Source organism: Pinus tabuliformis, chromosome 1_1 (genome assembly GCF_031772625.1).
Source record: "Pinus tabuliformis cultivar Carrire ecotype Pingquan chromosome 1_1, CPIR1, whole genome shotgun sequence".
Lineage (NCBI taxonomy): Eukaryota > Viridiplantae > Streptophyta > Pinopsida > Pinales > Pinaceae > Pinus > Pinus tabuliformis.
Genome location: NC_142297.1, coordinates 123667097 through 123955454, shown reverse-complemented (window position 1 = coordinate 123955454; position 288358 = coordinate 123667097). Strand labels below are relative to the sequence as shown.

Here is a 288358-nt window from a genome sequence, read left to right as displayed (position 1 = left end):
CTATCCCCGAATCCCTGTGCATCTACCAAGGATGAATCTTTGTCATCCTTTAAAAATGTCCTTATAAAAAAAAAAGAGCTAGCTCAACAGGGGTTCATCCAGGGTGGTCTCCTCTTAGAGAATACTAGCTCTCCTATCTCCTCCCGAACCCTTAGAGTGGAGATGCCTTCTAAAAAAGTTTCATCATGATTTTGATGTCACTGAAAATTTGTGGAGTTGGTGAACCACCCAAAAAAACACGTTATTCACCGACTGATCGAATCCCACCATCCATTTGTTATCTTCTTTGAGGAAACCATGGTCCCTATTGAAAAGGCCAGAGAGGAACTCCTTAAAATTTTCCCATATTGGTGTATTTTCTCAGTTTATGTCGTGGGCCACTCTCACTGGCTTACTGTCCTATGGAACCCCCATGATGCATCCCTCCACCCTTTCTCCTCTAAGGTGAGAATTATCCTGGAGGGACATCTCAGAGGTTTGGCTCACCTAGTAATCCTTGTGAATTGTTATAGACCTTATGAGGACAAAGAAGTCTTTTGGGGTCATTTATATGACAACGATTTTCTTCGGGAGCAATCTCTTATCCTTACAAGAGATCTTAATTTGACTACCTCATCTTGTGAGGTTTGGGGAGTCAGTGCCATACCCGATTCCTTCAATCCATTAATATCTTAGCTTATGCATGCCTCAAATATCATAAATGTATGCCCTATTCCCATTATTGTTACCTATAATAATGGGAGGTTGGGTAATCAGGGAATTACCAAGCGATTAGACCGTTTTTTGATGGCGGACTCCTTGGCTGATTGTTTGGGTAAATTTCGCTCATGGATCTGCCTGGAGGACATATATGACCATTTCCTAATTTTTATATAGATGGAGTTTAACATCTCTTCAATGAAATACCCATTCAAATTCAACCACTCTTGGATCAAGGAGAATTGCTTCATATCCTTGATTCACTCATACTAGAAGAAAACCACGATGGATTCGTCGATGTCAACGATGGATTCCTGGACATATAGAATGCAATAATTGAAAAGGTGTAAAACATTGGGCTATGGTCCATACTATTGATCAAATAAGGGAGTTGGAGGAAATTCAATCATTTTCTATTTCCTCACAAAATTCCTTTATATCCTCAGGTTTTCCGGAGGCCATTAAAGGTTGTCTAAGTGCTCTAGCAGAAAGGACAACTCAACTTCTCATAGTTGAATAGATGAGGTGGCACTTGAAAAGCAGGGTGATTTGAGTAATGGATGGGGATGGAAATACATTTTTTCCCACATATTTGATAACCATAGGAGGAATACAAATTCCATATCGGACTTCTAGGATGATATGGGAAACTCCCAATGCTCCCAGCAGGATTTGGAAAAGACAGCTAAGACATATTTTACCAATATACACATATATCCTGGTGTCAATGTGATTCAAGATCAACTTTTGGTTATCCAAAAATTTCTTCGTTTCATCTCGGAGGAAGATTCTGCAAGTTTGGGCAGTCCTATATCCCTAGATCAGATTAAGGGTGTTCTTCATTCCTTTGCTAAGGACAAGAGTTCTAGACCCAATGGGTGGACATTTGAACTATTTTTGGAATATTTTGAAATGTTCGGAAATGACATTTTGCATGTGGTGGAAGAGCCTAGGACATTAGGAAGGGTGACTGGAGAAATCAATGCCACATTCATTTCTCTTATTCCCAATTTCTCCAAACCACTTTCCTTTAATGATTTTAGTCCGATGTCTTTGTGTAACCTGATATACAAAGTTATTGTTAAATTAATATGAAAAAAACTAAAAATTTACTCTCCTCGATTGTATCTCCTAAATAGTTCAATTTCCTTCGTGGGCACACAATTCATGACGCCATTGGAGTGGCTCAAGAAGACCTGTACTCCATCAATACAAAAAAACGTAATGCCATAATTATAAAAATGGACCTGGTCAAATCTTATGACAGGGTGAATGAGACTTTCTCATGATGCTGCTCATTTATACATGTGTATACTTAAAGGATACCGATTGGATCATGGGATTTATTACTTCTGCAAACTTCTTTGTCCTTGTCAACATATCGCCTTTCGCTTTTTTCTCTTGTTCCAAAGGCCTTTGACAAGGTTGTCCCTTATCACCCATCTTATTTCTTCTTATTATCGAGGGTCTTAGTAGGATGATACAAAGGCTAAATGTGGCAACCAAATTAAAGGGGTCAAGGTAACAAATTTTATGTATTTAACTCATCTACTCTTTGTGGACGATGTTTTGATTTTAGGGAATGACACAGTTTTCGAATGGTCATATATTCATGGCATTTGCATTACCTTCTATTATGCGACTGGCATGGATATCAGTTGTAACACCCTCCTCCCACATCTATCCAAGCAACTAACCAGTCGGGGTAAACATGTGACAAGAAGCCACTATGTTAAGACTCAACCTCCTAGGTAACCTTAAGGAATTGGAGTCGACAAAACAAGACCTTACAGACCTCCCTCAGGTGCTTCAGGACCTCTAGGAGCTAATCCACTACTCCAAGTGACCAACCCTTGAGTTTACCTATCATTTCAATGAATTAACCCCAAATTTGCTACCATGACAAGGCATTCATGTGACTAGAACCCTATAGTCGCTCCCACAATGCCTGAAAGGGAGAGACTGCAGTCTTTTTCATCCAGTTCTGCGAGATTTAAGCCACCTTTCAGGGCTAGTCTCCAAACCAATGACTAGAACTTGATGATACTTTCCAAGGCAAAGCCTCTAACACAAAACTTGATCAAGGGCTTGACCTAACCAATCCTAACCATGATAGACATTTTGTCAAACACTTAGTAAATATGCAACCTATGGGTGTAAATAACAGATATGAGCATAGGGGTCTCATACTTATCTGAGATTCGCTATGAAAAATTGTCTCCTTATCACATTAGATACCATTTCATCCATTAGGTCATAGATACATTGATCATTCAATAACAAGAAAGAACAGATGAGAGCCATACATAGTTGTTGTCATAAAATAAATACATAACCAGCATAATAGGGACATAAATACCAATGAAATCATAGCCATATAAACCACATATAATCTATCATAATGCTCATAAAGATATAAGGAGAAATAACCTTTCATTAATGATGAAAAATCCAAACCTGGGATGGGACTTCCATGTTCCAACCGACCGTAGAATGGCTTAGCCAAATCTCTCTTCATCCATTCACCCTTGTTCCATATTCCAAACATGAATGTGGGATCTCCCATAACACATCAATCAAAAACCATCCAGGGCTTCTAGAGGCCATCCACCTCAACCCATCAAATAATGATTCCACATCACGGTCAGACATCACAAAACCATCATCAAATCGGTCTTTATCCCAGCCATCTAGGGCTCTAGAGAATTTGTTCCAACAAAGGCTCTAGGACTAGTAACTCAACCCATAGTTGTCGTCGGGCTCCAAAGTGTTTGTCCAACCAAGGATCTAGGACTAGTAACTCAACCCACCAAGGGCTCTAGAGCATTTTTCCAACCAAGGCTATGGGACTAGTGAAGGAAACATACATGCAACTCAGTACTTGCAAGAAAATTGGATGTAGATGTTGATCTCGATGCCTTTTTACACTTCCCTGATCTTCCTTTACCTTCTTGCTCCAAGAATCCAAGCATGCCACACCCTCCAAGAGTGCTCCAAGAAAACTCTAAGTCTCCAAGAGTATGTGAGAGAGAGAGAGAATAATGAGAGAGATCCAAAACTGAACTGACAAAAGGTTACTAACTGATCCTCAAAAGCCTTTTTATGAATGAGGCCTTTATTTTCTTCATTTTCCTTCAATTTCCTTCTCACATGCAACCAGTGACCTTTCACCTCCCTTTTCTCCTAATTTCCATTATTTTCATAAATAAAATGCCAATAAATTCCTCATGCCTTTCCAAAGCCTTAGCCATTTTATTTTCCAATTTCCTTAGCCTTAAACAATCACAAGTGATCCCCATCACTAGAATTTTGCCCAACATTCAACTTGGAATAAGTGTCCCATCATCCGTGGTTATTATTTTTATTTTATTTACTTTTATTACATGGAAATTTTACAAGGGCTCTTACACAACCCTCCCCCTTGGGGGAACACTGTCCTCGGTGTTCAACAACACCTATAACCACAAAACTACTGTAAGAAAAATATACTGCCAACGGAGCTTTATAACTTAGCTTGATGCAGTATTTCCAATGATCAACTTGCTGAGAAGCAAACCAACATGAAAACATAACATAACATCATAATGACATGACACCCATACTACTTATTGGAGCTTTATAACATAGCTCATGGTTGTATTTACATCCATATACTTATATACATAAACCAACATCACCAAAGCATATACCAAATAATATACCACAACATATACTAAAATCACAGCAAAACACCAAGCCAAAATTGCTTTGCCTCAACCAGCAAACAAGGAAGGATACATAGCCCATATTTGATCTGCCATCTCCCATGTAACTTCATCGGGCCCAAAGTGCTTCCATTGCACTTTAACTTGCTCAATTGCTCAGTTCTAGAGCATGAGAATATTTTTCTGCAATACATTGAGGCTTCTGCTGGAATTCTCCATCTGGTTCCACCTGCAATACAGACCAGTCAATCACATGATCAACATCTTTAACATACTTCTTAAGTAATGACACATGGAAAACATCATGGACTTTCATTGTTGGAGGAAGTGCAAGTCGATAGGCTACTGGCCCAATCTTCTCAATGATACTAAAGGGTCCACAAAACCATGGTGCCAACTTGGCACATGATCCAATCCGCAAGGAGCTATTTTTCAATTTGATGCGGAAATACACCTATTCCCCAACCTGGAACTCCTTGAACAACCTGTTCTTATCTACATAAATCTTCTACCTATCATGTGTTGCCTTTAGATTCTTCTTTATAACCTAAATTTCTTGTTCCATGTCTACCAACACATTTGGTCTAATCAACACCCTGTTAACTGGATCACTCCAACTGATGGGAGTGTTGCAACTCCACCCATACAATGCCTCAAAAGGACTCATCCTCAATGATTCCTGATACCCATTGTTGTATGTGAACTCTACCAATGGAAGGTATTCTTCCCACTTTCGTTGTTGATGCATCACATACATCCTCAACATGTCCTCCAATATCCTATTGACCCTCTTTGTCTCTCCATCTATCTGCAGATGATAAGTTGTACTGAAGGAAAACTTTGTGCCCAAACATGCAAACAACTCCTTCCAAAACTTGGAAGTGAACTTTGCATCCATGTCTGACACAATCTTCTTTGGAACACCATGCAACCTGAAAACATCTCTGATGAATACTTGTGCTACATTGCTAGTTGAGAATGTAGACTTCGTTGGAATGAAGTGTGCAACCTTTGTCAACCTGTCCACAATGGCCATGATGGAATCATGTTGTCTCATTGGCTTCGGCAAACCTATAATGAAGTCCATGGAAATGACTTCCCATTTCCACTATGGAATCGCGATCTGCTGTAGCAGTCCACCTGGATGTTTACATTCTTCTTTCAGTCACTGACAATCAAAACATCTAGCCATGAAATCTGCTACATCCCTCTTCAAATTCAACCAACAATGAAATCTCTTCACTGTTGTCAATGTCTTCTAGTAGACTGGGTGACCTGAATAAGGTTTCGCATGAAACTCCCTCAAGATCACCTTCTTGAGCTCACTGTTATTCGACACATATATCTTGTCTCAAAACCTGACCAATCAATCCATTGTAAGACAATAATCCGTATCCTATGCACCTACACCTGTACCTGTACTATCACATGTGCTTGTACTTGTGCTATGCTACAACCTGTGCACAATATCCATATATCTGACATCCTACTGACCTGCCCACAAGATCTTATCCTGTAGATCTCCCATAGAATCTCATGACTACTAAGTGATTTACATGTACCCATCTACTAAGACCATCTGCCACTCTATTCTCTTTACCTTTGATATGTCATATCTCGAAATCAAACTCACTGATTGTAGCCAACAATTGAGCCTACCTATCATCTAGATTCAGTTGGTCAAATAGATATCGCAAAACACTGTGATCACTCATCAATGTAAACCTCTTGCCCAGAAGATAGTGTCTCCACATCTTCATTGCATGTATAATTGCTAGTAACTCAAGATAATGCATGGGATATTTATGCTCGTGCTCATTCAGTTTCTGTGACTCATAACATACCACCTGTCCATCCTACATAAGGACTCCACCAAGTCCTCTCTTGCAAGCATCTATGCATACTATAAACTCTTTGTCTGGAACTACAATCTTTAGCACTAGTGAATGTGTCAACAACTGCTTGAGCTACTCAAAACTAGCCTCACACTCCTCTGTCCATTCGAAATTCTTACCTTTCCTTTGCAATGATGTGATAGGATAAGCAATCTGCGAGAAGTTCTTGATGAACCTCTAGGAATAGCCTAGCAAACCCATGAAATATCTCACCTCATCCACATTCTTTGGAGCTACTCACTCCATGATGGCTCTTATCTTCTTTGGATCTACTGCAATGCCACTCCTTGGAGACAACATGGCCCAAGTAGTGTACCTTAGTTTGAAAGAAACTACACTTGTTGAGCTTAGCATACAACTGATTCTCTCTCAACAACCTCAACACTATTGCTAAATATTCGACATGCAGAATATACCAATATATCATCAATGAACACAATAACAAACTTATCCTAGTACGGACACAACACACTATTCATCAAACACATAAATGTAGTTGGAGCATTAGTTAAGCCAAATGGAACTACAACAAAGTCATAATGCCCATACATGGTCCTAAACATAGCCTTGTAAATGTCCTCTTCTTTGATGCGTACCTGATGATATTCAGATCTCAGATCAATCTTTAAGAACATTGCTGCTCCCTTCAGCTGATCGAACAAGTCATCAATCCTAGGCAACAGATACATGTTCTTGATGGTCACTTTGTTCAACTTCTTGTAGTCAATGCATAATCTAAGTGTTCCATATTTCCTCTTTACGAACAACACTGGTGTGCCCCAAGGTGATACACTTGGTCTAATGTATCCCTTGTCCAACATTTCCTTCAACTGCAAAATTAACTCAACCAACTCAAGTGTGCTCATCCTGTAAGGTGCTTTTGATGTTGGAGCTTCCCCTGACACTAACTCAATAGAAAAGTCTACCTCCCTGTGAGGTGGCAACTCTGTAATGTCCTCAGGAAATACATCTTTAAACTGTTGTAAAACCGGGTACCTTCTCAACAAATATGCATCCTCAACTTCCTTACCTTTATCAATAGAAATGTGCACTACAAATAACTTACTTTCCTGCGGCTACGCTTTGCTTGCATAGTTGTCACCATCCTAATTGACGTGGCTTTCTTCTTTCCCTGCAAGACCCTTGGTTCCCCATTGTCATCAATGTAGATTTATACCATGTATATAAATTACCTGCATACGAAATCTAAAAACAAAAAATAAACAATGGAGAAAGCATAAAAAATAAAACATATATACACAGAGACTTTCCCCTGGATCCCAAAATCGGGGCTACCAGATTGATTTTTCTCAATGTTACAATACATATATATACATGTCAAAGCATCCATAAACCCCAATCCATTAACCCTGGATTAGAATATAACCGTAGTTCCCTTAACCGGGTCTACAAAATACCATGGACAGAAAACCATCATGCTCCAAACCATAGATAGGTCCGCCCACCTAATATAGGGTCCAAAAAAAAAATCCCTAGGCGTTGCCCCGGACCCCGTGTAGGGGGGATACCGCCCCCCTATGACCCCCGCATGCGTGGGATAGTCATGTAAAGAATATAACACAACCCAACAATCAACATACTCAATGGATTTGTCATAAAAATCTACCTTCGTTCTATATAGATACAACCAATCCATGCCCAACAATATATTGTATGATCCCAACGGTAATACATTCAAATGTGTCGTGGTCGGCATACCATTCAAATCAAATTCACAAGCTCTCACCCAATGATGAACTCGCTTCTTCGTACATATAACCAACTGCACTAACCAAGACTCTACATGAAATTCCTTACTGAAACCATACTTATCCACCAAATCAGGACTAATATAGCTATAATTAGATCCAAGGTCAATCAAAATATAAATAACTTGATCACAAAGCTTACTATCCATCTCAATGATAGATGATTGATGCTTTGCCTGTTTGTTATCCAATGTTGCATAGATATCGGGAATACTCTAACCAATAGTTTGTGCCTCCTACGCGCTATATATCTTAGGCCTACCACACTGGTATTCTGGACAATCCCTCCTGCGATGATCTCCTCCAGAAGTCCAACACCACACGGGCTCCTTATTATGCTCCTCAGATTTGTGTCCTTGTCCTCTATCTGATGCATTGAACCTCTTAGGTGGTGCAACATTCTCCTTGTCATGCTTCTTGTCCAATTTTCCCTTGTTCTTTGCATTGCCTCTCTAGTCTGGCTTCGTCTCAGTTCTGCGCTTCATGTTCATAGTAATGCTTCAACTTTCGAATGGCCTCCTCCAATGATCTAGGCTCATCGAACTCAATCCTATCTTTGAATGTAATCGGTAATCCACTAATGAATCTCTGAATCTTGGCCTTCTCCTCTGTGAGATAAGGCACATACCTCAGTAACTCCAAGAACCTGTTAGTGTACTCATCATCTGTCATAGATCCCATCTTTAGCTCATAAAATTCCTTCGCCCTGTCATCAAAGTATATTTCTAACAAATACTTCTTCTTGAATAGTTGCTCAAACTCACTCCAAGTCAAATCCTCCTCATGAATACATCTGACATTCTTCACATCTTCCCACCAAATGTCTGCTTTACCTTTGAGACTAAATGTAGCCACTCTAGCTTTCATGTTCTCTGAATAGTCATGCAACCTAAAGAATTTCCTCATGCCAAGCAACCATGCCTCTGCATCCTGTGGTTTCTTCATCTCTCCATCAAATGTTGGTGGCTTTGCTTTCTTAAATTCATCTAACATATATCCCCTATCAATCCCCCTGTAAGGATGATGATGGTTATGATCATGATGCCTATCTAAATTAAAACTAGAATCATACCTGTGTCTATCCCCTCTCCTATTCGAAGTGCCCATAAATTTTCCATCTCTGACTGTGTCATCTCTATCTAACCTATGACCACCATGAGAATGACTACCATATGCCCCATTAGTTCTATCCTCCTGCTCATGGTTGATTCAACGTGGTCCCTGTCGCTCCAAATTTGACAAACTCTGAAGTATTACTGCATTTACCTCTACTTCTTTCTCATGTTCCTCCATGATTCTGTCATTATCTGCCTTACAACACCTTATCTCTTCCTTAAATATTCTCAGGGTAACTGCCAAATCGGAAAAGTACTCAACACCATATTGATATTTTGATTCATAGGGAGAGTCTTTGTAGTCAACCATCTTGCTATCCATTTGATATTTCTTCCTACAAGGTATACCATGTTAGCTAAACCAAATCACAATAACCAACGTACCTTAGTATAGCTCGGGGAGGATACCTTGTCTGCAAGATCAATAAATCAGTGTGATACATGTTGTTAGAGTCAGTCTTTACATCACTTCGTCAGAGATCATTTCTCTTTTTGCATTTCATTTTTAGGTGTCTCGCTTGATTCACTCAGTTGCATTCCGCTAGGAGCATGCCATAATCTGACGGAAGGGTCTTGTCATTCATTATCCCTCATGCCTTATCATTGCTGGCTCAGGTCTGTCCATCAAAATCAAGCTTTTAAAGTCATTTACAGTCCTGTTTTAGTCTTTTGATCAGTAGAGTCATTTCAGTCACTAGGTCTAGGGTTTCATAAATTGCGTCTTCAAAGTGTCCAATAATGCCAGCAGGCCAGAGGGAGGTTTTATTTCACAAAATTTTATCATCATATGCTCAACTATGACTTTTCTTCAAAACTCTGTTTTGAAGAAAATTCGTCATTTCATTTTTGTAATAAATTGCCATGTAATTTTCAGAATTTTTTCAGTTGTTGAAATCTCCAGGCACAGCCCTGGTCTTCCTTTGTCAAAACATGCCATTATCCCTGCAACAATCGCCAAAAGATTCATTATTCAAGTCAAAAATCAGAAGGACATTTGAAAAGACAGAAGTTGTATTAAATGCAAAAAGTGCCAAAGTTAAAAACATTACAAAATGGGTTATTGAGAAGCAAAAATTTAATCCATCTCTATATAAGATATTTCTCAAGTATTGATCCATTTGCATCAAGAGACATTTAAAAATCCAAGAGAAAAGTCGATCCTGAAGTTTGGAAGGCCGATTGTGTGTTGGAATACAGAGCGCGGCGCATCGGGCGAAATTCCGCAGTGTAAAATTACACTGTCGCGACGCATCCAGGAGGCGCGGCGCACAGAACCTACAGGCCAGTTTCTTGCCACTTCGGTCATCGCACTGGGTTTGTGCGCGGCGCACAAAACCTACAGGCCAGTTTCTTGCCACTTCGGTCATCAAACTCACAATTTCTTCTGCTCCAAGTAAGTTCAAGAGCTCTTCTAGTGAATTTAACTTGTGTGGGGTGTTGTTTAGAGGGAAGATTCAAAGGTTCAAGGTGTGAGAATATAAACCCTATGTATTAAAAGTTGCTCCTTTGGTGTTGATGAATTGGTGTTTTCAAATTATAATTTTGGTGCCAAGTTTGTTTTCCTACTTGTGATCCCTTCCCTTCTCATAACCCTGTCATTGTAATTAATCCCTTATCCTCTAACCTCCCATCCCTGCTTCCCATTTTCCATATCCTAAGATCCTATCATTCTCCCTTTCCCATATCACTTTCAAAATCCCTAAATTCCCACATCCCTCAAAGTGACTGTTGCACATTTTAAATTTCACTTGGAAAGCTCCATCATCTACTTTTCCCCCTGTCCCATATTCTTCCTCACATTCCCTCATTTTCCTGTGGCACATTGGCATTGAAAACACATCACATATTTCTCTTTGCCAAACCAAACACCTACTCAACATACACATTGCAGCATTATGACAGAGACAGATTCATCATATGAGCAAGAGTATGAGCAAGGCAGTGACTCATCCACTGAGCTTAATGTGCCAAGAAGGCCGCGAAAAGGTGGCAGACATGTCAGAGAAGAGCCTACTTCCTTAACTCAATTGCAGGCCTGCCCACTTGCAATGACATGCTTTCAGCAAATGTCATGCTTTCAGTATTGTGAGATGATCGCTCAGATCCAGCATCATCAGGAGTTAGTTCGGTTGTTTGTTTTACATTTGCATGATAGTCATGTTACTCTTGCTGGAGTAAACTTTACCTTCACACCAGAACCCATCTCTCAAGCCACCAGGATACCGAATATAGGGGAAGAGTGGAACAAAGGGCAGCAGCTGGATAGATCATATTATGAACCTTACATCAGGCCTAGCTATTTGAAGCAGCTCAGGATAGTATTCCTATTTCAGTTTCTGAAGGAATCTTATGCACCATTGATGAGACTCATTATCAGATACTTCAGTTGTGAAGATCACTTCTCACGCCTCTATGCATACCATATTAGGTTATTGATGCATTTCACAAGAGTGAGATTCATGAACATTCTATATTTCATGTACCAAAACATCAAGAGGATGACCACTCTTGTGCGGAAGAAAACTCCGGAATAGCAGTACAACAGCATTTACCACTATGAGCTCATCAAGATCATTGTTGTGCATCAGCTTAGTTTGCTGGGTATCACATGGGATGATTTTATTTCCCGTGATTTTTTCAGAGCTTCACAGGGGTTTTCAGAAGTTGGGCATGAGATAGGTGGACCTTCTCATCAGTATGAGCGCCATGAGACTGTTAGTGTGCCGGTATTCATCACGTATCAGAGGGGCACTAGACATTTGTTTGCAGCGGCAAAGCGAGTGTTATCTCCACCCGGGGTGGAAGGGGCCTTGCTTCCTCCATCAGCACCATAGGTACAGGACAAAGGCAAGAGGCCAATGCAGGATGAGGGGCCATCAGGTGAACGAGAGACCGACTTCATTCTCATTCATGATGATGATACAGATACGGACCCACAAAGTGCGCAACTTAGAGAGATCATCCAGGAGCAGCAAACATAGATCAAAGCCTTATCCATTGACTTGGAGAGGGCTAAGTGGACTATGAAATACTTGGAGCAAAGGAACAAACAACTTGAAGATCAACAAGCAATCATGGAGTTACAAAACATCCGCGAGAATCACCAAGCTGCACAAAGGAGGAGTGTTGAGCTCACTTCATTGGAGCAAGAGATTAATGAGGATCGGGAGTCTAATCTCGAGAGAGTTAACATCCACTTAGAGAGACTCTTGGACAAGGCTGATAAGGACCATGCATTGCTGAGACACATGGCTTTCCACTATAGGGCGCGAAACATGAGTTCCCAGGCACGAATAAGGAATCTGAAGGCAAAATTGAAAAAGGTGACAAAGCATCAAAAGAGGCAAAGGGAGCATGATCACCTTCAGATCTTGGACAAAGCTTCTTTGGCTAAGCATGGCACTTGTTGAGGCACCTTCAGCCCAAATTTCAAGGAATTTGGAGAAAATTTTGTCAATTTTGAATTTTTTGGCTTTAAAAACATGTTTTTCTGCCCTTAGCGTAGCGCCACTTGGCGCGCGCTTATAATTGGGAAATCTCCAGGAGGAAAACTTTACATTTTTGGATTTTTCATCAAAATTTATGCATGCTCATGGATTACCTAAGGATTTCATCAAGTTCTGGGTTGCCTAAAGGGTCAAAAACACCCTAAAAATGACCTCACTGCCCCTATTTTGACACACAGGAAGCAGTCTTGGGAGATTGAGGTTTTGGAGGGGAAAATGACATCCAAATTCAGAAATTCCACTTGGGTTGGAAAGTAGACAGGCAGGGCTTTCCAACAAGAACACTTGGGCTCAATTTGGACTTCAGGAAGTGCCTCAAAATCAGCTCCAAAGTGGCATGACGCATACAGATTTTGGCGCGGCGCATAGAGAATTTTGGCCTGTTTTTCACTCAACAGCTCAGAATTTCGCCCAGTTTTGACCAGTTTGACTTTTTGATGTAATTATTGATCTATCTTGATGTAACTTGATGACTATGATGTAATTTTGGCACATATTTACTTGTTCTAGATGATTCATTCACTAAAAGGTGAAAATTAAATGAATGAATCAGTTTCCTAGCATATAGGGGTAAGTTGTTTGACTACCTAGATTTCAGTTCCTTGTTTAGAATTAGTTCAAACAGCTCCTAGAATGATGAGCTCGACCCCTAGAGGCAAGGGAATGGGTTGGGCTAGTCTATATCATGTATTTTCTGAGTCATTTTTAGGGTTGGACACTTGGGATTGCTTAGCACTCTATTGTACATTTCATTTCTGCAATTTTGGCAAAGGAAAGACCAGGGTTTTGCAGCACTTGTTGGGATCCATGTGGCTCTATGTTTTGATGGTGTGTTTCTCTATGTATTTGTAAGTTCATTTATGTTATTTTGTATCATTTTCCCTCTTTTGTCTTCTAAAATTAAACAAGTGAGTAAATAAGGTAGAATTCATGGACTGCTATGCTCTGCCTGGATATTTTGTTTAATTCTTCATGTCTTCATCTGTTTGAGGAGGACTCTTGAGACCCTCTTGGCCCACTTGGCTCCTCACCAGTATGATCCACCCATTCATTCAATTCAAAGCATCAAATCAATTGCCTTCCTTGCCCCAATTAGAACTCTGCAAAAATCTGGCCTCATGCCCGGACCCAAAATTTGCCTGTCCCTTTTTCCAACAAAACCCCAAAAACTCAAAACAAATCCTTGCACTTTCATACCTAGCCTAAGATCAGTTGTTAAATCAGTCATCTCAAGCCCCATCGATTATCTTTCGCTGAGATTGACCCGAAGAGAGCCCTCTCCTGTCCCTGTAGGGCTAGCTACGAGGCTGAGCGTGGTTTGATGTGGACCTAGAACCTCGTCTTTTCAGCCTGAGGCAAATCTAGGCTCTAACACATGTATAACGTCATCATGATAGCATGTATAAATATAAAACATAAGCATATAACCATGCAACCATCATTCTATTTAGGGTCCAGTCATCAATGCATGACCTCAACAACAACACATACTACGACCTCATGCATCACAACAACCATTACATCATTGTACACTTGACCACATGCAAACATGAACATGCATAAGCGATTCATAACCATCCACACATATGCATAAGCACATATGATCAAGCATGAATGAACAATACTTGAAATCAACCCTGCAAGAATGATACATGCAACCAAGCATACAAGAATGTAACTGAACATGCAAGATTGTAACCAAACATACTAAATAGTAAATGTAAGCGACACAAGTCAACATGTAACCATTCATACACTCACGACACTGCATTCCACAACAACAACCTTAAGTTTCACATGATGACATCACTACAACCATGAACAACATCATGCAAATGCAACAAGCACGTGGAATGCAAGTGTGAGAGACACACATGCAATTGACATGCATGCATGACCAACACATAGCCCATCCAGTCTGAGGGGTGAACCATGCTCTAATACCACTTTGTAACACCCTCCTCCCACATCTACCCAAGCAACTGACCAGCCGAGGTAAACATGTGACGAGAGGCCACTATGATAACACTCAACCTCCTAGGTAACCTTAAGGAAATGGAGTCGACAAAAAAAGACCTCACATACCTCCCTCCAGTGCTTCGGGACCCCCATGAGCTAATCCACCACTCCAGGTGCCCAACACCTTAGTTAACCTAGCATTTCAATGAATTGAACCCAAAGTCACTCCCAAGACAAGGCATGCATGCAACTGGAACCCTATAGACGCTCCCACAATGCCTGCAAGGGAGAGACTGTAGTATTTTTTTCCAGTTCTATGCCAGAGACTGCGAGATTTAAGCTACTTTTCAGGGCTAGTCTCCAAACCAATGTCTAGAACTTGATGGGACTTTCCAAGAAAATAAGTGACACCAAGGCAAAGCCTCTAACACAAAAATTGATCAAGGGCTTAACCTAACCAAGCCTAACCATGACAGGCATTTTTTCAAACACTTAGTAAATATGCAATCTAAATGTGTAAATAACATATCTGAGCATAGGGGTCTCATACTTATCTAAGATTCACTATGAAGCATTATCTCCTTATCACATTGGCTCCCATTTCATCCATTAGGTCATAGATAAATTGACCATTCAATAACAAGTAAGAACATGAAGAGAACCATACATAGTTGTTGTCATAAAATACATACATAACCAAGATAATAGGGACAGAAATACCAATGAAATCACAGCTATATTGTAGAGTCCGAAGATTGTCCTACCATGACATCCTTTTTGCCTAGTGATCCTCTCTTTTCCCTATATATTTACCATCTAAATAAAGCCATATCTACCAGGTTTTGATAAAGGTATGCAATAATATGTCTTCTTTTTCATATTTAACTTTATACCCTATTGTTTTGTTAAAGTTGCAATTGGCTACCGAATCAGTCTATTTCTGTAGCTAATCCAGGTTTCTATAGTTGTCTCCATTGTTCACAAGGTTCCAAAGTTCCAGGTCAGCAGCGAAGGGTGCGAATGGATAGAGGATGGCTCCCTTGTGGATCCCTTCCTATCCACTCGAAACTGTTTGCTAAGAGAAGCGCAAGATATCATGGTCAAACTCCAAGTCAACCGCCAGTTTAACGAAGAACAGAACCCGAGATCGATTGAAACCTTATCGTTTTGCTTTCAAAATAGAAAACGACGATTTAGCTATATAAGTTTAGATAGGATAGAGATATTAGGCTTGAATTATTCATACAATTATGCCAAGAGACCTGCTATAAAACTTATAGCCGCACTGTGATTTGGGTGTGCGCCGAATGATATAATTGTGAACAGTTTGTGAATTCCATGTGAATAGAATTGGTTTTTATGTGCAAGCATTGTGTTGATTGGAAACTCCAAACTGCTATGTGGAGGGCCCCTACAAACAATAGCAGGTTTTAATCAATTACAATATGATTTCCTTTAATTCTTCAATTGCTCTATTTTGTGTGACAATGCAACATAATGATCTCGCTAGCGAATTGTTATTTGCATAAAAACTTTAATTTTCTTTATACCTAGTTTAGTCTGTTATCTAATTTGCTTTATACCTGGTACAACATGGTCCTTTCTGTTGAGTCCCTATAATACTAGTGATTACCCCATTACTATTGTAGTTGTATCCCTTATTAATATTGTTGTGCCCCTATTTTCCCCATATTGTTATTACTGTGCTCCATAGAATCCCTCTATTGTTATTTTTGTGTCTTTATATTATTATTGTTAGGTCGGTCGGGTTATATTGTGACTCCTTAGACTTCTATATATAGAAAGGAGGTTTTGTCATTTGAATATCCAAGAATTGTTGATTTGTGTAATGTAAAGGAGGTTTCCCCCTCGAAGAGGCTGAATTCTAAGGCGCTGATCTCTCTTTTCCATATTTTTTTTGAGTTGGTTTCATAACATTTGGTATCAGAGCTTTGGATTCTAGGGGTTCGCTGCTCCAAACAGGTCATCGTGGCATTTTTGCTATAGCGTTTTTTCTGTGACGTTTTAGAAGCTAAAAAAAAAAAACCCATTTGAGAAGAAATCGCGTTGAATCTTGGATCCGAATTTCAAAGCTTTTCTCTCTATATTTGTGGAGATATGATCTGAGGAAGTTGGTATTTTTGCAAACTCCTGAATTACATTCCAAACAAGTGACTTGGGGAAAATAGTCATAATTTTCTCTCTAAGCATTGGATTGAAATTTTGTAAGAAGGTACAGAAAGAGGACGAACTATAGTTTCTTGTATATCTTTTTCAAATTCAAAGGTCGAAACAGTGACTCGTGGCACGTCGTACAAGTTCGCTCTACTGAACTAGTCTATAATTAGGTCATCTTGGGAGATTTTGCATAACTCTTCCTTGGAGAATCCAATTTGGATCAGACTGGTGGCATTGGAAAGAGGACACAGAGGGCTATTACAGGTCGTAATTTTAGAATTGGATGATCCTAAATTGCAAAGATACATCAGATTCAATATCAAGCTTCTACAAAGTGAAAAAAGGTGTGTAGTTTTTTTAAAATTTTTGCATAAGCTTGGTTTGAAAAATTAGTTTGAATCGGTAATTGATGCCCCGAGGAAAGAAAATGCAAACACCTAGTAAGAAACCTAAAAGCTCTAGCATGACTCATGAAGAAGAGGAAGAAATGCAACATGATATATCAAAATTATGAGACCAAGTGCAACAAGTGTCACTTGCACAAAAAGCAACAGAATCTAAGATGGATGGTTTAAGGAAAGATGTAGAAGCTAAGATGGATGGTTTAAAGAAAGGTGTAGAAGCTAAGATGGATTGTTTAAACAAAGGCATGGAAGCTAAGATGGATGGCATGGAAGCTAAGATGAATGGCATGGACGCTAAAATTGATGGCATGGATGATAAGATGGAAGAATTGAAGATAAATATGAATAAGTTGCTACAAGAAATGGTCACTAATGGTGAAAGGGTAGTAAAAGAAACTCATGATGAGAACAAAAGAAATGTTAATCATGATTCCATCAAAGACCCACCATATTCCAAAAATTGATATGAGGAAGTTTGATGGCAAGTATCCCACAACATGGATATTACAGATGGAGCAATTTTTTGATCTCAATAATGTGAAAAACACACAAAAGGTACGAATTGCAACTTTATATTTGGAACCAAATCAGTTTTTATGGTATCAATGGCTTTGCTCTCGTAAACAAATTATCACTTGGGCAATTTTTACGAAAAAATTGACAGCACATTATGAGGATACAAAAAACAACATTTTTTTTAGCCAATTGATAAGTCTCAAACAAAAGGGTTCAATAATGGAGCACATTGAGGAGTTCCAAAAATTGAACATAAGGGTAAAAAATATTCCAGAGGAGCATAGGATTGATGTGTTCATAGGGACTTTAAAGGATAATATCCAACATGATGTTCGCTTTTGGGAACCTGATTCATTAGAGAAGGCATTCAGGTTAGCAAGAAAAATGGAAAGCAAAATTATGGCAACCAGGAAGCATACCACTCACAACTATAAATATGGAAGTGTTGTTGCCCTTAGTCTTCCACAACCTATCAGGTTGACACCACAACAATTGAAAGTAAAAAGAGCAAAAGGGCTTTGTTACAGTTGTGATAGCAAATACACTAAAGGTCATAAGTGTGCTAAGAAGAAATCATTCTACATAGATTGTGAAGAGGAAGAAGAAAAGGAGCAAGAAAGGTCAAAAGAAGAGGATATACTCCAGGAACAAAGCCTAGATAAAGAAGAAATGAATCCGACCATATGCTGTAATGCATTGGCAGGAATTACCACTCCTCAAACCATCAAGATAGAAGGAAAAATCAAGAAGAAAAAGGTAATAGTGTTGATTGATTCAGGAAGTACCCACAATTTTATTCATTGTAAGGTAGCAAAAGAATTGAATTGCTTCTTATATCCAACACCAAAGTGTCAAGTGATGGTTGCAAATGGAGGAACAATAAATTGCTCTGGAAAGTGCCATAATATCAAGCTATCCATGGGAGAATATGTATTGACTAGCCCAATGCTTTCCATTCCAATGGGAGGTGCTGATGTTGTACTAGGAGTCCAATGGCAACAATCATTGGGTACAATAGCTTTTAATTTTCAAGAACTTTTCATGAAATTTTCCGTGGAAGGAAAGGAAGTTGAATTAATGGGTATTGCAGGGAAACAGGGAAAGATAATTAGCTCTAACGGTATGACAAAGCTTCTAAAAAAGGAACAAAGAGGTGTAATTGCACAATTATGTTCGCTAGATGTTTCCACATTGGAATCATCTATTTCTCCAGATCTCCAAAAAGTCTTGGAAAATCATTCCAAGGTATTTGAGACTCCCAAAGGTCTCCCACCTATTCGTGATCATGATCATGCTATTCATCTGATTCCAGGAAGTGTTCCTCCAAACATCAGGCCGTACAGATATCCCTATGCCCAAAAGAGTGAAATTGAACGTATGGTTGCAGAAATGCTAGAGGCTGGTATAATTCAACCAAGTCAAAGTTCTTTCTCTGCTCCAGTAGTATTGGTGCATAAGAAGGATGGATCATGGCCCATGTTTCCGGATTATAGGGAGCTCAACAAGCTCATTATTAAAGATAAGTTTCCCATTCCTGTCATTGATGAATTACTAGATGAATTGCATGGATCAATTTACTTCACCAAGTTGGATCTTCGTTCAAGATATCATCAAATCAGAATGAAGACTGAAGACATTCCGAAAACAGCATTTAGAACTCATGAGGGTCATTATGAATTTTTGGTCATGCCTTTTGGCCTTACCAATGCACCTTCAACATTTCAAGGTTTGATGAATTCCATTTTCAAACCATTCCTTAGAAAATTTGCGTTAGTATTTTTTGATGATATACTAATTTACAGCAAGTCTTGGAAGGATCATGTTGAACATGTTGACAGGGTGCTACAACTATTGGAGGAGAAACAATTATATGCAAAAAGATCCAAATGTTTCTTTGGAGTACAAGAGGTGGAATATTTGGGTCATATTGTATCTCATGAAGGAGTTAAGGTAGACCCTAGCAAAATTAAAGCCATTAAGGAATGGAAAATCCCCACATCCATAAAGCATCTGCAAGGATTTCTCGGGTTGACAGGGTATTATCGCAAGTTTGTTAAGAATTATGGGAGAATAGCAACACCTCTAACAACATTATTGAAGAAAGATGCATTTTCATGGACTCCAGAAGCAACAAAGACCTTTGAGCATCTTAAAGAGGCAATGTGCCAAGCACCGGTCTTAGCTACACCAGACATCACAAAACCTTTATTGTGGAATGTGATGCTTCAGGAAATGGAGTTGGTGCTGTTTTAATGCAAGATGAAAGACCCATTGCTTTCAAAAGTCATCCAATCAAGGGAAAGTTTTTAAACAAAGCTATTTATGAGAAGGAAATGTTGGCAATACTCCATGCACTTAAGAAGTGGCGACCCTACCTAATGGGAAGACACTTCAAGGTTAAAACAGATCATGATAGCTTTAAATACTTTTTAGAACAAAGATTATCCTCTGAAGAGCAACAAAAGTGGGTCACAAAGATGTTGGGTTATGACTTTTAAATCATCTACAAAAAATGGAAGCAAAATGTGGTGGCGGATGCACTCTCAAGAAAGGATGAGGATGTGGAAGCATTGTTGGGCGCCATTTCTATTATCCAACCAAATTGGATAAACGAAGCAAGGGAGGAATGGAAGAATGACGAAGAAGTGTGGGCACTTATTCGAAAGTTACAACAAGACTCCAGTACATCTGATACATTTAGCTGGCAAAATGATTCGTTATGGTACAAAGATCGCTTGTACCTCTGTAAGAATTCCCAGCTAAAACAAAAGATTCTTATGGAATTGCACACTTCTCCCTTAGGAGGGCACTCAGGATTTTTAAAAACTTACCACAGGGTTAAGAAGGAATTCTTTTGGGAGGGCATTAAATTAGATATTCAAAAGTTTGTGGTGGAATGTTTGCTTTGCCAACAAAATAAAGTTGAAACAATTAAGACACCGGGTCTATTACAACCTTTATCCATTTCAAGCCAACGTTGGGAGGAAGTTTCAATCGATTTTATCACAGGTTTACCCAAGTCTGAGGGAAAGAGTGTCATCATGGTGGTAGTTGATAGACTTACCAAGTATGCACACTTTTGTGCATTATCACATCCATTTAAAGCTAGTACATTTTCTACTGCATTTATGGAAAAAAAGCTACATGGAAACCCAAAGATTATTGTAAGTGACAGAGATCCCATTTTCACTGGAAATTTTTGGATAGAATTATTTTCTTGTCTCGGTACTCAGTTAGCTCATAGCTCATCTTATCATCCTCAATCTGATGGGAAAACTGAGATAGTAAACAAATGTTTGGAAGGATATCTTCGTTGCTTTGTATCTGATAAACAGACATAATGGGTCAAATGGTTGCCTCAGGCTGAATGGTGGTATAACACTTCCTTCCATACAGCAACAAAAATGACCCCATTTATGGCACTTTATGGATATTAGCCACCATCCATCACATCATATTTAAGAGAAAATTCTAAGGTTCAAGCAGTGGAACATCACATCGAACATCAACAACATGTCCTCCAACTCTTAAAGGATAACCTTGTGTTGGCACAGAATAGAATGAAACAACAGGCAGATCAACATCGCAGCGAAAGAAGTTTTGATATAGGTGATTGGGTATTCCTACGGCTACAACCATATAAGCAAATGTCCCTCAAGCAAGCTAAGAAGGATAATAAATTATCACCAAAATATTATGGTCCGTACAAGGTGTTGCAAAAGATTGGTACTATGGCATACAAATTGGATCTTCTTGCAGCTTCTCGATTGCACCCAGTTTTCCATGTTTCATGTTTAAAGAAGGTTATAGGCGACAAGCTCCCAGTTCAAACAATATTTCCAGAACTTGACGAGGAAGGAAAAATTATATTGGAACTAGAAGCAGTCACAGAAACAAGAACTCGACAGTTACGAAATCGATCAATTTCGGAGTATCTTATCAAGTGGAAGAACTTATTGCTGAATATTCGACATGGGAGGATGAGAATTTTATACAAAAGCATCCAGAACTACTGAAGCGTTGAGGACAACACTTTTTTGAAGGAGAGGGGCATGTTGAGTCCCTATAATACTAGTGATTACCCCATTACTATTGTAGTTGTATCCCTTATTAATATTGTTGTGCCCCTATTGTCCCCATATTGTTATTATTGTGCCCCATAGAATCCCTCTTGTTATTTTTGTGGCTTTATATTATTATTGTTAGGTCGGCTGGGTTATATTGTGACTCCTTAGACTCCTATATATAGAAAGGAGGTTTTGTCATTTGAATATCCAAGAATTTCTCATTTGTGTAATGTAAAGGAGGTTTCCCCCTCGAAGAGGCTAAATTCTAAGGCGTTGATCTCTCTTTTCTATCTTTTTTTGAGTTGGTTTCATAACACTTTCCTTTGCTTATTCTCTAGCATAATCGAAGTGTGTTCAATTCATAATATAGATGTTTCTTGGGTTATTTTGTTTGACTCAAAATTGAATAAGTAAAAGAGTGAGAAGTTCTCTCCTAAACAATTGAGTTCAGACAGTATTTCTTCATAGCTGATAGAATATGTTTCTTTTTTCACTTAGAGAATTAGAAGCTGCAACATAAAGATTTAAGATCAAAAATCCCAAAACAATCTAATGCAAGTAGAACCACTCTCACATCATCTACAAACTAATTGGATAGAAATTAATTCCTAGGAAACTTAACCAACATCCCTAAGAATTACAACACTAATATAATTGACAAACACCACCTCCATCTTAAATTTAGATCTTAACATATACATAACGACCTAATGAATAACTTCTAAGCACATATTGTGCACCTATACTTCATCAGTCTATGCACCCTGGTTGACAATTTATGATTGACAATTCAAGGACATTGAATTGACCAAACATTTTTGCGCCATTGTTGGGGAAGTACAATTAGAAGTAAGAAAAAACCATCATTAACTTAAAACATGACATGTGTAGGGATAGAGACCCTAGGGGTATATTTATAGGACGAAGAAGAAGTTTAATTCCACAAATCCACTCACCTCACCACGATTTCGAGACTCCACACCACCTACTCAAACCCGAATTCCATTCAGAGGTTGAGAAAGACTTCCTAAAGTCTCAAGATCAGAAATTCAATCCAGAACTTCACCTACTTCTTCCACTGACGCTGTAATTGAAGAAAATCCTACATCCCCAACTACAGGAGTAACATTTCTATCCCCGACTGGTGAACAAATTTTCTGAGAAGAATTAGAAATTCCTAGTGAAGAAGAGGAATTGGAAACTTATTATGAATGAACATTGATAGAGGAACCAGAAAGATTAGAAAAACACTATATTAGCTCCAAAGAATCTATCATGGCTGAAGAAGGGGAAGGAGAAGTAGACAATGTCCATGGCAAAGAAGATAGGATTGGAGGTAGAGGAAGAGGAAGAGGTAGAGGTAGAGGAGGGGGTAGAGGTAGAGGAAATCAAGATCCGTCGGGATTCCCTATTCTTGACGAAGATACAACCCTCACAATGAAAAATATATCACCCTCGATTCTTCCTAATTTCCACGGGAAAAGAAACGAAGATCCAGAGACATTTCTCTTCGAATTTGAAGTATTACGCAGATCATATGACTATCTGCATGATGCTCAAAAGTTGAAATTGTTCCCTGCCACGTTAAAAGACTCAGCATTAAAATGGTTCATGAATCTAGGAATGCATTCTATAACAACATGGGCACAAATGAAAGAGGCTTTCTTAGGAAAATATAGAGATTATTGTATGCCTAGTAACCTTAAGGATGAAGTCTTCAAAATGACACAAAAAGAAGATGAAAATCTTGAAGACTTGGTAGAAAGGTTTGTTTATAATGTTACAAGAGAAAAAATGGATAATTTGGATGAAGAAACCTTAAAAGCTTTTTTACTCGGAGTCGTTAAAGATGAATATATAGATCTCCTTAACCTAACTGGAAAAGGAGATATTTCCCAACTACCATTTGTATATATTTGTGACTTATGTGTACATATCTCAAGGGGTAAAGCACGAGTTAGAAAGAGTCCCTCTCTTATCGAGAATAAACAAGTCTGCAGCTAGGACAGTTAGCAGGGCAGAAATAGGACATTTGTTTGACACCTTCAAAACAGATATTTTAGGGAGCCTAAGTGAATAGATAGACACCCTTAAAATACAAAACAAGCAAAATTCTAAAAATGCTGCATTATCTATCTTCTATCCTAAATGTCGAAAGAAACATGCTCTAAAGAGTGTCCCTTAAACTCAAGAGCCATAGAAACCCGAGTCATATGTGAATATAGTCATGATACAAAGGAATGTCCATCCTTACCAGGTCTTAAGGTTGTATTCAATGATGAAGGAATCTCATAACCAGTAGACCCTCTCTACTTTATAGCCAAAAGACCATGGAAAAACCCCCAACCAAATCAATCACAAGGATTTAGACCACAACAATTTTCCCAGTCTTCACAAAGTAATTGGAATTCAGCCTGGCAGCCTTGGGCTCTGCCACAATCACAACCTTGGAATCAAGGATGGAAAAATCCTTATGGAGCCTATGCTCAATATCAACAATACTCGCCATCCTACCTTCCACCACAATTCTTACCCCCGTCTAATCAAATTCCTCAAGCTAATCAATTGCCACAAGTCCCAGTTCATAATCAAAACTTGCAACTTTCCCTACCATTTCCACAAAAATCAAATCAACTACCCACTCAACCACTTCCAAATCCTAATAATAAAATACCACAATAACCAGTGTACAACATGGAGGGTCAGAATCCTCAAACTTATGTAATAACCCCACTAGACCTAAACAATGTCCAATTAAGGTCTAGAAGAGTATTACCAAAAAACCCTCCTTTTGTCAGTCAAAAAACCAAATCTGGTCTTCAAAAACATAAAAATCAATCGGAAGAAGGGGAGACTTCTCTCCCTCAAAAAGAAAATAAACAAACAGAAGAGATTCCAATAGATGCTCCTATCATAGAACAACCCTCGATATCAGTTAAACCACCTTTCCCAGAAAGTTTGAAAATCGATGAAGCAGTAGAGAAACAAATTATCTTGCCTGATTACAATATGATGGATGAGTTGAGAAATGTTTGTATTAAGATTCCTTTATTTCAAGCCATAAAATAAATACCATTTTTTGCAAAAACAATTAAGGAATCAAGTACACAACAATCAGGGAGGAGAAGAAAATATATAAAAAGAATTCAGTTAGTTGAAAAAATTGCAGACATTATGATGGGAAAAACAACAATTCAAAAATATTTAGACCCAGGAAGCCCCATTGTAAAAATTCACATCAATGGAACTGAAATACCTAACACATTGATTGATCTAGAAGCAGCCATAAACATAATGAGCAAACAAGTTATGGACATAATGAGGCTTCCTAACCTTTAATACACACCAACCTTATTGCAAGTAGCAGATAGATATGTTATTAAACCAGATGGTGTGTTAGAAGATGTTCGTGTATCTTTAGATTCTTGGGAATATCTTGTTGATTTCATGGTCTTAACACCTAAGAATAATCTAGGAGGACATCCATTAATTCTAGGAAGGCCTTGGTTGGCTACAGCTGATGCTTTTATCAACTGTAGATCAGGCGATATGTTTATCTCAGATGGAAATTCTACAAAGAAATTTACATTATACCCCCTGCAAGAACAACAATAGATACAGAAACTGAAGAATGGATAGAAGATGGAGAAGATATACAACCTATTTTTGTCACTGAACAAGTGAAAGAGGAAGACCAACTTTTAAATTTACTAGAAAATAATGAATCTTCCTCACATTATGAGCATAGTTGAAATGAATATCTCTCATCTAAACAAGTATCATTGTTGTCCATGGAAAAATTTGGGAATTCCTCGATAGAAATCTTTCTAGGAAAAACCTTGAATGTCAATGAAAACTTGGAAGACATGCAAAAGAAACAATTGATAGAAATTTTACAGAAACATTCTTCTGCTTTTGCATGGGAATACACTGACATGAGAGGGATTGATCCTAAAACTTGCATACATCATATCTACATTGAACAAAATGCAAGACCAGTTAGACAACCTCAGCGAAGAATGAACCCAAATCTAAAAGAAATTGTTAAGGAAGAATTGCAGAAATTATTAAATGTAAATTTCATCTATCCAATATCTGACAGTCAATGGGTTTCACCCCTAGTAATCGTCCCTAAAAAGAATGGAAAATGGAGAGTATGCATCGATTACAGGGAATTAAACAAAGCAACATTAAAAGACCACTTTCCACTACCTTTCATAGACCAGGTCTTAGATACTTTAGCAAGAAAAAAAATATTTTTCCTTCTTGGATGGGTTCAATGGATATAACCAGATTCAGGTAGCTCCTGAAGATCAAGATAAAACCACGTTCACTTGTCCATTGGGAACTTATGCTTACCAGGTACTTCCCTTTGGTTTATGTAATGCACCAGCAACATTCCAAAGGGCAGTCCTTAGCATTTCTTTGACCTTATCCATGATTGTGTGGAAGTGTACATGGATGATTTCACAGTCTATGGGGATTCTTTCAATGAAGCACTAGAAAATTTAGAAAAAGTCTTAATAAGATGTCAGGAAACAAACCTCTCATTAAGTCATGAAAAATGTTTCATGATTTCTAACGAGGGAATTGTTTTAGGTCACCATATTTCTGGAGATGGAATTAAGGTAGACTCATCTAAGGTGGAAGTCATTTCTAAGTTATCAGTGCCAAGTTGTCAAAAGGATGTTAGAATTTTTCTCGGTTTTACTGGATACTATAGAAGATTTATAGAAAACTTCACAAAAATTGGATCCCCACTCTTTAAATTACTCACCAAAGACTGTGAATTCAGTTGCGATTCTGAACGTCAAGTTGCCTTTGAAACTTTAAAAAAAGAGAATTTCTGAAGCACCCATCTTAAAAGGACCTAACTGGTAATTTCCTTTCCATATCTCAACAGATGCTTCAGATTCAGTGTTAGGAGTTGTTTTAGGACAAAAAGATCTCACTCCTTATGCAGTTTATTATACTAGTAAAAATTTAACTCCTGCAAAGTTAAATTATACTGTAACCGAAAAGGAGTTCTTAGTTGTAATTCATGCCATTAATAAATTCATACATTATATAATTGGCTATGAAACTTTTGTCCACACAAACCATTCTTCCATTAGATACCTAATGAAAAAACTAGTCACTAATGGAAGAATAACTAGATGGCTCTTACTTTTACAAGAATTCAACATAACCATTCTAGATAGGCCAGGAAAACAGAACACAATTACCGATTTTCTATATCTAGAATATGAAATGAAAACAATGATCAACCCGTAGAAGATAAATTTCCTGATGAATATCTTTTTGCAGTATCTACTAAATCACCTTGGTATGCAGATATTGCTAACTATTTGGCCATAGGAAAAATTCCATTTCATTTATCTCCTAGAGAAAAAAGAAGAATAGTCCACAATAACACATCCTATTCATGGATAAATGAGGAATTATACAAGACAGGACCAGACCTCATCATCAGAAGATGTGTTCGGGAGGATGAAATACTAGAGATACCAAAAGCTTATCACGATGAGCCATGTGGAGGACATTTTTCTGACAAGATAACTGCTTACAAAATCCTACTTCTAGGATATTATTGGCCTTCCATTTTCAGAGACACCAAGGAATATGTTAGAAGATGTGGCAGTTGTCAAAAAATGGGCAAACCTACTCTTTCAAATGAAATGCCACTACGACCACAGGTACTTAACAAACCAATTGAAAAATGGGCATTGGATTTTATTGGAACAATCAACCCACCTTCAAAGCAAAAGAAGTGTATTCTGGTATGTACGGATTATGTCACTAAATGGATAGAAGCTAAAGCACTTCCTTTTGCTATTGAAAATACTGTAGTTTCATTTCTTTTTGAGGATATTTTTACTCGTTTTGGTGTTCCAAGAGAAATTGTAACAGATCAAGGGACACAGTTCACATCCAGACAAGTGCAAAATCTTGTGGACCAATACAAGACAAAACATCGGAAGTCAACTCCATACCATCCACAAGCCAATGGACAAGTTGAGTCCACAAATAAGGTGATCGAGGCTATCCTTACAAAGACTTTACATCTACACAGGAAAGACTGGGTGGAAAAGCTTCCAGAAGCCTTATGGGCCTACAGAACTACATGGAGGAATACTACAAGGCATACTCCCTATGAACTTGTTTATGGGAAGCAAGTCTTACTTCCAATAGAGTTCCAGATCCAAACCTATAAGATAGCAGTCCAATTAGATCTTGACTTGTCAGAAGCCCAAAAGCAAAGGATGACACAATTAAATGAGCTCGATCAAATCAGACAAGAGGCCTTCCATAGGACCAGCTTAGTGCAACAATAGAGGTCAAGATGGCTTGATAAGTACATCAAAGAAAGGAAGTTCCATTCAGGAGATTGGGCATTGCTCTTTGATTCAAAATTCAAAATTTTTCAAGGGAAATTCCAAACCCATTGGCTTGGACCTTATGAAGTTGAGAATGTCTTTGACAATGGTGCAGTTAGAATTAGGATTATTAACGACGAGAAAGCTCCTCTATTAGTAAATGGACATCGACTCAAGCTTTACCAGAAACCATTAACAAAAGAGGAATTTGTTAAAATGTTTCAAGATAATTTTGAACTGAAGATGGTCAAGAAGAATTCTTCTTCTTTTCCACCTTAGAAATTTTCATTCAATTTATTCTTCAACAACAACAAAAAGAGAAAAAATAATAAAAATATAATAAATAAATTATATGTATATATAAATATATGAAGAAAAAAAAGTTGTATAAACATGAAAACCAACATGTTGTTGGCATGTTTATACAAAAAATTTAAAGTGAAAACCAATTTGTTGGCACTTCAAATTTTCTTTTCAAAAGAAAAAGAAAAAAACAATAAATTTCATCTACTAAAATCATTCTTTTTCTTAAGCTGCAGAATCAACAACTTTCCGCAGCTTGGACAACTTTCCGCAGCTTGGACAACTTTCCGCAGCCTGGACAACTTTCCACAGCTAAACAAGTTTATGCGGCCTAATAATTTTGAAGTCTACAAGGATGCTTGGTGATCTGGATTAAAGGACAGTTGACAGCAAGGTACTTGCAGGGGATCAAAGGACAACAAGTAAGGTTAGCAAAATAAGAGCAAAGGTACATGCTGCTTTAATTTAACAATAGGGAAGGTTATATAACATATATGACAAAGAAGATATAGTACTAAAGTGCAATCATTATAACCTAAGGGTAATGGCCGCCTAACAAAATATCATATGCCACCACTTTAAAAGTCATCTCACGACCTTATGCCAAATTAATTACCAAATCATAAGTTTGAATGCGCCTAATGGTTGGATTCATTCCCATAATCCATATGATAACATCTCTGTTCTTCCCTATTCTTGCACTTCTCTAAACTTTCACAGCCACTCCATCTTTCTACCAGCTAGCAAACCCTACCAGCCCCTCTTTCCTGTCAAGGTAGCCAATCTTCGAGGCAAAGCATCCTTCGAAATGGGGATAATTGTTCGGACTAAGCCAGCAGGAAAGAAATTCCTAGAGGGGTACCCACAAACTAGGGAGTTGCTGCAAAGAAGACAATGGTTGCAGTTCATTGAGAAATTTAACAGCTTCCACAAGGAGGTAACCAAGACATTTGTGCACTCATTCGATGGAATTGAAGCAGAAATTGGGGACATAAAGCTCATAGCAACAGAGTATATCATCGCCAAGGCTACTGAGCTACCAAGAAATGGAGAAAAATGGTTTAAAAATAGAGGGATTGACAGCGAGGACTGGAAGGTCTTCCTCAAGAATCTGAACATGAAAACTACGGTCTACAAAAAAGGTATTCCCAGCACTGCTCTTAAAAACAAATGGAGAAACTTAATACTTGTGCTTCAGAATTTTATCACTTGTGAGGGTAGGTTTGGGCAAATGTATTTTATCATGTTAGGATGATGATACACTTCCTTGAGGATCATCAGATGAACCTCCCTTACTTCCTCCTAAATAGCCTCAAGAAAATGTCTACAAATGTTCAGAATAAAATTCAATGCATAGAAAACACCATGTATCATCATGGCCTGGTAAAAATATTGGTTGAATTTCATCTCAGGAGTATAGGGGATAACTGGGAGAGTTTCCTAGTAAGGAACCACTTTGAAGAAAAATTCCCAAGAAAACCAAGTAGCGGCAAGGCCCTCAGAGGGAGGAAGAGAACCATAGAAATGATAAAGGAACGGGAACCTCAAACTTAGACAGAAGTAACAGAAGAAGAGTTGCCTATAGTAAAGATTTTGCAAAGAATGAAGAGGGGAAACCCTAGAAGAAAGAAAGCCATCTCGGGTAAAGAAGAATTCTCACAAACTAAGACCTCTCCTCTAGAAGAAAAATCAGAGAATAAAAGGAGCAAAGTGCAGAAAATACAAACCCCACGGTTGAGGAGGAGCACGAGGTTGAGCATGATTCTACAAACAACCTCAAAAACTACAGAATATATTAATCTTGAGGAAATTGAGCCAACTGTAGGTGAGCCAATAGAGAATACCACAACAAAGAATGAGCCAATTGAAAACCCTGGAAATTCTCCAACAAGGTCATCGAGATCATCACCAAGAACCATAAGCCCAATGCATAGTCCAAGAATTGACCCCCTCAGCAAGAGATATATGACTATATAGAGTCACTGGAAAGGAAGGAGACAGTTCAGAACCCTGGAGAAGGAAGCAACCAGGTAAATGAACAATAGGCCTCAAACATCTTCAAGCATGAGATATTTGAACTAGAAACACTGAATCGGTACCTAAAAAATGAGAATCAAGCCTTGAAGACACAAAGTGAGATACAGATTGCAAAGAGTGACAATCTGATCCTACATCTAAGCTTGTGGTATAAGAAAAACAAGAAGCTGAAGAAAGAAAACAGAATTATGCAGAGAGAAATTATCAGTTTAAAGTACAAGATTCTAATGAGGAAGCCTAGAATGTCAATCTCTGCCAAAAAGAAGAAAACAGTGAAACATGGGGATGATAAACAAGAGGCACAAGCAAATGACAAGGAAGAAGTGTATGAGGACATACAACATCTCCAGTCCGGGGGAATGTAGAGTCTGAAGATTGTCCTACCATGACGTCCTTTTTGCCTAGTGATCCTCTCTTTTCCCTATATATTTACCATCTAAATAAAGCCATATCTACCAGGTTTTGATGAAGGCATGCAATAATATGTCTTCTTTTTCATATTTAACGTTATACCCCATTATTTTGTTAAAGTTGCCATTTGCTACCGAATCAGTCTGTTTCCGCAGCTAATCCAGGTTTCTGTAGCTATCTCCATTGTTCGCAAGTTTCCAGAGCTCTAGGTCAGGTCCGCAGTGAAGGATGTGGATGGATAGAGGATGGATCCCTTATGGATCCCTTTCTATCCACTCGAAATTGTTGCTAAGAGATCATGGTCAAACTCCAAGTCAATCGCCGAATTAACGAAGAACAGAACCCGAGATCAATTGAAACCTTATCGTTTTGCTTTCGGAATAGCAAAACGATAGTTTAGCTATATAAGTTTAGATAGGATAGATTTATAGGCTTGAATTATTCATACAGTTATGCCAAGAGACCTATTATAAAACTTATGGCTACACTGTGATTTGGGTGTGCGTCGAATGATATAATTGTGAATAGTTTGTGAATTCCGTGTGAATAGAATTTGTTTTTGTGTGCAAGCGTTGTGTTGATTGGAAGCTCTGAACTGCTAGGTGGAGGGCCCCTACAAATGGTGGCAGGTTTTAATCAATTACAATATGATTTCCTTTAATTCTTCAATTGCTCTGTTTTATGTGACAATGCATCATAATGATCCCGCTAGCGAATTGTTATTTGCATAAAAACTTTAATTTGCTTTATACCTAGTTTAGTCTGTTATCTAATTTGCTTTATACCTGGTACAGCATGGTCCTTTCCTTTGCTTATTATCTAGCATAATTGAAGTGTGTTCAATTCATAATATAGATGTTGCTTGGGTTGTTTTGTTTGAGAGAAAATTGAATATGTAAAAGAGTGAGAAGTTCTATCCTAAACAATTGAGTTCAAACAGTATTTCTTCATAGCTGATAGAATAAGTTTCTTTTTTCACTTAGAGAATTAGAAGCTGCAGCATAAAGATTTAAGATCAAAAATCACAAAACAATCTAATGCAAGTAGGACCACTCTCACATCATCTACAAACTAATTGGATAGTAATTAATTCCTAGGAAAGTTAACCAACATCCCTGAGACTTACGACACTAATATAATTGAAAAACACCACCTCCATCTTAAGTTTAGATCTTAACAAATACATAACGACCTAATGAATAACTTCTAAGCACATATTGTACACCTGTACTTCATCAGTCTATGCACCCTGGTTGACAATTTATGATTGACAATTCAAGGATATTGAATTGACCAAACACATATAAACCACATATAATCCATCATAGTGACCATAATATACAAGGAGAAATAACCTTTCATTAATGATGCAAAATCCAAACCTGGGATGGGACTTCCATGTTCCACCTTATTGTAGATTGGCTGAGCCAAATCTCTCTTCAACCATTCACCCCCGTGCCATATTCCAAGCATGAATATGGGATATCATAGAACACATCAATCAAAAACCATCCAGGGCTTCCAGAGGCCATCCACCTCAACCCATCAAATAGTGGTTCCACCTCACGGTCAAACATCACAAAACCATCATCAAGTTAGTCTCTATCCCAACCATCCAGGGCTCTAGAGCATTTGTTCCAACCAAGGCTCCGGGACTAGTAACTCAACCCACAGTTGTCATCGGGCTCCAGATCATTTGTCCAACCAAGGCTCAAGGACTAGAAACTCAACCCACCAAGGGCTCTAGAGTGTTTGTCCAACCAAGGCTACGTGACTAGTAAGTCAACCCAAGCTGTTACAAGGCTCCAGGACTTAGTAACTCAACCCAAGCTAAGGAAACATGAGAACCAACAAAAAAAAGTAATAAAAGTAAACCCACAATCACCATGGCTATCCAGGAAATGGCAAGACTAGGTAACCCACTGTCAATCCCGACCATCCTTCATGCCAATAACAAATCACAACCAACAAACCACATACATATGCCATGCATGCTAAAACTAGTGAAGGCAACATACATGCATATTTGTATCTGCAAGAAAATCTGATGTAGTCGTTGATCATGATGCCTTCTTGCACCTCCTAGTTGTTCCTTTGCCTTCTTGCTCCAAGAATCCAAGTATGCCACACACTCCAAGAGTGATCCAATAAAACCCTAAGTCTCCAAGAGTATGAGAGAGAGAGAATAATGGGAGAGCTCCAAAACTGAACTAACAAAAGGTTACCAATTGATCCTCAAAAGCCTTTTTATGAATTAGGCCTCTATTTCTCCTAATTTCCATTATTTTCATAAATAAAATACCAATAAATGCCTCATGCATTTCCAAATCCTTAGCCATTTTCTTTGCCAATTTCCTTAGCCATAAATAATCACAAGTGATCCCCAACACCAGGATTTTGCCCAACATTCAACTTGGAATAAGTGTCCCATCATCCGTGGTTATTATTTTACTTTTATTTACTTTTATTACATGAAATTTTCACCAAGGTTGTTACATCAGCCTCGATAAATCATCATTTCTCCATAACAATATTCAAGAGCAGATCTTCGATTCCATCACTTCTTTTCTTCTGTACAAGGTGGCTCCTTTAGACCTTGGCTTCATCTATTTGGGTTATTATCTTAAACCAAACTGCTACTAAGTAAAATACTTGTCGTGGCTTATCAAAAAGATCGAGAGCAAGGTTAAAAACTCATGTTATAGGTGGCTTTCTATTAGTGGTCAAATGACACTAGTAAAATATGTTCTAGAAAGCATACTGGTTTATTGGCTTACCCTCTCAAAGATTCCCAAGTCAACCATTAGGAGAATTTGACAGAGTGTGTTTAACTTTCTCTGGTTTGATAAGAATATCAGCACTAGATTTCATTTGGACAATTGGGAATTGTTATCACAACCAAAGATTTATGGGGGTCAGGGCTTTAAAAACCTTCATTGGTTTAGCCTTTCCCTTGCTATGAAAAGATTTTGGCGAGTTGTCTCAGGTACAAGAATTTGGAGTCATATCATCATTGAAACATATCTCCATAATAGTTCTTTCCCTGAATGTTTGAGGCCCCTTCATTTTCAACATTCCCTTTCAAGGTCTATTACTTGGAGGGGTCTCAAGGAGGCTTTTCCCTGGATTGCCAAATGGCTTGCCTAAAATGTGGGCAATGGCCATAAGGTTATACTTAGGAAGGACCATTTTATTGGGGGAAATACTTTCTACAAACTCTCTCTGGAACTCATATCCGTCCTCAATTACTCTGGAATTTCCATGCCTCTTCGTCGAACTCTCTGTCTATATCTCCTTGTTCCTAGAAAAGTTCTCATGTTTTGGGTCTTTAGGGCTCCCTTGCTATCAAATGGGATGTGTAATAGCCGTAGTGAAAATTCCATGTAAAAAATATAAAATACAATGGTCGATGGGACACATGTTCCAAGTTGAATGGTGGGAGAAACATCCTAGTGGGTGTTGATTAGGTTTATTATGGCTAAGGGAATTGACAAAGGCAATGGCTAAGGTTTTGGAAAGGCATGAGGCATTAATTGGAATTTATTTATAAAAATAATGGAAATTAGGAGAAAAAGGAGGTGAAAGGTCACAAGTTGCATGTGAGGAGGAAAATGAAGGAAAATATTGGAAAATGAAGGAAATAGAGGCCTCGTTCATAAAAAAAGGCTTCTAGGGATCAGTTGATAAGCTTTTGACAAGTTTTGGTGGAGCTCTCTTCTATTATCTCTCTTTCATACTCTTGGATACTTAGAGTTTTCTTGGAGCACGCTTGGAAGGTGTGGCATACTTGGATTTTTGGAGCAAGAAGGCAAAGGAAGATCAGGAAAGCGCAAGAGGGCATTAGGATCAGCATCTACAATAGTTTTTCTTGCAGGTACCGAGTTGCATGTATGTTTTCCCCACTAGTTTTGGCATGCATGGCATATGCATGTGGTTTCTTGTTTATGATTTGTCACTGGCATGGAGGATTGCCTAGATTGAAAGTGGATTTGCCTAGGCTTTCCATTTCCTAGATAGCCATGGAGATTGTGTGTTTATTTCCTTGTCTTGTTTTGGCTGGTTCTTATGTTTCCTTAGCTTGGGTTAAGTAATTAGTTCCTGGAAGCCTTGGTTGTACAAATGCTTTGGAAGCCATGTAACAACTTGGGTTGAGTTACTAGTCCCGTAGCCTTGTTTGGAGAAACATTTTAGAAGCCTTGTAACAACTTGGGTTGAGTTATTAGTCCTGGAAGCCTTGATTGGACAAACGCTCTAGAAGCCCTTGGTGGGTTGAGTTATTAGTCTTGGAAGCCTTGGTTGGACAAACAGCCTAGAATCCTGACAACAGTTGTGGGTTGAGTTACTAGTCCTAGAGCCTTGGTTGGAAAAATGCTCTGGAGCCCGGCAGTAGCCGTGGGTTGAGTTACTAGTCCTGGGAGCCGAGTTGGAACAAACACTCTAGAGCCCTAGAAGGTTGGGATAGAGACCAATCAAATGATGGTTTTGGTGATGTCTGACCGTGAGGTGGAATCACTGTTTGATGGTTGAGGTGGATGGCCTTTGGAAGCCCTAGATGGTTTTTTATTGATGTGTTCTATGAGATCCCACATTCATGCTTGGAATATGCCACGAGGGTGAATGGATGAAGAGATATTTGGCCCAACAATTCTACTGTCGGGTGGAACGTGGAAGTCCCATCCTAGGTTTGGATTTTGCATAATTAATGAAAGGTTATTTCTCCGGGTATTTCTATGAGTATTATGATGGATTATATGTGGTGTATATGGTTGTGATTTCATTGATATTTATGTCCCTATTATTTTGGTTATGTATATGTTTTATGACATCAGCTATGTATGGCTCATCATGTTTTTACTTGTAAATGAATGAACAATGTATCTGTTAGAGTCGGTCTAGTAGCCCTCCACCAGAGATCAAAGCTCTTTGCATTTCATGATTAGGTGTCCCATCAGTGTGATCATGTTGCATTCCGTTAGGCATGCCATAATCCCGGTGGAGGGAGTTTGTGTCTTTTATTCCCCTCCTGTTTGGCACTGCTGGTTCAGGTTTGTTTAAGTAAATAAAATCTTCAAATGGTCATTCATCTTGCTTTAAGTTTCGAGGTCTTAGGTCTAGGGTTGAGTCCATTTTTGTCTTGAGAAGTCATAAAGGACCAGCAGGCCAGCGGGATGTTCTTCATAAAACATCATTTCAACAATTCTCACTATTGTACAGCTAAATTTTCACCTTGTTTTCAAAACTCTGTTTTTGAAAAACAAAGGTCATTATTTCGTTTTTTGTAAAAATTCTCAAAATTTCAAATTCTCCAAATGTCGAAGTGCAGCCTTGGTCTCCTTTGCCAAAGCACCTTAGAAGCTATCCCTGCAAAAATTTTCAGAAGAAATCATCATTTCAACCAATTTTTCAAAGAAAAGAAACCAAAAGTCAGAGCCAATTAATTCAAAAAAGTGTCAACACTCAAAACATTATAAAGTGGGTTTTGGGCAAGTAAAAATCTAAAGGAAGCTTATAAAAGCACATCACTCTTCATTAGCAACTCATTTGCCTCTCACAAGCTAAGTGAATCCTTGCAAAGGCGATTTTAAGAGTTCTTGAGCAAATTGGGCAGTTTCAGAGGCGCGCTACGCATCAGGGAGGGCGCGCTACGCGTCAGGGGCGCGCTACGTGTCAGGGAGCCTTTCTCAGTGTTATTTTTCACGTGCGCTACGCGTCAGAGGGGCGCTACGTGTTGGGCAAGGCGCGCTACGCGTTGGGTTTTCTGCTCAACAAACTGCCAGCAAGCCATCAAATCGATTTTTCTCTCAAGAAAATTGCAGGTAGGCCTCTCCTCCATGGCTAGATTTGGTTTTTCAAGATGAAAGAGAAAATTAATATGTTTAAATGCCATGGAAATGATAATTCAAAACCCTACATTGTTGTGGAAGTTTTAAAATCTAAATGGTGCTAGGGTTTCAAAAAAAAATTTGTTGTCCAAGGTTGCCCATTTGTAACCCCTCTTTTCCCTCATTTTCATCATCATTCTCCTTCAAATTTTCCCATGAAATTTCATAACTCTCCTCTCTAAAATTCCTAAAACCTACTTGATTCCCAAACCCTACTTCACTTTAAAATCCCACAATTTTGTGATTTCCCATGTTGCCTTCCCTAAATTCCCTCTTTATGTTTATTGTCCCTAATTCCCTCATGTTCCCCTATCCCTAACAATTCCCTTGTATTTATGTCCCCTTGGTAACAGCATTTGAAAAAGTCAAACAGCAGTTAATTGGGTGCAAAGTCAGCAATACATTTCAGCCATCTTGCCTTCAAAACCATGTCAGAAACCGAATCAGATTATCAGCAGAGTTATGACAGTGATTCAACACCAGAGGTAGAAGTGCCAAGGAGGCATCACAAGGGTGGTAAAGGTGGTCGGCATGTCAGGGAGGAGCCCACTTCTTTGGTTTATTTGCAAGCTTTTCCACTTGCAATGACATGTTTTCAGTATCAATCATGCTTTGGATATTGTGAGAGGATCTCACAAATTCAACACCATAGAGAACTAGTCCGCTTGTTTGTCCTACATTTGCACAATGGCCATGTGAACCTTGCAGGAGTGGATTTCACCCTATCACCTGAAATTGTTGCTCAAGCCACCGGGATACCAAATGTTGGGGAGGAGTGGAACAAGCGCCAGCAGCTAGACAGATTTCATTATCAACCATATATCAAACCTGGGTGTATGAGACACCTAACTGCTGTTTTTCCTTTCATATTCCTAAGGGATGAGTATGCACCCTTGATGAGGCTCATTATGCGCTATTTCACTTGTGAGGGCAAGTTTTCACGTTTATATTCGTACCATATCCGTTTGTTGATGCATTTCACCTGGGTACGAATGATGAACATTCCATTTTTCATGTGCCGAAATATAGAGAAGATGGTGCCCATAGTGCAAAGGAAGAACCCCGCACAGCAACTCAAAAGTATATATCATCATGCACTGATCGAGATCATAGTGATGCATCAGTTGGCACAGCAGGGTATTGCTTGGGAGGATTTCATTTCTCGCGATTTCTTCATGGTACCACAGCCACCTCCTGAGATTGTCCATGATGAGGGAGGGCCTTCACATCAGTTTCACATTCCAGAGCCCGAGCATGTCAGCACTCCAGCATGTGTTACATATCAGAGAGGCCACAGGGCCTTATTTGCATCTACATGGCGAGTATTATCTCCACATCAGGTGGAAGGGGCCTCGCTTTCGACAGCAGCACAGGTACAGGAGAGAGGCAAGCAGCCCATGATTGATGAGGGGCCATCAGGTGATCCAGACATAGATATTGTTGACCTTGATATCAGTTCTCCTAGCTTAGAGCTTAAGGAGATCATTCAGCAACAAAAGGCTGAAAATCACTTGTTGCCGCAGAAGTTGGAAATGGAAAATTGGACAATCAACTACTTAGAGAAGCGCAACAAACAGTTAGAGGATGAACACACTCTTGATGAGTTGCGGAGGATCCGAGAAGACCGGAACTTGGCTCGTAAGAGACCCGGTGATTTGACACCTATTGAGCAAGGGTCTATGCTCATCCGGGTGAAAACTCACTTAGATAAGTTGCTAGCCAAGGCAAACAGGGACAAAGATATGCTTCGCCACATGAAGAATCATTATTGGGCCCGCATGCATATGTGCAAAGCAAAAATGAAGGTACTCAAAGCACGCTTGGCCAAGGCACTAAAACGGAGGAAAAGGCCCGATCCACTTCAGATTTTATCTGAAGCCACCTTGAAGGAGCATGGTGCTCAATGATACACCTCCAGCTCAAAATTCAGGAAATTTGGAGCAACTTTGGTCAATTTTGAATTTTTTTTGCTAAAAACAGGTTTTTGCCCTCAACGCATAGCGCGCCGCGCGCTACCCTGAAGTTTGGGAGCTCCATTTCACGAAAACTCAGCATTTTTGGATTTGTCATGACAAAATACACCTGCTCAGCCACTGCCAAGACATTTCATCAAGTCTTCGGCCCCCAAAAGGTCAAAAAACATGCAAAAAATGACCTTACTGCCCCTTTTTGGACACACAAGAAGTAGTCTTGGGAGAATGCATTTTTGGAGGGGAAAATGGACACCAAATTGAAAAATTCCACTTGGGTTGGAAAGTATACATGCAGACCTTTCCAACAAGCCCACCTGAGCTCAATTTGGATGCCGGGAAGTGCCCCAAAAGTGGGCTCAAAGGTGTGCTACGCGTTGAGAAATGGCACGCTACGCATCAGGGAAATTTGCCAGTTTTTCATCTACAGCTCAGGACAACGCAGCTTTTGACTAGTTTTGACTTTTCATGGGATTTTTCACCCTCTTTGATGTAACTAATGTATTTTCATGATGACATGACACTGTTTTACCTATTCTAGAAGATTCATTCATAAAATAGCAAAAAATTAATGAATGAATTGGTTTCCTAACTTATAGAGGCAAGTTGTTTTGATTGCCTAGATTGTAGTGCTCAGTTTAGAATTGGTTGAAACAGCTCCTAGGATGATGAGCTCGACCCCTAGAGTCAAGGAAATGTGTTAGCTTGCCTATATTATGTACTTTCTTAATCATTTTCATGGTTGGACTCTTGAGGGATAAGCTTAGACTGTATTACTCTTTGTATCTTTGCAATTTTGGCAAAGGAAAGACCAGGGTTTTGCAGCACTATTTGGGATTCCTGTGGTGATTTGTGTTGATGGTGTGTTTCTCTCATGTACTTGTAAGTTTGTTATGTGTATCATTTTCCTACTCTTCTCTTCTGCAAATTAAGTAAATGAAGTGTTAAGGTAGAATTCATGGTTTCTATGCTCTGCCTTTAAGGTTTCTTAATATCTATGTTTTCATCTGTTTAAGGAGAACTCTCGATGGTTTCTTGCTCTCCTTAGCTCCTCACCAGTCATATCTATCCATTAATTTCCTTCAAAGGCATCAAGACAATCTCCTACCTTGCCCCAAAAAGACCTCTGCAAAAACTGTGTCTCATCCCCGTACCCAAAATTGTCGTGCTCAATTTTCCAACAAAACCCTAAAAATTTGAAATCAAACTTTCCCTATCAGTTTACTAGCCTAAAATCAGTGTTCTTTATTGGTCATCTCAGCCCTTTGAAGACCTTTTGCCGAGATAGACCCGGAGAGAGCCCTCTCCTGTCCCCATAGGGCTAAGTGGTTTGATGTTGCCTTGGATTTTGTCTTTTTCAGCCTGAGGCCAAATTCGAGCGCTAACAGTATCTATGACCTAATGGATGGAATGGTCGTTAAAGTGATAAGGAAACAATGCTTCATGACGAATCTCAGATAAGGGCGAGACCCATATGCTTAGATATGTTCTTTACACCTATAGGTTGCATATTTACTAAGTGTTTGACAAAATGTCTGTCATGGTTAGGCTTGGTTAGGTCAAGAACTTAATCAAGTTTTGTGTTAGAGGCTCTGCCTTGGTGTCATTTATTGTCTTAGAAAGTCTCATCAAGTTTTAGGCATTGGTTTGGAGACTAGCCCTGAAAAAGTGGCTCAAATCTCACAGTCTTTGGCACAAAACTAGCTGAAAAAGACTACATTCTCTCCCTTGCAAGCATTGTGGGAGTGACTATAGGGTTCTAGTCACATGCATGTCTTTTCATGGGTGTAACTTTGGGTTTAGTTCATTGAAATGGGCACCTAGAGTGGTGGATTAGCTCCTGGGGGTCCTGAAGCACCTGAGGCAGGTTTTTATGGTCTTCTTTTGTTGACTCCATTTCCTTAAGGTTACCTAGGAGGTTGAGTCTTATCATAGTTTCCTCTCGTCGCATGTTTACCCCGACTAGTCGGTTGCTTGGGTAGATATGGGAGGAGGGTGTTACAGAGTGGCATCAGAGTGTGATTGCGTTCTCCTTGGGTTGTGTATTGATCATGCTTTCGTGTTGGTTGCATATGTTTTCCTTGTGCAGGTAGTCCATGTGCTTGTTGCATTTGTGTGGTGTTGATCATGGTGGTAGTGATGTCGTCATGTGAAGGTTGAAGGTGTTGTCGTGGAGTATGTTTGCATGTGTGTATGGTTGATTATGCATTGTTATGCATGTCAGTGTTCAAATGTTATCAAATGCATGTTAGGTGGTTGTTGTTGTCATGCACGAGGTCATGGTTTGTGTAGTTGATATGGTCATGCATTAATGATTGGACTCTAGCTAGAATGGTGTGTATATGGTTTTGAACTCATGTGTTATATGTTTATATGTAGTTGTTATGCATGCATAGTCTTGGTTATAGTTATGCATGAATTGTAGTATACCTAGGGGGATAGTATGGGGTGCAGAGGGAGGTACCCAAGGGAATAATGTAATAATGGGATGGGCCATAGTAATAAATAAGGTGGTTAACTCGTATTATGTAAGGGACCACAAGTAGTTAGCAATAATATAATAAGCCCATGGTATTAGATATATGGTATTGAGGGAACCATGGTAATGACCCATGGTATTGTATGTATGAGGCCTATATAGAGGCTAGAGACTCCCCATTGAGAGATGTCAAGGAATATTGTATGAACATGCATATGGCTTGTGGAGTGTTCTCCTTCCTTAAGGAGTGAATGTATGGTGTTACCCTACCTTAAGGCTTTGATCAATAAAGTGAAGCGTTTCTATATTCAGATCTTGCTATTTCTTGGGTATATTTGTATTTTCATATATTTCCATATCAGATCTATAATAAGTGGTATCAGAGCACTTTCTTGGGCAAAGCCTCTATATAGGCCTCATACATGCAATACCATGGGTCATTAGCATGGTTCCCTCAATACCATCTATCTAATACCATGGGCTTATTACATTATTGCTAACTACTTGTGGTCCCTTACATGATACGGGTTAACCACCTTATTTATTACTATGGTCCATCCCAATATTACATTATTCCCTTGGGTACCTCCCTCTATACCCCATACTATCCCCCTAGGTATACTACATGAATACTATGTCAAACTTTCCTTGTGAAGTCATTGTATGCAAATTTAGGTCATCATGGTGCTATTAGTTGTTATGATGCTAATATGTTGGTTGAGATAGAATAGGAGATGCAGATAATTAAAGTGAAGTTGCAACATTGGACCTCGAGACAAGAGCATTTCGTCATACAGTTATTGTATGTTTGGCATGCATGTATGTAAGATAAGGGTTGTCATATACATTAGGTTTATATATGTTAGGTTTATCTACATGTTTTTTATGTTATGGTTACATACATGATAGATGATAGTTGATTAGTATAGTCACATGCACATGTGTCATGAATGAGAGTAACCTGTGGTTTTATGCATTGCTATTTTTGTTTTATGTTAGATAACTGGTGATCATGTTATATGATGTTGATGAGTATGCTATAGGTTAACTTGTTGTTGTTATATGATAGTTAGCTTGATGATTAGGTCATATGTTGTTGATGAGCATGTTGTATGTTAATTGATTATAGTTATATGTTAGTTAACTTGACCATTAGGGTTAAAACATTAATATCTTGATGTTATATGTATCATGCTAAATTGGATTGGACTATGTAGATTGTTATGGTTGCGATATTTAGGTATGAGCCGACATGTTTGTGATGACTTTGCACACATGGTTGTTATGCATGAATGATAAATGCTTATGAGTTTATGATGTGAACATGTTAATTAGTTAGTGTTATGGATATCATGATGTTATTTATGTTTGAGTTGACATGCTATAAAGTCATATCTTGCTAATTAGATTGATTGTGTAGACATAATAACTTCCCCTGAGGTACACTAAGGTATGAGTTTTCTTATGTAGTATACTTGGTGCTTCATTCTTGATTATGTCGTCTATTTGATGTTGAGTGTTTGGTGTCTATCATGTCATCTAGTTGATTTATTTAACATGGTATGTTTGCAAGTTGGTTGAATGTTTGATGAGTTTCATAATACGAGTATGTGTTCCAATGATCTTGTTTTGAGATGATTGTACTAACACATATGTGTTGAGACAATTGATATGTACTTGAGTATAGTAGGTGACAGTTGTAGCATTATGTCTAATGACTATGTGATCCAAAATCTTTTGGTTATAGATGTGTTAAAAAAATTACGTGCATAAATTGTAGCTTAACATAGAAAACTTAATGTGCACGAGACAAGAGGAGAAACACATAAAGCATGAAAGAAGACAACAAGACTTGATAACGAAGTTTGTCCATCTTGGACTACATCTTTGGGCCCTGCTCGATCAATGGGGAGGTCTTCATTCATTAAGTGGCATGAAAAAGAAGAGTACGAGCATCAGTTACAAAAAAAGGAGTTTTATACCTCCATACTGAAAAATGACTGAAAATGCAGAACTCTAATGGAGAAACGAACATCGCCATTGCGTTCGTGGCGTCGAGAAGAGCTAAAACCATATAAATTTTTCAAATTCTGACAAAATGAAAATTCGGCCCTCCTGCAAAATTATGCCTCAAACTGCGTGCATTGTCTCCTCTGCTTGAGCGCACTGAAAACTGTGTTTTAAATAAAAAAATTGGTGGCGGATTTTCCCAAATTGGCGGTTAGCTAAGTTGGTTAGAGGTTCGATTAATATGGAGGAGGTCGGGCAGTCAAACCCCACCTCCTCCATTTTATATAACAAAAATCATTTATTTTTATTTATTTTTTATTTTTTATTTTTAACTTTATAACAATTTTTGTTTTAAAAAATAATAATTAATAGTTGGGTCGGGCCCGCCCACCGTACCCTCCTCCATTTTAATGTTAATGTGTTGTTTGTTTGCGTAGAAATTTTGAATAATATGACACTTATTCACAGAGATTATCCTAATTATACACTATTGCGGAATACATGCACAATACATAATCTCCTCTACGTTGATCATCAATTTAGCAACATTAAAAACAATGAAACATCAATCGCATGTGCACATTAACACAATATGTAACCCAGGGAAAGCTTACAGCTGAAAACCCCACACTATCTGTATATTAATGATTGAGAACATGTAACAATACATAGTATAATACTCCTCACAAGTACTCAGTACTATCTCCACCTGTTACAAACAAAACTAGCTCAGATATGATCAATCACAGCTCAAATCTCCTCCACTGCTTTGCATGCCTCCACTGCACAATCTGCAAGAGATATCACGTGAGCACAAGCTACAATTGCCTTGATATTGGCCCACACCGCACAATCCTCATTGGCATAACTGAATCCATGCATGTGCAAAATCTCATGCACAACTGATAGTCACAACTCACCCTTTCACTTACCTCTAACACCTGTCTCTATTGAACTTTCCATGCACTGAGTTAACTGATGTATTCTTTAGTTTCTTTATGAGTTAATAATTAGTGAATTAATTAGCAATCAATTCACACAACTCATCACTAGTGTATTCTTTAGTTAGACTAAATACAACTAGTTCAACTAAGTCAAACTGAACACAACTCCATCAACTCCACAGAACTCACATGCATGAGTTCTAACTGAATTCCTCCATGCAATAGCTCAACTAACACATAAGAAACCACGTGATTCCTTCTGTCAGCTGCATGTGCCACATCTGTAGCTCAAACTGAAGTGCTCCAAGAGAATAAGATAATGTTTAGAGTCAAAATATTACTAAGGGCTAATAATATTTGACTGTTTCTATTTTTAGCCTGGCAGTCTAAAAATAGACCCTGATCACTCCGCTGTGAACCAAAAATAGAAGTCCATCTATTTTTCCCAACATGACCAATCATCCATAAACAACATCCTATAACTCATAGACCATGATCCATATGTCTAAAAATAGACATAGTCTAAAAATACTTTGCGCCAAAACTTGCCTGCGGGACCACTTAGTGAAGGCGACTCCTTTCCACTAAGCTCCATCATCTTGTTGCATTCTAAAAAAGCATTTCTTGTTGCACACTTTTCAACACTCCCTCTCAACAAGAAAGGATTCCTCTCAAACCCGATCCTGTAACTCTGGAATGTTCTGCATGCAACACATATGCCCAGTCCACTTTGCTCCACAACACTTGGAACAAAAACACTCCCAACTGACCACTCTGTTGGGCTAGGAACATACTCTGATGCTGAAGCTCTACCTGCTGCTAACAAGTGCTCCCTCTCTGACATCTGTGCTACTGCAACATCTCCATGCATCTCGCACCATTGCACACCTCTCTGTGCCACCTAGCACTGTGCAAAACACTTGTGCCTCTCGCATTGCTGCAGCCTGCTAGCTATGCATTGTCCTGGGATTCCCTACACTGTCGCTCTCTCTGCCGCTCCATCCGCATCTGAATCTACCCAATCAGTGAATTCCTGCTACTCCACATCGGGGCTCCCGTAGTAAGGTATCATCCAAGAGATTGGGTACCTCAAGGATCCTGCCCCTCCTCCTTGGGACGATCAATCCACATCACCCCACCTCCTACCTGGAGGTATGGCTGCATGCTATCACTCAGCCCACCTGGCTCAAAGTTTCCCCTACTGGAGGTCTCTGCATGAGTAGATGTCTCTACTTGATCTCCTCTCAGCTTCCCTTGTTGTGGCTACTCCACAACCTCCTCAAGCTGCTGCAATAATTGTGGCTCCTCCACAATCGTCTGAGACTTCTTCTGGCTCTGCATGTTGAGGGGTAATATACGCTCCCTCTCAACCACCAAGTCTCCATCAGTTGCCTCGCTGCTCAAGGCTTTGCATGCATCTTGAACCTCAAGAGCATACAGGTTCTTGACCCGTGAACCAATATGCTTCACCTGTCTAGTGATGATGTGTCTAAGGAAAACCTTTCCCTTACTAAAGACTACATCACAGCCTCTGTCTTCCAGCATCACGATCGACACCAAGTTTCTCTTCAGTCCTGGTACATACTTGACATCGGTCAAGGTAAGGCGAGCTCCATGCTCCCTCTGAAAAATAACCGTGCCTACACCTGAGACACTATACTTCTCATCATTACCCATCGCTATGAGTATCTAGAGATCTTTCTCCTCCAAAGTACTAAACAAAATTTTGTCAGCGGTCATGTGGAAAGAAGCTCCATTGTCAAGAAACCAACCACTTCCCACCATGGATGAAACCATGCATGCGAAGAGTGTGAAATCCAACTCAAACTGTGAAGCAAGTGCCTCACCTTCAGATCCTTCCCCGGATCCCTTCTTGGATTTCTTCTTTGGGCAATTAGTAGCATAATGGCCCAACTCATGACAATGAAAGCATCTCACCTTCGACTTGTCAACCTTCTTCCCATCATTGGAAGAACTGGATTCGGAAAGAGAACCCTTCTCCTTCCCCTCAGCTTTGATGTTTCTGAGTTTATCCTTGAGCGCCATTCCACTAGCTCAAAACTCAACTGCTTCTGATCTAAAATTCGTGAGAAAAAAGTATTTCTTGTACAGAGATCGACTGTATGGGCATTCACCGAATATCTCACCTTCCAAAAGAAGGATTAATCCAGAAGCTACCTAGCCCGATTACAGACTCTGCCTGAAGAAATAAAATGTAAACACTTTCTGAATAATAGATCTGATGATCAAAAGCTTTGATACCATGTAGAACTTTTTCTACAAATCAACCAGCTCTGATACCATGTAGAAATTTTGAATAATATGACACTTATTCACAGAGATTATCTCGATTATACACTATTGCGGAATACATGCACAATACACAATCTCCTCTACGTTGATCATCAATTTAGCAGCATTAAAAACAATGAAACATCAGTCGCATGCGCACATTAACACAGTATGTAACCCGGGGAAAGCTTACAACTGAAAACCCCACACTATCTTTATATTAATGATTGAGAACATGTAACAATACATAGTACAATACTCCTCACAAGTACTCAATACATCTCCACCTGTTACACACAAAACTAGCTCAAATCTGATCAATCACAGCTCAAATCTCCTCCACTGCTTTGCCTGCCTCCACTGCACAATCTGCAAGAGAAATCACGTGAGCACAAGCTACAATTGCCTTGATATTGGCCCACACCACGCAATCCTCATTGGCATAACTCAATCCATGCATGTGCAAAATCTCATGCACAACTGATAGTCACAACTCACCCTTTCACTTACCTCTAACACCTATCTCTGTTGAACTGTCCATGCACTGAGTTAACTAATGTATTCTTTAGTTTCTTTATGAGTTAATAATTAGTGAATTAATTAACAATCAATTCACACAACTCATCACTAGTGTATTCTTTAGTTAGACTAAATACAACTAGTTCAACTAAGTCAAACTGAACACAACTCCATCAACTCCACATCCAACTCCACAGAACTCACATGCATGAGTTCTAACTGAAGTCCTCCATGCAATAGCTCAACTAACACATAAGAAACCACGTGATTCCTTCTGTCAACTGCATGTGCCACATCTGTAGCTCAAACTGAAGTGCTCCAAGAGAATAAGGTAATGTTTAGAGTCCAAATATTACTAAGGGCTAATAATATTTGATTGTTTCTATTTTTAGCCTGGCAGTCTAAAAATAGACTCTGATCACTCCGCTGTGAACCAAAAATAGAAGTCCATCTATTTTTCCCAACATGACCAATCATCCATAAACAGCATCCTGCAACTCATAGACCATGATCCATATGTCTAAAAATAGACTTTGCGCCAAAACTTGCCTGCGGGACCACTTAGTGAAGGCGACTCCTTTCCACTAAGCTCCATCATCTTGTTGCATTCTCAACAAGCATTTCTTATTGCACACTTTTCAACAGTTTGGGTTGGGTCCGCGCCCCAAGGGTCGTCCCACCCATGTCCATTATTTGGTGGCTCCATGGGAGCAGCGGAGAGGTCGGGGTCATGGCCTGTCCCTCCCACATTTATGTTGAATGTTATGTGGCCAAGGTTCATGGCCCACCCCTCCTTTGTTTGTGTTGTTTGTTTTTGGGGTGGCGGGGTTGGTGGCCCGCCACCTTTTTTAATATTTTTTTTGTTATAAAAACAAACCTGCGCATTTTTGAAAATTTGGTTTTGGACCGAAGGAGTCCTTTTAACGAGGCAACAATTTTTCCCAGAATCTGGCTGAATTCCATCCACCGGAAAAAGTCCAAATTACGCCTTCATTAATCCTGCCTAGTCATCAAAAGTCAACCCAACTTTGACTGACTCTATCTTCTTCATCCGGACTCGGATTGGAGTGTCGTTCAAACTGTTGGAATCAGGGCAACGAGCACTTTGATCTGATGTCAAGTTAATCACCTCTCCACCACTTTGAAATTTGAGCTTTTTTCATGCCACTGTGTCTGAAGATCCACCTGGATCAATCCTCCCCATTGAGGAGATTTTGGACTGCCAAAATCTTTATCATTCAATTGGCAAGTGAGGGAATTGTTCCCTCGCTCTTTCCTTTTCCAACCATTTTGCCTTGGTAGGGTGCATCCCCTTGAAACCAACTCGAAGGTATTCCACATCTCCCCGTCCTGAAGTCCTGGTTCTTCTGTCAAGGATGATGTCTTCAGGTAACTCATCAAGATACTCTGGTGCAAAGTCATCAACTATAGGAACTATGCCCACCTCCTCAGTGTCCATAACCAATGGTGGCTCATACAGCTTTAAGTTCTCCACATTCACTACGGAGTATATCTGCATATATATCGACAAATCAAGACGAAAGGCATTGTTTCAAATCTTCTCCAAAATGGTGAACGGACCATACTGGATTGGTCGCAACTTCTTCCCTTCTCCCTTCATCCTCTCCTTGCTGATATGGAACCACACTTTGTCGCCCACTTGAAATTGATGGTCAACTCGGTGTTTGTAACAGGCTTGACTTTTCTCCAACTGCTCCTCCCGTACTATTTGGTGGATCAACTGGATCCGTTGGATGAACTACTACACTTTGTCCCTGTTATTACGTCCACTGGAGTCATCTTCCCTTCCAAAGACCATATCAAAAGGGTCCTGTGATAGGTAACCAAAACATGTCTCAAATGGTGAACGTTGCATAGATGAGTGCACTAATCGGTTGTAGGAATGCTGCAGATATGGAAGATGCTCATCCCACAACTTAGGATGTTTCCCACAATAGCCTCGCAACAAGTGTACCACGGTGCAGTTTACAACCTCTGTATGTCTGTTAGTCTATGGATGGAATGTCGTGCTTCTTTTCAACATGGTGTCCATCATCTTCCACAAGCTGGTCCAAAACTCTCCAAGAAAGCGAGAGTCCCGATCTAACACAATCGATGTGGGTAGCCCAAAATGGACCCAAACATGCTGAAAGAAAAGATAAGCAGGTTGCTCTAGGGTGATCTGCTTTTTATAAGGCATTAAAATACACATCTTACTAAATGGTCAACGACGACATACAAATAGTCATGACTTTTTCTAGACAAAGGCAAACCTCCTACAAAATCCATCGACACACTTTCCCATGGACGACTTGAAATAGGGAGTGGTGTGTAGAGCCCAAGTTTTCTATTAGAGGGTTTTGAAACAAAACACATCACACATCCCTTTACATAGCAAGTCACAATGTTCTTCATATGAGGCCAAAAACATAATCTTTGTACATGACACAAAGTTTTTTCAATACCAGAATGACTAGACACAAGGGAGGTGTGGGCCTCTCGGATTACATGTACCCTTGATCCAGGTGGATATTGGTGGCCACCTTCGAAATCCACCTGGACCCCCACCATTGTTTCTCTCAGCATTTTCAGTTCCTTAATTGTAGCACAACTTACTATTTTTAGCAGTTTTTCGAGTCCTGAACTTCCGGAGCCGTTTTGAGGCCCTAAACGATGTTTTTTGGAAAATCTACGGGCAACATGGGTCCATGGACCCATGTTTCCCTTCCCAAAGTGATAATGCTCGGATAGATCTTTCTAACGAGGTATTGTACGCGTCAAATGGAGATCGTATGCCAAAGTTACGACCCCAGGAAGTTGATGTACCAATTTACCCAAACGGGGCCCACAGTTTGGCGTTTCATCTTCTAGGATTAGGTTTTGGAATGTTAAGGGTTTTCCATTGTTTCTCAACAATAAATAGGCCTTCGAGCCTCATTGTAACACAGTTCAGAGGCATGTAGCCACCACATCTCTTCTCAGAGATAAGCTACCATCGCCCTAGCTGGTTTATTTCCATTACTGTTTGTAAGCATATTTCAGTATTTTACATTAATGAAATGAAGTATTATTTCCACTGCATATCTGTGTTTATGGTTATCTTTGTAATTTGTTGCATTCCTGTTTAAGTCCGGATCAGTGGTATCAGAGCGGTCTACTTTTTCTCTGTTTTTCTTTGCATGTCCCCAATGAGGTCGGGATATAATGAGTTAGGGCTTGAACTGGTCGAACCTTTGCAAGACCAGCCTCGCAAATCCCGATGGCCTCCCATGGCGGATGAGAAGAAAGATGAGGGGGCAGGAGATCCTATCAAAATCTTGCTCGAAGAAGTGCTCGAGCGGCAAAGGAACGCGATGATGGATATCTTTGCGCAGATACTTCAGTGGCTACCCAGAGGTGACGCATCGGCTTCCAACAGCTACTCTAGAAACGCCACACCGTTTAAGGTACAAGTTAATTTTGAAATCCCCATCTTCGAGGGTCAAATAGACGCAGATGCCATAGATAAATGGTTAAATCTGCTATATGGGTATTTTTCTGTTCATGAATTTTCAAGTCGGGAAAAGATTGTTTTCGCTCTTCTCAAAGCAGCCCCCCACGTAAGGAGTGGTGGGAAACCTACTGCGAGCAGAAGGATGAAAGTACAGGCTCACTATTTTCAGCCGCACCGACTTGGAATGACTTTCGGGATGCCATCAAGGAGCAATACTACCCTGTCAAAAACTATGAGGACAAATACATCAAATGGACCACACTGCAGTAGGGATGAGACCAAGATGTGCCGGAGTTCACAAACATTTTTCATACCCTTCGCACACAGTTGGGTATCAAATATTCTGAGCTGCATCTGGTACTCAAATACCATGGTTGCCTACACAAATACATCCAGGAAGAGATGGAGTTCCTGAACATCTCCTCGCTCGGCACGGCGTACCGATACGCTGTCAAAATCGAGCAAAAGTTCAAACAGAAGAAGCGAGAATTTGGTTCTGCAAATCCAAAGCCCAAAGGACAAAACCAAGGCGGGGTGACCCAAGACAACCTGTCAAAGCCGCAAGAAAAGAACAACACCACGAAGCTGAAGAAGGACACAAGAAAGTGGTGTGAGTTCCATAAGAGTCCCACTCATAACACAAGTGAGTGTTGGACCAAGCAGTCACTGGTCGCCGAGTTGAAGGCTTCCGAATCAGATGCATGTTCCGATCCTGAGCCAGAACCCGATAAGGGGAATGGCAAAGGGAAGCAGATCATTGATGCGAATCCCAGTGCCACTATTGCCACCGCCAAGATCCAGAAAAATCAGCTCGAAAATCCAGAGGAAGGGGAGCGTCTTTTCCACTCACAGATATGGGTGAAGGGTTCGCCGCTGCAATTCATTGTCGACAATGGCAGCCAAAAGAAACTCGTTTCAGCAGAGGTCGTGAAGCGGTTGGGCCTACCGACTACACCACACCTGCAGCCGTATAGTATTGGGTGGCTTCATGAAGGACGAGATCTCAAAGTTCGCCAGAAGTGCCGCCTTCCCTACAGCATCAAACCCTTCACAGACGAGGTATTGTGTGATGTTACACCTCTGGATGTTTGCGATGTATTATTAGGCCAGCCATACTTGTGGAGGAGACATGTTGTGTATGAGTCAAGGCCTCGGGCTGTTATTATTTCTTTGGGTAATTCATTATACAGGATACTGGAGGTAGCCCCACCTACCGCCACTTCTTTGATCGCTGCTAAGAAAGGCAGCAAGCTCATCTCGCAGACTAGGAAATTTACTTTTTGTCTGGTTCGCTCTCAAAGTAAGGGGAAGATCGTTGCTACTTCCATGACCCCCATGAAGGGTTCATCTTCTAGGGTTAGGTTTTGGAATGTTAAGGGTTTTCCATTGTTTCTCAACAATAAATAGGCCTTCGAGCCTCATTGTAACACAGTTCAGAGGCATGTAGCCACCACATCTCTTCTTAGAGATAAGCTACCATTGCCCTAGTTGGTTTATTTCCATTACTGTTTGTAAGCATATTTCAGTGTTTTACATTAATGAAATGAAGTATTATTTCCACTGCATATTTGTGTTTATGGTTATCTCTGTAATTTTTTGCGTTCCTGTTTAAGTTCGAATCAGTCCTTTCTCCTATGGGTATGCACAATTTACCAAGGTGATACAATAGTTTCCCCTACAAGTGATAGTTTTCCACCTATGAACCATGGGTTATTTTTGCATAAATCTCCTTAAAGTGGTCATCGTTAACATATTGTTCAGCATAACTTTCAAACGATAACGAATCATTATGCAAAATAACAGAAGCAAAAATAGGAGGGCGAGATAGCATATCGACCACTTTGTTGCTAGTGCCCTTCTTATACTTTATTACCAGATGAAACTACTGCAGAAAACCCATCCACCTGAAATGACGAGATTGCTGCAAATTGGTCTGTGATTGAAGATACTGCAAGGGTTGATGATCCATATGGATGATGGTCTCCTTGCTGATCAGGTAGTGTTTCCACTTTTTTACACTCTGGACCAAGGCATATAGTTCCTTGTCATAAGTGGGATAGTTTATCATAGCCTGAGAGAACTTCTCGAAATGGTAACATATTGGCTTCCTATGCTGCATCAATACAGCTCCCATGGCATATCCGCTGGCATCTGTCTCGATCTCGAATGGCTATTGGAGATCTGGTAAGGCCAAGACCGGTGCGGTGCTGATCTTTTCTTTCAATGTTTTGAAGGACTTCTGCTGCTTTCCTCCCCATTGAAAGACTTGCTTTACACTTGTCAATGCGTGTAAAGGTGCTGCAATAATAGAGAAATTGGCAATAAATCTCCTCCAATACTGTACTGCACCCAAAAAGCTGCGAACCTCGGTTACACTAGTAGGTTTAGGCCAATTTACAATTGCTTCAACTTTAGAAGGATCAATTTTTAACTAACCATGACCAACAATATGACCTAGGTAAACCAAAGAGGTTTTCCCAAACTCACACTTTGACAATTTTACATAGAGTTTTTCGTTTTTCAATACATCAAACACTTTCTTCACATGACATACATTCTCATTCCAACTGTTACTAATGACAAGGATATCATCTAGATATACAAGAACAAACTCATCAATGAAAGGCCTAAAGAGATCATTCATGACCCTCATGAAAGTGGTTGGAGCGTTGCAAAGTTTGAATGGAATCACCATCCATTCGAACAACTCCTGTTTGGTCTTGAAGGCGGTTTTCCACACATCCTGCTCTGCAATTCGGACCTGGTGATAACCACTACGAAAATCCAATTTGGTGAAATAGATAGCATTATTTAACTGATCTAATAAGTCATCAATGCGGGGAAGAGGGTAACGATTTTTCACCGTGATTTTGTTCAGTGCTCGATAATCCACGCACATCCTCAATGTGCCATCTTTCTTTGGCACTAAGAGAATCGGTGATCTGCATGGAGAAGTACTCGGTCTGATGACCCCTTGGTTCAATAGTTCCTGCACCTGCTTTTTGATATCCTCCATCTCAATGGTCAACATCCTGTACATGCCAATATTTCGTAAAGGAGTGTCATGCTGCAAATGGATCTCATGTTGTATTTGCCTCTTCGGAGGCATTCCCTTTGGTTCCTCAAAGATCTCATCATAGTTAGAAATTAATTCACATAATTCATTTTTATACACATGATCACAACCTTGGAAAGCATCGGATAATTCTGCATCTTTTCCCCTTACAATCATAAGCATGCAACCCTTACTGGAATTCACCAACCTCTTCATTTTTCCTGCACTTACATGGCTGGCATTGATTTTAGTTTGATGAGCCCTTATAATATATTCTACCCCATCTTTTGTGATTCAGTATTTGTTTTCATGACGGAAGAAGATTTCCTTTCTATCATATAGATATGGACTCCCTAACACCATGCCACAGATATCCAATGGTATCACATCAAGTTCTACCTCATCCACTAACTTAGAAGCAATCACAAATTTAACCTTACACTGCTCAGTTACATTCAATTTTGCTTTATCATGTATCCATCCAAGTGGGTAAGGTTTTGGATGTGGTTTGGTTTCCAAGCTTAGCTTCTTTAGCAAGGACTCTGAAATTAAGTTTGCTTGGGATCCAATATCAAATAGAGTTTCCACTTTTCTATGATTTATGATAACTCTAATATGAAATAGCTCAATTCTCTTTCGTTCATTAGGAAGAGACTCGTCTATTGAACTAGTGCCTTCATGTGATTCATAATTAACATGAGGTGTAAGAGTACCTTTTGTTCCTGTTACTGTGATCAATGCTTCATCTCCCGAATCGGATCCAAGGTCTTGCTGCACAGTTGCCACTGTCTTTTGCTTGCCTTTCCTCCATACTTCTTTGGTCTCTTTTTGGGGTACTATTTCCAATAATGATCATCATCATGACCTTCCTTTTTGCAGTGATTGCAATTAAGGTCTTTCTCCTTCATCTTTCTTGGTTGATGTCATCCTCTTCTCCTTTCCTTTCCCTGTCACTTTGGGTTTGCCATTTGGAGGTTTGAAAGGTGGTTTCTTGAAATGATCATCTCTTTCATTTTTGCCCCTGTTCTCAAGATGGATTGCCTTCACACTGGCGGAGTCAATAGTAGTTGGTTCAAACAATAATAATGAATGTCTAAGGTAACTATGTAATGATCCAATATACTTAGTTACTACTTCAGGTGAGTCAAGTGCAACGCCTAAATTAAGTGCCTGTTTTCTAAATTCTTCTGTAAAGATTTGAACATCTTGACCTCTGCCTTGCCTTAAGTATTGCCAATCCATTAAGGATTTTTGCTTATAACCCAAGGGATAGAATTGTTCCTTTAATGCAGAAATGAAACTAGGCCATGAGGAAAGAATATTACCCACACTCTTATTGCTTCCCAATTTTCTCTCCCACCAAACGAGAGCGGTGCTACTCAGCCGAAGAGAAGCCAGCTGAATCTTTGCCTCGTCCTCGTCGATCTGCTGAATCCTGCAGTAGATTTCAATCTGCCTAATCCAATTGTTAAGCTTTTATGCATTACTTTCACCGTTAAACATGGGAAGATCAAATTTTACATCTAATTTGAAGAAAGGTTTCTTAGATGCATCCCTTAAATTTCTATGATTATGGTGGTGAGAGGAAGAAGAAATTTCACTCGTGGAAGGTGAAGGAGGGGGTTCTTCTCCACCATTTCCATGCATTGAACCTTGTTCTTCTGGTTTTCTCTCTTATGCTTTCTCCAGCCTTGAAAGCAACTGACCAACATTCTCTGCCATTGAATAGAATGTTTTGCGGAAATTGTGCTCCTCTTCAAGACAAACCTCTTCATCTGCCATGTTTCTCCTTCGATGTGCACGCCCCACTTCGGGATCGAAAGACTTTAGTTTCCCTTCACCTCTTCGGAACCTGTTTCTTGTTAGCAAACAAACATGCAATTCACATCTAAAAAAGACCTACTCCGATACCACTTGATCCAAAATCTTTTGCTTATAGATGTGTTAAAAAAACTACATACATAAATTGTAGCTTAACAAAGAAAACTTAATGTTCACATGAGACAAGAGGAGAAATACATAAAGCATGAAAGAAGACAAGAAGACTTGACAATAGAGTTTTTCCGTCTTGGACTACGTCTATGGGCCCTGCTCGATCAATGGGGAGGCCTTCATTCATTAAGTGGAATGAAAAAGAAGAGTACAAGCATCAATTACAAAAAAGGAGTTTTATACCTCCATACTGAAAAATAACTGAAAATGCAGAACTCTGATGGAGAAATGGACAGCGCCATTACGTTCGTGGCGTCGAGAAGTGCTAAACCATATAAAATTTGTCAAATTCTGACAAAATGAAAATTCGGCCCTCCTGCAAAATTCTGCCTCGAACTGCGTGCACTTCCTCCTTTGCCTGAGTGCACTGAAAAATGCGTTTTAAATAAAAAATTAGTGGTAGATTTTCCTAAATTGGTGGTTAGCTGAGTTGGTTAGAGATCCAATTAATATGGAGGAGGTTGGGCGGTCAAACCCCGCCTCCTCCATTTTACATAACATCATTTTTTTTTTAATAATTAACGGTTGGGTCGGGCCTGCCTTGGGCGGCCCGCCCATCGTACCCACCTCCATTTTAATGTTAATGTGTTGTTTGTTTGGGTTGGGTTCGCGCCCCAAGGGCTTCATGAGAGCAGCGGAGGGGCCAGGGTCATGGCATGTCCCTCCTGCATTTATGTTGAATGTTCCATGCCCGAGGGAGGGGCCGGGGGTCATGGCCCGCCCCTCCTTTGTTTGTGTTGTTTGTTTTTGGGGTGGCGGGTTGGTGGCCCACCACCTTTTTAATATTTTTTTGTTATAAAAACAAACATGCGCATTTTTGAAAATCTGGTTTTGGACCGAAGGAATCCTTTTAACGAGGCAACAATTTTTCCTAGAATCTGGCTGGAGTTGGTCGGATTCCGTCCGCCGGAAAAAGTCCAAATTGCGCCTTCATTAATCCTGCTCAGTGATCAAAAGTCAACCCAACTTTGACTGACTCTATCTTCTTCATCCAGACTCAGATTGGAGTGTCATTCGCACCGTTGGAATCAGGGCGACAAGCACTTCAATTTGATGTCAAGTTAATCGCCTTTCCACCACATTGAAATTTAAGCTTTTTTTATGCCACTGTGTCTGAAGATCCACCTAGATCACTATGAGTTGACTATGGGTTATGACATGATTGTTTGTAAAGGTTGATTTCAAATTGATAGATATGATTGTCTTGATATTTGGAACGTGTGATTGACATGGGTAAACAGTTGCAGGAAACATGTTTGGTATTAGTATGACAAGGTAATAGTTGATATGTCTATATAGATAACAGTTGAGTGATGTGGCAGTGCATAGTAAGCCTCGATTGAAACAAGGTACAAATGGTAAAAGAAAGGAATTGGAAAAGAATTCCTTTGGTTATGTTTGGAAACCCTAATTCCAAACGAATGAGTGCCTCGCATACAAGAAGTCTTCTTAACCTTGATTTTTTCTGACATTATCTAGATATGTGTTATAGTCATGAACACGTACTTGACAGGTATATTAGTCAGTGTCTAGTTGTAGGTGGATTTTCCAAGGGAATTGGAGTCCCTTGAGAGATGGCGTGGATGTGTTCAGTTGCAAGCAATGTGTTTGGCACAACAAGGTAAGGTAACTAGTATGTCATTATGTTTATTTATGCACTGACAGTTATGTGTTTATGGAAATATGATGCAGGGGATTGCATGGCAAGGAAACTGCCATGAAATTCTGAAGAAGGCTTGGGTTGAGCTTTCCTTGGGAACCATGGGGATTGTGTCATGGTGTTTGTTGTTAGTCTTGTGCTTTTGGTCTTTTGTGATTGTTGCACTTGAATGGCGATTTTGATTGTGTCTGGTGCATAGTTATGCCACTTTGTTTGTGGTGTCGTATTATTGTTGGTTTTCCATGGCTTTCTTCTTGTTTACTTATTGGTCTTTCCTTTATTGTTATGTGTGTCTTGGGAATTAGTTGGGGAAGGAGGAACTTTAATGGAGCTCAGGGAGAGTTGTGTGGTACCCAACAGGTAATGTAAGACTCAGATGAAGCTTTGTGCATGAGTAAGCGCAGGGGAAGGTAAGACTATGATAGTCGGTTGGATTGATTGGATCCATTGTGGTAAATGGACGATGACAAGACAATCATGAGAAAGGTAACCACGAGGGTAAAGTAAATGGATCTGAGGTGTGAGGTGCCTTGGCTATGTTGGGAATGATTGTTCTAAATGTTGTGCATGCTATGCACAAATAAGGAAGTTCTCTTAACCTTGACCTTATGTAATTATGTTGGGATCATGATTATGCTAATGTCTATATGCGTATACATGTATATATGTATGTCATTGACTGACTAGATCATTATTATTTTATGTTGATGTTTATATGTATGTATGTGTATGTATGCATATCGTTGCTTGATAGGATCATGGTTGTTTATGCTAATGCTTGTATATGTGTATGTAGCTATGCATCTGTGTCACTGTACGACAAGGTGATTAGGAATCATTCTTGTGGAGGAATAATTGCTTACGCGGGCAAGTGACATGAAGAGGTTATTGGTCTTATGAGGAATCAATTGGGAAGAGTTGTATCACAAATATATGAGGTCAATATCATGTGGATATGAATTTATATTGTATGCTTGTATTATGCCTATGTTTATGTTATGACAGGTAACGCTGAGGGATGCATCAGTGAAATGAAAGCAATATGGTCTACCACATGTTGGGACAAGCATGGATAACACACTGGAAGCAAGGTTTCTTGGTAGTGACAATGTGCTTTTGGATGTGAGGTACTATTGTTGTGCATATGTTGTATATGTTGCACATGTTGCATCTATGATGTTGTGTGCATGCAGTTTTGTATGTATATAGTGTGTGTACATGTTGTTATGTAATGATTATGTACAAGGTGGTACAATTAGTGTTGTGTGCATATGGTGCTTTGCACATGTTGGATATGCAGTGTTATGTACATGTGGTGTTGCTTGCATGTTGTACATGTGGTGCTATGTACATATGGTGTTGTGTGCATGATTGTACAAGTGGTGATGTGTGCATGTGGTGTTGTGTACATGTTGTACAAGTGGTGTTGTGTGCAGGTGGTGTTTTATACATGTAGTGCATGTGGCGTTGTGTACATGTGGTGTCGTGTACATGTCACATATGTGGTACTATTTACATGTGGTATTGTGTACACGTGGTAAAGGTGGTGTAGTGTACATGTGGCGTTGTATACACGTTGTGCAGGTGGTGTCATCTACATGTGATGTTGTGCACATGTTGTGCAGGTGGTTGCAGTGTACAGGTGGTACTATGTACATGTGGTACATATGGTACTGGTGTACGTGTGGTATTATGTGCATGTTATACATGTTGTGTTGTGTACATGTGGTACTATGTATGTGCATTGTGTAGTTGTCGTATTGTGACATGTGTATTCATTGTGTTGTACTTTGTGTGGGTACATGTATTGTGTGGTGTTGTACATCGGTATTAGATGTATGAGTTGTGTTGTATATTGAGTGTATGTGTATGCATTTTGTGGTGTCACACGTTGTGTGTGGAATGTATGTCTTGTGATGTACATTGTGTACGTATACGTGTTGTGTTGTGTCGTACACCAGACATAGGAGTATGTATCGTGTTGTGTTGTACACTGGGTGTAGGTGTATGTGTTGTATGTCAGGTGTAGATGCATGTATTGCATGGTGTGGTATGTCATGTGTGGTTGTATGTGTGGGATGTACACTATGTGTGTGTGCATGGTTGAGGAGAAGGCACTTGGTGTTTTTCGGGTCTGGCAACCGATCCAGAGTGCGTACAAAATAAAGACAAGGTAGAAGCTAAGGATCGACTAAAGGATAAGTATCAATATTTTATTTCAGTTTAATTATGCATGTTATTTATGATTCTGGTCTATGATGATTACATGTGATCTATGATTTTGGTTTATGATGGTTACATGTGAGTTATGATTTTGATCTATGATGGTTGTGTTTCGAGCCAACCTGATGTGACATATTTATACATGATGATTTGGTCAAAGATGCTAGTTTGACTTGTTGTGACAGGAAGTAAACATGATTGTGAGTGTACCTTATTGACGAGCTACCAATGAGGTATGATTTGAAGTTATTTCAATTTATTTTGAATCTAATGGGAGTTATGTGCTTAGTATAGGAAGCAGGGAAATTCTTGGTTGGGTAGTTGAAACCAATTGCAAGTATTAGCAACAACAAAAAAATAAATTGGAACATGTAGCAGTATGCTGGTAAAGCACCTTAAGAGTAGGTCCATTGTGGGACATTGGTACCTAATAGTGACCATTAATTGCCATGAGCAGGCTATGACCGGTATGGTGATTTTAAGGTAGAGATATGCCTTGGTTTTTGTACCTTTCGATGCGAGGAAGCCTTGCCAAGGGATGGACTTCTCGGGATGGGGGTGCCATCGAAACTTGGAAGGTGTGTGACTACATGGAAGGGGATGACCGAATTTCCCAAGGGACTATGTAGCAGAGAAGGGAAGATCGAGGATGGATTTGTTTTGTTCCTTAGCATTATCAGATGGAATCAGATGCACATTGGGAGTGCGCACTGGAACAATGAGCCAGTAACTATTCACTAAGAGGACAGGTGGCATGAGTTTATAGCGCTGGACATTAGATGCAGATTTGATTTTGCAGTAGATTTGGACTTCCTGGAAAGGAGGTGAATCCTGGTATTACTTCAAGGGTGGAGGTGTGCACCTCTCGATTCCCTTGCTGCGGATGCGAGCATCGTATCATTTTTATTTGTTGGTTGAGAAAATGTGCATATGTGTGTATTATTGTAAATATCATAATGAGTTGTGTTATAAAGATCCAATAAATGATATGTTTGTCATGTTTCAGCAGTGGTCATTGTAAATATTGCAACGAGATATGTTATAAATATCCATGGGTAGTATGCTTTGTTTTCAAAAGTCTTGTTGGCTATAGGTGTCATTGAACACCGAGGACATCGTTCCCCCAAGGGGGAGGGTTCCTGTAATAGCCTTAGTGAAAATTCCATGTAAAAAATACATAAGGCCATGGTCGATGGGACACGTATTCCAAGATGAATGGTGGGAGAAACATCCTAGTGGGTATTGATTCAGTTTATTATGGCTAAGGGAATTGACAAAGGTAATGGCTAAGGTTTTGGAAAGGCACGAGGCATTAATTTATGAAAATAATTGGAAATTAGGAGAAAAAGGAGGAAAAAGATCACATGTTGCATGTGAGGAGGAAAATGAAGGAAAATAATGGAAAATGAAGAAAATAGAGGCCTCATTCATAAAAAGGATTCTAAGGATCAGTTAGTAATCTTTTGACAGGTTTTGGTGGAGCTCTCTTCTATTCTCTCTCTCTCACACTCTTAGATACTTAGAGTTTTCTTGGAGCACTCTTTGAGGGTGTGGCATACTTGGGTTTTTGGAGCAAGAAGGCAAAGGAAGAGCAGGAAAGCGCAAGAGGGCATTGGGATCAATAACTACAACAGTTTTTCTTGTAGGTACCGAGTTGCATGTATGTTTTCCTCACTAGTTTTGGCATGCATGGCACATGCATGTGGTTTCTTGGTTATGATCTGTCGCTGGCATGAAGGATTGCCTAGATTGACAGTGGATTTGCCTAGCCTTGCCATTTCCTGGATAACCATGGAGATTGTGAGTTTATTTCCTTGTTTTGTTTTGATTGGTTCTCATGTTTCCTTAACTTGGGTTGAGTAATTAGTTCCTGGAAGCCTTGGTTGGAAAAACACTCTAGAAGCCCTTTAACGGCTTGGGTTGAGTTACTTGTTCTGTAGACTTGGTTGGACAAACGCTCTGGAAGCCCTGTAACAACTTGGGTTAAGTTATTAGTCCTGGAAGTCTTGGTTGGACAAATGCTCTGAAAGCCCTTGGTGGGTTGAGTTACTAGTCCTGGAAGCATTAGTTGGACAAATGCTCTGGAAGCTCGACAATAGTTGTGGGTTGAGTTACTAATCCTGGTGCCTTGGTTAGACAAATGCTCTGGACCTCGACAATAGTCGTGGGTTGAGTTACTAGTCCTAGGAACCAAATTGGAACAAACGCTCTAGAGCCTTGGAAGGTTGGGATAAAGACCGATTGGATGATGGTTTTGGTGATATCTAACTATGAGGTGGAATCACTATTTGATGGGTTGAGGTAGATGGAATTTGGAAGCCCCAGATGGTTTTTTATTGATGTGTTCTATGTGATCCCACATTCATGCTTGGAATATGGCACAGGGGTGAATGGATGAAGAGAGATTTGGCTCAACCATTCTACGGTCGGGTGGAACGTGGAAGTCCCATCCCAGGTTTGGATTTTGCATCATTAACGAAAGGTTATTTCTCCTGGTATTTCTATGAGTATTATGATGGATTATATGTGGTGTATATGGTTGTGATTTTATTGATATTTTTGTCCCTATTATGTTGGTTATGTATATGTTTTATGACAACAACTATGTATGGCTCTCATAATGTTTTTACTTGTAAATGAATGAAAAATGTATCTGTGACCTAATGGATTGAATGACATATAAAGTAACAAGGAAACAATGTTTCATGGCGAATCTCAGATAAGTTTGAGACCCCTATGCTCATATTTGTTATTTACACCTACAGGTTGCATATTTACTGTGTTTGACAAAATGTCTGTCATGGTTAGGCTTGGTTAAGTCAAGCCCTTGATTAAGTTTTGTGTTAGAGCCTTTGCCTTGGTGTCATTTATTGTCTTGGAAAGCCTCATCAAGTTATAGGCATTGGTTTGGAGACTAGCCCTAAAAAAGTGGCTTAAATCACGCAGTCTCTGGCATAGAACTCGTTGAAAAACACTGCAGTCTCTCCCTTGTAGGCATTGTGGGAGCGACTATAAGGTTCCAGTCACATGCATGCCTTGTCATGGGAGTGACTATAAGATTCCAGTCACATGCATGCCTTGTCATGGGAGCGACTTTGGGTTTAGTTCATTGAATGCTAAGTTAACTCAGGTGTTGGGCACCTGGAGTGGTGGATTAGCTCTTGGGGGTCCTGAAGCACCTAAGGGAGGTATGTCAGGTCTTGTTTTTTTTAATCTTCCTTAAGGTTACTTGGGAGGTTGAGTGTTATCATAGTGGCCTCTTATCACATGTTTACCCTGACTAACCGGTTGCTTGGGTAGATGTGGGAGGAGGGTGTTACAAGATACATTAATCTGAAAACTTTCGTCTAGTGGGCTTTATCTCAAAGATGAATAAAACTACATTGTATGGAGCTGGAACACTTCGTTGGGTTAGGTCATAACCAACCAGACCTATGACTCATTTATGCCTCCCCTATGAGCTAGAAGGACTACTGGTGGCACAAGAAGTTTTGGTCATGGTCTATTTCGCCAAAACTAAGATGTTTTGTATGGCTTTCCTTGGAGAATCGTATTCTCACCTGGGATAATTTGTCCTGTAGCGGGTTCATAAGTCGCAACATTGGTAGCCTTTTCCTGAGAGGGCCTAAATCGGTACACAACATGTTCATTCATCGTTCCTTTTCTACAACTCTCTGAATGATGTTTTATCCTCCCTCAATATACAGGTTGATGGTCCATATTCTTCCTTTGAGTCTTGTCTCCGCTAGTGGGAATCTAATATGGGTATCTTTAAATCTCTGCTTATTTTCATAACCTGGGGAATATGGAAGGTTCACAACAAGTTTATATTTGAAAATTGTCTCATCATTCATCCTATCATTATTGCACAAATCGTTGTCTTTTTTAAAGATTTCTTGAGGCTTGATAAACTAAAATCATGCCAGACATTCCATTTTCCTATGAGCCCACATACCTGTAATGTTGGAATTTTTTATGGTGCAGTGAAGATGTAATGTGTGATGGAGTTGCATATTTACTATGCCAAGGGGCTCTCTCCTTCCATATTTGGATGAATTTGGGGAAAGAGACAAACACCAAGGCATAAACTGTTGCACGCTAGGCGCTCTTGTTTTTTTCCTCTCATTAAATATTGATATAATGCATGCTTATGGGGATTCCAAGTGCATCATTGATTGGATAGTAGGGAGAAAAAAAATCAAGGCTTTAAATTTGAAATATTGACAGGACAAGATCATAAACCTAAAAGAAAAATTCATTTTTCTCTCGTTCCAACATGTCCACCGAGAATGGAATAATCTCTCAGACATTATATCCAATAAGGCCCTATATGTGGAAGAAGGCTTCACCTTTCTAGAAAAAATACAGGGCAACTTATTATTGAATTGTGGGAGGATTCAACTATCCATGAGACATAAACTTCCAATTGTTTAACCTCGTCCAGCAATTGTTACAACTTTGTGAATTTTGCTTGATTTCTACCATCTCTATAAGGCGACCAAAGGGCCTTCAACATTTTATATTCCTCTCCAACAATACAATTTTTGTGCTTTCTTTCAACTATATATCAATGGTGATAATTGCTACTCTTTTATCTTCTACGTTTTTATTAGTTGCCCATATATACTATTAATTGTACAACTGATGTTGATAGATTTTGTGTACAATCTGGTTTTTGTTTAGTTATTTTCTTGCACTTCTTGCATTAAAAAATGTCATATAATTGTTAATGCTAACATATTGGCCATGTACTTTCAACTGTTGTTCATAGTCACTGAGTGGCCGCTACAGCCACGGGCAATAATCCAGGTAGATCCACCCGAAGGGATCTACCTGCTGACCTAATATGTCTGGCTTAACCCCAAGGGCATCGAGGAGATTTGAGCTCATGACCTTCCATTAACGAGAACTTGACCTGTTAGCACTCCATAATTCCTCCAGGCTAAGGAGAGGAACCTAGAGGTAACCACAAACCGCTTTTGGCTAGAAACTGGTCTTTTCTAGCCGGAGGGGGCTCCCTCACTCGAAAGACTCAAAGATAAGAGACTTTGAAACACAAATACTAGCAGAGACCAGATCTGAAAAGAGTTTTAAAATTCATTGGAATATGAATGGTTGAAGGAGGATGAACACTTGTGATCACTTGATTTACTGTCCCACCATACTTATGCAAGTAACATCCAATAACATTCACAAAGGCTTATAAGACATGTAGTTTGGATAAAGGAAATAAAGTTGTAGTATAGAGAAGAAATAAGCCAAAACATATTCCCTTTCACATATAATAAAACAACAGGAAATTCACATACTGCATATACATGAGAAGGAAATTAAGAAGAAATAACAAAGTATACAGGCATAAGATATTCCATTTGCAACTGAAATACTGACACAGTTGGTTTAGAGAAGTTCAAAACCGAATTCTAACTCAACTGAGATCATCATACCCATAAACCATGAAAACTATATAGAAGAAATCAACATAAAAACTAATACACATAGAATAACAACTCCAAATGTCATACCATAAGAATCCTTGCGAAGAATTACTAGAAAACCCTCAAGCCATAAGCATTTTACTTATAAAATTCGATCACAGTTACATTAACGGTTCATAATAATCTCCAACCAATAACAACCTTCTCTGTATTCATTAATCAAATATATATTTTGTACATAGGATAACAACATGTCTAAATTGAATGCACATTCAATCCAACAAAGGATCAATCTCAGAACTAAAAAGAGGAAAACTGTTGTTTTTCCAAATACTTTTCCTCAAAAGAATAAAACATAAAAGTGTTTTTGTCTTTAAAAACAAACTTTTTCTAAATAGAAAACCAACATATCTTCGAACATGATCATCATGAAGAAAAATAGTAAAAAGCACAAAGCTACTTTCTGAGTGTGCAAAAGGCTGCATAGCATCCAAAATTTTGGGCTTGTGAAACTGGCACATGGAGGACTGTTGTGGAAGTGAGCTGGTTGCCACATATACTTCATGTCATCCTCTTGAAAACCTGACAAGTGGCTTCCCTCCAGCCTACGTGTAGTAGTGTGGGCATGGACTGCGCAGTGCTTGCGTAGCATATCTCCAACGTTGTTTACTGAATGTTCTGTAGTCCTGACAAAATGCTTTCATACCACTAAATGCCACTCCAAAACATTAGAATCCTACTACTATAGCATTAGAAACCTTTGAATTCAACACAAAATTCAAAACCCGAAGTAAGGCTTGATCACCTTCTCTTTCTTTTGCCTGAAGATTTACTGCTGGAAGCCATGGTGCTGGATGTACGAGGAGTGAGGTCATGCTATCCAACATGAGATGACATAGCAAGTTTAATTCCAGGCACAAACTTAGATTTTAGTTTAGGCATGTAGAAATTTTGAATAATATGACACATATTCACAAAGATTATCCTGATTATACAATTATAAGCGGAACATGCATAATACATAACCTCCTCTACGTTGATCATCAATTTACAGAAGCAGAAACATTCACAGGCGCACATAGAAGCATCAATCAAACTCATTAACACAGTATGTATCCCGGGGAAAGCATCTCGCTAAAAACCCCAACTATCTGTATATTATATTGATTGAATCATGTAACAATACATAGTACAATACTCATCCCAAGTACTCAGAACTATCTCCTCATGCTACACACAATACAGCTCAGATCTAATCTCCAAATCTCCCCCGCTGCTTGCCTGCCTCCACAGCTCAATACCTGCTCAAGAACTGATGATAATGGCTTACCAAACTCGTATTTGACCTGCAAATAATCACTCACACTGTGTTGGACGTGAGCACAGGCTACAATTCTTGGTATTGGCCAATTCATTGGCATACTCAATCCCTCTGATTGTGCAAATCATCATGCATAGCTATAGTCACCACTGATAACAATTTGATCCTCTAACACCTGTCCCTGCTGAACTGAACATGCATTGACATGAAACTGAGTTAACTGATGTATTTTATAGTTGCATTATGAGTTAATAACTTGTGAATTAATTAATAACTAATTCACCCAACTCATCTCTAGTCTATTGATCAGTTAGACTAAATACAACTAGTTTAACAAAGCTAAACTAAACACAACTCCATCAACTGCACCTCCAGTCCACTAAACTCAACTCACTTGAGTTCTAACTGAAGTCCTGCATGCAAATATTAGTCATCCCATAGGTAACCACATATTTCCTTCTGGGATCTGCATGTACCACATCCGTAGCTCATCCTGAAGTGCTCCAAGAGAATAAGATCAAGTTTATAGTCCAAATATTATTATGAGACAATAATATTTGACTTTTCTATTTTTGACAGCCAGTCTAAAAATAGACTTTGATCACCCACACTGTGATCACTCACACTGTGGTCACCCACACTGTGGTCACTCATACTGTGATCATCCACACTGTGATAAAATAGAACTTGCACCATAATTTGCCTGCGGGCCCACTTAGTGAAGGCGACTCTTTTCACTAAGCTCCATCATCTTGTTGCATTCTCAACAAGCATTTCTTGTTGCACACTTTTCAACACTCCCTCTCAACAAGAAAGGCTTCCTCTCAAACCCGATGCTGTAACTCTGGAATGTTCTCCATGCAACACATCTGGCCAGTCCACTTGCTCTATCATCAAAGTCTCTGACTGCTATTGCCTCTATCGACTGAAACTCTGCATCTCTGGGCTCTTCAGTATCTGACTGCTCTAGCCTCTATCACTTTGATCTCTGACTGCATCCGTGTTGCTGCTGGTTCTATCTCCCAGCATTGCATCCGCACTGCACCTCCCAACTGACCTCCCTGTTGGGATAGAAACACCCTCTGATGCTGAAGCTCTACCTGCTGCTGACAAGTGCTCCCTCTTTGACATCTATTCTACTGCAACATTTCCATGCATCTCGCATCATTGCACACCTCTTTGTGCCACCTAGCACTGTGCAAAACGCTTGTGCCTCTCGCATTGCTGCAGCCTGCTAGCTATGCGCTGTCCTGGGATTCCCTGCACTGTCACTCTCTCTGCCGCTCCATCCGCATCTGTCTCTACCCAATCAGTTAGTTCTTGCTACTCCACATCGGGGCTCCCGTAGCAAGGTCTCATCCAAGAGGTTGGGTACCTCAAGGATCCTGCCCCTCCTCCTTGGGACAATCAATCCACATCACCCCACCTCCTACCTGGAGGTGTGGCTGCATGTGATCCCTCAGCCCACCTGGGTCGAAGTTTCCCCCTATTGGAGGTCTCTGGATGAGTAGATGTCTCTACTCGATCTCCTCTCAGCTTCCCTTGTTGTGGCTGCTCCACAACCTCCTGAAGTTGCTGCACCGATCGTGGCTCCTCCACAATCGTCTGAGACTTCTTCCGGCTCTGCATGTTGAAAGGTAACATACCTTCCCTCTCAACCACCAAGTATCCATCAGTTGCCTCGCTGCTCAAGGCTTCACATGCATCTTGAACCTCAAGAGCATACAAGTTCCTGACCTGTGAACCAATCTCATGACAACGAAAGCATCTCACCTTCGACTTGTCAACCTTCTTCCCATCACTGGGAGTATTGGATTTAGAAAGAGAAACCTTCCCCTTCCCCTCCTTTGCCTTACTCGCTAAGGCACAGTTCTCCTCATCATGCATAGATGAAGAACTAACTCTGGTGCACCGTCTAATCTCCTCCTGCATCAAATCCAACCATAGTCGTTCCCAATTTGTCAGTTTCTCCCTTCCATTCACCAAGTCCTGGTAGCTTAGGAAGGTCAAGGAGTGCTAGACTCACCATCCTCATCCGACAGTCACCCCCACACTTCCCAACTCATCCCGGCATTGGGTGAACTTCGTGAGATACTGGGGCATACTGTCTCCATTCTCACACTTAATGTTTCTGAGTTTTATCTCTTGCTTTGGAATTAAATTCGAATTCCACCAGCTCAAAAACTCAACCACTTCCGATCGAGAATTCGTGTGAACAAAGTATTTCTTGTACAAAGATTGACTGTCTGGGCATTCACCGGATATCTCACCTTCCAAAAGAAGGATGAATCCAGAGGCTACTTGGCCCGATTACAGACTCTGCCTAAAGAAATAAAATGTAAACACTTTCTGAATAATAGATCTGATGATCAATCCTCGCTTGATATCCTGTAAAAATCTCTTCTACAAATCAAGCAGCTCTGATACCATGTAGAAACTTTTTCTACAAATCATCTAGCTCTGATACCATGTAGAAATTTTGAATAATATGACACATATTCATAGAGATTATCATTATTATACAATTATAAGCGGAACATGCATAATACATAACCTTCTCTACGTTGATCATCAATTTACAGAAGCAGAAACATTCACAGGCGCACATAGAAGCATCAATCAAACTCATTAACACAGTATGTATCCCGGGGAAAGCATCTCGCTAAAAACCCCAACTATCTGTATATTATATTGATTGAATCATGTAAACAATACATTGTACAATACTCATCCCAAGTACTCAGTACTATCTCCTTATGCTACACACAATACAGCTCAGATCTGATCTCCAAATCTCCCCCGCTGCTTGCCTGCCTCCACAACTCAATACCTGCTCAAGAACTGATGAGAATGGCTTACCAAACTCGTATTTGACCTGCAAATAATCACTCACACTGTGTTGGATGTGAGCACAGGCTACAATTCTTGGTATTGGCCAATTCATTGGCATACTCAATCCCTCTGATTGTGCAAATCATCATGCACAGCTATAGTCACAACTGATAGCAATCTGATCCTCTAACACCTGTCCCTGCTGAACTGAACATGCACTGACATGCAACTGAGTTAACTGATGTATTCTATAGTTGCATTATGAGTTAATAACTTGTGAATTAATTAATAACTAATTCACCCAACTCATCTCTAGTCTATTGATCAGTTAGATTAAATACAACTAGTTTAACAAAGCTAAACTGAACACAACTCCATCAACTGCACCTCCAGTCCACTAAACTCAACTCACTTGAGTTCTAACTGAAGTCCTGCATGCAAATATTAGTCATCCCATAGGTAACCACATATTTCCTTCTGGGATCTGCATGTACCACATCCGTAGCTCATCCTGAAGTGCTCCAAGAGAATAAGATCAAGTTTATAGTCCAAATATTATTATGAGACAATAATACTTGACTTTTCTATTTTTGATAGCCAGTCTAAAAATAGACTTTGATCACCCACACTGTGATCACTCACACTGTGGTCACCCACACTGTGGTCACTCATACTGTGATCATCCACACTGTGATCATCCACACTGTGATAAAAAATAGAACTTGCGCCATAATTTGCCTGCGGGCCCACTTAGTGAAGGCGACTCTTTTCACTAAGCTCCATCATCTTGTTGCATTCTCAACAAGCATTTCTTGTTGCACACTTTTCAACAAGGCACCCTTTTAGGAGATGACATATTAGCTGATCCTTCATATTTCTTTACCAATCCCCATGCTTCATCCAAATTTTGTTTCATGCCCCTTAGCCTTGCTTCCAGCACTAAATTTCTAACATATAAACTTTTTCATTGCCTCCTCACATGAATAGACCATTTGATGAAATGTTTTCTTCTGTTAAGGGCGTGGGATGCCTCACGAACTTCATTGTCACAATTTTCAATAATATCCTGGACTGACTTTTTATAACTTTGATTTAGTTGCCTAAATTGGTTTGCCTGTTCCTTGCTTTCTTCCATCTCCTCCAAACATCTTTGATATTACTTCCATTGATTAAAAAGAGGTTTGCCAGAAGCTTGAGCTACCTCCTTCATTTGTTGCACAATCTAAACTTGGACTTAGAAACCTTAACTGATGGCCCACTAAGCTCCACTGTAATCTTCTTAGCCTGCTCTGCAAATGAAACATGCTTCCCTTTTTCTTTAGTAATTGTTTCTGGAGGTGAATTCGCCTTGTCATATGCTGGTTTGATTGTCTCCTTCAGGTTCATGTTTCCTCTTCTCAAGAGTGTTGTTTTTAGTGATGTTTAGAAAGTGCCTTTTTCATCTTAACCATTTTGGGACCCTCTTTTTCATATTGTATAGAACTCTATTCAGGTTGTGCTATGTCTTCCTCTTGCTTTGACTGCATTACTTCGGGTCCCTTCACTTCTTTCTCTTTGCCATGATTTTTCTTGTCTCCCTGTTTGTCTTCATAAATCTCTACCACTGCTTGAGGGGCTACCTCTTCCTCATTCTTTTTTAACTCTCGACCTTGTCCTAGGTCTCATTACAAATTGATCCTAAACTGTATCTTCAATCTTCACTTTAACCTTGGTGGGTTGTGCTGATGCCACCTGTACCTTTTCTTCCTTGTTTGTTTTCTTATCGTTCATGTTCTGTTTTTCAGCTTTTTTCTTTTTAACAAGATTGGGTAGTGGATATATAACCAAAAGTTGGGATGGAGCAAGCTCATATTACAATGATTGTAGCATAGATGGAAACTAAGCATTGAGAATGTACTGGGAATACAACCCCTTCTCCTGTTCTTGTATTAAAAAATTCAAAGATTTCTATGGCTATTCTAGAGTACTACCTAACATATTGACCTACTAGTAAAGTAAATTTACATAACATTGATTCTTTGATATTTTTTCATGGTTTGTAGACTGACTGCTCCTGAGAGGGTTGTTTCTTCTTGTCATAGTAAACAGAGTTCTCGCCTTCTTGGCTCATGGTGGTGGTTTTGAAGTATGTCACTGCCTCCTCTAAATGCTTGCATTTATTTTTAAGATCCATGATCTCTTCTTTAAAAATTTCCATGTTCCTGCTCTGATAGCTATACTCCATTCTCATTTTAGACCTGATATCTTTCAACGATTCTTGGAGTCTACTAAACATAAATTTGTTCGCTTTGCATGTTGGACATGCATCATTCCTTGCTGCCTTTTCTATAGGGTTGAATTCCATTTGATTTACTTCCTTCTTTTTCCTCTTGAATTGCTTGTTGTTCCTTGTGTTGTTGTGCTTCCTGTGCCTTGTGTTGCTTGAGTTGTTCCTTCTTCTGTTGTAGCTGCTTTCTAGTCTTTTGCTATGAAGTCTTTGCTACTTGCTGAAGAGAATGTAACTTGGCGATCCTGGGGAGATGGATTACAAACAAGGAGGGGTGGTGCTAAGAGGGTGGGAGTACATAGAGGGCACAGGTAATTACTAGTGGAGGAGGGGGCGGGATGAAAGGGACGACTGTAGTTTTGCACTGCGACAGACCTGGGATTGGTTGAGCGCTTATTTTGAGTGAGGGTAGTATGCAGAACAGGAGAGCGAAATTGACGCAAGAGGGTTGGACTTTTATGCTGATAGTAGTTACCAGAGCGCTGAAGAAGAGTCGAAATGGAACTCAATGAGGGCGAAAATTCTTGGAGCAGGGTAGGGCAAAGACTGTGGGAGGCGAATGAAGCATACGAGTTTGCCTGGGAATGGGGCTGTGAGAGATAATGCATTTCCAAATGTGTTTAAATGTTAGGATATTCCGACACATAGGAAATAGTTAAGTACAACTTGGTCTAGTGTAGAGTTAGGTAAAGTGTGTTTCTTTACCGTTGTACATTTTGTAACTTACAATCTGACAGTCACGATATGTAGTGATCCGACGGTTCATTCTCTCCTCGGTATTACCGACACTTGATCCATGGCTTGACACCTGATTGGTCCATGAATTCTATTTAAAGCGCATGGAGGGTCATTTATAGGGTAATCCGTGCATGAGAGAAACATATGTAGATTTTCATTCTTTTATTAATAAATTGCCTGAAGTGGCCGCGTTGGCTCAGGCCGTGGACTGTTTCCCTCTTTGAGGGTTTTAACCACGTCAAAATACTGGTGTATTGATCTGCGATCTAGTTGTGAGCGGTATCCTTTTGGTGTTCTGTCTGAGGAACTTACCCTGTAAATTCCTACATGGTATCAGAGCTATTTGAGGGCCGCGTCCGTTGGTGATCCAAATCTGAAGCCGGTAGAACTACATCCAACTGTCGTTTCCTAGATCTGCTGTTTCTGACTGCTTTCGGGCCGAGAGGACTGCTCTATTGTGTTGGGAGCATCTGTTCCAGTGAGGAACCCCTTTCGTTTCACACGAAAAGGTTTCCGGTAACCCTAGCTGCGTCATTTTTAAGATCTGGAGGTATACAGTGTTTATTTGCAGTTTACTGTTATTTTCTCTCTGTTTATTTCGGTTTCGGTTTATTTAGCCTTTTTATTACCGGATCTATACCTTTCATTTCTGCGTATGCTCTTTGCCATGCGACTCTGTGCAATCTAGGCAAATCAGAAACAGAAAGGAAGGATTTTTCTCATGCGTATGCTCTTTTCCCTGCGCCTTAGGGTGATCTCGAAAAATCAGAAACATTGAGGAAAATATTTAGTTTCCGGCCAAAGCTAACTTTGAGCCGCAAGGTTCATTTTTGAAAATATTTAGTTTTTCGGCTAAAGCTAACTTCGAGCCATAAGGTTCGTTTTCTTTGCATGTCCGTGTTGGGTTTTGTGTTTTTTGTTTTGTAGGGAAAAAGAGCTTTCTCAAAGCAAGCACGCAACCCAAAGCACCCCCCCCCCCCTCTCTCTCTCTCTCTCAAATTTTTTGTATAGATAAATTGGTTCAAAGCTATTTTAAGAGAGTAGAGGTCTTGGGTTCAAGTCTCCATTTTGTGGGGGCGGACTTTTTCATTTCCGCACATTCCCGCACTTCGTCGGCAACTTCAACAACTTTTTTTCAAAAAGCCATAACTTCTTCATCCGGAAGCCATTTTCAGAGCCGTTTTTTTTAAACCAGCCTAATTTTTCGAGATCTATCCATTGGAACACTTATTTTCAACATCTTTAGCTTCAGTTTCCATTGAAATGGAAATTCAATACCAAGTTACCCTTGACAGCACCAACTACTTCCAATGGTTGGCTTACATTGAGGATTTACTTAGAAGTAAAGGTCTCTACAGAATAGCCTCAGGCCAAGAAAAGAAACCGAAGGATGAAGATAAGGCTGCTAAATGGGAAAATAGGCAAGATCAAGCACATGGATTGATAGGGATGTTTATTTCTCCAGATCTTAGATTCCATATTGCAGAAATTGATACTCCTGATGAAGCAATGAAACAAATCAATAAATTTTTTGGGATTAAAAATGAAATTAGAGCCCATCAACTTGAAAATGAGTTGCTTACATTGGACCCTAATAATTTTTCTTGCATTGAAGATTTCTTGTCCAAGTTCAAGACCCTTAGATATCTTTTGGAAGGTGTTAAAGTTAAGAAAGAAGATAGTAACCTTATCTATTCCATTCTTACAAAGTTGGGACCAGCCTACTCTGTGTTTGTTTCCACCTTCCATTCTACAAGAGAAGCCTTCATTTCTCAAGGAACAGACTACAAGTCCCCTTCCTTTGACTCTTTTTGTGATTCTTTAATAAGAGAACAAGAAAAACTCTTACACCTTGGTCTTCTTAATCTTGGAAACTCTTCCAAGAAAGCGTTAGCCGCCCAGCAGCAACCAAATTCAAAGAATCCTAAGAAGTCATATCCTAAAAAGAATGGTCCTAAACCAAACAAGGGTCCTAAGCAATTTCAGCCCCAAAATGAAAAATCATTTCAACAAAATGATAAGACAAATAAAAACAAAGGGAAGAAGACTGATAGACATTGCAATTTTTGTAATCGAGATGGCCACTTAGAATCAAAATGTTTTAAGAAGATGGAAGCCTTGGAAGCAGCAATGAAGAAGCATAACATCCATTTGGGGCAATCTTCAACTTCAACTTCATCTTCAGGAATGGCACTTTCTGCATGTGGTTGTCAAGCATCTCGGTCTGGCTATGCATTAAATGTATCTTCTTCTTCTCATTCTCATGAGTGGCTCATTGATTCTGGAGCTTCTTATCACATGGCCAAAAACAAAGCCATGTTTTCTTCTTTAAATGATTGTAACACCAAAAATATATATGTTGGTGATGATAGATCTCTTAATGTTGTAGGGACTGGAACTGTTCATCTAGACAATGGTCAGTTTGATGATGTATTATGTGTTCCAACCTTATCCTGCAACCTTCTATCTGTATATCAGATAACTCATTCAGGTGAAGGAAAAAAATCGTTGAATTTTCACCTCATGATGTTGTAATCAAGGACTTAAGAGATCCTAAACAGATTTTGGCTACTGGCATTGCTGATGATTCTACAAGGTTGTATAAGTTTCACAACTTTGGGTCATCAAATCTTCCCTCAGTATTTGTTGCTCATAACGATGAAGTGAGCAAACTTTGGCATGAGCGATTTGGTCACTTAAACTATCGCTCCCTTCAGCATCTATGTAAAGAAAATATGGTGACAGGTCTTCCTATGGTATCTTGCAGAGATGGTGTTTGTTCCGGATGTGTACTCGGAAAACATCATCGGGACAGTTTTGAAAAACGTGCCTCTTGGCACGCCTCAGCCCCTTTACGGCTTGTGCATAATGATTTATGTGGTCCACTTCCAGTTGTGTCATTCTCTGGCTGCAAGTATTTCTTAACTTTCATTGATGATTTCTCCAGACGCACTTGGGTATACTTCTTAAAACTCAAGAGTGAAGTATTTAACACTTTTTTGGCCTTCAAGGCCTTTGTTGGAAAACAATTTGGACATCAAATTCTTAAGTTAAGATATGATAATGGCGGAGAATATGTTAAAAACACATTCATCAACTATTGCACTGAGAATGGAATTCAAATGCAACATATTGTTCCATATACTCCACAACAAAATGGTGTAGCTGAAAGGAAAAATCGCACCTTAAAGGAAATGGCTAATTGTATGCTACAATCTAAAGGACTTGGTCTTAGTTTTTGGGCAGAAGCAATTAACTGTGCAAATTACATAATAAATTGCACTCCTACTAAGGCTTTAAAGAATATCACTCCAGAAGAAGCATGGAGCTCAATCAAACCAGATGTAAGTCACTTTCGTGTTTTTGGAAGTGAAGCGTGGGCCCATATTCCAGATGAAAAGCATAAAGCTTTAGAACCTAAGAGTGAAAAATGTACTTTTGTTGGATATTCTGAAGATGTCAAAGGCTATAGACTTATTCCATTTAAGTCCAAAAATGTTATCATTAGAAGAGATGTAAAATTTGATGAAAATATATCGGCCTGTGAGCCTAGTCCGGCGAATGTGCCACCTCTCCCTATCTCTTCTACTTTTGAAAACATTTCTTCTTCAGATGATGAAAGTGAGGATGACAATCCTCCCCCACCATCTCAGGATCCTCCTTCAGCTCCTGAGCTTCCAAAATGGGTTCGTGCTACTCGAGATGCAGCAGGTGATCTTGCCGGTGATCCTACAGATCAGCGACGTACACGTTCTCAGTTCGAGAGAGCCTCTTCTTTACTAGCTCAAGCTCCAGTAAATTATGATCCTGACACCTTTGCAGAAGCTTCAGGCCATCCAGATTGGGAAGCAGCTATGAATGAAGAATATCATTCATTGTTGGCAAATGATACATGGGATCTTGTTCCTCTACCAAAGGGACGAAAACTTGTTAGATGCAAATGGGTTTACAGAACCAAGTATGGACCAGATGGGAAAGTTGATAAACATAAAGCTCGTCTTGTTGCTAAGGGTTTTTCACAGGTTGAAGGCATTGACTACACTGAAACCTTCTCCCCTGTCGCCAAAATGAACTCTATCTGCCTTGTTCTTTCCCTTCCTGCCTCTTTCAAATGGGAAGTCCATCAGATGGATGTTAAATTTGCCTTCTTGCATGGAGACTTGTATGAAGAAATCTATATGGAACAACCCATTGGCTTCATACAAACAGACTCCAGCCTTGTATGTCGACTTAATAAATCCCTTTATGGTCTCAAGCAAGCTCCTTGGGCTTGGTATGCCAAAATGGATAGCTTTCTTTTAGAATCTGGCTTTTCTAGGTGTCATTCTGACAATATTGTCTACACCAAGAAAGTGGGCAACTCTCTTATCATCCTTGTTCTTTATGTTGATGATCTTATCCTTACCGGTAGTGATCCCAACCTTATAAACCATGTGAAGTCTAGCCTTAAAAGGAAATTTGAAATGACAGACTTAGGACACTTACACTATTTTCTCGATCTTCAAGTCTTGCAATCCAAGGAGGGTATTTCCCTTTCCCAGTCCAAGTATGCTTGTGATATTCTACGTCATTTTCACATGGAAGACTGTAAGCCAGCCCCTTCTCCCTTTCAGTATGGAGTCAAACTTTCAGTCACTTGTAATTCTCCTGAAGTTGATGCTACCTTATACCGTCAACTTGTAGGAAAACTTTTGTATCTAACCCATACTCGTCCTGACCTTTCCTTTGCTGTTGGCCTTGTTGCTCGGTTCATGCAAAACCCCCGTGAAAGTCATTGGAAAGCAGCTAAAAGAATACTTCGTTATGTTTGAGGTACAATTCATTTTGGGATTCATTACAGTGCCGAAGCAGCTCCTCTATTGGTTGGTTTCACTGATTCCGATTGGGCTGGTGACCCTGATGATCGGAAGTCTACTGCCGGTTATGTGTTCACTCTTGGTTCAGGAACTATTACATGGGCTTGTAAGAAACAAGGTGCCATTTCTCTTTCATCAGCAGAAGCAGAGTATCGTGGTGCCGTAGAAGCTAGTAAGGAAGCCTTGTGGCTTCGTCAGATCCTGTCAGAGTTTGGCTTTCAGCAGCAACATCCGACTACACTTTGGTGTGATAATCAAAGTGCCATTCAGCTATGCAAAGATCCAGTCCAACATCAGCGCAGCAAACACATTGAACTGCACATGCACTTCATCAGAAAACTCATTCATGACCATGTTCTTGAAGTGCAATATTGTTCAACAGATGATCAAGTGGCAGACATCTTTACAAAGGCTCTCACAGAGGCGAAGTTCACTAAACTTAGATTTCTGGTTGGAGTTCAGGAAGTTGTCACTAAGGGGGGATAGGCTCTAGTGCCTCCTTCCTTCTCCTATTGTGTCATATTTGTAAATCCTTCAATCATATCCCAAGTTGTTCTTAAGGGGGGATGTTAGGATATTCCGACACATAGGAAATAGTTAAGCACAACTTGGTCTAGTGTAGAGTTAGGTATAGAGTTAGGTAAAGTGTGTTTCTTTACCGTTGTACATTTTGTAACTTACAATCCGACGGTCACGATATGTAGTGATCCGACGGTTCATTCTCTCCTCGGTATTACCGACACTTGATCCGTGGCTTGACACCCGATTGATCCATGAATTTTATTTAAAGCGCATGGAGGGTCATTTGTAGGGTAATCCGTGCATGAGAGAAACATATGTAAATTTTCATTATTTTATTAATAAATTGCCTGAAGTGGCCGCATTGGCTCAGGCCGTGGACTGTTTCCCTCTTTGAGGGTTTTAACCACGTCAAAATACTGGTGTATTGATCTGCGATCTAGTTGTGAGCGTGTCCTTTTGGTGTTCTGTCTAAGGAACTTACCCTATAAATTCCTACATTAAAAAGGTTGAGAGTTGTTCAGAGCATGTCGTTGATGAGTTGGATTGCTGTGTATTTCCTATGAGCTTGATCATAATCGTCCTCGTTGCCAGAACACTTGATGTTTTTTTATTTCCTTTGATTTTTCCTCTGGATTCTCATGACCATCTGATTGTTTTTGCAGTGATTTTCTTTTGTTGAAATCTTGTTGTCTTTTTTATTATTTCTTTTGGGAATGCTCGTTGTTTCTTCTTTTTGGAAGGATTCATGCTTCTTATCCTATGGATGGACTTATGGAACAGAAGTGTAATATTCCTCTTTGTTTTCCCGAATGCTCCCTTCAGATCTTTTAACTGCTTGGTGTCTAGTCAATTTAACGTCTTAAATTGCTCTACATAAATTATCAATCTGGGTATCGTAAACTGATGAAGTGTGGTGCACCATATGTGCTTAGTTAACCTTTTTCTTACTTCGTTGTTTTATAGTTTATGTTGTTTTGGGGGTTTTGTTCTTGTTGGTTTCCTAAAGTGTCTAATGCAAATGAAAATCCTATTCTAAGGTCTTGTTTTATAGTTTATGTTGTTTTGGGGGTTTTGTTCTTGTTGGTTTCCTAAAGTGTCTAATGCAAATGAAAATCCTATTCTAAGGTCTTAAGAATACTTTTAAAGGAAAAGTATGGATAGAGATTTCAAGACAAGGCCTGTGTCCCTAATGGTAGCTTCCAAAACTTAGCACTTCAAAAGATCTTAAAACATGTTATTGATGGAATTAGTACTTAAACAAAAGTGTAAATATGCAGCTACTTCAATCAAAATGGAATGCAACAACCAATCAATGAGCTAGTGACTATGAAACCCAATATCTTTACTGCTGTATGAAAAAGAAAGTAAAAACTGAACTTAAAGCAACTCAAAGACTGAAAGCAAAGCAACTAAATCATCACACTACTTCAACTCTTCTTATCCTTTACCCTTCAGCTCAATCTACCTTATGGGAAGCAATCATGAACAAATTAAGCAATATGATATCTAAATTGCAAGAAATTAAATTGCATAAAGGAAACTAATCACACTACTTCAACTCTTCTGATCCTTTACCCTTCAGCTCAATCTACCTTATGGGAAGCAATCATGAACAAATTAAGCAATATGATATCTAAATTGCAAGAAATTAAATTGCATAAAGGAAACTAATCACACTACTTCAACTCTTCTGATCCTTTACCCTTCAGCTCAATCTACCTTATGGGAAGCAATCATGAACAAGTTAAGCAATATGATATCTAACATTGCAAGAAATTAAATTGCATAAAGGAAACTAATCACACTACTTCAACTCTTCTGATCCTTTACCCTTCAGCTCAATCTACCTTATGGAAAGCAATCATGAACAAGTTAAGCAATATGATATCTAAATTGCAAGAAATTAAATTGCATAAAGGAAACTAATCACACTACTTCAACTCTTATGATCCTTTACCCTTCAGCTCAATCTACCTTATGGGAAGCAATCATGAACAAGTTAAGCAATATGATATCTAAATTGCAGGAAAGTAAATGAGCAAAACAAAACTGATTGAAATAACAATGCTGGAATTAGAACTCAAAAAAAATAAGTCAGCAAAAGGACAAGATGATTCTGTCATGTCATTAGTCATTAAAAAGCTATGTGCATTACTAACCTACAATCAACCGATTGAACACACTTACATGAATTAAAATTGCATGAATGAAAGATCTAATCTATCAACTTGAAAGCAATCAAATGACATAATGAAATCAAAGCAAAATTACAAAATGAAATCTACTCTACCTTACATTCTAATGTGCTCCATGACATCTACTTCACATCTCCTTCCATGTTGAGAACATCAAAGTTTTATTCAAATTCTTCAAAATTACAAAGTACAACAAATTTCTCCAAAGCTTTCAAAAGCCATCAAGGAAGAACTACAAACTCCAAGCTAAAGAACTCACAAGCTAAAAAGACTAATAAGCTAAGCTCCAAATGAAGGAGAGAGATCTCCAATTTATACAAAAAAATGAGAAGCCATCTCATTAATGAGAATCCATGAATCTCTCCCTCTACCTTTAGAGTCCTAATCAAAATAGGAACTGATAAGACACATGTCTTCTTAGAGTTACAATACAATTAGGAGATGTGACACATATCCTCATGATCCCATGATTCTTTCCACTCAAATTCGAATTTGGCCTTAGAGTGCCACATAAGAGTCTTCTAGAAGCCTCCTTTCAACCTACACATGTCAACAATCTCAACCCATTTGTTAGGTATAAGCATATGCACATTATTTTCTAATTTTTAACCACAAATTCACTTAAAAGGCTTACAAACAATAAAGATTGGAAAAACATAAAGGTGGCCCAATGATAATGAAAGTGGGATGAATGTGGTGACATAGTAGTGAAATGGAGGTGATATAATGGACATAATAGTGAAAGTGTGATGGAAATGAATGACATTTTCAAGACTCAAGACTTGGTTAGCATAATGGTCTGCCTGTTGATTGTGAGTTCTCAAAACATGTCTTAAAATCACATTTCCTGATCCTTCTAAATTCTTCCTGATTCTCTTGTATACTCTGTTCATGAATTCATTGTTGGGATTTTTGTTTCGTTCCATTGCCTCCATTATTATGGTTGAGTCTCCTATTATAATGGGGTCTTGTATCATTCTTTTCTTTATTATTATTGTTCCCATTAACAGACTATAAGCTTTAGCCTTATTGTTTTAAGATTCTCCAAGTCCCCATTCATAAGTAACAGTTTCTTTCCCATCCGGATTAAGGATAACTCCCCCAACCCCTCCCGGGGTTATGTTTTGAAGCCCCATCAAAGTAAAGACAATGTCCTTTTTTATTCTTTTTCCATGTTGTGAATTCTTCTTCACTCAGTCTCATTTTCCAGCTATATTTTGAAGGTTTTTTCTTTTGTCCCTTTTTACCATTGTAATTTATTATGGGTTTATTGAGCCAGTCTTTCTCTTCTTGTTGAAGAATGTTGTAATCTGTTGTTTTTGTTCCTTTAACATTTAGGATTTTAGAAGTTAAACCCTGTGTTTTTGAAAGAATTATCCCTATTCTTGGGGTGTAGCTTTTGGAAATGCTTTTGTTTCTCACCAACCAAAATTGTCAACAAAGAATTGCTGGAATGCATTTCCAGATCCTCTGTATCATCACTTTCCTCTTTGTTGTATATGGATAGGCCTTCTCCCAGACTCGGAGAAATTCCAGCAAAGGCTTTGCGAAATTTAGATTGATTTCAAGAGGACTTATGAGTTGTTGCCAACACTCTTTGGCCAAACTGTAATCCTGAAATAAATGTTGTATGGTTTCTTCTACCTGAAAGCACATTGGACATCTTGATGGACCTTGGAAGCCTTTTTTTTATGTTTTCACTTGTTAAGATCTTTCCTTTTGAGAGTGTCAAGGTGAAGATTTTGATCTTAGGCAGACTTTCAGATTTCCAAACTGTCTTCCAGAGACCCCAATCTTTTTGGTTTGGTTGATCTTGTAAAATTTCGTATCTAGTATTGACCGTATATCTTCCACCACTTAGGTCCCAAAGGAAGTCATCTTCTTCATCATAACTTATGAGTGCTTCCCCTTTAAGAAGCTGCCTTAATTTGACCTATTGCACTTCCAAATTTGCAGGGATCGTTAAGGTTTGCCATTCTTGCCATTCTCTCTGATTCCAAAGAGAAATTGAGTGTAGTGTATTAAGGCCTTTTCCTCTCATCCATTTTTGAATGCCCTCAAGTTTCAAGTGAGTTTTTAAAGGTTCCTCCCCCATAATTCTATCATCCCAAATCGATATTGTTTTTTCGTTACTTGGGATTTTAGAAATATGATTGCTCATTAAAGGGATTGTCTTTTTTACTAACTTCCAGACTTGAGTACACTATCTTGATGGGATATTTCCATTCAGCAAACTTCTCCTAGAGCTGTCCATGTATTTTGAGGCGAGAGTTTTTTTCCACCAGTTATCTTTTCCTGTGATCAGTCTCCATTTATCTTCATTCCTAGGGCAACATTCATGAGACCAGGTAACCGAATTGATAAGCCTCCTTGTTCATATGGTAATACTACTTGCTCCCACCTGACCAAACTGGATTTTTTGTTTTCTTGCTTCCCTTCCTTCCATAGAAAACCTCTTAGGATTAATGATCCAAAATGGATCCTAAAACCTGTAAGTCTAAGTCTTTAAAACCACCAGAAAACATTATCACAGCGAAAACACTAAGGAATGGCGGAAAAACCAAGTTCAACGGAGAATGAAATCGCGTTACACCAGAGCCGTTGGATCAGACAGATCAACGGTCTGGATTAAATCGGGATATCACATCAGAGCAGGCCAGCGGAGTGTATCGGAGGCAACCTTATGGGAATTGCGATCGCGATCAAGCAACTTAATGTGGATTGTTGATCAAGCGTGCAAATCAATGGTGGAGATTACACATCGTATCGCAGATTGGCCAAAAGGAGGACTTAACCCGCAGGCCCGAAGACCATGTGATATGTGATTTGCGACTTATCGCATCGCAACGCAACAAAGGGAAATGACCCGAAACGATAAAGTCAGACTCGAAAGGTTTATAAATGCGGCTTTCTGTTATTTGAGTTCTGTGGTAAGCGGTATTTCAGGCGGGCTTTAGACGGTAAGTGGTATTGGAAGGGATTCACTCGATTCCATACGCCGGCCGACATGTAGCACACCACAGGAGAGAGAAAACTGCTTTTTCGGGCGGGTAATCTCCGTGCAAGTGGGCCGCCCGAAATGATCGTCAACCGTGGATTATCGATCACTGATCAGACGGTGGACGATGAGTGAACTGTTTTATGGACCCGAAAGGAATTATAGATGCAACTATATAAAATTTGAAGTCTGATAATAAGTGTTTTCCTATGTATTTCTATGTATTCTCGCTATGGACCAAATATAAAGGGATTAGGACCGTAGCGCTTGCAACTTGCGATAATGATACAACAACGGACCCGATAGGATTATAGGTCGGATTTAATATCATTTGAAGTTCGGCTTGGCAGAAATTCTCACTATTGTGGTGTATTCCTCTTTGTAAACAGAGAAATGTATTCTCGGGGATTTCACCCGCGCCGGTGGTCCTTTCCGTTTGAAAATAGGTGGCCACCATACCTTAGAGAATTTTTGCAATGATTGTTTAACGCTCAACAGGGATTCGAATGGACATCGGCCGGGAGCTAGAGAGCCCGAAAAGGAATGCAAACCGACATCGCCGATAGGCTTAAAGGCCATTCAATGGTAGCATAGAAGGGAGGTCAGTGGGAGACAGTCAGAGAAAGAAGTTAGATTGAGGTAGATTGAATAGAGGAACAAGACAGTGGGAGAGTCTATGCACTCTTTTAGACTCAAGGTTTTCGAGCAGATCCCTCTTTGATGTCATTGTTGGTTGAGACTCTGTTTTGAGCTCACCCTTGTAATAATATGTTCATGAAGACTTAATATAGAGGTCGACACTAAAAGCTAGACCAGGAGACGTAGCCAGGAAGTCTGGTGAACTCTTTGATTATTTGTTGTGTTGATGTGTGTGTCTGTTATGTTTTCTAACTGCTCATTGTCTATATTATCCACAATCTTTTCGATCCGTTGCACTAAGTAATATAGGCATTACTGCACATGAGTCTGTAATACCTTAATATTGATTTAAGATCTCATTTTCAAATCAAGTCGTATCAAAGCATTTGGTTTTGTTAAGGTTAGACAAGCTTGTGTTGGATTTTGAATGCTAACTAGATTAAAGCTCAGACTAGGAGAAGTAGAACTTGTTGAGACTAGTCCAGAGATTGGAAGAGTATATTCTCATAGGAGAATGGTAGAAGAAACTCCATTGGGATCAGAATCTCAATTTATAGAAAGTTTTAAGGCACTCCAAGCCATGGTGGAAGAGATGTATCTAGAATTAAGAAAGGTTGAGGTGAAAGCACTTCAACACCTAAACTAGACAAAGGAGCAAAGGAACCTTTTCTAGTTGCCCCTCCAAAAGGCAAAGGGAAAGGGGAAATGCCTCCTCCATCATCACCTTCATCATCCTCATCATCTTCTAGCTCTTCTAAGAAGAAGAAGAAAACTTCCTTAATCAAATTAGATGTGAAGTTTGATTTGCCAATTTATGATGGAGAACTCAATGCAGAAAAGCTAGATAATTGGATAAGACAAATTGATGTATATTGTAGGGTACAGAATGTTGATTTAGAAAGGAAGAAGATTTAGCTGGCTAGCCTTCGACTTGGAGGAACTACACTAGTATGGTGGGAAGGAAAGACACAAGCCGATCCGCAAAAACATGGTAAAATCATTTACCTGGAATGAATTTGTTTCTGCTATCAAAAAGCAATTCTATCCGCTTACATGCAACAGGCAATGATGAGTTGGAAAACTCTTCGTCAGTTGAAGGGTCAGAGTGTACATATTTATACTCAGGAATTCAGAAAGAGAGCTTTAACTCTAGGCATATCATTAGATTCACCTGAGACTTTATTGAATAATATAGGCGATCTTCATATCTATTTAAAGCATACTATTCTCATGTTTAATCCCACTAGCTTAGATGATGTATCAGTTCAAGCTACATATCTAGAGGCTAGAGGTAAGAATGTAAACCCAAAGATTGGGGTATCATCTAAATATTTTGTAAGCAAGAGTAAGGAAAAGAAGAAACTGAAATGGAAGGAGAGGAAAGCAAACATTGTAAAGAAGGATAAACCTTCATGCACTCATTGCAAAAAAGAAGGACACGATGAGGCACACTGCTAGTTTTTGCATCCAGAATGGAGACCTAAGAAGTTCGGGGGAAGGAAGAAAAAGAATGTTGTAGCTATTCAACAGGACTTGGGATTAGATTCAAGCGAAGAAACAATAATTATAGCCACAGGTATTAAAGGTAAAGATTCCGAAGCATCCACAAGTAATTCTGCACAATCTGTTGATAATGAAAATAATGAGAGGGAAAGAAATGAGCTTTTTCGTATTAGAGTAATTTCCAAGCATAATAAGATTGATACTTTATTTGATAGTGGATCACAAGTAAATTTGATTTCTGAAACAATTGTAAAGAAGTTGGGATTACAAACAAAACCTCATGAGAAGCCATATCCATTAGGTTGGCTGTGTGATAAAACAAAGCTACAAGTAACGAGACAATGTAAACTTAGGTTTGCTATTGGATCAACATTTGTAGATGAGGTTGAGTTAGATATAGTTCCATTGGATATATGTGGTATTGTTTTGGGAAGTCCATACTTGTATGATAGGAAAGCTATTTTCTATAGAGCTGAAAATAAGTATCAACTCACTAAAGATGGATTGGAATATATTGTAAGAGCTCATAAACTCAAAGATAACTTTCTCTCATAAATTCAGGATAGATGAAAAGAATTCAAGTAAGCAGTTTTTACTAATGGTTGTAAAGGCAAAGGATCCTGAAAAATCTAATGCATTTGAAGGCTGTGATTCTAAACAGAAAACTTATTTAGTTAAAGTTGTTTCAGAGTATGATGTCCTATTTCAAGAACCAAAAGGTCTGCCACCCAAGCCAGTAATAGTACATGATATTTATTTGCAACAAGATGCTCCATTACCTAACATTGGAATGTACAGGTTGTCAGCTTTAGAGAATGCAGAGATAAAGAAGTAGGTAGAGGAGTTGGTCGATAAAGGGTTTATACGACTAAGCACATTGCCATGTGGATCTCCAATTGTGCTGGTGAGAAATAAAGATGGTTCGTGGAGAATGTGCATTGATTATATAGCACTAAATAAAATAATGATCAAGAATCGTTATCCTCTCCTCGTATTGATGATTTATTAGATCAATTGAAAGAAGCAGTTTACTTTTCTAAGTTAGACTTGCGAAGTGGTTATCATCAGGTCAGAGTTGCAGAACAGGATGCATGGAAGACTGCTTTCAAGACAAAGCAAGGACTTTATGAATGGTTAGTTATGCCTTTTGGCTTAACTAATGCTCTTGCTACAATTATGAGAGTTATGAATGATGTACTCAGACCATTTATTGATGACTTTGTAATTGTTTATTTAGATGACATTCTTGTTTTTAGCAAGACATCGGAAGACCATGTAAAGCATGTAAAACACACTTTAGATGTTTTAAAAAGAGAAAATCTCTATGTAAAACTGTCAAAATGTGAATTTGGCAGAACATCTTTAAATTATTTGGGTCATATTGTAGGGGGTGGTGAATTGAAGATAGATCCCTCTAAGGTTGAAGTCATTGTAAACTCGCCTAAACCCAAATCTGCTACAGAGGTTAGGAATTTCCTAGGGGCAGCATAATACTGGAGAAAGTTTTTGCTAACTTTTCATTGATTGCAGCTCCATTACATGATTTAACGGGATTGAAACAGGTGTTTCAGTGGGGAGGCAAATAGCAGAAAGCCTTCGACACCTTAAAAGAGAAAATTAGTACAACACTAGTACTAGCACTGCCAGATCTTCAACATCCATTTGAGATTGAGACAGATGCCAGTGACTATGCCATGGGAGCAGTGTTGATGCAACACGGAAAACCCATATGCTATCATTCTGAGACATTTACTTCTACAGTAGTTAATTATCCCACATATGATAAATAATTGTATGCATTAGTACAAAGTGTGAAAAAGTGGAAACATTACCTAATGGGTAAGGAAACAATCATACACACAGATCATCAACCACTTCAATATTTGCACTCACAAACTAAATTGCAGCAATCAAGACATTATAGGTGGATGGGTTTTCTACAACAATTTCATCTTGTCATCAGATATAAGAAGGGCATACACAATAAGGTTGCAAATATGTTGTCAAGACCAATCATAAATGCATCTACTATACTTAAGCATAACTCAGTAATGCATGAAAGTTACATTCGAAAATATGCTCAAGATGTAGATTTTAAAGATGTATATGCAACTTTAAGTCATGGCAAGCAAGTAGAAGAATTGGATTACTATGTAAAGGACCAACTCTTATATCATTTGGGAAAGTTATGTATTCCACAAACTGAAAGAGTTAACATAATTCGAGAAGCACATACTTCTCTCATATCAGGTCATTTTGGTGTAAGTAAAACAGTTGCACAATTGCAAAGGTTCTGTTATTGGCCAAGAATGCATGAGACAGTTTCTAGATATATCAAAGGGTGTACTATGTGTGCTACAAGCAAGCCCAGTAATAGAAAATTAGGCTTGTACACTCCACTTCCAATTCCTTCTCGTCCTTGGGAAAGTGTTTCCATGGACTTTGTTGGGGGATTGCCAAAATCTAGAAAAGGTCATGATTATTTATATGTTGTTGTGGATAGGTTCAGTAAAATGTGTATCTTGATACCATGTAACAAGCAGGTTACAGCTAAACAAACAACAAAGTTGTTTTTTCATAATGTATGGGTTCATTTTGGGTTACCCACTTCTATTGTATCTGATCGAGATTCTCGATTTGTTGGGAAGTTTTGATCAAATCTATGGGAGTTGATGGACACTAGGTTGAAGAAGAGCACAACATTCCATCCACAAACAGATGGTCAGACAGAAGTGGTCAACAGGACAATGATCCCATTGCTCATAGGTTATTACAACAAACATCCCAAGCTTTGGGATGAGCATTTGTGCTATGTGCAGCATGCTTACAACCGTGCCAAGCACTCTTCTACTCAAATATCTCCTTTTGAGACTTGTTTTGGTTTTATACCAAAGTCTCCATTGGGTTTTGTATTTGGCAAAGACATAATAGTTGATGGACACAGTGAGTGGACAAAGAAACCAAGTTCATTGAACAAATCCAGGAAATTCACCAGGCAATACAGGAACAGTTGGAAAGAAGTCAAGCCAAGTACAAAGCAAGACATGACAAGCATCGGGTTGAGCATAATTTTCAAGTTGGTGATCAAGTATGGTTGTACATCTACAAAGATAAAATATAGGGTGAAGGTAAGAATCTAAAACCAATAAGGTATGGACCTTTCAAGATACTTGATAAAATTGGTGAAAATGCTTTTCGCCTTCATTTACCAGCTTATATGCAGATCTATTCAGTCGTTAATGCATAAAACTTGAGATTGTATGAACCATCAATGATTGAAGATCCGGAAGAGCAAAGCCAGTTGCCTTCTATTGAGGATCTGTTGCCTGAATATCTCAATGAGTTATAGGAAGACACGATTCTGGAAAGGAAGGTGAGAACTATGCGTCGAGGGGATGTTGAGTACCTGAGAGTAGGGCTCAAAGGTTCAAATCCAAGAAAATCACGATGGATAGAAGTTAAACAAGTGAGGGAGTTGTATCCTCACTTGATTGATGCCTAAAAACCAACTTTTGGTGGTCCAAAAGCTTTTTAGTCGGAAGGCGTGATCCAAAATGGATCCTAAAACCTCTAAGTCTAAGTCTCTAAAACTATCGGAAAACATTATCGCAACGAAAACACTAAGGAATGGCGGAAAAACCAAGTTCAGTGGAGAATGCAGTCTCGTTACACTAGAGTCGTTGGATCGGACAGATCAACAACCTGGATTAAATCGGGATATTGCATTGGAGCATGCCAGTGGAGTGTATCGAAGGCAGCCTTATGGGAATTGTGATTGCGATCCAGCGACTTAATGTGGACCGTTGATCGAGCGCGCAGATCAACGGTAGAGATTACACATCGCATCAAAGATTGGCCAAAAGGAGGACTTAACCGCAGGCCCGAAGACCATGCGATATGCGATTTGCGACTTATCGCATCGTAACACAACAAAGGGAAATGACCCGAAGCGATAAAGCTAGACCTGAAAGGTTTATAAATGTGGCATTATGTTATTTGAGTTCCGCGGTAAGCAGTATTTCAGGCGGGCTTCAGGAGGTAAGTGGTATTTGAAGGGCTTCACCTGATTCCATACACCGGCCGACACGTAGCACACTGCAGGAGAGAGAAAACCACTTTTTTTCGGGCGGGTAATCTCCGTGCAAGTGGGCCACCCAAAATGATCGTTAGCCGTGGATTATCTATCACCGATCAAATGGTAGACGATGAGCGAACTGTTTTACGAACCTGAAAGGAATTATAGATGTGGTTGTATAAACTTTGAAGTCTGATAATAAGTGTTTTCCTATGTATTTCTGTGTATTCCCTCTATGGACCAAATACAAAGGGATTATGACTGTAGCGCTTGTGACTTGCGATAGCGATACAAAAACGGACTCGATAGGATTATAGGTCGAATTCAATATCATTTGAAGTCCGGCTTGGCAGAAATTCTCACTATTTTGGTGTATTCCTCTGTGTAAATAGAGAAACATATTCCTGGGGATTTCACCCGCGCCAGTGGTCCTTTCCGTTTGAAAATAGGTGGCCACCATACCTTAGAGTGTTTTTGCAATGATTGTTTGATGCTCAACAGGGATTCGAATGGACAGTGGCCGAGAGCCAGAGAGCCCAAAAAGGAATGCAAACCGACAGTGCCGATAGGCTTAAAAGCCATTCAATGGCAACACAGAAGGGAGGTCAGTGGGAGACAGTCAGAGAAAGAAGTCAGATTGAGGCAGATTGAATAGAGGAACAGGACAGGGGGAGAGTGTGTGCACTCTTTTAGACTCAAGGTTTTCAGGTAGATCCCTCTTTGATGTCAGTGTTGGTTGAGACTCTGTTTTGAGCTCACCCTTGTAATAATCTGTTATTGAATACTTAATATAGAGGTCGACACTAAAAGCTGGACCAGGAGACATAGCCGGGAAGTCTGGTGAACTCCTTGATTATTTGTTGTGTTGATGTGTGTGTCTGTTATGTTTTTTAACTGCTCATTGTCTATATTATTCGCAATCTTTTCGATCCGTTGCACTAAGTAATATAGGCATTCCTGCACATGAGTCTGTAATACCTTAATATTGATTAGATCTCATTTTCAGATCAATTAACTCCATTTGTTTATGAGCACTTGCTGGAGCCAAGATTATTGCATATTGGTAGATGGGGAGTGTTGCCAGGAGTGCTTTTATTAATATCACCCTCCCTGCCATGTTTAACCACATCATTCCCCAGCTCTGGATTTTGTTTTTCATTTTTTCGATCTGTTTGGTCCATAGTTCTGCCTTCATGTTTTCTTTGGAGATGGGTAGTCCCAAATAAAAGAAATGAGTCCATTTTTCCTGTATGGGGATGTCTAGGATTTGTGAAATCCTTTGCATGGTTCTGGGAGGGGTATTCCAGCCATATATTCTGCATTTTGTGTTGTTTAAGAGCCCGCCTGAAACCTGTAGGAAATCATCCAATATTCTTTTGAATCTTCTTGCAATTATTGTAGGGGCCCCTCCCAATAATAGAGTGTCATCCGCAAACAAGGAGTGGTTTATGGTCTTTACTCCTCTCGCTATTCGAAGACCAGTGATGTTTCTTTCTTTTCTTTGTTTTTCCAATGCTTTGCTTAAAGTCTCCGCCATTATAATATATAGGAAGGGGAAGAGTGAACATCCTTGTTTGAGGCCTCTTGTGCTTTGAAAGAATTTGTTGGGCCTTCCATTTATAAGAGGAGAAATCCATGGAGTAATGATTCAAGCTTGATTGACCTCTATTATTTCTTTAGAGAATCCAAGTTTTTTGAGAACTACCACTAGATATGGGAGGCTAACCCTATCAAATGCATTTGCCATATCCAGTTTGATAATGATTCCTTTTTCTTTTCTTTGCATGCTGGAATGTACGACTTCCTGTACAATAATTACATTATCTATGATTTGCCTGTTGGGCACAAAACCTCCTTGGTTTTCAGATATTATTGTTGGAAGAACTTCTTTGATTCTATTTGCAATTATTTTTGTGATGATCTTGTAGGAGGAATTGCAAAGGGAGATGGGACAAAATCTATTTAAAGTGGAGGGGTTGGCCTCTTTTGGAACTAATGCAAGATAGGAGGATTTTGTGTTGCTTCCATTTTTTTTTGAAGACATTCTTCACCATTCTTAAGAAATCCTTTCTTATTATGTTCCAATGAAGTCTATAAAAAGCTATAGTAAAACCATCTGGCCTTGGGGCTTTGTCTGGATGTAGGCTCCATATGGCCGCCACTACCTCTTCTTCTGTTATCTCTTTGCATATTTCTGAGTTTTGGTCCTTTTTTTGTATGTTGAAGAAAGCTTTCATACTCAACTATCTCTTCACTAGCTGAAAGTAGATTTTTAAAATGCTTGTGGGCTGCTTTTTTTAGATCCTCTGCACCTTTGACCTCTTGTCCATCAACTTGAATTTTTTCTATCTGATTTCTTGCTCTTCTTATTTTAATGGTGTTGTGAAAGAAGGTTGTGTTTTTATCCCCTACCTTGAGCCAAAGGCTTCTGGATTTCAATCTGGCCTCTTCTTCCTCTTTCCTATTTTCCCTGTATATTTCCCAAAAAATCTCCTTCTCTCTTAAATAATTTATTTATTTTATTTTATTTATTTATTATTATTTTATTTTTTTTATCAGTTTGTATGCTATCCATTTTATTTTGCAGCTCTGTTTTCCTTTCTTTTTATTTTTCTTTTTTTATTTCATTTGCTCTTGCCCATTCCTTAAGCTTGGCTCTTAAATTTTTAAATTTTATTTCCCAAATATATTGGGGTGATCCCAAGATTCTTGGTGCACATGCTTCCTTGATTAGTTTATTGAATTCTATATTGTTGTCCCATATTGGGCTGTACCTAAATGGAAGGGGTCCTTGGTTTTCCATCTTGCCCATCATTATTGCCACCGGCTCATGATCGGATGTCGTGGTGTGAATGATTTTTTATTTTATTGAGCTGTAAACTGCTGCTATGTTTTCTTGAATCAAAATTCTATCAAGCCTTTCTTTAATATTATTTTTGCCCACTCTTTTGTTGCTCCAGGTATATTTTCCATTGTTTGGGGGGATGTCTATTAAGTTGTATTGCTCCATTATTGCTTCCAAAGCATCCCTGGATGGGTCTGTGTGATATGTCCCTCCAAACTTCTCTTCTATACTTCTTACTAAATTTAAATCCCCTCCAAGGATTATTTTCCCAGTTTGAATTTCATTTAGTGCTTCCTTTATGGTGTTCCAACATTGCTCTTTTTCCTTGTAATGGTTGGGGGCATATATATTTATGAAACTGTACTTCTCTTTTGTGCTTGTTTGCTTTAGATCTGTTTGTGTCCAATGTTGATCCTTCTTTTGTTGTATCATTTCCTAATGTCCTCTTTTCCATATTGTGCAAATTCCGCCTGAAGCTCCTGTAGCCTATATTGCTTCCCCTTCATTATTTTTGAGTATTTTTATTATCTTTTTCAGTTTCTTGGCCATTTGTTTTGGTCTCATGAATCATAAGAATGTCTGGATTTTCTTTGACAAAATGTCTCTTGTGGCATTTTCTTTAAAGGATGATCCTAATCCTCGACAATTCCAGGAGACCACTATCATTATTTATTTGTTGGGTGGTGTAGGGGACCTTTCCCTCTCTGTTGGCTTTTATCATTGTTTCTTGAGCTTCTTCCGAAAAATGAGTCCATTGGTTGTTGCATACCTAATGCCATTTCCTTTGCTGCAACTTCATCCCTCAGCTCTTTGTTTGACTTTCTTCCTGCTTTTTTTTGATGTTCCGCATTTTGAAGAGTTTCCTTTGACTGATTTCTTATTAGAATTCTATTAACTGAAGGAGGGGGTGGAGATTGGGTGTTTGAGATCGGGGGGGGGGATGCTGGGGGGTTGAGGTTATGGGGAAGGGATTTAGGGGATGAGGGGGCTGTGGGGTCCAATGGCTCAAAAGGATTTAGGCTAATGAGAGAAGAGGTAATGTATGCTTTTGGAGATGAAGGGAGGAGGTCAGAGGAGGCGAGGGGCTGCGATGAAGAGTGAGGGGGTTGTTTATTGGATGTCTTATCCCTTTTAGCCTGCTCCCATTTGTTTCTGAGTCTTCTGCATTTTCATTTCATTTTTTATTTTTGTACATCTACTAGCAAAATGACCATATTCGTGACATACCTTGCATTTGAAAGGGATTTTCTCATAATCCAGCTGTTGAATTTGCGTCCATTGATCCACTTTGATTTTGATCGCCTCCAAAACCCCTTTCCCTAGATCCACTTCTACGCAGATTCTGGCACATGCATGCATATTTTCCTTTGGTTCGCACCTGTCTATGTATTTCCCTATTGCATTTCCTATAGCTTTAACTGAATCATCTCCCCAGCAGTGAAGGGGAAGGTGCGACAACATGACCCAGACTGGAACAACGCTGGGCACATCCATTTCTGGATCAAAATATAGTGTCCATCTATTCAGATACAGTCCTCTTGTATCCATGAAGTATGGGCCATTCCTAAATATCAAATCGCGGTCCTCCTTGGTTATGAAGTGGAAGGTGTAGTATCCTCTTTCGCAGAACCTGATTGATATTTTCCCATTTATTGACGCAGCCCAATTCTTTTCAACCCATTTTTGGATCGTCTTGGGTGAGGTCCATAACCCAGTAAACTGCCCAACTTGTTAGAGCCTAAATCTACCTCAGGCTGAGAAAGGCAGGATCTAGGGTAACATCAAACCACTCTTAACCTAGTAGCTAGCCCTACCAAGACAGGAGAGGGCTCTCTCCTTGTAAATCTTAGGAAAATATGATCAATGAGGCTTGAGATGACTAATGCAAAGACTAATTTTAGGATAGGTATATGTTCAGAAGAGTGAGATTGAATTTAATTTTGTTTTGTTGGCTCAAATGTGAAAGGCAGATTTGGGTATGGGGAATGGACACAGTCTTGCAGAGATCTCTATGGGGCGAGGTAGGAAAATGGTTTAGTACTTCAAATTGAGTGAGATGGAGAGCTTTTAGACTGGTGAGGAGTTGGAGAGGGCATGAAAGTCTCAGGGATCCTCTTCAAACAACTGAAAACATAAATAACTAAACAAACCCTAGGTAGAGCACTGCAACTTCAATGAATTCTACCTTTATCCTTGTTTCATTTAGTTAAGATGAACAGAGAGAGATGATGGCATACATAAACACATGTAAAATTGCAATTACAGAAGGAAAAACAATACCAAATCAAGTTGCCACAAGAATCCCATAAAGTGCTGCAAACCCTGGTCTATTCCTTTGCCAAACTGCTGAAATGAGTGTACAATAATGCTCAAAGCATTCACAAGAGTCCAACCTTTACCAATGACTGAAAAACTACTAGATATAGGCAACAAACAACTCATGCTAGGCTTTAGGGGTCGAATTCATGAGTTTAGGAGCTGTTTCAACAAGATCTAAACTAAGAACTGAAAAGTAGGCAGTGGAATAGCTTGCCTCTAAAACCTAGGAAACTGATTCATTCAGTTGCAAACTACCTTTTCATGATGAATCTACCTCTATGAGTGAAAATTTAGCATATTTACATCAAAATCCATCAATTCACATCAAATTACATCATGAGTTTGACTATTAGAAAGAGAAAAGTCAAACTGAGAAGAAACTAGGCGAAAAACAGAGTTTTTTGGCCAAAATGAGAAAATTTCATCTTGTGCGCCGCGCTACTTTGGAGCTGATTTTGGAGGCCTTCCCGTGCACCAAATTTGCTCCAAGTGGGCTTGTTGGAAAGATATGCTTGTCTACTTTCCAGAACAAGTGGAATTTCTGAATTTGGTCTCCATTTGCCCCTCCAAAAATGAGTTCTCCCAACACTGCTTCCTGTGTGGCCAAAAAGGGGCAGAAAGGTCATTTTTGAGGTGTTTTTGACCCTTTTGGAAGCTCAAAACTTGTCAAAATTTCTTGGCCATGTGAGGGCATTCATATTTTTCCATGAGGAATCCAAAAATGCTGAGTTTTCCTCCAAATGAGGTCCCTAGCAAAAGCACGCGCCAGGTGGCGCGGCACACCAGGCAGAAAAACCTGTTTTTTGGTCCAAAAATTCAAAATCTGCAAAAGTTTCCAAAATTTCTTGAAATTTGGGCTGAGTATCCATCATCAAGTGTTGTGTTGGGCTAAGGAAGCCTCAGCCAAGATCTGGAGTCTATCTTGCTCTTTTCTCTTCCTCAATGCTTTCCTCAACTTGGCCTTCAAAGTCCCGATTCTCGCTTTGCAAGCTTTGTTTCTTGCCAAGTAGTGGTAGGCCATGTGCCTCAACATATTTTTCTCCTTGTTGGCCTTCTCCAACATCTTCTCCAAGTGCAATTTTGTTCTCTCAGGCCAAGATTCACGATCAGCTTCAATTTCTTTTTCAAGTGGTATCAACTTGGTTTTCCTCCTCTTGGCAGCTTACCGGTTTGCCCTTATGTTTTGGAGCTCCATGATGGTTTGCTGATCCTCTAACTTTTTTGGTCCTCTGCTCCAAATATTTGATTATCCACTTGGCTCTTTCTAGGTTGAGAGACAAGTCATGAATGTCATCTTGCTGCTCCCGAATGATCTCTTTGAGCTTTGAGCTCAAATCAGTGTCATCCTCCTGAATGAGAATGAAATCTACCTCTTGACCTTCTGAAGGTCCCTCATCATGTAATGGCTACTTACCCTTGCCCTGTACCTGCTCTGCTGTTGGAGGAAACGAGACCCCTTCCACCCCCGGTGGAGATAATACTCGTTTTGTTGTTGCAAACAACCTTCTAGTGCCCTTTTGGTAAGTGACAAACACTGACACACTAGTGGTTTGTGTCTCATGCACCTCTTGCTGATGTGAAGGCTCTCCTGCCCCATGAAAAGCTGATGGCGGAACTTGAGGACCTATAAAGACCTCATGTGAAATAAAATCCTCCCATGAAACATTCAATAAACTGAGTTGATGCAAAACCACAATTTTGATCAATGCAAAGTGATAGATGCTGTTATACTGCTGATGAGGAGGCTTCCTTTGCACCAATGTGGTCATTTTCTCAATATTCCGGCAAATGAAATAAGGGAGGTTCATCATCCTCACCCTAGTGAAGTGCATCAACAATCTGATATGATAGGTGTACAGACGAGAAAATCTGCCCTCACAGCTGAAATATTTGATTATGAGTTTCATCAGGGGAGCACATGTGTCCTGTAGGTACCTGAATGGGAAGACCCTATTGACATGTCTATGAAAACCAGCCTTGATATAAGGCTCATAATGATCTCTGTCTACCAGCTGCCCCTTATTCCACTGCTCACCTACATTTGGAATACCGATTGCTTGAGCTACAGTCTCAGGTGTCAAGGTGAATGTCACACCTGCCAAATTGGCCTGGCCATTATGAAGATGGAGCACAAACAGTCTAGCCAGCTCATGGTGGTATTTGACTCTTTCCATCATCTCACAAAATTGATAAGATTGGTGTTGGAAGCATGTGACAGCAAGAGGACAAGCCAACAGCTCAGCAAGTGAAGTAGGCTCCTCCGGTTATGTTTTCCACTCTTGTGAGGTCTCCTTGGTGCATGGATTTCTTTGGAAGAGTCACTGACTATTTCCTCATTTCTGTCATAAGAAGAATCTGACTCCATGTTTGCCAATGTTTGAGTTTTCTTAGATGAGTATGAAGAGATTTTAGATTGACAATAGGTATTTGCTGCTAAAAGATATGAATTGATGAGGGACTGTGAAGGGACTGTGTATGAGGGATTGGGGATGTTGCTGGTTGGGTTTTTGGGGAATGAAAGGGTTTAGGAAATAATATTTAGGGTTTAGGATTGTTGATTAGGGTTTGGGATAGGTGAAGGTAGGGATTAGGGTTAGTAGTTTTAGGGATATGGGGAATAGGGGATAGGTAAGTATGAATGAAAAGGGAGGGAGAAAATGAAGTGAGGGAGTGAAAATGATAGGGGTTGGATTTAGCAGCAAAAATAGTGATTTGTAAACCCTAGGTAGTTTTCTCAACAAACTATGCAAGTAACTAGGGTTTAAATTTTTCCCTATTGAATCACCATGAAGACTAAAACAAACTCATGCATTGGGCATATTGGAGTGTCAACTTACTTGTGCAATGAGGAATTTTTCATTTTGGAAGTTTAGAGGAGGCGTTTGGATGAATTTCGGGCACTGTAGACTGGTGCACTGCGCCAGTGCAAAATTTCAACGTGGACTGCGCTCTGTGTGCGCCGCGCCTGCAAATTTTCACCTTTTGACTGCAAAATTGCTCCCTTGGCTTCCAGAACACAAATGCACTTGCTTTCTTCTCCCTTGGCACGCAAATGAACCTCTTTGACATAAAAAACACTTTATATACCAATGGTTTTAATTTTTGACTAATGAAAACCCATTTTGCTAATGTTTGCTTTCACTTGCTTTTTCAAACTCTGTTTTGGGCAGTTTGTCTTACTTTTTGCCTTTGATGGGCTAAATACTTTGACATTTTGTTTCTTTTGTAGGAATTAGAGTTGCAGAGGCTTGGCAAGGTGACTAGGGCTGCCTCTTGAAATTATTACATATAGAAAAATAAAATTACATGTTTATACATGAAACATAAAAAACTCTAATTTTCCTCAAAACAGGGTTTTGAGGAAAAATCAATCACTGAGCATGTGATTATTGAAATTATTGTTGCTGAGACTTTATTTGACCTCCTCATTCGCCTGCTGACCATTATTGAGCGTTTTCAAGACCTTATTGATGAAACCCTAGACCTAATGAGACCTAAAACCCTAAAAAAGACTCTTGCAGATTTAAGGACAAAAAATGACTGCAAATGACCTAAATGTATGAAAATGGGCCAGCAAGTAAAGGTCATGAGGGAAAATTTATACAATGCCACTATCATCAGATGATCCATGACCCTAATGGAATGCGGTTGATCGGATGAGACACCTAACATGCAATGCAACAAGAGAATTTGATCACTGATGGAGGGATGAAGGTACCGACACTAACACAACTAATCCACGCTCAGCTAGGGATAAAGCTGCTCTACGAGGGAGAGCAAGGGGAACGGAGATTTCAGGGATGTCTTCCAATCTTTTAATGTACTTGGTTATTGACGGTCGATTTTTGGCCGAACTCATTGCAGATATGAGAGAGGCGAATGCTTTTGCTGCTTCTTCAGTTTCCTATTGGCGATCAGGGAGGGGATCTTCGTCCTCTGGAGGATCCATCAGACCAAGGCCTTAGCAGTAGGAGGTCGCTGAGGAGCAGCTATGTGTTGCGATCTTCTGGCTAGGGCTGCACATTTCAGCGCTCAACAGCGACAACGTTTTTTTGTTTTTCAGCCTTCTTACCAAGCTTGCTCATGGGTTTTTTCTTGGCTTTACATCTTCCTTTTTCATTGATTTTATCTCCTTCACTGAATGGATAACTTCCTTCTTGATTGTTCCCTGCATTTTATGTTCCTCCTCATCTACCTTTACTAATGAAGACCCATCTTGATAGGAAATAAATCTATACTAGAAAGGAAATCTGACAAATTCAGTTTCTTCTTTTCAACAACATATTTAACTAAAATCTTGATAAGCGAGAAATGAAACAAATTGGAAGCATGATTGTCTTTTTGAATCTGCACTTTAGTTGCCATTCTCTCTAAACTTTTGAGTAAAAAATAAGGTAGATTCATAGGTTTTCTCTCTGTAAAATGCCATAATAGCCTCAAATGGTATTGATAAACCCTACTGAATCTACCTTCATAGGTGAAGTACCTCTGAATGACTTTCAAAAGATTAACATACTGCTCCTAAAGGTAAACACTGGGAAAGGTTGAAGCAAACTTATCCAAAAATTCCGGCTTCACAAACTGTTTGAAAGCCATAATGTCCAACTCATCTCCCTTAAACCACTTTCCTCCTGCTGTAGGGAGATTGGTGGCATCAACAATAAGTTTTCCAGTTACAAGAATCTCCACATCTCCTAGCTTGACTATGCCATCTTGAAAATTAAGGGCAAACATACTAGCGAGCCTAGCATGGTGACCTATCTTATGGACCTTTTGACAAAAGGGAATACAACTTGCATTTTCAAAGGCTGCCCGAATAACAAGTGAGGAGTTTATCAAGCTAAAGGTGCTAGGCTCAGTGCGTACTAGATCTCCACCTTTCTTACTGACAAGAGGGGCCATTTGATATTGGTAGCTGGCAAGTGTAACTTGACTTAAAAAAGGGGCTACATGTGTAGATGAGATGATACAAAACTAACAATGGTGACAACACAATTCAACTCAAATAGATGGGTCAAAGCGCTGGTGACAAGGCAATTTCTAAGGTTAAAAAGTGAGCAGGAGAACTCAAAATCACTTATCAAATTATTTCGACCTTTCAACAATCAACATAATGACAGCAATTCACATTTATGAAAAATGACTGAGAATATGTAAAAAAACTATATTGTTGGATAAAACAGGGTCTGCGTAACGTTTGTTTCTTTAGCTAAAAATGTACAAAGTTTCGTTGAATTTGATCAGGATACAAAATAGTAAAAACTCAGGAAGGTCACTGACATCCTACCTCTCCCATCCCTGAGAATGAAGCTGCGCGCAGATGAGTACCATGTTTAGCAACTTTATGACCTTAGCACCCTTTGCACAACAAGAGCACAACACTCTTAACCTTTGCGCAATAGGAGCACAACACACTGTGTGAAATTCTCTGCAACCCTGCTTCAAAACATGAATAATTCCCAAATTGCTCGCGGAAGAACGAATTCATTCACCTACAATAAGAGGAAATGAAAAATGGCGGCCTTCTCCAATGATTTGAAAGTCATTCAAAACTTTGTTGATGTAATCAAGCTTGATGTTAAATCAACATTGCACTTGAAAATCATTTGAAAAACAATTATTTCAGAATTAGGGATCATGACAAAATCTAGGGCAATGATGGAAATATGATGAGTGACTCGTATGAAATGGATAGCGACAAGGGTTAATCATCACACACAATGGTGTTTAAGCAGGGGAATATTTAGGCCTAGGGGTTTATACTTAGGATAAAATGGGAGTGGGAAGGTCTAGGCCTAACATAAGGAATAAGGATGATATGATTACTTAGGACCAGGGGAATTTTAGAATAGCAAGGAAATAAGGGGATGGGAAAAAAGGGAAAAATAATGATGTCTAAAGAGGGAACAAATTGGAACATTAATGACTGTACTGCTTTAACATCATTCCTTTAACTGCAGACACCCTATCAACATTCAACATCCTGAGTCAACAATTTGTTACAACAATTTTCCATGCTGAGATACCCCTTCCCATGACTAACTTTAATGACTAAAGAAATGACCAAACTCATCATGACTCCCGATTCAGTGAGAAGTCAAATTTATGATAGTGAAAACATTTATGAATTTGATCGTCTCCAAGACAACAAAATGATAGTTCGAAGGCCTTCGACTAATAAATTAACCTACTCTAATATATATAGATCCAACATAGCTCTATATCAAATAAATTATATTTGTAACCATTATATTTCAAAACTTAAAAAATTAATATTTAGTTTTTCTAGGTTCTTTATCTATGTATCTATGTCATCAATTTTATGCATATCATATTAAAAAAATAAATTGTAAAATTATAAAACATGTAAAAGAAATGCTACATATATTTGTAATTATATTTATCATTAGGGCTTTAATAAAATTAAAAATAAGAACATTTCTACATATAAAGATGTGAAATTTATATAAATATAAATAATATTATTAAAAACCAACCTATATCCACCTTTACTCTGAATCTACTAATTGTCAGTATGAATCAAATCTAAGATGCAAATATTTTCTCAGTTTTTGCACTAAAAAAAATAGTGCATATTAAGAGATTTGATCCCTCTTTAAGATGCAAATATTTTCTCAGTTTTTGCACTAAAAAATAGTTCATATTAAGAGATTTGATCCCTCTCGACACTTGGTAGATGGATGGATCTTTATGTAAACAAAACTTAAAACCAAATTTAGTTACAATTTCTTAAACCAATTTAATAACTCATTGAAAAAAATGATTACCACTACCAAGATACTAAAAACAACGAGTGAACACTTAACTCAAAAGTTCACATGATTCATAAATTTCATTGTGCTTCTTACACTATGAGAAACTGCACACAATAATAATGCCAATAGGCATGCCTATTTTGGAATAAGCTTCTAGACTTTTAATTTAATTATAAATAATTATTAAGTGGATGATAGGTATTTAACTTCCATAGAATATTTTTAGTAGTATATACAAATCAAAGGTTGAGATTTATTTCCAAAGTAATTATGTTTTTTTTAAAAATTAAATTTACTAATTAAAAAAATGTCATATGAACCAATGTCATATAAAATGAGTTATGGTTTTTTTGGGTATGTGGTATTGATAAGCCATAGTACTATAACAATGCTTATTTATAAATTAAAAACTCCATGATAAAATGGAGTGAATCTCCATGACTAAGAATCTTGACATGTGTTTTTTTAAAATGTATATATGTTAAATTTATATATTAATTATCATCATTATTAATATAAATAAAATTATAATTTAATTAATTTTTATGATTTTTTAAAATTTTGATATTTTGAAATGTATAACTAAATAAGTATTTTGATGTCTATTATAAATTGATGTAATTTATATAGTTATTCAATCCAACTCAGTGTAGAAACATAACATTAATATATATCCCTAGAGATTTTGATGTGGTGTCTTTCATATTATTTGATAGTTCCAAATAAAACAAGTACCACTGTGGTGGATGGTTGAGAGGCAGATTCCCCACCCCAGCTTTAGCGGCATGAGAGTCTTGCTTTGCTAAAACCATAGGATCTTAGTGTATCGACTTGCAGGGAGTTAAATGTACTCTTGGTGGTATAGTGGCAACTACGAAAATTGATCCTAAATTAACACTACCAATTACTGATTCACCATATTGAGACCTCGAAGAGAAATCGCCTAAATTAACATTGCCAATTACCGATTCACCATATTGGGACCTCGAAGAGAAATCGCCATTCAATTGATAGTATACCCACTATAGCGTTCAACGTTAGTTGGGACGTCGAAGAGAAATCGCCATTCAATTGACACTATAGCGTTCAACGTTTGCCAGGTAAAAATCGCTCACATGATGCATATTGTGTCCATAACATTGTTTGACATTACCAAACCTAACGATTGTGGACGGTATGCCGATCAGCGCTGCGAACATAAACGAACTCGTCCGACTGGGGTTTTAGTGGGGTTTTTGTTTTACAATTAAGTCAGTCGTGAACCCCTGTCTGCACCAATCGTTTCATTGTTTTCTATTTCAAGCTGTACCGAATGTGGGCTAGAAAGTCCCATGCCGTGGGCATATACAATCTAATCATTCAGAGATGTCTGAGGATCCAAACCCCACTTACCCAGAGAACATTTTCTCAAGCAGCGGTAGTAGCAGTTGAAGAGGATTCTCAACTGCCCATTGCTGATGAATATCCAAAGCCTGATCCAAAATATGCAGAGATCATAAGGGCGCTGCCCAGGGAACGCTCGGGGAGGATCGTGGCTGCAAAGCTCAGGGCGAAAGGAAGAATTCCCAGCATTGTCTTTGGGTGTGAGAATGGAGAAGAAGGTGGAAACAAGACGCTCGTAAGTGTTGAAACCAAGCAGATGAGGAACCTGCTGAGGAAAGTGGGCGAGAGCTCCCTTCTATCAAGGACATTTGATCTGGAGGTCAAGGCTGCTCCTGATTCTGAGGAGATAGTGGAGAAGGGCAGAGTGTTGCCTCGCCTGGTATGTTGTCTCTCTTAACATTTTAGATTCATGAAAAAAAATCTAAAGCTAACTGCTCAATTTTAGAGTTTTTATTGCGTAAAAAATGCGTCCCTTTTATTTTCACAGAAGAACGAATGCTAGGAAAGTCTGCAAAATTCCCTGGATCAGCTAAGTACAAAAGATTGCCACTTGCGTATCAATTTGAAAGTTTTAGTGCAGATAAAACTATGTTTGAAGTAACTTAAGATTCCTGAAAAAAATTCTGAGATCACACACTCAAATTTTCAAGTGTGATTTATTTTATATAGTGGACTAATGTTGTATATGAAACCCATTGAGTTCGGCCAACTTATAATCCAGGGGTTTATGTTCACCGGGGTTTGAACCTGGTTGTCAACCACTAAACCACAGCCTCATGGACTACCCGCTGAAGTTTTGTAAATTCAATAAATGGTTACACTTATATCTTTCATTTTTTTGTTTATTTTGGAAAACATATGCTGATCGCCTCAATAGATAAGAGAGATTAGAAGCCGAATCCAAAGGACACCTATGCTGCCAAATCGCTGCAGACATGCATCTGACCTCATTCTTCTCATGTGATTTGTGTGGGACAGAGTATGTTGTGAATAGAACCCTGGTGCACATCTTTGCCACTCTAGCTTAACCAATGCCCTAAGGTGGATACCCTTAACACCCTGTAAACCTCACCAGTATACCACATTGATATATATACCCTAATATACACCATACTTAAAAATTAAAATTGAATATATTTTATATAATAATATACATATTATTAATCATTATTTGGTAGGATCTTTACTTCCCATCTCTGTTAGATGCTCCCTTACGAGTCCTAGTTCTCACCCCTTGACTCTGCCACTGTCAAATACACCTTTCTCTATCCAGCATTTGGGAAGCTGCTCTTCAGTCCTTCCCTCGCTACCCTAGATCCACCTTGCCTTCCCTAAAAATTAGGTCCTGCCCCATGAACTGCTGCTATAACAATGGGTGCAAATCCTCCATGATGAGCTTCACTCACACCCGCCTGTAATACCCCAATCTTAAGGCTTCCTACTGCAGCCCCTTTTTCCATAAGAAGCACCTCTTCATCTCCCAAAGGAGACGGGAGTTAGTGCTCCCCTCATCTGCTCCCTTAAAAACTTATGGTGCACTATCATCCCTCGCCAGTCCCCTTTCCCTCCCTATCTTGATCCAAAATCCGAATACCTCCTACTTTTATGATGTGCCTGGGTAACCTTGATTCAGGTCACCTCTCCCCCCTCTTTTTGCCACTTATGCTCTTACCAAGATATTCAGGAGGCTACTTGGATGATGGACACTAGCAAGTAGGAGATGTGGAAGGTTCCAGGTAGAAATCAAGATAGGGAGGGAAATCATGAACTGCTGCTACAACAATGGGTGCAAATCCTCCATGATCAACTTCACTCACACCCATCCGTCATACCCCAATCTTAAGGCTTCCTACTACAACCTCTTTTTCCATAAGAAACACCTCTTCATCTCCCAAAGGAGACGGGAGTTGAGTGCTTCCCCCATCTTCTCCCATAAAAACTTATGGTGCACCATCATCCCTCACCAGTCCCCTTTCCCTCCCTATCTTGATCCAAAATCTGAATACCTCCTACTTTTATGATGTGCCTGGGTAGCCTTGATTCAAGTCACCTCTCCCCCCTGTTCTTGCCACTTATTCTCTTACCAAGATATTCGGGAGGCTACTTGGATGATGGACACTAGCAAGCAACAAATAGGGAAGGTTCCAGGTAGAACTCTTTAAGCAGGGTCTTCACTTTATGGATAACCACTTGGCCTATTTGTTCAACATTGTAGTTCATATGTGTTTTCAACAATGTTGGTCACATCACACTATTCACCAAATCCACAAAGCAAACTCTAGCGTTGATCCCTACCACTACAAGATGATCATGGTAGGCCACACGTTTTGTAAACTCCACACCACAATCCTCCATTTGAAGCTATTGAGTAGAGGCGACTTAGAGCTAGAGGATAGGATGGATTTCAACTTGTGCATTTGATCATCAATCACATCTTACACTTTGGACCATCATCGAGGAGGCGTGGCATTGATCTTTGAAGGTCTATTGTTGCTTTGTGGACTTTCATAAAGTATTTCTTAGACCTTATTGACTGCCACCATGTGCCTATATGAGTTGGGCCCTGGTTGTCTTTGCACAACTCATGTGGCATCAAATTTTATGAGGAGTACCATTGGGGTCAAATAGGGATGTCCCTTGGCCCCCACATTATCAAAGATCTACATTGACGAGTTAGAGCCCTTCCTACACAAGCACATCCAAATACGAAGATGGGTTCCTTCTCCACCTGGTCATGATATTGATCATGCTTTTTGTTTACTATGTGATCCTTTTAGCCTCATCTCTTGAGGGGTTGCAGAGACAACTAGATGCACTAGTCCTTTTTTGTTACCTTAGTCAGTTGATGGACAACTTGGGTAAAACCAAGGTCAAGATTTTCAGCGAGTGGAAGAATACCCTCTTTGATCACCATTTCTTTTCAAAGGAAAGGAGATCGAGATCACCAACACATACCTTTTTTCTTGATTTTTGTAGTTGTGGAAGGTCTTCTTATTAGTGTTTGTAGCTTAGATAGGTATTTCCATGAGGGTGTCTACTTATGGAAATAATGTAATGTTCCCGAGAAATTAATTGCCCAAGAGACGGAGTAAGATCGTAGGCTAGAGTCCTTGATAAAGGGGAAAACTCCAAAATACCCAATGTTTGGGCAACAAAGGGCAAGTTTTGGGGCAGTTGGGCAAAGAAACCCAAAGTTGGGGTTTGGTGTGAATTTTACTCAATTAATTGAAAGAATCCCCTCAAGAAAATCTATAAATACAAGAGGGTTGAATTCATTTGGATCATCTCTCTTTGTTTTTTTTGAGCCTGAGGCTCTAAGGGTTTAAGACCCCTTTTCTTCTACTAATTTCGTTGGTTTTATTTTTCTTTTTCTTCTTCTTGTTCTGGCCCAGGGAAATTCATCATAGAACAACAAGGTATCCTCAAGGCAAATTTGTAAGGTTGGATGAGTTCCTCAACAACTAATTTATGGCCAGATTATAAAAAGCTTTGTTGAGACTTCGTTTGATGTAGGTTGTAACCTCTGGACTTGAGAAGAGCAAAGAACCTCTGGGCAAAGACGGACTCTCGTAGTGCCAGACATAGGCCAAATCCATTACAAATTCAGTCCATTCTTAGTAGGTCGAAACTCTCCTGAAATAGCTGAGATTTTTTGGAACCTAAAACACCGAACACCTATACTTGAGGCAAGGTCCGTGACACCTAAAGCTAATAATCCGAATTTAAACTGAGATAGAGTGTGGCCATTGGAATTGTTACGTGGGTCCCTGTAGTAGACCAAGCCTTTATTGAGGGATATATCCATCATCGATTGCCCCTTTGTTACCATGCGAAAAGCATTCTACAGTGCACTCCAAAGATCCGAGACTTGGAATAAAGTGCGAATCCTGTAATGGGATAGGAGGGTTTTCTCTAGAAATCAGACTCGAGATAATATCTTGGACTAGTTTTCGAAGTACTGAACCAGAGTAACACGAATCTCCTGTAGCTGCAGATCACAACCTAAGGAAAGACTCTGAAGATCGTCGTTTTGTCTGAGGTTGAAGTAGTCCATATTCTTATTTCTTATTCTTATTTCCTTTCTCTTATTCTTATTTCCTCTCTCTTTTCTCCCTTCACTATTCCCCTCCCCCAAGGAATCCTATCAAAAATCGACAATCTTGAAGCAAGAAGTCCACTGGTTTTTTGAATGAGGCATAACATCCTATAACAGAACTTTTGTGGAAGTGCGAAGATCCTAATTGTAATAGATTTGAGATTTTTAGGGTATTTGATTAATATAGCTCGTAGAGTGTTTTATTAGTTGCATATAAATTCATACCCATGTTTTACTATTGAATTTGCTAAGGTCGGTTGGAACTGAATCTATTTCACTGGTTGGTTGAATTGCTAGATTATACTATTGGGTTATTTCATAATTGAAGTCGATTTTGTTTATTGAAAATTATGTTATATGTGTTGAATTAAATTGTTTATGTAAGGGAGAATTTTTATTTAAAACCCTAGCTACTGAAGAAATTCTAGGGAAAATTTCCCTTTCTGCATTACAATCATCATTAAAAGTATCCTATGTTTTTTCAGAAGTTCACATTATTTTATTAAAAATGATTTTTAAGAAATAAAGTGACTAAAGTGGGTCACTTAATAATTTAATTAAAAGAGAGCCATTAATCTCATGGTTAGATCTCAACTGTTGAAGATTAGGTTTTTGGCTCATGTCAAAGTTATAAAAGAAAGAGAGGGCAAAGAACAAAGACGCAAAACATTCATTTCACAAGTCAAGTGAGCAAAGGAAAAAATCAAAGAATTGAGTTTCAGCCACTGGCAAGGATTTCAACAATATTTCAGCAAGAGAAGGCAACCAATCTTTAGCAAGGACAAGCAACCAATTAGCAACATGGAAAAGAGCAGTGATACATCCCAACATAGTAGGTTGTACCACCATTTGTACAGATTTTATATTGTTGTACAAATTCGGTACAAACATACAAATTTGAGCGCAGGTTGCCTCGATTTTCGTGCAAACTATAATTTTCAGGTTTGCTATTCGTTTGATTAATTCTCAGAGCCATCTTTACCTGTAAGGGAGCTCTTGTAAGTTCTGAAGATAATTTTGATTGATGAAGTTCTCGTTTTCCGTTGCATGCAAAAGTTAATATTATCAGCGAGTGACAAGATTTGATCTGTTTGCTTAGATAACTGGTTTTAAAATATCTTAACATGGTATCAGAGCTCTAGGTCTGAGAGAAAAGCATATTTATAATTTTCAAGTTACCTTAGCAAGCTTGAAAGATAAAACCGAGGACAACCATGGTAGTAATCAGTGTGAAAGCTGAGGATCGACTTGATGGGGTTTTGAATTTTTGCCAAGGAAGGCAAGAATATCAATGATTTTAAAGGAGCAAGACTTGTGGGAAGTAATGTCCAACCCTCCTCCAGCTCCAACATAGGCATTAGGGAGCATGTAGACATTAGCAGTAGTAGACCCTACCGTGCAAGCAGTGTGGGATAAGAAGGACATAAAGGCACAGAGGGTGATCCTCTGATCATCTGATTCCACATGTTGCAGAAAAGACTAGATCTAAGGAGATATTTGATGCCTTAGTATCACTTTTCAAGTGATAACATGAGTCGGAAAATGATTTTAAAATCTAAGCTCAGAGAGTGCAGAATGAACCCCTTTGACAATGTAACCAACTACCTTATGAGGATCACACAGATCCGTGACTAGCTTGCTATTGGAGAAGCTGTATTGGACGTAGAGCTAGTGAATGTTGCTCTGAATGGGTTCACCAAGGCTTGGGAACCATTCATCATGGGCATTTGTGCTCGAGAACATCTTCCCAATTGGGAGAGACTTTGGGATGATTGCATCCAAGAGGAGACTTGTAAAGAGTCCAGGACCAACAACTAGGGAGGAGGAGCAACAGATGAAAACTTGGCCCTAGTCAGCAAGATGAAGAAGACCAAAGGGAAAGTTTCCATCAAGAAGGGTGATAGTCAAGGAGAGGGACAACAGTTTGAGTAGAAGAGAGATATGAGCAAAGATCAAATGCAATATTTTCCATAAGAGTGGCCATTTTGCTTCTCTGTGTCCATAGAGGAAGAAGGGCAAGGGGAAGTTGCAGCGAAAACAAAGACACAATTGAGCAAGATTACTTCCAAGTTCGAGTTTCACTTGTATCTTGCCTTTCTATCAACACCATTGCTAGAAGTGCTTGTGTTGAAGTTTTTAGCTCGGGCAGGTACTTCTGCATATGCCTTGTGTGTAGGCCTGCAAAAGTCACCCACATATCACCTTATATTTATTGTTGATGTAACTTAGCCTAAGTTAAACTTAGAAAAATCACATAATTATATGTTGGCTTATTGAGCTAAAATAAAAACTTAGATAAAGTAAATTATTTACTTTAGTGATTAAGTTTTAATCTTAGCTGTTGATCTCAAGTGAGGCGAGATCTAATCTCGGCCATCCATCACTTTAAGATTAGGGTTAGGGTTAGGATTAGGGTTTTGGCTCAATGTAAAGTTATAAAGCAAAGCTAAGGTGAGGAGATGAGACATAACAACAACACAAGATTGAGAGAGGCTTCTGAGTGAGCATGTGCTGGGTCCGAGAGAGTGCAGTGAGGCTAGTGATTAGTATTGTATTTTCTTAGTTGGGCCTTTATCCCTGGTACGGGAGCTCAAGTTAGTTCTGTGTTTAATCAATGAAGAATTGTTGATTGGGTAGAAACCTGTTTATGTGTTTGTGATTCAGATCGAGTAATTTTGCTTCTGCTATATTTTTTGTGTTAGGAATCTAGTCGTGTATTCGTTCCATTAATAGTTGTTGGGAATCGAAGATTGGGTGCTGAGTTCAGAAATTCTAACATGGCATTAGAGCACCAACTCTGAATCAATCTCAGAATTATAGGTTAGGGTTCGAATTGGATTGCTAGAGCTAGGTTGGCTGGGATTGTACGAACAATTTTTTATTTTATTTGGTGAGAAATTTTGTTGGGGCCGACGACGAACTTGAGTTGAGAAAGAAAAAAAACGATTCAAAGGAGGGCCTTTTTTTTTTGCTTAAAAGGTGAATGATTGAGTGGTGGTTGATAGCTGTGCCAGTTAGTCATCGACCGAGCTACCATATGATGGGGCAACCGGTAGCATGTCAATCGGTTGGCACAATTGCAACCGCGACACCTGACAATAAAACCACGCGCAAAGAACAGACCAAGCTATGAGAGCTACAATCAGGCCAGAGGAACGAGTTTGTAGATCGAGGCATAGCAGGGTCTTATCACACTAGTGAGAGTGACAATGACCAACCGGTGAAGTCGAGCACCACTAATAGTGATGAAAAATTGCAAAGGCAACCAAAAGAGCCACAAGGAGTCGAGCTGACAGAGACAGGCAGGATTGTGATTTGTTGCAAGAGGTTAACTGCAAGTCGACGGCACAGATAGTGAATAGGCCAAGGAACAGTTGCCACAGTTTGTAGGCAGCAGCGTAGCCAGACAACTCATGAAGGAGGCTGGTAGATATTGTGTGGAGCCAAGCAAAATATTGGGTCGATTGTGGGTTGAGCTGACAAATGACGAGGGTCAGGTATCAAGTCATTAGGTGGACAAGAGGAGTAGGTTCGGGTCTGCTATTGGAAAGTGGCCAGGTCGAGCCATTGTTGGCACAATACTATCATTGGGCAAGAGGGACGACAGAGCCACAGGTGTGCAGACCGAGGAAGTCTGTCACGAACTAGGCAGAGCTGCCAGTCACGTAGGTGGCCGATAATGTGTAAGGATTGACAGTTTTTTTGGGTCAGCTAAGAAAATTAAAAAAAATTGCGTACTTTGAAGTGTGCAGGAAGTCTTAGGCAGCGTGCAGAGGGTGAAAAGTTAAATGTAGGCTAGTTTGATAGGGATGGCTACTGGGCTACATTATGAGGATAGGTTGGACGAGGCAGTTCAGCGCATGGAAGTGTTGAAAATCAGAAAGGCAGAAAGATTTTCTTATGTTGATAATTACTTGTGATATCTTTGTATTCTTATTAACTTTCTTATGTTCTTTTATCTTTGTTTCATCAAGCAATCATCAAAACAAAACACGAAGATCAATGACACCATATGTTGGCACTGTGTCAGGGCTAAAACCCCTCTAGTAAATCAAATTGAGATAGACCAAGACCTTAGACCCAAAAGGTCTTCCTCCTCCACCAAGTGAGCCTTCCAATTCGATTCAACAAACTTTGGTAGTCTCTTATTGTCCAATAACTACAAGCCAACAACAACCTAGAATTTCGACCCCCAAAAACTTCAGAATTTCGGCCCAACTACAATCCTGAAACTTCGCATGTGAGAGATAGATTGCCCAAGAACTCGATTTTGGTTTTCCAGCGTCTTCAATCCTTCTCCAACAACTTTGCTATCGTTTTCTATCTCCAACAACTGCAGATTGAACTTGTTGAGTGAGAGTGCTCCACATGAGTCGAATTGTTGCCTTTACTGCCTTTATATAATTTTTCTGTGAGTTTGAATTCCCTTGATCACGCTGACTTGTCCTTGAGGCCGACTTGGTGGAGGAGACCTAAAATACCTATTTTACATTAAAGTAAATTTCTTTCTTGATAAATGAAGCCCAAGAAGGTTCTTTTACTTTATGACATGGACAAGGACACTTGACATAAACCCTAGAAGCCTACAATGGAGGCTTTGACCTATAAGAACCATTGACCCAAGCATGAAACCCATGCTTTAATAAGTCAATTTCTTTTATAATATATATATATATATATATATATATATATATATGTTTTTTTTTGACAAATACATTACATCATGATTCAAATACAATTATGAATACCAACACTAGTTACATTCTTCAACAGGAAGGAGTGGATTGTTCTACTATTTGAGGAGTAGGAGTTGTGGGACATTGTGGAGAAGGCCGTCCAAATTCCCACAAACCCTACTCAGTTGGCTGAGTTTAATAAGAAGAATGTGAAGGCCAAGAGAATAATCCTAGACTCTGTTAGATACCTTTTTATACCTCATGTGATGGGGAAGAAGTATGACTATGAGATGTGGGCATCCTTAAGCAAGTTGTACCAGAGTTCAAACCAAAATAGGAAGATGGCATTGAAGGAGAAACTGAGAAACACCAAGATGTTTGAAACTGACACAGTTGCATCATAGCTAACCAAGATTAGTCATATTAGAGATGACTTGGTAGTAGTGGGGGAAACTATTGCTAGTGAAGAGTTGGTTAGATCAACCTTGAGTGGTTTTCCTTCGAAATGGGATGCCTTTGTTGATGGGATCGTTGCATGGGAAAGTATACTTAGTTAGGATAGATTGTGGGATGATTTTGTACTGGAAGAGACAAGGATATGTTTCGAAACTGCAGGCCAACATGATGGAAAGGATGATGACGAGAATTTTTCCGTTGATGGAGCTAAAGTAAAGGGAAGTGGGGGATTTGCTTCCATGAAGGACATGAACAAAGTGAAGTGCTTTGCGTGTCACAAGACTGGTCACTATGCGAGCCAGTGCCCACACAAGAAGAAGAAGAAGGAGGAGGAGGATTAGGTGGCTGCATTAGCATCAAACTGAGATTGGTGACTTTACAGAGAAATTTGAGAAGGATTTTTCTCTTGTTGCACGTGTTTCTGACAATTGTATAGTTGTGTATGAGGATAACAGGTTATGGCTAGTGGACAGTAGAGCGTCCAGTCACTTGATAGGATGAGGTTAGTGTTCCACAGTGTTTCAGAGATAGACTCAGACTACCATGTGAGTTGTGGGGCTAGCACCACAAATGTAGTGAAGGGGGTGAGGTTTTATGTGTCAGCTTCCAGCTAAAGTTAGGAGGATTTTTGAGGGTGTCAGGGATGTTATTTGTTCCAAGGTTAATGGTACATGTGCTCTCAGTATCAACATGGGAGGATGCTAGATATAAAGTTTTGTTCTGGGATGGACATGTGCTTCTATATTCAGAGGGAGCAACCTTGGATGCAGTTGTAGTGCTTAGCATCAGACGGGAGCAGTCATACAGGTTGTTGGGAGCCTGGACAACCTATGGGTATACCCGAGAGGATGTTGGATATAGGAATAGTATTAGTTGTTGAGAGGGAGCAGGTGGCCAGGAAGAGTGATTCTTCAGGTACTGTCAGGAGCCTCAATTGGTATGATATGACTTTGGTGGATGCTTAGGAGCAGGATCCTCAGAGCATGGTTGGATGTGACAGGTTCTCAGCTCAGGTTTCAGATTGGGTAGTAGGACAAACTTTAGTGTCAGAGGGAGCAACTACAGGTACTAAGATGGTCTTGGATATAGATCAATATGGAGTTGGTTCTTTCAGAAGTACCTCCCTTGCTAAGAGGGAGTGTTGAAGTTTGTAGTCCAGCTAGGTACTTCTGCATAGACCTTGTGTCTAAGCGTGCAAAAGTCACCCACATATCACTATTATTTTTAGATGTAACATAGCTTAAGTTAAACTTAGGAAAAAACACATAATTATATGTTGGCTTCTTAAAAAAAACCTTAGACAAAGTAAATTATTTACTTTAGTGATTAAGTTTTAATCTTAGCCGTCAATCTCAAGTGAGGCGAGATTTAATCTTGGCCACCCATCACTTTGAGATTAGGGTTAGGGTTAGGATTAGGGTTTTGGCTCGATGTAAGGTTATAAAGCAAAGGTTAAGGTGAGGAGATGAGACATGACAACAACACAAGATTGAGAGAGGCTTCTCACTGAATGTGTGCTGGGTCTGAGAGAGTGCAGTGACGTTGGTGATCAGTATTATATTTTCTCAGTTGGGCCATTATCCTTGGTACAAGAGCCCAAGTAAGTTCCGTGATTAATTTATTAATGAAGAATTGTTGATTAGGAATAAATCCATTTATGCATTTGTGATTTAGATCGAGTAATTTTGCTTCTGCTATATTTTTTGTGTTAGGAATTTGGTCGTGTATTTGTTCCGTTAATAATTGTTGGGAATCGAATACCGGGTGGTTGGTTTGGAAATTCTAATTCTAATAGCCTGGTACTTGGACAGTGGTGCCTCTCACCGACAGAGACTAGAGAGCTATTCATTAGTTTTTGTAGAGGACGACTCAGGGATCCATATTGAGCTTGGCGATGATGCCTCGTATGCAATGAAGGGACAATGGACAATTTAGTTCCAACTTGAGTCAGGAGGGTCCTTTGATGCGTAGGAGTTACTCTATGTACCTGGCGTAAAGAAGAACATTTTTTCCATCTCAGTCATGGAGGACAATAGTTATGAGGTTAACTTCCAGAGGGAGCAAGTGTTCATTTGCCCAGATGAAGCCAGTTTAGAGATTGCAGTGAGCATTGGAGTCTGGGAGGGGAACCTGTATAAACTTTAGGGTCAGCTTTCTCGGGCACTAGTGCACACTAGTGAGAGCATGTGCGAGCTTGGCACAAGAGGATGGGATTCGAGACATCTCCACATAAACCTCTACCATCACTGAGACAATTGGTCACTGGGCTTCCAGACTTCAATCTAGACTGGTAGGGGGTGTGCATTTAGCAAGAATGTTCAGACATCTTTCTCCAGCAGCGAGACTTGATCCAAAGGCATTTTGGATCTGATCCATTTTGATTTAGTGGGGCCTATGTCAGTATCTTCAATAAAGGGCACATCTTATTGTGTGACCTTCATTGATGACTTCTCCAAGAAGACTTGGATCTACTTCATGAAGACAAAGTGTGAGGTCTTCAGTCATTTTAGAGCTTCCAAAGCTCAGGTGGAGAACATGATAGGAAGGAGATCAAGGTGCTGAGGACAGACAACGGGGTTGAATACACCTCTAATTTGTTCACATATTTCTGCAAAGAGGCAGGGATGAAGAGGGAGAAGATAATGACATATAACTTGCATTAGAATGGGGTTGCAAAGAGGAAGAATCAATCTATCATCAGTGCGGTGAAGACCATGATCCTTGATCAAAGTTTGCCGATGTTTCTGTGGGCCAATGCATGCAACACAACTTTGTATTTGTAGAATAGGAGCCACACTGGATTTTGGAGGATAAGACATCAGAGGAATCATTCACAGGAAAAAAGCTTGAGACAGGACATCTCAGGATATTTGGTTGTTTAGTCTATATCCACATACTTGTGGAAAAGAGGATAAAGTTGCAATCCTCATGTGAGAGGGGCATCTTGGTGGGATACAATGAAGATTCAAAGGCTTATAGAGTCTTTTTGACAGATCAACGAAAGTCAGTGTTGAGCTGAGATGTCAAGTTCGAGGAGAACTTGGCATCTAGGAAATCTCAGGACCTACCAACAGTTGTTGAGGGGTCTCAGGAGGAGGAACCAAAGGAGCCGATAGTAAAGACTTCCAGTAGCAGAGATAGCGAACCTTCAGTGCAAGAGGAGAAGTCAATTCCAACATTAGTCAAGAGGCCTAGGTGGGTGGAGTAGACCTTCCGGGATGTTCAGGAGCATGTTGAGCCTCTTAGGACCACTTTCAGGGAGAGCATACCTCTGCGAAAGTTTTCGACATACATGGCTTTGATGGCCAACATCATAGAATCACAGCCTCCAGCTTTGAGGAAGCAACCAACCAACAAATGTGGAGATGCCATGGTGGAGGAGCATAACTCCATCACGAAGAATGATGTCTAGAAGATTGTGGCGAGACCAAAGGGGAAGTCAGTTGTGACTTCCAAGTGGCTTTACAAGGTAAAGCATGTAGTAGGTGGCAGTGTGGAGAAATATGAGGCTAGATTTGTGCCTCACGAGTTCTCTCATAAAGAGGGAGTAGACTACAAGGAGACTTTTGCTCCTATAGCTAGATACTCCTCTATTTGAGCAGTTCTCTCGATAACTTCTGAGATGGGATGGAACATCCATTAGATGGATGTGAAGACCACCTTCTTCAACAACATCATTGAGGAAGAAGTCTACATCAAACAACCATAGGGGTTTGAGGTCCATGACAGAGAGACACATGTATGCAGGCTTAAGAAAGCCTTGTATGGACTCAAATAGGCACCCAGGGCTTGACATGCTAGGATTGACAACTATCTTCCGGGTATAGGCTTTCACCAAGAGAGGCAGATCCCAACCTATACTTCTTTTTGGTTGGATTTGAGCCCCTCATTCTTGTGTTGTATGTGGACGATCTCATTTTGATAGGTGTAGAGAGATTGATTGCAGGATGCAAGTAAGATCTAGTGTTAGAATTTGAGATGAAGGATATTGGGCCTGTTACCCACGAAAATGGGTTAACCTATAGGAGAAAACTTTTCTCCTATTCTCTACATCTAGTCGACCAACCATGCAACCCCTGACAACCACCACTAGTAGACGACGTGCCAATACATTTCAGCCACTTGCATTGGCCACATGCTTCTCACCCATTCGGCAAGAGCACATGGACGAAGGTGGGCTTCCGATCAAAAGGTACTTTATTAATTTTGCAATCGACTGCTTATGATTGTTTGTATTTGGGGCATTTGATATGGATTATGGGTTGACTTGGAAGAAAGAGGGGTTTTGACCATGATCTTGTTCCCTCACCTTAAATGGGGGGGGTAATCTTTGATCCTAGTCCACTGGGACCTCCCCTAACTGCCCAATGGGTAGGGCACTACTCAGGAAGCCTTGATTGAGATAACATAGTTCCATTTATCCCGGTTCCATACTTATCACTTTCCATCATACATTACAAGATCTTATCTCACATCCATTCTGCGGGTTCAATTGATGATTAGTTCTCTGGGATTTGGCACCCATACATCTTCATACTTGGTTAGGGCCCGAAACTTTGCCCTGGGAGTTTGATGTAGCTAAAAGAAAAAGAAAGAGCATATCATGGCCACAAAATAAAATAAAAGAATATCAAAATGCAAAAAATGGCCGAGACGTACACATTAGCACGTGGGAAAAAGCCTAGCATGAGCTCTACCTCACTCATTATGGTCATCACCTGGTTCTTGAGCACATGTTACTCTATTACATAATATAAGGAACCCTTGCGTGTCCCAACCCCGATGAGCAATGAAATGACTCATCCTTAAAGGGGTAAAACAATTGCTATACATCATTCAAGGCAAGCTCTAACCCTTTGAGTTGTGAACAATAATACAAAGAAAATTCAAGAAAGAGTGTAGGCGCACAAGAGGGGTGGAAAAACAAAGGTTGAGTTGGTAACTCATGCATCCGTGATTGCTCTCTCCTCTCATCTATACACAGGATGTGGATCCCCACCATGCTGGTCCCTTTGACCATGGCACTTGGCCATGAAGTCTTCTTCTCTCCGTACCATCATTATTATTCACTAGCACCTATTGATTGAATGGTGGATTGAGGAAATGTTACTTTCCCTTAGGGGATGGAAACACCTAATAGGGTTTTCCTTTAACCACTCCTATCTTGGGAGGAAACACCATTGGTAGCTCAAGGCCCCAAATTTGGAAGATAATCTTTATTGGAAGTATTAAATAGCTCTTTACATTCATGCTTGGTTCACTTAGATGCAATAATGATTATTGTCCCTAATAACTAGTTGCTTTCACTAGACTTTATGTTGTGATTGTTAGGTGGTTCAACAACTTATGACTTGGACACCTTGCTATAGGCATTCGAGCCCTAGAGAAGCATATTGGCACCTTCAGGTGAAGCGTTGAGAGCCTTGGGCCTTTGAGCAGCAGTAGCATATTACAAGACTTTGGGCACCTTTTGCACCCAGAACATTCCACTTTGCACTACATTTGACGATTCTTCAGGATGATACACCTTGACCCAGCATGCCCTCAGGTTGGCCTTAGCACCATATGAGGGATGACACTAGATCCAGGGCCTAAACAAGGATGGTCTCACGTTCATAGACTTGTGTGGGCTAGTAGCACTTGAAAAACCCTCAATGTTAGTGCAAAGATGGGCAATTGGAGACACATGAGACCACTTTATGGTACCCCAATTGGATTGTGGGGCATCATAGAGGGATATTGATGGAAATTTCAGGGCCAACCCTCAAATTGTGATTTTTAGAGGCTTCTACATCACATTTGAAACTTAATAGCCTCAATGCTTGACATTTGGAGCTCTTCTCATGCATGACGTCAGCCCTAGAGGGCTAATGACTCACACATGTGGGCTTGTTTGTCACTTTTGGTCTAAAGCTAGTGGGTTGGCTTGTAACCCCAAGCATTATTGTGATTTAACTTGTATCTCATGGCTTTTAATCTAAAATTAGACCTCATCCTCATATAAATAGAGGAGAGGATCATTTGTTATTCATCATCATCTCTTAGACTATTTCGACCCTCCTTAGAGAGATTTCAGCGTCTTGTTTCTTGATGAAGATGTGATCTATTGGATTGTTACTGTTCATTGGAGTTATTCGCTTGACTTAAGAGAAGTTGTCTTGGATCAATAAAGGATTGTTCATGCATATTGTCTTGTAAGTGAGCTTATTTATTGAAAATTTTCTAATTTTATGTCTAATGTATGGAATAAATTGATGATCTAGGGTTTTTTGATTGTGTCCTGGCCCCTAATTTATTAAAAATCAATTGCATAGAATCTAGATCTCATTATTGTATGCATTACCCATGTATGATATGTGAATGGAAATCCTCTTTGTGTATCTTGATTATAGGTCTCCCAAGTGACCTTGATCCCTCAGAAAGGCAATTGTTAGGGTTTGTGATAGGGCGTCAAACATCCTTACTCCTTTGCAACTTATATCTTATCTTAAACATCCTTAGACTCGATCCACCCAAGGACTAGGCACCGATATTGTCTAGTTGGTGATCAAGCCATATTTTATCCATAAATTTGAATTTTTCTCTCTTTCTCTAATTTAGCCCTCTTAAGGCCAAGTGGCCCAACTAGGGCTTAGTGCGATTGACTAGGAAGAGGAAATTTTGGTCTTGGAAGGTCTCAACATCAAGGCTTGTAGTGGTTGCCTCAAAATTATTCCCTTTGGTGGCCATTCTTTCCATTTTCATCCATAATTTCTCTTAGCCTAGTTGTTTGTCCTAGGATGGAACCCCAGTTTGGTGATAGCTTCAACTTGAGGGCTTGTTCAGTGTTTCATGTGACTTTACCTTGTTAATACTCATTTTGGAAACTTTTTCTTGGCATCTTGACCTTAGGTTATCCCAACTCACAATATATCAATCAAACCCTATGTATTACATTGCCTTAATTTGGCCTCTACTTGGGATGCAAATTTCCATTTTTCATAGTTGAACCTTGTTCTTAAGCCCAACCATCTCTAAGTGGGCTATTTTGTCACCTTGAAATTCTAAACCTAGAATATTTTTTAGGTGACCTACCTATCGAGACTCCTCCCATTGGTGAAAATCCATAAAGAGCAGGGGGTAGTAGCTGTGGTGACTGTGGGCTACTACCTTATTGTTGTCACTTGGTATAGTGTTTGCCTTGTAGGGTACCCCTCTACAAGACCTGCTAGATTTTGAGGCAATAGGGCCGATGCATTACTTTCTGGGACTCAAGGTTTGCTAGCAACCAGGCGAGATCTTCCTTGGATAGGGGAAGTACACTCTAGAGATCTTGAAGAGATTCAAGATGGAGGATAGCAGATTCATGGCCACTCTGATGGTAACTGACTTGAAGAAGATTGATTCTTCAGTTTCAAAGTTGGTAGACTATAGACAGTACAAGCAGTTGATTGGCTTGTCGATGTATTTGGTCAACACTCGACTAGACATTAGCTTTGCTGTTAACACCCTAACCCAGTTCATGGTGGAATCGAGGGAGGTTCACTGGGTTGCGACAAAACACATGCTCTTATATTTGTAGGGCACAGTAGAATATGGATTGTAGTACCTTGGTGGAGATGGTGTGAGGTTGCAAGGGTACTCAAATTCAGTCTAGACAGGTTGTGATACAAATCGGAAGAGCACCTCTAGGTGCTACTTCAGTTTAGGGTCAACAATCATTTCCTGGTTCTGTAGGAAGAAGACCTCAGTAGCACTGAGTTCAATTGAGGCAGAGTACATGGTAGCCATTCTAGCTAGTTGTGAAGCCATTTGGCTTTGCAAGCTAATCACAAGATTGTTTGTTCAGAAGCTTGAGACGACAGTGACTCACTGCGATAGCTAGAGTTGTATCAAATTGTTGGAGAATCTAGTGTTTCATGATAGGTCAAAGCACATTGAGATCAAATACCGCTTCATCAGAGACATAGTGCTAAGGGGAGCAGCCAAGCTCCAATAAATTTCTACACAAGAGTAGTTGGCAGACATTTTCACCAAGCCTTTGGTGAAGGGCAAGTTCATTTGCTTTCACGAAAAGCTTGGAGTGGTGGAGAATACCTTCCTTGCTAAGAGGGAGTGTTAGTGTTTGTAGCTCAGACAAGTATTTCCATGAGGGTGTCTACTTATGGAAATCGTCATTAAAAGTATCCTATGCTTTTTCAAAAGTTCACTTTATTAATTAATTAATAAAGTGAACATTCTTTTATTAAAGTGATTTTTAATTAATAAAGTGACTAAAGTGGGTCACTTAATAATTTAATTAAAAGAGAGCCATTGATCTCATGGTTAGATCTCAACCATTAAAGATTAGGTTTTTGGCTCATGTCAAAGTTAAAAAAGAAAGAGAGGGTGTTAAAATTGGCAACTAGGGCCAATTTCCACCTTAGGACAACTCATATGATGGAGATGATTATTGCATTGGGTTCCTCTTTTCGAGAGGTACAATTTTGATATAAAGATCATCTCATTCTGACAAGCAGAAATGGAATTTTGAATTTATTCATTCTCATGAACAAATTGTCAAGGTCGGCCTCAGTCAAATGTAGGCTCATGAAGCCCAATGGATGTGTCTCCTCACCCTCAACAAATTGTGTAAATAGGAGTGACCCTTCTCTCATTTGGACATCACTCATCTCACCACATCATCTTCTCTCTCCTCTCTTGATTGGTTCGTACAACTTGGAGGCTCTCTTATTCGCACATGTGGAAGGAAGGCACATTTCTGGATTGGTTTTGGAGGCCGAAAATTTTAGGGATTAGGCCATGCGTTGACTAGCGTTGACTTGGAGTATTTGACCAACGTTAACTTTTGTTTTGGGGGCAAAATTTTGATTTCTGCAAGCCGTATTCTTTGGCATAGATTTCGAGGTGATTGGGGACTATTTGACTGAATTGACTACTGCATCGACTTTTTAGTTTGACCGAGCAAGTTTTGGGTTGACTTTGACTCCCTTGAAGGGCCGCATTCTTTAGCTGTTGACCGAGCTGATTGGAGGATGTTTTGGGGCAACTTTGACCACCGTTGACTTTCTGGTTAGGGCTGCACTGACTGCTATTTTGGCAGATCTGTTTGGGCATGTATTTTTGATATTTGTACTCTCTCTACGTGTTGAACCATTGAAGAATAATAAGAATATTTGATCAAAGGGTTTTCCCAAATTGAGGTTTGTCCCTGGCATCCGCCACATCTTGCGTCCTCTTGTCTTGGCTTGTCTTCTGCATATGTTTTTATGTTCTGTCTGCATTTACTGTCAATGTGTATAAAGATAATTGGAAACTGTCATTGGGCTGATAAGAGACATTGAAGTAAATTGTGCCAAAGCATAGAACATACCATTGTTATCTAAATTTCACAGAGGGCGAAGGACAAAGACACAAAACATTCATTTCACAAGTCAAGTGAGTGAAGTAGAAAATCAGAGATCTGATTTTCAGCCGTTGGTGAGGATTTAATGGTATCTCAGCAAGGAGAAGGTAGCCTGTCTTCAACATGTTGGACATTGGGTTCAGTGCTACCCGCGTATATTTCACGACATGGACTGACCACCTCTCGTGGATCCTAACTCTGGCGATTGTAGCAGAGACTAATGCCTACAGGTTTTGGTCTAACGACAATCGTGATCCCAACAAGTGGTATCAAAGCAACAGGTATCGAGTTTGAAACTCACACGGCTTGCGCTAGGGAGGAGATTATTGGACATTGGGTTCAACGCTCCCCTCGTATTTCGTGACATGGATTAACCACCTCTCGTGGATCCTAACTCTAGCGATTGTAGCAGAGAATAATGCATGTAGGTGTTGGTATAACGACAATCACAATCCCAACATAGCAAGGACAGACAACCAGTTAGGAGCAAGGAAAAGAGCAGTCATACATCCTAGTTGAGCAAGCCGTATTGTTGTTCATACAAATTCTGTAAAACCTTATGGATTTGAGGGAAGACTGCCTCGATTTTCATGCAAACTAGAGATTTTAGGTTTGGTGTTCATTTGATTAATTCTCATAGCCATTTTTCCCTATAAGGGAGCCTTTGTAAGTTTTGAAGATAATTTTGAATGATGAACAGATCTAGAAGGGCATAAATATTTGTGCATTGTGCGATTGCTTTTCTCATTTTCCGTTGTATGCAAAAGTTAATATTACTAACATGTAACTAGATCTGATTTGTTTGCTTAAATCGTTGTTTTAGGATATTTTAACACTTCTAGATGTAACTAGGTTCGGTCTTCATAAATGTACTTTTGATAGTTGTATTTATTCAAGAAAAGAAATATTATTTTTATAATATAAGTCAACGAGTTTCTTGTTCATTGAAATAGGTCTAGCACATGTTAAAGTGCTATAGGTGAGTCAAAGATTCAAAAGAAACTGTTGAAGACCTTAAGGGCATGTTACTCTAGGTATAATTATGTAATAGAGTCAAAGAAGACACCTCCAAGCATGTGGCACCATCAAAAGAAGCAATCTGAATTAAATAAGACAAGTCGGCCTGCAATCTACAAGTCGGCCTAAAGGAGGGACAATCCTCTATATATAGAGGCTGCCCACTCCTCTAAAGACAACCCATTCACATTCTCTGAAATCTGTGAATTAAAGAGGCAAGTAAAGGGTAATGAAGGACGAAGAAGAGGTCTCCAAGTGCAGCGAAGAAGAAGGATACATAATCGAGCCTAAGAGGACTATTCTAGGGCTAGTTACAACCACACGTGCGAGGAAAGGAAGGCTGTCTCTGCGGTTATGATAGCAACAACACACGGTCAATTATCTCTCATTGTTTGGGGTTAAATCTAGGCCTACAAGGCCTCCTACTCAAGCATAGAAGAAGGGTACTCAAGCGAAGGAGAGAAGGGTATACAACATCAAGTAAACCTCCCACACGTGCGAGAAATTAGGGCTGCAGGACAGTCATATCAAGTCTGCACCTACACCTCAAGGAAGAAGCTCATTTGGTCAAGAGGAAGGAAGGGATCATCACAAGGAAGGAGTCTCATCATAGACCAAGAATAAGTGTCTCTTCTAGAGCTAGTGCAACAAGGTCTACCAACAGTTGAAAGAAGAAACGAAGTGCAGGAAGAAGGAAGAAGTGTTGAGGAACGAAGTGCCGGAAGAAGGAAGACTAAGTGCTGGGGAACAAAGTGCAAAAAGGAGGAAAGACTTGACTTGTGCTTGGAGGACATTCTAATCAAGGGTCTAGGGTTTGGCATTGATCAATAAGAAGCTTCAATAAGAGAAAGTTACTAAAGGGTTTTCCTCTCAAGAGAAGAGAGGTTTTGGCCCTGGTAGAGAGCCAACATCTTGTGTTCTCGTTCTTATGTTTTTTTGATAGTAGTTTGATGAAGTACACACACATGCATTAATAATAACAAGAAGAAGATTAAGTGAACAAGGAAAAGTAAAAAGACTCCACAAATTGTTATCAAGTCAAGAAGAATCACACTACACCTAATTGCCCTTGATTCTTCAACATGGTATCAAAGCTGAGGTGATACATCAAGGAATGGGCATCTCAAGAACACTCATCAAGGAAGGACATCTACAAAAGTTGAAGCATCAAGCCAAGAAGTCTCAATCACATCAAAGGACAAGAAGGTCTACCATCTATCATTCATCAAGGAAGACTACAAAGTAAGAAGAAGAGCCTTACACAAAGGCACCTACAAGAAGAGAAAATCAAAGCAGGACCTACATCAAGCTACAAGTCATCAAGCAACTCTCATCATCAAGTCAAGTTCACTTGGAGAAAGCAACTTGAAGAACATCAAGATCTAAGGAAGGCAAGCCATCAAGTCTTCAAGGAGAAAGCAAGTCTACTACATCTCAGAATTTATCAAGTATATGCCCCCTTCTAAATATACATCAATGTCTTTTTGCAAGGAAAGCAATAAATTGGTAGGTACCAATAAATTTCTTGCATGGAAGAAGAGGACTGATTTACTTCTCAAGGAGAGTGAACTCCTAGAACACATCAAAGGGAATGTTACTATTCTTGCTATGGAACAAACTCAAGCCTTAGCCAAGTACAATAAGGATGAGACAAGAGCTCAAAGGATTCTAATAGAATCCAACAAAGACTCTCTCATTCCTTATGTCTCCGAACTTGAAACATCAAAATAAATATCTGATAAACTAGTAGAGCTATTCTCGTCTCGGTAAGCACAGTTGGAGAAGTGATATCTCTTCGAAATGAGTTGTACAAGATGAAGATATCAAAGGAAGGAATAACTCCCTACTTCATGAAGATCTCTGAGATGAGGGATCAACTTCAAGAGCTAGGGGAAGTCATGTCTGACAGAGAAATGACAACTGTAGTACTCAGTGCTCTACTTGAGGATTGGGGCAACTTCACATCATATATGCCAAGAAGGAAGGTACCCCACTAAGTGAAATGTGGTTTCTATGCAAGATAGAGGAAACAAGACTCAAAGCAAAGGAAGATGTGGTATCAAAAGAGCAAGCATTTGCTTCCATGGCCAAGAGAAAGGGAAAATTTGACAAATTTGGTCCACGAAGAACAAACAACAAAGATATGTCCAAAATCCAATGCTATGGATGCCAAGAATATGGACACTACAAAAGGAATTGTCCTAAACTAAAGAAGGACAACAACAACAAAAGAAAAAGGGAAGAAGCTCACATGACTCAAGAGGTGAAAGAAGAAGAAAAGAAGCAAAAGAAGGAAGATCCTCCAGATCTCTACTATGACTAAGTCTACTTCTTTACTTAAAGTCTTCTTTCAAAGTTTTGAGTAGTATAGGAGCATGTAGGAATAGAATAAAATTGCATGGCAAGAAACATCTAGAATCTAGAAGCATGATGTACATAGAGTTCGAAATACTCATGTAGAAGGAGCATTTATAATAGAACAAAATGCATGGATTAGAAAAATCTTCTAGAGTATAGGAGCATGGTAGATATAGCTCAAGTTATTCATATAGAAGGAGCATACCTAGAATAGGACCTCATCCACAATTAAAGAAAATTGATCATGATTAAGAATCTTAGAAGACCTCCATCATTAAAAATAAAGAAGCATTTGCAGGGAAAGGGTCTTCAAGGTCCTGCGATGGGATCTTCAAAAGAAGATTCATAAACAAACGTTGATGTCTCATTGGGAATCCCATTCATGGGATCCAAGGAAAAAGATGATATGCAGGCAAGCTAAGATGAAGCAAGAAGGGCCACACCAAGGACAACCAAATGAAGCTAAGATGATCAAAGGAGAATCAAAGTTTAGTCATGTCATCATAAGTATATTATTGAGTCATGGGAATAGTTCTATAACATGATCAAGTAGGAAAGAATCTCTTTCACCAATGACATGCTCGAAGGCATGTACTACAATGCAATGAAGGTCAACAAAAGGAAATACTCACATAAGGAGTATAAGATTGCTGACTAAGAAGCAAGTAAAGAAGAAATGCTGACTAGTACTAGAAGCAAGCAATGAAGAAGTGCTCCCACAAGGAGCATAAGGTGGTTGACCAATCTATCCATGAAGAAGCAAATGAAGAAAGAGATCAAGCATGTGAAGAACACCATGATCACAAAGAATCTCTCTATCTGACAAAGATACTTTGAAGACATCTCTCGAAAGAAGGCATGACAACTTTGACAAAGGAAGAAAAAGATCAAAGGACCCTTGACACCTATGAAGGCCTTGGAGATATGAAAGGTGCAGATAACTGATTCTACTCTACGAAGATGTCATGATGAAGAAGCCATCCAACAAAAGCACCATTTAATGTTGAAGCAATATCAGGATGAAGTCATGAAGGGCTACTAGATCAAAGCATGGGAACAAGCAAGTACAAAGAAACATCCATGTGAAGAATAGTCCGAAGTATAGACAAGATGACAAGGAATAACCAGATGACAAGAGGACCTGGTATATGACAAGAAGGCCACTTTCCACGAAGGAAGCAATGACATGACAAACCAGGAAGGAAAGTGATCGATGGATGGTGCCCTACCAAGAAGAAGTTCAAACAAAGAATTCATAACATCAAAGGAAGGAAGGAGATCAAGCAACTGAAAGACGCATGAAGAAGAAGTTGTTGATGAATGGACAAGTCCCTAGCTAAGAGGAAGTTATAATAAGTTCCCAATTACAAAGGAACTTGGACAAGTACCTTGTCAGAGGATACTTGGGCATGTCTTCCTCAATTGAGAGGGAGAGATAGATACAACATTCTTGTCTTCACTTGGGAAGAAAGAATGGGAGGATTGAGTAATCATCTGGTATCCGATACTCTTTGAGGATGTGTAGGGCATCCAAGACAAGAGTAGGCAAGAGGATCGATATTCTATGAGCGCTGCGAACCCAAGACAAGAATAGTCCTAGAAGGTCATACTCAGTGAACACCCGGGTGGGTATGTATCTTGAGAGACAATGACTAAGGTGTCTATAAGTCATTGGTCTTACCAACATTGTGCTATGATCTATTGAGAGATAGAGCTCTTAGTCAAGGCCTTGCTGTGGAAACAATGTTGGTTACTATTATGCTATAACAGATGGATTGACAATCCAGTTTTTCTTATGTGAATTCTTCAAGATTGAAACATAGCCAAACGCCGTGTAATGTTGTATGAATACCTTCCTAGTTAAGAGGGAGTGTTGAAGGAAATGTAACTAGGTTCGGGCTTCATAAATGTACTTTTGTTATTTGTATTTATTCAAGAAAATAAATATTATTTGTATAATATATGTCAGTGAGTTTCTTGCTCATTGAAATAGGTCTAGGACATGTTAAAGTGCTATAGGTGAGTCAAAGAGTCAAAAGAAAATGTTGAAGACCATAAGGGCATGTTATTCTAGGTATAATTATGTATTAGAGTCAAAGAAGACACCTCCAAGCATGTGGCACCATCAAAAGAAGCAATCCGAATTAAATAAGACAAGTCGGCCTGCAATCTACAAGTTGGTCTTCAAGTCGGCCTAAAGGAGGGACAATCCTCTATATATAGAGGCTGTCCACTCCTCTAAAGACAACACATTCAAATTCTCCAAAATCTGCGAAGTAAAGAGGTAAGTAAAGGGTAATGAAGGACGAAGAAGAGGTCTCCAAGTGCAGCGAAGAAGAAGGATACATAATGGAGCCTAAGAGGGTTGTTCTAGGGCTAGTTACAACCACATGCGAGGAAAGGAAGGCTGTCGCTGCAGTTATGACAACAACGAACATAGTCAACTATCTCTCATTGTTTGGGGTTAAATCATAGGCCTACAAGGCCTCCTACTCAAGCGTAGAAGAAGGGTACTCAAGCGAAGGAGAGAAGGGTATACAACATCAAGTAAACCTCCCACACGTGCGAGAAATTAGGGCTGCTGGACAGCCTTATCAAGTTTGCCCCTACACCTCAAGGAAGAATCTCGTTTGGTCAAGAGAAAGGAAGGGATCATCGCAAGGAAGGAGTCTCATCATAGACCAAGAATAAGTGTCTCTTCTAGAGCTAGTGCAACAAGTTCTACCAACAGTTGAAAGAAGAAATGAAGTGCAGCAATAAGTAAGAAGAAGTGTCGAGGAACGAAGTGCCGGAAGAAGGAAGACTAAGTGCCGGGGAACAAAGTGCAGAAAGGAGGAAAGACTTGACTTGTGCTTGGAGGACATTCTAGTCAAGGGTCTAGGGATTGGCATTGCTCAATAAAAAGCTTCAATAAGAGAAACTTACTAAAGGGTTTTCCTGCTCTGGCAGAGAGCCAACATCTTGTGTTCTTGTTCTTATGTTTTTTTGATAGTAGTTTGATGAAGTACACACACATGCATTAATAATAATAAGAAGAAGATTAAGTTAACAAGGAAAAGTAGAAAAACTCCACAAATTGTTATCAAGTCAAGAAGAATCACACTACACTTAATTGCCCTCGATTCTTCAACAGTTCGTACAAATTTTGTACAACCTTATGGATTTGAGGGCAGACTGCCTTGATTTTCATGCAAACTATAAATTTTAGGTTTGATGTTTGTTTGATTAATTCTCAGAGCCATTTTTCCCTATAGGGGAGCCTTTGTAAATTTTGAAGATAACTTTGAGTGATGAACAGATATATAAGGGCATAAATATTTGTGCATTGTGCGATTGCTTTTCTCGTTTTCCGTTGTATGAAAAAGTTAATATTTATTATTACTAACATGTAACTAGATCTGACCTGTTTGCTTAGATCGTTGGTTTTAGGATATTTTAACACTTCTAGACTTGTGTCGACTCTTAACTAGAAGGACCTTGATTTCCCTCTAGGGGCTTACATGCGACATGCAAGGCATGCATGTGAGTTGCATGCAACATGCAGAGTTTGAATATTGATTGCGCGTGACATGTGAAGTGCGCAAGCGGGTTGCATGCTAGATGTGGAGTTGCATGCCTGTGGATGCGTTACATGTGACATGCATGTAATGCAAGCTAAATTTATGAATGGTACTTGAGTTAAAGCAAAGAAAGCTAAAGATAAGAAAGTTACCTATAGATAAGTAATTTATCTTCAGTTAACTTTACGAGTTAATTTTGGCCATTGATCTTAGCCTAGAAAAGTTATAAATTAAGCCTATGCTTTCAGGCGAAGACACAATTGATCAACACGAGTTGGAGATTCAGTGAGAGGGAGTATGTGGGCAGAGAAAGCAAGTTGTGAGGTCGAGTTAGCTATAGTGAGACCAAGAGCAAATTATTGTCAAAGAGGCCGAGTCATCTAGAGGTTGAATTAGGCCGAGTTCCTTGAGCAGTATGGCTTGTTTTTCTCCAAGGGTCGAGAGGTTGAAGTTTCTATTGTACGCTGAAGTAAATCAGCTGGGCCGCATGTGTGGGCCGAGAGGGCCAGGTGTGGGTGGTACGAGAGGGCCAAGTGAGGGTTTTGAGGACAAAATTATTGTTGTGTAATTGCTATAGCAAATTCGTGTGATTGCTGTAAGAAATCTTGCTCCTGAAGTTGAATAAAAGAGCTCAATGTTTGCAGGTTTTCCCCATACTAGGGTTGACTGGGTATACCTGTGTTATTTTGTTGATGTGATTGGTTTCATGTGAATTTGCTTCCGTTGTTTATTGCTGTTAATTAACCCAAAGTATTGGCTGTTACAAATCAGATAGATACAATTAATTTTGGTTCTATTCTGTGAAAATTTGTTGTGCAGTTAATCTGTAATTGGTTTATAAAAATTTAACTTATTTGACGATATAGTTCATAGGTCCACACTTTACTCTGTGGCATGCACTTTAGCCTCGAGTCAGCAAAGGGCATTTATCCTAAGAACCATAAGTTGGGTGATTGCTGAGAGTGTTTTGATGATTGTGGCTGTTACTGACAGTGAGTTGTTGTTTGTACCATATGGGACTGATGTTGCTTCTGTAAATAGGGTACCACTGATATTGGAAACTAGGTTGGGTGCTTTGAGCTTGCTGTGGGATAGAAATTTGAAATATGTAGCTGTTGCTGTAATTGGTGTTGCGAATGTTGCAGCTGTTGTGGCTGTGGGTGTACCTGTGGATGAGGCTGTGATAGAATACTGTGCTTGAATAGTATGCTCCTGTTGGATAGAGAGTTAGATTCATAGAGTTTATGTTCAGAACCATGCAAGTTGTTGGATGATTCTTTCCATGTAAACCGAAGCTTCACTAACTCTGTCTGCGCCTTCCCAATCTTCTACTTATAGAATTTCTACTGCCTTATGAATGCCCTCTGGATATCTTGGATAAGGTTGTCCAAGAACCTAAACCTTTTATATGTCTCTTGAGGTTTCTTGCATTACCATGTCCCCCTTGAGAGAGAAAAGCACCTATTGAAAGAGATGCCATTGTCTTGGGTGCCATTTTGACTTTTTGCTGGGGATACTGATTCATCAAATATATCATAAGTGGATTGCTCTCTGTTGACTTCAACAGCATTGAAGTGACTGTTTACTCTATCCTTGTTTTTAGAAATTGTAAATTTTTTATTTGTCAACAGTCAAACTGTACACTGTACAACATGATGGAAGAAATTTTAGAGATGTAGAATGCGTGGTGTATAGCTAAAAATTGATGAAAATTCACTAAGATCCCAAGTTAACCATTGCCAACCCCTAATTTGCCTCTTGCAAATTTGGAGGGTTAAAGACTAGCACATTTCATCAGGCTGCAGGTTCAGAGACACAGTTTGTTTGGGCTAAAGGTTGGTTCCCATGGAGACTGGTTGCAAGATGGATTCAGTGACGATTCATACACAAATTTTACACAGGTTGTAGAGAGTTACTACTTTTAGCAAGTCCCCTACTTTGTAGGAGACAGAGTTTTGAGGCTCGTATGGTGGCATGGATTGCATATTCGGAGTCCACATGAATTCTGGATTTTAGTGTCTTTGTTGAATGGTGTTGTCAATAATGCCAACGTCGATTCTTGAATAATATTAATATATGTCATGTATTACATCAGTTGGAAACTCCAATGGTCGAGAAGCCCTGGAAAGACCTAAAAGCCCTGCACTTATTGATGACTTTGAGGATGAAGATTAGTGGATTTGCTCCTAAGACCACCATCATTGGATGCTCCTTGTCGTGCTGATTCCAACGATATATGGTATGCCTTGTAGCTCCTCACAGTTTGAAAGATATTCCCTTTGGAAGGTCAAAGCTCCTTGTGGTCAATGTTTCCAAAAGGAGGTGATGTGGCAGTGTATCATTAGCCAACAAATCATGAAGCCAAGAGGGATTTTCATTAATTTTTTTATTTTTATTTTGTGGTTAAGGTATTTCATGGAGGGGTTTAAAAATTAAAATTAAAATCAAGGTGCATTAAATATGGGATTTTGGCTCCAACAAAATTTGAAATTTGAAAATCTCCCTCCAAAAGCAGTTGGCCTCCCTCCCAAAAGGCCTCCACACTTGTATATATAGAAATCAATTTAAAGCTCCAAGTGTGGGTCTAACAATCAATTCACATCTGAGGTAGCTGTGGCCTATGTGGAGTCCTTAATATTTGTAGGAGGTCGATTCTCCTTGGTTCATGGTTCTTGCTTTATGCATGTCCTTGGATTATTGTTTTGGCTAAGGAAGTTTGGAAGGGAAAATCTCGAGATTATTTGGACTTATGGTTTACATCTTTGGGCATGGTTTTTGGTTGGGGTTTGAATTTGTCTTGCAGGTAATTCCGAGGAAGTTCGCATGATGTTCAAGGGCTAATATTGTCTGCCAGTCTGAAGTAGTGATCTGTGCCTTAAAGATTCGCTCTTTCAGTGACCTCTTGGCTCTCCTTTTAAGCAGATCGTGAGGTAGTCACTGAAAGCCTTATTCAGCTTCTCATGGCACATGTCTATGACAAAACCCTTCACAAATTCTTTGATTTGGGGCTGCATTTGAGGTTAACTTTGAACAAAATTCTGAAGCAAAGTGTGAGGGTTATTCAATACTTACCTTGGGGTTTAAGGGTTTCATTTGCTGTGGACTTTCTACCCTCAGAACACAGTGTCCTAGCCTTGCATTCGGCCCTCAAAACTCAGTGATCTAACCTGGCATCAACCCTCAATCTAACTTGGTTTCGACCCTCAAAATACAGTGGCCTAATCTTGTTTCGGCCTCCAAAATTTGGCATTAATCTACAGACCTGTGTCAATTCGGCTCTTGGAGCACACTGTCTTATGCACTTGCCTGTGGTGCCTTGTTAATGAAGACTATGATCATGTTCTGACCGTTGAAGGGTAAAACCTGAAACATTCAAGCCCTAGACGAAGATTGGTTGAGATTTAGACACAATAGCATATTTTATCCAAAGGTTGGCAACGAGGCAACTAGGGCCAAACTCCATGCGGGTCATCTTATTTATGGCAGCTGATATTTTTCTTGGATCCCTCTCATTGAGAGGTGTAGGATTGATCTAAAGATCATCCGATTCCGATAAGTATCAATGGAGTTATGAATTTATTTGTGTTATAAGATAAATTGTCAAGGTCAGCTAGCAACCAAATAACCCCCACATGTGCTCAACGTTTTAGTATAAAAAGAGATGGCTTGAGAGTCATTTCAAACACACTTCACTCTTGATTTCTCTCCACTTGCTTTGGGTTTTAGTGGAAGAGAAATCTAAGAGAGGAAGCCCTAAACGCAGAAGGTAAGGAGCCCTAGTATGAGCCCTAGACGCAGTCAAGAAGGAAGCCTACACGCTGCCCTATACGCTGATCTCTATGAGCTCTAGACGCAGTCAAAAAGGAAGCCTACACGCTGGTCTCTACAAGCCCTAGACACAGTGAAGAAGGTTTACTATGATGCCCTAACCACAGGTCCATGATGCCCTAGCCGCAGGCCACTTCAAGTGACTGAATTGATGGATGGAGGGCGAAGGATCTAGGGCCGAGAAGGCAGGCTGCTAGGTCGAGTAAAGGGAAGCTAAATGTTGGAATTTGAGTGGCTGTTTGGGCACGTTGAGGAGGCTGAAAGCTACAACAAGCTAGGCCGTAGGCCATAGCAAGTTGTTGGAGTTATTTCATGGTTGTGTTGAGAGGATAACGTGGCATGGGAGGAGCCTCTTCAAGGCTGGCCGCAACACTAGAAGGCTAGTCTTGCTGTGTGTTGGGTTAAGGGCAGTGGCACATACCCTAACCAGAAGTGCAATCACAGAAATGCTAACAATTGGGACAACAACAATGATGGGACAACAACAATGGCACGCTAACAATTGGGACAACAGCATTGGCATGCTAACAAATGGGACAATAACAATGACATGGTCCAGCAATAGCCAATTGGGACAACAGTATGGTAAGCAAGGTACAACAAGCACATGGTGCTAAGCATGGTGTTGCAAGCACATTGGGCAAGGTGCAGTAAGCACATAGTGCAGCAATGGCATGGTGCAATGGGACATCAACAATGGCATGGTGCAATGGGACATCAGCAATGGCATGATGCAATGATGGCACAATAGGACAACAGTGACAGCAAGGTGCAGCAAATGCAATCATGGTGGAGCATGGTAGATGGGACAAAAAGGACATGGTGCTTGCTTGTGACAACAAGCAATCATGGTGCAACAATATGAGCAGTGACAACATTGTGATAAGGGGCAACATGATGTGAAATGCTACAACACAATGATGGGTATTATGACAATGTAAACTATAGCATGTTGTGTGCAGCACTTGCTAGCATAGTACAATGATATTAGATGCTACAATGAGATGTTGCATGATGGGCACAGTAAGGTACAAGATGAGGCAACACTGGTATGTGCAACAAGATGACAAGGTACAACAAGATGTTGCAGTACTGGAAGGTGCAACATAAGGTGCAACAATATGATGTGTGCAACATGGTAATGAGGTCCAACATAATGATCATGGGTGCAGCGTGATGCATCACAGTGAGGTGTAGCATGATGACAAGGTGCAACACAATGATAGGTGATGGAGTCACCTTGGAGAATCAGTTGAAGAAACATGTCTTCAACTGAGTTCAACTACCTCATGTATCATCTTCTTAGAGATGATCTATGCTATTATAAGTCAAAGTGTTGACTTCTGTTGTAAATGTACTATCTCTCTCTTTCTCTCTCTGCTGAACTATTGAAGAACATATAAGAAGAATTGATCAAGGGTTTCCCCACATTAGGGTTTGTCCCTGGCTAGCGCCACATCTTGTGTCCTCTTGTCTTGGCTTGTCTTCTGCGATTTATGTTTATGTTCTATCTGCAGTTTACTTTAATGCTAAGGTGATTGCTAATCTGGAAAAAATATTGAGCTAACTGTGAAAATTGAAATAAATTGCTCTAAGCATAGAACATACCTAAAATTAACATGGTATCAGAGCTGAGGTGAAGACAAAGCCCAAGCAAGAGTGAAAGAGAAATCACCGAAGGCAGTTGGGAAAGGACAAAAGGATTAATGGATTCCTTATCCCACTTCAAATTCACCAAGGGTGAAGCCGAAGTAGAGAATATTATCAGAATGGCGCAGCGGAAGCTTATGATGGCCTACCTAAAGATAACTTCAATGGGAAGTCCGGATCTAAGGATGGAAGGAAAGGTAGATGCCTTGGTTGTAATAAGTTTGACCTTTATGCGAAGGGGTGTTCGAATGGTAGGGACACATCACTTGATGATGATAATAATCATTCCAGAGACATCTTTAATGATTGGAGGAATGACAGGTAATGTAGGTCATCAAGGAAACGACCGACTCTTCAAAGAAAACAAGGAACTCCAGTGCTTCAAGGCACTTCATTGGATAGAAGAGTGCACTCTCTAATTTGGTAGAGATGGAAACAATCGTGGGATTATACTTGGAGTCATTACCACCTATCCCGGAAAGGGTGTAGGGAATGTTACCCCTCAATTGAATGAGGGTAACCCGATTCATTTATAAGAATTTCTTTATGTACTTGATTGCAAGAAGAACCTAGTCTCCATTTCAGAAATGGAAGTCAAAGGTTTTAGGGTGGCATTCATCGATGGAAAGGTACGTGTTTGAAAATAGAGTTTTCAAAGATGCTTTTACTCATGGGTTTAGGGTTGGCAATTTGTATGAAGTTGCAGGATGGTCCATTAGGGACCATGTCAGTTGACACATCTCATCTATAGCACCGGAGGTCTACTTTTTATGGGGCCCTACCCGATGTGCGTCAGATGGTGACAGGGATGCTTGAATTCAAGAAGAGCACGAAGGTACATGTGCTTCAAGGCACTTCATCGGATAGAAGGGTGCACTCTCTAATTTGGTAGAGATGGAAACAATCGTGGGATTGTACTTGGAGTCATTACCACCTATCCCGGAAAGGGTGTAGGGAATGTTACCCCTCAATTGAATGAGGGTAACCCGATTCATTTATAAGAATCTCTTTATGTACCTGATCGCAAGAAGAACCTGGTCTCCATTTCAGAAATGGAAGTCAAAGGTTTCAGGGTGGCATTCATCGATGGAAAGGTACGTGTTTGAAAATAGAATTTTCAAAGATGCTTTTACTCATGGGTTCAGGGTTGGCAATTTGTATGAAGTTGCAAGATGGTCCATTGGGGACCATGTCAGTTGACACATCTCATCTATAGCACTGGAGGTCTACTTATTATGGGGCCCTACCCGATGTGAGTCAGATGGTGACAGGGATGCTTGAATTCAAGAAGAGCACGAAGGTACATGTTTGAGATGTACCGAAGGAAAATCTTACAAGGGGACCATTCCCCTCATGTAGCAGGTCCACAGGTTTGGAACAACCCGAGGGGTTTGAGATTCATGATCGGGAATCTCATGTATGTAGGTGGAAGAAAGCCCTCTAAGGCTTGAAGCACAACACCCAGGGCTTAATATGAGAGGATTGATAGCTGTCTAATGAAGCTGAGATTCACTAGGAGTGAAGCCGATCCAAACCATTGCTTGAAGGTTGTGGATGATAGACCTCTCATACTGGCACCTTATGAGGACGACCTCCTTCTGACAGGTGTAGACCCTCTCAGTTACAAAAGTAAGAGGGAGTTGGATTCCGAATTTAGAATGATGAATTGCAAGCCCGTGACTACCTCGATGGATCTTAACTTTCAGAATTTATGCGGTAGGGATGCCGGACTTGTTTTGGGAAATGCCTCTCAGTTTCATAAACTCATTCTAGCATTGATGTTCTTGGTGAACTCCTGTCCGGATATATGTTTTGCAGTTAGCACGTTGGGCTCATATTTAGTTGAACCTCACTGGATTGATGCCAAGAATCTTCTGAGATATCTTCGGGGCACAATCTCTCATGGATTGCGATACATTGTCGGAAATATGAAGCTGCATGATTATTCGAATGATGATTGGGCAGGCAATGTGGAGGATCGCAAGAGCACTTCTGGGTGCTGGTTCTCTTTGGGTTCTGCTCGATATCCTAGATAAGCAGGAAGCAAAAGACGATTGCTTTGAGCACTGCTGAAACCGAATACATAGCTACCAGTATGACCTCGTGTAAAGCTACCTAGTTGGGGAAGCTCTTCAGTGAGTTGTTTGACACATGATGGATACCATCGTGATCTTCTGTGTCAACCAGGGGGGGATTCAATTGTTGAGGAATCTCGTATTCTATGATTGCTCCAGCATATAGACGTTAGACACTACCTTATTTGGGATATGGTACATCGATGAGCAAGAAGGCTCCATCGCATTAAGACTGATGTACAGGTCACAGGCATTCTGTCGAAGCCTTGGGGAAAGGTCAAATTTGTGACTTTCTCAAACGACTTGGAGTCGTTGAGAGACCATCTTATGAGGGTCTTGCATGATGCATGCATTGAGCTCTGGGATCAAAACACTTAACCAAAGCTCAAACCAATTGAGGATATACTTAAGATGTTAACCATAAATTTTGTAAAACCTTGTTGATTGAACAAGGGCACCAAAGCCATTTCCAAAGGTTAATCTTAGAACTTTACAATCTTTTATTTGACAAAGTTTTGTCTTGTTCTGTGGCATCCAAAGTTCTGAAGTCTAATTGCATTGCATGGGCATCAACTACAGATCTGTGGTATGCTTAGTTTTTTGGCTAATTTAACCCCACAAGGAACATAAGTTGCAATATCAGTACATCTGTAGACCAAGGGTTTGATTATTAGAAGGACACTTAAGTCACATGGCTTTAGAGCAACAATTAATCATCAACGTCAGAGCTCTTGCAAAGGGACTCTATCCACAACAAGGACATCAGTATAGAGCAGGAGAGTGAAAAGACAACATCTCTTAGAGACTCCAAGCAATTGACAAATTTCCATCAGATGCCTTGGACTGCCATGATTATATTACCAAATATGATGTTGTCGCTGTCTTATGATATGCATAGTCTGCTATGAGTCTAGTGATTATCATATCATTATGCTGAGGTAGAGAAGGTGTTGGTTGAGGATTATGTACAAGTATTGTTTGATGAATGCTACTATCCTAGTTGTTGAGAGTATGGTAATGAATTTATTGATGTCATGTTTTTATGCTAGTGTCTTGTCATTTGTGGTTGAGTGTGTGTAAGAGTCAGTTTGATGCTGCTGTATGTTGACAGTAAGAGTTGTATGCTGTTGTCGAGTATATTTGCCAAAGAAAGCTGCTGTTAGGGTTTGAGATGCTGATGATGTATGAGCAAAGAATGATTGTCACCGTATTGAGCAGAGTTGTTGTGTCAGAGAGTTTTGTATTTAGTTGATGAGTAAAGAATATTGCTGACAAAGAGAAGAGAGAAGATAGAGTTGTTGAGGTTGTTCAGATAGGGTTTGATGTACAGATTGAGCAAAGTGAAATTTGATTGACTAGAGAGTGTATTGCAGGTTGTTTTGTATTTGATTATCGAGCACATGTGGATCTAGTCTGAAAATTGTGAAACGTGGTTTGCCGTGGTGAGCTGAAGGTTGGAGCCTTTAGGGCAAGTGGCAACTTGCTGAGTAGAGTGATAAGGTGGTGCAAGGCAGGAGAGTGGAGTCTCCTTCAGGTCAAAGCCTGAAAACACTTCAGAGTGGCAGGGTGGTGCTAGGGTAGGTTGGAGCTTGCGCAGGGCGTTGAAGAGTCCTTTTAGTGGGAGCTGATAAAGCCATGGTGTTGAAGCGTCCTTCCAGGTGGAGCTGGTAAATAGGGTGTTGGAGCATCCTTCAGGTTAGAGCCTATAAACTAGGGTGTTGGAGCGTCCTTCTAGTTGGAGCTGGTAAACAGGGTGTTGGAGCATCCTTTTAGTTGGAGCTGATAAATTTGGAAGTTGAAGCTTCCTATTGATGTAAATCATTGAAGACAAATATTAAGAAGCATTCGGTGGTGTTTCTCCTAGAAGAGTTTCCACCTATAAAATCTACTGTCTTGATGTTGGTGCATTGTTGAATGGTGTTGTTTATTGTTCATGTAATGTAATGTTAATGTGAATTTAATGCTGTGTGAAGTTAAAATTAACTAATTGAAGAGAAATAATGATTCACGCCCCTCTTAGTATTTCCAACAGTTTTCTCCTGGTGACATGCATGGCACCTACTATTTTTAGCAGGTCTCGTCTGAAGACACACATGTTATAGATTGTGGTATATTTAGAATCCTTGTGAGATTCTGAGTCTGATGAGATACTCATGAGCAACATGCAAACATTTTCCATTTTTAATAGTAATTGCATTTTGATTTTGATTTGTGGATTTAGATTCATTATTGAAAGACAAATCCAATGAGCATGGTTTCATGAGAATTTGAGCACTTCATATTTTTAGCAATGGTCGTAGGTTAGATGTGGTTATGTATTCAGATTCCCCATTAAGTTTTGAGCTTGATGAGGGTGATTTCGTAAGAAGTTGTGATATTTCTATTTTTAGTACCCTTTGCATGGCAATGTTGACAACATATTTGGGTTCTCCATGAGAATTTGAGTCTAATGAGTATAATGTTATGGGCATGCAAACATGTTTCTATCTTTAGCAGTGCCTATGTTTAGGCATACTATATATGGTGGGGCCCCCCTATTTGTTCTAGACATTTTCTATTTGTTCCTATTTTTGAGGAGAGACTACTATATTTGGTATGTATATTTATAGCAAGGTGATGTGGTAGGATGGGGGTGACATGTGGCATCTCATGGAATGGACAAGTGGTGAGATCACAGATGAGTCATTAGTGATGTGGCAAGGCGCATGGGTGTGACATTGCAATAATGGCAATTACAATGACAACAATTTATTCTTCGTCCACCCTATTTTCTCTCTCCTAGTCCGCTTTGGTCTCCCATTTTCCCTTCTACTTTAACTTCTATTTTCACTTTGGTATTCTCTCATACTTTCACTTCTTTTCTCACTCCCCCTTTTCTTCAATATAAAAAGCACATTTTTCCCTAAATCAAATTCCCCAATATTACGCCGAGTTAATTTTATGCCAAATTGAATTTTCTAAATGTTGAAAATTTTCCATGGTTGGTATTTCCATTTATGAAAATAAAAGGAAGAAATTGGAAAATTTAAATTTATATTGCCTTCAAAATTGTTCAAGTCAACCTCATGTTGTTAAGGTCGGCTGGGCCCCAAGAGGCACCCATTCGACCCCCCTTGGAAGTCTATATAAAGGAGAGGTTTCCTCCTCATTTGACACATCAATTTTTGTCTTGATGATCTCTGATCCAACGAATTTCAAATGGAGATAAGGATGCCGAAAATCTGAAGGAGGGCTACGGGACTTGGCTTAGCATTTCTCTTATTCTTGGTATTGGTTTGATTATTATCTTGATGGTGTTTCTGATGTACTGATGAATCTTGAACTCTCTCTCTCTCTCTCTCTCACAAGGAAGAATTTCCTGGGTTTTCCCCTGGCCTCGGGCCTAATTTTTGTGTCTCTTGTATTTTGTTCTGCTGTGATGTGCTGCTGCTCTTTCATGCTTTATGAACTATTTTTTCTTATACTGCTTGATGAGTTAAATGTTGCATGAAATCTAATGCTAATGATGATTATTTGAAGCTGTTGAATGTATAAGAAAATGTTGTTCTAGCATTTCCCTAGTAAATTCAACACCAAAATTACTTGAAAATAAAAATATCCTAGTTCGAATTGCTTAGAGATATTATTAGCCAAGTCAAGCTTTGCCAAAAGTGACTTGAAGATATTTTTATCACGGTGGAATTCACTCAAAATACATCGAGATGCTTTTAGCCAAGTCGAATTAGTTTTATTTCATGACAACTCAGAGACACTTCAGCTAAACTAAAGAATGGGCTACTCTCCAGTCGAAGTTCAATTGACTCAACATGCTTTTTTTAGTGCGCATTGATGGCCATTTTTGGGGAGTTTGACCACCTAATACTCCTATGTGAATTGAGGAACTAAAGGAGAGAAGAGATTATAAATATAGGTGGAGGCCAAGCATGCAAGTCGATTTGTCTTGAGCGAGCATCGACATTGCTCTATGGTCACCATCATTCTTTCTTTATTCTCTCTTCTAGCTCTTACTTTGTTGTACTTGATTATCATTGTCATCAATTCTATAATAGTCATCTCGGTGCAGCCAACCTCTTGGCTTTTGCGGAATAAAGGTTAGTCTTGATCCACTCTATCTATTTGGGTTTGTTTGATGTTTCAAAGATATCTTATGCAATTTCGTAAAAGTTTTTTAAGCTGTTTTCTTTGGTAAAATATGCCATTTAAATATGGTTTCTATCTGCTTTATTTTCCATATAGAAGGCTGATTTGCTAAAGAATATTCCACATATTAAATGCTAGGAAATTTTACGAACTTCTCTGGCCACTAACTTGCTCGCCAAACAGCCATTGCTTTTCTGTTTTTTACATGTTATTTTGCAGATTTATAGGTGAAAACAACAGTTACTAAGACTAGGGACACCCTTCTCAGGTTGGCATGCACCAGCCCAAATGGAGAGGGAGATTTGCTAGTGACAATAAGGCCAGATTTTCGTATATGTTCGCTGGTTTCTACTGCTGTTTTTTTAAAGATCCTCTTATTTACAAGTAGTGTACAAATTTGTGCTAACAAATCCTCTCCATTTGGACTGAAGCGTGCCAACCTCACGGGGGTGTCACTAATATTAGAAAGTGTTGTTTTCACCTATAAATCTGGAACATAACATGTAAAAAACAGAAAAGTAAGGGTTGTTTGACCAGAAAATTAGTGGCAAACAAGTTTGTAAAAATCTTAGCGTTTAATATGTGGAATAATCTCTAGCAAATCAAGCTTTTATATGGAAAATAAAATCGATAGAAAGTGTATTTAAATGGCATATTTCATGAAAGAAAATAGGTGATTTTTTTTTTTACCAAATTGCATAGGATACCATTGAAACATCAGACACACCCACAGAGAGATGGAGTATCAAAATTTAGCTTTATTCCGCAAAAGCCAAGAGGCTGGTTGTACCAAGATGACTATTATAGAATTGATAAAATGATATTCAAACACAAGAAAGTAAGAGCTAAAAGAGAGAAGAAAGAAAGAATGATGGAGACAAGAGAGTAATGCTGATACAGTGCTGACAACATATTTGCGTTCCCTATGAGATGAGTCTAATGAGTATAATATAGTGGACATGTGGACAGATTTTTATATTTGGTAGTGCGTATGTTTAGACATACTATATATGGTGGGGTATGCCCTCTGTTCCAGCGATTTTCTCTGTTGCTATTTTTGAGGAGGGACTACTATTTTTGGTGTGCCTATTTATAGCAGGGTGATGTGGCATTTCAGGGGTGACACATGTCAGCTTATGGAATGGACAAGTGGCAAGATTACAGATGAGTCATCAGTGATGTGGCAAGGTGCAGGGGTGTGAAATGGCAATAATGGCAGTTACAATAAAGACAATCTATTTTTCTTCCACCCTGCTGAAATTGGGTAGCATCAGGAGGTACTCTCACATGCCCTTGGTGCTAGGCTTGTGAGAGAGAGACACTCACAAAGTGAGTGTGTGGGAAATGCACCCAAAGTTTGGGGTTTTGGATCTAAAGGAGTGGGCTTGGAACTCAAGGAAGAGCATTTAATATTCCAATTTATTGTTAAGGCTGAGTTGGAGGGCTATTGAAGGAAAGGAAGGTTTCTTAAGTGATCTAAGAGACAAGTATAAATATACTAGCCAATGAAGAGGCTTAGGACAAGAGCAAGAAGGACATTTCTCTTGTGAAGAAGCACAACAAAGGAGCCACAACTAGCAAAAGGTGGGCTGGGGTAACAAAGGAGACGTTGCATGCTAAAGAAGGAAGGCTGGGGCATAATGAAGGAGTTGCAACAAGCAAAGGAAGAGGTACGAATTGTGTTTGATCAGGCCGCAAGGAACAACCAAGTGTCAAGGCAACCGAGGTTTGTTGGAGGGTTGATTAATGTTGGCTGCAAGGTCGCAGGTCTATACAGAACTGTAGACTTTGGAAGGAGGATAGGCCGAGGTCGAGTGTTGAAACAAGGAGGGCTGAGAGATTGGCTATAGGTTAAAGGAGGGCCGAGGGTCTGTAATAGTGACTGAGGGAGGACAACTGCAATAAAAGAAGGGTGAAGCCCTAGACATTGTTGCAACATAAGACAAGGAACATGCCACAACCTAGGGGAGCATACTGAAAGCCAAAGGGAGGTTTGTTAGGGCCTATTCTAGGCAAGGAAAAAGCTAAAAGCAAGATGAAGAAGGTTGGCTGCAGGAGACAGTAGCAACAGTGGAGAAGCGTAGGCTAAAGGAACATGCCTAGGTAAGTACAACATTATTATTTAGGTGCTGTAGGTTTTGTATTTTGGGCAGTGGAGAGCCTAAGGGACTTGGCCTTGTTGGAAAAGTAACTAGGTTCGACCTTCATAATTATTTTTGTACTTGTATCAATTTGTATTTTATGTAAAAAGAAGAAAGAAAATTGTAAAAGAAAATATTTATAAAGCATGGGTTTCATGCTTATGTCATTTGGTCAATAGGTCAAGCATCCATTGTATGCTTCTAGGTCTTTGTCTTAAGTCATGGTCATTGTAATTATGTAAAAGACCCTATTGGGCTTTTGGATAAATCAAAGAAATGTTTTTTTGTAATTATAAGTTTCTAGAGGGCTCCATCAGTCAAGTTGGCTAGCCCTGCTCTAGTCAGCCTAGTGTAGGCTTAATAAGCCCCTTGGAAAGAATATATAAAGGAGAATCTACGACCTCCTTTGAGACACAATAAAGTGCGAGTTTCCGATCTGATCTGCGTCTAAGACTACAAGTGCGAAAAGGCTAGAAGAGTTGAGAATGAAAGAGTGACAATCTACATATGCAAGAAGCCTTCGATCCAAGGTTACAAAGGAAGGTTATAGAACTATAAGGTTAGGAGAGCCTCATCTTGGAGAATATCTACTTCACTTGTATGGAAGGCAGGCTGGTCAACTTGATGGGAACCCTAGTCTAGGCTTTTGGTCTTGGAAGTCTCCTTTGAAGTTGATAAACAGAGAAGTTGTGATTGGTTTTCCCCTTTGAAGGGGTTATGCCCTGGCATCAAGCCTATATCTTGTGTTTATGTGATCTTTGTTGCTCGCATTTATTTGATGATAAAAGCATAATAATAACTAAAGAAGAAAAAGATCACAAGTAAATGTCATGTAAGGAAAACATTAATCAATTTTCCAACAGGTCTCAACCCTAGTTGATTTGGTCAAAGGATTGACTTGATATTTTAGGCATTGTATTGGGATGTAAAGGGATATTATCCCTGATATGGGAGCCCTATGGTTTCCTTGTTAAAGGATTGATAAGAAACAAGTTTGTTCACAATAAAATCTTGTGTACTAAATTGATCTAGTTGCCGATGTAATTTCTGCTGTGCAAGTTGTTTTAAAGTTAGGCACTTACAATGTATTTATGCTTTCTAGCTAAGAGAATAGGCCAAATCTGGGGTGCGTGGATTTCTAACATGTTGAAAAGTGTAACTAGGTTCGGTCTTCATAATGACGTGTAGTTGTGATTTTATGTAATTGTTGATGTAAAGAAGAAAAATAAAATTATTGTAATGCTTGTCTCATGGGTTTCATGAGCAAGGAATTTTATTTTTAGTGATGGCTCCCATTGTGAGCCTTTAGGATTTGTCATCTAGTCATAAAATTCAATTTGAGTCTATGTCATGTATGAAGGATCCTTCTTGGGCATGTTACACATTTGTATAAGTCAACAAAAGAGTCAAAAGACCCTCCAAGACAAGCACAAGCATCTCCTAGCAAGTCGACTTCAAGATGGAATATTACAGAGACTCCTTACGGAAACCTTTTCCTCTACGCTCAGACTTACGGAACTATGTTCCTCATCAAACTTATCCCTTGACGCTTGCTTTGATTGATACTTAATAATGTCCTCCCATTGACACGTCGACTCATCCTGTTGAAATTTGTAACTAGGTTCGGTCTTCATAAATGTATTTGAGATGTACTTTTTTTTTTATTTTTTATCAAAAGGTGGAAAAACCTATCAAACTCAGTTTGTCAAACCAACAGTGAGGACAGCCATCTCTGGCTGCTATCCGCAAATGTCAGTTGACACATCACTGTTATCAAGGAAAACCACGCCACCTGAAATAACCCGCTGGTGGTCCGTAAGGGAGCAGGCTTTCACTCCTGCCAGATGCCTCTGGGTCTTGGGCTGTTAACCTGTTTCCTTACGTCCGAGGAAGACGAGCTCTTAGCCAAGCAGAAGCAGTTTTAGGGCATACTCCAGGCCCATGAGATGTACTTATCAAAAGAAAGAAGAAAATATTTTTATTTTTATTTCTATGACTTATTAAAGCATGTGTTTCATGCTTGGGTCATTATGTTTTAGGTCAAAGTCCCCATTGAGGACTTTTAGGATTTATTATCAGTCATTAGAGTCATTGTACATTTAAAAAGACCCTTGTTGGGCTTTCAGATCATGTAAAAAGAATTATTTTTGTGTCAAAAATGAATTTAGTCTCCTCCACACCAAGTCGTCCTCAAGAAGATCAAGTTGACCTCAAGACAAGTAATTCAACCTCACAAAGGGCTATAAATACAAGGAGTTCGAATTCGAAGGCCTCAAGATTGAAATTCTGGGACAAGTCTCAATCAATTCCGAGGTGTATCAAGGGAGATCGAAGTCTTCCATGTTTGGTCGAAGTTGCTGCTGCTACATCTGCTGGGTCGAAGCTGCTACTAGGTTGAAGTTGCTAATGCTGCTAGGTCGATGTTACTTGTGAAGGGTTGCCATCTGGAAGAAGGATTGAGGGTTGACTTGGTGTGGAGGGAATCTCTGTCTGGGTCTAGAGTCTTGGATTATCTCGAGAAACTATTGAAGGAAGAATTGTTGATTGGGTTTTCCCCTAGATAGGGGTTTTGCCCTGGCTGTCTGCCTACATCTGTTGTCCTTGTGTTATTGCTTTGGTAATTGCTTGATGAACTAAAAGATAAAGAAGAACATAAAGATAAAAGAATCACAAGCAATTATCTATATAAGAAAATCTTTCTACCTTTATGATTTTCTAACATGGTATTAGAGCTAAGTTGAAGGAGGAAAAGGGTAGTCTTGAATATTTACTAAAGGAATCTAAAAGATTGATCTAGGGATCATATAAGGAGCTCTTATAAGAGGAGAAGCTCACTATCTTCAAGGACAATGTTTAACACAATAAAGAGTGAGAACAAGTTGGAAGGAGCATCAAACTACAGGTCTTGGATGAAGAGGATTGACCTCATTCTTGAAAAGAACAAGGTCTTGGATGTGGTCAAAGGAAAGGTGAAGAAACCTACCGAAAAATCCAGTGATGCAGACAAGGTGAAGTATAGAGAATTGCTGATACTGGCTATGACACTGATGCTAGAGAGCATAAAGGACAATCTTGTCCCATACATTTCCAATATAGACCATGCTCAAGAAATGTATGAATCTTTGTCAAAATTATTCACTATAACAAATATTGGTCAAGTGGCAAGTTCGAAAAATGAGTTAAGGACTACGAAGATGAAAAACGATGATACTGTGGCTTCCGTCTTTGTAAGGATATCTACGATTAGAGATGAACTTCAAGCCATAGATGAAATTGTATTGGAGAGAGAGCTAGTAATCACTGCACTATTGGGATTACCTCCTACTTGGAGTTCCTTTGCTTCAGGTCTCAATAGTTGGAAAGAAGCTCCTACCTTTGAACAATTGTGGAATGGTCGCACCCAAGAAGAATGAGAATTTCATTGGTATCCAACAACGAAGAAGAAAAGGTGTCAAATGCATACTCTGCTTCTCACAAGAAAGGACACTCCAAGAAGTCAAGAGGGCCAAGAAGGAAAGTTGATATGTCCAAGTTAAAATGCTATCAATGCCACAAGATGGGTCACTATGAAAGTGTCTATCCTGACAATCCAAAGAACAAGAAAAGAAGCAGAGATCAAGCCAATGTTGCTGAAGAAGGATCTCCAAAGAAGACTAAGCCCAAAGAACTAGATATAAGGGATTTACACTACTAAGTCCTTTGATCTAAGCTTTAGTTATTTCATTTTGATTTCTATTTTTTAGGTTAAAATATTTTGGAAAAACATTTTTTATTTTTGTTATTAAGGTTATAGGTACCCCTCAGCTTGGAGGGAGCCCTCATCCACCTCCAAAGATAAGTATCCTATTACCATTTTCATTTTTAGTTTTCCTCGCCTATCCAGTTTTGTTTGCATTAAATACTAATCACATTTTTACTCTTATTTTCCTTGTTTAGGAAAAACTTACTGAAGACTCAAGGAAGAAGCCCTCACAAAAAAAGCATTGGAATTACAAGGTTTGTTAAGAAACAAGAGGTATGTTTTGAATTGCAAGTTTTTGCTCTCGATATTTATTCTTGATAAACTATTATTAACACGTCTTTGTCTAGCTTTCTTGAATCTTAAAGATTCTTGATTAGATAAATCTAACCTCCTCATATCTTTGATTACTCTTGTGGAACCCTAGAGAGGTTTGTTGTGAAAACCCTAACTTAAGGGTATGTTGATGACAATGTGTGGAACCCTAGCCTACTCAGGGTTATTGTTGAAGTCAAAAGAAAATGCTCGATGCCTTGATGATGTAATGCTTGGGGTTTTAACATGGTTAGGGAAACCCTAACTTGTTAGGGTTGAGTGGTAATGTCTGAAATCCCGAACCTTTGAACTATTGACAATTTAGGGTTTGCTATCTTTTGTATTGAAATCCTAGTTCATTAGGGTTGGTAAGGTGTATAAGCAAGACCCTATAATATCTTAGAAATGAAATCCTTGGCATGTGTGTGTTTGTTCGATCAAACCCTAGTCTGATCAAGTTTGTTATATGTCTAACTCTTATTGATATTTGTGTAGTTGGGTTTGACTAACACATGTTATGAGATGCCTATGCATGACGATGGAATCCTAGATGTATGAGTTGACCTAATTGTTGATGGTCATGAGTCCTAGGGTTTGGAATTACTAAGCCCTTGTCGAATTTTAATTCTCTAGGATTATAGTATTTGTGAATTCTAGGGTTTTGTAATTAAACCTTAGTAGGAGTCCAAATCTTTGATATATTATGACAATGTGATAGTTTGAAGATTTGTGTAAGATAGTTGCAATCTGAATTTGATCAATGCTTGTTGAGAATAAGTAAATTCTAGGGTTTACAACAAATCTTAGTGAAAGCTAGTCATGTTGTTGATTGAGCCGTGATTGGTTTTTGATTGTTAAATCTCATGTATAAATTCTAGGGTTTGTATGACTTCCTAGTGGGAAGTCTAACATATGAATTCTAAAAGTTGTTAGATGCATTGTAGTTCTATATTTGCTTGAAGTTGTTTCTAGGGTTTGCAATATGAAGTAGTAGGGTATGACATACCTCCGGAAGAAACATTGAAACCCTAGATGTAATGAAGGTTGTTATGAAATACTCAAAGTCTTGATGGTATAGTTTAGGGATCATGACAAAAACCCTAGTAAGAAGTTGAAGAGTATATCTCTCTTGTTTGTAATTAAGTTTGGGTATCTGATATATAAAGTTGAATGCTTCTGTGATTTTGATATGGCTAACTTCATGCTTCTATAGATTTGGTTGTACTTACTATCTAAGTTGTGCAGGTACACAATCTTCAAGATGGTGAAATGTTTGTAAAGTAAAGTTGACGTGATAAGCATGATGTGAATAATGATCATATGAGGAGATTCTCCAATGTCATAGAAAAGAAGTAGATCTCCCTAAGTTAAGAGGGAGCCTGGATGAAATTTCCCTAGGTTGAGAGGGAGCTTGAATGAAAGAAATCTCCCTAGATTGAGAGGGAGCACGGATAAAAGGAATTTCCCTAGTTGAGAGGGAGGTCATATTATAATCACGATGGATACCTTGATAGAAGAAATTAGAGAATGTATTTTGAAGGGCTTCTGAGATAAGAAACGCTGGATTGATTTGTGGAATATGTTGCTGCATGAGAAGTAGGAAAGGAAGCTACATGGTCTCTATTATCAAGATTCAATGGAAAAGCTTTAAGTCCTACTATGAAAAGTTGAGAAGCAACATCAAGTTGTTTGGAAGACCTTAGAGGTTTGTATATGCTTATGTACATTTGAAAGTTTGTTACTGATTGCGGTTGTGTTTGTACAGGTAAATCTCTCGGAAGTTTGATAGCATGTCTTTACATGTTTAAAGTTGACGATCAATTTGATTGGAGAGATTTGTTTGATCGGGAAGGATTTGTTATCGATCGGGAAGTTGAGGCTTTGTGAGTAAGACATTGCCTGGGAAGACATCTGGTCGACACTTTGTGTTGATGTCTACGTCCCGAAGTAGGGAGGGTGGCATGGGTCATGGAGCTCTGACCTCGGATGCACACCTAGATCCTTGGGTTGATGGTTAGTAAGCCTGATGGTACCTAGAGAGGCTGAAAGCTTTAGTCCATCTTAGTCCCACTTGGATAGATTGCCCTAGTCAGGAATCTAGTCCATGGCATTGCGGTGCCTAAACTATTGGAGGACCTTGGATAGATTGCCCTGGTCAGGAATCTAGTCCATGGCATTGCGGTGCCTAAAATTCTTCATGGTTCATGTGTTCTGAGATCTTCCTTGTACTTGTACTGATGAATACCTCCCTAGTTAAGAGGGAGTGTTGAAATTTGTAACTAGGTTCGGTCTTCATAAATGTATTTGAGATGTACTTATCAAAAGAATGAAGAAAATAATTTTATTATTATTTCTACGAATTATTAAAACATGGGTTTCATGCTTGGGTCATCATGTTTTAGGTTAAAGTCCCCATTGATGACTTCCAGGATTTATGCTGAGTCATTAGAGTCATTGTACATTTAAAAAGACCCTTCTTGGGGTTTTGGATCATGTAAAAAGAGTTATTTTTTAGTCAAAAATGAATTTAGTCTCCTCCACACCAAGTTGGCCTCAAGACAAGTAATTCAACCTCACAAAAGGGCTATAAATAGAAGGAGTTCGAATTCATTTAGAGCATCTCATTCTCACACACTTAGTTCGATCCTTGAAGTTGGAAGTTGGAAAAGTGCGAAGTTGTTTAAGGGCTAGAAAAGGAGCTAAAAGGAAGTGCGAGTTTCTGGAGAAGGTTAGAAGGCCTCAAGATCGAAATTTTGGGACAAGTCTCATTCAATTTTGAGGTGTATCAAGGGAGATTGAAGTCTTCCAAGTTTGGTCGAAGTTGTTGCTGCTATATCTATTCGGTCGAAGCTGCTACTAGGTTGAAGCTGCTGCTGGTGCTGTTAGGTCGAAGTTGCTTGTAAAGGGTTGTCATCTGCAAGAAGGATTGAGGGCTGACTTGGTTTGGAGGGAATCTCTGTCTGGGTCTAGAGTCTTGGATTCTCTCGAGAAACTATTGAAGGAAGAATTGTTGATTGGGTTTTCCCTTAGATAGGGGTTTTTCCCTGGCTGTCTGCCTACATTTGTTGTCATTGTGTTATTGTTTTGGTAATTGCTTGATGAACTAAAAGATAAAGAACATAAAGATAAAAGAATCACAAGTAATTATCTATATAAGAAAATCTTTCTGCTTTTCTGATTTTCTAACACATCCTCCATCAAGTCAGCTAATTTGAGGGGGAAACCACTATAAATAGTCAACTCGGTCTCAGTTCAGAAAACATAATTTCGGACAAGTGAAGAACTGCAGTAGTAAGTGCGAGAATCACTTGCAAGGAAGCTGTATAGCCAACGAAAGGAAGGAAGGAAGAGCGAGGACTATTTGGGTCTGTTTTAGGGTTATCCATCACTCACACGTGCAAAGAAAGGGGACTGTTTCTGTTACAGAAGAGACCAAAGTATTGCAGGAGGGTCAAATCAAGAGGAGATAAGGGTATATCTTTAGCTGAGTTACCAAGGAGAAGATCTCCCACTAAAGCGAAGGGAATCAAGTCATAACAAAGGGTCTTATGCATATGTTAGGTTTTCTGAATTAGGATTGCAAACCTATTTCAAGGAGGCCAAAAGCCTGAAGCAAAAAGGAAGCCAAAGTTGAAGAGGAGCCAAAAAGAAGAAAGGAGCATAAGGTTGACTATCATTGACTAAGGATCTCATTAAGGGAGCTTGTGTCTTGGTCTTGGTATTCGTCAATTGGAATCTCTATAAGAAGAAGAATTTGTTCGGGTTTCCCCTCAAGTGGGAGAGGTTTTGGCCCTGGCTTATAGCCTAGATTCTGTCTCTTGTTTCTTTATGGTTCATGCAATGGTCGCTATTTGATGAAGAATAATACTATACTAACATAAGTAAAAGAAGATCCTAATCTAAGAAGTAAAAAGCGTTCACAAGCAGTTACTAATAGAAGAGAAATCACTTAACCTTGATGCCCTAGATTTCTCAACATAACACACCCTATTTTCTCTCTCCTTGTGCACCTTGGTCTACTCTCACTCCTATTTTCACTCCAATTTTCTCTTCTGTTCTCATTCCATCTTTACCTCAATGAAAAAAAGCACATTTTTCCCTAAATCAAATTCCTTAAAGTACACAATAAAAAAATGGCACCACTTTGATAGTCCAAATAATGTTAAAGCAACAACTTGTCTCATCTGTTGAGCGGAAAATGGTGCTGCAAGGAAGAGCTGGAGAACATCTTGTGGAATGTCAATGGTTCTAGATTCCTGAATAGCAAGGTGCATATGGCCACCTGTTAACTAAAGGAGATGTTTTATTAATCATGTGCAGCTAATTGCCTCGTAACATGTAGAAACACCACCTCCTACTGCCATCAGCGGGTTTGAATGAAATGGTTTGGAATCAAAGTACATATTGATTGCCACATTTGTAATAAATATCCTAACCCAAAATTTGTATCTAAAAATAACAACAAATGTTGTAGCAATTCCAGAAGATGCCCATATATGTTTTTGGGAAGTGCTGCTTATATTTCTTCTTGGAACAAATAAATACATCACAAGTCAGAGAGTTACATCAATAAACATCTAGGCTAGAAAAGCAAGCATCTGTGTCTGTGCACCAAGAGAAAGGGATGCAACATCATGATGAAAGACATTAAGTTTGACTTTCACAAGTAATGCCAACTCCAACTTAAAACTACCCAATTCCCCTAAGCTAAAAGCCGAAAGATCCTCTTAAGAGGTGCATATATAACCAATAGCAAGTAGTCCCTAATTTTCGAATTGTCTACCATGAGGGAACCTTCCCATGAGTGTGGTGCAGTGAAGAAGAAGTGCTACTTAGCCTAAAACTATGACCAAAACACCATGGCAACCCAACAACATCCAAAAGAAGCATCCCACTGTTTCGTCTTTGCCACATAGAACTTAAGAAACTTCTGTCACACCATTTTTATGAAGTCTAACTCTACATTGAATAGCCAAACCTTGCTACAACGGAAGCCTCCATTTAGGGCATTGTTTATATATTTGGATGGTAGAGTGCCCCCATTTATCATTCTAGGGAAGACAATGTGTAGTCCATCACTTTGGAAGCATTGTGCTTTCCCTTATGTATTATGAAGTTGGTGTACTTCTGGGACAAGCTTGGAGTGATTGAGAATGTTTCCCTTGGTTAAAGGGAGAGTTGATGTTGTAGCAGCTATAGGCCTGGATTGCTCCCTTAGGTCATGTGGTTTGACCAGGAAACCATGGTTTATCGTTTGGGAGATTGGCCTTATAAGCATCAAAGCCTGGATTGCTCCCTTGGTCATGGTGTTTGACTTGGAAGCCATGGAGTTTGGCTAGGGAGGTTGGCTCAGTAAGCATCAAGCCTAGATTACTCCCTTGGTCATGGAGTTTGACCTGACTCATTGAGCGTCAAGGCCTGGATTGCTCTATTGGTCATGGATTTTGACCATATTGCCATGGGGTTTGGCTGGTGGGTTGAGCTTGTGCCTTATAGCATCAGACATGTGTTTACCATTCAATGACATATGACGACATGTGGGAATGGTAAATGGGCCCCGAGATTCACCATGGGTCAGGTGGGGTTCCTGGCATATCTCCAAGTGATGACTTGTTGCGTTGGTGACCCTAGGACTAGTGGGTGACTAGTTCCTCCTTTGATGCTGATGCAGGGATGCCTTCCTCATGGTTCTGGTATTGAACATGAGGTGGATGGATTCATCAACACAACTATGGTCATTCAATCAGCACAAGAAAACATCTAAGGAAGTCATTGTGAATACCTCCCTAGCTAAGAGGGAGTGTTTGATTTTTGTAGTTATGGTTAGTCTTCATAATTGGTCTTAGCCCTCCAAAATAAAAAGAAATTACAAATATGAATTGTGTCCCAAGTCAGCTCCAAAAGAAATAAAATTTGAAATTTTCGAATTGTGAATTTGGCTTTCAAAAATGTAAGTTAGGCTCCTCCATAAGCTGATGTCGGCTTGGCCCAACAAACACACCACTTGGGCCACTGTTGATCACTATAAATAGACCATTCGTCCTCCCCATTTGGGAAAAGTATTTTTGATCATAAAGATATCTTAGGTAGAATTTCGAGCTTATCTGAGGCAGTACACGAGGACAAATTTGAGGCAGAGCTAGAAGGACGAATCTGAAGCAGACCGAGATTTCAGGAGGCTGAATTTGTCTCTATTTGACCAGGTTTGACTTGGGTTTGGTTAATAGTCAATTTGAGCTTGTTTTTGACTGGGAAATCAGATTATATCTCTTGTTGAAATGGACAAATTCTCTAAGAAGGTTGCTGGGTTTTTCCCCTGGTTTGGGGTTTTGTCAGGTTAAAATACTTGTTTCTCTTGTTTGGCTATATTTTTATGATCCTACTAGCATTTTTATTTCTACTGTTGAAGATCTTTTGTGTACTTGCTTTATGATGAATCTGAACACAAACAAGATTAACATAAGAAATCATATGAAGTAATTATCAGCTTATAAGACCTTTGAAAAATTAACAATATGGCTTTGTTTCTCTTGTGCTCTCCCTAGGATCAGACAACCAGGGTCTGTCAGTGTTGGCCACTCGACAAAGATTATCATCTGCCAGTGCATTGGCCCCTCCACAAGTGTTTTTGAATCTGATGAGCAGCTTGTATCACAGTTCTCCCAAAAGTCCTCCACAACCAGCTCTAGTCTCAGCTCCAATAGGCCTTGACATCCTCCCCTTTGTTTCTTGCTTTGAGATTTTCTTGTACTTGCACCTTCATTTATCTTTGGTCTTTGCTAGATTTTTAGCTTTTAACTAGACACTTTCAAGTTTCTTCTTTGTTTTTTATGCATTCAATATTGTTTTAGGAATTGCTTTTGCACTCCCATATTATATTTACCCTGGATGTACTCTTAGAGTCCCATTTACTTACTTTTGTGGTCATTTGTTGGACATTAACAAAGTGTTCTCATCTCATCTTATCTATATCTGCATTTCTATTTTATTGTTATAGTCAAGTTTTAGCCAATGCAATCACAATGGCAACATTCACTCTGTTGCTCTTTAATTGTACTTGGTCATTTGTTGGACATTAATAAAACGATCTCATCTCATCTCATCTCATCTATCTCTCTTTTGTTGTTATAGTCAAGTTTTCCCTAATGCAATCACAATGGCAACATTCTCTGTGTTGCTTTTTTTATTGTTATGATTTTCCATATATATTTTGAAAATGGTAGTGTTGGTATCACTCATTGGCTAACAAGTGTCATTAACTTCAGAACTTATCTTACATTTTCTACACATTTATAATGCATGTATAAGTGACTTAATGTGTTTGTGCATGCATGTATGGATGTTTGTGCAATTCGATATTAATTATTTAAATTTTAAAAAAATTGATAGAGATTGTTATGAATAAATAGGAAATAATGTAAATGATAATAATTAATAATGATTAGTTAACTAGTAATTAGGTTGAAGAGTCATGTCTAAATGAGACATGACTCTCCATGAAGAGGCCCTACATAATATATAAGCAGACCTCTCGATCTCATTGTATCATCATCTTAATCACACATTTTATATATAATATTTGTATCCTCATGGATATCTTTATATTCCAAGTATTTTGGAGTAATTAATCTGAAGAAGAAACTTTGTTCGCTTCATTTGGTATCGAAGCAGTTCGATCCTGTGGCTGCTTCACCGCTGCACAGAGCCATGCTCTCCCGTCCAGGCCTTTGGCCACCAAGGTTTCATCAACATTGTTGTCGTCAAGTTTGAAGCGTTTCGCTACAAAAAGTTGTAGTTTCTCCTTATCACCAATCAGGCCTTTGGCCATTAAAAAAAATAAAAATAAAAATAAATTATTAAAATAAAAAACAAAATACAAAAAAGAAAAAGAAAAATAGTTATATAAAAGAACAAATATTTAATAAAAAATAACAAGGATTATAAAAAAGGGGTTATAAATCTTACAACAATATATTTATATAGTTGTATAAATATAAAAAAAAATAATAGAGACAACTATATAAAAATAAAAATAAAAGAGAGGCAACTATAAAAAAGTGATTACAATTCGGTTGCCCAATAAAAGTTTTAGAATTTTCTAATTTCATAGCAACTCGAAAATTCGCCGCCAATGTCACTGCGAAGAAATCAAAGAAAAAAATAAAATTGTTCTGCAAAACGATCCCACCCAGCTGCAATATCCATCGAACCTCCACCCCAAAGTTGTTCCCTCACCCATCTATTCGGCCCTGTCCTTGTCCGCTGCAACTCCCGACATCGACTTCCGCCATAACATTCGTCGTCCCAGTCCTATCGAGCCACCGTCCAACTGGAATTCCATGCCATCGTTTTTCTTCCACACCATCATTATCCATTCCCTCTGATTCTCCCTCCACTGCATCTGTTTTTTTTAACCAACGGACACCCTGCCCTGTCATCTTAACGCTTGTCTCCACCCTTGTGTGCCGTGTCAAACATTTATTGCAATCAATCGCCGTTTGACACCATATGCGGGCCATCCAAACCCTCCGCACCGTTCGAACTAGCACTTGACCTCACTCGACCCCGTTGACTGTTATGTTCCAACCTCCGCACCATTTCGAACCGACATGTGACTCATTCCATTCGTTAATGTTGGTTGTTGGGTGATATTTAAAAGTTAATAATTATAATTATATAAATTATAATTTAACTATATTATATATTATATAGTGTAAAAAAATAAAAAAATAAAATTATATATATATATATATTTAAGGAAAAAACTCAAAAACAAAGGGAGTTAAACTTAAAAAAAAAGAAAGTTCAAGTCATTAAAAGTTCAAGTTTTGAATTAGGAAAAGGGTTATTTGAAGTTATCCAATATTTGAAGGGTATTAATATTAAGGGAAGGGTGAAACTGAAGAAAGTTCACCTTGAGAAGCAAAATGGAGCCTAATAAGGAAATGGAGGCCACAAGATTCCCAGAAACCTTACCCAGAGACGGTAAAGCACTATTTAACTTTAAGGGAGCTCTCGCAGGAAAAGATGCTATTATTTCTATTTATCCCGTAGAAGATAAAAAATATATAACACCTAAAATCGCAAACCATTTAGTGATCCCAGAGTCAAATATAACCGAAAAATTAGACTTTCTTGGCAATAAAAAATCTGACATAGCCAATTTACAGTTAAACATTGAAGATTATACATTTGTATCGCAATTCTCAGTTCAAACCCTAATCACCCTGGATGGAAATGGTAGGATCTGTTATCTTAATTACGGAGAAAAAGTTTCTAACATTTTCTTACAAGAAGAAGAAAATGACACTTCAAGATGTTACACTGAAGCCAAATTCAGTAACGCTAGAAGATATATCAAATATTTCAAAAGTAATTTCTCAAGAAGGTAAAAAAGTATTACAAAATATGCAAAATGAAATTGACAAAATCACTGCTGATAGAAATGAAGTCTTGTGACTTAAGGATCATAGTGAAAAATTACTAACACAAATTAAGAAGCTTAAAAATGACAAAAAGTCATTAACGGATAAGTTAGAGCAACTTAATCAAGAAGTATTGTAGTCTCCAGATGTAACAGTCCAGGTTGAAGAGAAGGGAATTAATACTGAACCCGTGAATAGCAAAACTAAAGAAGAGGATCAATCAGTGGAAGAAAAAATACATTCACATGTTACAATCCAGATAATGAAAATTCCAAATGAAGATTATGTACCTAACTCAAAAACTGTAGTACCAGAAGGAAATCAAAAAATTTCCACACACCTAATAAGGGGAAGTCAAACCAAAAAGGTTCCCTATCGACATCCGAATCATGAGAGTAGACAACTCAACCAAGCTACGTATCAGGACCAGAAACAATAAACTGATGTTCCACAATAAACTGATGTTCCAGAGAATAGTGATGTAACCTCAATCCAGTCCTATGATGACAAGTCGTTACAAAATTCCAGTGATCAGAATATTCCACAAAAGATTAATCTAGGATGGTCTGATCCCTTCTCAGTGCGACAATTTTGTTTGTCACTTAGAAGATCATATCAACTTGTATTGACGAAGATGACTGTGTCAAAACGAGAAGACATTCGAAACTGAAAAAGAGATCAAGCCTTTTTCATCGACAAGCTTTGAGGACGAAGCTTTTTGAGGAGGAAGACAATGTTATGAATAAATATATAGGAAATAATGTAAATGATAATAATTAATAATGATTAGTTAACTAGTAATTAGGTTGAAGAGTCATGTCTAAATGAGACATGACTCTCCATGAAGAGGCACCTGCATAGTATATAAGCAGACCTCTCGATCTCATTGTATCATCATCTTATTCACACATTTTATATATAATATTTGTATCCTCATGGATATCTTTATATTCTAAGTGTTCTAGAGTAATTAATTTGAAGAAGGAACTTTGTTCGCTTCAGAGATTGGCATTGTTGTATGAACCAATGAATGCCTACAACAGTAGGAGAGTAGCCTTAGTAGGATAATTGCCTCAGAAATTTCTTGCCATTACCTGGTACTTGAAGGGTCACTAATCCCATCTGATATTTGAAAGCATTTAGCTTTATCCATGTCTTGTGATGATGCTTTCCACTATTCTATCATCACAAACTCACAATTATCTATGGCGTGCTGGTGTCTATGGACATTCTGAACAGAAAATCCAATGTTGTGTTTTTACGCTTTAGAGGGACCTACACTTATAGGGATGGTACCAATCACTGTATAAATCGTTGAGACCTGGCCTCTGAATGTCTATTTTGGTATCAATCTTTTAGGATGAAACAAGGTTGCACGAAATGGGGAAATGGGTACGAGTTTCCGAAACGGGAACCGATATGAAACGCAACCTCCCCAAATTTTGGAAATGGGGAAATGCGAATATATATATATATATATATATATATATATATATATATATATATTAGGACATTTAAGAAATATGTGCAATCATAAAGCATATATGATACATTCTAATTTATTACATTTTGATAAAATTGTCAGTTGTCAATGCATAAACTATAAGTCTCTAAATTGACATCACATTTACTCATGAATGATCACATAATGAAAATAGAAATATCCAAAATCAGCCACGAGAAATTTCTAATTTCTTGTCTCGTGCTTGATTGGGAGTCTCCTCCTACATAGTCAAACGACCTTAGTGCTCTTGATTAAATACAAGTTTCCTACCCTAGTACCCTACATGCTCTTGATTATTGGGAGTCTCCCCTACATAGAGGGCTTGGTTCTCTTGATTAAATACAAGTTCCATACCCTAGTACATGATAAAAGCCAATGGAAACATCGCAATCTCCCCAATCCTGAAATCCTGAAAAACAGATAAGTCTGGTGGATTTTGTGTGAAATCTAAAATTATACTTTCTCCATGTGAAATCCAATGAGGGCGAAACCACTCTCAAACATCTTGAGTCATTTCATGGTAATGTTAAAAATTTAAGTAAAAGGATGAAAATGAAAAATAAAGGAGAATATGAAAAATAAAGTAGGATGAAAATGAAAAATAAAGGAGAATATGAAAAATAAAAGAGAATATCACTTTTACTTTAAGAATTTAACATTACCATGAACTGCATATGCCTCGAACTCCCTGATGAACTGCATATCAACACTAGGGCAAAAGTTCAATTTTATAACTTTAGACAGGCATCTAGAAGCAACTAGAAGTCACTAGGATAACGTAAAAAAAAACACGTAAAAAAAAACACAAGTAAAATGCTGAAACGTGAATTGTACGGCCGTGAAACACGTTTCCGGCTGTACTGGCCATGTTTCAGTTTCGTGAAACGTGGCAGTACGGCCTGAAACACGTTTCATGGCCGTACCACACGCGTTTCAGCGTTTCGTACTCGTTTCCGTACGGAAACGCCCTCCTGCCCTACGTTTCCTGCAACATAGGAAGATGTCCAAATTTACATTCGCAGTACAATTATTTGATTCCTTAAGATGTAAAACAAATGCCAACAACTTACCAGTGTTTCAGCTTTGTATAAATAGAAAATACCGGTGTACAGAAGCATTAAGAAAAACCCTTCCTAATTCGTTTCTAATCGGTCTCGGATGATTTCATCTTAATGATTTAGTTTCTACTCTAATGCTACAACTGTCTATACATTTCAGAATATTAGTTTGTGCGCATTTTAGTATATTGATGATATTTTTGAACCTTTATGTTCATGTATTCACTGTGAGATCCTGTTCATTTTCAGATATGCTAAATTCATGGAAATTAAGGTTGTTTTATTTATGGGAAAATACTTTAGCTTTACCCAAATCTACAGCAGTTCTACAGCAGTTTTACTTTTTCTTTTTCTTGGCTTCTAATAGTTATGGTTATTCTAAGTTTTCTGAATCAGAGCATGTTGCACAAGATGTGCCCTTAATTGAATATTTCTGGCTTGCCATGGCTGAGATTTAGGTTATCCTAGCTTGACCTTTCAAAACTTTTATTCATAATATGTTTAAATGTTATTAATTACATAAATGACCTTTGGTGTTTTATGATGTTCATAATTTCTTATATATGTAAACTTATAGGCAACACTTTCTAAATAACCACAGTTACACGGAAGTATTTCAGTGGGCAGTTATGGTTCTATTGTTCTCATGTTGTGGTTAAGATTGTATAGGATATTTTTATTCTTTTTGGTGTTCCATTAGTTATCTCTATTTTAAAACTACTTACCGTGAAAAGAAAGTCTTTTTTGCACAATTTTTATTGACTACTTTAGTATGGGCTTCAGAGTTAAAGACCTTCCACTTTTTCAGAGAGTTTCTGGCTCTGCCAATTGCTTGGTTGAATAGTGAAAGAAATTTTCTTGGATTGCTGATTTGCTTTCCTTGTGGTCTACAGAAAAAGGAAAAAACAACTCTTTAGCTACATTCTTTGGTCTGTACAATATGTTGACATGAACTTTGCGCTAAGGTGGCATGCTCTTGTTTTGGGACACCTGTAGCTTTGTGGCAGCCATGGCATGTGTGCTTTCTGTTTTCATACTTCCATCTCTTGGAGATTCCTTGTTGACTTGCTCATTGTTTCCAATCGCGGTTGTTCAACTGTCCAGTTGGGCCTTCTTGGTCATCCATGAATAATAATATGGTTTCTCTCTGTTTCAGTAAATGTGTTATTTCTCTTTTCAAGATCTGGTGGTATTTAATGTTTTTGATGATATACATCGCTTTGGATCTCTATCAATATTTGCTATGACGAGCAACAGCTGGTTGTACATGCTAAAATTTGTCTTCAAATATCTATGCCATCTATCTTTTCACAGTTATGAAAAGTCTTGATTCAATATAGCTAATAATCAGGTCAAATTGTGATTGGCCAGATTCACATTAATAGAGCCACCGATGAAATTGTTAATGTCACATTCATTCGAGCCCCTCCACATGCTCTGCTGAAGGTTGATGTGCCACTTTTGTATAGAGGAGCAGATGCATGCCCAGGAATTAGGAAAGGTATTATTCTTGTGATTTGGCTATATATTTTTATTATCCTTTACGTCACATAATCATACATAGAGGGAGGGCTAAGTTAAAAAGCACGGCACATGGTAAATATATATGGATAGAAAGCATGAAATGAATAAGAAATTGAACGAAGATATTTAGGTTCGGATTGAGATTTGGGCCAAAATTAGCTTCAGATACACTTGAAGGACAAGAGCAAGAGCTTCTGTTTGAAATTGAATGATTACAATTTAAAGAGAGATAATCCACGATAACTTATTATTGAAGTACATTCTAGTGTTATTGGGTTGAAGGAAAATTGTGATTTTTAGGACATCCAATCGTAGGTAGTTCCATTTGGAGTGTGGTATCCATTGTTTCATAATCATTGAACAAGAAATCTGTGTTATAGTGATAGTGCCTCACTGCCTGTTACTGGCTTTGCATTCTATACCCCATTTCATCCCAAGTTGGGATGAATAGTCGTGGCGATTAGCTTCTTACTTGCAATTTGAAACATTTTTGCCATGTTTCCATATCTACTGGTATACTATGTTCTCTGAAATTCCCATAGTAATGGGTGGTGGGATGATGCCCTATAGCCCATTTCTATATGCCTATGCCTACTTGCCTGTCTATATGGTTGGATGGTAATGGGTGGTGGCATCGTATATGATGGATGGATTAATGAACACTGACCAACAGAAAGGAAATATTTCTGGCTGAGTGTGATATATATATATTGGATCGATTCATTCACCTTACTCCTGGATATCAATGGTATCTTGTACCTTTGATAGACAAGGTGGATTGCTTATTTTCATTATCTCCTCTACATTGGCTAAAATCTGCTTGATCAATAACTTGACACTTCACATTTTTATGTTTCGGCCGCTGGTCATTCATGTGGTCACCGATGTTTCTAGCTAATAGTGTACCGTAGTAGCAAGATTAGAATATGAGTACAAAATCAAATACAATTTGGTATGGAAAAAAACGTAGCAAAAAAATTCATTATGGCTATGATATAGAAGTATTCATCTCATAGATATGATAATGTGCATTTTCTTCCAACTTTCAGCCTCAACAACATGCAACAAATCAGAAAAATAAATCATTCTTTGAAAATTTGCAATTTAGTTCATATTTATAGGTTTTTTTTCCTTCTTTTATAGATCTAAAAAAATATTCTTCAGGCTTTGCAGCTTTTTTTTTAATTGATCTATAGGTATAAAAGACTTGAAGTATATTATCAAAAATAGTCAAAAATAAGTTGATCATACTGTGCAGAAAATTCACTGAATTTTGTACTGCTGTCAAATTTCCATACATCAGAGGTGAATATGACTGAATCTTGCTACCATGGAGGGTACCCTACTGTTGGACAAGTATTCAATACATACAGGCCATGGCAAACCATGAAAAACCAGTGCTTATCAAAAGTCTCCAATGATTTTACAGTAGCCTTATCCTGTTGTATCTTCTTAATTTTTGCATTTTCTGAAGCTTTTTGCTCCTTCTAATATGCATAGTGTTCAGTTAAGTAGGGTATTCCACGACCCCAACCAATGTGGCTACTTGAGGCATTTTTTTTTTGTTGGCTTGAGCCATGGGTGATATGAACCTTGAATTTCATGTTTTACATATTACTTCATAACACGGTGAACGCCAATTGAGCTGCCCCCCGTGGGCTCACTTGAGGCAATTTTATTAATGCGAAAGAAAATATTTTACATAAGAGAGTTCTCACATCAATTATAAGTCATGACCCTCCATGTTTTTTAAATAAAGATCATGGATCAATTGGGTGTTTGTTGAGAAATCATAAAGTATGTAGATTAGGGTAGATTTCTCTTCCATGGTAATTGCTTGTGAATGTTTGTTGGCTTCATATTAAATATCAGATGGGTTTAGTGACCCTTCAATGGTAACTAATCCCACCTGATAACATATCGTGATCGTTGGATCACAATGTAACTAATGTATACTAAAGAAACACACTTTTACCTAATAGACACATTAGATCAAGTTGAACTTAACTAACTCCTAAGTGTTTAAATCTCCTAACACGTAGAGAGTTGGGATTTGGTTAAAATTGTTACCCACCACCAATGGGCGACCCCTATAGGAGAAATTTTCTCCTAGATTCGTCTTCAGCAGGTAGCCAACAGCTCGTTGCAGCCACCAGATAGCTCGATGCGTCACCATTCTCTACCACCTGAGCCAACCATTATGGGCGAGGTAGCTCGATGCACCACCATTCTCCGCCACCTTAGCCAACCATTATGTACCCTCACCCATTTGTTATGATCGTATGTTTGAAGGTGGCCCTTCCAACCTGAAAGGTATGACTTTTCATTATGTGATTGGGTGTAAATGCATGCTTTCCTTGGACATATATGGACATGAATTAGTGGGGGGATTCAGTGAAAAGAATGGGATTGGAATGTACCCTTGTTCCAACTTGTTGGTTAAACTTGTATCCTAGTCCCGTAGAATCTCTTCTATTCACTACTAGCTTTAGGAGCGACACTACATGAGAAGCCCTGATTTTGGTTGTGTGGTCCTGCTTCTCGACACCATATATCTCACTCCTCTCCTTTTATTATAACCCCTTTTCACACACTTCCCATTTGGGTCCACATTTGTTCATTGGGTCTGTTGTCACACAGAATGTCTAGGCATTGTGAGAACGACTCAAATTGGGGGTTGTTACCCTGATCCCCAATCTCTCCAGTTAAGCTGTCTCCCTACACTAGACTAAGGGGGGTAGACCCTACAAAAATGAAATGAAGGACCAGTTGGGAACCAACCAATTTGGGAGACACTGTTGAGCGACCAAATACTTGTTTATATCTAGAAAGACTTAAATGATTCAATTTAGACAATTGATACTAGTGCCTTGTGGAGTCAACTATCTTGTCAAGAAATTTAGGACCAAGTACAGGATGAACAACTGCTGCTAAGAAAATGTTATGATGAAAAGAGATGCAAGATACAATTAGCAAAGGGAAGAGTGAGTAGTCTTGAGGTAAGATCATTTAAGGTTCAAATACTTAGCATTGATTAACTTTATGACAATAGTACTTAATGAAATAAAGAGACAATCTTATACAAGACAAAGTGCCAAATATCTCAAGTGCCAATAAGATACACAAGATAACCAAGATGACCACAAGATATATGCTCTTAAAGAAAGATCACTAATATGCCAAAAATTTATAATAACCACAAGCCAATAATGACATTAATGTCAAGAAAGAGATCTAGAGCATTTATCCAGTATATGCTTCAATGACAATTCTTCAATAAAATTATCAACGCTCCCTTTAGACAATTAGGATTCTTCCAAGATAATGCCAATGACAATTAGATTCAAACCATTCAATTATCTTCAGATTACTCAATATTATGCAAATGGAGTAAATCACCTTCAATGCTACTTAGCTCAAAGAGAATTATATTTCAATGCAATTACCATTCACAAATCAAGACACTAGAAATGCTTTAGAAAGATAAATATCGACTATTCCCAACTTAATGTTTTTTACGGCAGCAAGCTTATACATGTGATTTTGAAGTAGGAAATCAAAAGACAACAGACACTTAGACTCAAAATCCAAAATCCAAAAAACCACTAAAATTTGCTGATGTAATCTATGCAAACAACTGCCCTTACAAATGAAACAAAAGCACTTATTTTCAGAGATGATATCTATGACAACAATTATGTTTTCAGAGACAATAAGAGCACCAAAAAAGAAAAAGATTTATGACAACAAAGAAATGCTTGCTGCAAACAAATATATCAGTCCTCTGAAAACTTGTGATAGTCACCTTCACAATGATGTTAAAACACTTAATTTTCAAAAGTTGTTTTTTAAGACAGCAGTAAGAAAAACTTTAGGACAACAACAAACAAATGTTATGACAACAACAATATGACAATAAAAACAATAAGCTATCAAATGCTATCTTTATGCCAAAAATTTACCGAAAATTTTCCAAACTTACCCACATGAATTATCAAAAATTTTCAGCTTGTTATGATGTGATTTCTAGAATTACATCAGATCTGATATACTTATTATAGTCAACAATTAAAATATGAAATAGGCTTAATGATGGATGCCCAACTCAAGAAATTAATTCTTTAATGTATTAGACAACTTAGGAATTGATTTTAGGCTAACCCACATGAAATTTTGCCACTATTATATTTCAGACTTCAGAAACAGAGTTATTCAGAGACAACAGTCACCAAAAAATGTAGATCTGGGCCAAATTTTTGATACCCATCAAACATAAGTGACTTATTAATGTATTTACCAATTTTTTTTTAGTTAATTTCAAATTTCTTAGATGTGTTTTTCACCACTTAGATGTGTTTAGAGATCAAACTCTTAGGCCCAATGCCTTGAAGATCACTTGCCCAAGTTGCCAAAAATTTTTTGATTCTTGAAACACAAATTTTTCCAATTTTTCTGCAAAAGACCACCAATGATCAACTTCAGAAAATTTAAATATTCAGATCAGAAATGGAACAAGGGGAAGAATCTAGGGCTAATGAGGGCTAGCACTGTTGATTTGTGGTAGCATCGAATGTGCTCTAGCCACGAAATTTGGTGGAGAGGTTGGGGCACATGAGATCTCGAATATCCAGAAAGGGTTTGGTCAGATTCTAAACAGTTTAGGAGATATTAAAATAATTAATATTTTTAATGGAGTCCTTAAGTCTAAACTTAGGGAAATTAAAATATTAATGTGGATTAATATAAAACTGTGTTAGAATGGTCCAAAAGACATGGATCAAGCCAGATCTAATCTTAGCCGTCAATTAGGGACTTAATCTCGATCGTTGATATGTCAACGAGAAAAGTATAAGAGGAGGCTTGAGGGTCTCTTGGAGATTACACCAGATGATCAATGATTCTATTCTCTAGAGTGGGGTTTGCTAAGAGAGATAGAATCAGTAATCAGAGTTGCAGCTGAGGGGCATTGAGTACAGAGAGGTAGAGAGGTAGAGATAGTGCTGGGAGATCAGCGCAAGAGCCAGAGGGAGTGACGCAGTAGCAGCCAGGGCTCACGCAGGTCCACGTAGAGGCAGCCAGGAGCTGCACAGTGCTCCAAAGAGGCCAACGTTGCTGACGCAGAGGGCTAGAAGGCTGACGCAGGGCTTCCTGAGGCTCACGCAGGGCTATTCAGGGAAACACAGGGCCAACGCTGAGCAGAGAGAGGCTGATGCAGTCCAGAGAGGCAGACACTGGGCTTCTGGGGCAGATTGGACCTGAGGAGTTGCCAGAGAGTTTATCCGGGGTTTCAGCTAGGACATTTGTCTCAGACTGAGAGGTACTACTGCTAAGGGCATTCTCTGTTGGGTAAGCCAGATTTGGCACCCAGATTGTACTTTGAAATTGCTTAATAAGAAAACCCTCAAATAGCTACACCGGTTTTCTCGCATTAGGTTTTTTTCGACATTGGTCCAAAAATAACGGTGTCATTTGGTGTGCTTGTTTTTGTTTCCTTTAGTTGATGATCTGTAATATGTTGAGCATGCACTAGTGTTTATTTTCAATATTTACATTATAAATAACTTGTTAAGTAATGGAATAAGTAGGTAGGAATAAATCAGTAAAGTGCATGGAGGGTTTCTAATTGGTAGACTTAGAAACTTCAACATGGTATCAAAGTGTGGTGAGAACTGAGGACATTAGCTGAGCGGAGCAACAGCAACAGAAAACAACTGTCCCGAGTGACAGAAGCTGTTCCTAGCAGAGTAGCAGCAAAGGAAGGGTGATGCAGTGCCTACGTCATCAAGGGTGAGCCAGGAAGAGGCAATGCAGAGGCTGAGGGAGGCAAGGGCAGACTCACGCAGAGGCTAGGAGAGCTGACACAGTCGGCTAAGGAGGCTGAGTTGTTGGTGCCGGGATTGCATAGAGCCTAGGGGCTCTCACCTTAAGATTGCTGGGGTTTTAGGAGGCTGCGGGTACGTTGCAGAGTGGAGTTGGTGAGGTACTGTAGTCAGAACAATACCTGACAGGGCAAGGCCAAGGAGGAGGGAGTTGCTACCGAGGGTTTCTAGCCGAGAAATCTGGATCAGTTGTGTGGTTGCACAGATGATCAGAGTAGGGGGCAGCTCGACATCGACAGAAGGATTTCTAGGAGGGAAATCAAGACTCAGAGGGAGTCACATCGAAAACTTCTAGGAGGGAAGTAGAAGAGCAGCATGGCACTACACGGAGTAAGAGACCAGGATAGACTGGATAGAGCCTCAAACTTTGCAGTCTAGAAGGCCAAAATCTTATTCGTATTTGACAGAAATCGTGTCAAGCACTTCGCCTTGAGGACGATAGCTATCCCAGTTGACCCATCTGATAACGACAAGTACAAGGAGGCAATGGCGAGGGCCAAGAGCATCATCCTTGACGGGGTCAAGGACCATGTAGTACCACACATAGCCGAGAAGGAAACGACATATGAGATGTGGGAGGCCCTAAAGAAATTGTACCAACATACTTGTGTGCAGAGAAGAATGTTACTAGAGAATCAGATGAGGTCATACTAGATGAAGAAGAGAGAACCGATTGACATCTTCCTCGGCGGACTGAACGAGATCCGAGATCAGTTGACTTCCATAGGGGCCACGCTGGATCAAGAGTTGATGGTGAGGACAACCTTGAATGCAGTCTCAGAAGACTGGGAGGTATTTTTACAGAGTATGCTGGGCAGAGGGAACCTTCCACCTTGGGATGAGATGTGGGCGGCTCTTCGCCAACAAGAGATCAGACGACAGACAAAGGCAGGAAGCAACAGTAAGGGGATCTGTGTCAAAAAGGAGGAGGAGGAAGATGTTGCCCTAGCATCTGAGGGAAAGCAAGAAAAACGGACGAAGGAGGATCTCTCTAAGATCAAGTGCTTCCACTGTGGGGAGCTGGGTCATTATGTCACCCAGTGTCCAAGGAAGAAGAGTAAGGGAGAGTCTTTCGAGACTAAGGCAACACCAGCAAGGGCAGAGAAGGAAGTGGAGACAAATGATGATTGTGCCATGAGTGCACACACACCACTTGAGTGGAAGTGGGGAGGCATCGAGTTGTAGTCAGATGGACTACAGGTGATGAGGGGCAGGATCCTCGAGGTACCCAGCCTCTTGGATTAGAACTTGCTATGGGAGCCGCGAAGAGGAGTAGCAGGACTGGCGGATGTAGGAAGAGATGGACGCGGATGGAGCAGCAGAGAGAGCTACAGTGCAGAATTCTCAGGAGAGCGCGAGGCTAGCAGGCTGCAGCAGTGCGAGAGGCACGGGAGTGTTGCACCAGTGAAGGATGGCACAGAGAGGTGTGCAACGGTGCGAGATGCAGGGAGTTGTTGCAGCAACACAGAGGTTAGAGAGGGAGCACTTGTCAGCGACAGAGGGAGCTTCAACATCAGGAGGGTCTCTAGCCCGACAGAGAGGTCAGAGTTGGGAGATCAGTTACTTACTTCTTAGTAAATGAGTTGCAGTGCAGTAGTGGGCAGCACGATGCAACATGATGAGAGGAGATGCAGTGCAGATGCAGCTGTGGCAGTCGCAGAGCCATGGGCAGCAACACAGATGCAGAGGGAGCTGTCTTATAGATGCAGCAGTGGCAGTGACAGAACCATGGGCAGCAGTACAAGATACAACAGTGTAGAGGATGGTGGACAACAGGCCTAGCATCAACACAGGGACCGATGCCAGATGATCAGAGTAATACTTAGTGAGGAGTATTGCTAGAGCACAATCCTCGCTAAGAGGGAGTGTTGATTTGTGGTAGCATCGAATGTGCTCTAGCCACGAAATTTGGTGGAGAGGTTGGGGCACATGAGATCTCCAATACCCAGAAAGGGTTTGGGCAGATTCTAAACAGTTTAGGAGATATTAAAATAATTAATATTTTTAATGGAGTCCTTAAGTCTAAATTTAGGGAAATTAAAATATTAATGTGGATTAATATAAAACTGTGTTAGAATGGTCCAAAAGACATGGATCAAGCCAGATCTAATCTTAGCCATCGATTAGGGACTTAATCTCGGTCGTTGATATGTCAATGAGAAAAGTATAAGAGGAGGCTTGAGGGTCACTTGGAGAGTACACCAGATGATCAGTCATTCTATTCTCTAGAGCGGGGTTTGCTAAGAGAGATAGAATCAGTGATCGGAGTTGCAGTTGAGGGGCATTGAGTACAGAGAGGCAGAGATAGTGCTGGGAGATCAGCGCAAGAGCCAGAGAGAGTGACGCAGTAGCAGCCAGGGCTCACGCAGGGCCACGCAGAGGCAGCCAGGAGCTGCACAGTGCTTCAGAGAGGCCAACGTTGCTGACGCAGAGGGCCAGAAGGCTGATGCAGGGCTTCCTGAGGCTAACGCAGGTCTATTCAGGGAAACACAGGGCCAACGCTGAGTAGAGAGAGGCCGATGCAGTCCAGAGAGGCAGACACTGGGGTTTCTGGGGCAGATTGGAGCTGAGGAGTTGCTGGAGAGTTTATTCGGGGTTTCAGCCGGGACATTTGTCTCAGACTGAGATGTACTACTGCCAGGGCATTCTCTGTTGGGGAAGGCAGATTTGGCACGCATATTGTACTCTGAAATTGCTTAATAAGAAAACCCTCAGATAGCTGCACCGATTTTCTCGCATTGGGTTTTTTCGGGGACATTGGTCCAAAAATAACGGTGTCATTTGGTGTGCTTGTTTCTGTTTCCTTCAGTTGATGATCTGTAATATGTTGAGCATGCACTAGTGTTTATTTTCAATGTTTACATTGTAAATAACTTGTTAAGTAATGGAGCAAGTAGGTAGGAATAAATCAGTAAAGTGCGTAGAGGGTTCTAACTGGCAGACTTAGAAACTTCAACGAGCACTAGGCTCAATAGGGTTAGCGTTGGACTAGGAGAAGGCAAATCTGGGCTTAGGAGCCCAAAAACTTGAAACCCTTGTTCTGAAAAAGTTATTTTGCTTTAGATATTCAGATTTGTTGCAAAATTTTCAATCGCTGGCCCTGCAAAAAATTTGGAAACTAGATCTTGCCCTCCAGAGCCTAGATCTATCTTAAAAGCCAAAATTTTCCTCAAATAATCTTAGATTTGAAGCCTTTAATAAAAAATCTTATTGTTTCTTCCCTGCAAACAAAAGTTTGAGGCTAGATCTTGCCCTCCAGGGTCTAGATCTAGCTCATATCTGAAGATCTCTTTGGCTGATTTCTCAGATCTATTCCTACAAACAATCTTTGAACCCAGATCTTACCCTCCAGGGTCTAGATCTAGCTCAGATCTGAAGATTTTCTTGGTTGATTTATCAGATCTATTCTTGCACAAGTGAAAAGAGAAAAAGCCAATACCCAATATATACAAAATAAAGAAAATTCCAAAAGCCCAAGTGCTAAAATTCAAAATTATGTTACAAAATTTCAGATCTACGCAAGTCAATAATAGATCTATACAAATAATTTACAAATATATACAAATAATTTATAGATCTATCAGATCTGAGGAGTATAAGTCCAACTCCGCTCCCATATCTGTAGATCTAAAGCGCTTTTTAGCCAGATCTAGCTATTTAGCACAATTTTTTGAAGATCAATAATTTTTAAAATTTTAGGTACTAGCCCAGAAAATCCCTGCAAAATATATTTCGTTAGATAATCTTGGAGTTTTAATCCGAAAGGCTCTCCAGATCTTAAGTTTCGGGAGTCGGTTGGTCCAATCGAAGACTTCCCCAAATACCCAAAATCTTTGAATAAAGATGACTTTTGCACACTTAAAATATAAGCCGTCAAATTAATAGAGGTATAAAATAACGATTAAATCTTCAAAGATTGGAGATACCTGCCAATCGAATAAAAATCTTAATGCTATCTTAAAACCCAACAATTTAAGCAAGATACTTGTGCAATAAATTGATCTACAAGAGCTATTAACCAACAACTTATAAATAAGATCAGCAAAAAATTAAACACACGTTACCATAAGATACCAGAGAGGAACACTGCCATCAAGTAAAACCCCAAAGACTTTGTGTTGTATTATTCCATAAAAGTTTACAAGAGCTTCAAGAGTTAGTGCACGATCAACAAATCAAATAGAATAGACTGACAAATGACCTCTAATTTATAGATTAATTTTCCAATGACTAGTTTGCTTGATCCCCGTCATAGTAATCTCGACTGTTAAAAAATATTTAATTTTCTTTTAATTTCCTTCGTCGAAATTATTTTATTTTTGCTTGATCCCCGTCATAGTAATCTCGACTGTTAAAAAAGATTTAATTATCTTTTAATCTTCTCTGTTGAAATTATTTTATTTTTTGAGGAAATTCGAATTTTCATTTAATTGAATTTTAATCAACTCAAAACTAATTATTTTGAGTTGATTTTCTCAAAAAATTGACTTTGACTTAACTACCAAGGCCCAAAGGTCCAAAATCTGTTGAAATTTTCAATATTCCCTTGGCCCCCAGGGACCTTCAATAATTAATTTCTCTGGGAGCCACGAATTTTTTAATTTGGAGAATTAATTTTTCCTAGGAAAAAATTAATTAAATTTCTGGCTTAGGAATTTTTTAATTTATTTTTGCCATAAAATTTAATTAATTGATACATGAGGGGATTAATAATTTTTCCAACCCTCTAATATTTTAGTTATGGTGTCTAATTATGTGGGACATTGCACTAAATATTTTTTACATGAAGAATTTACATTTTAATACATGACCATCAATATTTACCCATTTCTGCGATACAAAAAATATAATCTAGCCAAGTAGCTAAAATTATTCCCAAGTCAATTTTACAAAGACTTGATCTAAAATGCTAGGTCTTGCCTAAGATCTTGACGACAAAATCCACCCTAACTTTGGGGTGAGGATGGAGGGTAAAACTCTGCCGATCATTTGTGTCTAGAGACACAGATGAATTAGTGAGACAAAAAACTTCCTAGAATGGAAATCATCAACAAAACAATAGGTTTACCTAGGCTGTTACATATAGACGTGGTCATACTAGGATTATTTACATTATATGTATGCAGAATGGGTTGACATCTTTACAAAACTCCTGATTGATGATGAAATTTGAAAGAGGTGAACACTCGAACACGATAGATCCCTTTTGCGAAAAAAGGGGTCTACTGCTATGGAGTCGTTGACACTGAGTGGTCAACAGGGTCCACAAGGAGTTAGCTTCCCCTTCCCCTTGTCCACGCTTTGGGTCGAGCTTGGAATGATGCCCCAGAGGTTGATGCAGCTAAAAGGACAGTTAAAAGCATAATTTGACCACTTACAACAGGAAATGTACCACACATTGCAAAAGATGCCTGAGACATAAAAATTTAGTGCATGGGCAAAAACCAAATATGAGCTCTACCCCCTATCATTATGGCCATCACCCTGGTTCCTAGGGCCCTATGAGTGCCCTTTGCATCATTTAGGAACCCATGATTGTCCTGACCCCTGGTGGGCAATGAACTGCCCACCTTTAAGGGGGTATTCACCGCTTTATCATAGACATCATGCTCTCATTCCCTAGAGCCTTGAGCAATTAAAAGAAAGAAAAATCAATAAAAGGAAAAAAGCATATGAAGAAGGGTGGAAAAACAAAGGTCGGGGTAACTCATGTAACACAATTGCTCTCTCCCACATCTATATACCGAATGTGTGGGCTTCCTCCATCATAGCTACCCTTGTACCATGGCATGTAGCTTGGAGCCTTCCCTGCTGCCCCACTTCGTTCCAACATCATTTCACATGAAACTTACCATTTGACAGATGTACCATGGACTTGTTACTCCCTTAGAGGATGAAACCACCTAACAAGGTCCTTTATTAACCTCTTTTATTGAGCAAGGAAACACCTATAGACTCTAAAGCCCACTTGGAAGGGCGTGCCACTATGAAGTGTCCACTCTTTCCCCTGGTTAGCAAGCTTATTTACACAATTGCACTAATGGGTTGTTGTACTAGAAGGCAATGGGACACATTGGATCTCGTACAGGATTGTGGGTGGGTCTCCATTTGGGCCTAGTCTCCCTATACGGGGTCTAAGCCCTCCATAGGGTCATAATGGCACTTGTGGGGTGAAGCATTGAGAGCCATGGGCTTCCACCACAACAAAGCATTTATTGCCTCGCCATGGTCTTCTTTAGCACCACACATTACTTGTTTGTGCCCCAATTATATAGAGATAATGATGCACTTGGACCACGTTGCCCAACCGGCCACACACTTGCACATGACACTTGGCAGCTGATCCAGGGCCCAGATGGGATTTTGTCCCATACAAAGATACATGGGAGGGCATGTGTCATCATTTTAGCCCTTCTTGATGGAGCATTGACATGTTTGATCCAGTTGGAGACCCATGAGACCCTTGATTGTAACCCACAACCACTTGGGAGCACCACAAATGTTTTACTTGGAAACCAAGGGTCCAACCCCTTGGTCACCATTTTGGGAGCCCTTCTCTTCATCATGGCACATGGAGGACTTATCTTGGACTTCCAACGCTCCTTTACATCATTATTTTATCATTTCGACTTCATTAGGAAGGCTTATTCTATACTTTTGAGCTATTTGGTGGGCTTGTCACTATTAGAGTTGTTAGTTTGCACCTTAAATCATTTTTAGGGGCTTCATTAGGCTAATTAGGCTATTCAAACTTATGAGAGGCTCATATAAATTGAAGAAGAGCCTCATTTGTAAATCATCATCATTTTGGATTGGGATTTTCTTTTGGAAAGGAATTCAAACCTGTAGTTGATGGATGAAATTGGATGTTATTGATGCATTTTGATGTTTGGGAATTTTCGCTATCTTTTCTTGGAGCTTCTAATTGCAATTGTGATGGATGGATAAAGTTGCAGTATCTTGTGTGTTTTGATGCTACATTTTTGCTTTGTTACATGTCTAATATATGGAACATCTTGTCATTATCTTGTTTGTGCCCTAATTTGATGTGAATTCATGAAAAACATTGGATTATTGAAGTATTGCATTCATTGCTCATTAGATAATGTGAATGAATTTTCCTAGCGGCTTGTTTTATCTTGCACTCTCGAAACTCCATTTCTTGCCAAGCGAAGTATAAATACCTATTGTGGCCGAGTTGCTGCCTCCTTAGGGTTAGCGAAGGCTACATAGGACTCCTTAATAGAGCGAAGTTTTTTCATCAAAGGAAATCTTGACTCCATTTCTCCCAATTGTTAAGGCACTGGGTCTCATTCCTAGGTGATTAACCCTAAACTTCTTTCTTCCACTTTTTGTTTAACTTTCTGCCCTAACCCTAGAAGGCCAACTAGGGTCTAGTGCGAATTGCATTGGAGAGGTCACTTTGTGGTGCGAGCTGGTAGGCTACTACGCTCAAGTTTCTTTTAGCTTCCCTCAAAATTTAAAACAATTCCCATGGCTAGTTTGAGAGAAATCTCAAGCCCTAGCTCCAAAATCGATTCATTCCTTGAACTTCTGTGGTTAGTGGCATTCCAATGGTCATTTAATCTTGAAAACTCGAAGGAAGTTAATCATTCATTGACCTTTCTCATCCTTGCTTGACCTAGATATCTCCTTGAAGATCATTTTATAACCTTAGGCATTGCTTGGATATTCCTAGGTCTTCTCTAGTTATATCGAACCCTTATATGGTGATCATTTCGCAAAGCCCTAAGAGAGATCTTGTCACCTTACGAAGCCTTTGGTCTAGGAGTACCCGTTGTAATTGAATAACCTTTCCTCCTAGGTCTAGGTCTCCTCATTAAGCCTTTCTTGGAGAGCCATTAGCTTCTCTTTGGAGCAATTGAGCCATTATTTGAGTCTCTCATTTGAAGGGGCTTTGGGAATCATATTATACCTTGCTATTGATCCTATCATTAAGGTGATTTCCCTTATACCGGGACTTCTCCCATCGGTGAAAGTCCATAAAGCGCAGGGGACATTGACTGAGGTAATAGTGGGTCTTTGTCCCATTGTTGTCACTTAGTCTGGTAGTTGTTCCTTAGGTACCCCTCCTAGTACCCCCTGCTAGATTGTGTGGCAACAGTTTTGGCACCGTTGCTGGGTACGGGAGATGTGTGTCTTGTTCCTATACAACATTATCATTTTACCCCTTTGGCCGACTCCATTGGAAGAACGAAGCCCTAATTCTTCTTTGAACTTCAAATTTAATGCTTTTAGGGTGATGCAAGCATCTATTAACGCATTTAAATTCACCCTGACAACTCCACCTTTGTTTTATATGCAAAATCATGAAAAATGACCTATTGTGGAAAAGAAATTGTTCTTGAATTTCCTTATATTGACCTTGATCCTTAAGGCTTTCAAAAATTGCAAGAAAGACTGGGTGAATGGAATGAATTTTGTGAGCATGTAGTCAAACATGAAGATGAGGATTTCTTACTCAACCTCTGCAATGGGAAGAGGGAAGACCTCTATGATGTACAACGAGAATATGAAGAAAATCCCTCTGACTATCTTTTCCTTGAGCTTGCCTATTACACTGGTGCATTCAAATCCTTGTGTCATGAAATTAAAGAAAAGCATAACAGTTTACCTGATGAAATCATATAACATTTGGATGAACAAGATGACTAGGAAAGCAAGGATGAGGTGGAGTTGTCAATTGCAAATTTTTTGGGGGGGGGGGATGATGAGGATCTGGATTTCGAAGCTGCCAAATATTGCAAGAAAGAATGGATGAATATAATAAATCCTGCCAGAAGTTGGTAGAAGGATATAAAGCTAGAGATCTCCTTTCCCAATTTTGTCAACAAGGAGCCAAGCTCTATGAGATGCGACAAGAATATAAAAGAAATCCTACCAATGCTCTTCTCCTTGAACTTTGTTACCAAGATTTTGTTGTAGATACTTTGGGTGATATTCTTCAAGAAAAGGAGAAAGAGGAGTCCTCCCTGCCTAGCAATGAAGAAGAGGATGATTCTAAGGGAAATCGTGATGATCAAGCAAATAAGGAATCTATGGATGATCTTGGAATTGCAGATTTGGGAATTGGGTCTGAATATGATATGGATGAAGGCCCCATAGGAGTAAAAAAGAATGAACGTCGTGAAGTGGGACCTCTCATTCAAGAAAGGATGCTTAATAAATATCTAGAGGATATGGAAATTGCAGTTCCTTGTGAGGTTGACATTTGTGATTTCTTCCGCATTAATGAGGGAAAATGGGAAATTGGCAACCATTATTTTGACAGTGACCCTATTTATGCTACTAACAAAGAAAATGAAGTTGAAGTTGGTTTTCCCTTTCTTCAGTGCACCACTCATAATGATATACCTATTCAAACCATTGAAAGGGGGGATAATTATTTTCCCATCCATGAAGAAGGTCTATTGGAAATAACTGGATATCATTTTGGTGAAAGCCCCATTTATGATATCGATGATGACATTAACAGGGGCCTTGCTTTTTCTTGCCTTCTCCAGGATCCCAAGCACAAGGCCGTATAGTCCATGAGCCATTGCCTCACCCTTTCTCATACCATCATTGATATTGATGAACCCTTTCTTCCTTGTGAAAATTCCTGAATCTAACACATCAAAAACCCCTACTGCAATTACTAGTTTACAATCTCCTACTTGTCCTTTACATTAACAAGTTATTTAATTGCATAAACATCGAAGTAAACACTATTGCAGCCTTCACAAATATATGGATCATGCACTGAAATAAACAGAGACAGTAACACAAGGGACATCGTTATTTTTGGACAATCGTCCCCAGGAAAACCCAATTCGAGAAAACCGGTGCAACATATAGAGGGTTTGTATTATTCAGCAGATTTCGTGAATACAACTAGGGTGCTAGAAATGGCTCACCCAATAGAGAATATCCTCGGCAGTAGTACCTCTATCCGAAGACAGATATTCCAGCAAATCAACAACCGGATGATCAAACCCCACAGTGACTCCGATGTTCCCTATGCTGGATAGCGAAAGCTGCTCCAAGCACTGCTCTGGAACTGCGTCACTCCTCCAGGAGTTGTGTCACCCTCTCCCGACTCAGAATCTGTTGATCTGCTCTCAGTTTGCTCCACAGAATCTCCCCAGTGCTACCTCTGAGGCCCAACGTCAGCCTCTGCGGCTTCTACCTCTCACTGAGGGCCAACGTCAGCCTCTGCGGCTTCTACCTCTCACTGTGTCAGCCCTTTGCGTCCTCTGCGTCAGCTTTACGGCCTCTGCGTCAGCCCTTCTAGGGCCTGCGCTGTCTCTCCCGGCACTGTGCTGCCTCTCTGCTATGTATTCTTTAGCCTTAGATGAAAATCCCTTACTGAACTGCCCCTCACTGCAACTTTGATCACTAACTCGATTTCCTCAGCAAACCTCGCCCCATAAAATTGAATTCTTTGATCACTTGGTGTGTCTCCGACCGACCCTCAAGCCTCTTATACTTTTCCTGTTGACGATTTAACAACTGAGATTAAGTCCCTAATCAATGACTAAGATTAGAACTTCCCTGATCCTCATCACTTAGAACTTTCTCACACATTTTATATTAATACCCATTAATATTTTTATTTTCCTAAGTTTAGACTTAGGAACGTTTTAAAAATACTAATTATTTTAATATCTCTTCATTTGGGTGGAATTTCTCCAAATGATTTTTGGGTCTTGGAGATCTTATGTGCCTTAGCATCTCCACCAAATTTCATGGCTACAACACATCCGATGCTACCAAAAATCAACACTCCCTCTTTGCGAGGAATGTGCTCTGGTAATGCTTCACCATAGAAGCATCACACTGATCCTCCACATTGGTCCTCTGTGCTGATGCTAGGCCTGCTGCCTCACATCCACAACACTGCTACTTCTTGTACTACTTCCCATGACACTGCCACTGCTACATTTGTACTGCAGCTCCCTCTCAAAATGCCGCCCATGTTGCCTATAGTATTGCCACTACAACTCAGTTATCGAGAAGTAAGTAACTGACTTCACCCAAATACTAACATCCTGGTCAGTCTGGAAACCTCGTGATGCTGAAGCCACCTCTGCTGCTATCCTGTGCTCCCTCTGCTGCCACTGTGCTGTTGCAACCTCTTCTGTGCCTCTCGCACTGCTGCAACCTCCACTGCGTTGCTACAGACTTCTGCACTCTAGCACTGCCTTGTCGCTCCATCACACCTTGCTCCACCCGACACTTGTCATCATGCTACTGTCTTTAAGGGCTCCTGTAGCCGGATGTGATCCAAGAGTTTGGGCACCTCAAGGATCCTGACCCCTTCTGTAGTCCTCTTAACTACAACTCCATGTCTCCCCACCTCTTCTCTAAAGGCGCATGAGCAGTCATGGCACAATCGTCATCAATCTCGACATCCATCTCCGCCTTTGCTGGAGCAACCTTTGAGTCAGAAGCTTCTCCCTTGCCTTTCTTCCTAGGGCACTGAGAGGTATAATGTCCCAACTCCCCACAGTTGAAGCACTTGACCTTGGAGATGTCTTTCTTCTTCCTCTTCTGTAGCTCCTGTTGTCCTGCTAATGCGAGAGCTGCATCCTCTTTCTTGATTCAAACTCCCTTACCGCTACTCCTCGCCTTGGTCAATCTCCCGAGCTCTTTATGTCGAAGAGCTGCCCACATCTCCTCCCAACTAGGAAGAGTGCTTTGCCCAAATTGCTTTGGACAAATGTCTCCCACTCCTTGGAGACTGCATTCAGTGCAGTCCTGACCTTGAACTCTGGATCCGGTGTAGATCCCACGGAAGTAAGCTGGTCGCGAATTCCTTGCAACCTGAGAAGGAACAAATCTATCTCCTCTCCTTTCTGCATCTGATATGACCTCAGCTGATTCTCCAATAACATATTCCGCTGCACGAAAGAGCCCTGTTATAAGGTGGTCAGTGTTTGCCACATCTCCCTTGCTATGTTCTTCTCAACAATATGTGGTATGACATGATCCTTGACCCCGTCTAGGATCATGCATTTCGCCTCGGCCTCCTCATACTTCTCATTTGCATTAGGGTAAACTAGGACAACTACTGTTTTCAAGGCATAGTCCTTGATGTGATGTTTATCCAGGATTGCCAAGATCTTAGCCTTCCAGATGACAAAATTGGAAGCCCCGTCCAATCTGTTCTGATCCCTCAATCCGTTCACTGCCATCTTTGCTCCTCTTCTCTAGATTCCCTCTGAGTCCTGATTTCCCTCTCGGAAATCCTTCGTCCAACTGTCGAATCACTCCTCTCCAATCCTCCTTTTCCACTGCAACCCGGATCTAGATTTTTTGGCTAGAGATCTGTGGAGGTAGTGCTTCCCTCTTCCTTGGTTCAGTCTCCTTAGACATTGTTTTGCCCTGACAGAAACAACATCCGACCAGCTCCTCAAATCGAAATCTGCACAACTTTCTTAGCCCCGACAACTCGAAGAATCTGAGCCCTTTAGGCTCTGTGCAATTTTTGTGTGGGCTCAATCTGCTCCCAACCATGTCAATCCTTCCTGGCTCAGAAAGATGACGTGGCTCTTCGTGAGCTTGATCTGCCCTCCTCTACCTCTGCACTGGCCTTGATGGCTGACACAACTATTGCGTGGGCTCCTCCTAGCTACTGCATCTTCCTCTCTCGACTCAGAATGCTGACGCAGACACTGCGTGACCCTCTGCGTCACACTCTCTGCACTGCGTCAGTCCTCTTGCCTCTTCAGCTCTGGAACAACGTATATCTCGGGATAAATGCTTCTTTGCTGCAATTTCTCAGATTTTCTCTGTTGGTGTCTCTAGTTGCCTCTGATCTGCAATCGCTCTGATACCATGTGAAAATTCTTGAATCTAACACATCAGATACCCCTACTGCAATTACTGGTTTACAATCTCCTACTTGTTTTTTACGTTAACAAGTTATTTAATTGCATAAACATCGTAGTAAACACTATTGCAACCTTCACAAATATACAAATCATGCACTGAAATAAACAAAGACAATAACACAAGGGACACAGTTATTTTTGGACAATCGTCCCCAGAAAAACCCAATTCGGGAAAATGGGTGCAACATAAAGAGGGTTTGCATTATTAAGAAGATTTTGTGAATACAACTAGGGTGCCAGAAATGGCTCACCCAACAGAGAATATCGTTGGCAGTAGTACCTCTATCCGGACATAGATATTTCGGCAAATCAGCGACCGGATGATCAAACCCCATAATGACTCTGGCTGTTCCCTATGCTGGATAGCGAAAGCTGCTCCAAGCACTGCTCTGGAACCGCGTCACTCCTCCAGGAGCTGCGTCACCCTCTCCCGGCTCAGAATCTGTTGATCTGCTCTCAGTCTGCCCCACAGAGTCTCCCCAACGCTGCATCTGAGGCCCAGCGTCAGCCTCTGCGGCTTCTGGGTCTCACTGTGTCAGCCCTCTGCGTCCTCTGTGTCAGCCCTTCAGGGCCTACGCTATCTCTCCCGGCACTGCGCTGCCTCTTTGCTACGTATTCTTCAGCCTCGGATGAAAATCCCTTGCTGAACTGCCCCTCACTACAACTCTGATCACTAACTCGATTTCCTCAGCAAACCTCGCCCCATAAAATCGAATTCTTTGATCACTTGGTGTGTCTCCGACTGACCCTCAAGCCTCTTATACTTTTCCTGTTGACGATTTAACGACCGAGATTAAGTCCTTAATCAATGACTAAGATTAGAACTTCCCTGATCTTCATCACTTAGAACTTTCTCACACATTTTATATTAATACCCATTAATATTTTTATTTTCCTAAGTTTAGACTTAGGAACGCTTTAAAAATATTAATTATTTTAATATCTCTTCATTTGGGTGGAATTTCTCCAAACAATTTTTGGGTCTTGGAGATCTTATGTGCCTTATCATCTCCACCAAATTTCATGGCTACAACACATCCGATGCTACCAAAAATAAACACTCCCTCTTTGCGAGGAATGTGCTCTAGCAATGCTTCACCATAGAAGCATCACACTGATCCTCCACATTGGTCCTCTTTGCTGATGCTAGACCTGCTGCCTCACATCCACAACACTGCTACTTCTTGTACTGTTGCCCATGACACTGCCACTGCTACATTTGTACTGCAGCTCCCTCTCAAAATGCCGCCCATGCTGCCCATAGTACTGCCACTACAACTCAGTTATCGAGAAGTAAGTAACTGACTTCACCCAAACACTAACATCCTAGTCAGTCTGGAAACCTCGTGATGCTGAAGCCACCTCTGCTGCTACCCTGTGCTCCCTTTGCTGCCACTGTGCTGCTGCAACCTCTTTTGTGCCTTTCGCACTGCTGCAACCTCCACTGCGTTGGTACAGACTTCTGCACTGTAGCACTGCCTTGTCGCTCCATCACACCTTGCTCCACCCGACACTTGTCATCATGCTACTGTCTTTAAGGGCTCCCGTAGCTGGATGTGATCCAAGAGTTTGGGCACCTCAAGGATCCTGACCCCTTCTGTAGTCCTCTTAACTACAACTCCATGTCTCCCCACCTCTTCACTAGAGGCGCATGAGCAGTCATGGCACAATCATCGTCAATCTCGACATCCTTCTTTGCCTTGGCTGAACCAGCCTTTGAGTTAGAAGCTTCTCCCTTGCCTTTCTTCCTGGGGCACTGAGAGGTGTAATGTCCCAACTCCCCACAGTTGAAGCACTTGACCTTGGAGATGTCTTTCTTCTTCCTCTTCTGTAGCCCCTACTGTCCCGCTGATGCGAGAGCTGCATCCTCCTCTTTCTTGATTCAAACTCCCTTACCGCTACTCCTCGCCTTGGTCAATCTCCCGAGCTCTTTATGTTGAAGAGCTGCCCACATCTCCTCCCAAATAGGAAGAGTCGCTCTACCCAAAATGCTTTGGACAAATGTCTCCCACTCCTTGGAGACTGCATTCAGGGCAGTCCTGACCTTGAACTCTGGATCCGGTGTAGATCCCATGGAAGTAAGCTGGTCGCGAATTCCTTGCAACCTGAGAAGGAACAAATCTATCTCCTCTCCTTTCTGCATCTGATATGACCTCAGCTGATTCTCCAATAACATATTCCGCTGCACGAAAGAGCCTTGTTATAAGGTGGTCAGTGTTTGCCACATCTCCCTTGCTGTGTTCTTCTCAACTATATGTGGTATGACATGATCCTTGACCCCATCTAGGATCATGCATTTCGCCTCAGCCTCCTCATACTTCTCATTTGCATTAGGGTAAACTAGGGCAACTACTGTTTTCAAGGCATAGTCCTAGATGTGATGTTTATCCAGGATTGCCAAGATCTTAGCCTTCCAGATGACAAAATTGGAAGCCCCGTCCAATCTGTCCTAATCCCTCAATCTGTTCACTGCCATCTTTGCTCCTCTTCTCTAGATTCCCTTTGAGTCTGATTTCCCTCTCGGAAATCCTTCGTCCAACTGTCGAATCACTCCTCTCCAATCCTCCTTTTCCGCTGCAACCCGGATCTAGATTTCTTGGCTAGAGATCTGTCGAGGTAGTGCTTCCCTCTTCCTTGGTTCAGTCTCCTTAGACATTGTTTTGCCCTGACAGAAATAGCATCCCACCAACTCCTCAAATCAAAATCTGCACAACTCTCTTAGCCTCGACAGCTCGAAGAATATGAGCCCTTCAGGGTCTGTGCAATTTTTGCGTGGGCTCAATTTGCTCCTCCCAACCAACTATGTCAATCCTTCCTAGCTCAGAAAGATGACGTGGCTCTGCGTGAGCCTGATCTGCCCTCCTCTGTCTCTTCACTGGCCCTGATTGCTGACGCAGCTACTGCGTGGGCTCCTCCCAGCTACTGCGTCTTCCTCTCTCGACTCAGAATGCTGACGCAGGCATTGCGCGAGCCTCTGCGTCACACTCTCTGCACTGCGTCACTCCTCTCGCCTCTTCAGCTTTGGAACAACGTATCTCTCGGGATAACTGCTTCTTTGCTGCAATTTCTCAGATTTTCTCTGTTGGTGTCTTTAGTTGCCTCTGATCTGCAATCGCTCTAACACCATGTGAAAATTCCTAAATCTAACACATCAGATACCCCTGCTGCAATTACTGGTTTACAATCTCCTACTTGTTTTTTACGTTAACAAGTTATTTAATTGCATAAACATCGTAGTAAAAACTATTGCAGCCTTCACAAATATACAAATCATGCACTGAAATAAACAAAGACAATAACACAAGGGACACATTTATTTTTGGACAATCGTCCCCAGAAAAACCCAATTCGGGAAAACGGGTGCAACATAAAGAGGGTTTGTATTATTAAGAAGATTTTGTGAATACAACTAGGGTGCCAGAAATGGCTCACCCAACAGAGAATATCCTCGGCAGTAGTACCTCTATCCGGACATAGATATTTTGGCAAATCAGCAACCAGATGATCAAACCCACAGTGACTCTTGTTGTTCTCTATGCTAGACAGCGAACGCTGCTCCAAGCACTGCTCTGGAACCGCGCCACTCCTCTAGGAGCTGCGTCACCCTCTCCCGGCTCAGAATCTATTGATCTGCTCTCAGTCTGCCCCACAGAATCTCCCCAACGCTGCCTCTGAGGCCCAGCGTTAGCCTCTGCGGCTTCTGTGTCTCACTGCGTCAGCCCTCTATGTCCTCTGCATAAGCTTTATGGCCTCTGCGTTAGTCGTTCAGGGCCTACGCTGTCTCTCCTGGCACTGCGTTGCCTCTCTGCTACGTATTCTTCAGCCTCAGATGAAAATCCCTTGTTGAGCTGCCCATCACTACAACTCTGATCACTAACTCGATTTCCTCAGGAAAGCTCGCCCCATAAAATTGAATTCTTTGATCACTTGGTGTGTCTCCGACTAACCCTCAAGCCTCTTATACTTTTCCTGTTGACGATTTAACGACCAAGATTAAGTCCCTAATCAATGACTAAGATTAGAACTTCCCTGATCCTCATCACTTAGAACTTTCTCACACATTTTATATTAATACCCATTAATATTTTTATTTTCCCAAGTTTAGACTTAGGAACACTTTAAAAATATTAATTATTTTAATATCTCTTCATTCGGGTGGAATTTCTCCAAACGATTTCTGGGTCTAGGAGATCTCATGTGGCTTAGCCTCTCCAAGAATTTTGCGTCTCACTGCGTCAGCTTTACGAACTCTCCGTCAGCCCTTCTAGGGCCTGCGCTGTCTCTCCTGGCACTGCGCTGCCTCTCTGCTATGTATTCTTTAGCCTCAGATGAAAATCCCTTTCTGAACTGCCCCTCACTGCAACTTTGATCACTAACTTGATTTCCTCAGCAAATCTCGCGCTAGAAAATCGAATTCTTTGATCACTTGGTGTGTCTCCAACTGACCATCAAGCCTCCTGTTCTACTTTTCTTGTTGACGATTCAACGACTGAGATTAAGTCCAATGTTGCAGGAAGCGTCCCCCCCAGGTTCCAACGCTCGAAGCGCGTCTCGTGCGGATGCGTCCAGGAAGCGCACTTCCAAAATTCGGAAGCGCGCTTCCGCCTGTTTTGGACGCTTCCTAGACGCGCTTGTTTGAGATGTTTGTTTTGAGTATAAATGCAAATATATATATATATATATATATAGCAGACGCTTCCGTAGATGCTTCGCTTCTTAGATTTTTGGAAAATGATGCTTCCACCCCCGCTTCCAAAAAACGTCCCTGCTTCGTGCAACATTGGTTAAGTCCCTAATCAACGGTTAAGATTAGAATTGGCCTGATCCTCGTCACTTAGAACTTTCTCACCCATTTTATATTAATACACATTAATATTTTTATTTTCCTAAGTTTAGACTTAGGAACCCATAAAAAATATTAATTATTTTAATATCTCTTCATCTGGGTGGAATTTCTCCAAACGATTTCTGGGTCTTGGAGATCTCACGTGCCTTAGCCTCTCCACCAAATTTCATGGCTAGAGCACATTCGATGCTACCAAAAATCAACATTCCTCCTGAGTATGGTGTTGAGGAGAAGGCACTCATTAGATGTATCCCTTCTTTCGAGTCCTACCCTCAAGATTGTGAGCACACAATCATTACCTCTTTTCGATGTGACCATCATATCGAGCAATCTGTTTGTTGTGTCTCTCCATGTCCTCGGTCCCCTTTTTCTTCCCATCATGACCTTGGCGTAATCACAGAGCATGACATTATGAAAAATGATCGTGATATTGAATTCTTGAGCTTGATCATCCAATCGTCCATTCTCTACTTGCAGGAAAGGCTCTGAATCTCCAAATTGGTATCCTTCCCCTCATCCAAGACTCCCTTCTACAACATATGGATATCATATTTTCTCGCCTCCCACCCGCATCATCATCCATATGATTGTTTCTATGTTGGATTTTGGACTTATTGCATGGGTAATCATATAGGTAGATATTACACTTAGCATTTGCTTAATGTAATATGCACATTAGGGTAGGATGCATTGCATATTGATTTTTGCATTAGAAATTAACATCATATTATGTTATCATGCTAGATTAGGTGCATTTAGGCTAAATTTGCATTCTAGAATATATTTTATTTCCTGTTGATTTTATGGACTAACAAAAGCATGGGCGATCAAAGGATGCTATAAAAAGTATTCTGCCCCATTTGCTTCGTCTTTGGTGTGCAGGTAATAGGTTTGCAGTGCCAAGGGTTTGCTAGCATTCTCATGACCTCCCTGTTTGAGTACATAGTTCGTGCACTCTAGTGAGAGCTCGTATCCCAGTTGGAGCTCGTGTCTCTATAGGAGAAATTTTATCCTATATTCGTCTACAGTTGGCAACTAGTAGCCCCTTGCAACCACTAGATAGCTCGATGTGCCACCATTCTCCGCCAATTAAGCTAGCCATTATGTGCCCTTGCCCATCTGTTATGATTGTATGTTTGAAGGTAGGTCTTCCAACCCCGAAGGTATGACGTTTAATTATGTAATTGGGTGTTTATGCTTGCTTTCCTTGGACATATTTGGACATGGATTAATGGGGGGATTTGGCAAAAAGAATGGGCTTGGATTTTACCCTTGTTCCCTTGTCCCAACTTGGTGGTTAATCTTGTATCCTAGTCCCGTGGGATCTCCTCTATTGGCTACTAGCTTTAGGAGTGGCACTACATGGGAAACCCCGATTTTGGTTGCGTGGTCCCACTTCCCAACATCATATATCTCACTCCCCTCCGGTCATTATATTTCACACTCTTCCCATCTAGGTCCACATTTGTCCATTGGGTCCACAAGGAGTTAGCTTCCCCCTCCCCTTGTCCACACTTTGGGTCGGGCTTGGAACGATGCCCCAGAGGTTGATGTAGCTAAAAAGAAAGTTAAAAGCATAATTTGGCCACTTACAATAGGAAATGTACCACAAAATGCAAAAGATGGCTGAGACTTAAAAATTTACCGCGTGGGCAAAAGCCAAACATTGGTTCTACCCCTATCATTATGGCCATCACCCCGGTTCCTAGGGCTCCTTTGGGTGCCGCTTCATCATTTCGGAACCCATGATTGTTTCGACCTCTGGTGGGCAATGAACTTCCCATCCTTAAAAGGATATTCACTGCTTTATCACACACATCATGCTCTCATTCACTAGAGCCACGAGCACTGAAAAGAAAGGAAACTCAATAAAAAGGCAAAAGGCATGTGAAAAAGGGTGGAAAAACAAAGGCCGAGGTAACTCATGTACCACGATTGCTCCCTCCTACATCCATATATCCAATGTGTGGGTTTCCTCATCATAGCTACCCTTGTACCATGGCATGTGGCTTAGAGCCTTCCTTGCTGCCCCATTCCGTTACACCATCATTTCACATGACACCTGCCATTTGACAAACATACCATGGACCTGTTACTCCCTTAGAGGTTGAAACCACCTAATAGGGTCTTTTATTAACCTCTCTTGTTGAGCAAGGAAACACTTGTACACTCTAAAGCCCATTTAGAAGAGCATGCCACTATGTAGTGACCACTTTTGCCCCTGGTTAGCAAGCTTATTTACTCAATTGCACTAATGGATTGTTGTACTGGAAGGTGAGGAGACGCATTGGATCTTGTACAAGATTGCAAGTGGGTCTCCATTTGGACTTAATCTCCTTATACGGGGTCTAAGCCCTCCATAGGGTCATAATGACACTTTTAGGGTGAAGCGTTGAGAGCCATGGGCCTCCACCGCAACAGAGCATTAATTTCCATGCCATGGGCTTCTTCAACACCACACATTACTTGTTTGTGCCCCAATTTTATAGAGATAATGATGCGCTTGGATCACGTTGCCCAGCCAGCCACACACTTGCACATGATACTTGGCAGTGGATCCAGGGTCTAGATGGGGTTTTGTCTCATTCAGAGAGACATGGGAGGGCATGTGTCATCATTTTAGCCCTTCTTGATGGAGCATTGACATGTTTGATCCAGTTGGAGACCCATGAGACCCTTGTTTGTACCCCACAACACTTGAGAGCACCACAAATGTTTTGCTTGGAAACCAAGGGGCAACCCCCTTGATTATCATTTTGGGAGCCGTCTTCTTCATCATGGCACATGGCAGACTTCTCATGGCCTTCCAACAGCCCTTTGCACCATTATTTTATTATTTCAGCCTCATTAGGAAGGCATATTCTATACTTTTGAGCTATTTGGTGGGCTCGTCACCAATAGGGTTGTTACTTTGCACATTAAAACATTTTTAGGGGCACATTAAAACATTTGAGAAGTGTAACTAGGTTCGGTCTTCATAATGGCATGTAAATATGATATTATGTAATAAAGATGTAAATAAAGAAAAATGAAATTATTTTATTGACTTGCTTCATGGGTTTCATGAGCAAGGATTTTGTTTTGAGTTAAGACTCCAATTGAGAGTCTTTAGGATTTATTTGTCATCTAGTCATAGAATGTAAGTCATTGTCATGTGAATGAAGTCATGTTACACTCTGTAAATGGTCAATATTATCTATGCAAGATATCCTCCAAGAACTTGTCACCAAACCTCTTCAAGTCAACCTACAAACGATGAGAAAGCTGCTAGATCAAGTCGGCCTAACTCCAACTGTCAAGTCGGCCTAAAGGACAATGAAGGAGGGGTATATATAGCCTAACTCGTCCTCCATTTGAAGACAAGAACTCGACTCACTTGAGATAAGAAGAAGTGTGAAGTAAGGAAGAAGCAAAAGGATGAAGAAAGGAAGAGAAGCAGAAGTGCGAAGAAGGGAGAAAGAGGTTTCTTCTGGAAAGCGAAGCTAGGGTTTCTTCTGGGCCAACAAAAGGGAATCTTCTGGGACAATGTGAAGTTCTGGGCAGTGTGAAGTTCTGGGCAATGCGAAGTTCTAGGCAGTGCAAAGTTCTGGGGAGTGCGAAATTCTGGTCAACAATTTCTTCTAGGCAGTGCGAAGTTCTGGGCAGTAGTTTCTTCTGGGAAGTGCGAAGTTAAGGCAACAAGAGAAGGATTCTTCTAGGAGGTCAAAGTAGAGATCTAGAGACCGAGTCTCTCTAGAGGAAGTCAAGAAAGACCTAGAGGCCAAGATTCTCTAGGGAAAGTTGAGGAGAAACAATAAGAAGAATAGAGACCGAGTTCTCTAGAAGGAGTTAAGGAAAGCAACAAGAGAAAGGCAGAGCAAAGGAAGACGCAGAGTATCAAGGACACTAGAGTTAAGGGTCTGTGTCATGGTCTTTGTACTTATCAATTGAAGAACTAAGAAGAATTTTGATCGAGTTTTCCTCTTTAGAGGTGAGAGGTTTTGGCCCTTGCTGAAGAAGCCTATATACTGTGTCACTTGTCTCTTTTATTATTATGCATACTGGTAATTGTCTTGATGATCTAACACATTAATAAGCTAACAAGGAATTGAATACAAGAACAAGAAAGTAAAAGAACATCACAAGCAATTATCAAGAAGAGAAATTGTTATCTACTACATGCCCTACATTTCTCAACATTTGCTAGGCTAATTAGGCTATTCGAACTGATGAGAGGCTCATATAAATTGAAGAAGAGCCTCATTTGTAAATCATCATCATTTTGGATTGGGATTTCTTTTGAAAAGGAATTTAGACTTGCAATTGATGGACAAAATTGGACGTTATTGATGCGTTTTGATGTTTGGGATTTTCTCTATCTTGTCTTGGAGCTTCTAATTGCAATTGTGATAGATAGATATACTTGCATTATCTTGCAAGTGTGTTTTGATGCTACATTTTTGCTTTGTTACATGTGTAATGTATGTAATGTCTTTTCATAATCTTGTTTGTGCCCTAATTTGACGTGAATTCATGAAAAACATTGGATTATTGAAGTATTGCATGCATTACTCATTAGATAATGTGAATGAATGTTCCTAGAGGCTTGTTTTATCTTGCACCCTCGAAACTCCATCATTTCTTGCCAAGCGAAGTATAAATACCTATTGTGGCCGAGTTTCTGTATCCTTAGTGTAAGCAAAGGCTGCATAGGAATCCTTGATAGAGCAAAGTCTTTTGATCAAAGGAAATCTTGGCTCCATTTCTCTCAATTGCCAAGGCATTAGGTCTCATTCCTAGGTGATCAAGCCTAAACTTCTTTCTTCCACCTTTTTTAAATTTTTGCCCGAACTCTAGAAGGTCAACGAGGGTCTAGTGCGAATAGTATTAGAGAGGTTTCCTTGGGGTGCGAGTTGGTAGGCTACTACGCTTTGGTTTCTTCTAGTTGCCCTCAAAATTTGAAGCAATTCCCGTGGCTGGTTTGAGAGAAATCTCAAGCCCTAGCAACACAATCGATTTTATCCTTGAACTTATGTGGTTAATGGCATTCCAAAGGTCATTTACTCTTGAAAACTCGAAGGAAGTTAATCGTTCATTGACAGTTCTCATCCTTGCTTGACCTATATATTTCCTTGAAGATCATTTTGTAACCCTAGGCCTTGCTTGGATGTTCCTAGGTCTTCTCTAATGGTATCAAACCCTTATATGGTGATCATCTCGCAAAGCCCTAAGAGAGATCTTGCCTCCTTAGGAAGCCTTTGGTCTAGGAGTAACCTTTGTAATTGAATAACCTTTCCTCCTAGGTCTAGGTCTCCTCATTAAGCCTTTCTTGGAGAGCCATTAACTTCTCTTTGGAGTAATTGAGCCATTATTTGAGTCTCTCCTTTGAGTGGGCTTTGGGAATCACATTATACGTTGCTATTGATCTTATCAATAAGGTGGTTTCCATTGTACTGGGACTTCTCCCATCGGTGAAAGTCCATAAATAGCAAGGGACATTGACTGAGGTGACAGTGGGTCTTTGTCCCATTGCTGTCACTTGGTATGGTAGTTGTCCCTTAGGTACCCCTCCTAGGACCCTTGCTAGATTCTGTGGCAACAAGAATCTTATGTTGTACTACCATCCAAGTTTGCTTTGGTTTTTCATAGTCTTCACCTGAACTAAGTTATAAGACCTTTTGTTGTAGAAATGTTTGAAGCTAATAACAATGGGTACTATCATCCAAGTTTGCTGTGGTTTTTCATTGTCTTCATCTTAACTAAGTTACAATACCCTTTGTGTAGAAACGTTTCTAGCTAATACCAATGATTATTGATATCGACCATCGGTGGGTGACACCCATAGGAGAAATTGTTCTCCTAGATTGTTTTCAGCTGACAGCCAATAGCCCCTTGCAACCACCAGATAGCTCGATATGCCATCATCTCCGCCACCTGAGCTAGCCATTATGTACCCTCGCTCGTATGTTATGATCGTATGTTTGAAGGTGGGCCTTCCAACACCAAAGGTATGGCTTTCATTTTGTAGTTGGGTATTTTTGCTTACTCATCATGGATTCGTCTGGGCATATGGATTAGTGGGGGGATTCGGTGGAAAGAATGTTCTTGGTTTGTTCTCTTGTCCCCTTGTCCAATTTAGTGGTTAACCTTGTATCCTAGTCCTGTGGGATCTCCTTTAATGACTACTAGCTTTAGAAATGACCCTACATGGGAAATCTCGAATTTGGTTGTGTGGTCCTGCTTCCCGACACCACATACATCACTTCCCCTCCGCACATCATAACCCCTTTCCATATATTTCTCATCCGGGTCCACATTTGTCCATTCAGTCCACAAGGAGTTAGCCTACCCCTCCCCTTGTCCACACTTTGGGTCAGGCCTGGAACTATGCCCCAAAGGTTGATGCAGCTAAAAAGAAACCTAAAAACATAATTTGGCCATTTACAATAGGAAATGTACCATAAAATGCAAAAGATGGCCGACACATACAAATTTAACACGTGGGAAAAATCCAAACATGAGCTCTACCTCTACTATTATGGCCATCACCATGGTTCCTAGGGCCCCTATATGATCCCCCTGCATCATTAAGGAACCCATGGTTGTCCCAACCCTTGGTGGCCGATGAACTACCCAACCTTAAGGGGGTATCCACTGCTATATCATTCACGTCATGCTCTCATTCCCTGGAGCCCCGAGGAGTTATAAAAAAGAAAAATGAATAAAAGGCAAAAGGCATATGAAGAAGGGTGGAAAAACAAAGGCCGAGGTAACTTATGTACCACGATTTCTCCCTCCCACATCTATACACCCAAGTGTGGTCTTCCCTCATTATAGCTACCCTTGTACCATGGCCTGTGGTTTGGAGCCCTCCTTGTTTCCCCACTCTGTTCCATCACTATTTCACATGACACTTGCCATCTGACGGATGTACGATGGACCTGTCACTCCCCTAGAGGTTGAAACCACCTAATAGGGTCCTTGATTAACCTCCTTCTTGAGTTTGGAGACACCTATACATTCTAAAGCCCATTATGGAAGTGCATGCCACTATGAAGTGCCTATTTGGTTCCAGGATTTGTAAGCTCATTTGCTCAATTTCACTAATGAATTGTTGTATTGAAAGGCAAGGAGACTCCTTAGATCTTATACAGGATTGCAAGTGGGTTTTCATCTTGGGGTTTGGTCTCCCTATACGGGATCCAAGCCCTCTAAAGGGTCTTAATGGCATTTGTAGGGTGAGCGTTGAGAGCCATGGGCCTCCACTATAGTAGAGAGCAGATAGCCACGCCATGGGATCTTCAACACCACTTATTGCTTGCTCGTGTCCCACTTGTTCGATGATGATGATGCACCTGGATCACCTTGCCCAACCAACTACACACTTTCGCCACACACTTGGTTGCTGATACATGGCTCAAATGGGGTTTTGTCTCACCTAGGGAGACAGGGGAGGGCTTGCATCATTGTTCCAACCCTTACAGATGGAGCACATGCTTGTTCGATTCAGTTGGAGATCCATGAGGATGTTCTTTGTGCCCCCACAACCACTTGGGAGCACCACAGGTCATTTGTTTGGAAATCAAGGGGCCAACCCTTTCATCTCTGTTATTGGAGCCCTCCTATTCATTATGGCACATGAGGGACTTCATTTTGCCTTCCAACAACCCTTCTAACTACTTTTCTATCATTTTGACCCTTTGGAGAGGCTAGTTATTCATGTTATGGAGTTATTTGGTGGGCTTGCCACCAATTAGGGTGTTATTTTGCACATTAGAGTCATTTTTAGGGGTTTGTTAGGCAAAATTGACCAATTCGAATTGTGGGAGGCTCATATAAATACAAGTGAGGCCTCAATTGTCTCATCATTGCTTGGATTTGGGATATATCCTTCTAAAGATTTCAGACTTGCAATTTGTGGAATGATTTCGATTTTTAAATGCATTTTGATGTGGAATATTTTCGCTATCTCTCTTGGAGCTTCTATTTGGCAAGTTTATGGATGAATATACTCTTTTTGTCATGTAAGTGCTCTTTTCATGCGAATTTCATAATGCTTCACGTCTAATGTATGGAATGCTAAGTCATGATTTTACTTGCGCCCTAAATTTAATGCGAATTTATGAAACACTTGTAATCTTGGCAAGAAGAAGGAATTTTCCTAGGGGTGGGTTGTGCACCTTTTACCTTGAAACTCCATCAAATCTTGCATATTGAAGTATAAAAGTCTAAAGTTGCATTGTAGCTGCATCCATTATTAGCAAAGTTGCTTCTTTAGGCCTCCTTGAAGAGCGAAGTTAATAAATCTTTATCATTTTGACTCCAATCTTCCTAATAGCTAGGAACTGGTCCTAAATCCTTGATGGTCAACCTTAAAACTACTTTTCTTTCTCCTTTTTCTTTTTTTGCCTTAACCCTAATAAACACCTAGGGTCTAGTGCGAAATGCATTGGGTTGGTTCAAATCAAGTGTAAGTTGGTCCATAGCTGTGTTGGGATGTCCTCCAGATTTCCACGAAACTTCAAGCTATTTGCATGGTTGAATTTGAAGAAGCCCTAAGCTCGAGCTCCAACACCATTTTCGTCCTAGGTGGCTTTGGTTAGTGGTTCCCAAAGGGTCATCTCTAGCTCAAAAACTCAAAGGAAGTTCATCTTCAAGTGACCCTTCTTCTCATCCTTGTTTGGCCTAGTCACATTATTGGATGATCATCCTAAAGCCTAGGTCTTGCTTGGATCCCCTAGGTCTCTCTCTTGTGGTCCCAAACCATTACAAATCATCATTTTACATTACCCTAAGAGAGGTCCTTTTCCATTTCTAGGAATCCCTGATCTAGGTACACTCCTTGTGTTGAATACACTTCACCTAGCTCTAGGCCTCCTATCAATAAGCCTTTCTTGGACAACCATTCTCTTGCTTTTAAAGCAATCAAGCCATTATTTGAGCCTCTCCTTTGAACGGGTTTTGGAAATCATATTGTACATTGTTATTGACCTCAATATTTTAGTGATTTCCTTAATACTGGGACACCTCCCATTAGTGAAAGTCCATAAAGAGCAAGGGACATTAACTGAAGTGACAGTGGGTCCTTGTCCCATTGTTGCCACTTGGTCTAGTAGTAGTCCCTCCGGAATCCCTCCTAGGACCCCTACTCGATTGAACGGTAATAGTTACCCAACTGTTGGACAAGCATTGACTATATTTTGCAACATACGAGGAATCATTGTTTTCTCAGATGGCCTTCTCCAGTTCTATCTTCTTAGTTTGTAACTTTGTGTAATTTTTGGAGCTCTTTGGTTCTTGCATACACCGTTGAGATTTGGTTTTAATCTTATGTTGTATTAACTTCCAACTTTACTAGGATTCTTCATATTCTAGGAACCATTTTATGTGTTTGCGCTTGCTTGTCCATAATCTTGGGAGAGATTTTCCTTACTGCCATTATTCTAAAATCCTTTTGTTCCATCAAATTTTTGGGACCCTGCACTCTAGGTACTCTTGGGCTTTTTGTTTGTTAAGAGTTAGCTGCTTACAAAGTTATTGTGTCTGGAGTTCTCAGGCATTATTTGTTTAGTTAAAAATAATAACATTTTCTTTTGCTGGAAAATTTTTATTCTTTAGTCATGACTTGGCAATAGTCCTTCGTTGCTAGCTTGTTTGGTTTACATTCGACAATATGATTTCAGCATGGTCTCTTATGTTTCAGACTCTTCAACAAAATACTCTTTGTTGCTACTGTATGCCTAAATGTGTGGCTGGATTATAACTAGGCTTGACTTGATGTTAAGTCGTGACTTACATGATAATTGATATCATCAGTGTTGCCACTTTGGTAAAGTCTAATCAGGTGTTTGTTCCTTGAAACATTCAACCCATCTACATTTTTAGGGTTATTCTTGTACTTGTATCTTTTCTTAAATAGTGATTGCTTGGATTTTATTGCTTTCTTCAAGCTTATTTATGAGGTTTATGATTCATAACCTACTATGTGACTTTCAGAATTTGTATTATGGCAGGTATTCATTTTGATGGGAATGGGTATTTTCCGTAGTGCAATTGTATATATTTATATTATGAAGTTAAAACATATTGGATAAAAAGTCTTATTGAGTTGGACTCCAATTAGAACATTTATAGTGAGTTTTCTTAATTTTCACATGTTCTATGATGCAATAATTACTTAAAAACAATTCCATTCAATTTCAATCACCCCAGTGACAGTTAAGCAATTAGAGATAGAACAATAAACCATAATGCACAATAGAACCAAGCACAATGAGATATATTTTTGGTCAAAGACTAGGGCAAAATCCCACAAGGGGAAAAACCCAGAATCAATTCTTGTTCTTCTTAGTTAATCAAGTTCAACTTGAGATACATAGTCCAATAGTACATCCATAAACTAGTCAAAGTCAAACATTTGACTTTCCAAGTCAACTAAGCCAAAACCAATCAATTTAGAGAGAGAGTCAAATTTGGCCAATGATCATACTCTGCAACAGAGGGCCAAATTTCGGCCTATGAACAAAGGGCCGAATTTCGGCTTGTGGAAGCTCAGTCAACCATAGTCAATGAACCCTGCAATGCCTCACTCAAACCTTGCGGTCAACACCCTAAAAGATAGCCTGAAATTTGGTCAACACAGAGAATATTTTAGTCAAAGATGTTGAAAAATTTAGGGCAGATTGATTAGGTTTTCCTTTAGCTTGATTTCTCTTACTTTGACAGTTCTTGAAATATTATTTAGTTCTATATTATATTAGAGTTCTTTCCATCATCACAAATGCCAAACAAGATCACAAAGTAGGACACTAGAGATGGGCACAAAGCTAGGGCCAAAACCCCTAACAAGGGGAAAACCCAGTCAAACTATTCCTTAGTACATTCAAATCAAAGTGAGACAACCAAGACCAAGGCAACGACCTCCTCCACTACATCAAGTCAGCCTCTTCAATTTTTGATCAACATCAACGAAATTCAAGGTCAAAGTCTTCATGATAGAGATTACATTCTTCTTTCTACTTCAGAAACTTTCGGCCTATAATATTTTCGTCTTGCAACTCCTCAACTTCGCATGAGTGACAATCGATGGAAACTTGTTTTCCTTTTCTCGATAATGGTCTTTCTTTTCTTCGTTAGCCTTCTTATTTTTTAGATCGTCTAAATTGCAGAGTGATTATTGGGCCACAAGGTCAAAGTGCTTCTTCTATATATAGTGGTTGTACCTCCTTCATGAGGCTGACTAGACAAATGTTGAGGCCGACTTGGCTTGTTGAAGAGGCCGACTTGATGGAGGAGGAATAAGACTTAATTTGAACAAAACAATAACCTTCCCTCTTTGACACAATGAGATGGAAGAAGGGTCTCATATAGAAAAACTTTGATTTTGACTCAACAAAAGAATCCTAGAGCACTCAATGAGTGCTTTGACCTATTGACCATTGACCCAAGCATGAAAGCCATGCTTTAATAAGTCAATTATTTTTATAATAAGAATTTCTTTTTCTTCCTTTTGACAAATACATTATATCATGATTCAAGTTCAATTATGAAGACCGAAACTAGTTACATTCTTCAACACTCCCTCTTATATATGGAAGATCTCAAAATGATATGCTTTATGAAGAGTCACAACACACAGTGCTATAATTAAGATACTTGACCAAGGTATCTAATTGGGTGGGACTAAGGTGTGTTCCAAGCTTTAGCCACTCTAGGTACCATCAAGCCTTAGCTCTAACACCAACCCAGGGATCTAGGTGCGTATCCAAGGTCGGAGCTCCAAGACCAATGCCACCCTCCCTACTTCGAGATTTAGACATCATCACAGGTCGGCCATATGTCCTCCCAAGCATCTTGCCACCCCAAGATGCTTCATCTCTCCTTGTAAATTAAGCTAGATATATCCACCAATCTAAGCATACTTCAAACGTTCAACCTTCTTATTGAGAGATCCTATACAATCACAACACCAATCAATAATAAACTTTCGATATATATATACATATATGTTTAGCACAAACCTTTGGGGTCTTTAGTTATTTTGATGCTGCTTAAATCATCATCATATTATCCAAATACATCTTGTTGGAAGCTTCCTTCTTCAGTTTTCCAGCAACACCAAACTCAACCTCGACACTTTTCAACATAACCAAATTTTGTTTGCAACTTCACCAATCATGAACCACTTGTCTGTAGTGCTTTAGCTATTCTCCGATCTCAATCATCCTTATGACCTTTATATCAAGTTATTAACTCGAAGAGATTAACTTTTCAACCAAGCTCCCTCTCAACTAGGTAATAAATCCATTGACACAAACTCTTTCTTTTGCATCATCATTACATCGTAGAACTTTAATCTTTCAAAGCTCCATTCCTTTAGGAACAGGATCATCTATCATTTTTAGTGTCATCATCTTTCTTACAACTCCCTCTTTCCATCATGCTTATTCATCTTTAATTATGAACATCTTCAACATCTTGAAGATTATGTACCTCCAAATCTTTAATAGCACGTGCAACCAAGTACAAATATAGAGAAGCATGAAGTCAACTATATCAAAATCATGTCATTACAATGGAAGCATCAAAATAATCAAGCTTTAAACATCAAATACCTAAACCTAGTTAGGTTTCATAGTCAGCAAGTGTTACATCTTTTACATTTTACATTTTTGTTGCAAACTCTAGACTCCATCATTGAGACTTTGAGCCTTATAGATATCAACAACTAAATTGGGATAGCAATCCAATCACAACATTTTTACATCTGGGGTTTCAATGTCACGCTCTACTAGGTTATTGTTACGAACCCTAGATTTCATCAATAAAACTAAATCATGTATATCAACTATCAAGTTAACATTTCATGTCTGGGAATTCAATCTTATAACAATCTCTTACTAGGGTTTACCTAGATACTCTTATCGAACTTCAAAGATTAGATATCCAACAATTTGACTAGACTAGGGTTTCAGTCATATGGAAGCTCATATATGTAGGTTTTCATTTCAAGGGGTTTGTCATATACCCAAATTCACCAAACACTAAAATATAGGGTTTATATTTAACTTAGATATCATCGACAAACCTTAAGAGGTTAGGGTTTCATAACATTAACAAACCATAAACACCAAGAGTAGAATTTTATTTCTAGATTTTATCAACAAACCCTAAGTAGACTAAGGGTTTCATTGTCAACATACCCTAATCATTAAGAGGCTAGGGATTTATAGTGAACCCTAAAGGTTAGGGTTTCACCAAAAATGATCAAACAAGAGATCGCATGAGAAGGGTAGATTCAATCTAATGATTAATCACCCTAACAATAATCCTTATGATTCAAAACCCTAAACATAAGAAAGTTAGTAATACAAGGCAAATTTCAAAATGATTGCATCTTTTAATGAAGAAGTTTAGCTACAAAATCTTATGGTCTTAGACATACCTTGAGTTGCTCTTTTTACAAACCTTGTTGAGTTTCCTTGAAGTGCTCCCTCTGAATTTAGTCATAATCTTTATACCTGCAATACCTATTGACATATACAACTAAGCAAAATATACGATACCAAAAACATGATGTCAATTTGTCAATCTAGAGCTTCTATGTAACAATGGAGGAAGGAATCCTAGGGTTTCTAAGCACAAATCCTAGCACTAACAAAATTCAAATCATCCTCTCCTTCAATCAACACTAGGGTTTACTATACACCCTAGATTACCTACAAACCCTAAAAGTCAAGAGTAATGAGGGAACACACAAATTAAGTTCAAGGTTTCTACAAGACTAGGGCTTTTCGCATATCACCTAGGGTTTACAATCCTAGATAACAATCTACAATATAATGGAAATTACAAACCCTAGATCCATATGAAATACTAAACCCTAAGCCAATTCGTGTTAGATCCTCATTAAATGAATATGCCACACATACATCACAATTACATACCTCTGTCCTTCGTGATTATGGAGGTTGCTTCAAGGCCTCCTACTGGATGCGATGATCTTTTTGTTTACCTTGGTCTTTTAAGCTAAATCTTCAAGATCTCATGACAAGATGCTAAGGTAGTTTCTTTCTCCTTCAATTCCATAATTGTTTCAATAGGATTCTCCATCGTTCTTTTATAATGAGACATAGACTTATCTTTATGCCTTTATTCTTGAATTTTGATTGCCCTTTTAAAGTTTTTCTATTGTCCTTTGGTTAGATCCTTTCAACAAAGATTCTATGGCTGTAATTTTACCACAGGGCTTCCATAAACATGTTTTACAGTTATCCTTTTAGATCGACCTTTCTTCCATTTTATAGGCTCGGTCCTTTGTATATATATGTGTTATAGAACTGCTAATATTCAACCTTTATTCCACTGTATAAGATAGATACATATTTGTAAATTAACTCCATATATGGTGACAGTTTTATGCATAAGTTCCTGGCTTCTTTTGTAGACGCTTTCTTCCAAACATACTTGTGCTCAAAGTCTCAGTTCCTTCTTGTAACTTCAGGAGACATTTTGACTGTAAATTCGGTGATTTCATTAAAGTGCAGAGAATTCAAATTTATGAGGATACACAGAATTTCAGAGCCTTCTGGAGTGATTTCAAATTACAAGAATGATGCTTATGTTGAAAAATGTAACTAGTGTCAATGATCATAATTATATTTGAGTCATAATGTAATGTATTTGTCAAAAGAAAGAAAAAGGAATTTTATTGTAAAAGAAATTGACTTATTAAAGCACGAGTTTCATGCTTGGGTCAATGGTTTTTAGGTCAAAGCCTCCATTGTAGGCTTCTAGGTTTTGTGTCAAGAGTCCTTGTCCTTGTCATTGTGTAAAAGACCCTTCTTAGGCTTTATCAACAATGGTCCACCAAGACTCTGGTGCGGGGAGATGCGGGTGCAGGGAGACGCACAGGGGGGATGTGTGGGAGTACCCTCAAAGTTTAGGGAAATTTCAAGGGTGCGGGGGAACGTCGGGGTATATATATATATATAATTCAAGTTCATATTCAATAATGAAAGCATAAATAGACTAATGGTAACAGTGTGATTCACACATAAAATTTATATTCATAATTGAATTAAATAATGACATACATTGATCTCTCCTCATCATTCATTTTGATACATACATCATTCACATGACATACTCATCATTCATCCATACCATGAGATTCAATAATAAAATTCAATAATGAAATATTCAAATACATTGATCAATGTCATTCTTCTATAGTCTACATTGGTTTAAAAATAAATTCATCATTCTAGAATCTAAATTAAAATTTAAAAGCAAAATAGACTAGTATATTACTAATACATTGTATAGTAGATACTGAAGTTTGAACACTAAAATAGTAAACTACTGAATTCAAAATTGATATAACCCAAAATCTCGAACTCAAAAATAGTTAAGAGTGAGGAGTTAATAATTGGTCTGAGGTCATCATAATCTAGTGTCACACAAAGTTAAAACTGAAAAGTAAAAATGGACAATGAGGACTGAAAATAAAATCAACATCAAGGAGTCAATCTCAATGATTGGTCATCTACATTAAGTGTTATTAGACAAATTTGAGGGGGGGTGCATCCCCCCTCAAAAGGGGATGCCCAGAAGCACCCCTTTTGGGGAGTCGTGTCCCTGAAAGGGGATGCCTAGAAGCACCCCTTTTGAGGGGCGACGCCTAGAAGCACCCCTTTTAGGGAGTCGTGTCCCCCACACTGGGGAAATGCATCCCATTGCGTCTCCCCAAGACTCCCCAAAAGGGGTGCGCGGGGAAACGCACCTCAGAGGTCCCCCCATCCTAGGTGCGTGGGGTGTGAGGGGTGCATGCACCCGACCATGGGGGACACGTCCCCGTGGAACACTGTTTATCAATCAAGAAAGAAATTTATTTTGATGTAAATGAGGTCTTTTAGGTCTTCTCCACCAAGTTGGCCTCAACTTGGACAAGTTGGCTTAATTAAGAGATAAAATCCACTACATGAAGGCAACAGCTCGACCTCATTTGGAGCACATCACAAGCAAGTTCGATTTGCAGTAGCTAGAGGGAGAAAAGAGAGTGAACACCTAGCGAAGAAGAAGGAAGTAATTTTCAAGCAAAATAAGTCAAATTTTCTCTCTCTTTGACCCACACGTGAGAAATTTTGAAGCTAGTGGGGAAGCCAAAATGATCTGCAGTAGGGCTGAAACTCTGGAAACTGGGTGTTAAAATTCTGGACTATTGCTGAGCCAAAGCTGCTAGATAGGAGGAGACTACTAGTGGAAGAGTTTGAATGGGCTTTCCCCTATAAAGGGGTTTTAGCTCTGCTTTCCCCTATAAGGGGGTTTTAGCTTTCGCTGAGTGCCTACATTTGGTGTCGTTGATCTTCATGTTTTGATTTGATGATTGCTTGATGAAAATAAAATAAAAGCGAAACATAAAGAAAATTAATAAAAATACAAGAAATTTCACAAGTAATTATCAACATAAGAAAATCTTTCTGCCTTTATGGTTTTCTAACAACTCTAGACTTTGATTTCTAGCTCAAGGAGCTCAGCCTTGAGAGAGTTGTCTTCTCACCTATTCAGACCTTTGAAACAATGCTTCTAACCTCTTGAAACTTCTACGCATTCCTTGTAGTCTAATGACTATGTATAAGGCTTATTGATGTGCCTAGAATTTGCTTTTTGTTTCCTTTAGGAGCTTGGTCCTAGGAGACTTGGTTTCTCTTCTTGTCTTGAAGCTTTAGTGTAACGACCAAAAATCGTATAGGCAGAAGAAATCTTTAAAATACTTCAAAGACGTAAATGTCCATTGTAAGACATGTAGTTGTATATTGAATATTGTATATTGAATTGATGTAAGATATGAGATGATTACAAATGAAAATGAGGGCCTTCATATATACCCTAGGCAAGTGCCCTTTCATGAATGGTCATTTCTCTAAGACATGCCTCTTCATTACTAATTAACTAACCATTAGTTAATTAATTCTTATTTATTATTATTATATTTATATTTATTATTTTTATATGAATTATATTCATAACATTGCCTCTTTCTTCAAGAAGCTTTGTCCTCAAAGCTTATTGAGAATATCTTTTCATCTCTGAACTTTCATCTTCGTTGATACAAGATGATATGATGCTCTGAGTGATAGATAAAATTGTCGTATTGAGAACGAATCAGACCACCCTAGGTTAATCTTCTGTGGAATCTTTTGATCTCTAGAAATTTGTGATGAATAGTTATCGTAGGACTGGATTCTGGAAACTTTAGTGTTCTTGGGAACATAAATTTGTCGTTTATGTTCTGAGTGATACTGGTATGTAGATTGATTAAAAAGTTTGCTGTTGTGATTAAGATGTTGATAAATAGTTCTTTTGGTTGGACTTTCCCTTATCATGTTAGTGGTTGTTTCCTGATTTCCTTCAGGCGCTGTTGTTGTTGAGTTGGCTCCTGAATCATCATTTGGAATCTCCATCATTTGAACTGCAAATTTTGCATGTGTCTTCACTTCGGTAGGTTTATCCTTTGCTTGAGTTACGATTTTCACTGGATCGATATTTGTTTCTTTATCTTCAACTTGGAAGGAAATGACTGGAGACTTTGATACTACTTCTTGAAGTTGTTCTAAATAGTCATTTAGTGATTTCTTGTCACTTTTAAGCTTCTTTATTTGCGTGCGTAAGGCTTGGTTATGATTCCTTACACGTGAAAGTTCGCCATTTTCTGAATTGTTGACTTTGTCCTTAGTATCTTTCTCTTTATTTTTAAAATTTTTTATTTCCCTAATAATTTTTAATTAAGGGTTTTTAGGCACAAATTTTCTTTTTATTTTTTTGACCTCTTCTATATATGGTGGTTGTACCTCCTTCATGAGGCTGACTTGATATGTTGGAGGCTGACTTGACTTGTTGAAGAGGTCGACTTGATGGAGGAGGAATAAGACTTAATTTTAACAATTTTTTTTTTCTTTCTTTGACATAATGAGGCCTAAGAAGGGTCTCTTACATAATAACTTTGATTTTGACTCAACAAAAGAATCCTAGAGCACTCAATGGGTGCTTTGACCTATTGACCATTGACCCAAGCATGAAACCCTTGCTATAATAAGTCAATTATTTTTATAATAAGAATTTCTTTTTCTTCCTTTTGACAAATACATTATATCATGATTCAAGCTCAATTATGAAGATTGGCACTAGTTACGTTCTTCAACAAAAGATTCAGCCTCCAAGCATAGTCAAAATTTTGGTCAAAGCAGCAACAAAAAATCTTGGTCAAAAATCACTAGTTTGACCTACTGTTAGCCTTAGACAACGTGCCCAAAAAACAAAGATGAATTTGGTCAAAGAAAGTCAACATCTTCTTGAAATGCTCGGCCTCCAAGACAGTGCAAAACCCTTGGTCAAACAGAGTCAAATAGCCTAAGTCAACACAAGTCAAAAGAGAGAGAAAGTGCTGGTCAACACAGACAAAAAAAGACTCCTTGCTCCTTTGCACGTGTGAACTCTTATTGCTATTTCAGATTAGATTGATGTGATGTGATGGATGCTCAATGAGGGTCAATGGTGCCTTATTTATATGAGTTGGAGGAGAAAAAGAAATTTAATTAGAGAGCTAGCACTTATCCATAACCATTCGGGGTCATTCAAGGTTCAACTATCCAACTATGTTTTATTACATGTGTAGTTGCATCTGCTGACGTGCCACCCCTTGGCACTGACTTGGGTTCAGTTCCCGATCCAACTTTATGGTAGTGTTCCTAGGTGCATTTATATCGAACACTTTTAAACTGGCAACAAAATATATTGTGTTTTATTTCTCTGTCCTTCCACACCGTATACATCACATTGTAATCCTCTTGGCATTATGGTTCACCGCGTTGCATTAACCGTTGCGCCATCCGGCTTGACATGTTGCGGCAGATGAGACCTTGGTGTCTGCGACCTTATGTTCTCCACCCCATCGACGGCGAAGGAGGAGGGATGCCGATCCAACGGCGTGGCTTCTTCCAAGAGGCTATTCCACCGCCTCACCGTGGATATGCATCATTCTCTCCTTTACCTTTTGCGTTTGGTTCTGCTACTCTGGTTTCTCCTTTGCACTGTGAGCGCTTCATGTGGATGAATGGCAACCAGTGGGGTTATGGCGCAGACTAAAACCTTCCTTGGCGCTTGGATAGCTCAGTCCTAAACCAGGTTGACGTTTTCTTTTCCATTGACTGTCATGCGTATTGCATTTTCGTTTTTGTACAGCTTGATTTCAATTCCTTGTTGCTAATCTCAGTTTTCTATTCGCAGGAGAAAGGAAATGAAGATGTGGATCCGGAAGTTTTCACCCAGGCAACCTTTCTCACGAGTTAGTGCTGGATGTTTTGTTCCGGGTAAGCATTCTATGTGAATAAAAGGTTTTGAGCCGAGCCAATGGAGGATTCCTGTAGTTTTCTGGAAATTTTGCTCCAGTTTTGGAGATACCGATCTTTCTTTGTTATTGTTGCTTAAATTCACAGGCGTAGGCTTGGATAGTGCTAGGTAGGGTTTACTGTTTTAGGCTGAGGGCTCTCGGTGGTCCTGCGTTTGAGACCGCTTGGAGTAATTTCCTCATGCACTCCTAAGCTTGTAATGTAATCCGGCTACAGTCTCGCTGTCGGGGTTTCGCTAAAGCTCAGGGTTTTAATATTCGCCCATATTCAAGGAAGGACCATATTACCCTGGAAAACAGTTGTTTGTCTATAGTCCTATTCTTTCGTTGTTTAGTACTTGTGCTATGTTGGAACCGCAGGTTGCATGATTTGTTTTCTATTTGACTCTTATTCAACTATGTCACTGCAATCATCCCTGTTGAAGGATATATATATATATATATATATATATATATATATATATATATATATATATAGATATATATATATATATTTGTTATTTTTCTTTTCCGCGACTGTAATGACACTGGTTTTGTAATTATTGATTGAGCATGTGCCTGGATGGACTATCAGAGATTGACTGATTTCATTTCTCGAAGCTTTACTGTTCACTGTTACTTCATGTAAATTGTAGGTTTCTGTAAGCTTGACAGGCACCCATTGCCGTTTTCTGCATATGGAATTTATCTATTATACTTCTACGTGCTACACGGTTGAAATTGTTTTGTTTTAAAGGGTGATTGTTTTTCTATTATTGTAAGGAAATTAAAAGACTTGCTGTATGTTTTATTAGCACTCCTGCTTTCATGGTTATAAATCCCTTATGTTTCCTTTTGGGGTTAATACCCTGAACTTTCCTGAGTGGCTCAGACTCTAGTTATAATCTTGAGGGTTTGCCAATACGGTACCCTAGTCGAAGAATTTCTGGTTTAATTGAATAAATCCATAATAGAAGGAGCATGCTTACATTGTCCTAAAAGTTAAGATTTACCTCTATACAAGTGTTCCAATTCCCTCTGCGATTAACTCAACAGAATATCCCTGATCTCCCTATTTAACTGTATGAGCTACCGCACTTGTTTTCAGACCAGTAGGGTATTACCCTCGCTGAAAATGAGTCGGGTAAAGTTACAACCCTAGCATTCTGATATTCAAGGAATTTAGACAAGCCGTATCAACCCTAATGTGTTAGGGTTTGTTTTAAAGACTGTTTGTAACAATTAACACGCACAATAAGACCAACACGAAAATTGGTTCTTTTCCCATACAATTGACTCTTTCGGATATCTCCCATGATAGATTTAAATTCTAAGTTTATCACTTATTATATTTAAGCCTCGTCCCTTAGGTTTCATTTGTAACTGTAACAAGTCTAACATTACAGTTCACTACAGGCAGAAGCACAATTCTAAATGGTTTAACTAGCCCCCTAGGTGCCATTTGATCTTCCTACCACAATTTCCAGATAAACCACAAAAGAATCCGTAGCTCTTAACTATTACGAGCACATCAAGTATATTTCTCTTTATTCAGTAACTTCAAGTTTCCAGATAAACAACAAAAGAATCCGCAGCTGTTAACTATTACGAGCACATCAAGTATTATTCTCTTTATTAAGTAATTTCAAGTTTCCAGGATAGACCACTTACCTGAACTTTGCAAGAAAAGTAGTGCACCCCTTTGGGAAGGCACTCCAACAATATTATCTGTCTGCTGTCCGCCCAACCATGAGATACGTCCTCCTCGACTGTATCTCCCCCCGAGATCTCTTGCAAGGTCACTAACCTCTGCAAGTTTGTTGCACACCAAGTGCATGCTATCTGGTCATTACCAGACTTAGCATCTTCCTCTTACCGTCTGACCTTTCAGCACGATTTTTCCTCCCTTTTGCTCCTTTTCTTGGAGTCTCACCCTTAAGGGAGGTAGTTAGGGTTGCATTCCAGCAACTGCATTTTCCAACTTCCCTACTCGGAAGTTGCTAGTTTCTTTTAATGCTTAAAAACATTTTTCCATAACCAATAATTAAAAAAATTATTATTTACTTCAAATAACCATCATCCTTTAGTTTATAAATAAAGCATGGTAAATAAAATATTTACGGTAAAATATTTACAATGTTCTGGGGCATCACATCTCCCCCTCCTGAGATTGGACATCGTCCCGATGTCTTTCAGTTACGAACAGTTCTGGGTAAGCCTTTTTCATAAGTTCAACATCTTCCCAGGTGGCCTCCTTAGGCCCAAAGTGCTGCCACTGCACTTTAACTTGGGTAATAGCCCGCTTCCGCAACATTACTTCTCTCCGGTCGAGGATGTTCAACGGCTCGACCAAGATTTCTCCTTCCGGTTCGACCTGCAACATGCAACATCCTATGTTAGTTTCTCTTAGTAGAAAACATTTGGACTGAACTACCGGAAATAATTCTTACCTATATATCATGCCATCGGATTACATGTTTAGGATCATAAACATATTTTTTTAACACTGAGACATGGAAGACATTATGGACTCGTAGGTGACTTGGCAGAGCGAGTTGGTATGCCACCGACCCAATTCTTGCTAAGACCTGGAATGGTCCACAGAACCGAGGTGCCAGCTTAGTGCACCCACTCCATTGTAATGCGCTTCTTCTTGCACGAATTCTTACACCACTTGTGACACTCCTAACCTACATATGTACACAGCAAAAAAAAAATTTAATTAGAGAACTAGCACTTATCTATAACCATTCGAGGCCATTCCAGGTTCAACTATCCAACTATGTTTTATTATATGTGTATTTGTATTTGCTGACGTGCCACCTGTTGGCACTGACTTGGGTTCAGTTCCCGATCCAACTTTATGGTAGTGTTCCCAGGTGCATTTATGTCGAACTCTTTTAAACTGATAGCAAAATATATTGTGTTTTATTTCTCTGTCCTTGCACACCGTATACATCACATTGTAATCCTCTTGGTATAATGGTTCACCGCGTTGCATTAATCGTTGCGCTGTCCGGCTTGACGTGGTGCGGCAAATGAGACCTTGGTGTCTGCGACCTTGGGTTCTCCACCCCATCGACGGCGAACGAGAAGGGATGCCGATCCAACGGCCTGGCTTCTTCCAAGAGGCTATTCCACTGCCTCACCGTGGATATGCATCATTCTCTCCTTTACCTTTTGCATTTGGTTCTGCTATCTGGTTTTTCCTTTGCATTGTGAGCGCTCCTTGTGGACGAATGGCAATCAGTGGGGTTATGGCGGAGACTGAAACCTTCCTTGGCACTCAGATAGCTCAGTCCTAAACCAGTTTGACATTTTCTTTTCCATTGACTGTCATGCGTATTGCATTTTCGTTTTTGTACAGCTTGATTTCAATTCCCTGTTGCCAATCTCAGTTTTTCTATTTGCAGGAGAAAGGAAATGAAGCTGTGGATCCGGAAGTTTTCACCTAGGCAACCTTTCTCACGAGTTAGTGCTGGACGTTTTGTTCCGGGTAAGCATTTTATGCGAATAAAAGGTTTTGAGCCCAGGCAATGGAGGATTCCTGTAGTTTTCTGGAAATTTTGCTCCAGTTTTGGAGATACAGATCTTTCTTTGTTATTGTTGCTTAAATTCACAGGCGTAGGCCTGGATAGTGCTAGGTAGGGTTTACTGTTTTAGGCTGAGGGCTCTCGGTGGTCCTGCGTTTGAGACCGCTTGGAGTAATTTCCTCATGCACTCCTAAGCTTGTAATGTAATCTGGCTACAGTCTCGCTGTTGGGGTTTTGCTAAAGCTCAGGGTTCTTAATATTCGCCCATATTCAAGGAAGGACCATATTACCCTAGAAAACAGTTGTTTGTCTATAGTCCTATCGTTTCGCTGTTTAGTACTTGTGCTATGTTGGAACCACAGGTTGCATGATTTGTTTTCTATCTGACTCTTATTCAACTATGTCACTGCAATCATCCCTGGTGAAGGATATATATATATATATATATTTGTTATTTTTCTTTCTCGCGACTGTAATGACACTGGTTCTGTAATTATTGATTGAGCATGTCCCTGGATGGACTATCAGAGATTGACTGATTTCGTTTCTCGAAGCTTTACTGTTCACTGTTACTTCATGTAAATTGTAGGTTTCTGTAAGCTTGACAGGCACCCATTGCCGGAATTTATCTATTATACTTTTGCGTGCTACATAGTTGAAATTGTTTTGTTTTAAAGGGTGATTGTTTTCTATTATTGTAAGGAAATTAAAAGACTTGTTGTATGTTTTATTAGCACCCCTGCTTTCATGGTTATAAATCCCTTATGTTTCCTTTTGGGGTTAATACTCTGAACTTTCCTGAGCGACTCAGACTCTAGTTATAATCTTGAGGGTTTGCCACTACGGTACTCGAGTCGAAGAATTTCTGGTTTAATTGAATAAATCCATAACAAAAGGAGCATGCTTACATTGTCCTAAAAGTTAAGATTTACCTCTATACAAGTGTTCCAATTCCCTCTGCGATTAACTCAACAGAATATCCCTTTTCTCCCTATCTATACTGTACGAGCTACCGCATTTGTTTTCAGACCAGTAGGGTATTACCCTCGCTAAAAATGAGTCGGGTAAAGTTACAACCCTAGCATTTTGATATTCAAGGAAGTTAGACAAGCCGTATCAACCCTAATGTGTTAGGGTTTGTTTTAAAGACTGTTTGTAACAATTAACACGCATAGTAAGACCAACACGAAAATTGGTTCTTTTCCCATACAATTGACTCTTTCGGATATCTCCCATGACAGATTTAAATTCTAAGTTTATTGCTTATTATATTTAAGCCTCGTCCCTCAGGTTTCATTTGTAACTGTAACAAGTCTAACGTTACCGTTCACTACAGGCAGAAGCACAGTTCTAAATGGTTTAACTAGCCCCCTAGGTGCCATCTGTCTCTTCTGTTATTGATCTTCCTACCACAGTTTCCAGATAAACAACAGAATCCTTAGCTCTTGACTATTACGAGCACATCAAGTATTATTCTCTTTATTCAGTAACTTCAAGTTTCCAGGATAGACCACTTACCTGACTTCTACTAGAAAAGTAGTGCACCCCTTTGGGAAGGTACTCCAACGCTATTATCTGTCTATTGTCCGCCCAACCATGAGATACGTCCTCCTCGACTGTATCTCCCCCCGAGCTCTCTTGCAAGGTCACTAACCTCTGCAAGTTCGTTGCACACCAAGTGCATGCTATCTGGTCATTACCAGACTTAGCATCTTCCTCTTACCGTCTGACCTTTCAGCACGGTTTTTCCTCCCTTTTGCTCCTTTTTCTTGGAGTCTCATCCTTAAGGGAGGTAATTAGGGTTTCATTCTAGCAACTGCAGTTTCCAACTTCCCTACTCGGAAGTTGCTAGTTTCTTTTAATGCTTAAAAACATTTTTCCATAACCAATAATTAAAAAAAATATTATTTAATTCAAATAACCATCATCCTTTAGTTTGTAAATAAAGCATGGTAAATAAAATATTTACGGTAAAATATTTACAATGTTCTGGGGCATCACATCTCCCCCTCCTGAGATTGGACATCGTCCCGATGTCTTTCAGTTACGAACAGTTCTGGGTAAGCCTTTTTCATAAGTTCAACATCTTCCCAGGTGGCCTCCTTGGGCCCAAAGCGCTGCCACTGCACTTTAACTTGGGTAATAGCCCGCTTCCGCAGCATTACTTCTTTCCGGTTGAGGATGTTCAACGGCCCGACCAGGATTTCTGCTTCCGGTTCGACCTGCAACATGCAACATCCTAAGTCAGTGTCTCTTAGTAGAAAACATTTGGACTGAACAACCAGAAATAATCTTACCTGTATATCATGCCATCGGATTACATGTTTAGGATCATAAACATATTTTTTTAACACTGAGACATGGAAGACATTATGGACTCGTAGGTGACTTGGCAGAGCGAGCTGGTATGCCACCGACCCAATTCTTGCTAAGACCTGGAATGGTCCACAAAACCGAGGTGCCAGCTTAGCGCACCCACTCCATTGTAATGCGCTTCTTCTTGCACGAATTCTTACATACACATGATCACCGACTTGGTATTCTTTGAACCTCCTTTTCCGGTCAGTGAAGTTCTTTTGCCTATCCTGAGCTGCTTTTAAGTTCGACCGTACCTTCTTAACCATCTCCTCCATTTCCTTGAGCATGTCGGGTCCTAACATTAATCTGTCTTCCGGTCCACTCCAGCTTGAGGGTGTGCGACACTTTCGCCCATACAAGACTTCAAATGGGCTCATTTGCAAGGATGTATGATAACCATTATTATATGCGAACTCGACCAAGTGCAGATAATCCTCCCACTTAGTCGGTTGCTGCATCACATATGCCCTTAGCATGTCTTCCAACACCTGGTTCACCCGTTCGGTTTGTCCGTCGGTCTGAGGGTGATAAGCTGTACTGAAATTCAGCTGAGTTCCTAATTCTCCAAACAATGTTTTCCAAAAAACCGAGGTAAACTTTACATCCCGGTCTGAGATTATTGTTTTAGGTAGCCCATGCAACCTAAAAATGTTCTGCATGAAAATGTGGGCAATTTGCACCGCTTTAAAAGTAGATTGTACAGGTATAAAATGTGCCGATTTACTTAACTTGTCCACCACCACCATGATGGAGTCATTGTTTTTCTTTGTCTTGGGCAAACCTGTTATGAAGTCCATGGAGACGGTTTCCCATTTCCATTCTGGGACAGGTAATGGTTGTAACAGTCCTGCAAGGTGTTGGTGCTCCGCCTTAATCTGTTGACACTCCAGACAACGTGCCAGGTATTCCACCACATCCTTCTTCATGCCTGGCCAGTAATACTCTTTTTTGAGTGCTGTAATCATTTTCTGATATCCTGGGTGTCCCGCATAATGGCTTTTATGAAATTCGTCCAAAATCAAGTTTTTAATGCTGTTCTGGTAGGGTACATATAGCCTGTCCTAATAATACAACATTCCAGTGGTATCTAACACATAACCCTGTTGTTTTTCCTTGCTGTTGGAATGCTGTACTTGCTGTTTTATTTGCTGATATTCATTATCTTGCTCTGCTGCTTGTCTAATCATGTCCCTGAAGGGACTTTTCCATTTTCTATAGGAAATCTCATACAGACATTGCACTTTCCGACTTAGAGCATCTGCCACCCGATTCTCCTTCCCCTTCAAATGCTTGATTTCGAAATCAAAACTGCTTAGGAAATCCACCCACCGTGCTTGCCTGGCATTTAAGGTGGGCTGGCTGAAATAATTGGTCAGACTATGGTGATCTGTCAATAATAAAAATTTCTTTCCCATAAGATAATGTCGCCACATCTTTAGAGCGTGAATAACGGCTGCCAATTCTAGATCATAAGCGGAGTATTTCTGCTCATGTTCTTTTAGTTTCCTTGATTCGTAAGCAATTACTCTCCCTTCTTGCATCAACACGCCCCCTACACCTTCCTTGCTTGCATCAGTGCACACCACATAGTCCTTACTAGGATCAGCTATGCCTAGAATGGGTGCGGTGGTGAGCAGATGCTTTAGCTGCTCAAAACTCTTTTGGCATTCAGCTGTCCACTTGAAGGTTCTTCCCTTTTTCTGCAAAGAAGTAATAGGATAAGCTACTCTCGAGAATCCCTCTACAAACCGTCTGTAATACCCTGCTAGACCCATAAAGGATCTGATGTCTGCCACATCCTTTGGTACCGGCCATTCCATTATGGTCCTTATCTTTTCGGGGTCCACCGCGATCCCTTCTTTAGTGATTATATGTCCCAAATATTGTATCTGTTCTTTAAAGAAATCGCACTTGCTGAACTTGGCATATAACCGGTGTTCTCGGAGGGTTTGCAGTACCAACCTAAGGTGCTCCCGATGTTCCTCCATAGTTCGGGAATATATCAGTATGTCATCAATAAATATCAGCACAAACCTATCCAAATACTGATGGAATATACTGTTCATTAAACACATAAAAGTTGCGGGCACGTTGGTCAACCCGAAGGGTAGCACCACAAACTCGTAATGTCCATATCTTGTTCTAAAAGCAGTCTTAGATATGTCCTCCTCCTTAATCCTGATTTGGTGGTACCCTGATCGCAAATCAATCTTGGAGAATACCGTTGCTCCTTTTACTTGATCGAAAAGTTCATCAATCCGGGGTAAAGGATACTTATTCTTGATCGTCAATTTATTTAACTGACAATAATCCACACACATACGCAGGGTTTCGTCCTTTTTCTTAACGAATAATACTGGGGCTCCCTAGGGGGACACACTGGGGCGAATGTAGTTTTTGTCTAACAGCTCCTGTAACTGCATTTTTAGCTCAGTCAATTCTGGTGTGCTCATCTTGTAGGGTGCTCGGGATACTGGGGCTGCTCCTGGCACCAGTTCGATCGTAAAATCTATGTCTCTTTTAGGTGGCAGCCCGGGAATTTCTTCCGGAAATACATCCGCAAATTCCTGTATCACAGGAATGTTTTCCAACAGGGCTGATTTGTCTTTTGAGTTAGCGTAGCCTACTTGGATGGCATAAATCTGGCATCCCTTCCTAATGCATTTTTCTAACTGAGAAGCGGTTATTGGCCAAATTTGCACTAGACGCTTAATCCCTTGCATCTCTTGCCTTGCTCCAAGCTCATCTCTGAAATAAATAGTCTTTGTTTTACAGTTGACTATGGACCAGTGTTTTTCTAACCAGTCCATACCAATTAGAACATCATACGAACCAAGGGGAAGCACATTCAAATCTGCCACCACTGGCTGTCCTGCTATCTTTAAAGGGCAGTTAATGACCTTAGCAAGCACTCGTCTTTTTGCCCCTGTGGCCAGCTGTACTAGCCAGGAATTTTTAAATTTAACAGGTTGCAACTTACAATACTCTACAACCTTAGGACTAATATAACTTAGGGTGGCCCCAGGGTCAATTAAAACAGTTACAGTAAGGTCTGAAATTTTACCTTCGAATTCCACCATGGTCGGCTGGTACTCCGCCTGGCGATCTTCCAGAGCAGCGTTAATTCTGGGCAGGCTACGTCCTACATCTCCAACTGTTGATGCTTCGTGAATCTGGGAAACCTACTCGGTTCCCTTCCGTTGAGGGCAGTTTTTAACATAGTGAGGCCCACCGCAACCCCAACACTGCACTGGAGGCCTTGCTGTCCCCTCACTGTCCAGCTTTACAGGTTGTTCGCTGATTCTGGACTCACTGGTTGGCCTTGACTTGAGCGAACTTTTCTGTCCATTCCTGCTGTTTTGTCCCTTGGCAAAACCCCTGTTACTACTACCACGATTCCCTTTATTATTTCCAGCCAGCTTGTTACTCCTCTTATCGTTCCATCTTTTACCTGGGTTTTCTCCCTTCTGTTTGCCCTGCTGGTAACAAATCCTGGCTTTACGTATTACTTCATCCATTGTCTTCGGATTGTCAAACTCAATCCTTTCCCGCATACTCAAGGGTAAACTACTAACGAACCTCTGTACTTTAGCCTTCTCTTCTCTAATGTAAGGCACGTAGCGAAGTAATGAAGTAAAACGAGTGATAAACTCGTCCATAGTTTGTTGTCCCAGCCGCAAGTCATGGAATTCCCTTGCCTTTTCATCATAAAAACGCTCGGTCAGGTATCTTTCTTTAAAATACCTTTGAAATTTCTCCCACGTGATGTTCTGCTCGCTTACTCCTTTTACAATCTTCACTTCTTCCCACCACAGGGTGGCTTTTCCCTGCAATTGGAAAATGGCCAACCGTGCCTTGAGGTTGTGGTCGTACTCATATAGCTGGAAGTATTTATTCATATTAATCAACCATGCCTCAGCTGCTTCCTCCAATTCCCCATCAAAGTGTGGCGGTTTGATTTTACGAAACTCCCCTTGCAGCTCTATCCGTTGCCTCTTTGAAGTGTGTTGTTCGGAGGCATTATCAGATCGCTCTTCCCGTTCCTCCTCCCTTCCTTCCGACTCTTCATGTTCTGTGTGGTGATTTCGCTCCTCCGACACCCTCTGCTGCTCAGTGCTGGGATTCAGTGGTTGCTGATTTTGTTTGTCAGATAGGCTCTTTATAATCCTTTCCTGTTCCAAAGTTAACCTTGCGTTATCTTCTCGCAATTGGGCCATTTCATTTTTCAGCTCCTGTACTGTCTCCAAAATTGCAAGATTCGTATTGCGAGCCTCTTCTCCAAGTTGCACCCATAATTCTGGGTTGTTCTCAGGGCCTGTTACAGGTCCTTGACCCGCCCCCCGACATGCTCAAGGAAATGGAGATGGTTAAGAAGGTATGGTCGAACTTAAAAGGAGCTCAGGATAGGCAAAAGAATTTTGCTGACCGGAAAAGGAGGTTCAAAGAATACCAAGTCGGTGATCATGTGTATGTGAGAATTCGTGCAAGAAGAAGCACATTACAATGGAGTGGGTGCACTAAGCTGGCACCTCGGTTTTGTGGACCATTCCAGGTCTTAGCAAGAATTGGGCCAGTGGCATACCAGCTCACTCTGCCAAGTCACCTATGAGTCCATAATGTCTTCCATGTCTCAGTGTTAAAAAAATATGTTTATGATCCTAAACATGTAATCCGATGGCAGGATATACAGGTAAGAATTATTTCCAGTAGTTCAGTCCAAATGTTTTCTATTAAGAGAAACTGACTTAGGATGTTGCATGTTGCAGGTCGAACCGGAAGGAGAAATCTTGGTCGAGCCGTTGAACATCCTCGACCAGAGAGAAGTAATGCTATGAAAGCGGGCTATTACCCAAGTTAAAGTGCAGTGACAACACTTTGGGCCTGAGGAGGCCACCTGGGAAGATGTTGAACTTATGAAAAAGGCTTACCCAGAACTGTTTGTAACTGAAAGACATCGGGACGATGTCCAATCTCAGGAGGGGGAGATGTGATGCCCCAGAACATTGTAAATATTTTACTGTAAATATTTTATTTACCATGCTTTATTTACAAACTAAAGGATGATGGTTATTTGAATTAAATAATATTTTTTTAATTATTGGTTATGGAAAAATGTTTTTAAGCATTAAAAGAAACTAACAACTTCCGAGTAGGGAAGTTGGAAACTGCAGTTGCTGGAATGCAACCCTAACTACCTCCCTTAAGGGTGAGAGTCCAAGAAAAGGAGCAAAAGGGAGGAAAAACTGTGCTGAAAGGTCAGACGGTAAGAGGAAGATGCTAAGTCTAGTAATGACTAGATAGCATGCACTTGGTGTGCAACGAACTTGCAGAGGTTAGTGACCTTGCAAGAGAGCTCGGGGGGAGATACAGTCGAGGAGGACGTATCTCATGGTTGGGCGGACAGTAGACAGATAATAGCGTTGGAGTACCTTCCCAAAGGGGTGCACCACTTTTCTAGCAGAAGTAAGGTAAGTGGTCTATCCTGGAAACTTGAAGTTACTGAATAAAGAGAATAATACTTGATGTGCTCGTAATAGTTAAGAGCTGCGGATTCTTTTGTTGCTATGTTGCAGGAAACGTGGGGGGGGGGCCGTTTCCGGCTGGAAACCGGGACGAAATGCGGAAACGCGTTTGGTACGGCCAGGAAACGCGTTTCCGGCCGTACTGCCACGTTTCCTGAAATGGAAACATGGCAGTACGGCCGAAAACGTGTTTCCCAATTGAATTGTGTGTATGTGTTTTTTTTTTTTTTTTTTTTTTTTTTTTTTAAATTTGTTTTTTAATTTTCTAGATGTGTGTCTAAAGTTATAAAAGTGAATTTTTGCCCTAGTGTTGATATGCAGTTCATGGTAATGTAAAATTCTTAAAGTAAAAGTGATATTCTCCTTTATTTTTCATTTTCATCCTTTTACTTAAATTTTTAACATTACCATGAAATGACTCAGGATGTTTGAGAGTGGTTTCGCCCTCATTGGATTTCATATGGAGAAAGTAGAATTTTAGATCTCACTCAAAATCCAGCGGACTTATTTGTTTTTCAGGATTTCAGGATTGGGGGGATTGCAATGTTTCCATTGGATTTTATCATGTACTAGGGTATGGAACTTGTATTTAATCAAGAGAACCAAGCCCTCTGTGCAAGGGAAACTCCCAATAATCAAGATCATGTAGGGTACTAGGGTATGAAATGTGTATTTAATCAAGAGCACTAAGGTCGTTCGACTATGTAGGAGGAGACTCCCAATACAGCAGTGGTCCTTCTAAAGAATGGGATGTGGATGCAGAAAATCCTGATTTGGATCTCTCTCTTGCAGCCTTATAGTCTTTATTGTACTTGCAGCCTCATATATTAATATAAATAAAGGCTGATTTTGAGATTTGGATATCTAATAAGGGTTGCTTTTGGATATTCCGATATTTTTATTTTCATTATGTGATCATTCATGAGTAAATGTGATGTAAATTAAATCTTAATGTTTAAGTGTAATAAATTATAATGTATCATTTATGCTTTATGATTGCACACACACACATATATATATATATATTTAAATATTATATATATATATATATATATATATATATATTTAAATATTATATATATATATATATATATATATTCGCGTTTCCCCGTTTCCAAAATTTGGGGAGGTCGCGTTTCGTATCGCTTCCCGTTTCGGAAACTCGTACCCGTTTCCCCGTTTCGTGCAACTTAGTTTTGTTGTTTATCTGGAAACTTGACGTTACTGAATAAAGAGAAATATACTTGATGTGCTCGTAATAGTTAAGAGCTGCGATTATTTTGTGGTTTATCTGGAAACTGTGGTAGGAGGATCAATAAAAGAAGAGATAGATGGCACCTAGGGGGCTAGTTAAACCATTTAGAACTGTGCTTCTGCCTGTAGTGAACTGTAATGTTAGACTTGTTACAATTACAAGTGAAACCTGAGGGACGAGGCTTAAATATAATGAGTGATAAACTTAGAATTTAAATCTGTCATGGGAGATATCCGAAAGGGTCAATTGTATGGGAAAAGAACCAATTTTCGTGTTGGTCTTACTGTGCGTGTTAATTGTTACAAACAGTCTTTAAAACAAACCCTAACACATTAGGGTTGATACGGCTTGTCTAAATTCCTTGATTATCAGAATGCTAGGGTTGTAACTTTACCCGACTCATTTTCAGCGAGGGTAGTACCCTACTGGTCTGAAAACAAGTGCGGTAGCTCGTACAGTATAGATAGGGAGAACAGGGATATTCTGTTGAGTTAATTGCAGAGGGAATTGGAACACTTGTATAGAGGTAAATCTTAAATTTTAGGACAATGTAAGCATGCTCCTTCTGTTATGGATTTATTCAATTAAACCAGAAATTCTTCGACTCGGGTACCGTAGTGGCAAACCCTCAAGATTATAACTAGAGTCTGAGCCACTCAGGAAAGTTCAGAGTATTAACCCCAAAAGGAAACATAAGGGATTTATAACCATGAAAGCAGGAGTGCTAATAAAACATACAACAAGTCTTTTAATTTCCTTACAATAATAGAAAAACAATCACCCTTTAAAACAAAACAATTTCAACCGCGTAGCATGTAGAAGTATAATAGACATATGCAGAAAACGACAATGGGTGCCTGTCAAGCTTACAGAAACCTACAATTTACATGAAGTAACAGTGAACAGTAAAGCTTCGAGAAATGAAATCAGTCAATCTCTGATAGTCCATCCAGGGACATGCTCAATCAATAATTACAGAACCAGTGTCATTACAGTGGCGGAAAAGAAAAATAACAAATATATATATATATATATATATATATATATATAGATATATAGATATATATATATATATATATCCTTCAACAAGGATGATTGCAGTGACATAGTTGAATAAGAGTCAAATAGAAAACAAATCATGCAACCTGCGGTTCCAACATAGCACAAGTACTAAACAGCGAAAGAATAGGACTATAGACAAACAACCGTTTTCCAGGGTAATATGGTCCTTCCTTGAATATGGGCGAATATTAAAAACCCTAAGCTTTAGCAAAACCTCGACAACGAGACTATAGCCGGATTACATTACAAGCTTAGGAGTGCACGAGGAAATTACACCAAGCGGTCTCAAACGTAGGACCACCGAGAGCCCTCAACCTAAAACAATAAACCCTACCTAGCACTATCCAGGCCTACGCCTGTGAATTTAAGCAACAATAACAAAGAAAGATCTGTATCTCCAAAACTTGAGCAAAATTTCCAGAAAACTACAGGAATCCTCCATTTCCTCGGCTCAAAACCTTTTATTCGCATAGAATGCTTACCCGGAACAAAACGTCCAGCACTAACTCATGAGAAAGGTTGCCTGGGTGAAAACTTCCGTATCCACAACTTCATTTCCTTTCTCCTGCGAATAGAAAACTGAGATTAGCAATAGGGAATTGAAATCAAGCTGTACAAAAACGAAAATGCAATACGCATGACAGTCAATGGAAAAGAAAACGTCAACCTGGTTTAGGACTGAGCTATCCAAGCGCCAAGGAAGGTTTTAGTCTGCGCCATAACCCCACTGGTTGCCATTCGTCCACACGAAGCGCTCACAGTGCAAAGGAGAAACCAGATAGCAGAACCAAACGCAAAAGGTAAAGGAGAGAATGATGCATATCCACGGTGAGGTGGTGGAATAGCCTCTTGGAAGAAGCCAGGCCGTTGGATCGACATCCCTCCTCCTTCGCCATCGATGGGGTGGAGAACCCAAGGTCGCAGACACCAAGGTCTCATCTGCCGTGCCACGTCAAGCCGGACGACACAACGGTTAATGCAACGCGGTGAACCATAATGCCAAGAGGATTACAATGTGATGTATACGGCATGGAAGGATAGAGAAATAGAACACAATATATTTTGCTGTCAGTTTAAAAGTGTTCGATATAAAAGCACTGGGGAACACTACCATAAAGTTGGATCTGGAACTGAACCCAAGTCAGTGCCAAGGGGTGGCACGTCAGCAGATGCAAATACACGTAATAAAACATAGTTGGATAGTTGAACCTTGAATGACCCCGAATGGTTATAGATAAGTGCTAGTTCTCTAATTAAATTTTTTTTTTTAGGTGGCTTTCATCTTGTGGGGTTGACTTGATGGTCTTAGGGCCGACATGGACAAACCCACAAATATGAATTTTCTCTATCATTTTGATGATGAAATTCTGACTGAAGCTGCCATTTTCAACACTCTTGCTTAGCTAGGGAGGAATTTTTGGTTGCACCATAAGTCTCATCTCGAATGTACATGTCTCAACATAAGAGAAGCTCATCTCGTCTCATCTCATCTCAACTAAACAATGATGACTCACATAGAAGAAGAATGATCCACATTGATAATAGAGGAGATCGATTTACCACAACCAAGTCCATGGTAGTCAAATATGACCTTGGTAAAGATCACTCACCCTATGTCCATTTACTAATCCCAACCCAACTTGATCCTTAGTGATCAAGTGGTAGAGCACTTGCATCCAACACTTAGGAGAGATCAATTTACCACAACCAAGTCCATGGTAGTTGCGTCCGACCTTGGAAAAAATCACACACTCCTAAGTCTCGTCACCCATTGGCCATATGGGTGGCAAACCCAACAAGCTTAACCATCTCAATATGGCCCTTGGTCAATAAAGACATGAAGGTGACTTGCGGGTAGGATGTATATTGGGGCATGTACTCAACCAAGTCCATGGCTTCAAGGAGTACCCTCACACCTAGGAGTCTCACTGTTCATCCCCTGCCACCAAGTCTATGGCTAGTTAAAACACTGGGTGGAGCATATGCTCAGTGTTCTCGATTAGCAGTGTTCCCTCCCAAGGAGGGATACATTCTGGTGCACTCCAAGCCGCTCTTTGAAGAATATGAACTTCGCTTTCGGCAAAGGCTTGGTGAGAATGTCTGGAACTTTCTCATCTGTTGAGATGTGTTGGAGCCTCACTGCTCCACCGTGTACAATATCTCTGATATAATGGTACTTGTTCTCTATGTGCTTTGACATGTCATGGAATATTGGATTCTCCAAAAGTCTGATCCTGCTTTAATTGTCACGATATATCATGGTTGTATTTGGCACATGATCAAACAACTCTGCAAAGAGCTTCCGCAGCCACACTGCCTCACAACTAGCCATACTAGCTGCAATATACTTTGCCTTGACTGCATTGCGAGTGACGGATTTTTGCTTCCTGCTAATCTAGGAAATTATGGCAGATCCCAGGCTAAATTAACACTTTGATCCCAGGCCGTCGAAACACCGCCATTTCATTCTTTTGCAATCTGTCTCACTTTGGATGAGCTGCAATAATCCTTTGTAGCCGCCGCTTGTGGCATCGACCATTCCTGTCACTCCTTGGTCATCCATTGGGTCTTCCCTTGTACTGTCATCTGCCTCGTTACATTCACAGCCCAAAACACCTGTGCCAATTCCACTGCCTACTGCTGACCCCATGTCGTCCACGTCGTCTGCTTATCATCGTTTTTACCAATCGTTTACCCCTCCATATCCTTGTGTCGGTCAACACACCTGTCCGTAAATTCTTTATAAGGTTTATAACTTTATATAATAAGGTATATATTGGTGAATAACTATATCAATATATATTAGTTATAATTTTTTTAATTAATTAATTAAATTTATTTATGTATTAAAAAAAAGAAATAATTAATTAATTAAAGTTATTTAATAAATTAAATTAAATTATTTTTAAAAATTAATTAATTAATTAATTAATAAAAAAAGGGTTATATTAAGAGAGACAATCAAAGAAAAAATAAGGTGATTATCATTAAACCCTAAGCTCTTCAATGAACACAAAAGAAGTCCATTTTTGAAAAACATATCAGTGTCGCTGACGGAAAATTATCGATAAACAAAATGGAGCTTAATTAAAAAATGATGAAGGAAAAAACGATTTTCTGATAAAGGTTTTTCAGTTACGGATCTCAGAGTGATTACATTAAAAGGAAGTATCCAAGGAAGAGAAATTAATATCACTATCAGTGCAAGCAATGATAAAAATTACATCAACGTTAACTTGGCAAATAAGCTATTAATTCTAGAGCCAAGCATTGGTGTAAGAAAAAATATTTTTGACCAAAAAGTGTATAACATTAGTGATTAAAAATTACATCAACGTTAACTTAGCAAATAAGCTATTAATTCTAGAGCCAAGCATTGGTGTAAGAAAAAATATTTTTGACCAAAAAGTGTATAACATTAGTGATTTACAAGTGACAGTAGGTCATTATGAGTACATATCTCAATTTCATGTTGTAAAGATGGATATTGACATCATACTCGGTCAACCGTGGTTTAAGAATTTGAGTACATTCATGTTAAACATAAAGGAACAAGTTTTGACATTTCCTTATAAGGGGAAGATAGTCACATTTCGAGACATAACAAGTAAATCAAAATCAATAACATCTTCAGTAGAAGACTTCAAGGATGTCTCAGACTTGATGTTTCAAGATAACAAAAAAAAGAAGCAAAAAGAGCTTGAAGAAGCCATCTGCAGTAAAGACAAAGAAATTTCGTGCCTCAGAGATCACAATGAAAAACTACTTGAACAAGTCAAGAAAGCCAAAGCCACAAAGAAGGAACTCAAGAAGAATTTATTAGAACAAGAAGAAGAAAATTTACATTTTAAGAGCCTTAATCAGACATTATTAGAACAAATCAAAAGTTTAAAAGATGATGAAGCTACTAAGAATAAAGTCAACAATTCAGAAAATGATGAACTTGTACATTTAAGGAATCATAACCAAACCCTACTTACGCAAATAAAAAAAACTTAAAAATGACAAGCTAGAACAACTTCAAGGTGAAGTATTGAAGTCGTCAGTCGTTTTAGTCCAAGTTGAAGATAAGGGAATAAATATTGATCCAGTCAATATCACAAGTAAGGAAGAAGAGGAATCTAGAGAAGTTAAAACATATGCAGAAGCTGCAATCCAAACAATGGACATTCCAAATGATGATTCAGTCGCCAACTTAACAACAACAGCCCCTGAAGAAAATCAAGAATCAACCACTAATATGATAGAGGAAAGTTAGACCAAAGGAGCTATGTATCGACATCCAAATCAAAAGCGCAGACTTTCCAATCAAGCTACGTACCGGTATCGCTCAGAAAACAAACGACAACATTATGGTCCCAAGGATACTGAAGTTTGTAGAATGCAGTCCTATCATAACTATTCATCACAAAATTTGATTCCATAGAAGATCAATGTAGGATGGTTTGATCCCTTCTTAGTGCGACAATTTTGTTTTTCACATAGAGGATCATATCAACTTGTATTGACGAAGATCATTGTTTTGAGACGAGAAGACATTCGAAACCGAAAAAGAGATCAATCCTTTTTCATTGACAAGCTTTGAGGATAAATCTTTTTGAGGAGGAAGGCAATGTTATAAATAAATACATAGGAAATAATGTAAATGATAATAATTAATAATGATTAGTTAATTAATAATTAGGTTGAAGAGTCATGTCTAAATGAGACATGTCTCTCCATGAAGAGGCACTTGCATAATATGCAAGCAGACCTCTCATTCTCATTTTTATCATATCTTATTCATGCATTTAATATATAATATTTGTATCCTCATGGATATCTTTATATTCCAAATCTTCTGGAGTAATTAATCTGAAGAAGGAACTTTGTTCGCTTCAAAGATGCATAACTTTATCTATGCAGCAAAACAATTATGATATCCATGAAACAAATCTAATCATGCTTGAAAACAAAACCCTGATTCTGATCACTGTAATATGTTGTCACCGACTGTAGATGACTGTTGGATACTGCTGTCACTGTGTTGAACATTGCTAAACATTGAGTGGAAACTTCGGAATACTAAAATCTCATCTTTGAGTCTCAAACGCAGGGAGGAGGAGTTGTGCGAGCGTCTATAGTAGACTTGGACGCTCTCTGTGAATTGTATGCCAGCGTATATGGCAACCTGTACGCTTCCAGACCATTTTGTGCATGCGTTCAAAGACCAACTCACCAGATCTGCGCAAAGACCTTTGAATGCTCTCCTATAGTTATTGTGCATGCGTCAAGGACCTCCCAGACTCTCTCTGGACAACTCTGTGCAAGCATTCAAGGACTGACATCTCCAGATATGCCTCTAGAACCCTGAACGCTCTTATAAGCTTATGTGCCAGTGTCTATGGGTCTCTGGACGCTCTCATAGGCTTGTGTGCCAGTGTCCAAGGACTAAAATGCCCAGTTCTGTGCCAACGTCTAGGGCTAGAAAGCCCTAGATTAGTGCGAGCTTTGACCTTGAGATTGCAGACCCTTGTGCAAACTTTCCTCCGACAAACCTGTGCAAACCAAGACACTAAGAGAAGAGAAGATGGCTTGATCAAATGTGTCTAAATGGGCATGAGGTCTCTTCTATTTATAGGTTTTCATGAGGGTCCACATGGGGTTAAGCAATTACTCATGTGGTTAGGGCCGACCCATTCCATATTAGATGTATGAATAAAATAATTCATAACTCAACTTCCGCTTGACCAAATTGGGTGATATTTAGGTCGATTTTGGTCCTCTCGAAAAGAGGAACCTAATGCAATCATTACCTTGGTCATTTGAGTTGTCCAAGGTGGAATTTGACTGTAGTTGCAAAAATTAATAGATAATGATGAGGTGGATTGGGACATAGGGGTCTCAAAGCCAAATGCCATGAGCTCAAGGGTGGTAATGATGAGGGAACATATTTGAGTGTATGAATGTAAGAGGGAGCAATCGTTGTACATAAGTTAACCTGACCTTTGTTTTTCCGCCCTCTTCATTTGCCTTTTACCTTTTATATTCTTTTAGTTTACTGCTTGGGGTTCCAGGAGATGAGAGCATGTTGTATATGATATAAGCAATGATTACCCCCCTTAAGTTGGGGCAGTTCATCGCTCATTAGGGGTTGAGACATGCATGGGTTCCTTGAAACAGGGGGCACTCATAGGGGCCCTAGGAACTAGGGTGATGGCCATAATGATAAGGGGTAGAACTCATGTTTGGATTTTGCCCACATGCTAAATTTTATTGTATCAACCATTTTTTTGCATTTTATGGTATTATTTCCTTTTGTATGTGGCCATGATATGGTTTTATCATTTTTTTTAGTTGCATTAACCTTTGGGGCAACATTCAGGCTTGACTGAGACATGTGGACAAGGGGAAGGGGAGTACTAAAGCGTTGTGGATCCAGTGGTCATGTAGACCTAGAGAGGGAAGATGATGAAATTGGGCATGTAATTTGTAGAGGGGAGTGACAAAATGCGGAACGTGAAAATGGGGCCGCACTACCAAAATCCAGTTTTTCCAAGTAGTGCCCATCCTGAAGCTATAAGCCAGTAGGAGAGATCCCACAAGACTAGGGTTGAGGATTAACCCCCCATTTAAGGTGAAGGAACAAGACTACAGTCAAAACCCTTCCTTCTTCCAAGTCACCCAATAATCCATACCCAAGTGCGCCCAACGAAAAACAAGCATAAGCACCCGATTGCACAATGAAAGACATACCTTTAGGATTGGATGGCCCACCAACATATGCTCTCGACATATGGGGGAGGGGACATACGACTGGCTTAGGGAGCGGAGATCAATTGGCTAAATATCGGCTACATTGGTGGCTGTCAAGGGCTACTGGTTGCGGTCCGGAGACAAATCTAGGAGAAAATTCTCCTATGGGTTCACCCACTGGTGGTGGGTAATAGGTACTATCTAGTTTTAGTGACAGAGGTATTCCTTGTTCTAGGATTGGCCAACACCCTTTTAGTAGTCTTAGCCATGGAGGACAAGGGGTGTGAGGTGTTGTTCTTTGTGAAAATTTGGATGCCCAAATTTCTACTACAACAACTGATTATGTTTATTCTATTTGTTAATTATTGAACAAAATTATTTAATGTTTCCTATAGTAAACACCGAAAGTAATACACTGCAACCTTCACTATTTAAATAAAATGCGGAAATAAGAAACTGAACAAGAAATACACAACGCATCTACATAGTTATTTTTAGACCAATGTCCTTGGAAAAACCCAGTGTGGGAAAACCGGTGCAGTAGTTGAGGGTTTTATTATTATGCAGTAGTAATTTCTGAATACAATCTCTAGATGGCCTCTTGGCTATCCAATACAGAGAATATCACTGAAAGAGAGATAAGTGAGAATACCTCACACTCGCACTAGAGATCTGACTGATCCAACCACTGAATGAACGACCCTTGGCTGCCTCTGCGCCGTCACTGTGGTGGACTAGCGTCATAGCCTCTAGGGACTGCATCACCCCTTTTGTTGATCGATTTGCTGCCCAGGAACTTCGATTTTCTCCTCTTGGTCTCACACCTCGACTTCTGGCCTTCGAAATCGATTCCTCCCGCAAATTTTCGGACATCCTCGAGGCTTTGCGTTGCTTATGAGTCAACGTACGCTGCCTCTGTGTGTTCCTGCGTCAGCGTCTTTTAATTTGCGTTGCCTCTCCTGGATCTCTCACTGCCTCCTCTGCTGAGTATTCTCGGATCAAGAGAAATCTCCAACTGGAACTATCCCTATCCTTCACTACAAAAGATCACTTCGAATTTCTCTCCGACAGCGGTTCTGCTTCAGAAATTCGATCTTCTGATCTCTACTCGATATGTTCTCCAAGTGCCCCTCAAGCCTCTTCTTATATCTTTCTGTTGGACAACCAACAACCTAGATTAACTTCTAATCAATGGCTTAGATCAATTTGGCTTGATCCTCGTCTTCTTCTAGAAGTTTCACCCACAGTTACATTAATACTCTTGAATTATTTTAATTTCCTAAGTTTAGACTTAGGGTCTCATTAAAATTAATTAATTATTTTAATAAAACTATCTCTGGGTGGAATTTCCCAAAATGATTTATGGGTATAGGAGAATGCATGTGTCGAAGCCTTTCTGAAAATTTTGAGACTTAGAGCACATCCGATGCTACCATAAATCAACATTCTTCAGAGTTGGAAATGTATTTGTCAGGTTGAGAGATTCTGGTTCGAACATAGGATGTGTGATTGGAAGGAGAAAAGGGAACATAGATATGCCAAGTGGTCAGCTAGTATGAGAATTGGTTCATGACACTGAAAACTTGTGCGAGCTTTTGCACAGGATGATGGCACATTTGCATTACATGGTTTTGCCTATATCATGGGAGATTGTCACTGGTCTTCTTGAGATTAGTGTGGAGTAGCAGTGTGTTTGCAAGGGTGTGCTTTGGGCAAGTATGCCAAGAATGATTTCCCAAGCAGTGATTCTAGGTTCAAAGGGTTGTTGGATCTAGTACATTCAAACGTGTGTGGTCTTATGTTAGTGGGGTCCTTAACTTGGTACAACTATTATGTCATCTTTACAGATGATTGTTCTGGGAGGACACAGATCTACGTCATGAAGGCCAAGGATGAGATCTTTAGGTTGAGAATTCAGTTAGGGCAACATACAAGCGTGATTTCTCTTTACTTTGATAATTGCTTGTGATTATTATTATAATGCTTCTTCTTATTATTATGTTTTTGTTCGTCAAACAATTATCAAACCATAAATAATGAATATCACAAGAGAACGGATAGACACAAGATATAGGCTCCATGCTAGGGCAAAACCCCACCAAGGGGGAAAACCCATAAATAATTCTTCTCTTCTTATAGAATCAGATCAAATGAGACATCCAAGACCTTTGACCAAGACCCAAGACCTTCTCCAAGCACCAAGCCAGCCTTCCAACAAAGTCCTTCCAAAAGATCAAAGTCAATGAGGGTCAAACCTTTTCTCTAGCAAAAGTTTAGTTTTTTGCAACTCTGTATTTTGACCCTGCAATTTTGTATTTTGGCCCTGTAGCTCTAGTCCAGAACTTTTGGTTCTGTAACTTGTCGAGAAAACATAATTCTCGCATGTGTGAGAAAGAGGGATCACCAAGAGACAAAATTTCGTCCTTCTTCCTATTTTGATTTCCTTGCCCTCCGCTAGCTCTTTTTTTTTTTCTCCTAATTACAAATTGAACTTGTATATTTTTCTCTCTTCAAATGTGGTCAAATGCTTTTCTATTTATACACTTTTCTGGGGTTTGAATGGCCACAACTGGACTGACTTGGTCTTGGAGGCCTCTAGACACTCTTAAACATAAAAATAATATTTTTTCTTGGTTACAAATTGCCTGAAAGTGTCTTTTACATATGACTAGGACCTTCTTGACTCAAAGAAATATTTTCTTGACTTTGACAAACCCTAGGAGCATCAAATGGATGCTTGACCTAGATGACCATATAAATGGAGCATGAAACCCATGCTTAAAAATAATTTTCTTTTTCTTCTTTTTACAATTTACAATAAGTATACAATGACATATGTATAATGACAATATGAAGACCGAACTTAGTCACATACTTCAATACTTCAGTGGGTTTTGGGTGTTCAAAGCTTTGTGGAAAACTCGACAGGGAGGAAGATTAGAGTCCTTAGATTGGACAATGGGGGTGAGTATACCTCTAATGAGTTCAATGACTTTTGCAGAGATGTAGACATCAAAGAAGAATTGACGATTCCTTACAACTTGCAACATAATGGGGTTTCTCAAAAGAAAAAGGGCCATTGTCGGGGTTACTTAAGTCATGATTCATGATCAGGAACTACCTATGTTCCTATGGTAGCAGCATAATACAATAGTCTACATTCAAAACCAAGAGTCCTCACAAAGTCTTGGGGGCCAAAACTCTTGAGGAGATGTTGACATGAGTGAAACTAGAGGTGAGGCATTGTATCTTTGGGTGTCTAATAAATAGCCATGTACCATTAGAGAAGAGGATAAAGTTGGAGCCCTGAGGATTAAAGGGCATTTTTGTTGGTTATAGTGAGACTCCCAAGGCATACAGGGTGTACATCCCATTGTAAGGGAAGACTTTGGTGAGCAGGGATGTGAGGTTTGAGGAGCACAAGGCCTTCATGAAATCCAATGATATAATACCAATAGTGGCAGATGATCAGGAGCAAGAGGATCTGAATGTCTCAGGAGAGGCCAATAACATAAGCAATAGGTACTTAATCTGCAGATTAGGAGGAGGAATAGGGGGCACCTTTTACTCCTATCTGGAGGAAGTTGAGATGGTTGGAGCATACTCTCAGGGTTGTTGAGTAGCGATGTTCGGAGAGAGTAGACCATCAAGACAATTTCCTAGTTACATGGCACTCATGAGTGACATCATTGAATCTGAGCCTAGTAGTTATGAGGAGGTAGCAGGCTACCATGGTGAAGGTTTATGCCTCCATCATGAAGAATGATGTGTGGGACATTGTGTTGAGGTTGGGGGGAAATCAATGGTTAGTTCGAGATGGATCTTCAAGATCAAACATGCTGCAAATGGCAACATTGACAGGTATAAGGCTAGGTTTGTGGCGAGAGGGTTCTCCCAAAAGGAGGGAGTGGATTATGAGGAGACGTTCTCTCTAGTCACTGGACACACTTCCATTAGGGCTATTATGTCTATTTCCTCAGAGATGGAGTGAAGGATACATTGGATGGTTGTGAAGGCAACCTTCTTTAATTGGGTTATCGAGGAGGTATATATCGAACAACCACAAGGTTTTGATGTGCATGGGAGAAATTCTCATTTATGTAGGTTAAAGAAGGCTTTGTATGGTGTCAAGCTGACACTTAGGCCAAGGTACTTGAGGATTGATGGGTATTTGCTAGGCATGGGCTTCATAAAGAGTGAGGTAGATCCCAACTTGTACTACATACTAGTCGCTGACGATCCACTCATTCTTGTACTGCTAGGCATGGGCTTCATAAAGAGTGAGGTAGATCCCAACTTGTACTACATACTAGTCGCTGACGATCCACTCATTCTTGTACTGAATTTGGATGATCTCTTTCTTACAAGGGCTGAGAAGCTCATAGAGATGTGTAAGAGAGACCTAGCTATAGATTTTGAGATGAAGGACATTGACATGATGCACTACTTTTTGGGGTTGGAGGTGTGGCGACAGATAATTGAGATCTTTCTCGATCAAGGGAAGTATGTAGTTCCTGAGGAGATTTGCTAGGCATGTGATTGTAACTTAACTTGAGCTCTTACACAAGCTAGAACCATGCAAAAGAAGAAAATTACACAAGTATGGAGAAGGAAGCTAATACGATCCGAAAGTCCCTTGAACTCTCCTGCCAACAACACATGTTATTGGCCTAATTTTTGACAATCTAAGCATTTGATGGGAAGACTGCCAAAAGAGATGATGCATACAGTTAGGGGGAGCTTGTGATTCTTGATCATTGTTGCAGAAGCTATTCGTGAAAGGGTCCTTATGAAATGTTTATTGAGCTATATTAATGATCATTCTTTGATAAATATCATCTCTCAGGAGCACCCCATTGAAGAATTGATCTCTTAACTATTCTTTGAACTATTGTTGAAGATTGTTTTCCACTTGATCACTAAGTGGTAATTGGAGCAACAGAGAAGGTCATCTAATACTAGAGAAATAGGGCAAATAACTATGGTGCTGATATTACAGATGTTAAATGTTTCGACTCAGGGATTTGATGTGAGAACAGGTAGATTATGGACACAAATAGAGGCAACCTTCAAATAAACAGATACATCTGGGAATGAAGCATGAAGTAAGAGCAGTTGGCAACATCTAAAAAAACTGAAGCATTGCAAAAAGATGCCAATCAGTAAAAAGAATTTAAAAGACAGTCACATATTGGATATTAAAATTTGCTTGTGGAGATAACTTGCAGAGATCTTTTTTGTCAAGAACACAAGGAAAAGATGGCTCATCAAAAGACTATAGAAAGGAGAATGTTGTGCAGTCGAATATAGCTCAGTAACTTAAGGAGAAGCACATAAAGACAAAGGAACTTTGACCTAAAGAGAGATAGAAAGAAAGACAATTTAAGTGGCATTTTCTCTTGATTCGGACTATGAAGGCCTCTTAATTCTGACCGTGGAGACAACAAAATATGGATTGAAGCATAAAAACCTAGACTTGATCATTTGGTGTGTGTCTATTTGCAATCTGTTTGAAAGCATTGAAGTGGAGCATCCTTAAGCATTGTTGAAGCCATGATAAAGTAGTTCTGAGACATGAAGAGGGGATAATGTGCTAATTGATGATAAAGCATCAATCCCTCTATCTTGAAAAAAAAAGAAGAGCACTATTACAGGGGGAGTAACATACTCATGAAGATCTACTATTCATAAAGAACAGAAGTAGTTTGATAGGGGGAGTCCCTGAGCACTCCTTTGCCATTGATGTCAAAGGGGGAGAGAAGAAGAATATTGCCATCAATAACAAAGGGGGAGATTGTTGACCTGGATTATCATTGATGTCAATATGGCAATATTCTAGGAGAAGCAGAGCAGATCCATGAAGAAACAGGAGTAAGAAGCCAAGGAGCAAAGCCATCAGGGAAACCATTAGAAGAGCTCATTGGAAGCTCAGAATAGGAGCAGTGAAAGAAAAGCCAGAGGAAGAAGTTCAACGGAAGAAGCAAAGAGGAACACACAATAGAAAAAGGTAAGAACTAAGAAACAAAGAGGAACACGTAGCGGAGGAGCATAAACAACCATATCGGGAGTATCACATGTATTATATGCCCAAGAAGTCCCGCAAAGAGGAAGAGGTCATTGGAAGCCACGAGAAACAAAGAGAAACACATATCGGAGGTGCATAAGCGGAAGAGCAGTTAACAGAGTATTGTTCATTAGAAGGAACAAAGAGGAACACACATCAGGGGGAGAAGCCAGCGGAAGAGCAGTTAACAAAGGAGCCATATTATGAGATAGAGGAGGAATGTCAGAGAAGAGCTATTGGAGCAGCGTATCGGAAGCCATCGTGGAGCCATATCAGACCAGAGAAGAGCGGAAAGAGCTATTGGAGCGGAGAGTCGTTACTCTGTGTATCAGTGTGGAGCCATATCAAACCAGAGAAGAGCGGAAAGAGCTATTGGAGCGGAGAGTCATTACTCCACGTTTAGCAGCCATAAGCGGGTTTGTAATAGTGGTAGTGGTTTTCGGTTGGACGCTAGGCGGTAAGTGGTATTTAGAGGAGAGTGTCCGATTCCATTCAATGGGCGACACATATCACTTGAGTGGAGAGAGAAAAGCACTTTTTTCGGGTGGTTATTTCCCTTGAAAATTGCTCACCCGAAATTCATGCAGGTCGTTGGATCCAGCGTGGGTTGATCGATGACGAAGGATCAATAGACAGTTTTGGGTTGATCGGGTTAAGTGTTGACCATCGGATTGTGAGCAGATCAACGGTGGAGGATCGCTAAGGAATACCGCTTAATATCATATCATAAGTTATAAAGGGATGGCACATTAAATATGTGATTGTGATATATATATATATTATATAGATGCGATACAATACTCGGGCTCGAGGATTCCATTGTAATACACTTTAAAATTACATCGCATCCGCCATTTCGCAAGACTCTTATAAAGCCTTGCCACATTGAAAGTGCCGATTGCGATAATTTACGGATCCGACTGGACCATTGCAATATGATTTAATATATTATCACATCCGTCGCATATTGCAAGCCTCTTGTAAAGCCTTGCCACATTGAAAGCGCCGATTACGATATATATATGGACCTGACGGAGTTATTAAAACAGGTTAAAATAATATCGTGTCCGGGTATCAGGGAATTGGCTATGTTACATGCAAATCTGCCGATTGCGATAAAGTTGTGAAGGAGCAGACCCAATGAAGTTATAGATGCAGGCATAATGCATTTGAAGTCCGACCTTATGTGTTCGGAGGGTGTTTTTCCGTGTATTCCTGTGTATTCTGATAAGTAATGTTGCCCGAGTTTTCAAGGCCAAAAGCATAAATTAATGCTTCTGATATTTTAGTGGGCTTGAACCATTGCGATAACGATATGCGATAAGGTATGCCTCGAGAAACGTGCATAGGCGAGAAATTAAGAAAAGGATGTCCTTTGTCATATAGGCACGACTTATAAAAGACCTCTAGAAAGTTGCGATTGCGATTGGATAGTGACATGGCATGTGGGATCTCTCTGTTGGTACAACCTCTCCAATGAAATCCTCTGTAAATAATGATTGAGTCTATTGTATAAATATTGAAGAAAAAAGGGGCCTCTCTAATATTTTTTAATATGCAACATTTCTTTGTAATTTGGCCTCTCTTCTGAATTTACGTGTCCTGTGAGTATTGGAACACTCAAATAGATAGAGGAAGCCATGGACTGGGAAGCCGAAGAATCAAGCGAGCGTAGATGGACGAGCGAGCGCAGAGGAAGCTAAAGCGACCGGAGGAGGGAAGCCAAAAGGTCGAGCGAGCGTTGAGGAAGCCGAAGCTCAAGCGAGCAAGGAGGAAGCCAAAGGTCAGGCGTATCAGGAATATAAAACAGAGAACAAGGAAAGTTTAGAGGTTGGAAAAACTGGAAGAAACAGAGGCAGCGGTAGGTCCAGCAGGACAGGAGGAAGCTGAAGGTCTAGCAGGACAAGAGGAAGTCGAAGGTCCAGCAAGACAGGAGGAAGTCGAAGGTCCAGCAGGACAGGAGGAAGCTGATGGATGAGCAACTCTGTTGTTTGGGCTAACCTATGAAAGGCTTAGACCAGCGATGAATTAGTCAGAGCTTAGTGCAACTAATAGTAGACTCACTAAAGCTGTGTGGAGACATTATCAGAGATCATGATGACTATTGCAGACTCTGTGTGGACAGTATGAAGAGTTCTATAGACTTCTTCATATGAAGATTGATTGCCATTGATGTTGTAGCATGGAGACTACAGTGAAGCTGTAAACAGACAAAACTTAGTAAAGAAGAGTTCTGAGAGTAGAACATTACTATCAAACATGCCTTGACAAGAGGGTTGGAGCCCTTGGGGTTGGTGCCTCAGAAGTTTGAAGGATTGGTGTCCTTGGAGTTGGTGCTCCTATATCCAAGGTTGGTGCCTTGACAAAATAGATCCAGACAGTTTGCAGCAGAGGGTTGGAGCCCTTGAGGTTGGTGCCTCAGAACTGGAAGGATTGGTGTCCTGGGAGTTGGTGCTCCTAAGTCCAAGGTTGGTGCCTTGACAAAACAGAGTTGGTGCTCTGGAGGTTGGAGCCTCACAAAAGTCCAAGTTGGTGCTTGGCAACAGATTGGAATCATATATATATTGTATCTATTTTATTGCAAAGATTATATTAATAAAAGCATTTATTCTTGTTGTTCATCTTGTGTTCTGAATATAAATGTTTTAACTGGTAAAAATAACAATTGAAAAGAAATCCTGATTCACCCCCTCTTTCAGTATTTCCACAACACATAACCAAAATCGGGGTTGCCCTTGAAATACCATCCCTGGAACCAAATGGTCAGTAAAAGAGATCCCACGAGACTAGAATCCAAGGTTAATTCCTATAAGGGGTCTAGGGGACAAAAGCACAAATCTAGCCCATTCTTTTCACCGAATCCCCCCATTAATCCATGCCCAGAAGTGTCCATGATAAGCAAACTACAATACTCAATTTCCAAATGACAATGCATACCTTTAGATTCGGGAGGCCCACCTTCAAACATATGATCATGGCAAATGGGTGAAGGATCAGGTGGCGGATAAATTGGCACAATGAGCTAGTTGGTGGCTCCAATGGGTTGCTGGCTACTAGAAGAGGACCATCTTGGAAAAGAAATTCTCCTAGTGATATTACCCACAAAAAGGTGGGTAACAGGTCTATGTTGTGAAGCTGTTGCATCAAGGTTAAAGTTGTGAAGCTGCTACATCAAGGTCGAAGCTGTGAAGCTGCATCAAGGTCGAAGTTGTGAAGCTGCTAGGCTGAAGCTATTGAAATTACTAGATCGAAATTGCAGTCTTGAAGCTAGCTCAGAATTCTATTGTTGAGATGTCGAAATTTCTGGATTATCGCCGTGTTGAAGTTGTTGTATAAGAAGAGACTACTAAATCATTTTGGAAGGTTGACTTGGTGGAGGAGGGGGGTCTGTTGGTCTAGGGTCTTGGTCTATCTCATTTAATTGCTGAAGGAAGAGTTCTTGATTGGGTTTTCCCCTATATAGGGGTTTTTCCCTGGCTATGCACCTACATCTGGTGTCCTTGATCTTGGTGTTTTGATTTTGGTAATTGCTTGACGAACTAAGATAAAAGAAGAACATAAGAAAGATAATAATAATTCAAAGAAATCGTAAGTAATTATCAACAAGGAAAAATATTTCTGCCTTTCCGATTTTCCAACATGGTATGAGAGCTAAGGTGAAGAAGAAGAAAAAGGCAGCCTGCATATCTATTTAAGGAAAAAGGAGATTGAAGGAAGATCATTAAAGGGATCATATAAGGATATAATCCTACTATCTATAAGAACTATGTCTAACTCAATGAAGGGAGAAAACAAACTAAAAGGAGCCTCCAACTATAGGGCATGGAAAAAGAGGATAGATCTCATCCTTGAGAAGAATATTTAGTTCGAGGAAAAATCAAGAAGCCTACAGATGAATCAAGTGAAGCAGAGAAAGCAAAATTTAGAGAAACCGAAATATTGGCCATGAACCTAATAGTGGATGGTGTAAAGGGCAACCTCATTCCATATATATCCAACATAGATTTTGCTCAAGAAATGTATGAGGCTCTATCCAAATTATTCACCATCAAGAACATTGGTCAAATAATAAGTCTCAAGAATGAATTAAGAACTATCAAGATGACGAAAGACGATATTGTGGCATCCTACTTTATAAGGATATCTAGAATCAGAGATGAACTCCAAGCAATAGATGAAGTTGTCCTAGAAAAGGAACTCGTAATTACTGCTCTTCTAGGACTACCAAAATCTTGGAGTGCCTTTGCATCAGGACTTAACAGTTGGAAGGATACACCAACATTTGAGCAAATGTGGAATGCATGCAGTCAAGAAGAAGCTCGAGTATTGTTAACTAACAACAAGAAAGAGGATGAAGAAGAAAACATCTCAAATGCCTATTTTGCTCATCACAAGAAGGGAACCTTCAAGAAGTTCAAAGGACCAAATAAGAAAGTTGACCTATCCAAGATTGAATGTTACAATTGTTACGAGATCGGTCACTACAAAAGCCATTGTCCAGAGAATCCAAGTATTAAGAAGAGAGAAAGAGAACATGCGAATGTTACTGCTGAAGGACCACAAAGAAGAACAAGATGGAAGAATCCAAAGTCAATGACTTATTTGCTAGAGATACTTAGGAACACTATCCCTTGCATATCCTTTTGTTCTAAGTTTTGAATTGTTTTCTTTTATATTTTGATTTCTAGAACTTGTAGGTCTAACATGTCTTCTTAGAACACCTTTTTTTTTAGTTGTAGGTTTCCCTCAAGATTTCATTAAGAGGGAGCCTCCACGAATTTACCAAAAGATAGGTATTCTGTTCTTTGTTTCATCTTTTCATGTTTGGTTTCCTCCTCACATCAAGACTTGTTTGAATGATATGCTAATAACCTTTTGTATTTTCCGTGTTAGGAAAGCTTACTGAATACTCAAGGATTATGGAGGAGACTTCAAAGGATAGACTTGAAGCATGTAAGTTTTACCTTTCAAGAATTGTTGTCATACAAGGTTTGTTAAGGAACAACTCTAGGGTTTTGAGTCACAAAGATTCTTGTTAGGGTGATTAATCATTAGATTGAATCTACCCCTTTTTGTGGAATTTTAAAAAGGTTCACTGTAAAACCCTGACCTAAGGGTATGCCGATGCTAATATGGAAACCTTGGGCTACTTAGAGTTGTTGATGAAATCTAGAATTCCTATTTTTTTATGTTTTGGTATTGTTATGATAAAATCCCTAGTCCTTTAGGGTTTGCTATCCAAAGTTATGTATTGAAACCCTAGATCCTTGGGGTTTGATGAATTAGGGTTTATGAGCAAACCCTTATAATATCTATAGTAAGATCCTAGGAATGAAGCCCTAGGTGTATCTTTGTCTGTTTGATTGAAACCCTATCTTGGTCAAAATTGTTGTATGTCTAACTTTAATGTATTGATATTTGTGTCTTGGGTTTACCTAGTAGATATTGTTGTATGCTTGTGCATGATTATGAAATCCTAGATGTGTATATATGCTAACCTAATTGATGATGCTCATGTTTGTGAACTCTAAGGTTTGTAACAAAAACCCTAGTAAAGATTAATATTCTAGGATATGATGATATTGATTTCTGATATGATTTAGTTTTGATAAATCCTAGGGTTTGCAACAAACCCTAGTAGAGTCTAACATGTATAGTAGAATTGTTATTTGATTGAATATCTTGAATATGAAATCTAGGGTTTAGTAGAGTTTGTCATATATCTCTGAAAGTAATATTGAGGCCCTAGATATAATGAGACTGATATCTTGATTGAGTTGCTTTAATTTTTAATGATGTGGTCTAGGGTTTATGACAATAACCCTAGCAAAAGGTATGTGTCTCTTACTTATTATGAACCTAACTAGGTTTAGGTATTTGATGTCTAAAGTATTTGATTGTTTTGATGCTTCCATTATATTGACATAACTTTGATATTGTTAACTTCATGCTTCTATATATGTATTTGGTTGTACTTGCTATTAAAGTTTTGCAGGTACACAATCTTCAAGATAGTGAAGATGTGCATATGAGCATGATGAAGAAAGCTATAAGGATGATGATGATCAAGATGACCTTGATGTTGTAAAAAGGAATGAAGCCATGATAGGTTCTTTGATGTTAATCTCCCCAAATAAGAGGGAGGGCATATTATGATAGTCATGATGGATACCTTAGAAGAGGAAATTGGAGAATGAATGAAAGTACTACAATGTATTGAGGATGTCTTGGTGCTTTTGAAGAAATGAAAGAAGAAAAGCTTCCAAATAACTTGATATAAGTGGCATCAGGATGATTGAATACCTCTAAGGTTTGTGTTTACTTGTATATATTTTTGAAAGTTTATTACCAATTGGGGTTTGTGCTTGTCTCTCCATAAACAAGTTGAACACTCTGGTAGCATGCTTAGACAAATGGATATATCTAGTTTATTATGGATAGATGAAGCATCTAAATGGCAGATGCTTGGGAGGACATTTGGCCGACCTATGTGTGTTGATGCTAGATCTCGAAGAGTGAGGGTGGCATTGGTCTTGGAGCTCTGACCTTGGATACGCACCTAGATCCCTAGGTTGATGGTTAGTTAGTAAGCTTGATGGTACCTAGACTGGTTGAAAGCTTGAGTTCATCTTAATCCCACCCGGATAGATTACCCTGGTTAGGAATCTAGTCCGCAACATTGAGTGTGCTAGAACTCTTTGTAGTTCATTTTGGAGATCATCCAGTACCTCTATATATATGTAATTATGAATACCTCCCTAGTTAGGAGGGAGTGTTGAAGAATGTAACTAGTATCGGTCTTCATAATTGTACTCGAGTCATAATAAAAAGTAAAGAAAAATAAATTTTATTATTAAATAAATTGACTTATTAAAGCATGGGTTTCATGCTTGGTTCAATTGTTTTAAGGTCAAAGCCTCCATTGAAGGCTTCTAGGGTTTATGTCAAGTGTCCTTGTCCATGTCATGCTGTAAAGAACCCTTCTTGGGATTTATTTGTCAAAGAAGAAATTTATTTTATTGTAAAATAGGTCAATTAGGCCTCCTCCACCAAGTTGGCCCTCAAGGAAAGACAAGTCGTCCCTATTAGAAGAATTGGATCACCTAAGATGACTATATATATGCAGCAACTCGACTCATTTGGAGGACATCTCACACAAGTTCAAATTGAAGTAGCTAGGAAGTAGAAAAGGTGCGAAGTTCAAGAAGGAAGCTAGAATTGAAGTTTTTGGGTCTTTTCCTTTCTCTCTCATGTGCAAAATAATTCTGAAGCTGCATCAAGGTCGAAGCTGTGAAGAAGCTGCATCAAGGTCGGAGCTGTGAAGCTGCATCAAGGTCGAAGCTGTGAAGCTGCTAGGCTAAAGCTATTGAAATTGCTAGATTGAAACCGCAGTCCTGAAGCTGGGTTGAAGATCTGTTGCTGAGAAGCTGAAATTTCTAGATTGTTGTTGGGTTGAAGCTCTTGGATAAGAAGAGACTACTAAATCATTTTGGAAGGCTAACTTGGTGGAGGAAGGTCTGCTGGTCTAGGGTCTTGGTCTATCTCATTTGAATTACTGAAGGAAGAGTTCTTGATTGGGTTTTCCCCTATATAGGGGTTTTGCCCTAGCTGTGCGCCTACTTCTGGTGCGTTGATCTTCGTGTTTTGGTTTTGGTATTTGCTTGATGAACTAAGATAAAGGAAGAACATAAGAAAGAATAATAATTCAAAGAAATCGTAAGTAATTATCAACAAGGAAAATTCTTTCTGCCTTTCCGATTTTCCACCAAATGGCAGCCCCATGATTCACGTTCTCATGTCTCCAAGGCTAATGTAGATATCACTACTTCACTAAAGAGAAAGGCTCTCCAGAATGGAGGGATGCCATGGCTGCTGAAATTTGTATATGATGCCCTAATGAAAAATCAGACTCGGGACCTAGTCCCTTACCCAAGGGTAAGAATCTGGTTGGCATCAAATGGGTTTATAAAACCAAGTATGACATGGGTGGAAATTTCAAGAAGCATAAAACTTTTCTTGTTGCTATAGGCTCCTCCCATAAAGAGGGCATTGACTATTCAGAAACATTTGCTCTAGTTGCTTGTATGGACTCAATTCAAATGATTGTATTTAAAGCTGCTTCATTGAATTGGGAAGTTCATCAGTTGGATCTTCTAATTTTTTTTTTAAACACATTAAAAACCGTAAAATAAAATAAGGTGGCAAAGTGAGAGGCCTTAATACCTTAGTCTTTCACCTATAAAATAGTTCCTTCCCCAACCAGAAACACATAAACTAAGTTTCTCATAGAAGTTTGCATTTCTGACTTTGTGAGATCAATATGGAACAAATATATTTAAAGATGGATTATTGATGTTTCTGGTTCATGCGTTTTCTTGTATTTCCCTGTATCCAGACTTCCCAAAAAATTCATCAGATTCATATCAGGATCCATATGTCTCCGTGCAACCTAGAAACATAAATATAATATACCATGTTATGAAATTTTATTTATGTGAGCACAGTGCTTTGCAATCATGCAGTATTCAATACTTGATATTTTGTGAGGGTGAACAGATTCTTTTTACTATTTGGAGGTTAAAATCACAAGGACACCAAATTTAGTTCATTTTATTGTAAATAAAATTGTTGACTTTAGCAGATTTTCTTCTTGATATTGAGTCAATGTTATCTCTCAAGTATTTTTAATGGAGTACATAATTGATATTTTTCCTTTGAATGATAGGTGGGTATCTCAACACGATAAGGAGAACTGTCAAATTTCTTTGCCCAGCTGATCTTATTCCACCATACATTGATGTGGACTTGAGTGAATTGGATATTGGACAGAAATTGTTAATGCGTGATCTTAAAGTCCACCCTTTGTTAAAGTTGTTGAAAGCGGATCAGGATTGGCCTGTATGTAAAATAATGGGATCAAAGTTCAAGGCTCAACAAGCTGGTTCTTAAGTTGACTTGTAACTCGTGCAACTCTTTGTAGAAGCTATTGGTGGCTTTCGATATTTGAAAAATGTGTTTTTTTTAATAAAAAATGGAAAAATGGAAAATTGTTGTCTGGGAAGTGAGAATTTAGCCTGTCTTAGGTAATTCATGTCTATTGTAATTGCGTTGTTACTTTAATCAAATGATGGCTAAAAGAAACATTGACAATACTATCGTCCATAGAAAGGTCATTTGTGATAACTAATGCAGAGGATACTAATTCAAGGAAGAATTGAAACAATGCATTTTCATTTCTGAATTTCTTTGGGTTATTGTTCTTTTATGGTGTGTTCATTGAACTTTGCCATCTGACTCGACCATCATGCATGCAAGTCAGGTTTGCCAGTGGATTGTCAAGAGTTTGCAGAATTTAAGTTTTGGCTTATTGATATGTTCTTTGGGTTGGGGTAACACATTGACTTTAAATTCTCGAACATTGTTTTCTGGGACAATAACAAGTGGTCCTTTTGGGTATGCCTGATGACAAACAGTAACTTGGATTTTTAATTCTATGTTCTTCCTGTCTTGTTTTAGAGAACAAATTGGCTTGAATCTTGGAGAACTAGAACAAAGATCCAAAGAGCTGAGATTTTTTTCAGGTACAGGATAAAGCGCACAAATTGATATTCAGTGGAATTTTTTTTGAGTGATTATTATGCCATTATATGGTTTCTTTGGGTTCATTCCTTCCATGTCATGACATATTGATTTGGACATGAAAGCATAATAATAATCCATACAAGAATAGGATTTTCGGAGTTTAAAGTGAAGGTATAAAACATACACTTCATGATAAAAGAACATATGGTTGTCTTAGGCATGATATGCTTAAATCCTTGACAAATGCATTCTTTTCAATGGATATAATTTTATGCTCCATGGCAAGAAATTTCAATAGGGTAATAGGATGATATTTTCCAGATTTGCTTTTCTATAAAATTGCTATAAACAATGGAACATCAACGAGATGACCTACCAGGATGCAATTCCTATTGCATCAAAGGTTACTTTTTAGATTTTGTAGTAAAACAACCTGAATCTTATCCCTTCCAACTTTCTGGATTTTTTTACATGTTTTGTTTGGACATTGAAATTGGAGAGTTTTGTATTAGTAAAATCTGTGTCAAGGTGACAGCTGAAGTACAAAAAATTTTGATTTCTACAAAATTAGCCAGTTCAAAATCTCTGGCTCAGAGAAGACTATGATCTTGGCTATTGCAGGTGGGTACATATATTCAAGGAAGAGGTTTGTCTGGTATTCTCTGTAAAGAATCATAATATAAAATTATAAAATACTGGATTAAAGGGGACCTGAGATCTGAGGAGGCTGCTGAGCCTTGCTGGTGTTTTGCTCTACCTCTGGGACTGAAACATTCAAGTCAATGTGGAACTAAGTGGACTGAAAATGCTGGGATTGTCTGCCATTGATGAGACCTGTCTAGTTCAAACCGTAATTCACCAATCATGGAGCACAAAGCATTGATTTCGTCATTCAACCTTCGAGTGGAATGCTGATGTTGTATAAATAGAGTTAAAGAGGAGCTCCATTTGGGACTCCAGATGCAGAATCTGAATCAAAAAATGCAATGTTGGTTGTTATGTAGGTTGGAGTTGTCCTCCGGACGAGCTACGGCAGGTCTACAAACAGAGGAGCCTCTGCACGCCATCATGACAGAGCTGACAAACTGGAGAGGAGCAGAGCAAGCAGAAATGACACAGGCATGAGAGAGAACACAAACACCAATGGAAAAGGAGAACTAGGAGTGAATAAAACATCGCATAGGCCACTGGAAAATGAATAGAGGTGAATTGATTGAGATATCAATCAGGGCAGGAGCCCTCACACTACAAAGAAGATTGAGGAATCGGACGAATACTTCATCTTGTTGGAAAATACCAATCAAGGTATTTGTAGATTAATGTTGATTCTACTTGATAATTACTTGTTATATTTGTTAGCTTTATATTATTTAGCTTTATTTCATCAACCAATTACCAAAACATGACCACAAAGACATAAATAACACAAAGGCTCCAAGGCTCCCAGCTAAGCCAAAATCTCACAATCGGGGGAAACCCTATCGGGTTTTGGTTTTGATCGGCGGCAGGGAGACCGCTGAGGGCCAAAAGGCCATCGCTGCGCTAAAGGCGGTTTATGCCCACTGGGTATCGGAGGACCGGATCATCATCACGAATCTTTGGTATGCCGAGCTCTAGAAGCTTGCTGCGAATGCTTTCTTGGCGTAAAGGATTTTGTCGGCGAATGCCATGTTCACCCTCTGTAAAGCCACAGGGGTCGATGTGGCTGAAGTCGTGTCTGCCATGGGGAAAGATTCTCGAATGAGACCTAGGTTTTTGAACGTCGGTGTTGGATTTGGCGGGCCATGCTTTCAGAAACATATCTTGAATTTGGTGTACATCTGTGAATGCAATGGGCTGACGCCAATTACTGGAAGCAGGTTCAATAATATCAATGATTCTCAGAAGAGCAGGTTTGTGAATAGGGTCGTGTCATCGATGTTCAATACAGTGTCGGGAAAGAAGATTATGGTCTTAGGGTTTGTGTTTAAGAAAGATATACGAGATTATAGTGAAACTGCTACCATTGATGTCTTCCATGGGTTGCTGGGGATAGGGCACAACTGAGCAACCCTATTGAGCATCTACAAAATATCCAGAAACCTCACCCATTTGTATTAGATACACCAGCCACGTGTTAGTTTCTAATTAGGAGAAGGCAGATGAAAATGAAGGTCCGTGATTCGCTGGGTGAAAAATGTGTGTTCACCCAACTCGACAGAGAGACGCTTATCTCTCACCCAACCCCACAGAGAAACAGAGAAACGCCTATCGACGTAATTAAAAAGCTCATCTCTCACCCAACCCCACAGAGAAACGCCTATTGACGTAATTAGAAAACACCATTTTTATTTATTGTGTGTTGTGTAGAGGAGCTTCAAATAAAACACACATTTAAAATTTGTAGTTTGGGTTGAGTTAATTTTAATGCTGAATAAATGAATAATTTGTTTTTCTTTATTAATAAGATATTGAATAAAAAAAATAATTTGTTAGTTAATGAAATGCTATTACTAAAATTGTGTAATATTTAGTGGAGTTTGGATGTTTATTTCTTTTTATATGATTTCTATTCTTATTCCTTCCCTATATAATTATAAGTTACTCCTTTCCTTGTCATTTTTATTTGACGAAGACTAAACTCCACACAAATTAATTAATCTATATTTCAAAAATATTCATTATAAGACAACCTCAACACCTATATACATATAATTAAATGGGCAACAAATTGAAATATTGAATTATAAAAATATCATCTAAATAAAAAACAATATTAAAAGGCTATCTTTTAATTTTTTTGAGACACTCTTAAAAGCAAAAATGATATTAATGGATTTTTGAAGAAGTACTAAACAAAAAAATATTTGAAGTAGAGTTTTTCAATTTTTTTTCTACATGATATATGAAATTGAGATACATTAAAAAAAATATTATTAATCAATGAAATTGAGACACATTTAAAAAAAGTAATATTAATCATAGGCATGGAAAAGTAATAAAACAAAAAATTATTTGAATTACAGTTTTTTAATTTTTTTTTTAAAGATATATGAAATAGTATAATTTAAATCTTATATGTTATTTTGTTATTTTTTGACAGTTTTTTTAATTGGATTGAGAGGCTTATTTTACAGCCCAGTATGAGTGGACGTGTAAGTTTTTTGTGCCCTTTTATAAAAAAATGAAAAATAAAAAAACTATGTTCTTAATAGAAAAATAATGTCCGCTATAATTAAAAAATGAATATATTGTAAAAGTAATTAGAAGTAAAAAAAATATGAGTAGGATGTTCAAACTTTATAATTAAAAAAAAATATTCTAGAGGATATTTAAATAAACTCTCTAAATAAGTTTGCACGTGAAGAAATTTGATCCCTTTGATCCCTATATGTTATTTTGTTATTTTTTGACAGTTTTTTTTAGTGTATTTTAAATGTTAGATGAAATATGATTATTTTGGGAAGGAGATTCTCCCCCTTTTTTCATTTCTTCTTAAATAAAAAATCTTAATTTTCATTATAAAAAAATAGAAAGTACATTCAATATATGCACCATGTGTATTCAAAAAGTATGTGAGAACCACCAAAATCCAAAACATATAGGCTTGGTTTACAAGCCCTATCATGTCCATAACCTATCTCAAACAATATGTAAGAGCATTTAAATATACAAACTTGATTTAAAGCCCCTATTTTGTGCATGACTTGTCTAAAGTATATATGAAAGATCATTAATATATACAATATACACCCAATGTATTGAATAAGAACATAAATAAACAATAGTAAAAAATAGATTAGCCTTCTTTCTGCTCTAATTGTAAGCCCTCTATGAAGGGCATGTGATAGTATTATGGTTTTGAATATCCTATCTTCTCAATGGTCTTCCAAGTGCCCAAATCCTATAGAGAACCAACCTTAGATGTGTTCCTTTCCATGTAATCCTATGGAGTTTGTTGTTGTGTTCTTTCCATGTAGATGTGATGATAAGATATATGGTCAAAAGTTTGTCTAAGATGATAAATTTCTTCTAAAATAGGAGACAATGTGTGCACGTGACATCTCTCAATATTATTGAACCTATTTATGAAGATCATAAAGTATCCAAAAATTTGTATCTGATAACATTCTTTCTCAATAGCAAAAAGGAAAAGAAGTTTAAGGCTAAGGATTTTTGCATAATTTTTGGATCCTCTACCCAATCCACTCTAAAGGTTGAAAGAATAATTTTCATGTAGGTAGAGAATTGTCCCCCCTCCAAATTCATCGTCTATCAAAGAGGCCCTATCAAAATAGGCCCAAGGGAAAGAATGATCGATATCTTCTGCACTTATATTATGTGGAATATCCACAAACTCAGAGTTGGAGTCAAGGAGGAGTGAATAAATATCCAAAACTTGTGCTGCCACAATATTAGGAGAGGAAGATTTGTCCTGAAAAATACCATTACTTCAAGAGAGCCACATGCCCCAATTTATGATGGGAGGTAGTCTTCTATACTTCTATTATGGGAAGGAGTTATGTTAAAGGAATATAATTTTCTAAACAATAACAAGTAATTTTAGGTCTCATTCGATAACCAAAAAAATGATTAAACCTTTATAGTATCTTTGAGATACCTCATATAATACACTGTTTTAGTGGTTTGTGTACATTGATTTAAATAATTTACAATTTATCTTTGAATTTGTCTATGGTGGTGCAATGGGGAATATCCATTTGTAGACCTACAGATAAATCACCACATTGTGATCCATTACCATTGATAGGGTCTATGATACATATCTCAAGTTTGTGGTGTAATACTCTTAGGTTTGCGATATATCGATAATGTATTTTGCAATATAGTACTCACGGATCTTTGGTGTAATACTTCAAAGTCTATAGTGGATACTCACGAGCCTATGTTGGATATACTATCAGGTCTATGGTCGATATGCACTCTTGGGTAAATCATACTTCTATGGTGTTTATCATATTTCTTCGGTGATATCTTTTGAACTCTATGGTGCCTAGTCTTGACGATATATTCTAGGGTGATATATTTTGAAATTTTTAGTGCCTAGCCTTGGTGGTAACTTCTGCTATGATATCTTTGGTAGCCCAATATTGGTGTCAACATATAATATATTGAATATATATGTTGAACTCGATGATCTCTATTATGCACGTAGTTTGAATGGATCTACATGGATGTAATTACATTCTGTGTCTATGTCACTTTTGATCGAAGATTGGGTTTGCGGTTTATACCATTAAACCAACCACAACTTTGCAATAATATAATTGCAATATATTTAAATATGTTCCATCACTCATAATCTAAGTGCATAAGTTATTTTTATCTATTTTATTTCTTCTTGCTTATTATTTTTAGTTTTATTTGTTAAAATTATGAGCACTTCACCACATATGTCAAAAACTCAACCTAACAAGGGGAGGTGGAGCAAAGTCACCCTACAACGTATTTATTATCATATTGATTCATTAGAAAAAATAAGAGAAGAAATAAGAGAAGAAAGATACATGTAACATAAAATAGAATTAGCTAAAATGCTTGGCAACAAATTCAATTTTTTAGAAAATAAAATATTAGGGTTCAAGAATGAAATGCAAAAAATGAAAGATAAGATATAAGAAATGGAAATTAGAAAAAAAATAAGTGGTTGAAGAAAATTACACCTTGAAAAACGATATTAAAGATTTAAAAGAAGAATTAAATAACAATTTGGCCCCAAGTAGCCCAAAGAATAAATTAGACATCAAACCCATCAAAGAGGAAATGAACAAGCTAATTGAGCTAGACCATGAGCACAATAAAAAAGTCTCAAATATTATAATCACTAGTATAAAAGAGCATAAAAATGAGGACACATTAGAAATAATAAAAGAAGAATTAAAAATTAAGTCACTAATTGAAACAACTTATCATAGAAGCAAGATGGTTAGGAAATGTACGCAAGCATAAAGATAAATTGATCCATGTTAGGGTTAGCTGTGGTGACCATAAATTTGGCATATTTATTAAATATTCCACCCTAAAAGGTACAAGAATATTTATAAATGAGGACCCAATCCTAGTAGACCAAGTTCATATGAGGAAGGAGGTTCAAAAGGTAAAGGATGCTCAAAAAGTATTGAAAATGGACAATCATTAGAAATATAAAAGCTATTATTAGGGATAGAGACTAAAATGAGAGTAATAAATAGTGTCTTGAAACACTCCAGATCCTTTTTTGGAACTGTTGTGGCTTTCCATGGCATAAAGGTTCTATGTTAAGTTGGATCCCAATTGAAATATATATATATATGTTATGAGTGCATCTGTTACATCTGATCCATCGTTTCAAAAAGGAAGGAACCCGCTCTACATATATTTCTAGTCTTTTTGCTCCTACTAGCCCTATAAAAACAATTTTGTGATTTTTTCTATTATGCTATGACTCCAACATGCATAAATATGCCAAAAGACAAACAAAATGAAAAAACATTTACATGTTATCATAGTTATAACTCTAATCTTGGAGATTCATCTTCTATTCTAGACTCCTCTGGCTAGGGGGTTGCTATTTTGTTCAAATATAGAAGTACTTGAGTAATTGTTGTTGCTTCACTACTTGAGGAGGTTGGTTCTAGGGATCTCATCTCTATTTCTATATGTAAAACTTTTTTTACTTTTGAAGGCTGTTGATCTCGTCTTCATTCCTTTGCATAATGAACCTCTCATGTATGAGTAAATCCAAAATTATTGAAATGATGACAATGCTCTGATTTTAATTCGTATGTAGGGTGGATATTTCTTCTTTGAGGAGATTTAGTTCCTCCCTTAGATGCCATATTTCTACATTGAGAGATTTGGCCATAATGTACCCTGATGCAAAATTAAGGTTCCCACACTAAAGGAACACAACCTCTTCTCTATACCACTTGAAAATTGTCTTATCTACATATGTGAAGTATACATGTTATAAATGCATAGAATCACTCGCTAACTCAATAACTTTCCCTGATTTACTATCACATCCTAGATATCATCAACAACCTTCGAAGGATGGCTCCAAGTCTTCTACCACGCAGGTTGAAAATTATGTGCCCATTGGATTGATAGAACAAAATTACTAGATAACAAATTTTTGATCTTTTTGATAGTGTGATTCCTAAGATTAAGAGCCCATGAGGTTATGCAATCACCACATTTATTCTCACAAATTGTATTTTGATTGATTTTTAACCATGGTGTGCGCCAACATAGCTTCTGAATTTCCTTAATGACACTATATATTTGACCCGAGTGTGAACTATCTAGAGGAAATGTAAACGTACAAGTCATCTTACTATAATTCAATGTGTGACTTCCCCAACATGATTTCGATCATTAGTAGATTAGCTGCATGTCTGAGTGTCATAAATGGAGTTGTAGTAGGTCAAATTGAAGAATTGGGTTGCTCCAAATCTCGATTCAAGTTAGATGTGCTTTTCTCTGAGGCTATAGGACAATTTGGTCATTATTTTACCTTTTAATGAATCCCAAGCTCACCATAATATAAATACTTGTTTATTTCTTATTGTGTACCTTTCCTACGTTGCTAATTCCTTTCCCCCTGTGCAAAATAAATGATTGGGATACATGTATGACCTACCTCATTTGTACTAGAGTTATGATAATCCCATGTCATCTTGCTTCCCCCTTCATCGATACAAATAGAGACACGATCCTTAATTAATCTTCACTTTCTTAGAAATTTAGTTACCGAATGAGCCCCGAGGGTTAGCTCAATCGGTCGAGTCCCCCTCACTAAATCACATTTTCTGTTGAGAAGTCACAGGTTCAATTCTCTTGAAACTCTCGGGGTTAGGCTCTATGGTTGAGCTGGTAGAAAGTGATCCCTTAAGGTGGATCTTCCTGGCACAAACATTTTTTAAACGTAGCGGCCATCGATCTCAGGGGTTCATGAACTAGATAGAAAAAAAATCTATTTACTAAATGCAGACCCTTCCCAATGTCATCCCCACATTCCCACTACGTCATTGCTATGTACTCGCTTTGTACATACCTGCATCTAAGGACATAACATATGGGAAAGTGCATGGGGCATCTCTTCCTTCTGTTCAATTCTACATATGGATTATATCTTGCATTGTACGGAGGCCTTGGTTTCACCATGTGGACATCCCACTTCAGGGCATCAATCACGAGGGCTTCACTTAATGAACCTCGAACATCGTGCGTTTGTGGCATACCAAAGAATACCCTTAATTTGACTACATATAGGAAAATACCTATAAAAATCACATTATTTAACCCCTTACCCAATACACCCTCCCAATAAAAACCCCTACTTTCACTAGATATTGTAGGTATCCATTTTTTCATTAACAATTTTTATACTCCTTTATATTTTTTCATTAACTTTGAGCTCCATTTTTTATACCTTCCAATATAAAAACCCGTTACTCCTTATATATCCCCCAATATATATTGTCATTTTTTCCTCAATATATATCCTCCAATATGAATGCATGTGGTATGGTATTTCTCCCCTAATGAAGCCCCCGTGGCATCAATGCCTTCGTGAATTTTTATTTCAATCAACGTATGTGACATATTGTTAATGTATTATTAATTTTTAATACCCCAATATCCAATGCAACACCTTCATTTGCCAATGTGTGTGTTGGGAGATTGTACTACCTTAGTATATGAAAAATTTCAAATGTTTCAAATTGATGCAACATCCCCTAAATCCTATTTATTAGTGCTTTTAAATGTTTATCTTTTGGAGGATCATTTTTAATGAGACTTTGTACAATAATTAGAGAGTACCCAATGATTTTGATGTTTTGAATTCTTTGGTTTTTATCTAGCATCAAACCCTATCGACGAGCATAATATTCAACTTGGTTGTTTGAATTCCTCGCTAGAGCCATGAGAAGGTTATTTCTATTTTTTCATTGGGGTAAAAGATAGCCCCTCCTGCTCCTACCACCCTTGGAAATTGATATTAATTTTTAAGTTGAATATTAGGAACATGATTAGTCCATGAGGTCCCTCACATAGATGGATTCATTCTGTGGTCATCATGGAAAAACAAATTGTCCATGGAGTAATTGGAGAAATAACCTATTATTTAAAAAAGAATGTTTCTCCTCATAGTCAGGATCATAAAGATAGACTCCCTCAATCGATACTCTTATCACTCCGTAATTTCCCAACGTTGTGGAGAGAAACCCAGAGGTAACCACAAAACCACTTGCAAAGTTGGAATCTAACCCTTCTAGCTTCAGAGAGGGATCTCTCTATTTGATTTTAGATTTCTGTTTTGAGATATTAGGCTAATTATTGAGTTTTGAGTTTGTTTTTTTTAAATATTTGGTTGAAAACTATAGGGAAAGTCCATTGGGCATGGAGTCATGAGTGTCAGGGTGATCAAATACAAAAATGACAAAACAGATGTAGCAAGGCAAGGTAGGCCAACTTTTGGATCTTTAGAGCATTTGTGGAGTGAATGGGATGAAATGATTTAGATTCAATTAAATATAGAGCATGCTAGGATGAATTCTATACTTAATATCAGAGTGAAAACATAAATATTGTTTATAAGCCAGAGCAGAGTGTATTTAAACAATTTCAACCCTTAATCTTCTTTAGACAATAGATACATAAAAACATGTGGAAAAATGGGAAAATAACAATTTCACATGAGAGGAGACACCACTAATTGCTTGACACAAGAATCCTAGAACAAACATTTTGTATTAATGAAATTTCTCACTTCAGTACATGCACAACTTCAAAAGGTCTGCTTTCTTCATACAAGTTCCAACCTTTTCTAAGTCTTATTTTTGAATATTTATAGGAAACTATCACATCTTAGATCGAGTTTCAAAATAAAATATATTTACAAATAATATCTGTTAAAGACAGATATTTTAGATATAGAAGAAGAAAAATAGGGAATTCTACTAAAATTTGCTGCGCTGTTGAGGCTATGTAGGAATCTGGTGATGACTATAGTTATTTCTCTGCAAATATTGTTCCTTTGATGTCGAAAATTTTGTGCTTCAGCTACACTTCATATGATCAACTCTAGCAACCGATCCCACCTTTCTTCACTTGGGGTAGAAAAGTTAACCATATTTCTAAATATTTCATCCACTTTGATGTAAGTTTCAAAAGTTGGCTTATTGACAAAAAGGTGGTGGATTTCATGTTGGATATTCAAATCAAACTGTATTCCCTATATGAATGCTTCTTCACTAATAACTCCTTTTGCTTTTACAAACTTGGAGGCATCAACACCTATGTTGCATAGCTGTTCTTGGTAGTTTTCTAATGGGATCAATTTTCCATTAGAATTCCTCAGAGTAGGTAAACCCTTTTCTTGCAGCGATGTAAATTTTCTATTGAACCTCTTAACTTACAACTCAAGGTCTTTTCATTTATTCTCCAGCTCTATCATCAATTTTTTTTTTTTTAAGACCCGCTTAACCTCCATGATTGTTGTTGTCCTGCCTGGAATATTAAGGTATTCTAGTTCCTCCTTGGTCTTGGAATTCAGTAGCTTGACAATCTTTTGTGCCTCTTCTGGTCTATGCTCCAAATATGCCTTTGTGTTATGTATTGCTGTTTTGACTCTTTGCACAAGTTATTCCTGCTCAAAAGTAATCTTAATTGAAGGCCACATATCTGTTATGTTGGCATTTATATTCTTCCAAATACTATTCTTAGCCTCTGCCAACATCTGAATGACAAAGGATTGGTCTTCATATTTATGTATTTGCTAGATGAGCTTGTAATTTTTTTCTGCATTTCTGACAAATATGCATTGTCATTTTTAATCTTATTCTCCTCCATCTGAGTTAATGTTGTTGACAATTTCTCTTTCTCGGCCTGAACTAATCACAATTCATCCAGAGCTCGAGTAAGCGCTTCTGTTGAATCTGAAGCTGTGGTCTTTTCTGAAGTTTCTGCTACTGTACCTGTGCCTGATGTAGATGCTCTTGTTGCTTCCCACTTTTCTTTTTCTTTCAACAACGCTTTAATTCCCTACTCCATATTTTGTATCTGTGCATTCTCGTCAACCACTATAGTAAATAATTTTTCTTTCTCCATTTCTATATTGGCAACTTCTTTAGCTTGAGGATGTTCTGTGGAGGGTAGCTTTAGTTGCTTCCTCAATGCTTGAATGTCTGCCTCCTTTCTCTTTATGAGCTCTTCTGCTGCTTTGATATCCTTAGGGTCATGTCCTAGATTTATGATCAAATATTCTATAGATTTGATCCTGTTGTCCTTAGCAAATGATGACATCTTCTCAATCTTTAACTAAGAATTCATGTTATTCAAAGATCACTGTTATTTGGAAGCAATCATGGTTGAACTAGTTGGTGTTGAAAAGATTAGTTCTCCTATTTTATTGTGCAATCGATTTGATCGATTTCATGTATATTCTTGGTATCAATTGAGAAAATGGAGGCTTTGTAATCTTCGTCACTCCTGGGAGCTGGTACTAAAAGTTCCATAAAGGCCATTTGGAACTGTCCTTTCTCTGAATCGAATGCAGAGAGTAATTTATGTTGTGTTTTAGTTGTCTGTTTCCTGAATTCAGAGTAGGTGGAAGTCTTCAAAGATTCATTGTTCAATTTTATCTCCTGGTATCTTGAAAATATACTCTGCTGAGTTGAAATTTGGGAAATGGATGATATTGGAGACTGGATTGTTGTTTCTGCAGAAGGTGACTATACTGATTCTTATATTTGAGTAGAAGGAGTGATAGGAGTTTCTAACAAAATCACTGAGGTTGTTTGTTGTGTGTCCCCTTCCTCTAGAGTTTCATCTTGGATAGTAATTACTTGAGGCTTAAACTGAGGATTGACTTGAGGATCTAATTTTTGAGCAGTGTTTGAGTCCTTCTTTTCCTTTTAAAAACAATAAAATCTACCTCTTGATTGTCAAAATTAGTAGGGGACATGGCTTCCCTTTTCTTTTTTCCCTCCTTTTCCTTGGGAAAAGTTGACTGCATCGATGATTGACTAACTAGTTGTTCTTCAGATTCTTGTAAAGTACCCTATGTCCATTCCTCCTGGTTAGCATATTGTTCAATTTTAGGCCTTGGTGTGTGTGCATAGGAGGTAATTTTATGTTCCAATCTAAGCTTAGAAATGATGCATACGGTATCACAGTACCAAGATAAACTAAGCTTGAATTTCATCTGACTCAAAGTAACATCCACTTCCTTTGCTACAGCTCAGGTGTTGATAACATAGGGCCCTATATGAGCCTTTAATTTGAACCGTGCTTTCTTCTTGTAGGAGAAAAAATGCAACTCATCCATATTTAGAATTTTCCTAATGTATTCTAATGCAAATATCCTAATTGATACAAACACTGACAACATGCAAGGAGGTAATTCTGACCCATAAACTCTAATATCAGTGTATTTCTGGTATAAATACTAGTCTCCAACTTTAGCTTGTTTTGACAAGTGTAAAAATTTCCTTCTCTGGTGAAATCCTTGGGATCAGATCACTGCTGAAAAATCATAGTGAGGTATTAGAAATTTGTCAACAAAAGCAGTATAAGGATACTCCTCTGAGTTATTTCTAACTAGAGAAGTCTAATGAATCACTAACCAAGGGTTGCCTTCACTATCTATCTTATGTAAAGGGAACTTAAACCTGTCTGGCTGATAATATAACATAAGGTAAACCAACACTGATTGATACTTAAAGACAACTTCTGCTTTGAAATTTACAAACTGGTCATGGATTGAGTTGGCAAGAAGCTGGTTGTAATTGAAAAGAATTGATGGTTGTTTGCCAACTACAAAAATAGATAAAATACTAACATTATCTCATCTACCCATTGATCATTATGGTACCTGAGCAGTTGGGTTACCATAGAAATTACCTGTTTGGACATTTAAGGGAAAATTGAGACTAGATATGGGGGATTTGTCCCAGGGTAATTCAACATTTTCTGGAAGGAAACACTAAAACATTTGGGCTCTATGAGGGAATGTAAGTTTTTTATACAATTCCATTAAAACATTGACAAAAAAAGGGAGGCCTGGTATTCAATTCGCAGGGTCTGGAAGATACTTTCAGGGGAAATGGAGAAAATGACTTCATTGTTATGGGAAATGACAACCCTTTGACTTGGAAAATGTCAGAGATGGCACCAGGTAGAGAATTCAGGGAAAAAGTGAGTCGGGGGGAAAACAAACTGAGGGAGAAAGGATTCCCAAACATTGAAGTCATCACTTTTGTCCATGAACTTTTGCTTTGCCTCGTACATGTCAAATTCAGACACGGTCTCGACAATCTTATAGTGGGTGTCTATCAGGGGAGATTTGTCAAAATATGGGACTGTGGGAATGAGGGGATTTGACTCTGTAACATTTCCTTCCGCTTTTCGGTTTGATGTCATGAAAATAAATAAGGCTAGTAGAAGAACAATAGTGGAGAAAAGCTTGATAGGAAAAGTCTAAAGAACAGGGTTACCTGAGGAAATTGTTGACTATGCACAGGGAAGTTGTCGTTGAAGGCTGGCAGTTGGTAACTGTTTGTTCTTCATCCTGGGCGATTAATAACGAGCTAAAATAAATGAACTACTAGCATCAAAGGGTTTTTCATAACAATCGAATTGGTTATATAGCGACACGATTACCGCTTATGGAGCGAGAGGAATTTATTCATAAAACGGATAGATTGCAAGAATTAAATGAAATAACGTTCATTTGGGATTTCGTGGTTGATTTGAAAGTTGAACGGACATATGACGTGGCAAAAGCGGAGTGGCGGGGGTAACGAGTCTATGGCGGGATATGATTGGTGAAGGGGGGACACATGGAATGTGAGAATTGGTGCAAGGACGAGCCGTTGGCGGTATTTCGGAGGGGGGGTGTAGGCAGTAAGTGGTATCTGGAGGGGAGCCCCCAAAATTCCCTAGGTGTGGCCACGTTGGCCCGGGAGGTTTCGGCACGAACTTCTTTTCACTCCCCCCCCCCTTCCTCGTGTTAACTGTCAAGAGTGTGGGGTGGGGGGACACTCCTTCGCTGTAGATCTGGGTGGGATTGATCACGACCATTAATTCCAGCGCACGATTTATTCATATACGAAAAAATAGCCTTTGTCACATTACATTATATTAGATACATAAAAAGTCAAATAAAGCATAATAACCAAGGTTTAAAGCCTTATGAAAATGAAATTTTTGGAATATAAAGCACCATTTTTATTGGCTCACTATAGGGGATCATAATTATTTATTTATTATTTTTCTTTTCATTTTCACACACACACACACACACACATATATTATCCCCTATTTTATTTTATCTTTTTCTCCCTCTTTTTCTTTTTGTTTTGTACTTTTGAAAATTTTGTAGAATGAAATCAATATTTACAACATCTCATAGGAGAAAATCAACATATAATCATCAAGTGATCCTATAAATTATAGGACCCTAACAATGAATCCAATGGGGATGGAATCCTCCCTATGAGGTGTCAAGAACATTGTATAACAATAGCCTTTGTCCATTAGGTACCCTGTTCTTGTTCTATAACTGAATTGACTAATTGTTGTTACTATAAATTCTGGCAACAACTCATCCGAAGCTTAGGGCCTTCTCTGTGGGCTTCAATTCCTGATGTCATCCACCCTCACTTGCAGTAGAATGAAAAATTGATATTTACAATGACATGTATGAAAAACACATCTATCCTTGAGTGAAATAGTGCTTGAGTAGTCTGCCATTGACAGGTCCTCCTGGCAGTCCTTATCCAGTCAAATCTTTCAGTAAGAATGCATTATTACCTTAAAAAACTTCAATTTTATAGGGTCCTTTCCATAGATTCTCAAATTTCCCATGCTTACCTTTCACTTAATTTCTGGACTCCTGGCTCAGAACAAGATCATCTAGTTTGAAGCCATCTGCTTTGGTCCTTCTGTCATGAATCTTCTTGATTTTGTCCTGAATTATATGAGTTTTGTTGTATAACTCCTCCCTGGTTTGCTCCAACTAAATCATTTGATTTATCCTTCTTTATACATCATTTGGCTCCACTTGTGATTCTTGCAATAATTTTAACACTGGAATTATAGGGAGGTCGGAAAAATTGGATCCACGCCATATACTAATTGGAAAGGAGACATTCCAATAGAGTTCTTAGTGCTAATTCTGTCAGCCCATAGAGCATTAATCAACTTCTTATGCCAGTATTTCTTATTTTCCTGCAACAATTTCTTTATAATGCTAACTAAACTCTTATTAGAAGACTCAACTAATCCATTCCCTTGAGGATAATAAGCAGTAGGGTGTCCTAAATTTATGTGATACTTGTGATAGAAATCAATTATTTTCTTTGATTTGAAAGCAAAAACATTGTCATTAATGATTTTATGGGGATATCCAAATCTGGAAAGAATATTACCTTCTAATAATTGAATTATGATAGAATCTGTAGCTTGTCTGGTTGGAATGGCTTCAATTCATTTGGTGAAGTAGTCAATATCTATGAGGATCCATTTATGTCAAGCTTAAGAGCTTGGATGGATTTCTCCAATAAAATCTAAACCCCATTGTTGAAAAGGAACCTCCACTGAAATGGGCTTTAAAGGTAAGGGAAAAAGTTTTCTCTTTCCTTCAAAGATTTGGCACTGATGGCATGTTGAAACTCTCTTATGAACATTTGTAAACAAGGTAGGCCAATAAAAACCAACCCTCAGGATTTTTTTGGTTGTGGATTTCCAGTATAAATGTCCTCCACAGTCCCCTTGATGAAAGTCTTCCATGACTTTGTCTACTTCGTTCTTCAATAAACAATTTAGAAAAATACCTCCAGTATCTTTCCAATACACAACCTGATCTAAAATGCATAATTTCATAGCCTTTAACTTGAGGAATCTAGCTTTGGTCTTTGTTAAACCAGGAGGAGCTTGTAAATTTTGTAAAACATAGACAATATCTGCATACCAAGGAGAGGTAGAAAATGCTTCTGATACCTGTGGAGTCGCCAACTCTTCCTGTTCATCAAGTGCAACTATAAAATTTATGTCTAGTGCATGGAAATTTGACTCAGCCATTAGCCTAGCCAATCCTTGACCTTTGATGAGTTTAGTAGGCCTTATCTCAATGTCATATTCTAAAATTACTGCAATCCATTTGCCTCTTTTCCCATCTGGATCAATCTGAGTGAGGATATCTTTCACTACAACACTTGGAACAAATGCAATTATGTGGGAATGTAGAATGTACACTCTGAAGTCTTTCAGTGCCTTTACTAAAGAAAATGCTTGTTTTTCCATGATATTGTACTTTAAGGAGGAATATCTTAAAGCTCTTCTGAATAATGCTATAGGTTGTTCGCATCCCTCCTTGTTTTTCTACAACAAAACTATTGCAATAGCGTGTTCTGATGCAAAAGAGAAAATCATGAAATCTTTAGTAAAATAAGGTCTAATTAAAACACGAGCACATGTCAAAGCTATCTTTACTTCATTGAAATATTTTTTAGCCTCACTATTCCATTTTATCTCAGTATCTTTCTTCAACATGTTTGTGATTGCTCTCAAGATCTCGGCCAGATTTGGAATGAATCTTCTGAGGAAATTGATCCTGCCAATGGAAGACTGAATTTCTTTTCTGTTCCTGGAAGGATCAATATTCATTATGACTTCAACTCTACTGGGATTTAGTCTCATACCATCTTTTGAAATAATGTGACCAAGTAACTTTCCTTCTTCTAAACCAAAAATATATTTTTTGGGGTTCAAGGAAATACCATATTTCCTGCATTTTTCAAAAACTTTCCTTGAGTGCAACAGGCGATCGTCATCTCTTTTGGAAAATATAGTAATCTCATCCAAATAAATTAAAATAAATATATCCTTCTCATCAACGAAAGCAATATCCATTTCTCTCTGGAAAGTGGCCCCTGCATTCATAAGGCCAAAGGGCATCTTGACATACATAAAGGTCCCCCAAGGTGTTGTGAAAGTTGTTTTATGTTGATCATCAAGATGTACCAGAATTTGGTTATATCTTGAAAAACCATCCAACAAAGAAATTCTACTGGAACCAACTACTTTCTATAAAATATGATCCATTTTAGGTAGAGGGTAGTTATCCTTGAGAGAAACTTTGTTCAGATTCCTAAAATCCACACAGAGCCTTATTTCTCTTGTCTTCTTCCTGGTTGGCACTAGATTTGACACCCATTTTGAAAATCTTAAAGGCACAATGATTTTGGCATCAAAAAGTTTTTTAACTTCCTTTTCTATCAAAGGTAGCAGAATTGGATTTACCCTCCTTAATTTCTGCTTGAAGGGTTTTTGGTCCTCTTTGATGGGGATGGTATGTTGTATTATACTTGTATCATATGCTTTTAGATCTTCATAACTCCAAGCAAACACATCAGAAAATTATTTTAATAGATCAATACAACTTTACAATCTTAGGATTTTCCTCAGTACCTATATTACAGTCTTCAACCTCAACTCCTATAGGTTCTATCTTTGGATTTTTGGCTACATCATTAAAATCAAACAACTCTTCTAATGGCACCAAACCTCTTGGTAACACATTGTCTTTCAATTGTAGAACCTCAAGTTCTTATGGAATGTCATCAGTCTCATTTAACACTATTTCATTTATATCATCATCTACATAGTTATCTGCATCAATATGTACATTCTCAAACTCTTCTTTTAACTGCAAAAAACTTTCTATCTGCTCATCACTACCAAAAACCTGCCAATATCTAACATTATCTGGGATAGCTGGCCTATGTTTCACTTCAACCTCATATTTTCTATTGGCATGAAAATTAATCTTACAAGTACTGGCTGAAGTAGCCAATGCATCAACTAATATGTTTTGACCTCTGGGAATCAGAGACAATTGATATTCTAGGAAACACTACAGAAAATCTAGAACAACATTTTTGTAGGCCATTAGTTTAAGGTGTTTAGCCGAGTACTAAACTTTATTTTGGTTAATGATGAGTTCATAATCACCATGTACAAAAATCATTTTAGCTCCCAACCTCTTCAAAAGTTGCAGTCCTAAAATCAGTGCTTCATATTCAACTATATTGTTTGTACATTGGAAATTTAGCTTGTAAGAATGTCCCTTTTCTATACCTGTTTGTGAGTTTGAGATCCAAACACCTGCCCCTACTCCTTCCTTGCTCACTGCCCCATCAAAATCTAGGTCCCTTTTATATACCTGTTTATGAGTTTGAGATCCAAACACATGCCCTTGCTCCTTCCTTTCTCACTGCCCCATCAAAATCCATGTTCCAAAGGGCTTCACCCTCTTCATCTTGCTTCCCAACATCTAATTTCATCTACTCTATCTTGCTAAATTCAACTTCCAGGTCTGACACTTCCTCCTCTACACATCTGTCACTATACAAAATAAAGGAGTCCATATCTGAATGCACATAATATAAGAGATAATTATTTGGTTTGTCTTGTATACTAACCATATATTTCATTAATGTATCCCTGTATAACCTTCTCTATTGACCAAAAAAAAAGAATGGTAACATATGTCATGTCCATCTGCAAAGTACCCTGTAACTTGGTTCCCCATGATATTGGTAGCAACATTCCATACTTGGGAGGTATGTCTGCCACTACAATATCCATTACCACACTATTTGCTGGGATTTGGGCCAGAGTAACACATAAATATTTGATGATACCTAAACATATTACTTTTCTAGAATCAAAAGAATATAAATCTTTGTAGGGTCTTGTTATGTCTAATCCTAGCTTTTCCATGATGGCTCTGGGCATAATATTATATGAAGCACCATAATCAAGCATAGCATTATGAATAATATTGTCATGAATGTTCAAACTAATATAGAAGGGTGGCACACTACCATCCCGAGTCTTCCCTTCAACTTCAGGTCCAAAAAATAATTCAGGTTGGTCATCAATTAGGTTGACTGTGTCTATTCCTTCTCCTATCTTCAAAGCCTTCATGACTTGAGATCTATATGCATTCTTGTTAATCAATTCTGTCAAAGGAATATAAATTTTTACCTTGGCTAATTCATTTTCAATATTGAAAGATGTTTAAGGTTTGTTTATTTCTTTGACATTTACATCCTGTTTTGGAGAAGTTTCCTTTTTAGAATCATCCTTTTCCTGGTTGGTAGAAGCAGTGTCACCATGAATCTTCTTGGGAGGATTTCCTACATTCTTTTTACTTCTCAAATTGTACTGCTTGTGCACCTCCATGATAGAATTTTGGTATAGCCATGTCTCTGCAAGGATGACTTCTGGTTGTGATAAAAAAAATAGATCTTGCTCCTCCTTATTTAAGAAAATATTGTCAATTTATCCTTCCGCAAATAAGTTTATTTGATTTTCTTCAGGATCCTTTAGTAACTCAACTTCTTCATTTGCACAATTCTCTTGGAATGGAGGTCTAATTTTTTGTTGACTGATTGGGCTTCTTTGTTTTCTCTATTTGATTTGGGGTGTGTTTCTCCTAAAATTAGGATTTCTTATTTGAAGACCCCATTGGTTTTCCCTTGGAGGAGCCCTGTCAATTAAACTTATCCTATCCATTATTCTTTCCATGGTTTTAGCTAAGGTGTCCAGCTTAGCATATGATGAAGAAGAAGAAAGTTCATATTTAATAGTGACTCTTCTCCCAACCTTTAACCTAGCTCTCTTTTCCAACAAATTGGCTTCGACACTAACTGCATTCCTTTGCATTTCCTCTACAGTAGCAGGATTTCTCTCCCTCTGTTGGTAAGACATATTTGCATCAAAACCATCTGGAAATTTGATTAGAGCTAGCCCTGGTGGGGGTTGTATTGTAGCTGGAATAGAATTGTAAATGCTATTGAATATAGTGCAGTAGTCTTAGACTATTTCACTAGGGGCTCTCTTTATACTCTCATATTCAACCAAGATTTGGAGAGGATTCTTCTTTACTTCCCATCGTGTGAGGAAAATTTGGTGAAATTGTGTGAGATCTGGGATAGAGGCTGCTTGCAATGTCTTAAACCATTTCCTAACTTCCCCTGTTAGACTTTGGGCAAAGAGTCTCATATTTACATCATCTTCATCAACTTCATCAACTTCTTGTAAATATAAATGATCATTCATTCTATTTATATGTTGTTGTGCCGTGATTGGACCTATGCCATCAAATTGAGGTATTCGACTATGATAATATTGTTGGCATGGCATGAAGTTATCCAGGTAAGACCAAGGGGGCATAATGAGCTGCCATGATTGGTAAATGGGAATGGGAAGAAAATGATACTACAATAGATGTGTATATTGAGGGTATCAAAGAAGGTGGGATTATACTTTGTTGAGTTGGTGTAGTAGTAGTAGTTATAGTAGATGAAATAGGGGAAATGGTATTGAGAGAAATTATTGGAGGGGCAGTAGTAATGTAAGAAACCATTGGAAGGGTTGGTGATGAGGCAGAAGAAGAAAAAGATTTAGTTGATTGATTAGTAAAAGTTTTCTGCATATCTAATTTAATTCAGTCACCAAACTTCAAGATTGTTAAATTGTTTTATAACATATTCATCAAAATGTAGATTGATAGGTTGATGTTTTGGGATATAAGGTTTCAAAATATTTTCATCAAAAATTGTCTCAGGAACAAAGATTTTTGATTTGGTATGAAAAAGGCTATGCTCAAAAGGTAAGTCAAATTCAATATCCTCTACAGTAATAGAACTTTTAGGGAGATAATTACCTCTAAGTAGTGGATAATTGCTTGCTTGAACCTTAGTAAAAATATTTTTCTTGACAAGTTTCTCAGGATTATCTACAATTTCAGGTGGTTTAGGATCTGGATGGGCTCTATTGTGGATCTTTCTAGGAGCCAGATCTTCAATAGATTATTTATAGATAGAAATATGTACACAATTTGGGTGGAAAAAATCGCCTTAATAACATCTATTTCATAGCCACACACTGGAAATAGCTTTGAGCTTTCAAAGAAATATTTACCAGGAAAAACATAATTTATATTAGATTTGTTTGAGTCGCCAGTATGGTCACCAGAATGTTATCACTCTGTAATTTCCCAAGGCTGTGGAGAGAAACCCAGAGGTAACCACAAAACCACTTGAAAAGCTGGAGTCTAGCCCTTCCAGATTCAGAGAGGGATCTCTCTATTTGATTTTAGATTTCCATTTTGAGATATTAGGCTAGTTATCGAAATCCAAGTTTCGTTTTTTTTAAGATTTGGTTGAAAACTGTAGGGAAATTCCATTGGGCATGGAGTCATGAGTCTCGGGGTGATCAAATACAAAAATGACAGAACATATGTAGCAGGGCAAGGTAGGCACACTTTTGGATCTTTCGAGCATTTGTGGAGTGAATGGGATGAAAGGATTTAGATTTAGTTAAATATAGATCATGCTAGGATGAATTCACCCGGTGATGTATGTTTTCAATTCCTAAAACGCAACTAATATGATAAGCATTCTTTCCATTCAATTTAACAATGAAAATCCTTAGCTAATAGGGATAGAGCAATCAGGTCTTTGACAAAGAGCAAAGAGCACATCTAATGTAATTTCCCTAGCTATTCCTTTCAAGCATTCACAAACTACAATATGAATGGTGCAAAATGCATGTATTTCTTTTCGATTTCCCTTAATGTGAATGAACAAAAAGGAAAATTAATGCACAATTGATCCATAAACTCTTTTCATAAAAATGACGATTTTGTGACAATTTCTTTTCAAGGAAAGGAAGAATTTACGACACTTTCATTTCCAAATAAATGAGGAATTACAACACTTTCAACGAAAAGACTAATCATATGCACACATCAATCAATCGATCTTTCATGAATGAAGGCTTTACGACAATTCAATTTTCGAAGGAAAAGACGATTTTACGACACTTTCTTTCGACAAAGATCAATCAACTATATTCTAACTTTGACTATAGACTGATAATGACAAAGAAAACATTAAAGAAACATTAGTTAATCCAATCAAATTAGGGCTAGCTAAGGAGATGAAAAACTATTTTCAGAGACATGACATCCATTTACAATCATCAAACAAGCAATCAAAATAATTTTGGCAAAAAAATTAATTCCAAGGGTGGGAATCTGACCCTAGGAAGATTAGCATAGGCCATAGAGGGAGTAACTGCGCTGCAGTGCACTGTCTCTAATTGCAGGGTGCATTGCAGTGCACTGTCTCTAGGGCTAGCCTGTGCTGATTCCTGTGAGGCCACCCAAGAGTCATCTAACCTCAAATTTTGAACAAAATTCAATGCAAAAGGCTGAATTACAAAAAGTAAAGTATGTCAAGGTGTCTAAGGAGGTGGATTAGCTACTAGGATGGATAATCTCTCCCCAGCGGAATCGCTAATTTGTTTTGGGAAGTTTTAGTGTCTACGGATAAACTCTTAAACCCCTAGACTAGTAGCTAAGTCTAGAACAACAGTGAAAATCATTCTCTACTTTTCCTATGACCAATAGATTAAATAAAAGGTAAATAAGCCTACCTGAAGTTTCCACTTACTCCTTATCTCCCTTGACCAATTCTGTCACTCCTTTCCGTACTTAATCCACTTGAAGAGTACCTGCACATAGACAGAAGGCAAAAACTAATCAAAGCATATGATAATGATCTATTGATTAAACATAACATGGAATCAAGTACATGATACACATATGAAAGCATCAATGAACAATACAAGCATATGGAAAACGATTTGAACACTTTATTAGTAAAAGGAAGAGTTACAACCCAATTTACTTGATTCAGCATCACTCCTCCAGTTCAATCCCATCCTCTCCTCATAATAAGCAAGACATTTTAACAGCATTACAATACTTGAAATCAACTCAAGTCTCATACTAACAGCATCTCCCTATAATTCATTGATTTCCAGCCAAGCCAACCCTTGATCACTTAGATGAGTGATATTTTTATAGGTGAATGAAGGAAGTTATGCCATAAATGGTGATAATGAATGCCCTCCCAAAATTAGGATTTAGTTCCATGGAGGAAGGGATAAAGGAATCGATGTTACTTAACTCCCTACCTCATCCAAATTTGAGCCCAAAGGAGTAGATAAACTTGGGAAACTTGTAGATGCATCCAATGGATAAGAATATTCCGAAACCCCAATGCAATTTCACTCAAATTCACCCAGCGGAGGCCAAAGAGGGCTTAAGTGCACTGCATAGCACCCTAGCAGTGTACTGGACTGCACTGCAGTGCACCCTGATGAAGGCATGCCTGCACTGATCTTCTTAGAGGCAGTTTCTAGATGATTTCAGTCATGGAACTTCTTGGGAAGCTAGGCATTCTGATGGTTGACTTCATTAAGGCATGTAACACTGAATTAGGGTTTGATGGGCCCTAATAGTACTGATTTATAATTTGGGGTTGATGTGCCCAAATGGATCTATAACAATTGCCCCCTAAAGCTTGAAGTCATAAATATGTATGTCGAGTGAAATGCTTTATCATGTGGAGAGGAGGTTTCGAAGCGGAAGGCAACTTGCTAATTACAATACATATATCATGATGGTTTGCTTTTTTCTCATGAACTCGCTGAGGGAAGGCATACCCATGCTCAACTTATAAACTTTCGTTACGTGTACAAATATAGTCGTCTATAGATATAGACCCATGAGTGGATGACCATGAATGTAAGGCCATTGTACATTTGATTTAGTACTCTTAAAAATATCGCAGCCCGGATAGATGAAAGTAGATATGGGGACTTCAATCTCGTTCAATCTTTCACTCAAGTACATGTCTAACCATGTGAATAGATGAGCTGAAGTCGAACATGGGAAGACATCATCTGATTACCCGCCAATGATGTAAGCCGTTAACAGACGCGAGAGGAATCACCGATAATGATGATGACCCTCAAGGTACTATAGTACATTTCACATGGTGTGAATAAATGATTTGATGTCAAACACCATACAAAGTCTTTCGGTCGAAGGCCAGTGATGTCAACCTATCGCCGGAAGCGAGGAACATGCTATTGATGTATGCAAGCCTCAAGGTACTGAACGGGTGTTTCTAAGTCAACTTCTTGGATAATGTGCTAATGTCGACGAGAAGCGACTCGTCGCAGGAGGGCCTTGATGTATCCCACATCAACGACATGAAATGAGGTAAATGATTTTGGAGATGAAAAATCGACTGACGACAGAAAGTTCAGGAATGGCGGTCATGAAAATGAAGGTTTACGATATTGCAAAGGATGAAGTGTGAACTGAATGAGTTCTCTTGAACATGTCGGCGACACTAAAATGAATTAGTAGAATTTGTTGACACCTAATCATCAAGATTGGGTGAATGTAATGTAAATAAATAATAAAGAATATGAACAATCATCGAGAGATGAAGTGAACAGTCTCCCTCATGTATATAATAAAGACCAACCTGAAGGAATAAAATGAATTGATTTGGTGGAGTTACTGTCTGGCCTGACATGGTATTAGAGAAGGTCCTATTTTTAGTATTCTCGCCTTTGTAACTCCATTTTTCTGCCTATTTTCCCGTTCTGCCCATATTTTAGAACTGACACCCCTGACCTGGTATTCTCTTTGGGCTCTACTTCCATAATAATTTTCTACGTCCTCTTCTCTGGAATGATTTTCGTTATCCCTTGTCTCGCTAATGAAAGCCTGAGTGCTATGTGAGGGAGTGCTGAGGCTGAATTTGGCAGGTCGAGGTTCTAATCCTACTGCTGTGGATAATAAGGCACCGTGGCTTTGGACTGGTGCGCATTTGGTGCCTCCATGCTGGAAAGAGGAACGAGGAACACTGCGATCAAAGTCTACACGCTGTTGGTATGCATTTGCATACTGTTGGTATACACCCGCATTGCTCTTGATTGATTATCTTTAATGCTTCTCCATACATATGTTTACGCTGCTCAATACATACACTACTCTGTATTACCCTGTCAATTGTATTGACGCTGCCCATACATATATTTACGCTGATCAGTTTTTGAGTATTACGTTGAATGAAACGTTGAATGTGTTAATGTCTTCACATTGGGATTAGAGCGAAAGGTGCTGGTGAAGGACCAACATAGCTACGTGAAGGACCACCATATGCTTGGTATTGCATAGAATTGGCGTTGAAAATGTTGAATGAAGTCAAAGGGAGTTGCTAGATAACATTTTATGTTTGGATGAAAACATAAGCATGTTAATTCTTGTACAGTTGTTTTTTGAGAGTAATTGCTTATTTATATATTAGCAAATGTTAAGCGCTATATATACCTCAGTTTAGAGCGCTGTCCAGTTGAATGCGCTGTACAGTTTTGTATTCTCGGGTATTGACATTTGCTGTCTAGTTGAATTTGCTGACCAGTCATATCAGAATTATATTTTCTCCCATTAAGAGTAAAATTTTGTAGCAGAAGTTTTTGTTACAGTATGCATTCAATCTTATCCATTGTGGGAATAGTTCTCACTGGTAAGGAGAACTATCGTGAGTGGTCCTGGATGATAAAACACACCCTCATTTTTAATGAGTTGTGGAAAGGAGTGTGTATTGGAGATGAAGACAAACAGCCAGAACAACCTACCTCAGACAAAGAGCTCGCCATTTGGGAAAATAAGAACAACAAAGCCTATGCATTAATTGCATCATCTGTAAGTGAAGAGGTGAGTTGCCATATTACGCCATTTTTAACTTCTTTCAAAGCCTTACAAAAGCTGAAAGAACTCTATGACCCACATTCTGCACTTGAAGTTGTTCAACTCATGATTAAGCTCTTCACTCTTGAATTGCAAAATAATGATTCTCTTGCTCTTGCATCGAGTTAAAGTCTATAATGCATGATATCCAAGCCACTAAAATTGATTTGGATATTCCTCTTATCGCTTTTCTCAAGGCACTTTATCCTACTTACTCTAATTATCTTGAGTCATTACAAGCAAATGGAAATCTTAAAGACATTACCTTTGACTCTCTTGTGAAAAAATTTGCTGAAAGAGAGAAAGCTTTTGGAAAGAAGACAACCCTTGAATCTTCTGAAGAGGCTGTGTGCCTTGCTCATAAAGAAAATCATCCTGCCCAAGATTCTTTCAAAGGAAGAGGTGGTCGAAGAGGAAGAGGAAGATATTTTAGAGGCAGGGGGGCAAACACTCTCAAGGAGAAAAGGCAGATTTGCATTGCATATGCTGCAAAAGAAATGGATCACATGATGCCTCTACATGCAAGTTACCTTGGGACAAAATTGGGCAGCAAAGAAATCAATAGAAAGGTAAAATTGATGATACAAACAAAGGTAAAGCACTTGAATCCGCTCACTATGTTGTGGCACAATTTAATATTGGAGTAAATGAAGATTTATTTAATGCTTCACTTGCTTCTTGGAAAAATTATTGGTTGCTTGATTTAGGAGCAACTTGCCACATGACTCATAGAAAATATTTTTTTGAAGAATTTACTGACAATGTTGATGGAGCAGTATACTTTGTAGACCAATAAAAAATCAAGCCATCAGGGCTTGGCACAATCAGGCTTAAATTGCCCGGTCTTCCAGACTTTCTTTTGCATCATGTTCTATGTCTCCCATAGATAAAGAGAAACTTGCTGTCCTTGGTCAACATCCACCAACAAGGTCACTCCATTCATATGTTTGATGGCAATCTTGAGGTGAGAAAAGCATCTGACCACTCACTTGTTATGAGGGGAATAGAAGAAGAAAGGCTTCTCAAGCTGCAAGGTACCTCTGCTCGTGCACAAAATTTCTCATACAATTCTCATTATGAAGAAGGTACACTTCCATCAAGTTTATTATGGCATGCTGATTTGGACATTTGAACTATGACAACCTCCACTTGTTGAAGAAAAATGGTGTTGCTGGTTTGCCTACAATTCCTAGGAAATTTAAGCAATGTGATGCTTGCATTCTAGGAAAGCATAGCAAATAGTGTTTTCATGATTCACATTCAAGAGCACATAGAAACTTGAACTCATTCATTCAGATTTATGTGGTCCAATGCCTGTTCCTTCTGCAAATGGAAATAAATATATGATGACATTTATTGATGACACACCAGAATGTGTTGGGTTTATTTATTGAAGAACAAATTTGATGCTTTTCAAACATTCAAGAATTTTCATAAATGGATTGAAAATGATGCACAATCTCATATTGGGTCTATTCGCACTGATAATGGAAAATAATACACATCAAATGAATTTGAAAACTATCTTCGCCAACATGGGATCAAACATAAAACAACTGTACCTTATAATCCCCAACATAATGGTGTAGCTGAAAGAATGAATAAGACAATCTTAAATATGGCCAATCCATGCTCTTCTTAAAAAATGTAAAGATAATGTTTTGGGATGATGCTGTTCTATGTGCTGCATATATAAAGAATAAATGTCCATCTAATGCTATTAGAAACAAGACTCCATATGAAATGTGGTATGGGCATGTTCCTTCGGCAAAGCATCTCAGGGTCTTTGGTTCCACCTGTTATGCCTTGATACTAAAGGTACATAGAAACAAACTTGGTGCAAGAAGTCGTAAGTGTATCTTCCCCGGGTATTCAAACACATCCAAAGCATACCATCTCTATGATGAAGTCAATAAAAAGTTTGTTGTATCTAGAGATCTAATTTTTCTTGAATCATCCAAAACTGACAATGTTGTCGAACGACAACTTGATTGCTTGGATAGATTCGCAAATGCAAAATCATTTCAAGAATTTGATAATAAGATTCCACATCTTGAAGGGGGGATTCCTATACTAGATCAACATGTGGAATCTTCTTCTGAAGAACTCTCTGCCCCGCATGAAACTCCAACAACGGATGATGCTTTAAGTGATGTGATTGATATAATTGGGAGACTCAATCTTGACTCAGTCCCAACTCAATCAACGGAGCAGCCTGGACCATCTGAGAAAGGTCCCCCAAAGTGGCTGACAAAGACACTTGAAAGTGTTCATCCTGATGAGGTTGGAAAGACAGGAACTAGAAATTCAAACCAGCAAAATGGAGGTTATGTAGATGACTCTAATTCACCTGTTGATATGGATGTTTCTTATGATTGTGAATTGAAATTGTCTACAGATTTTGAACCAACTTCCTTTAAAGAAGTTGCTTCTAATGATGAATGGAAACAAGCGATGCAAAATGAGTATAATGCCCTCATAAAGAATGACACTTGGAAGTTGGTTGATCCTCCATTAGGAACCAAACCGATTGGCTACAAGTGGGTCTACAATAATAAATATAAAGCTAACGGCTCACTTGACAAGCACCTATCTAGGCTATTGGCAAAAGGTTTTGCACAAAAGGAAGGGGTCGATTATGAGGAGAATTTTACCCCCACAACAAAATGGGCTACCATCCAGACACTCGTTTTCCTAGCAGCTCAAAATGGTTGGAAAGTACATCAAATGGATGTAAAAACTGCTTTCTTGAATGGAGATCTAAAAGAGAATGTTTTTATGTCCCATCATGAAGGATTTGCTGTGAAAGGACATGAACATAAAGTATGCAAACTTGTGAAATCTTTGTATGGACTCAAACAAGCACTTTGAGCTTGGTATGAAAAACAAACTGAGCATCTTCTGAAACTCAATTTCAAACATTATGATCTTGATGATGCAACTTTATTTATCAAGAAAGTTCGCAAAACAGTTGTACATCTTGTGGTATATGTAGATGATATTTTGGTGACAGGGAACAATGAAAGCTACATTGCATCCATAAAGAAGGAATTGGGGAAAAGTTTTGAAATGACTGATTTGGGCTATGTTCATTACTATCTTGGTATTGAAGTAACTCAACATCCAAAGTCCATATTTCTTTCTCAAAAGAAGTACATTGGAGATCTGTTGAACAGATTTGGCATGACAGAATAAAATCCTCTCACTACTCTAATGGAAAAAAACTTAAAGCTCACATCTATTGAAGGAAAAGAATTTGAGGATGCAACAAATTATAGAAGCTTGTATGAAGTCTCAACTACCTAACTACTACTAGACCAGACATTTCGTTTGCTGTTGGAATCCTCTCCAGGTTTATGCAAAAGCCTTGTGAGGGACATTGGTCTGCTGCAAAAAAAATTCTAAGGTACTTGAAGGGAACTCAAGACCTTGGAATCAAGTATACACGGGTTGACGACTTCAGCTTGACTGGATACTCTGATTCAGACTTCGATGGAGACAAAGAAACTGGGGTATCTACTTCAGGATATGCTATGAGTCTTGGATCAGAAGCTATCTCCTGGAGGTCATGAAAACAATCAGTTCCAGTAGATTCCACAACAAAAGTAGAATACATGGTAGTAGCTGAGGCAACAAAAGAAATTGTGTGGCTCCGGAAAATTCTTGAAGATTTGCAAGTAAAACAAGTATAATCAACCCCACTCATGATTGACAATACCTCTGCAATAAAGTTGGCCAAGAACCCCAATTTCCATGATCGAACGAAGCACATCAATACTAAATATCATCTGATTTGACATCATGTTGAGGCCAAAACAATCCATCTTTGTCATTGTTCCACTAATGAGTAAATTGTAGACATCTTCACCAAAGCGCTTGGAAGAGAAAAGCTTGAACGATTCATAATGATGCTTGGACTCATCAACATCCCTTCAGATTAAGGGGGGAAATGTTGACACCTAATCATCAGGATTGGGTGAATGTAATGTAAATAAATAATAAAGAATATGAACAGTCATCAGGAGATGAAGTGAACAGTCTCTTCCTCATGTAAATAATAAAGACCAACCTGAAGGAATAAAATGAATTGATTTGGTGGAGTTACTGCCTAGCCTGACAGCATTGACCCAAAACAAAGTAATGGATGGTATGATAGACCAACGGTGTGATAACCATCAAGCTGAATGACCCAACCCACATAGTCACGGTGATGAGGTGAAAGTGTCATGTTCAAGAGCGACTTGCTACCATAAAGTGTTTTCCCCTTTTTCCAATTTTCCCCAGTGATTGCTGACCAATACCTCTTTATTTTTATCAAGCTTGAGGAGGATAACATATGCTTGTTGTGTAATTTCACCCTTCAGGTGAATCCATCGCTATTTAATGATTTAATGAGTCTAGAGAAGGTGAAACTTGGTCTTTTCTAGATGGAAAAGTTTGTCTCTATTTGATGTTTTTAACGAGTTTAACGAAAAATATAACTCGGTCCTTTTCATGTTTAGAGGGTTTGAAAAGGGACAAAAAGAAAAATCCACAAGTTCTTTTTTGTAAATTAATCTCTCAAGTCCTAAAAAGCGTAAAATAATACAAAAGAGATATCGTTTCCAATCCTTTAATGAGATGGAAAGGACAAGCGCTCAACAATCTTTTCATGTTTAGAGAGTTTGAAAAGAGCTTAAAGAGGACTTCAACTTGAGGAACGAGTGGTGTCTAGGATAGCAACTGGTTCCGGTGATGTTGGAACTTATCAAAACATGATGATTTCTGTGAAGAGGTTGGCTAATAAGACCACTCATTGCAACTGTTCCTCAAAAAGGGTAAAACAACCAAGTGAAAGTGTATGATCGGCCAAAGGGATGGTGGCAATGGGATGAAAAAAACCAAGGATCATCCGATGAAAGAGGATGATAGAATGGAAATCACGAGGGTTAAAATGGAAATGGGTTCATTTTTACACAAGCTTGAACCATAGGGAACTATGCATGGATTCAGTTTCATGTTTACACAAGCTTGAAATGAAAAACTATGCTTGGATTCAGTTTCATTTTTACACAAGCTTAAAATGAAAAACTAAGCTTGAGATTGGTTTACATGCCTCCAGCATGATGAAAGCGAGAGTCTCCTATAACCAGATGGAAGTCACTGTAGTGAAGCAGGACGGTTATCCAACACCTTGCTGGCTTCATCCAGATAGGGACAAAGGTGAATGGGGTGATTCCCTTCACATAACCTACAGTGAAACTTAACTTTACCACTAGCTGCATGCCCCCAAGCTTCATTACATTCATCTAAGTAGACTACTCATGGCTATCAGGTGGATGGAATGAAGGTTCTTTTACGAGATCAAGTGAAAGATTCAACTGGGATTTTATGAGATGTACTAGACTCTACTTGGAACTTGGGACCTTGTTTCATTTTTTAATCTTGACACAAGACAAGGAACTCTGCTCAGATTCCTTGTTTCATTTTTTAATGAGCTTGACACAAGACAAGGAACTATGCTCATATCCTTCTTTTCATTTTTTAACGAGGTTGACACAGTAAAAGAACTATCCTCATGAACCTGTTTCATTTTTTAATGATGTTGACACAATAAAAGAACTATCCTCATATCCTTGGTTTCATTTTTTAATGAGGTTGACACAAGACAAAGAACTATCCTCGGAGACAATCACAACTCATAAGAGGAGAGATCTGGTTCCAATGCCCCCAGTACATGATGTACAACATCACTAAATTGATCATCAGTTGATGTAGGTATGGAATAGGTTGCCACATAATTAACCCGTGGCGAGGATGATACCATTGGTACAAAAGAACCATTTAGGGAATATGGTTGACTAGGAGCCATATTTGGATCGGGAAATGAAAGCTAGTCAACAGTGACAATTCTGCCTTCATGCGGGAAACAAATCACTTGAAAGAGTGTTGAAACAATAGCTCCCATGCCATAAACATAGTTGCGCCCAAGAAGTAAATTGTAATATAAAGGGCTTGGGACTACCATACGTTCAGATAAATGATTTTCCTCCCAAAGTAATAGGTAACTAAGGGAGGATCCCTAATGGTTGACTGGTTCCTCTGTTAAAATCCAACAGATTCTGGGTAACTGGCACAAGCGGCGATGAACCGAGCGCTTTCCAAGCAGTTGAGGAAAGGATACTCACAGGTGCACCTTCATCTATAATAGTGCCAGATACAATCATATTAAAAACTTGTACTATGATATGTGAAGGCATATAAGAAGGAAGACGAAATCTAGCCAGTCGATTCCAATCAAAGGAAGTGACCAGACTACTTAGAGGGGGTACCGTTGAAACGGGAGAATTAACCCCTTCAGTTACAAGAGAGGGAATATTTTCCTCTTGTCTTGATGGAACATGAGGATTGCCCCCAAGCTCATTGGAATCTGAAGAAGCAAAAAGAACTTGAGTGGTATCATATTCACTCTCTTTGGGAAAAGTACGATTTACTGAAGGTGAAATTGGGTCAACTGTTACCTCGACCTGTTGATTTGGATAGGGTATAGATTCATAGGATTCACTTTCAGAAAGAGTGGTTTTGACCGACGGTTGATTTTGGTCAGACAATTCATCAACTAGTGAAGGATGTAGGGAAAGTTTCCTGTAACCGGATGGAAGTCGCTGTGGTGAAACAGGACGGTTATCTAACACTCTTTTGGCTTCATCGAGATAGGGACAAAGGTGAATGGGGTGATTCCCTTCACATAACCTACATGGAAACTCAACTTTTCCCTTCTTTCCATGAACTTTACTACCACTAGCTGAAGGTGTGTCACCAGCATGATCTCCAGAGGTTGATGACACAGGATGATGTGAACGAGAAGACCAGTCTTCTAAGATCTGAGGAAAATCAGGACAATTTTGGAGAAGATGGTCTCCCGTACAAATTTTGCATGGATATCGAACTTTGTGAGGCTTTACGGGTGGTTTCTCATCAGATGTTGCATTCAAAGCAATGCTTTCTTGATCGCCCCTTTGCTGAATTTTCTTCTTCTTCTTCTTCTTAGCCACCTGGTTACTAGTACCAATAATTTCACCAGGCGAAGAGGAAGAAGGGGAGGAAGAAACGATCGAGGAAGAAGGCAAAGGGTCAACCTTAGGATCAACTGGAGATTGATTTTTTCCAATTGGAGGTGTACTTGATTGCGGAGAAATCACGACATTTTGAACCAAGGAGGTTGAAAACAACCATACTGGCAAGCCAATGGTAAATCCCAGAAGGGACAATGTAGCCATATATGGAGCACCAATATTTCCAAAAGGAGGAAAAGGACTAGGATTCCCATCGAAAGGAATTCCTTGATCGGTGGACTCCGGATTTGTCGCCATATGTTTCAACCTAAGATCAACTAAGGAGAAAGTGTGGAGGATGTTATCCACGGTCAATTAATTTATTTTAAAAGTCACATAACAAAATAAAAGAGGGATAATCTAGGCAAAAATTTTACCAAGCAACTGTGAACTGCAGAATACCTCCCGACAAACACAGAAGTACGGGCTGGCAATCTCCCCAAATGTTGTGTTTGGTGTATCACAGTTTACAAGGCGGCCAACTCGGTTACTTAAGGATGGATGGCAACCTAGAGTTGTCCTCCCATATATACCCAAAAGTACGTGGAGGTCCAATCCGTATAAGCGCTGTCTAATGCAAAACTGCACAGTGAGAGCATTCCCATATACTTTACGTACTGTAACACCATCCATTATACCCGAAGGTACGTGGAAGAGCTACGATATACTCATGTACATGGAATGAGGTATCACACTCAGGATGTATTGCAGACAAGTTAGCGACAACTGTTTTTTTTACGACGCCAGAACACATCTCTAGCCTAGACCTCTAAATGTTTTTTATTAGGTGACAATGCTCCATTAGGTAAATTAAAATAAATTTTAAGTTGATCTTCTTTAGAATTTTCCTTTCAAGGTTCTTCCCATGATGTATGTTTGTAATTCCTAAAATGAAACTAATATGATAAACATAATTTCCATTCAATTTAACATTGAAAATCCTTAGCTAGTAGGGATATAACAATCAGATCTTTGACAAAGAGAAAAGAGCACATCTAATGCAATTTCCCTAGCTATTCATTTCAAGCATTCAAAAAATAGAATATGAACGATGCAAAATGCATGTATATATTCTCGATTAGCCTTAATGTGAATGAAATCGATCAATAAACTCTTTTCATAAAAATGATGATTTTGTGACAATTTCTTTTCAAGGAAAGGAAGACTTTACGACACTTTCGTTTTCAAAGAAATGAGGAATTACGAAAATTTCAATGAAAAGACAAATCATATGCAGACATCAATCAATCGATCTTTCATGAATGAGGACTTTACGACAATTCAATTTTCGAAGGAAAAGACGATTTTACGACACTGTCTTTCGACAAAGATTAATCAAATATATTCTAACTTTGACTATAGACTGATAATGACAAAGAAAACATTAAAGAAACATTAGTTAATCCAATCAAATTAGGGATAGTTATGGAGATGAAAAACTATTTTCAGAGACATGACATCCATTTACAATCAGCAAACAAGTAATCAGAAGAATTTTGGAAAAAAAATTAATTCCAACGGTGGGAATTTGACCTTAGGAAGATCAGCGCATGCAATAGAGGGAGTAACTGCACTACAGTGCACTATCTCTAACTGGAGGGTGCATTGCAGCGCACTGTCTCTAGGGCTAGCCTGCGCCGATTCCTATGAGGCCACTCAAGAGTCATCTAACCTCAAAATTTCACCAAAATTCAATGCAAAAGGTTGAATTACAACAAGTAAAGTATGTCAAGGTGTCTAAGGAGGTGGATTAGCTACTAGGATGGATAATTTCTCCCCAATAGAGTTGTAAATTTTTTTTGGGAAGTTTTAGTGTCTACAGATAAACGCTTAAACCCCTAGACTAGTAGCTAAGTATAGAACAACAATGCAAATCATTCTCTACTTTTCCTATGACCAATAGATTAAATAAGAGGTAAAGAAGCCTACCTGAAGCTTCTGCTTACTCCTTATCTCCCTTGATCAATTCTATCGCTCCTTTTCGTACTTAATCCACTTGAAGAGTACCTACACATAGACAGAAGACAAAAAATGATCAAAGCATATGATAATGATCTATTGATTAAACATAACATGGAATCAAGTACATGATACACATATGAAAGCATCAATGAATAATACAAGCATATGGAAAAATCTTTGAACACTTTATTAGTAAAAGGAAGAGTTACAACCCAATTTGCTTGATTCAACATCACTCCTCCAGTTCAATCCCATCCTCTCCTCATAACAAGAAATACATTTTGACATCATTATAATACTTGAACTCAACTCAAGTCTCATACTAACATCATCTCCCTATAATTCAATGATTTCCAGCCAAGCCAGCCCCTGATCACTTAGATGAGTGATATTTTTATAGGTGAATGAAGGAAGTTATGCCATAAATGGTGATAATGAATGCCCTCCCAAACTTAGGATTTAGTTCCATGGAGGAAGGGATAAAGGGATTGATGTTCCTTAACTCCCTACCTCATCCAAATTCGAGCCCAAAGGAGTAGATAAACTTGGGAAACTTCTAGATGCATCCAATGGATAAGAATATTCCTAAACCCCAATGCAATTTCGCTCAAATTCACCCAGCACAGGCCAAAGAGGGCTTAAGTGCGCTGCATAGCACCCTAGCAGTGTACTGGACTGCACTGCAGTGCACCCTGATGAAGGCCTACCTGCGCTGATCTTCTTAGAGGCAGTTTCTGGATGATTTCAGTCAAGGAACTTCTTGGGAAGCTAGGCTTTATGATGGTTGACTTCTTCAGGGCATGTAACAACTGAATTAGGGTTTGATGGGCCCTAATAGTACTGATCTGTAAGTCGGGGTTGATGTGCCCAAATGGATCTGTAACACGTGGCCAATGAATAGCTCAAAGCGAAGGTCGAAAAGCTAGTAAGCACATGTTGGGTATGCAGTTTGGCCCTCGACATCCATTAGGGGTTCAACACTAAAAGGGGACTTGAACTCATGGGTTTTAAGGGTTTTAGGCACCGTTTGTTTCATTTTAATGAACAAACAAAACAAAAATCACACGTGGTTAGGTGATTGGTTACCTGGAACCCATAGGAGCAGCTGAAAGCGAGGTTGGGAGGAAGTCCTTAGGTGGTCCGGGTACTTTGAGCGGGAGGTCTTGCACAGGAGATTGACTGGGATATTCACACAGGGAACTGCAGAGTAGTTGCCAGAAAAGGGAATTGAGAATGGGCTACTTTATAGTAAGGAGGGACATGCGACGAGGTGATGGTGTTAGGAGTGAAGGTTATACGTGGTGAATTGGGACTGGTCGGAAAAGGATGATTGGAGAGCGCGAGTGGTGGATCACAAAGTTACCTTTACCTTCTTGCACTATGCTCCCTTGTCATAAGGGGCCAACAGGGGTAGCCCACCTGGCGGGTGGACCCCATTGTACTTCAACGGGGCGACTTGTGGGAGGACGAGCCCTTCTCTCACCCCAGAATTAATCTGGGCCTTCAGATCAAGGTTGACCTTTCAACTCAAGTGAGGTCTCGTAGGTTAACCTCCGTGCAAATCCTGCCCTCGGAACATGTTCTAGAGCACCATTGTCCTACGAGGAACGATGATTGCTCTGGGAGGAGCATGACCTTTAACCTCACTCTTGAAACATTGTCAGGTCACTTGGTTGCTTTGAATGCAGTTTGATCTAGACCCTGGCGAGAAACATGCTTCACTATAAATTCCTTTTTATTCGTCCATCTGGTTCCGAAGCTTCTCCTCTGAGCGCGGTTTCCCATTTTAAATTTTGTTCACATCGCCATATTTCCAATCCTTGAAAATATTAAAGCGAGGGATAACAGATGCAAATTGCAAAATCCAAGAAGATAGAAGATGTGGGCCTCATGGAGGAAAAAGTGCAACAAATGGGTAAGAAATTAACTAACTTTAGGCTAAAGGAATTAGTCATGAAGGAGCAACTATAGTTAGAAAACAAGAGGCTTAGAGAGAAACTATAGGAAAAGGAGGCACAACTTGCCACCATGGAAAGTGTGTCCATGAAGGCCATCCAATGCAGGAATACATCCAAATCAACTGCGATTTTCCTATAAGAACAATGAGCTAAGGAAGAGAATTGCAAGGCAAGAATATGGATAGGTTGCTCAAAGGATGAGCAACAATTTTAGTAGGGGGATATGACGGGCCTCCAAATTAGACACAAATCAGGGCCCATCTAACCTTTCCTATGAACATAAAGGCTATATTAAATCTCTCCTTCTACACTTAATAATGTTTTTTTAGCTTTAATATGTTCTTATGAAGGTTTAGAGATAATTTCATATTATGTGCCTAATATCATTCATTTTTGTAGAATATTGAGAGAATATGGAATAAATTCTGAATGAGATAATATAGGTACTTTCTATCCCTACTATAAGATGGACCAAGATTAGATAATAAATAAACTGAATATCATGAAATTATTGACAGATTCTAGAGCTCCACTAACTGAGAAAATCTAGGGATATGTTCCTTGTCATTTTATGAAGATTCCTAGTGTTGGGAACTGTTGACACCTAATCATAGGGATTGGGTGAACAACTGTAAATAGTGTAAATAAATAATAGAGAAAATGGAGAGTCATCAGGATATGAAACTCAACAGTCACTCCCTCATGTATATAATAATGAACAACCTAAATGAATAATAATAATCTCATTTGAGGAGTTACCTCCTGGCTTGACATGGTATCAGAGCCATGGCCATTCTTTGGCTTCCCTCTCTACCTTGTAACGCCTAGTCTGTCATATATGCCATTATTCTATTTGTCCTCTGGCCAGATTAATTCTCCACATTGAATTGATTGGATGTTGTATTATTAGTCAGTGCATTCTGCCTCCTCCCATTGTGCCAACTCCCAAATTTAGATTTATGCTTTTTGTAACTCCTAAAATCCCTACCATATTCTTTGTCTATTGAATGCTCTTTCGGCTTAATATTGAACGCATTGCTTGTTAGTTTGTTGTGTACGCTGGATGTTGGAATCTGCATTGAATGTCATGCATTAAAATGCAGTGAAATCCATGGCCATTCTGCTATATTGTTCATGGCGTCATTCCCTTTTAATTCTGTTGGTCGAATCTTGAGAATAGAGGTCGTATTTTGGGAAAAGAGACAAGGTCGAGTTCTGGTTTCTGATGGCACCAGTTCTCCCTTAAATGAAATCTAATCTCCCTCTTGTATCAGCACAACTATTTACTACAGTCTGGATGTGGTTCTCTAAGAATAAAGGAAAAACACCTTTATCGTGGGAAGAATCACCTTAGTTCTGAGTTGAGTTTTTGGCTGAAGGGATGAGATTCTATCACTATTGAGAGCCATATCAAATTCTGAGTGTGACGCTGAATCTACCTCACTAAGGGACCGATTTTATGAAGTGATTTATTGGCTATAAAGAGCATACAACTGGTTGGAAATTATCTTTAGTTCAGGTGTGTTGCGGCTCTCTTCCTCGTAACTGAGTTGTGGACCAATTCCTCATCTACGTTTGACTGGTATGCTATGCATTGAAGTTTTTAATAATTTTAAATGTGTCCATGCGATAAGCTTAAGAAGACCGATAGTGGCATTACGATTGAAGAGTGACAAAATTGAAAGACTGGTATCAGCATTGAGAGAGCAGTGATGGGGAGACTGTGCATTGAATGACCGTTGCCTCCTTCAAAGACGGGAACACAGTGTTTAGATTTCCTAAACACGCTGTTTGACATTTGATATTTGTGCAATAACGCTGTTTGGCATTTGGTAAGAGGTGCAGTCACATAATTCAACGCATACACAAACGTCGAGTCTTTTTTTTTTTTTTTTTTTTTCTGCTCTCTCTCCATTGGTTGCCATACCCAGTAACTCTACCTTCACTTGAGTCCACTCCCCCATATACATAATAACGTTGTCCAGGTTTCATATATAGTGGTATATATATATATATATACAATGCTCATTTCATTGTTTTTACTATCTTTGAATCATGGTATAATGTTGTTCCTTATACCACCTTCCCTTACTGCATTTTTTATAGTCACCAGAACTGCATTTTTTTACCAACAAAAGTGAATTTTTTATATATTGACAATATAATACATTTTTTAAAATGCTCTCATTAATATCTATTGTGGGAGTGGTCCACAATGGGAAGGAAAATTATCCTGATGGTCTCGGAAAATCAAACACACTCTCATTTTTAATGAGCTGTGGAAAGGAGTGTGTGTTGGGGAAGGAGATAAAGAACCATAACAACTTACCTCAGACAAGGAATTCGCCATTTGGGAAAATAAGAATAGCAAGGATTATGTATTGATTGCAGCATCAATAAATGAAGAGGTGAGTCACCATATTTTTCCATTTTCAAATGCTTTTGAAGCCTTACAAAAAATGAAGGAACTCTATGACTCACACTCTGCACTTTAAGTTTTTCAACTCATGATTAAATTGTTCAGCCTTGTATTACAAAATGATGATCCTCTTGATCTTGCATCAGAAGTAAAATCTATTATGAATGATATCAAAGTCATTAATGTTGAACTGGATATTCCTCTGATAGCTTTTCTCAAGGCACTTTATCCCACTTACTCAAATTATCTTGAGTCATTGCAAGCAAATGGAAACCTCAAAGATATTACTTTTGACTCCCTTGTGAAAAAAATCGCTGAAAGAGAGAAAGATTTTGGGAAGAAGACGACTCCTCAATCTTCTGGAGGGGTTGTGTGTCTTTCACATAGAGAGAAGAATCTTGCTCAAGATTCTTCTAGAGGAAGAGGTGGTTGAAGACGAAGAGGAATAAGAAATTTTAAAGGTAGGGTGGGCAGAAACTCCCAAGGAGAAAAGTCAAATTTACATTGCATACGTTGCAAAAGAGATGGATCACATGATGCATCCACATGCAAGTTGCCTTGTGACATAATTGAGCAGGAAAGAAACCAACCCAAAGATAAAACTAATGACAAAGAGAAAGGTAAAGCACCTGAATCTGCTCACTATGTTGTGGCACACTGCAATATTGGAGTAAATGAAGAATTATTCAATGCTTCACTTGCTTCTTGGAAAAATGATTGGTTGCTTGATTCAAGAGAAACTCGCCACATGACTTTTAGAAGAGATTTTTTTGAAGAATTTATTGACAATGTTGATGGAGCAGTATACTTTGCAAAAAAATCAAAACTCAAGCTATCAGGGCTTGGCACAGTCAGACTTAAATTTCCTGGTCTTCCAGACTTTCTTTTGCATCATGTTTTATATCTCCCACAACTGAGGAGCAACTTCCTATCCTTGGTCCACATCCGCCAACAAGGAAACTCCATTCACATGTTTGATGGCAAGGTTGAGGTGAGAAAAGCATCAGACCACTCACTTGTCATGACGGGGATAGAAGAAGAAATGCTTCTCAAGCTGTAGGGTACCTCTGCTCGTGCACAAAATTTCTCATACAATTCTCATTATGATGAAGGTACATTTCCATCAAGTTTATTATGGCATGCTAGATTTGGAAACTTGAACTATGAAAACCTCCACTTGTTGAAGAAAAATGGTGTTACTGGTTTGCCTACAATTCGCAGGAAAATTAAGCAATGGGATGCTTGCATTCTAGGAAAGTATAACAAATAATATTTTCATAATTCACATTCCAAAGCACATAGAAAACTTGAACTCATTCATTCAGATTTATGTGGTCCAATGCTTGTTCCTTCTGAAACTGGAAATAAATATATGATGACATTTATGATGACTACACCAAAATGTGTTTGGTATATTTATTGAAGAACAAATATTATGCTTTTCAAACATTCAAGAAATTTCATACATGGATTGAAAATGATGCACAATCTCATATTGGCTCTATTTTCACTGATAATGGAAAAGAATACACTTCAAATAAATTTGAAAACTATCTTCGCCAACATGGGAACAAACATCAAACAAATGTGCCTTATAATCCCCAACAAAATGGAGTATCTGAAAGAATGAATAAGACAATCTTAAATATGGCGCACTCCATGATGTTTTTCAAAAATGTAAAATTGATGTTTTGGGTTGATGCAATTCTATGTGTTGTATATGTAAAGAATACATGTCCATATAATTCTATTAGAAACAAGACTCCTTATGAAATGTGGTATGGACACATTCCTTCGGTAAAGCGTCTCAGGGTCTTTGGTTCCACATGTTATGCCTTGATACCGAAGGTACATAGAAACAAACTTGGTGCAAGAAGTCATAAGTGTATCTTCATGGGGTATTCAAACACCTCCAAAGCATACCGTCTGTATAATGAAGCCAATAAAAAGTTTATTGTATCTAGAGATGTAATCTTTCTTAAATCATCCAAAGCTGACAATTTTGTTGAGCGACAACTTGATCGCTTGGATAGATTCACAAATGCAAAATCATTTCAAGAATTTGATAATCAGATTCCACATCTTGAAGGGGGGAATTCCTATACTAGATCAACCTATGGAATCTTCTTCTGAAGCACTCTCTCCCCCACATGAAACTCCAACAACAGATGATAATTTGAGTGATGTGACTGACAAAATTGGGAGACTCAATCTTGATTCAGTCTCAACTCAATCAACTAAGCAGTCTAGACCATCTCAGAAAGGTCCCCCAAAGTGGCTGACAAAGAGACTTGAAAGTGTTCATCCTGATGAGGTTGGAAAGACAGGAACTAGAAATTCAACTCGACAAAATGGAGGTGTTGTAGATGACTCTGATTCACCTGTTGATATGGATGTTTCTTATGATTGTGAATTGAATTTGTCTACAGATTTTGAACCAACTTCCTTCAAATAAGCTACTTCTCATGATCAATGGAAAGAAGCGATGCAAAAGGAGTATGATGCCTTGATAAAGAATGGCACTTGGAAGTTGGTTGATCCTCCATTGGGAACCAAACCAATTGGCTGCAAGTGGGTCTACAAGAACAAGTATAAGGCTGATGGCTTACTTGACAAGCACAAAGCCAGACTTGTGGCAAAAGGTTTTGCACAGAAGGAAGGGGTTGATTATGAGGAGACCTTTTCGTCCATAGCAAAATGGGCTACCATCCGGACACTCTTTTCCCTAGCAGCTTAGAACAGTTGGAAAGTCCATCAGATGGATATAAAAACTGCTTTCTTGAATGGAGATCTAAAAGAGAATGTTTTTTTCTCCCAGCCTGAAGGATTTGCTGTGAAAGGACATGAACATAAAGTATGAAAACTTGTGAAATCCTTGTATGGCCTCAAACAAGCACCGCGAGCTTGGTATGAAAAACTAACTGAGCATCTTCTGAAACTCAATTTCAAACATTATGATCTTGATGATGCAACTTTGTTTGTCACGAAAGTTGGAAAAAGAGTTGTATATCTTGTGGTATATGTAGATGATATTTTGATGACAGGGAACAATGAGAGCTGCATTGCATCCATAAAGAAGGAATTGAGGAAAGGTTTTGAAATGACTGATTTGGGTTATGTTCATTACTATCTTGGTATTGAAGTAAATCAACATCCAAAGTCCATATTCCTTTCTCAAAAGAAGTACATTGGAGATCTATTGAACAAGTTTGGCATGGCTGAATGAAATCCTCTAACTACTCCAATGGAACAAAAGTTAAAGCTCACATCCATTGAAGAAAAAGGATTTAAGGATGCAACAAAATATAGACAACTTGTAGGAAGTCTCAACTAACTGAATACTACCAGATTAGGCATTTCATTTGCTGTTGGAATCCTCTCTAGGTTTATGCAAAATCCTTGTGAGGGACATTGGTCTGCTGCAAAAAGAGTTCTAAAGTACTTGAAGGGAACTCAAGACTTTGGACTCAAGTATACACAGGTGGGCGACTTTAGCTTGGTTGGATACTCTGATTTAGACTTCGATGGAGACAAAGAAACGGTGTATCTACTTCGGGTTAAGCTATGCATCTTGGATTAGGAGCTGTCTCCTAGAGATCACACAAACAATCAGTTCCAACAAATTCCACAATAGAGGCAGAATATGTGGCAGTAGCTGAGGCAACAAAAGGAATTGTGTGGCTTAGGAAAATTCTAGAAGATTTGCAGGTAAAACAAGTACATTCAACTCCACTCATGATTGACAATACCTCAGCAATAAAGTTGGCCAAGAACCCAAAGTTCCATGATCGAACGAAGAAAATCAATACAAAATATCATCTGATTCAACATCATGTTGAGGCCAAAACAATCCATCTTCACCATTGTTCCACTAATGAGTAGATTGTAGACATCTTCACCAAAGCTGTTGGAAGAGAAAAGCTTGAAATTCAGAACGATGCTTGGGTGAACCACTGTAAATAGTGTAAATAAATAATAGGGAAAATGGAGAGTAATTGGGAGATGAAACTCAACAGTCACTCCCTCATGTATATAATAATGAACAACCTAAATGAATAATAATAATCTCATTTGAGGAGTTACCTCCTGGCTTGACAAGAACCATATCCACTTTTTGAGGGATTTTAGAGGGGAAAGCTACCTCCTTTCAAGGATAATGCTTCCTCATCTATTTGTATAAGTACCAATTCAAATTTTCCACTAGGGGCATGTATTTCTTAGTCTTCTTGTGGAGAAAACTTGTTATTTAGCAACTCCATTTTCATTTCTAGTAAGGATGTACTTAGATTGATTCAAATAATGAAGTTTGGTGACATTTTTAGCTTCTAAATCTTGGTTTCCTTCATAGGAATATGAGTTTCCTTGGTATTGGCCATCCCAAGAGCTTCAAATCCCTCTTGTACAATTTATTTATTTCCTTTGAATGTCTTTTTCACTTGCATCTCTTATTTATGCATTTATTATTCATGCTTCTTTTGTTGTAGGTCATATTGGTTGAATGATCGAAGTGGTTTGCTTTGGAGGTTATTTTAAAGAGTCACAAGCATGATTCATCCTTATAAAAACTTTGAAAATTCATATTCATCATTGAGATACTTGGTTTGGTTTAATAGTTCACAAATCTAGAATTCCTAGAAGTCCCTTGTAGAAAAATAGTAGTAATTTTATGCTATTTTTTAGAACGTGTTAATGAGTTTCATTTGAGTTGATTATACTTGTATTGGGTCATAAAATAATTCAATTCAATAAAGAAATTTACCCCATAGCATTTTCACTTGATTAGGTTAGGCATTTGGCAGGTTAACTGGCACACTAGTTTTAATTAGGAATTTGGCAATTTATCTCACTCCTGTAGCAATCCTGCCACTCTTGTTGCAGTCCTATTGGATGTATAAACTTGATAACATCTACTCCAAAAGATTGGTTTTTTTCTCTTAGGCTTGAATAATGAACCCTAGGATCTAAATCCATGATTGAGGAAGACAAAATACCACTTAGGACTTGCCTTTTTAGCCCTGCAACACATCTAAAAATTTGGGTTAATGGGCAAATTTATGAATTGGATAGCACAATAATGATTTCATTGATTGCCACATGAAGTATCTAATGAAAATTTTCAATGGATATAACCTATTTGGAATGAAATTATTGATTATATTCTATTTCCTTCACGCATGTTAGATTAGTTTACTTTCTTTATTCTTAAGCTAGGGTTTTTATTTCAAACACTATTATTTCCATTCCATAGACTAGGTTTCCTTTTCAATGCAACTTTTACATTATGCAATTAGGCTAGTGTTTGATTTCATGATATTCAATTCATTGCATCATATCAACAAAATAAGGACACATTTCATGTTTCACATATAGTGTCGACACCTCTTAAGTTTGTACAAACCCAAGGTTGATAATTTAAGTTGGTAGTCTTGGGAGTTGCAACATTCTTGTTGCAATACTGAGGCTCATTAGTGACATCAGTCGTAGGTCCTGCCAATTTTGACTGTACCTGTTGACTAGGATTCCATGTGGAAGCATGTGGGAGTGCCATGTGGCACCATATGGGTCCACCCGCTACCAATATTTTTACTATTTACCATAAACTTCAGATGGGTATAACTTTCAAATACGGTGTTGGATTGAGGTGTCGTTCACGCCATTGGATTCAGAATGAAGAGCTATTTGATATGAGATATGTTTCAATGATATTCAAGGAATTCATAAACATAAACATGATCTGCAACCTTGATATGCATAATAGATGCCTCTATCAAGCTACCTTCCCTTTACTTCACCTTTTTACTTCAAAACTTGGAATGATGAAATTGACACCTGTATCCATATGCAAAACCACAACTACCAATACATGTCCAACTTACAAGACCTAAATAAAAACCATATTAGGCAACGTTTATAACACACTCATGGGAAATTTTTACAATAGGAACCATACCCCATGTTATCCAACTAAAAGGCCAAAATATCATTATGTCACATATATAAGTGATGTTATACATTCATCACTTTTACAAGATTTAAGAAGAAACATGTGATTTACAATGGTGGCCATGCCAAACTACTTAGAAAAACTACCCTTTCTTACCTAACCAGGTTAATGGGATTTCTTCCTATTGTTGGCTTCCTTGTTGAACTGCTTCATCAGTTGGTTCCTTCAAAGGTTCTTGTTTTTCCTTATTTGGTCATAGGTCTAGATGGAGCCTCCAACATGTGACCCTGTAATGTCCACCCTTGTTGCAAAGGCTACAATGGTTTTTTTCCTCCATACTTTCTTGACCTTCTTTGAGTGATTGTACATGGTGTGAGACTAGTGAGAAGAGCTTGCCTTAGCTCTTCCTTCGAAATTTCCACTGTCATTGGAAGGTTGTGATGTGTGCCCAACATCCTTCACTGTCTTAGACTTGTCACTTGAATACTATCTTGTCTCTATGGGTGTGGAGTGTCTTTCATCGGTGATCTTGGAGAATGCCCTATCTTCCTTTTTGACATAGCCTAGTCCTTCATGTCGAGGTAATTCCACCACTTGGATGGGATTCACAATGCCTTGGCCATTAAATCCTAGGCCCTTTCCTTCATATCCCATGTTCTTCATTAAATTCGAACCAATACCTGTGGTGTTCCTTTCAAAAGCACCAAAATCATCATCATAATGAGAACATGAAATTGAAGAATCATGGACATTATTTACCTCAGTTGCTGATTTTGAAGCGGGTGATGATGGATTCACGAAGTCCTCACTTCTCTTCAACTTTTCCAAGGCCTCTTCCATGGCTTATAGCTGAAGTTATTATCCATGATTCTCCTGTTTTGCTTTTGATAGAAGTCTCCTCAGTTAAACATTCTCTAATTGAATTCTTCGGTTGATGTCTTCAAGTTTTTGGAGCCATGAGTCTTTAGTGCTATTCTCATATTTGGTATAACACTTGTTGCAGTCTTCATCTCATTTCTTGAATTAGAGCCCAAGTCAATAGGTCCATCACGTGCAATCCCAAGAGTTGTGATCTTCATCTCATTTCCTAAATCAAAACCTAGGTCAATTGGTCCAACACCTGCAAATCCAGCAGTTGTGACCTTCACCTCATTATCTGAATGAGATTCATGGTCTTGTTGCACAATAGCAATCGTCTCCTGCTTCCCTTTTATTCTATTCCTATTTGGCTTCAATTCTAGATGCAATTTCCAACAATTCTCCTCATTATGCCCTTATTTATCATAATGAGTGCAAAAGGACTTTGCTTCCTTTTTCTTTTTCATCGTTGTCTTCTTTGCACCATTGTATTGTTCATACTTTCCCTTGATTTCAAGGTGAATGGCATTCACACTAGCTGAATCAAGAGTAGTGGGTTCAAATATTAACAAAGAATGTTAGAGATAATTATGTAAAGAACCAATTAACTTCATAAAAGTATCAGGCTAATATAAAGGAATGCCCAATGCCAAATATTTCTTCCTAAATTCCTCTGTGAAAATTTCTACATATTGACCTTTTCCTTGTTTCAAATGTTTCCATTCTATCACGGCTTTCTGTCGATATGCCAATGGATAATGTTTTTCTTTAAAGAAGAAAAAAATTCATACTAAGAATAAAGGAGTTTACCCACATGTTTGCTACCTTTCTGAAGTTTTCTCTCCCACCATATGAGTGCGGTGCCTCCCAGTCAAAGAGATGCTAACTGGATCTTTGCCTCATCCTCTTCAATTTTCTAAATTCAACAATACACTTCAATTTGTTTGATCCGATTATTTATCTTTTCTGCATTGGATTCTCAATTAGACATAGACAAGCCAAAATTTAAATCCAACTTAAAAAAGGTTTTCTAGAAGCATTTCTATGTTGTCTGTTATAATGATGAGGATGAGATGATGAAGAAGAAGAACTTACACTAGAAGATGGAGATGGAGGTTCAAGAGTTTCTCCTCCATTTTCCTAATTCACTGAAACATTTTCCTCTTCTTTCTCTTCCTTCTTCTTTTCCTTCTTGATCAATTTCCTCTTATAATATGCAAACAATTTATCTACCTTATTTTCCACGGTGTAGAAATATTTATGAAAAGTTTTCTCTTCCTCATCACTAACATTATTGTTTTCCATTTTCCTTCTTCATGTTGCATGTCCAATCTATAGGTCAAATAACTTAAGTTTTCCTTTTCCTTGTTTAATCTTGTTCATGGTTATCATGCACACTCACAATTCACATCAACAACAAGACCACTATGATACCAAACTTGATCCAGGATCTCTAATTTAATGGCATTAACCAATATATTTTCTTCAGTTGATGCTAGAAATATTGCATGAAAGAGCATGAAAAAACCATGTATGCAACCATTTAAAGAAGATGAAACATAAAGGAAAACATAAGACAATGCACACAATAGTTTGATAACAAAGTTTATCTAGTGTGGACTACGTCTCTGGGCCCTTCTTTAATAATGGGGAGGCCACTTCATTCATATCATAAAAAAGAAAGGCAAGTATATGGAAAAATGCATCATTATACCTCCATTCTGGGAGTGACTTGAAATTCAACTGCTCAACTCATAGCAATCACAACACCAGTAGATATATCTCATCCTGTGCATCAAAGACTAAGCAGACGAGGAAACATGTTTTTATAGCGTCCTTTGATCGTCCATGCTTTTATTAGCTCATAAAATCAAGAGGAAATAAAATTTAGTTCTAAACACACCTAATTTAGCATGGTAACATAATATGATGTTAGTTCTAATGCAAAAAAAATATGCAATGCATCCTACTATAATATGTATATTTCATCATGCAAGTAGTAAGTGTAATCATTAACCCAATGCAACCAACATACCGTCCAATCATTATGAGAACAACTTCCCCTATACTTGATCATGCAATAGATCCAAAGACACATGTAGGAATGGCCATATGGAAGGTTGCAAGGGTGGAGGGTGAGGGGCGGGAAAATATGATACCCATATTGTGTAGAAAGGAGTCCTGGATGAGGGGAAGAATACCAATTTATAGGTTCAAATCCTTTCTTGCAAGCATAAGATTGATGAGTGAAAGACCAATCTCAAGAAATCCTTATCACGATCATTGTTCATAGCGTCATGCTTCGTGGTTTTCCCAAGGTCACGATGAGCAGGAAAAGGGGATCAGGGACATGGGGAGACACAACAGACATATTGATTGATATGATAGTCACATTGAAAAGGGGAAACAATCGTGTGCTCACAACCCTAAGGGTATGACTAGGAAGGAGGGATACATCTAATGTGGATTTTCCTCAACATAATACTCAAGAGGGGGAAGGTATCATCAATATCAATGATGGTATGAGAAAGGGTGACGTAATGGCTAATGGATAATATGACCATGTGCTTGGGATCCTGGAGAAGGAAAGGAAAAACATGGCTCCTATTGGTGTCATCATCAATATCATAAATGGGGCTCTTGTCAAATATTTCCAATAATCCTTCTTCATCTATGTGAAAATAATGACCATCCCTTCCAATGGTGTGAATAGGTATATCATTATGGGTAATTTCCTGAAGAAATGGAAAATCAACTTCAACCTCGCTTTCCTTGTTAGTATCATAAATAGGGTCACTCTTGAAATGATGGTTTCTAATGTCCCACTTCCCTTCATTCATGTGAAATAAATCACAAATGTTAACCTCACAAAGAGCCACAATGCCCATATCCTTTAGCACACTTTCTTTAATGAGAGGCCCCACTTCATCATGTTCATCCTTGTGGACTTTAATGGGGATTTCATTCATATGATATCCATACCCAATTCCCAAATCCATAGTCGAAGGGTCTTCCATAGATTCGTCATTTTATTGGTCATCATATTTTTCCTCAAAATCATCTTCTTCTACATTTTTAGGCAAGGAGGAGGACTCCTCTTTCTCCTTTTCTTGAATAATATCACCTAAGGTATTTACTACATGATTTTGGTAATACACTTCTAGGAGGAGCGCATCCGTAGGGTTCTTATTATATTCACATTTCATATCATAGAGCCTCCCTCCTTGCTCACAAAAATGAAAGAGAAGATATTTGTGCATATATTTTCCCAACAACTCTATGAAAGACTCATTATATTTTTCCATTCTCTCTTGCAGTATTTGGAGGATTTCAGGATCAAGATGCTCATCTTCACCCTTGGAGGAGATGTTTTCAAGTTCGTTGTTGTTGATTTCCAAACTTGCAATTGACAACTCCTCCACATCTTCCTTTCTCTCTTGGCCACCTTGGTTATCAAAACATTCTATGATCTCATTAGTAAAAATTCCATGCTTCTCTTTAATTGCATGACACAAGGATTTGAATGCACCAGTGTAATATGAAAGCTCAAAGAAAAGATAGTCTGTAGGATTTTGTTCATACTCATGTTGTATACTATAGAGGTCTATCTTTCTCTTATTATAGAGGTTGAGTAACCCTAGCCTTCATCTTCATGATTGACTACGTGCTCACATAAATCATTCCATTCACCCAGTCTTTCATGCAATTTTTGAAAGTCTTTAGGATCAAGGTCATTATAAGGAAAGTCAAGGGCAATTTATTTTCCACAAAAGGCCATTTTCATGATTTTTCATATAAACCAAATGTGGAGTCACTAGGGTGAATTTAATTCCTTAATAGATGCTTGCTTCACCCTACACGCATTAATTTTGAAGTTCAATGAAGAACTAGGGCTTCGTTATTCCAGTGGAGTTGCCATAAGGATATATCAACGATGTCGTAAGGGAACAAGACACACATATCATGTCCCTGGAAAAAATGCCAAAAATGTTGCCACACAATCTAGTAGGATTCCTAGGAGGGGTACCTAAGGGACAACTACTAGACTAGGTGACAACAATGGGACAAAGACCGACTGTCACCTCAGACAATGTCCCTTGCTCTTTACAAACTTTCACCAATGGGAGGAGTCCCAGTATAAGGGAAAACACTTGGATGATATGATAAATAACAAGGTATAATGTGATTCCCAAAGCCCATTCAAAGGAGAGACTGAAATAATGGCTCAATTGCTTCAA

General features: G+C 39.1%; 2 protein-coding genes across 3 annotated transcripts; both read left to right on the top strand.

The window, feature by feature from the left end:
- Nucleotides 1-101733: 101733 nt before the first annotated feature.
- On the top strand, nucleotides 101734-237869 carry LOC149211948 (Ribosomal protein L25/Gln-tRNA synthetase, anti-codon-binding domain-containing protein). Of its 2 annotated transcripts, XM_089391631.1 has the most exons (4): nucleotides 101734-101882; nucleotides 101970-102544; nucleotides 158960-159089; nucleotides 237354-237869. In XM_089391631.1, the coding sequence occupies exons 2-4, from the start codon at nucleotides 102095-102097 to the stop codon at nucleotides 237575-237577; spliced, it is 804 nt and encodes a 267-aa protein (XP_089247757.1). In that variant the 5' UTR covers nucleotides 101734-101882; nucleotides 101970-102094; the 3' UTR covers nucleotides 237578-237869. The 2 variants fall into 2 exon arrangements, with proteins under 2 accessions (XP_089247757.1, XP_089247756.1); XM_089391630.1 differs by lacking the exon at nucleotides 101734-101882 and having other exon boundaries at nucleotides 101900-102544.
- Nucleotides 237870-239878: 2009 nt separating this feature from the next.
- Nucleotides 239879-240256, top strand: LOC149211947 (UDP-glucose 6-dehydrogenase 4-like). The gene has a single exon (XM_089388522.1). The coding sequence runs from the start codon at nucleotides 239879-239881 to the stop codon at nucleotides 240254-240256; it is 378 nt and encodes a 125-aa protein (XP_089244648.1).
- The last annotated feature ends 48102 nt before the right edge of the window (nucleotides 240257-288358 follow it).

Excerpts from the sequence above, each read along its gene's own strand:
- LOC149211948 (XM_089391631.1), top strand. The coding sequence starts at position 102,095 with ATGTGGGCTAGAAAGTCCCATGCCGTGGGCATATACAATCTAATCATT. Across the intron at positions 102,545-158,959 it reads GCAGAGTGTTGCCTCGCCTG|ATTCACATTAATAGAGCCAC; the intron begins GTATGTTGTCTC and ends GTGATTGGCCAG. Across the intron at positions 159,090-237,353 it reads ATGCCCAGGAATTAGGAAAG|GTGGGTATCTCAACACGATA; the intron begins GTATTATTCTTG and ends TTTGAATGATAG.
- LOC149211947 (XM_089388522.1), top strand. The coding sequence starts at position 239,879 with ATGTTCACCCTCTGTAAAGCCACAGGGGTCGATGTGGCTGAAGTCGTG.